Below are 267693 nucleotides of genomic sequence, written 5' to 3' on the forward strand. Positions count from 1 at the left end.
AAAGTAATATTGAAGTAAAAGCATACTGTATTTCTATAGACTTTAAAACCTTACAAACGATGTTAACACCGAAAGTAAAATAAAGCCCTTACCTTGTAAAGCTAGGAATTTGGGGAATATTCTCAGATGGAAATAGCAAATCGTTCAGGATGTTGGTTAGTTTGTTACCAGCTTGTCCTCGCTGAAGACCTGTCCCTATCACCTTTTGTAGGGCACGTAGCTGAGATGCTCCTGCCCTGGTTATGGCTGTCTGAATTAAAGTCTCGCCATCATTACTTTTAAAAATTGGGATTTTTCCCTTGCTTATTTCCTATCCTGGCCTGTGCAGGAGGTTCTCAGGCTGGCAGCTTCTCATAGGTGTAGGTGGGGATGTGATTCCACAGAGGATGGGACCCAGGCCGCAGCATGGTACAAATCTGGTGCAGGTCTGGCTCAGAAGCAGCCTGTGCTTAACTGCGATGGCCAGCAAGTAACCAGCTCCTTTAGCAACTAACATAAACTGATGCAAAATAACCATAATTTTAAAATATTTTGCTTTATTAAATGTTTAAAATAACATAAACATCATAGTAACAATTTTATGGCTGAGGTTCTCACAATTTTTGAATTTAACATTTCATCTGATTTGAGAGCTCAAAAGATTACACCTTTACATTAGAAACTTTGTAAGTAAGATTTATAACAGTAAGTTGCCTCATAGCTAACAAGAGAATAGAAATATCAGATAGAACCATATAAACTTTGGACAGTGGGAGAATATTTTACTATAAAGTGGGGTCTGCCAAGATTATATAAGAACAATAAACCTTTTATAAGCAGTTTCATGTTAATCTGAACAAAACTGAATTCACAGTTGACTTTTTAGCAATTGAGAAGAGCCAGATAGCACTTAATTATTCTCCAAATACACTTCTTTTTATTTTTAAGTTGACTCAAGTAGGTCTGTATCACCTTCATACCAATAGTTAGCACCATATAATGGGATATTCACCATTTTAACTTACGGGGAATGTACAGAATATTACTTACTCTGAACTAGAATAAAGGGTCTAATTGTAACAAAAATTCACCCTTGCTTTCTGCAGTAGACCGTCAATGCTGGAAGAGCAACAGCATGCTTTCAACCATGAAGCTGTAGCTTATTTACAAACAAAAGATTGCCCCCTCCCTCTTTACCCAGTTGCTTATTCATGATAATGATTTGGTTATTTAATAGTACTACAGGTTTGGTTTCCTTTACATTGGAAACTAGGATAGGTTTTACCGCTTCATCTTAAACTGAATTAGAACAGTGCATACCAAACAAGCACAGCCTGGCGTTTCAATATGAGCTCCACTATTTTACGCTCTCTGTATGTTGAATGAAAAGACTGGTGCAGGAACATGTAAATACACCCACAGACAACTATGTTTTCTTGGAAAATGTAAAATAAGAAATCTCTTGAGGAGGTGTGTAATGTGCCAACAACCAGTAGAATACTGGTATGTCTGTTACTCAAGAATTCTTTCTACGAAGAAAGAATTGTGTTTTCTTAACAAAGTTACTGAGGTGTCAGGAGGGGAGGGGGTGAGAAGTTTTATTTTTTATAACAGACATGCTGGAGATAAACAGGCTTGGTTGTCAGTCAAATAGCTGTTTAAACTCTGATTAATCTTAGGGATTTTTTTTGTTGTTCTTGTTACAACAATTTAATAAAAAAAAACAACACTTCTTAATTGCAAGCTTATGCTCATTGCTCTTTGACAATGAAATGCTATTCAGTGTTTCATTGCTTTCACACAGCAGTTCATAGCTATAGTCTACAGACTAGCGTGTGTGTGCATGGTATTAACAAAACATTAATACACTGGATTCAGCAGTGGTCTTTGTTATTTTTGTAGCAGCACTGCACGCTTCCAACACTGTGAGCACGTAACTACAATGCAAGTTCATGGGGTACAAAAACTATAGACGATAATCTCATTATACTGTCTTGTGGCAGATATTTTCTTTTATGGCTCTGCAGAATGACTGTCAATACTGTTCTTTATGCTGCACATTGGTTGTTGGGGGGGAAGGGCAGGGGAGCCTTTTAATTCATAGAAGAATCCAAACTGATAACAAAATGCTGATGGAGCTCTTCCCCTGCCCCTTGAGAGGCAACCGTGGGTTTGGCAACTCATGCTTCTCTGATCTCTTGAGTCTCCCTTTCCTCATTGATCTGGATGCTCTGCACTTAACAATCTTTCTGCTCTTAGCAGAGGCTGCTCCTTCTAGTTCTCACCATAGCACTGACCAAGCTACCTCTTTAGAGGAGAAAAACAAACAAAAGAAAGCCTGGGTCCTGCTTCATTCATACAGGTAGTAATATCTCTAGCCTTCAGCCATGAATAGTATCCACTCCTGAATTGTTCTTGTTAATTTGTCAGTACCTCTGATCTAACAACAAATCTGTTTTACTTGTCTATTGCAAAAAGGTTGTAAGTATACATGAGAGAGAGAGAGATGGAAAAAAAAAGTCTGCTACTTGGCATTTTCTTTTAGATATCTTCCCCAAGATTTGGATTTCTTCAGAGCACATACAAATACATTGAGAAACATAAATTAGAAATGTCAAAGGTAAGTTACAGCTTGAGGTGAGAACGAGTTCTTATGTCAGGTCCAACTTTCCATTATTACTGTCAGAACTGGCAGCCAAATGCCATTGCCATGTGTCAGTCTCTGCATTGTCTTTTTTCCTATGGTTTTTGTGTCTGTTTTGCTTCAGACAATCACCTGAAAATATGTCAAGCCACAAGAAGAAAGACTCAATCTTCACCACATGTTATGTCTGTGTTGAAACAAGCTAAAAGCTTAATCTCCCCCATAGGCAAGGCCAGAGCCCTGGAGCCTGCTGCTGGCAATGGTGTGTGGGCTACAAAAGATCTCCAGAACAGCATACACCATCTGCAATATCTGTGTTTCTGCAACATTCCAAGCAGCGCCTGCTGTTTTTCAGGGATGAGTAGTAGCTTTGCTGTGGCTGTTACCTTCAGCAAAATGCTGAACTGCTTTAGAACGTGATACCACCACTGTCTGAGTGAAGCCTGAAGTGTCTTTCTGCACACATAGAAAACAGGTCTGGATATGCTCACAATAAGCAAAGATACATTATTTCAGACTTGCTGGGACAATACAGCTCGTGCAAATAACTGTGAATGCCTGCAAGCATATTTGAGGGGTGCATGGAGTGACTAGCATTGGTGAAGGGAAGGCAGAAAAATTCACTCATAGCCCAACAATAGTAGGTCTGGTCTACATCAGTCAGGTGTTGTGGGTAGGTGTAGCAGGTCTGCAGTATTTGACTTTTCTGTGACACTGAGGGGTTTTGTCTTATCATGTAGACAGCTTAAGACATATGATCCCCTTAGCTGTTGTTTCTCTTTGTACGTAAGTCAGGCACTTAAAAGACTTCTTGGATATGAGCTAGAATTCTTACCTTATTTTTTTTTAAATGAAGCTTTTTCAAAATAGTCTGCACCTTTGTTTTGTTTTTAAGCCTGTCACATGAGTCTGGAAGCTGGCTGATGACCTGCTTATTTACTTGAGGGAATGCAGTCTTTCTAGAGGCATCCCTATGGCGACCTGCCTTGTGCTGCTAAGGTAGCCACAGTCTCTGCATAGCCCAGTTAGTCAAGGATAATGCAGCTGACCTTCACCATATACACTGCTACAGTCAGTGTACATGAAATATCTGAGCACCAGCACTGAAACCTGTACCTCCTAGTTTCCCAGGCAGTGACACCTTGCATTACTGCAATGCACAGCATGCACTGCCTACTTTCTGGCATTGGAAAGCAAGTAGCTAACAACCAGTACAGTTTAATTTTGAAAATACGTTTTCAAGTCAAGGGCTTATAAAAATTGCTTCTTTATAAAATGGGTGCTTGACTTAATTGAACACAGATCAGAAGTAATGTGTGACATAGGGGCCGTTGCTAGGGAATGCAGGAATCCTGCCATTTTGGACACCGTGCTTCTGGTCAAGGTCTGCTACAGGCATCATTTAGTAATTGCTTAAAACTAGATCTCTGGGGCATACAAGGGAAGATTAATTCCTTGAACCTTTAGAAAGACTTCTGAATCAGCTTGGATGCACAAGTAAATATATACACTGTCATCACAATTTGCTCTTGCCTTCACTGCCAAAACCAAGTATAACTTTTAAAGAATGCCAGCTTTGTAGTTTTGTAGTTTTGTAATTTTTGAGAATTCTCAGTATTCTCAGTTCTCAAGAGTCAGTCTTTTTTTTTTTTTTTTTTTTTTGTGATGTAGCATTAGTTGTTCAGACAGCTAGTATGACACAAGACTAGACAAACTGGATGCTGCAATTGTTTCAAAAACCAGCTGTTTTAAAGTCTCATAATCTTAAAGTGCTTATTCAGTGTAATCTGAATAAAATATATTCCAGTATTACATTTTACTTTGAAAATCTGACAGCATGAAAATTTTTGTTGCACTAAGTGTCATTGCACCAGCTACTTTGAAGAAAGTTCTTTCTCTTTCTCCCTCCTCCTCCAGAGGAATCCATATTTTACTAGTTAAAACAAATATCTCCAATAGCCTTGAGCTTTAGGAAGATCCCTGGATTCCTTTCTAAAATGTAAAGTAGGACAAAACATTAACTTCATATCGCATAACTGTTTTTATTCAAAAGTCAATAAAACCTCTCTTAACTTCAAAAAGAAAAAAAACCACAAGTTTTAGACTCTAATTCCTCATGACGAGTGGTAGCAGAATTGGCCTGATAGGATTCCCTCAATACATACCTGTATACTTTTTTTTGCCACTGCAAGTGCTCAACTGCAAAGTGATTTTGCTGTAATGAAATCTTGAAGGACAGTATCAGGCTGTTTTTGAACTACAAGCAGACAAATGGAAGGGGGAAAAGGACTTTCTCAAAAATAGTAACAAGTTTATGATTTTTTTCTTCAATCTTTTAGGAAGTCTTCTCTTCATCCTTTGAATAAATAGAGCATTTCACACGACAAAGAAATGTTCCAAGCAAAAATGATAAATGCAAGAACAGGGCTGTTTGGTAGAGGATGAACTGCAATCTTAACCAAAGAGAGAAAAAAATGCCTTTCCATAAGAAAACAGTTTGTGAGCGAGAACAGTTAACACAGGTATATGAATTCTATGTGTGTCTTCAGTTATGGCTTGAAAGTATCAGTCCTCAGTAGCAATATGAGTCAAGATCTGAAAGCTGTTCATTGTGTTCACTGGCCTAGTGTAACTGATTCCCCCCCCCCCGCCCCCCCACCATGTTTTGAAAAATTGAAACTGTAAAATCATGATTTTCAATAAAATACAATTTCACTGAATGAGAATGAAGAAATAAATAGCCTCTTTATGAAGACCTCTCACAGGTTAATTTCCTTGACTGGTTCTTCTCTGATGGCATCCCTTTCTTCCAAGGTTCTATGCTTTAAATTTGCTTCCTTTAAGAAGGAAGATTGAATTAAGATAGCCAAGATAGTACATGGGAAGACTGTGACTTTGGTTAATCCTTACTCTTGCACATTGGACTCTGGATGAAAGGTTCCAGCTTGATCTGTTCCTAAAGCTTTATGGCTTTAAAAATTGGTCAGCTCCTATGGAAGAAAGACCACCATGTATTAAAGCATTAGTTAAAATTAAAGAGGTGAACACATAACTGTGCACAATAAATGCAGGCTGCAATTAGAGGGAGTGGATTTTTCTGCTACTTTCAGACCCCGATGCCCATAGTCGCTGATTAGAAGTGATGGAGGTCCTTCTGGAAGAGGCTGGTTGCTGATGGATGGCTTCAGTGCCTGAGGGTGCTGGATGCCCTGAAGTAGGAAAGGAACTTGTAGCAGAGGCTCACCACAAAGTACCAGATGTTTCGAGCCATCTGTGACCTTGCAATGAAAATGCGCCAGATGATCACAAGGAGGGTGGTGTTGAATGCATATCGGATATTCCTCAGTCTGAGAAAAGAAAGAGACATATTATGAAGGAAGACAAAAGCAACAAAAACCTTACCAGCTTACTTCATTTGCTACAGATAATTTTATAAGAAATCTTGTTTGTAAGTGGCCCTTGGGCTTTTTGCCTCTCCTATTTGAGTAAAAATACTGTGCCTAAGATGTCTCTACCACCCACCAAGACTGTCTTGAAGTTACGATGTAGTGAATAGTTAATATAATAGGTGGAATAACTGTATTGTAAGTCTCTCTTGCTCCATGCACTCTACTTTCAGGCCAGAATAGATACTGAAGTCATGCTGAGAGGTTTTTGTTTTTTTATTTTTATTTTTTCATGATAGTGTAGTCCAATACCTTCTGCTTTGATTTGGTATATCAGTTATTTTTGACTATGTAGGATTGGTGACAGACTGGAGGCATTTTACAGGAGCTGATGAATGAGATTCTCCTATTTGGATAAAACCTTGCATTTAATGCTGGGATATTATTCAATAATCATAAAGGTCTTCAGTTTTGCAGTACTGCAGCACTGTTGATTAGTTGTATTTTTGTTTGTTTGTTTGTTTTCATGTGTTTTTTTTTTTACACCATATATTTAAACTGAATTACTATCTCTTTAAGATGCTAGTTATATTGTCCTCTGTGTCAAGCAAAAGTTTCTGCAGTGCTCTCAGAAATTCTGACTTTCCAGTGTCTGACTGAGGGAAGAAAGCTTTATATCTAACCTACTCAAGACTGGTTTAAGTTTTGTAAGAGTTAACTGTTTTGTTTGTAAACTCTGTCACTAATCTATACCATACTACTTGTTTGGACTATGAGGCAGTTACTAGCTTGTTACAGTGATTCTTAGAGATTCTTTAAAAATGACCAATGAACTAAGAATTTGTTTAGCATTCCATTTCAGTGACATGGACAGTGGAACTCACTGCACCCTCAGCAAGTCTGTGGACAACACCAAGCTGTGTGGTGTGGTTGACACGCTGGAGGGAGGAAGGGATGCCATCCAAAGGGACCTAGACAGACTTGTGAGAGGTAGGCCTATGTGAACATCATGAATTTCAACAAGGCCAAGTGCAAGGTCCTGCACCTGGGTCAGGGTAATTCCAAACACAAATGCAGGCTGGGTGGTGAATGGAGCCCTGAAGTGAAGGACTTGGGGATATTTGTTGATGAAAAACTCAACATGAGTTGGAAATGTATGCTTGCAGCCCAGAAAGCCAACCATATCCTGGGCTGCATCAAAACAAGTGTAGCTAGCAGGTCAAGGGAGGTGATTCTCCCCTCCTACTCTGCTGTATCTTATGAAATCAGGGTGAGAGAGTTGGGTTTGTTTAGCCTGGAGAAGAAAAGGCTCCGGGGAGACCATATAGTGGCCTTCCAGTACACGAAAGGGGCCTACAAGAAAGCTGGAGAGGGACTGTTTATCAGGGGTAGTGATAGGACAAAGGGGAAATTTTAAACCAAAGAAGAGATATTTTGATTAGATGTTAGGAGGAAATTTTTACTATGAGGCTGGTGAAGCGCTGAAAAAGGTTGCCCAGAGAAGCTGTGGATGACCCATCACTGGAAGTATTCAATGCCAGGTTGGATGGGGCTTTGAGCAACCTGGTCTAGTGGGAGGTGTCCCTGTCCATGGCAGGGGGGGATGGAAATAGGTGATCTTTAAGGTCCCTTCCAACCCAAACCATTCTATGATTCTATGATTCCTTGCTCTGGCAACAAGATGTTGCCATGAGAATGGTTTTCTTAAAGGAAACAACAGAACTCCAAGAGACCTGTGCTTTCTAATTTTGCCTGCATTCCTCAGTAAATGGACTGGAGAAGACAGGAGGAGCTTTAATTGAAAAGGAGGAGGGCAATCTCATATTGCTCATTTAGAAGCTCATAAAACTTTCACCAGGGCTTGAAATACATGAGTTCTGCATAAGTTTTGGAGTTTTTTCCATTTTGCATCTTTCTCTCCTCCTAAGCAATTAGAAACTTCAACTTTAAATTAAATTCAAAATTGCACTAGTGCTTAAAGTTTTTATGCAATCCCCCTCAGTTGAAAAAAAAATAAAAATCTAGGAGCTTCATAAAATCTAAATTTGACCGTTAGTTTTCTATTATAATTGTGAATGATCAGAAACTTCTACATTCATAAATTCCTCTTATGTATTGCAACTTCATTATTTGGTCATCTTCTGGGAAGGCATAATGTTTAGCCCCTGACTGTTAGTGTCATCAAGGGTCCTCTTTTTCTCACAGGATGAAAAAACGAAGTACCAACAATGCTCTGTCATAAAAAAAAAAAAAAAAAAAAAAGCTATGCTATATTTATCTCCATATTATTCGACAATAACATATTTCAATGCAAATAAGATAATTTTCCTCACAATACATTCAAGATAGCCAGGAGCTCTGGTCCTTGTCACTGGGTGTGACTTACTTTCGTAAGTGCTGCTTTGCTGCTGGGATGCCAGACATGTCCTCATTTAGCAAATACTTCTTAGCACCTAGGCAGTAGCTTTCAATGTATTCTGACCAGTGCAGCTGACGAACATCAAAGTTGTATAACTGGGAGATAAAGACAAAGAGCAGAAGTTATATGCCAGAGTTCAAAACAAGTTCACTTTAAGCATCATTCTTCACTGACCTGCTCCTGACAAGGCCCTCTATTAAGTTCTTACAGCCACTAAGTTTCAAAGAAGACATGGACACTTAAAAACTGTACTTCACAGCTGTCAATCAGTGACCTAAACAGCTGAGAATTTGGGCAAAGAAAGTAGAAATTTAATGCTAGCTGGCAGAAAATAAAGATAAGTTTGTCTTTCAGGTTGCCACTTGTACATAAACACATGTATTGTACATGTACACACACACAATCATGGAAGAAAAATGACATTCCACTCAAGCATAGAATTGAAAGCCTCCCTGCAGGTTTTTTGCATGTCACTAGAATTAGGTGTAAGTAAATGAACTGGACATTGAATCAACAGGTACGTCTGCAGTGGTTACTACTCTGTGATGTGCTCCATTCTCTTTCATCATCTAGATTGACAGAAATCCAAGGAATGGGTTACTCCGTTGTTTGGCATCAAGAAATCTCATTGCAGAGCTAATTACGCCAATTAATTTCAAAAGATGACATTGGAAAAATTGTTAGCAAGCCCTCAGGTTGTTGTCTGTCTACTAGAGCAAAGAAATGATTTGTAAAGAGGAAGTGTTTTTTTTTGTAGTGTTTTTTTTTTTTTTTTTTTAATGAAGCAGTGAAGTGAATGGTGCTTCTTACTTACAAGGTCCTAAAATGACAGATACTCAGAAAAATACCTTCTTTTCACTCTCATGACAAGCCACGCTGGTTGGTTTGGTACAAGAACTTTGGTATCAGGACAGCAACAACTTGAGCGAAGAGGGGTTATCTAACTATGTCAAATGCAAAAGGTTAGCTACCGTGCAGATCACCATGGGCATTAAGTATATTTAGAGAACTGTGCTGCCCATACCATACCTAGCTTGTCTACTTACTTGTAATGTACCTGTGGCAACATAGGATGCAGTGCATAACAATAGTTTTCGTAAGCAGCTTGGTAAGCCTGAATCACTGTCTAACTTGCACTGAAGTCCTTGCCGCTGTGACTTTTTGTTTATCTGCATCAGTACAAGCTACTATATTACCACTTATGTTCCCTCTACATCTGCTATAGTCACAGCAGTACCAGTGCCCTTAACCATTCGAATTTGTTGCAAACAATACCAGTACGGACTAGGAAAGAAACCTCTAGACTTTTGTGCTGGGAATCTGTGTGAGAATTTCATGATGTGAGACCAATTTGATGTGAACGTCTAAGTATCTCTTTGCAAGGAGATAGTGACCAAAAGTGCATTCAAGCTTTTCAGACCTTCTGCCTGTACTCCTTCAGTCTTTCAGTTACAACCCCATTCTTAAGGAGTTGTATTTCAACCCTATAAGGACTACAACAGAACTTGACATCGTGCAAAGAAATTGCTGCCTGGGAACTTAAATCAAACAGAAACTTTTATCATATTGTTCAAGCTAAGACACCATGTGTTAACTAAACTTGCCCATGCAGTGCCCATTAAAACTAATGTTTTAATGTTTTATGTTTTAATGTTTTAATGTTTTTAATGTTTTAATGAAAATGCCAAAATCATTCAAGTGGTTTCCTTCCAGATCACCCAGCAAATTTCATACTGCAAGAGGAGATGAAGGAAAAGGTGACATAAAGGAGCCTTCTAGCTTTCTAAAAGTGAGACACTAAGAAAACTAGGATGAGAAGCTATTGAGAATGCTACGCAGTTATCCAGTGATTAGTTAGTTGCAATGAAACTAACCTGAGCACATAACTTCATGTTACCATTGATATTGTCTTTCAGAGGTACCTGTACAGCACAATTAGTTTACATGGGCATATGTCCCCATGACAGGTGATGCCTGAAATTCTTGGGGATCAGAGCTGTAATATGAAAACTGGAACTGACCATTTCTTCTAGAAATATAACGTGTCTGTACAAAAAGGAGTGCCGTTATCCTTCCTACTCCACTGGGTATTCCAGTCTATGTAGACAACCATACGGGAAGTAATAAAGTTGCCACCATTACATATGATGCCATTAACTTCTTCAACTCAAAGGGCTGAGTACAGCTGGTTCATTGAGGATATAAATTTCCTATATTGGGTTGTTGTGGCAAGGGTTTGGTAGCAGGGGGGGTTGCAGGAGTGGCCTCTGTGAGGTGGGTCTAGAAGCTGCTTCAAGTTAGATCAGAGCCAGTTCCACACAGCTCCAAAAGGAATCCACTGCTGACCAGAGCAGAGCCAGTGAGCGATGTTGGTTGTGCCTCTGTGAGAGATTTAAGAAAGGAAAACAACAACAACAACAAAAAAACAAACAACAACAAAAAAAACTGCTGGGCAACAGCAGCTGGGAGAGAGGAGTGAGAAACAGCCCTGTGGACCCCAACGTCAGTGCAGAAGGAGGGCAGGAGGCGCTCCAGGCACACAGCAGCAGCAGTTCCCCTGCGGACTGTGGAGAGGCCCCCCTGGTGGAGCAGACTGTCCCCCTGCAGCCCATGGGTCCCACATGCAGCAGATCTCCACGCTGCAGCCCGTGGAGGAGCCCCCGGTGGAGCAGGTGGATGTGGCCTGGAGGAGGCTGTGGCCCGTGGAGAGCCCCTGCAGGAGCAGGCCCCAGGCCGGAGCTGCAGCCCGTGGAGAGGAGCCCACGCAGAAGCAGGGGGTCTGGGGGGAGCTGCCACCCGTGGGGGGGGACCCGTGCTGGGGCAGTTTGCTCCTGGGGGATGGATGGACCCCGTGGTACGGAGCCGTGTGGGAGCAGTTCTCAAAGAGCTACTGCCTGTGGGTAGCCCCCTCAGAATCAGTTCAGGAAGGACGGCATCCTGCGGGAACGACCTCACGTGGAGCAGGGGCAGAGAGTGACCGTGAAGGAGCAGCAGGGATGAAGCATTAGGGACGGACCACAGTCCCCATTCCCCATTCGTCTGCACCACCTGGGGGGAGGAGGTAGAAGAGGGTGGCTGTAGGGAAGGTGTCTTTAGTTGTTTTTTTTTGTTTGTTTGTTTGTTTGTTTTTTAGTTTCGCTTGTCTGCTAGTGATAGGAAATAAATTATATTAAACTCCCTATGCTGAGTCTGTTTTGCCTGTGACAGTGAGTGATCTCCCTGTTCTTATCTCAGCCCCTGAGTATTTTTCATTGTATTTTCTCCCCCTTTTCCTTTGAGGAGGGGGAGTGAGAAAGTGGTTGTGGTAGAGTTGTCCAGCAGGGTAAAACCACTATAGCTCCCTTTGTGCAGGCCATTTTGTCTGTGAAAGCAAATCTAGGTTATTTACGTGCCAAACAGAAACTTGAAAACAAAAGGCAGAGAGCTGCCTTGTTAACTGGAAAGACTTCACTGACTGAACTCTAAGAGAAGAAAGAGTAATACATCAGGAGAAAGCATCCTCCAAAATCTTCCAAATGGAAGGTTCCTGATAAATTCTTTAATAAAACAAGGAGGAATATATTTTTTCAGATCAAAGTCAGTATCAGTCATCTAGGCAGATGCCATTTGAAAGCTGAACAATGCACCAAAAATAATTGCTGCAGATGAACAGAGGTGGAGTTCAGCAATCCACATGCAGGGCATACTTACCTTTCTGTCCTCTGTGTTAAGCTGACCCATTAACATATTCATATTATCTGAAGACCAATCCCAGGACTGGGTGGAGAAATACTGCAGGAGCATCATAGATTTGTGCAGTCGATTGATAACCTTCATCATTCTAAAATAGAGGAGGAGAGTCAGAGATGAACTTGATTTTTGACGTGTAGATGTTTTCACAGGTGAATAGGACTTCCAAAGCCTGATGAGCCCTCCACTGAAAACTAGCTCGGCAAGAGTCTAACAACTGCTCCAGCTGAGGCCCTGAGCCTACAGCTGCTCAGCCTTTATTTTTGTTCTGAACATGAGTGCAAACAAGCATTCTCCAGGGCAGGACTGAGGCTTAACTTACTGGCCTGAACTGAAAAAGAGTAAGAGGCCATATCTGCACCACATTGCAGTGTGAGGTGAAAAGCCCATCTTAACCAGTACCAAGTATGCACAGCAGATTGCACAACCACAAAGGTATGTTGTTTGCCTCACAAGGCAGATAATTCTCTTTCTACCACAAATGTTTGTCTGTTCTCAAGCTGGAGTTGACTCCTGAATTGAGGCTGGCTCTGATTTTGGAGTTAGCTCATACTGAGCCAGCTCTAATTCAGAGGTGACTGCGTCTGCAGCATGGACAAGATCTGAAGTCTATTGCTCAACTTCACTTTTCAGATAACAGCATCTTTTTCATGTCTTGAGGTCTCTCTGATCTCTCCATTTGACTTAAAGGCCACCCTTCTCCCTGTGTAATACAGTGGCAGTTTGGAGTGATTTTTGTGTCCTTCCTTACACAGGAAGATCCTAATAGCATTGCAGTCCTGGTGGGTGACCTTGGAAATCATCGTACGCATTATTTTGGTGGGGGAGGAATGGGAGGGCACAGTGAAACTATCTGAATATCTTCCTGAAGCATCCTCATAAAGATGAAAGCTGGTTCGGGGCTGCTAAACAGGAACTTTGGAAATGTGGATTTAGGTCTTTCATGTGTCTTGGCCTTTCTTTATGACTCATGTTTACATAAAAGGGGATGACAGTAGTGCTGCCCTACCTCAGGATTATTTTACAGGTATCCCAATGGTCATGAGTATGAAAGGCCTGTGGGAGGCAGTTGTTTTAAAGTGTGACGTGCAGTGCTCAGTCCATGTTCTCTCAGACTGGATAAGGACAAGGGAAAGCATTAAAAGGCTGATTTCTGTGGAAAACAGAGCTGTTTTCACTAGGAATTTTGAGCTGCCTAGAGGTAACAAAGTCAGTGTGACAAATAAAAGGCGGCAGTCTGTGGAAGAATGGTGCCAGGCTGGCCTCTCTCTGTGCAGATGTGACTGCCACTTCAATAAGAACCAAGCACTGCAGAAAAAGACACAATGAGTACATCAATTCAGAGGAGAGCTGTGCAGCTTACTAAAAGTGATTTTAAAGCACACTGAAACCTTACATAGACACTCCTACTCAGAATTAAAGTGGCTTTCATTTTAGAAGCAATACATCAGATTAAGGGAACTTTCATTCTGAATAGCTATGTGCACATTGATTAAATGCAGTTTATCTAAACTACTCTAAAATTGCTTCAAATTAATCTTCCTGATTGTGCATGTGTAGGCAAGTACATCAGGAAGAACTTTGTGAATATTTTAATACCTTTTAGGAACTCAGAAAACAACATATAAGATTGCATTGCAAAGATCTGGAGTTGCCTCTTAAACCGGCTCTTAAAAAGCCATCAGTACCTTTAAAGTGCTTAGGGTTAATGGAATCTATCAGAAAAAAAAAAAGAAAGAAAGAAAGAAAGAAAGAAAGAAAGAAAAAAAAAAGAAAGAAAAAACATAAAAGAATTAACAGTGTGTCCCTGCTTTTGTTTTGTCTGTCACACTTGAAAACAAATATCCTATTAACACGGCCTCCTGTCAACGTGGGCGGAATGAGCTCTGCCTGTAGATCTACCCAAAGCAACTTATCTGAGTAGCTGAAAGTATTCATCAAGGAGATAAATGAAGGCATCTAAACAGAAATGCACAAGAACTGCATTTTTCACTGTAACGGGTTCAGCTCAAATGTTGTTACCACATTTAAAATATTTACTAATTTAGATTAAGGAATAGCATGTTAAAAAAGATCAACCAAGGAGATACATGCATTTCTGCAGACTTTGAACAGCTATATGAAAGACTTCTTTTAGAATATCTCTTTTCTCCACTGTGGATGAATTGAGAGGCCAGGATTACCTGTCACCAATAGCCTTATTAGTCACACTTCAGAAAGGCATCTTGTCTTCTAGAAAGCTGTTTACAGAAATGATTTCTTTATTTTCTTCCATACTGAGCCTAGCATAAGCAGATTCTCAGGTGCAACAGATTGCCTCAAGAGACTAGTAATGATATAAACCACATTATTTCTCTAAGACATGGATGGATGTATAGCAATAAAGATAATCCACTTAGGGCAGTTTTGCTAGACACCTAGCAATTTATGTGAAGTGAACTAACATTGAAAGTAAGATTCTCAGGAGTGGCAGTATATAAAAGTCTAAAGCTGACGGAGAAGGCTTTTGTGGCAGCCATGAAGATGGCTTGTTCTTTGATAGGTGAGAGTGACAAGTCGGAAGAAAGTTAAGTCCAGGAGCTTTCTCAAAGCAGAGGAAAAAATAAGATGGGAAACATTAAAGCAGGTTCTTTGACACATTATATTTTTATTTTTTTAATAATATTTGAATATGGTTTACTGCTCTTAAGGCATAAAGACCTACTATTTAGGTAGGTGAAAAAAAGAAGGAATGAGCTGTTACCATGCTCTCTCTATCTCACATTATTGCAGTACCTGGATGAGCTTAAGTAGCCCTGTAAAAAGAAAAGGTGAATTATAAAAAAAAAAAAGAAAAAAAAAGACTTGGTGAAATAAGTTCATTGCTGAGCCATGTTTGCTCAGGTCACAGATCTGAAAGTGCACAAGAAAAGATCCTTCTCAGCATGAGTTCATGCTGAACTCTACTTAAATTCAAGTATGGTTTTATGGCCGATAACCACTGGCTACCTGCAATCAACTTTATCAAAAATGTCAGTTGTAATATCAATAGCAAGATCTTACTGCTGCCTGTTTTAACAGAGTACTGAGATTCCAGCCTATTCTTCCTCATCCTCAGTTTACCTCTATTTCTATGGAAATTCTTGCCTACTAAATAAGTGGAAGTCATTTTACAGACCAGTTTCCTTCTGTAGCAGACGATCAGAGAGAAATTAGAGCAGTGCATCAGCCAGGGATTTCCCTGCAAACAGCCAAAGCCAGCTTTCTAACTAGCAGAGAAGTGTAGAGAGGCTGACATGGAGCAGAGCACGGGCACACTGCTCTGCTCTTTCACAATAAATTGTCCTCCATAATGGCAAGGAGTAAAGAAGGAAGTTGGCTGAGTTGTGTTATTTACATTAGGATTCCTTCCACACGGGACACAGATAGCTATGTTCCTCCTAGCCGTGACACTGCCAAGGTTCAAATACCGATTGCAATGGTAACCTGTACTTGTAAATACAATTTGGAATTTATTCATACTCAGAAACAATTGTTATGCATCCTAGATTTCAAGTTGTTTGGCCAGTGCTGTCAACTGCTAATTATGCATCTGATTCATGAGAAAAAAAAAATGTTACCTAGAACTGTTCTAAAGCTTGCCAGTCTAATATCCTTACACAAGATTGATTCCTTACTCATGACTGATAGCAGCAATCACACCACAAAGCTGCAACAATTAAAATCTTGCTACACAAAGGATAGAACAGTCTTTCTTCTGCTGGCTTGGGAACCTCTGAAGTGTGTAAAGCTGAGTTTAAAATCTGTGCCGTGCCCTGAGCACTGGAAATGTTGGGAATGTTAGGCTATCCTTAACTATGGCCATTCGGTTCCTTTTCTTTTTGAGTAATCTCAAGACAAGGCCTGGAGATGGGAGGAAGAGCAGGGACTCCATGCTGGGGCAGCCAGTTCTCAGGAGTTGCTAGAGATAGGCTCTCTATAACAGTAGCAGATGTGCAGATAGTTGAGGGCATGCAGTTTCTTACCTGGGCTTTCTTCCTGTCAGCCTCATGTACAAGTCATAGAGTATGGCTGGAGCCTTGTGACTGACAGTTATCCAGTACTGGTTTATCAAGTAGTTCGATGTCAAGTGAGCATTAGGTGTTCGGAAGGCCTGCTCCAGTGGGTTTCTTTTGAATGTGGACATGACATACTGTTCTGTAAGAGAGCAGGAATTTTACTTAAAATCAAGCACTCAGCTGAGTTGGGCACAGCCATACCAACACGGTATGATAAAACCCAAATTATGATGCTTGCAATGTTTAACCTATCATTCTCCAGACCATGTAACTGGGGTTTGGACAAAATGATCCCATGGTCCCTTATGGATTTAAAACTGATAGAATCATAGAACATCCCAAACTGGAAGGGACCCACAAGGATCACTGAGTCCAACTCCTGGATCTGCACAGGGCCACCCAAAAAAAGACGCTATGTCTGACACTGTTGTCCAAACGCTTCTTGAACTCTTGCAGGCTCAGTGCTGTGACCGCTGCCCTGGGGAGCCTGTCCCAGTGCCCGACCACCCTCTGGGTGCAGAACCTTTCCCTAACACCCAGCCTGACCCTCCCCTCTCCCAGATCCATGCCGTTCCCTCAGGTCCTGTCGCTGTCCCCAGAGAGCAGATCTCAGCGCCTGCCCCTCCGCTCCCCTCGTGAAGGAGCTGCAGGCCGCCATGAGGCCTCCCCTCGGCCTGTTCTGCTCAAGGCTGAACCAAGTGACTTCCGCTGCTCCTCATGCTTCCTGCCCTCTAGATCTTTCACCATCTTCATAGCTATCCTTTGGACACTAATAGTTTTACATCTCTCTTACATTGTGGTACCCAAAACCATACACATTACTTGAGGTGAGGCTGCACCAGTGCAGAATAGAGATGACTCTTCATTACTTATATGAAACATATAATACCAGCAGGCATAAACTTTCCTAACAAAACACTACTAATTTAATGGAGGAAAAGCAGACAGTTGTAGCCTGAAACACTTCAAACCAAGGAACTGCATTTCTGCTTTCACTTCCAGTAGACGTAGAAGAAACTGGTAAGTGTTCTTTAGATTATGCTCAGATCACTGAAAGCAAACTTTGACCTATTAGCATGAAACCTTTTATTGACTTTTTATTTCTAATAAAACTTTCAAAAGGGCTAGTGTCAATATTACTTGGAGTCAGGAACAGTCTGCATACTCACATACTGTGCTTCTCAAAAGGCATCATTAAGTTCTTTCAAACCACACCTGACTTACAACATCAAATACTGCAGCCTGCTTTCACACGAGCTCTGCATGCAAAGAAGAAGCAAATTCCATTGCATCCTTAACTTGAAAACTCCCAATAGGGTGGTGAGTTTCATTCACTTTGTATGTTAGGACACAGAACATTTGGGGCCTGATTCTGCGCTCCTGCAGTGGCACATTGCCACAGAAACGGCAAGTATCTGGGGTATTTGCATGTTGGAGAAGCTTAATGGAATGGCAGTAGTTGAATGTAAGACTGCCGTCTTAATGATTGACAAACAGATGGAGCTCCTATTCCTGAGCACCAGTGAGCTAAGTAAAAAAGAATGTAATTTTTTTCCATATTTTAAAAAATTGAGCCATTAGCCCTCAAATGAGTTTAAGAGTTACAACACCAATCTGTGCTCATATCATAAGCTTACGTTACAAATAGAAAATCGGATGAGAATTTGCAAGTCACAATAAACATCCAGATCATCCTTAGATAAGCAGATTCCAGTTGTAATATTCAGGCAGTCTTCACATGCATCTGCAGTCAGCTCATTAATGCACTTCAAATAGTGATTTTTACTTTACTTGTTCTAAGTAACAGCAACTAGAGGAAACTTGTTAGGCACTTAGCTGTTAAGTTCAGACAACAAAAACTTAAATTAGGGCAATCTAATCTGACTGCAAATTCATTGTTAATTTTTGTGTCCAGTATGCTGCAAGTTTAATGGTGAAGAGCAGGTCTTATGAAACTCATCTGCCATCTGCATAGCTAGAACTGAGTGACATTCCTTCTGTTTTATGTAGCCACACTGCAATGATGTGGTTATCCTGTGGTCATCTTGTGGACTGTGGTATGGAAATCTTATCCTTTGCAGCATGTTCTCTCGTTGACATAAATGAAAGGTGGAAGTGTTGAAACTGTTGCCCTATCAGAGAAAAATGAAATTTTCTAAAAAAAAATTTCTACATTGCCTTCTGTCTTTCCAAGCATACTTCTAGGTTACAGCAGTATGCTGAACACACTCTGGCAGGTAGTGCTTGTCTCTAAACCCCACGGGTTTCTGCCCTAAGCCTGGGCAACTGCAACTCTGCAGCAGCAGGTGGGGAAGCAAGGATTATTTTTTTTAAGAAATGAGTTTACTTACTGTTGTGGTAGCTGCACTCAAGACATACATAATCTAATGAAGAGAGAAATGGGTAGGCAGGGAAGATGCTGCCTCTGAAAAAAAATGCTGGCCCAGCCAGAGAAGCCTCCCAGCATGCTGTGAGCACCTGCAAAGAGCTCGGTGAAAACAAACGCACAGAGACCATGAGCCTGCACGAGGACATCTGCAGAGGTGAAATGCAAGTAGCTGCACTGCCAGCACTGGGAAAAAGAGATGGCACAGGCTGCTGATAAATGTGTCAACAGCTTTGCCAGCCAAAGAGGAGTGACTCTTCCCAGTGGCAGATTAAGTAGGTAAAGAGATCTGCTCTGAGTGTGAAGAGCTCTGTATATCTGTGCCCAGTCAAGGAGCCCATGAATCAGGAGAGTAGCCCCATGAACTCTGCTTCTTTTCCCCTTAAGGAAGTTTCTCCAAGAGACAATAAATCCCAGTTCATGTATAAACTCTCACCTGTTTATCAATATTTAAGTTCATTTTGTTTTCTTCGGTCACTTCATTTCCTAATAGAAACATAGCAGTTTTACTGGGAACTGCTGATATTTTGGAATTGTGATAGTTTTGATATTGTCTGCATGGCTCAGTCTCAATTTAAATCCTGATGTTACTATACCACAAATCTAGTTTTCAACCGTAAACTGGTTGTGGAGGTGACCTTTTATAAGACGTTAAAGATATTGCTGCCTTTCTTTTCTCTTTGCATTTTTGGCAGAAAAAGCAGAAAGTACATCCCTTGTCATGTCAGACCATCAACCGTGCACAGAATTCACTCAGATCAGCAACACCTTTCTCATTTCAGTTACTTAAGGCTTGTACTGAGAAATGCAGCTGTAGTAAAGCAGCAACAATATTATGCTCTTCTCTTGGTGTGAGAAGAAGCTATATCAAGAACAGATGAGATGCTGCTGAAAACTCAAGAAAAATTCTGGAAGTCAGGAATGAAAGCAATGTTGTTTTAGAAAGCGAATAAGAGGGAAGTGAGACCAGTCTGAAAGACTTTCTGAAAGAGTTAAGAAAATGCTACTTTTGCATAACTTGGAACAGTTAATCCTACAAATGTTTTCTGTACAAATCTCCCCTATACTGGCTTGCACCAACTCAGCACAATTGCACTATCTCCTATTTTTTGGAAAAGATTCAAACTTCACAAGACTAATAATAGCCTTTTATGCTACGACAGTTTATTTTTGAAGAGAGAGTCCAACAGACAGACCAGGCAGGTAAAGAGTCCTGATCCAGAAACACATCACCTCTAGGAGATACTGAAATGACAGTGGGTGGTCTTTCCCCTCCTACCACTGTATGAAAACGCAGCAGAAAATTCTACAACTCAAGGACATATTTAGCAGGGGGAGAATCAGACTTGGTTCTCTCCTAGACAGACCATCAAGGATAAATTGAAATTATTTTTTTCACACACTGAACACTATTTTAAAGTATACTTTAAGAATTTGTCTTGAGCAGAAATAAAAAATGTACTTTACACAGTCAGACTAGTAAGACTTCCACTGCAACAAAGCAGAATACACTTGTTCAGGTTAATACTCAGTTGTCTGACCACATTTTTTTAATAGTGGGGAGAATAACTGCTGTAACAGAAGACAGAAAAAATCCCAAGGCATAGCATTCTTTGTAAAACAAATAAACCAGTTAAAGTTCCTTTTAGCAACAGAGGTTTGGTTTTATCTGGAGATCTACTGAATAAGCTGTTTTGCAATGTATGTTTCAGCCTAAGCTCTTACTTAGACTTATATGTTTTTCAAATAATTTTCTTTTAGATCTTTCTCTCCCTTCTTTCCAAGTGCATCACCTTTGTACTCATGTTCTCATGTCAGTCTTTCCTGTTCCCTACCCAGGGCATCCTCAACCCACTTCAGTCTCAGTTTCTCTGTTTTGTCTTTCTCTCCTTTCCTCCTCATCAAAGAATCCCAACTGTGTGGTGTTTTCTGTAATTCCTGCAGTTTGTCCTGGTGTATGTCTCAGTAACCAGGCACTCCAGGTCCTCCCCTCTGCAAACTCCAATTTAGACTTGCACTAAAATGCTCGGTCCCACGCCAGATGATCCCCATTCCCCAGTCTTGTTTCTTCCAAGTTCACTCTCACAATCTTCCATCTCCATGATCAGTTGCCTACCTCCATGACCTGATCTGGAGCTAGACACCCAGCTATAACAATTTCAACCTGCAAAGTGAAGCATTAGCAGAGCTAAACACAGTTGGAAATGTGCTTTCAGAAGGGGAGAGGGCAACAACTTCAGTAGCAGATGCTGCCCTGTGTGCAAAGGACGGAACTGGCGGGTGAAGTTTGGTTGGTCTCTGCAGGGGCTGGACTACATGGTGGAAGCTCATAGTTCAGAGAGAGCATAGGTCTGAAAAGCCAGATGTGAGTTCATGCCAAAAGAGTGGGTGCCCAGAAGCCAAACAGTGAGTATATAGAGAAATATACCCCTCATACCCCTCTGCAGCCTGCTGATCTCAGGAAAACTGTGGATACAAGAAGGGTTTAGATAGAATGCCACAGTGTCACACAAGGAGAAAAGATTGCCTTCAGTCCAATCACAAAGCTGAACTGCTTATGCAAGCCTCTGCTGTGCTCAGATGATTTAATTGTTAAATTCACAGTTATAAGCAAAGTAACCAAATAAGATCAATCACAATGCATTAATACATCACCGTTTTCATCAGCAAAATTATACTGAAAATAGATTAGAAATGCAAACCTCAGGTGGCAATGTTATGGTGGCTGTTGCCTGAAGTAACAGCCTGTAAGCAGCTTTTCATTTACTCTTGTGAAAAAGCCACAGAAGATCTAAATTTACAAGTTACGAAGCTGCATTTTCAAAAAATTAATCTATGATGCTTCACCTCTCTTCTCAGACTATGTCAAACCACAACATTAGATCTCGTATTAAAAAAAGGTCAGGAACCTGGTTTGATTTTTTCACAGCTCTGGCAATTGCTGAAGCCTCTTCCCTGCTAGATCAAATTGCATGGTAGGACATTAGTAGTTTTCTTCAGACAAGTCTTGTTCTGAAAATGCAGTTATAGTCTGATTCTCTGCTGACTTACAGTTTGCCAGTTAAATAATGCAAAGCAAAGGTTGAACGGTGAAATAGCACTGTAGTGATTTGCCAGCATCCTGCATTTTAAGTGCAAAGATGTGAATGATTGTATAACAGAAAGCAGATCAGGCCACATACATCTGTCCGTGAATGTACTGAGTCTACATGGTATTTCACAGTATGCAGCTGGGCAAATTCTGCTACTTAGCCTCAGTGGCAGTTTTCCACTGAAATGGTGTCAGGATTTGTCTCCCTTTGTTTCACCCCTGCCTCAGAAGCAGAGTCACTTGAAAAAGACAGCCATGCTAATCACTTGAATACCTCCACTGACAACATTCATCATAGAATGGCTCGGGTTGGAAGGGACCTTAAAGATCACCTAGTTCCAATGCCCCTGCCATAGGCAAGGATGCCACCCACTACAGCAGGCTGCTCAGGGCCTTGTCCAACCTGGCCTTGAACACCTCCAGGGATGGGGCATCCACAACCTCTCAGGGCAACCTGTTCCAGTGCCTCACCATTCACCAAGCGAAGAATTTCCTCCTAATTTCTAATAAAAATCTCCCCTCTTTTAGTTTAAAACCATTCCCCCTTGTCCTGTCATTATCTGACTGAGCAAAGAGTCACTCTCTATAGTTTTTATAAGTCCCCTTTAAGTACTGAAGAGCTGCAATGAGGTCACCCCAGAGCCTTCTCTTCTCCAGGCTGAACATCCCCAGCTATCTCAGCCTTTCTTCGCATGAGAGGTGCTCCAGCCCTCTGATCAACTTTGTGACCTTCCTCTAGACCCATTCTAACAGGTCCACATCCTTCTCATGCTGGGGGCTTCAGGCATGGATGCAGGACTCCAAGTGGGGCCTCACAAGGCAGAGCAGAGGGGGACAATCCCCTCCCTTGACCTGCTGCTGGCCACCCCTCTGTTGATGCAGCCCAAGATGCAGTTGGCCTTCTGGGCTGCAAGCGCGCACTGCTGGCTCATGATGAGCTTTTAGTCCACCAGAACCCCCAAGTCCTTCTCCGCAGGGCTGCTCTCAATAAGGTCTTCTCCCAGTCTGTCCTCATGCCTGGGACTGCCCTGGCCCAGGTGTAGCACCTTGTACTTGGCCTTGCTGAACCTCCTTAGCTTCCTGTGGGCCCACTTCTCAAGCTTGTCCAGATCTCTTTGAATGGCATCCCTTCCTTCTCTTGTATCGACCTCACCCCTCAGCTTGGTGTCACCTGCAAACTTGCTGAGGGTGCACCCAATCCCAGTGTCTGTGTCATTGATAAAGATATTGAAAAATACCAATCCCAAGACAGATGCCTGAGAGACACCACTTGTCACCAGCCTCCACATGGACATACAGCCATTGTCCACCACTCCGTGGGTGCAACCTTCAAGCAAATTCCTTATCCACCAATTAATCATTTGATTCACAATCAAAAGTCAAACTGTTCTTGAAGCATATCTGTCATTTTAACTTTCCCTTCTCTGGTCTACACAAACTATTTCTGTTTAAAATGTTTTGCACAGAAGGAGGAAGAAAGGCTATCCTACTGCCTTAATATACTATTTTTCTGAAAGTTAGAGCTTTCTTTATAAGGATGCAAGATTCACTATTGAGGTTCTCCAAGAGATTTCAGAGCACAAAGAACAAACCAAAACAAAACAAAATAAAGAAACACAAAATCCAACAACCAGGAAAGGAAAATATCCAGTTATAGCTATGTCGAACACCTTCTTCTAGAATTTAGAGACTGGTTCTCTATTCCCTTTTCCACCACATTAATACCTTAGTTTAGCAAAGCATGTACTTTGCTGGGCTGTTACATGACCATGCTTACAACAAAAACTGAATAAATGCTTTCCTGAGCTGAATGCCCAGCACCAGGAGGTTTTGCTCACAGGACCTCACTAACTGCAATTGGGCCTCCCACACATGGTTTGAATGACAGATGCAGAATGTCACCTAACTACAGGAAACCACCTTTTCAAAGCCTGGCCAAGGAATGCTACTGATGGTTGACGTGTTCTAGTTTTAAATTATACCTTACCCATTTCTCCCCAAAAGAAAGGGTTGATTCCACCCGTTGTACAGTTGTACACCAACATATTTTTTGGCCTGGAAAAGAGAAAGAAGTATTATTTTAATGTGTGAAGAAAAGCACCCAAAGATTTATTAATGGAGCATAAAAGCTAACAGCCCAAGTAACAATAACAACAGCTCATTAAAAAAATTGCAAAGGAGGTCATTTTTCATAACTATGAAAACAGTATAAAACATGAAGTTTTAATTAGATTCACTCAGATTCTGAAGAGCATATTTAGTTAATAAAGACAGATGGGGCTTAAGATAAATTATCCATATATCACTTATCTAAAATTATAAAAAGCATGCATGCTGACAAGTTTGTGATTTTTCTTAATAGTTTCTCTTAGTGTACTGTAAATCATTTGCCCAAACCAACCTCAGGGACATACTGTGCATTTTACAATCATTTACTTAATGATTATGATCTGTAATACTTTTGAATTCCATTTGTCAAGGTGGTGATTATAAATCAATCAATTTCAACAAAATTCTCAAAAAATTCAAAAAAAATTTTTTTCTATTCTCCACCCTCCAGCTGAGTCAGTGGTCTTGGTAGAGTGTAGAGGTTCTACAGTATGTAGTGCAGACTGCAGTTCTCTAAGTTTTAGAATCTAATTCCCCCCAGTAATATCACTTGCCCTGAAGGATACTGACTTTCTAACTAGATAATTAAAAAAAAAATAAATACATGCTATCCTTTGAGACAGCACCTAAACACGAAACTCACTCAGATAAATCAAATTTACAGAAGGCTCAGGCTCTATTTTTTTTTTTTTGTACACGATTTATTAACCTTGGGGTCTTGCTCAGCTAGACAAAGCTTTAAATCAAGTTCTGCACTTGCTCCTTTAGCCTAACAATTATTTGTGTGGGATCAAAATTAAAAACATGCATCTTTTGCCAACGAACAGCCAGAAATAATGTCACTTCTACTATGGCTGAAGACAGGACTTCTAGATATGGTGCTGATATACTTTTCATTAGCACATGTTCTTTTTCTTTCCCAGCTTCTTGGACAGGCTGTAGCCCTCTTAATCTGGAAGCTCTAAAGGGTTTGTGTGTAGGAAGATATATTTTCCCCTAACTGTGATACCTTGCCTGTTGCAGATAAAAAAGGAAGAAACTATGAGAGAAATAAATCTGAAAAGCTGGTGAGCTGCCTTTTAAGATCCTTTCAGGATCTCTGTATTGAGGTTAATATATGAAAATTTTCTCCACTCTCAGCTCAGTGGAGAGCTCTGTTCTTCGAAGTAAAACACTTCTGCACTTATTTGCCTAGTATTTCACAGAGTTACATAAACGTCTAGAATAATTCATGTACTTTACTTTACTCTGTAGCACTTCCTACATAATGATTGAAGGTCAGAGATGGAGGCTCACAAGAAAAGAACTTAAAACCTTAATGTCACTTATACATACCCTTCTCAACGAAGCAAAAAATAGGGAGTTTTAGTTAATCTCTCCTATCATACGAGTCTATAATATATATATTTTGCACTATTTTCCAAGGAAAACATTCAGAGTATTTTCACCAAGAAAACTCTAGAAGCCAGTCGAAAAGCAACTCAATGTAGCTGCATGAGAATGGAAGCATTTAAAAAAAAAAAAAAAAAAAAACTTCAGAAAAGTAACTTATGAGAGAGACTTGTCAAGTGAGCTTACGTTTTACTGAGAAACAGGTATTCCCTGTAGCTTTAGAGATTTCCTAACTCTAAAGTCTACCTTCATCATTTCTGTACGCTCTTAATCCTTGACAAACCTGGGGGAGAAAATGTGAACCAGAAAATGAATCAACAAGGTTTCATGTAGCTTTTTTCTAGGTTCTCCCCAAAGTCCAGGTTCAATCAGTAAATGCTCAAGCCTAGCAGAAACAGGAGTGCCTTCCCACCTGTGCACAGCAGTGTACCACCCAGCTGCAAGGGTGAGGTTGATGACAACATCTACTGGAATCATATCAGCTACTGCTTCATTGTTGGCAATGACAGTCCGCAGAATCCCTTTACCTGCCTGTGGGACAAAGGAAAACAGTCACTGACAGTACCACCACACTAACATTTCATTAGCTTAGAGCATGGGCAGACCTTCACTTTAGCACTTTTCAAGCCTGGCACCTGATGCAGAAGATTGCTTGGTTTCTGTGAAAACAAACACGGATCTCATGTGGTCCTGCTGTTCTGCGTTTTCAGAGGAAGTCTAAAGCATGATGACATGTGCTGCATATAACAAGAAAATCAGTGACTTTTAGTTAACTCAATATAAAAGAAATACCTTAAGAAAGAAATATATTTGAATTTACTGCAATAAAATTCCCAGTGAAGTTCCATTTTCCTAAATGACCCAGGCAGATGAAGGTCTGAGTATCCCTCAAAGATAGCAGTTGCTTTGGAAAAGCCTGATAGGCTCTTTGGAAAGTTTTCTTCCTTTCCTTTGGATGTACTCACACTTTCTTCTTTTACAAAGTTGCACTTGCTACTTAAGGGAATACCACTTACAACACTGATTTAATTTTCATGAGCTAAGGCTTCTGAACTGTTACATCTTATCCTTGGAGCAGCTGGTAGAGGGATCATAGACAGAAAGACTCAGATACAAGCAACCATGTAAGCTTCTCCACCTGACTCCAAACATCCTCCTCAAACCCATGGCATGCAGTTAACTTCTGCTGTCTTAACCTGAACCAACCACAGTTACGTCTAGACATGAAAACCTTTACTTGCAACATGACTACTTGCTGTTTTTGTAGTTGTTATTGTTCTTACTGCTATCTTCAAGGGAAAAAAAGCAATTAAAAAGACCCAATGTAGACAACAAAACTCAGCTGAAAATTTTCAGCTGCTGTGAATGCATGCCCACTAGAGACCACTGTGTGATCAACTATCCCATTTTAATAGGTAGACAAAAGGTTTGACTTTTTTGGGGTCAGGTTTCTAAACCAGGAATTTTGATGGATGTGCTGCAAACATCTGTACTCAGAGCAGCATGTGATGGTTATATACACAAGAATGAATTGGACATTTAGTATATTCTATATTTAGTACAAACTGCAGGTTTAAATGTTGTAAATTACTTCTAATATTTGAAATGGCTATTGGTTGTGACTTGATTTCTATTTGTGGTTACTTTTTTTCTCTTTAGTGAAATAGAAACTACTTCAGCTGAAGCCTTTGGAACCATTTGCCAACTTGAGTCTGACGTTTCTTGACAGCCTCCCAGCTGTTGTGCTTTGGGGCCAATTGCTATTCAGAACATGATTTAAGCCATGGTTCTGCCCTACAGCTTCGTTGCCTTGCAGGGGAAGAAAGTCTTTATGCGTAATGTGGAACAGTGAGACAAAATGCCTTAATTATAGTCCAGCAGAAATGTAATTAACTTAATTTTGTTTTTCCATCAGCAAACAAAGCTTCTCTCTACAGCAGCTAAACAAACTGTACATGAAACTAATTGCACTATCACAGACAACTTGAAATCCCATATTTCATTAATATTTAAAAGAAATACTTTATTTGTGGAATGAAATGATGAATAAGTCAGACTCAGATATCATAGTGACAGAAGAAAAATTATTCCAAAGTTTGAAGTTGAGATAATACCCAAGTGAACCTAAAGATCATCTGAGCAAAATCTAAACCTGTTGTTTTTACCTCCCTATAGGATGAGCTTGGGTTAGAATTTGGAAGTGAATAATTTCATATAGGGCGGACATTAAAAAAAAAAAAAAGTCAAACACCAGAGCACATCCCCTCTGCTTTTTCTATCCTTAATTATCACCAATAAAGGTACTTGACTAATAAATACACTGTGAAATACAGTCAGCCCAGAGAGTTGTTTTTAATCAAACTTTTCTCAGATAATTAAACTAATGCATAACACAGATATTCATGGGCTATTTTTTTGAACTACCACACAGGAATTAAATACACCATATCCAAGCACATTAATTCAAACACGAATGTTCCCTCACCACAGCAGACAAAAAGTCTCCTGGATTCAGTAATAATAAATGCCTTTCACTTCCAGAAAAGTAGTGCCAGTTCAACTAAAATCAGTAGCACATGGAGATAGTGCACGACAAACACTGTCTGTCAGCACTGGCAATCCCCTCTCCCTTCTTTACATTACAGAATCTTTGCCCCAATTCTTTCCAGCTAACACTGTTGCTTGTGGGGCCAGAAAGCCACCAGACACCCCCGTCACTACACCTAGGATGTACTGCCTTTGCTTTTTGTTTATTTCTTGGCTAATCTTGATATAACTATATTTCAAATCTTCAACTTTGAAGAACAGAAAATAATCACTACTTGTATGAGTGGTAAAGGATAAACATATAAAATATATGCAAGCTTTGGCTTATGTTCAAAAAGTAGCCATTATTAAAACAAAACAAGACACAAACCTACAGTGATGTATGGTCAAAATTTCCAAATACTTAACCATTAGGCATTATTTACTTATTGATTAAAAGAATAAAAAGCAGGGAAAAAAAGTTTATTTTTATTTTATTTTTTTTACATAACAAAAGATTTGATTGTCATGTTTTTATTTGACTGAAAGCTTATGAACTTTAGCCTGTGTTTCATAATGTATTGGCATACGATACATGTATGACAACTAGCTGCTGTAATTTGTCACTTAGGTAACCCACTTGTGAGGATAAAAAGTAATGCTTTTTTTTTTTTTTGTATAACATCTTCTTTGTAAGCTGTAATTATAGACAAATTCTTGTGACAGATTTTTAATGCTCAAAATTAATCATAAAAAATCAAGGCTCACAGATATTGTTACAAAAGTTAGAACTTGTCACACAAAAAGTAGTGGATCTGCAAAACTAAGGAACTGCATAACTTTTCTTTATTGTGGTGAAGACATGGGAACACTGAAAACAGCACAAGATGCTAGGAGTAAAGCAAAGAACGGCAGTACAAGCTTTTGAGCAGTCAGCAGTAAATAGAAGACTGATAGAAAAGTATTTGAAAGAAACTATCATATGAATAGGAGCTAATAACACTTTGTGAACACAGTTTGAGGGCTTTTGGGATGTGTCTCTGAAATGTGTAACTGGGGTTTCAGATGAAAGCATTAGCTGGGATAAACCCACTATTTAATTTGTCCTGTGGATTCCAGAAGTAACTGTAATAGTTTCTATTTATATTGTACTTAGCGTACAAATGAGCTTTTAAAATAAGATATATATTTTATTCTACTCTCCTATGACTGTAGACTACTCATCCTTTTATACACTGCAGAGGGCTGATTAAAACATAGTTTTACAGAGTAATCAAGTTGGACGAAACATATTTGAACAAAAATATCTGTCCATAGCTACACAACATAATGCATTGTTGAGAGAGTTAAGGCAGTGATTTTAATTCAGAAAAAAATATATATATATCTAAGCCAGGAGAAAAGACATGCAACATTACTGTTATCATGAGATAAACTGTAATTATAGTTCTCATATTGAGGGAGTATTTTTCTCAAGTTATTCATTATTTATCTTATAGGTTTGCTCATCACCATTATGCACCAGTGACTATTTACACCAGGGTTAACCAGAATGTAGTGAATCATCTATGTGACTGGTGAAGTCTGAATTGATTGTTGTGTACATCATCTAGATGTGCTCTGCAGAATGAGAACTCCTGCACAAAGTAATGGCAAGCGAGACACAGAATCTTTGTTACTGTAGAGCGGTCACAAACTGTAGCAGTGGACTTAGCAACAATATATATGAAGATAAATCAAAGTATAAGTAATGCTGCCTCATATTTGTGACATGGTATTCCAGTCAGAAAGTTAAATGCTGTTATAAAATTCAATCTCTGACACCTGTGAATTACACCTAGTTTCGGGGATGCATTCTATGCCATTTCTTTGAAAATTTGGCCAGATTTGTCCAAATCCCTGAAAACTGAAATTCATGTTTAGTGAACAACATGCAACATGCATATTCTTTCAATGGCCTTTTTCAAGAGCAGCATAAATAGTACGCTGTGTGCCATAAGCACATAGGTGCACGGCAGGCATGTGACATCTTTCTACAAGATTCAGGAAGTTGCTATGACACTTTTTTTGCACACAGTTTCTAAGCAGGACTTTAGAGTATTCTTTAGAGTTGTTATTTTAGTAACTAATCCCACTTTAAGGGAACTTTAAATAGCACTAGACATACCGCAACAAATATTCCACTTGTCCCATTGAAGCTGTCAATCCAACCCTGCAAAAAAGAAGAATGATTACTCTTTATTGCTATGATAGGTTGCTTACACAGTCTTCAAAATGGCCAAAGGGTTATAATGCTGTGGTGTAGATAACTGTTGTCTCATTGCTTCTCTAAGACAGATACCAGCCCATCTAGGACAGTTGCCAGAAAGCTAACTGGAATGAAAGTATCTAACTGATTTTAAATACAGGATGCTTTGCATGATACCTCACACTGCCTGCAATATACCTATCAACAACACAATCAAACTTTGTTTTTTAGAAACCACTTCTTTCCTATAGCAACTTGGCTACATGAATAAACTGGCTTTAAAACACTACAGTGTCTTGGTGCTGTCAGACTTGCTGAAAACTGTCAGCATGTTATATATCCACCAACATAAAACATTCAGATGCCATTAAGACTGATTTGATTACTTCAACTAATTTCTAAGGCAAGGAAGAAAAACAAAACAAAACAAAAGCAACCAAAAAACAAAACAAAACAAAACATTTTGAATCCCATTCTATTCCAGCCCCTTGGGGGAGCTGGAGTTAGAGCAGTGATGAGCTGTATGACCTGAAGTGGTTTATGACAACTACTAGAATTCAGTCTGTCTTTATGAGATGAGGAATTTTGCCCAGGGCCTTGACTGTATCTCAGACATCTTTGGCACAGTTCAAGGTTTATGATAGGCATAGGTGACTTTATGTTGCCTTTCCAATTTGGCTGCAGTATTAGGGCACATTATTCCTACTGGTATATTTAGCCTAGTGAATTGTTTCAGTCCAGAAGTACAGCTGCATTTAATTACTGTGGCTGACACATTTGTATCTGCAACAGGCCCATACAAGAGTGAATCCACTGAATTCAACAACTACCGAAGTAAGACAAAGATATTAGTAATGGCACATGACATGTGCCATTATCAAATGTTTTCAAGGGCTAGGGTGCTCATCAGGGCCTCATTAACAGGCTGTATGGAACATGGAAAAACTTGAACCATAATGCAGCATGACTGTGACTAACTTTCAGATTTTTTAAGTGTTTCCCCAAACCAGTACAGAAACTCTCCCGTGTGTCTGCCTGGGCATAATCTTCTGCGTATGACTGTCAATTGCAAGTCCAGCATCTTACACAAATACTATTCTATTCTTCTTAGTATTGCTTAAATGCGTTCTTTCCATGCACAGACAAAAATCCGTCAAGATGTTGAAGAATTACTGTTCTACTTCAGCATGGATCCTCCACTTCCCCCATATGCTTTCCTGTGAACCTGTTTCTCAAGTGGACAATACCAGAAGTAGGAACAGTTTCCGGGCATTACTGCAGCTGCATCAAAGGACTCTCAGCAGGGAATTGCTATGCATTAATGCTTACTGGGAAAGGCTCATGCCAGCTAGCTCCCACAATGGATGGCCTGATGATAGCAATGTTCAGATTTCCTTTCTCTTGCTGAATCAGGTATTCTGACAAGGCTTTGGTGTAGGTGTAAGTGTTGGGCCAGTCCCCAAGCAGCTTGGGTGTGATGTCTTGAATGATAGATTCATCCAACCACCTATAGAAAACAAGAAGGATAACGTCATTGTCATCTGTCACACAGAGAGTATACAGAGGCAAAAAAGACCAATTAAGACAGGAATCCTCACCTGAAACAAAATCAAAGATACATAAGACAAAGTAAGGAGTGACTGGATTTGGATTTTGCTTAATAGCTCTGTGGGATAAAGGTTACTTTTGTCTTGGAAGTACAAGATAACTCTGAGCTTCAGCTTCATGTTGTGATGTCCAGCTGAACTACACACCTCTACACTATCTCATTGTAAAGCAATCTCATGTGTTTTATGTTTCAGTACAGTCTGTTTTGTACCTGTGTACCTGTGGCCCACAGTTCGTTTGATGGAGTGTTCCAACCTCGTACTCTAGCTAGGTAGCACTCTTCTTTAGCCAATACAGTCCCTATATGCCTCCAAGTACATTTCAGGGGATTCTTGGTAACCTTGAGTTACTGAGTTGAGTGTCATTGCAAAGGTTACAAAAGCTAAAACTAGGTACTACAGCAACAATATTCCACTTGCACTATTTAAAAAAGTTAGATGCTCCTTTCTCCTAGGTTTCCACTAGCTTGTTCACACAGAAAATTTCAAAATTGTCAGTGTTAGCTTCTTTAAAAAGAAAAAAAAATCAACCAGATCACCTTATTAAAATATTCAATTATTTAGTCCATCAGAAACAGTTACATATATACCTTTAAAAATGTAGTCCTTACTACCACAGTGCTGTGGTGAGAACCTAGGGCTCTTCCACAGCACACCAGCAATACTTTACCAGTTCTGCCAGCATTTAGGTCTGAAGGACAGGAACTGGCTGTACTTCCACAGCTCTCAAACACTGCTGCCAATCCAGGACAGGTTTTCTGTAGGCTGATGCTGCACCACAGAATCAAAGATTAACTCCTATAATCCAATTTGTAATTAAGTCAATGGACTTACAGCTCAGACTGACTGGTTGTACTCTTCCCAGGGGCATTGCAAGGATACTATTTCCCGCAGATCCTCAGTTTACCCCTCCTTATCTTGAATTTCAGAAACAGGTGGAGGTCATGGGGAGAGGAATAAGGTGGAGACTGTCATGCCTGGAGAATTACTTGATTGCATCAACTTAAATGTGCAAACACCTAATGGCTCTGGTGGCACAGTGCTTTTCAGATGACTCTGACTGGAGTCCTACCAGAGCCAAATATATTACAGTAAAACTTGTATTAGAAAACAATGACTTGTTGAAACTGACAGTTTGCAGAGAAGAGCGGACTTCAGTGAATCTCTCAGTTTCAGAACTAGCTAAAAAGAATCTGACATTTTTTAGTATATAGAAATTAAATCTTTTAAAGAAAAATCAAAGCCATATGTAGGCACAAATATTTTCCTTTGCAACCTTAGTCTCATGTTCCAGAAATAAGGCAGAAAAATTGTTTAAGCATAAAAAAATATTGAACTAAGCAGAGGCTATAAGTAGCACACAATATTGACTTAATTTACAAAGCCTGTTTAGACCGTCATGGAACTTGGCCTCTTCAGGGTTGCGGCTAAATTGTCATTGTCTGAATCTTTCAAGTAATTAATTAACAGTCTACCAAAAGGAGACATCTATTTCTGCTGATCCTGGAGGAAGTCTAGGTTGATTCATGAGCTCAGATTGAGCTGCATAGAAATATTTTTTCTGCCCCTCTTCCAATTTAAATTTAAGTTGATTAATTTATTTATTTAAATAAAGACTTACAGATTAGAAGATGTCACAAAGCAGACAGGTGTAGAACTACAAACAGAAGCAATTTCCCCTTTCCCTCATCCTTCCAGACAAACCTCCACATTACTTTAAGTGGTCATCAGTAGGACCACACTCCTGCTTGTCTCAAGGGTACCATCTTTCCAGGTGATTCAATCTACCAGCATTACCATCACAGAAGTGCTGTGCTGATTGTTCAGAAAGGTAAACTGTTCCTACTCCTCTCTGTCTTTGGTGACCTACTTTGAAGAGTCTGAAATGCTAAATCATAAAGCTACTGCTTTCACTCACAGCTAAAACTGCTCCATAGAAGCAAGAGATGCAAATCAAACAATAAGTAGCCCCTTCTTCCACCACATACAAGCACTAAATTACCATAGGAAAACATATCTTACTGTGTTAATCGTTTTGCAAAGACTCTCTCTTTCTTGTAAGTGATGACAGATCTACATTTTCTGCAATAACAGTAAAAACAGTTTTGCTTCAGCCCACACTTCACTGTGTGTTGTGTTTCTTACCTCAGCATACCCTTCAAAGCTGATTTCCCTCAGCTTCAGATTAAGGCAAACCTTTCTTGATGTGGCAGATTATATGCTTCCCCTATTGACCTGGCAGCACTTAGAAGAATGACTTCTGGTTTACACAGATAAAACCTAAGGTTTTCAATGCAGAAAAAGTATGAAAATACTGGAAAGCAAGGATATAGTAGGAGAAAAAGAAGAGAAAAAGAAACAGCTGGGAACTGTGTATGGTATTTCACCTGAATACAGAATCATAAGCACATACCAATTGCATGGCCAAAGCATCATTGAACAGATCTCTTATTTAGTCCAGTTGTGGGGTCACAGCTTTTGATGCTTTTGCAGTTCTTTTCTAGTTGTAGTTTCATGATGCAATTAACCCCTAAAAAATTCACACTGCACAGCACCTGTTCCATTCTGCATGTCTCCTCATTACCTTACTTCCCTAACATCCCAGAAGCCGCCTACTTCCTGCTCCTCCATACGTCTCCCTAATATATTGATTTGATTTGCAGAACACTTTCTGAACCAATGGCCCCGAAGACAGTGATTTTCAATGGGGACTACCTGATTTTAATGCCTTTGAAGGCAGTGGTTGTCTTTGCTGTGAGTAATTATACCTCTACCTCCAAACACTGTAAATGAACAGATGTCATCCTAGTTGAGGGGATGCTGTGACTTCTATCTCAGTAGAAGTACCAGAAGGTGGTGAACTTCTGAAGTAAAGACACAAGAAAAACTGTAAAACAAAGTACAAAAGCTAAGCAAAAAAAGGCAAGAAAAAAGCATCTCTAATTATGTGAGTAAGAAACAATAACCAAATGTACTGCCAAGAGAAACACGTTGAAGGACACTTTTGAAAGTGCATTCTCTGTAACTCAGCCTGTCTTCTAGACATCATTCTCTCTGCTGTATATGCAAACTAAGATAAATGAATTTTTACTGTCTTATGTCAAGCAGATGAAGTAGCAACCTCTGGAGCAGCAAGGAACTTCTGTATGTTTCTGAATAGCATAATTTTATCTGAGCCATCAATACTAATTGTTTCCAAAGTTGCAAGTGGTGATAAGCTTTTTGGGGCAATGAAAGGTAATATTGATGGTGATGAACTCCAAAAGACCTTGTAAAACTGAGTCAAAGGGCAAAAATTTGGCAGTTGAGTTTCACTGTAGATAAATGGGAGGTAGTATGTTTAGGGAAGAGCAGGCTAAACAGGTCTTAGAGGTTGCTGAACCCAGGACTGGCAGTTAAAGCTCAGCAAGAGCCATTGGGAGCACAGCTGACATCTCTGTGAAATCTCCATGTCAATGAGTAGTAGCCAACAAAAAAATTCACGGAAGTACTGGACATTATCACACAGAGAACAAGACAAAGGGTGTCATTTTGAAGCTATTTAAATAAAACCTTGGGTGCCCACACCTTCAGTACTGCATGCACTTCTCTATGGCCCTCACCTTCATGGAGGGAGAGGAGTTAAAAAAGGTAAAGAGAAAGGGGAAGGTAAAATCAAGGAGACAGATCAGCTGGCGTATGAGGAGACAGCAAAAACACTGGAACTCTTCAGTCTGTGAAAGAGAGGATACAGAGTGAATGCAATACAGTTTTACCAAACTGCAGAGGGATTGAATAGGGCAAATGCTGCAGATACTGCAACGCTACAACTACAGGACAAGCAATGAAACCATTACTATGACAGTTTGAAACACAAAACAAAGCTCATCTTCTCACAACAGTTAGTACACTTCTAGAACTTGCTGTCACAGGTAAGTTGCAGAGGCAAGGTACCAAAAATTTCAAAATGGGATTAAACAAATTCAGGGCTTCAAAAATGGATATAAAAGGAATAGGATGTAAAAACCCTCATACAATGGTTCTGGTTTCTGGGAGGCTACAGGGGGAAAGGATCACAAAGAATATCCAGGCTCGTGCAGTTACCTTGCAGAGCATCTCCCATTGCCACTGTGGAGGGCAATATACTGGGCCAGGCAGTCCATCACTCTAATGAAATAGGGCATTTCTTACGTTTTTATCATGCTTCACTTGCTGAATAAATGACAAATGATAGATGACTGTAGCTGGAAGCAAAAATATTCAAGACTATAGGCTACAGGAAAAATTTTAAAAGAAAACAGATTCATACTACATTTTCTGGAGTAGTACTTCGTTAAGTAATTTCTTTTGGCAAGAATCAAGGAGAAGAAAGAATTAGTACCAGCTCTTTGGGTTACTAGTTCACAGGTTAGTTGCTTATATCACACAAGTGGAATAGCACTAGAAGACAAAGCAAACAAAGTTATGGCTGTGGGAAAATTCTAAGGGGAAGGCTTCCTGGGATGTTTATTATTTTGTTATTGTGATTATTCTTCATTTTGGTAAAGTCAATTAAACATGCCTTTTTGTTGTTCTGATTAAATTTAGGAATGTAATCCTAAATTTTCACACTGAGCTGTGGTTTTCAACAGAGAACCACAGAATGAGAATTTCTGTGGATGAACAAGTAAGCCATGTGAAAACAGTTATCCTGTGGAAAGCAGTCATTAGGTGGTGAACTCAGCAGTCTTAGCTGCAGACCTTGGAGTGTTGGCATCTCATGGCAACATTTTCAAACTGCTTCTAAAACAGCCTGTTTCTTACTCATCAACACATAATTCCAGCTTAGCATTACAGAATTCCTGAAATAAGTAGAATTGATGTTGAGAAGCTGGAGAGAGAAAGAAGTGAATATAAGGTATAAGAAATCTCAGATCTTACTAAGGTAACAACAGAACTGACAACTTTAGAAAGAAGAAGCACAACTCCATTCCTGGTAGCAAATGCACTGTGCATAGCTTAGTGTTGGACTCTCATGAAATCACAAAGTCTTTTTTAAAATGGTATGTGAAAAAATGTGTAGGAGTAATTGAAATCACAGTTATCAAGTATGGCTTATGTTATTTTGTAATTCTTTTGTATTTGGAACTGTTAAGCTCAATTAAATGATTAGCAAGTGTAACAACTCTCTGGATAAAAGTACTTCAACCCAGAATCTCTATTACTTCTATTTTCAGAAAACTTCAGTAAACCTAGTTTCAAGAGAAAATCCAGAAAACACAGAGTTACTAGATTAAATTCTGTGGAAGGCACATCTCAAAACAACATGGAATAAAAGCTTTCTCTTCCTTTGGTCTCCCTCTTGTTATGGACAGCATTTCTTGCTGGCATGAGTGTGTGCAGACAAGGCAATACAATAACAGCAATGATGAACAGAAAATCTACAGTATTGGTTATGTGAACAATTCAGAAGTCTTCTGCGGAGTGAAATAAAACCAATACCAGAAGAGGTGATGCTGTTCCTACTTACTCCACTAAATCGAAGAGCTTCTTGGGTTCAGCTGGGGGTGGGTAGATGATTTCATCTATGCATTTCCGGACACAGTTTGCATAGGCAGTGGAGATGTGGATGAAAGCCTCCAGCTTCTGCATCTGCCGGGCCAGCTCTAGAAGTCTCTGAGTGCCCATTGCATTCAGTTGCAGGGCATGTCTAAAGAGAGCAGGGGAAAGAAATAAAACGCATTTCATTGGAAAGAATATATCAAAGCTAAGCAGTACCCAAAACCTTTTTCCTGGCAAATAAGGAAAAGGCAAGTAAAGGAAAGGAAGGGGTCACAGCAGAGCAGAAAGCTTCAGAGAAATGCAATGGTTAAGTCAACTTTCAGTGCAGTGCTATTGGATCCACTGTTCTATCCACAGAATGCAACTCAAATGCTTTTCCAGTTCAAAGGATCAGAGGTAACTGTTGTGGTTTACCCTGCCAGCAGCTAAGCACCACACAGCCATTCGCTCACCCTCCCCCCTCCCTCTCTGGGACTGGGGAGAGAAACAGGAAAATGATGCCTGTGGGTTGAGATAGAGACAGTTTATTAGGACAGAACAGAAAAGAAAAAAAAATAATAATGATAATAGTAATACTACTAATAATGTGTATAAAACAAGTGATGCACAATGCAATTGCTCACCACCCGCTGACCGATGCCCAGCCAATCCCCAAGCAGCCTGTCCCAACACCCCGGCCAGCCACCCCTATATATTGTTCAGCATGATGTCAGATGGTATGGAATATCTCTTTGGCCAGTTTGTGTCAGCTGTCCTGGATCTGTCCCCTCCCAGCTCCTGCTGCACCCCCAGCCTGCCCGCTGGCAGGACAGAGTGAGAAGCTAAAAAGTCCTTGGATTAGTGTAAGCACTGCTCTGCAACAATTAAAACACCAGTGTGTTATCAACATTACTCTCATCCTAAATCCAAAACATAATACCCTACCAGCTACTAGGAGGAAAAATAACTTTATCCTAGCTGAAACCAGGACAGTAACATTTCACTAAAATCTCTAAATCTGACATACTTTGCCATCCTCTCCTGGAACAAACAATTCCAACACACATGGCCACTTAGGCATTACGGCTCCTGTAGGCCCCATTCGACTTTTTCCTTATGGGACCACTGCTAAACCAGATAAACACAAGGTTTCAGTAAAGGGTCTTTGGGCCCAGAAAAGCAGATTAATACTGAAAGAAGCCACAACAAGAGATAATAACTTAAATTACCAAGGAACAAAAAAGAGGATTGATAAGAAGAGGAGAAAAAGACTCCTGGTTAGCAAGGTTGATCATGAAGCACCCGCATAGCTACAAGTTATCCTAGAGATTATCTGCAGTGGATCTCAGTGAACAGATGCTCAACTTTGCCACACACTTTGTACTGGAATAAAGACACTTTCCCGTGGAGAAGGGAAAAAGCTAAAGAATATGCAATCTGTTCAGCCCAGAAGAAGAAACTTTCAACAACACATACAAGACTATGAATAATGCTATCCAGTATAGTGTACACTAAAGAAATTAATTACACCAGCATTGAAGAGAAATTGTAAATAGTCCAGATGAATGAAAGCAGAAGCTAAGAGTATGACTAATGTTTGAATCACAATATCTTAAGCCAGAAATACTTTTTTTTTCTTTAACATACTGCTATTAAAAAATAGCATTTTCTATAGATTTCTACTTTAGCTTCCTTTCATATGAAAGTTACTTTTCTTTCTCTGCAGTACATCTTTATTGCATTGTATCCTGTCTGAGATGGGGTGAACAGAATTGCATTCAGTATACAGGCTCAGCATGAATTTCTGCTGAGGCATTCAGAGTTCCTTTAGCCTTCTAGGGGAATATTATCTAACTCTGATGATTTGTTGCTCTTCGCTTTTTCTATTTATATTGAAGCTGCATCTACTAATATTTCACTATAACACTGTTTCTCAGATTTCTGCCCTCAAGAATTTCATCTGAAGAATTCCCTTAATGTATTGCATGTTGATGTCAACAATTCATTTAGTTTCTTTGCTACTGCTTTTTTAGTATCCTCATAGAACTGCTTTTGTACTCACTTACCTATCAGCTCTATGTATTCTGTGGTAGACTTTGATTTCTCATGTGTTTAAAAAATATATAGATTTTTTGTGTTGTTAGAAAGTTGCTGCTCAAAACTTTTTTGAGCTGCAGTAATATGCTCTCACATTTAACTTTCTAGAAATATATTTTCTCATTCAGACAACAATCATTTGATTCTAACAAGTTCACATATTTTGTCATTTAATCATAGTGGATTTTCCTTGTTCTCATAGAGATTTTGACAGATCATATGCAATCAGCATTTAGACAGCTTCTACACTGCCTGCAAGCAGAGGACCATTTAAACTTTTTCTTTTAATTTCCTTCTAGCTATCTCCCTTATTAAAAATGTACTTACCCTTTGATGTTATATGTCACTGTCGTGTATTTTTATAGCACATTCATTACTGTGTCAATTTAAGAACATTTATGGATATTAATGCAGTGCAGTGCTTTGATAGTTATAAATTGAGCCAGGTTCTATTCATGGAGCTGCTTACTTTCTGGTGGGTTCTCTAGTAACTTATTGTAAAAAGTAATTATTTATGATGGACACAGTGGATATCTATTTAGCCTGCAAAGGAGCCAATGAAGAGCAAACATCAATAACTGTGCTTTCTATTCTCACAGCTCTAGTGTCTTTCATAAAACTGGGAAGATTCGGTAATTCAGATCATCCACCTCAGCTTGTTGACCTTTATCGTTTGCACAGAAGCACACACATCTCATCTTGATTTAGTTGCTTACTTCTGTTATTCTGTTTTAATGGAAAGCCTGCCTGGACAGGGTCTCCCAAGGGAGTTCCTTCAGAAATTGAAGCATTTATTTTAAACAGTTAATTACACTGAATATTGGATATCTTAAAGCTTGTGAAAGGCTATTTTGTTAAACAACATCTCATTTCCCTCTTCAGTTGCTCATTGACAAAGAAAGGCCATTAACACTAACTTTAGAGATAGACTTAACATAATCTCATTTCAAGCTGTCCCCAGATAGTTCTGCCAAAACATGTCCCACTTGATATAAAACACTATCCCAATTCTGAGTCATACTTTTCTCTCTTACTATTTTACGACCCAAGCATGCAGTACTTCCTTATGTTTCCATGGAAATCTGCCAAGTTCACTTTTGATATGCATACACACATGACATTTTCAAAGCATTTACGTTGCACATTCAGTGACGAACCCCGTTTCATGAAAATGTAAATGGAGAATTATTACTGCAGGTACACAAGAGATGCACTGAATACTGTAATATGGACCATTATGCATTCTGGATCATGCTTAGCAAATACAGAAAGCAGAACATACTTCAAGGGTTCATCAAAGCGTACTGTTGCTGCACAGTGGAAGACGATATTGACTCGAGTCAGAAGCTCCTCCTCATCTTCAGCACTGATGGCCAGCTTGGGCTGAGTGAGTTCAGCATTAATAGGCTTAATCTTCTCGTGGAAATTAGGGCAATCTTCTCGAACCCTGTCAAAGACCTTGAAGCACAAAGAAACAGAGATAAAGAACAGAATTAGGCTACTGAAATCACTTTGATTAGTAGCCGGTCTGATTACATCAATCTATGAAATTAGCACAAAAGAGAATCCTCGTTTCTTTCAGAGATGACATACAGGTGAGATTTCACTTGTTTCCTTCCAAGGAGAAAACTTTCAGGGGAAACAGAACAAAAATACAGGAGGTAATGTATTGCCCCAAAGAGATGAATGAATCTTCTCTAGACCGCTCATTTCCTAGGGCATCCACTTAAATTGCTGTATCTCCACATCTCCTGCAACCAGTTTTTATTTGACCTCAGGGGCTGCTTACAGGACCATAAAGGAAACTAAAGAGGAGGAAAGCAGAGTACAGATTGGGAAAGTCCATGAACCATTAGCTCTAGTAATTTTCTTGATTGTTCTATAAAGGACTTGAGGAGAGAAGACCGGAGTTAACATTCATTTTGGCTCCTCCTCTTTCTTTACTGCCACTTTCTGCCCTTCATTCTTCATTCATGTAAGATATGTCTTATGGGAAACTGCCTTCTGAATGGAAAGATGAGGAACTTCAAGAATGTATACTGCTGAAGTAACACGATTGGACAAACATGCAGCTGGTTGACCTCTTAAGCTATCTTGCAGTCTTTTTTGTCTATGACTATGCTTTGTAGCCCTTTCAAATGCATGTTTTCTTCCCAGTCTTCTGCAGAATGACAAGAGTGTGCATCTAGTGACTACAAGGATCCCTACACTTCCATATACTGTCTGTTGGATGACTTGTTCAAAAACAACATTTGACATCCTGCTTTGCCTAAGATCCAAGAGAGCAGGTACCCTGAACAGCAAGACAGCTATGTGCAACCTTTCTGAAAGGAAAAGAAAATCAAAATTGTCATAATCTGAAAAATTTCTATATAAAAACAACACTTTCCTCAGGTCCCATTCTTAATCTGTAAAGTAATTACATTTTACTCATTACCTCATAGTCAATGATAACAATATATCAGGTCTGGGTGCAGTTGTGCTTGTGACCTGAAAAAAGGCAGTTACTGCATATGTTCCAGCTGGAGACTTTTTATTTGGTAAATTAAACAAAGGTGTGGAAGCCTGAATTTCAAAACACTATCACTGAATCACAGAATCCAAGGTTGGAAGGGACCTCTGAAGATCATCTAGTTCAAACCCCCTGCCGAGCAGGATCACCCAGAGCACGTGGTGCAGGATGGCATCCAGGCGGGTTTTGAATATCTCCAGAGAAGGAGACTCCACGACTTCTCTGGGGAACCTATTCCAGTGCTCTGTCACCCTCACAGTAAAGAAGTGCCCCCTCATATTCAGGTGGAACTTCCTGTGCTTCAGTTTGCACCCATTGCCTCTCATCTTGTCACTGGGCACAACTGAAAAGAGACTGGCTCCATCCTCTTGACACCTTCCCTTCAGATATCTATATACACTGATGAGCTCTCCCATCAGTCTTCTCTTTTCTAGGCTAAACAGGCCCAGTTCTCTCAGCCTATCCTCATATGACAGGTGCTTCAGTCCTCTAAACATCTTCGTAGCCCTCCTTTGGACTTGCTCCAGTACTTCTATGTCCCTCTTGTACTGGGGAGCCCAGAACTGGACACAGTAGTCCAGGTGTGAATTTGTTGCAGTAGGATATGAGAAAATTATATTGGGTTTTGAATTGGGCAAAACTAGAAATGTCTACTCTAAGGGTTTTGTATTGCCAGCCAATATCATTGTATCTGGGCAACTTCAACTGAAATAATATTAACAGTTAGGTCCTTCATTTTGAGGGCAGAGTGACAACAGCAAGGGTAGAAAGAATAATTAGAATAGAGAGTCAGTGGGATCTGAAGAGGTATAAACTATATTTCAAAGGATAATCACATTTCAAAGTTAACTAGCCCACTGATGGGAATGACATATACTGAGACAGATCACTGGAAGAAACCATGGGGCACTGCCTTTGGATGCATTTAAGAACTGTCTAGATGAGCATTGCCAGGAAAAGCAGGGAATAGCTAAGCCTGCCTGAGGGCAGAAGGACTGACCACATGACCTCAGTAGTCTTAATTTTTTGGTTGTTTCCTCTGCTTTGTAGCCTACTCACCAGTAATGTTGTGCCTGTACATCTCTTTACTATCACGATCATGTTTTCCTGGAGATTGTTCTATCTTTGATTTGCCTAGTGTTTATGTAAAAGTGGGAAATTGAGTGTCACAGATTAAACGTATTAAAAGAAAAAATATATAAAAGATTAAATTTTTACTAATAGCAACATTTTCTTGTGTGACTACAGGAATATGACCTTTCTGCTTAGCTGAGAACCAAATTTAGATAAACCTCAATGTTCTTAGTGATAAAGAAAAACATCAGTCTTCCCCACTATGCAGCATTTACTGTGCACTTTGCCACATATTTTTCTTTAACACACAGATGAATGTCCTTCATTAACCTGAAACCTTAGCAAGTTAATGGAAGGTTGGGCAATGTCATTTCATGGATATGAAATCATCAATGATAATATCATTTCATTTCCCTGAGTTGCATCCAACTAAATACATACTCCAGAAATGTAGTCTAGGCCAGACTACAGATTTCTAGACAGAGGATGACATTCATGGACAAAGATGTTGGTATGAGCCACATAGACTGTAGAAACTCAGTTTCCAATGACTTATGTTCAGAACCAGGTCCTAGAAATATTTATGTCCTTAAAAAGTTTGTCTTCTAACAGAAGGATGCTAGAGTGGCTGTCCAAATATGAGTCATTGTTTGAGAGGTTACACATGAGCAAACTCTGACACAAAATGGAAAGGGTTCTCAGAGGACAATCTAAGACTGAAGTAATAATTTAAGAATTTTAAGAACAATTTCTCATTTGTTTGTTCTATTGAAAGAGAGTATAAAACTGCATCCAGTAAGAGTTAGATTATCCTTTTTTTTTTTTTTTTTTTTACTTTGGCATAAATAATGCAAAGGCGGAGAAAAAATGAATCCGCTCTTTCTCCATTTCAGCCACGCTATATATGAATAGAAAAGTAGTATTTCTGCAGTGCCAACCTGCCTTGAATTCAGACATATATTCTGCCTACACCCCATGTCCTCCTGAATTTCCCACTGCAGATAATATTCCCTCTAGTTTCTGTGCCTACTGCTAAGTATTGCTTACTACTACGCACCCCTCAACAGCTGTAGTTTCTCACTCCCTCCAATGATTCACTGTATTCCTCTGATGGAGTTGGACAATTTTAAAATGCAAGCTCACAAAGCAACATGCTGCTTTGGAAACCTTCTGGATCACTAGAACATTCAGTTCATCATCACTATTAAATCAGATAACAGGAGCAGCTGTTAAATCAAGTCTGCTGCCTCTTTTATGGAATCTGAAAATAAAAGTTTTGTCCGTGCTTTATGGGTAGGTGCAAGAAGATTTAAAGACAAAATAAATACAGCTTATTCTATGCTGCTTCCTGTACCTGAATGAATGCCTAACATAAAGATGATTCTGAGTCTACAATAACACAATAACGGCAACTCTAAATTCTAATTAACTCATGGACATCATCTATGATAAATCCCCAATAACTTAAATCCCCAACAACTGCATGAGTCCTTAGGATTGCTCCGTCTTTTCGTTTTAGAAGCTGTCTGCCCATACAAAATAGATTCAATGGATAGAAGTGGGCTGGTATGCTGTATTGTTGGAACTGCATGAAAACACTGACCCAGTCAGCAATACTGAAGAAGTGATACATTAATTATCACATAATTATATTGAGGAGAAAGGAAAAGATGTTTAAGTTGATCAACCATGTCCAGTGTTAAGTAAATAGAGGTAAATCAATAATAATGTATCCTGTTTTCAGTGTCTTTCTGAGTATCCTAATGCATTCCAGTGGCAACACTGCTGCATTGGCTAAATGTAAATAAATGAACCTAACAGATTCTATTCTCACTTTAATCCTTATAGAAGGACTCAGCTTCTGCACAGAACTTGTGCTGCCCTCAACAGAGATGAAAATTTCACTCTGAAATTTGCTGATTTCTTCCTACTTTATAATTAGGTAATTCCCACTTATAAAAGTAATCTGTGACTTCAATTTACATTGTCAACCCCTTATTATGGAAACAGGACTTCTAGAATTTATCCCAATATTATATTTCAACATGTTTGAGGGGCATCTCTTTTTTGTTCTTTCCCACTTAAGGTTTCACATCTGTAACTCTCTCTGTTCTCTGTTTTTGCCTTAAACCATGTAATAGTTCAGAGAGATTTCTTTCCATCAATCTTTCAATCAGATGTTTTTTTTTAATATCTCAAAGATGTAAAAAGCTCCAAGAAAGAGCAAACTGCACATCTATGGAATGGCGCGGCTGAAAGATAAAGGAATCACTGAACAATGTAAAATGCCAAAGGCTTCACTTCTTGCTCAGGAGACATTTTCAGTGAAGCAAAGACAAAATAATGAAAGACAAAATAATGAAAAGTAGAGTGCCTAAACCATGATCTACTTCAAAAAATAACTTGCATGAGTTTGGTAAAGCCAGTGTATTATTACTGCTTTTTAAAGAAGCCTGCATAGTCCTTCCTTTTTGGGGCATACCAGTCTTCAGCACTGAAAGACCAACTTACTGTAGCAGGCACTATGCAGGATGGCACTTCGCTGAGTAACATGGAGAGAAAGCAGTACTCCTATTTGCTTGGTCATGCTATCTAACTATTTCTTGACCTCTCCCCTGATGTGAAGGATGCATCTTCCAAAGTGCCGTATAAACATGCTGTGCCCCAGCAATGCAAACTGTGGTGAAGGTCAGCTACTACTCTACATCCAGCTGCTGTAATAGCAGGCACAGCTTTTCCTCTGGAAGAGACTGCTTACCCTGAACACTCCTGTTGACATTAACAGCTCTTTCAGGGAGCATATTTAAAACCAAGTTTGTGCTTGCTCCCTTTGCTGGATCAGGGCCAGTTTGGTGACTGGCCCAGAAAGCATAAAGTTTTAAGTATGGTCTAGAAAGGTAACTTTTTATTTTCTCCTGTGGTACAAAAATAATGATTAGTTGAGGCATGCAAATTACACTATTTTAACTATTTAACCAGTTGTTACCCCAGCTTTTTTATTTTTATTTTTTTTTTAAATTATTCTTTATTTTTTGGACAAGACCAATGCAAAATGGCGCACAGTGGAATCAGGTGTGTTTAATAGGTGCTGGAATATTAGGCTTCTCTAAGAGGATTAGCATAAGATGGTAACTTATGTTATAATATGCACATTTTCAGTTATTACTTTAAGAGAACACTTGAAATGAAAATCCGAGAATTCCTACAAACTGTGTCTCATATATGAGGGGTTACTGGGAGGATTAAAGTGGAGAGAGTTCAATTAAAAAAAAAAAAAAGAATAATGAAAACAGAGCAAAACAAACAAACAAACAAAAACTTCCATCTTTTCAGACAAAGAAATGGAAAGGGTTGCTTTTGCATAATTCAGGAGAATATAACCATGAATTACTTCTGTAAAAGAAATATAAATAATTTATTCCAGGAAAAACATAGGCCAAGTGGTAAAAAGCTGTGGTAACAATTCCTTTGAAGAACAAGGTGTCCATCAGTGCATGGAGCAATTTTCAAAAGGAAGCAATTGAAGTACCCTCTTCAGAAGAGCGCATCAGTTTATAAATGCTAGGGAACGTTCTCTATATACAGATACATAGATTAACGCCCTGGTGCATACATTCCTCTGTGATTTCAATGGCAGTGTCATAAGTGGACACAAATAACTAGCAAGAAAGCAAACTCCTGAAGGTACCAGAGAAATGAAAACAGCTCTGCAAAAACCTCCTGATCTCTGCAGTTTTCATCTGACAAAAGAACTTATCAAATACATTCTGGTCATGTTTGCCACTGATAAAAACCCTCCACTACAAGCTTGAAGAAAGAAAGGTACGTGACCGCTTTCAGAATTGCCATTGTAGTAAATCTGAGAAATAACCAGGCAGCTTCCTGACATAAAGTAATTAGCCAGCAATTAATTTGTATCCTGGAACATTCCAGCAGAAAGCAGAATTCAGTCAAGAAATGTGTGAATATGAACCTCAAGCAGCAGTAATCAGGATAGTCCCTTTTTTCCCTCGTGTACTCTCTGTCTCTGTTCCTCTTCAGAAAGTTGCATTTAAGTATGGTTCTTCTCAAGGCAAATAAAGCATAATTCACATAATCAGTTAGAAAGCATACAGCAGAGTGTTCCTCATTAAAGGAAAACAAATGGCTTATGCTTCAATATAGAGTTATTACTTTCCCCTGAGTAGAGCTAATGTAGTGGAAATACAGTACCCATGACCAACATCTAGTACACAAAACAGCTGATTATTTAAAGATAAAAACAACAGAAACAAAGAGATGACAGTAAATTTCAATATAGGTCAGCTAAGGCTAATGTGTATAGCCAGCTACTTAGGATGTGGTTTTAAATGGCCAATTTCCTTGAAAATTGGCTGCTGACAAAGCCTTCTGTTTTCTAGCAAGAATACTCAAGTTACATGTCAGTTAATCTGGAACGGTAAAAGGAGCTCTTTCGAAGACGGGCATTGTAGATAGGACTATTAAGGACTTGACAGACATTTATGTGGTCTATAGTACCACCCTATAGGTGGGTGGACAAGTCACAGAAAATATGGAAAATATTTTTTACATTCATCACAGGTATTTCTTTTGCCTCTGTTGTATTTAGACAGGTAACACTATCAGAATTTGACGGCATGTTTGACATTTTACATAAGGGTAGAATTTAAGCACAGGGAAGGAGAATGGTAACACTTCAAGCTTTTCCTACAGGAAATAATTAACATAGTTCTTTACGTGCATTTTCCAGAACAGTCTACCTTCTCATCCCTCCACTATAGCTATGCTCAAGTGTGGCAGGAGAAAGGTGCAAGGGGAGTCAGTTACCAAAGAATGACCAGCCAGAGACCCATCCATCTCCCCTTTCTCAATTTCTGCCATGTAGAATTCACTATCAGTTATTTAAGTGGTATGTACTTGGAAGTGTTAAAAAGTACAGAGTTACCAAGACATAGGATTTGAACCTGCTTTTTCATACCTACAGATCTTTGAAGTTTCAGTGTCAGATTTGCTTGGGTACTAGGGAACTTTAGGAGTGTTTGTTAAGTCCCCAAAGGCTAACCAGCCAGGACTAAAGGCTACGCTAAACACAGATGCCTACTTCTTGGAGCCATTTAAAGAGATGACCAAGTGTCTTCCCATTTTAAAGTACCTAAGATCAGGTCGATTTTTAGGAATTTATAGAGATTGGAGTACCTACGAGCTAGACAGAGTGATCTCTAGTACAGTCTCATTTATAATTACATTAGAACTTGTTATATATTAGAGGTGTAGAACTCTGAGGTTCCTCCCCTCTGAAAATATAAGATTCATGCATATAGTCATGCAATTGGCATAGAGTAGGGTTTTGGAGAATTGGGAGATCAGATGTAGCCAGCAACTGCAAAGTGTACTTTCAGGTATGACTCCCTTTCACGTGGAGCATTAGTGGGGAGAGGCAAGCTACCCACAAACACACATCTGGTTGAGCAGGTATGCCTGGCTCATTAGATCACAGAGAATGAAATAAGATGTAGTGCAGCCCTGCAAACGAGTGAGATGCAGTCCTGGATGCAGAGAAGTCACTCTCAGTTGTGACGCTTCAGAGAACTGAATGATGTGAAACAGAGGTGTCCATCACAGACCAAATGTATCATGATGGCATCCTCAGCCAGCTGTGGAAGAGATGAACCAGCACAATGCAATCAGCTGCCAGGGTATGCTCTGCACAGCAGACCTTGTTTATACAAATGACCCTATCAACTGAAACTGGCTGAGTCCCACTGAAGTCTTAGGGTCTGCCTTCTGGTATTTCTGTGTGTTAGACCAGACACAATAACTCATACTGTCACTTTTCAGTGAAAACAGACCTCTGCCAAAAAAGTCACCGCGGGATCCCCACATTCAGGCAACCTTATTTCAGACAGAGCCTTAGGGTACTTCTCCATCATCCAACACTGCTCCTAAAAGGACAACCACTCACATTAGTTGTCACACAGATATAGCTCGGGTAGCTAGTGCATAACCTATACTAACACACAATGTTGGCATGCAATTCAGAATCTTGTTGCAAGGACAACTCTATGGATGCATCTGGGCCCTACCAGAGATGGCTCTCAAACCTAGAGAGATGAAAATCTGGGAAATGTGTATGTTAACCATGAAGCATGCTTTCTGGGATACAAGGAATGGGCAGTCAGCAAATGGTAAGAGTCTTGTGCTGAACTACCGATATCCAAGAGAGCCAATGATTTCTGTGGAAATACCTACGCCTGTAAAAGAAACTGCCAGGTTATTCCTTGGGTTGAGGAGTTAGCACAGTTAAGGAGTTAGGCTGGGCCACAGGGTTTTCCCATGATAGTACATGTGTGACCATGATGTTTTAGATGGTAAGAAAGTTTAATGAAATGAGCACAAGCTATTTCATGTCAGCTGGTCTCAGTCCCTGAAATTCATCCCAAGAACATTTGATTTTCACCTGGGACAGAGCAACCCTAAATATATTCATAGACTGGGGGACAAGAGGCTGGAGAGCAGCCCCGCAGTAAGTAATCTGGGGGTTTTGGTTGACAGCAAGCTGAATATGAGTCAACAGTGTGTCCTGGCAGCCAAAAGGGCCAACCATATCCTGGTGTGCATCAAGCACGGCATTGCTAGCTGGTTGAGGGCAGTGATTGTCCTGCTCTGCTCTGTGCTGGTGCTGCCTCACCTTGAGTACTGCGTGCAGTTTTGGGCACTACAGTATAAAAAGAACATAAAACTATTAGAGAGTGTCTAAAGGAGGCTATGAAGATGGTGAAGAGTCTAGAGGGCAGGAAGTATGAGGAGCAGCGGAAGTCATTTGGTCTGTTCAGCCTGGAGAAGAGGAGACTGAGGGGAGACCTTATCATGGCCTACAGCTTCCTCATGAGGGGAGCGGAGGGGCAGGTGCTGAGCTCTGCTGTCTGGGGACAGCGACAGGACCCGAGGGAATGGCATGGAGCTGGGACAGGGGAGGATCAGGCTGGGTGTTAGGAAAAGGGTCTGCACCCAGAGGGTGGTCAGGCACTGGGACAGGCTCCCCAAGGAGGTGGTCACAGCACCAAGCCTGCTGGAGTTCAAGAAATGTTTGGACAGACATATGGTCAGACATATGGTTTGATTTTGGTGTGGTCCCATGCAGATCCAGGAGCTGGACTCAATGATCCTTGTGGATCCCTTCTAACTCAGGTTATTCTATGATTCTGTGTTTCTGTGATTATAATTTATGGACCTTGCCAAACAGTATGATCATTTAAACATGGAACTTTTGCATTTATCAATGCACCATTTCATCATTTTTCTTTGGTGTCTAGTGTGTGCTGGTGTCTATTCCCACCAGCCAAAAATACAAACAGTTTAGCCTTCTTATGCTATTTGACATACATTTTCATTATGTTTATCATGGCAATAATTTCAACCAATCCAATTTTTTGAAAAAGCTTAAAAGCACTAAGTCCAGGTACCTCAGGCCCATCAAATGTCTTCTTTCTTTCCTTGCTGTCACTTAACTGTAATGAAATTTCATATTCACATAGTAAGGTTATGTACAGCACATACAGTAAGTAAATAACCTGGAACATTTCTGGGAGTTGATCAGAAGGCAATACAATTTATGAGACTGAGAGGATAGCAGGAACACTACAGGAAATGAATGCACTTGTGAAAAAAAGACTGAGAAGAGACTGAGTCTAGTGAAGAAGAAAACCGTTGTTATTCTAAGAAACATCTAAGAAAAGATGACCTAACTATTACAAATTGATTTTCTGTAGTATCATTATTCCAAGTAAGCAAGGAAGTATATAGTTACAAGTAATCCTTGATTTCCATCCAAGGAGCCTTCAGCTTAGGGAATTAAAAACTTCCTTAAGAAGATAGAACCATCTGTCAAAATAGTGTCTGGCTACTTACAACACCAACTGGCTCTGCAAGTACCAATTTTAGCAAAGACCCGGTGTAATTAATGCCTCTGATTATGGCTAGTTCTTAGAAGAATCCATGGAGACACTTCAGAAATGGCTGCAGAATCACACATGCAAGTCCAACAGCTGGATTCACAGCTCAGACCTTTGTTCTGAATCCAACCTCTTTGCATGTTATACAAAATATGGACTGCTCTATTTGAGCAGAGTATTTGAGACTGCTCTACTTGAGAGAGTATTTGAGACCTCTTCTGACAGTGTTTAGATTGGTTCTGCCCATAGTAAATGCTCTTAAAATTTACCTCTTCCTGGCAGGGGTAGAAATAAAACATAATTAGTCCCACTGAATTCTATCAAATTATCCTGATGTAAAGAAAAGGCAAATCTGGGCCACGAAGTCCATGCTAGAATTCTGGTATGCGTACTCCCTTTTCCAGTAGCTTGGTCTGATAATGCAGGAGGTGTAGTCTTATTTCACAATAAAGGTACCTGTTGCTAGGAGGGCCAGTTACTGTCAGTATGTGATAGTAAGACTTTTCTGAGGAGCAGATGTCACTCACTTCCCACTACAAAGATCAGAGTGTTGCCACAGTTACGTGATGTGAAAGTTTTCTCCCTGCCCTGCCATCACAGTTGTACCTGACTAGAATGCTTTGACAGCACTGATGGCAAGAGACAAGCCAGCTGATGTTTCACATGATCTGCAAGACTTTTCATGTCTAAGCAAAAGATGAGAATTGTATTTGCAGTCAGATGGGAACAATAGGATTCTCTCTTTCTCTCTCTCTCTTCTTTGGTAGAAAAATCCAGGTATTTCAGTAAAGAAGAAAATACACATGCATTTGAAGAGGATCAGGAAAGCCTTATCAAGTGTTCTTAAGCCATGCTCGGGTTCTAGCCCACTCTGGTGTCTCTCAGAGGCTGTTGGAGGGTAATCAACCATTAAGACCCTCACTTACCATCTCTGGCACTTTTATTAGTTGTTCAAGCTAAAACCGTACTGTTAAAAATTTCTGATCTGTGACTCAAGACATCTCCATATTGACATGCAATATTCATCTCACTCACAAAATACAATACATCTATAAATAGAAAAGTTAGTTTTCTCTGCAAGTGTATTTTCAGCTCTTACTCCTTGCAATGGAGACCAAAGAGGATAATTCATGTGAGCTGAAATGTCATTGGTTTTTTCTGCATTCATTGCCCTTAACTTCTAGAGCTAGATTTCACCAACTAATTTTATGCTCACACAAGGCAGGAAAGTGAGCACTTTGGACCAATTATGCTTCTGGTGTTCACACTTGCCCATGTGTCACCAGAACAAGCAACATTTTCAACTAGTGGTTAACGAAAAGTTGTTTGTACACAAAAGTCTCCCTTTGTGTCTAAGGAGGGATTACCATTAATGAGCCTGTGTCCTTGGCCCTTTAGGCCTGAAGTTCTACATTACTTTGATGCTTTAATCTACTGGTGGAAAACTCTGACTTAACAAGTGGAGAGGAAAAAATCAGAACATACCATAACCAGCTACTTGTAATGAAATGCATCTCTCATCCCACATAATGGTTTCACAAATAAGAAAAGGACTTATAATTTGTATATATAGCTTCATGCAAAAGACTACTTGCATGAGGCTATATATCCAAACTATATATTTAACTGAGGGAAGAAGAGCTCATCCCTACATTAAGTTGCCAAGTGCTCTACCATTTTCTGTAGAGGTAACCCATCATTTTCCCAGATTCCCTTGGTGAAACAAACAAACAAACAAACAAACAAACAAACAAACAAAAATTACCCCAGTGCTTAAAGATCAGACCCAAACTGTAAGGTCTGTGCAATTAGCAACTTTGGGGCATACAGCTATCTGTAGATGCTACTACAGAGTGATAAGGTGTGAGCAGGAGATCCTGCTGGAGCACCAGGCCTCATAATGAGCTAAAGTCTCTGCTGGGAACCAGGAAAGTGATGAAGACAACACAAAGACAACAACACTGCATAAGCACAAAACTGGAGTGCCAAACCCATGTTGCTCTGGTATGCACACTGTGCAGAAGATAAAAAACTGCTTGCGCTTAACTGGTACTAGGTGGAAGAGTCAAGGATAAAATAAAGTGTTTTGTCTTAATGAGTGTATATGGTAAACAGTAGGATGCCAGTATGAACTGGATAATTGCAGAGGTGTGTTGGGGTACAAAGTCTTGCAAAGTCACCAGTACCCAGGCAACCATATAAGTAACACTGTACAAAGTCAAGGTTGTCCCAATAACACCACTGGAAACACCAAACTTGGGCACGGATGCAGCAGAAGCAGGAACAACTAGGAAAAAAAGTAATGTGGGCCCATGTTTATTTGAGGGCAGTTTGGATGGAAAAAGAGAGAAACAAGAGTGGTGAAAAGGTGGGTTTAGAAATAGAAAAATGGGAGATAAGGTACAGAATAAAGGGCAGGCTTTTTTGACAATAGGAGCGTGGACACCTACAGAAGGTGATGAAGCTGAGCTTTGCATCCAAGTCCACAAGAATGCCAGAGGGACCCCAATTACCCACTGGAGACTCCCTCAGGCCTTTGTCTGAAAGACTTGAACTTGGTGTGCAAGAGTGGAAAAAGGACACATGGACTTGCATCTTAGTACTAAATAATGGGAAGGAAAAGGAGATAGTGTGGTAATTCAGTAATAATTGGGTGTGATTCATAAGACTTAAAAGTGATGATTAGTGGCTTTACAGTTGTGTGTTCATTTAGATTAATTATCATTTAATTGCTCTATTAGTCTCTAAGTAGTGTACAGCTTAATTAAAAAACATACTCTCTTAATTCAGTTATGTCTCAAGCCTGCAACCTGAAGGAGAGAATCAGACACTTTCAGCAACATACAGCTACCAGCTCTGGCTCACCAGCCTGAAAAAACAGCTCTATCCATTAATCAACAGGGGGAGCCTTCGCCCCATCTCTAGATGGATACTCAGCCTCCCATCCAATTTCTCTGCCTCCATCCTCCCACTGAATGACACCTGTAACCCAAAAGATCCAAAGTAATTTTAAAGGAATAAGAAGACATTGATCTTTCTGTTCTCCGGCTTGCTGTGCTCAGCTCAGGACACTTAATTTTCTTGCTTTTGTACAGGAAAATGGCAGACCTATTGGTGATTGTGATCTTTAGCAAGTGATTGTGAGTTTAGCAAATGGCTTCTTGGTGTCATCCCTGTGAACCTGAGGAAACCATGACAGCATGAATAGATCTTCTCCCCTGAATGCATAACTGTGATGGAGGTAATCTCATGTTCCCTTGGTTCCCTGCTTTCCCCCATACTTTCCTTTTGCAGAATCTTTTTCTGGTGCTGCAACATCACTTCCTTTCCACCTCTTTGGGACCCACGTATCACATGCAGCTGGCTGGCAGATTTGTGATCCACTGATCAATTACACTGGATGCCAAAGCAGGAAAGTAGAATCATTGCTGTGCTAGAGCTGTGAAAAATGGTCTTTGAGGTGGCACATGCCTTAATGGTAAATTTGTGTCTTGGATTCTCCAATAGCATGTGACGTTAGGACCAAATATCTCACATGTGTATCCCTCTATCTTCAGAAGTATGTTTTTTGACACATTTTTTCAGAAAAAGTGTTTTTAAATCATGAGGTTAGTGGGGTTCTGAGGAAAGAAGTAGTGGGAGGAATATCCTAGTTAATACAATTTTCATTACATTGAACATTTTATTGTAGCTCATGCATTCCAAGTGAAAAACATTCAGTTTTGGCATCTTCTCTCCAGGCATAATAGTACAGCTATCATCTCCCCTTCATTTACTCAGTTCATCACTCAGAGCATTGCAATTTTGTCTAATTCAGAGAGAGTAAAAATGTACCAAATCGAGAATATCTTCCTTTTTACACTGGAAGAGGCAGCTCTCCAAAGCACCATGTTTCCTTCCTTCCCACATACCAAAAAGCATCTCCTGAAAAGGCTCAAATTGCATAATAGCATTTGATCATTAGTCTCTGAACTAAGAAAAATAACAGCTCATGAATAAAAACACGAACAATGTTGAATGCACCTCTGCCCTATGGGGTATGGAGAACAGCTCAGTGCCATTACAGAAAAAGAAACATATGAGATCATTTCTAAGATTAGAGTCCACTTTTAAAGGGATGTTAATCTAAGTTTGGGGTTGCAGCTTTTCATGGATATATGCATTTTCTTGCACGTTGCTCAAAAGTCCTTACCAGTTTAGGGTATGATTTTACAAAGCCAGATGCCAATTCTGAAGCATTAGTTCAGGCTGTTTTGTATGAGTAGCCTTTTGCTCTGCAGTTAAATATCTGTCATTGTAGCTAAGAATGGTTCAGGGAACATACAGTCATTTATTCAAAAAATTGACATTTGTACTGTTACTGTGACTAAGCAAATAGCCCACGGTATTGGGTACTTCTTTTGTAGAGGAAAATCTCTTTCATGGGGAAAGACTTTAATTCACCCATTCAGACACCTGGTGACAGAAATTGTTCTGTGTTGGTCATGGAAGTCATTACCAGCACTGGTAATGAAACTATATCCTTCACAGAGTAAATACATTTTTGATAACACTAGAGAACTGAAATGAACTTAAGAATTTGCTCATTTTTACTGTGAATATTGGTGGGGCTACAGGATGTATTCTGAAATCTTTCTTTATGCAAACGATGGGATGCTCCATCCTGGGGAGCTACAGAGAGGGGCAATCTTAGGCCTGGCTCCTTTAGGCTCATTTAGGCAGTAAATGTCTCTCTCTCGTTTATGGTTTCCACCACTCCATAGCAGGGTGCATCTGGGACAGACATGCAGCACAGTCTCCAGTTGTCTCAATTCCACACACATCTGGGGATCCACATAACAGGGCAGTCGTCTACTGAACAGACCAGTGCTGCTGGTGGTAGAAAGCAGTGCAGGCAAGACAATCACATCCGAATCCTTACCAGTGGCTCAAAAGTACCTACTGGTCATCCTAGATATGATTTTTTCACTTTTTTTTTTTTCTCTCGAGATGTCTGGAAATCATAAGTAGAAAGCATTTTTACATTGACCTCCATCAGAAATCCTCTCTGGTTTCCTATACCACTTCGAGACAGATAGAAGCAAATCTGTAGAGGAAATTTTTCTGTTTGGGCATGGTACTTCATTTTCATTTCATGTTTCAAGGTTTTGTTTGTTGTCCAATTTTCTGCCCTGCTGTGCTCAATGATAAATATATCAGTATTTTCAAAAGAAACATCCCCGAGAATCCTCTTCATAAGACAGCTATTAAAGAGACTTTCTTTACCAGAGAGAAATATCACTATTAAGTATTTAATAGACAGGATTACTTCATACTTCACTTTCGTGTTTATATTATGGTTATCTTTCATATTTCTATTCTTCAGTAAATCAGCTTGATACATTCATTCCTTTTTGAGAGTTGGTCTTAGTCACCAGAGTCTGTTCACCAAGAACCATCTGTTCCCCAAGATTTCCCTCCTACACACCACAGTAGAATTACGCCTACAACGAGTTTCTTCTATCAGAAAAGAAATGACTATATAAGCTAGGTGACTTGAGTCCCTAGGGAGACAACACCAGTACTCACGTCTTTGCTCATAATTATTTTAAAGCCTGCAATACCCACTTCTCAAGGACCAGCTCTGGAGGGTAAGTGAACCTGTTGGCCTTACTCTCCTGGAGTCATAATTTAATCCTAACCGTAATTTAACAATGCTTTACATCATGGTGGTATAATCACAAACAATGGATGAGGAAATCTGTCCAACTTCTGTTTGCCAGTCACCTGAGAAATATTTTAGAGAGGAAACACCACTTTTTGATTGTCTTTCCTTTCCTGTATCATGGAGACAGTATGATCACACAGTCTGTGTCAATGTTCAGTCAGTGCAAATGGGAATAGCTCTGCTGATGCCATGCATTTCATCTGAGGACATAGCTCCTTTTGTCTTTATATGATAAAGTTTATATTGAAGGATCCCTACTGTACAATAACCAGACGTCAATACAGAGAGGGCAGCAAGCCCAGAGTTTAATCCACTGACCTGGGATTTGGACATGGATTTCCCAGCTTCAGCTCCCTACTCCTACGGTCTGCTCACTCCTCACTTCCTCGCTACACTACTGAAAGCTCCAGACACGTGCAAGAACTGGGAATAGGGAAGGCATGGATGGCGTTGTGCTACTCCTCCTTCCCCAACAACCCCCACCACAATTTCATTGACTGTTACTAGGTGCTAGTTAGAGGTGATCCTCCTCAGATTCCTTCCTCTGCCTTTTTGTGATCTTGTAGAAGTCACTTAATCTTTCCAACTCAGACTCATCCCGTCTACCTTAACTAAGTAAGCGTCTGGGAGAGCTTAATCGGATTAGGCTGAAAGAGCTAATAGATCTGCTACGAACGTATCATCTTCCATCAAATCCTTTACAGCTGCCAAATAATATTGAAGTAGGGGGCCTCAACCAAAGCACAGGATGTAGATGACGGAGTGGAAGCTAGGATGCAGCCTGTGCTATGTCTTTATGCTTCACCAATTGCCAGTCCATGTGCACCACTGGTAGCTGTCACCTTTATTTATGTTACTCAACAAAGAAAACAAATTGCAGGGGAAAAGTGAGTGTAAAAGTGCATGACATGCCTTCAGCTGAAAACAACCCATGGAAGAATGAGAAAACCAATAGCAGTTTTCAGATCAAAAGGGATCCTATAGAAGAAACGTTTCTCTTGCACTGTACTATGAAGTATTTCCACTCAGTCCCTAAATGACCTGTTGAACCAGCCCCCTGGAACTGTGCTGCTGGCCTTAGAGAAAATCTAATCTCCTTTAATAAATTATTAAGGTTTTCAGAAGAGAAATGGCATTTATTGTTACTTTTTTTTGATATTACAGCTTAGGAGCCCTAGTATCTCACCAGTGTATGAGGCTCAGCTATGCTTTTGGAGCTGAAATTGATCTAGCATTGCTGCTAGAATGAAAACTAATATAAAGAAAAGGTGTTCTGGGGAAATTAAATGTAGTGCCTGCTGAAGGATAGGGACACCAAACAAGGTGTAGCTAGAGAAATTATACAGGAATGCAGGAACTACTATGTAGCAACAGATGTAAGGTGCATTTGTTTTTAGCCCCCACCTGACACAGGTGCAAGGGATGTTTCAAAGCAAGATAAAGTTGGCACTGGGCAGCTGGGGAATCATGTCTTAACAGTTAGACCTCATCCTGTTTCCTTAGGAGGAAGGGACTGCTTTAAGTGTTTAAATCTGTGATACAACCCCAACACTCTATACATATTTTACTCATACTATATTTTTTATTCATTGGAATGCTTAGTACAGCTTGAAACCTCATTTCATTGTCTCAATAACAATGTATACAATTAATTTCAAAATCCAATTGTTCTTCGGTAACGTACTCTCCTTTTTCAGTGTTATATCTACTTTTACTTTCACTGAATATCCCCTTATCTGGGCACTGACTTTATCTTATTTTGGTTTTATTTATTTTTAGCATAGATGTCTCTGGCCACTCTGGTTTCATTTTCTGATGATTCTCCTGATACCAGGGATTTGAACATCTATTAGTGCATGAGCAATCTGTCAAGTATACAAAGCTGATTGCTTTCCTAGAGAGCATCAACATTCCAAGGAACCCAATGTTTCAATAGGCCCGTGGCCCATGAAAAGACAATTTTTTTTTAATTTTTATTTTTTGAAGAGGATGCTTTCAAAGTTATAATATGAGTGGCCAGGGAATAATATTGCTTGATGTTCCTGAACCTTCCAGACTGCATTTGACACGGAAGTGACAGAAGGATAACTAAAGGTCTCCAGATATGTCTTTTGGACTGCAAATAGGTTTTGGTTAAGTATTCCATTAATACGTAAGTATTATGTAGCCTTCTTTTTCAGTAAGTTTTTTATAAAGAAGACCCATATAATTTTTCAGAGAAGAAAACAGACACCTAACTTTGACATGACTTACCCAAGGTCACATCATTAAGAAGTAGAAGAACTGGGAAGAGAACCCAGCTATTCTAAAACCCTTCTGGATGTCCCACTCCTTCCTTAACTGTTTCCTTCATAAGAACTACCATTTGAGAGCTATGTTAACATTAAAATTATGGCACAGACTCAAAATCAAACCCATGTTCACGGGAAAAAAAAAACAAAACACACTGCACACATTTTAGGATTAGGAAGATTATTTATTTGTAACTGGAGCATAAGAAACTATGTTTAATAAAGGCAGGATACATTGGAGTGAATAGTAACAAACTCAGATGACAGACCTGTGAAAGAACCTATTCTTTTCATAAATGTGACAAGCTCTCTACTTTAGATGTGCATTGTTATGCTGCAGATTGTGAGGAGACCACATGCCTCCAGGGAGAAGAAAGAGGAAAGCAAATGGGTGAAGCAGAGCAATGCAAGCCTGAGAGAGTACTAGCACTTTAGGGAACAGTTAAAGGTGGTGTTAGCTGGAGAATGCCTCCACAGGCCTCTAAACAGGCTAGGAAGGTAGCTCATCCCCAATCCAAGTTTATAAAGAAAGAAGATACAAATCACTGCCCTATTGGATTACAGGAAGAAGTGGGGGAAAGGGATGGAATGAGCTACAAAGAACCTGCTGCATGTTGTTGAGTGTACTGACAAGTATGTAAAGAGAAACAGGAAGGTACAAACAAGTTTAATGTGCAACTTTCCTATCTGCCAATTAAGCTCTAGGCAGAAAGAAAGTCAAAAGTTTGCAAATACAGTTCACGGAAGATGCATATAAACTCTACTACTTTTATACTTTGCTCTTTAGGCTTTTTTTAACCCCATAAATGAGTTTCAACCTATTCTAATAAGGAGCTAACATTTATTTGGAGGAAAATTGCCTAAAGGCAGAAATCCTAATGTGTTCTGCAGAGGTAACATAGTTAGAAAATGTGGAAATTGACACTAGGTGATCCAGCGGTTTAATTTAAAAACAGGCAAGAATGGTGAAAACTGTTGTCAAAGGATGACATGGGAGAGAGACTGAGGAGAGACCAATGTGTGGCTGAGGCAGACACTAGCAAATTAAATAAATATATGTATACCAACTTAGGCACAAAATCAGAAGAATCTTCCCTGTAATTCACATATCAACACTGAGGCTGCTATGTCAACTCTTATTTGATACAGTATGGATCCCAAATCAGCACTGAAGTAGAAGTGTGATGGTACATGAAAAACAATCTCAGATTTCGAAAGCACCCCTTCAAGAACATTTCATACAGCCGATTTTGTCTAAATGAGCTGGTAGCATGCAATTGGATTAGGCTAAATGCGTGTCACTGCTATAAACAGCAGCAGGGAACCAACGTCTTAGGACTCATAGAGCTTGTTCTTTCATGTCTCCTTCAGCGGGAGGTTAATCTTTGCATTTTATTACAGACATAAGTAAAGCTTCAGTTTAGCCACAACTTTGGGCCTCTAGCATCAAAAATGTTTGCTTGCTTTTGCAATAGTTGCTCAGCCTCCACACTCTCATGCCAAATAACAAATCAGGTATGTTCTCTCAAAGATCTTTTTGGAACCTTCCCAGGAAACTTGCCATAAATTTTATTTTGAAAAATTACTTATGAATGCATATATTTTGCAACTGATTCCATCCAGCACAAAGAGTCATTTAACTGCATGTATTTCCATGTAAAAGCTACGACTTCTACTTAAATTATTTGCTTTCTCCTATTGTCACCTGGGAAATGTTCACCTTTGAATCAAAGATAAACAATGTACAGGCTCAACAAAAAGAAACATAACCACATTTATGTGCACCTACTTCAGGTTACTTATTGCTATTTAAAATACAAAATGGCACACATGGAGAAGTAATATCATGCTGTCCTGGTTCCAGTTAGGACAGAGTTAAGTAGCTCATAGTAGCTGGTAGGGTGCTATGTTTTGGATTAGGATGAGAAGAGCGCTGATAACATGCTGATGTTTTAATTGTTGCAGAGCAGTGCTTACACTAAGCCAAGGACTTTTCGGCTTCTTGCTCTGTCCTGCCAGTGAGCAGGCTGGGGGTGCAGCAGGAGCTGGGAGGGGACAGATCCAGGACAGCTGACCCAAACTGGCCAAAGGGGTATTCCATACCATCTGACGTCATGCTAAACAATATATAGGGGTGGCTGGCCGGGGTGGGGGGGCCGGCTGCTCGGGGATAGGCTGGGCATCGGTCAGCGCGTGGTGAGCAATTGCATTGTGCATCACTTGTTTCGTACACATTATTATTGTTAATACTATTACCATTATCACTATTATTATTATTATTGTTATTATTATTTTCCTTATATTCCTTATATTATTATATTCCTGTCTTAATAAACTGTCTTTATCTCAACTCACAGGCTTCACTTTCCCGTTTCTCTCCCCCATCCCAGAGAGGGAGGGGGGAGGGTGAGCGAACGGCTGTGTGGTGTTTAGCTGCCAGCCGGGTTAAACCACAACAGTCCTTTTGGCGCCCAACGTGGGGCCCGAAGGGTTGAGATATCGACAAATCTGACCAGAGTGTGTTAAACTAAAATTGGTATAAGTATTAGACCTGCTTAATAGTTGCTAGTCACGATGTTGATTGCCTTAATCTCCAGTCTGCTGTGCCTGTTTTCCAAATTGAGTTTTATGGTGCGTTACTTTCTGTATGTGCTCCCTGTTGCACTGTTTATCCTTTCCGGGCCCTGGTTTAAGATTGTTATGGTACTGTGCGGTGTAGCAATGGCTTATGAAATGATGAAATATCTGGTCACGACTTTAACCTGGTATTTGTACTCAGCACTGACGTCGACTCTATACTTTGGAACCCATATCTCGGAAACTATTAGCAATTACACCTATTGCCTGTTTTCGTTAGGGAGCCAATCTGTGAAGGGGACAGGGGAAGACATGTTTCCCTACCTGTTCACTCTCCCTTTCTCCTTCACCACCACCCTCTTATCCCCCGAGCTAGTTACGGTGGTTCTCCGAGATGTTGAATATCCTTGGGATACTCAGACCAGCCTGCTCTTGTTGTTATGTCTCCTGAATGCGCTTCAGATTTTGTGGAGGGTTAAACAACTACTTAGGAATCTCATCCGGAGATCTGTCTTGAGGCGGGATAGTTGCGAGTGGCAGGGAGTGTGGGAGGATATGGGCAGGTTTCTAGAGCAGTGGTCACCTCCAGTGTTTTGGACATTCACCCCTGAACAACTGCAAAATCCTAAAAAGCTGGCAGAATGCTTGAAAAAAAGGTGTCATGACTCTGGCAGTTCCAAAGTGACACAAATCACTGTAGCGTGCTGGGGTCTGGCTTGTGCCTATCGAGCTGCAATTGATGCTACTAGCAACCTAGCTCCAGCTCCTGCAGCCGTTCCAGCTCCAGCTCCTGCAGCCGCTCCAGCTCCAGCTCCTGCAGCCGCTCCTGCTCCTGCAGCCGCTCCAGCTCCAGCTCCTGCAGCTGTTCCAGTTCCAGCTCCTGCAGCCGCTCCAGCTCCTGCAGCCACTCCATGTGCAGCTCCTGCAGCCGCTCCAGTTCCAGCTCCTGCAGCCGCTCCAGCTCCTGCAGCCGCTCCAGCTCCTGCAGCCGCTCCAGTTCCAGCTCCTGCAGCCGCTCCAGTTCCAGCTCCTGCAGCCGCTCCAGCTCCTGCAGCCGCTCCAGCTCCTGCAGCCGCTCCAGTTCCAGCTCCTGCAGCCGCTCCAGTTCCAGCTCCTGCAGCCGCTCCAGCTCCTGCAGCCGCTCCAGCTCCTGCAGCCGCTCCAGTTCCAGCTCCTGCAGCCGCTCCAGTTCCAGCTCCTGCAGCCGTTCCAGCTCCTGCAGCCGCTCCAGCTCCTGCAGCCGCTCCAGCTCCAGCTCCTGCAGCCGTTCCGGCTCCTGCAGCTGCTCCAGCTCCTGCAGCCGCTCCAGCTCCAGCTCCTGCAGCCGTTCCAGCTCCAGCCCCTGCAGCCACTCCAGCCCCTGCAGCTGCCCCAGCTCCTGCAGCTGCTCCCACTCCTGTGTCTGGGTCAGAGAAACGAGCTGTAGCAGTGCAAGTTGACCCCGCAGAGGGTATTCCAACCCCTGTGGCAGACCCTGTGGCTGGGTCAGAGAAACGAGCTGTAGCAGTGCAAGTTGACCCCGCAGAGGGTATTCCAACCCCTGTGGCAGACCCTGTGGCTGGGTCAGAGAAACGAGCTGTAGCAGTGCAAGTTGCCCCTGTAGACAAGGTGAAGAAATGGTATAGAGGCTCAGGTCGTTTACAACGCAAAAAGTCTTCTGCTAAGTCTGGGCATAGTGAAGACGAGGCTGGGCCATCAAAGGTGCAGGAGACTGAAGATGAGGATGAGGATGTCGAAAAATCAACAGTAACTACCCGGACTCTACACCAGCCATCAAAGGTGCAGGAGACTGAATATGAGGATGGGGATGTCGAAAAATCAACAGTAACTACCCGGACTCTATAGCAGCGTGAGCTACGAGATGTGCGAAAAGATTTTGGTCGCTGTATAGGCGAGCAGCTTGTCACCTGGCTGCTCCGGTGCTGGGACGCTGGAGCCAATTATGTGGAATTAGAGGGCAAGGAAGCCAGGCAGCTGGGATCCCTTGCTAGGGACGCATGCATTGACAAAGCAATTGGAGATGGAGCACGATCTCGCAGTCTCTGGAGGCGTCTCCTGTCAGCTGTGCAGGAAAGGTATCCCTTCAAGGAAGAACTTGTATGTCTACCAGGCAAATGGACCACCATGGAGAAGGGAATTCAGTACCTGAGGGAATTAGCCGTACGGGAAGTAATTTATAAGGACCTAGACGACGCACAAACATCCGCAGATCCAGATGCAGTCCAGTGTACACCACCTATGTGGTGGAAGTTTGTACGGAGTGCACCATCATCATATGCCAGCTCATTGGCAATAATAGCCTGGAAAGCGGAGGAGAATCCCCCAGTGAATGAAGTGGCTAAATTACTCCGGCAGTACGAAGGAAATCTCTCCTCTTCCCTACAGGCCTGTGTCTCGGCTGTGGAGAAACTCTCTGAAGAGGTCCACCAACTTAAAGAGAATTTATCTTCCCCTCCACCTGAACGAACCAGTGTCCACCAGCTAAAAGAGAATGCTTTGGAGAAACTTTCTGAAAAGATCCACCAACTTGAAGAAAGATTATCTTCCCCTCCACCTGAACGAACCCGTGTCCACCAGCTAAAAGAGAATGCTTTGGAGAAACTTTCTGAAAAGATCCACCAACTTGAAGAAAGATTATCTTCCCCTCCACCTGAACGAAACAGTGTCCACCAGCTAAAAGAGACTACTTTGGAGAAACTTTCTGAAGAGGTCCCCCAACTTAAAGAAAGTTTATTTTCCTCCCCACCTGTACAAACCAGTGTCTCAGCTATTAGGGGTAAACGTTCATCTGTGCAAGGAAGACAATATGGTGGGCACACACACCGCGCCACCCTGTGGTTTTACCTACGTGACCATGGAGAGGACATGAGAAAATGGGATGGAAAATCTACTGCGACCCTAGAGGCACGGGTACGTGAATTGCAAAAGAAAACAATTGGGAAAAAGGAGTTCTCTGAAAAGTTTGCTGCTCCAACTTCCAGCAGGCAGTCCTTTAAACACAGAAACGAAGATTCTGACCAGGACTAGAGGGGCCCTGCCTCCAGCCAGGGGGAGGAAAGGGACAATCGAGTTTATTGGACTGTGTGGATTCGATGGCCTGGCACGTCAGACGCACAGAAGTATAAGGCTTTGGTAGACACCGGTGCACAATGTACTCTAATGCCATCAAGCTATAAAGGGCCAGAGCCCATCTGTATTTATGGTGTGACGGGGGGATCCCAGCAGTTAACTGTATTGGAGGCTGAAGTGAGTCTAACTGGTAATGAGTGGCAAAAGCACCGTATTGTGACTGGCCCGGATGCTCCGTGCATCCTTGGCATAGACTATCTTAGAAGAGGATATTTCAAGGACCCAAAAGGGTTCCGCTGGGCTTTTGGCATAGCTGCCTTGGAGACAGAGGACACTAAACAGTTGTCTACCTTGCCTGGTCTCTCAGAGGACCCTTCTGTTGTGGGGTTGCTGAGGGTTGAAGAACAGCAAGTGCCGATCGCTACCACAACTGTGCACGGGCAGCAATATCGCACCAACCGAGACTCCCTGAGTCCCATCCATAAGCTAATTCGTCAACTGGAGAGCCAAGGAGTGATCAGCAAGACTCATTCACCTTTTAATAGTCCCATATGGCCAGTGCGAAAGTCTAATGGTGAGTGGAGACTAACAGTGGACTATCGTGGCCTGAACGAAGTCACGCCACCACTGAGTGCTACAGTGCCGGACATGCTAGAACTCCAGTATGAACTGGAATCAAAGGCAGCCAAGTGGTATGCCACAATTGATATCGCTAATGCATTTTTCTCCATCCCTCTAGCAGCACAGTGCAGGCCACAGTTTGCTTTCACTTGGAGGGGAGTCCAATATACTTGGAATCGGCTGCCCCAGGGGTGGAAACACAGCCCTACCATTTGCCGTGGACTGATCCAGTCTGCGCTGGAGCAGGGGGAAGCTCCTGAACACCTGCAGTACATCGATGAATATCATTGTGTGGGGTGACACTGCAGAGGAAGTTTTCGAGAAAGGGAAGAAAATAGTCCAAATCCTTCTGAAGGCCGGTTTTGCCATAAAACAGAATAAAGTTAAAGGACCTGCACGAGAGATCCAGTTTTTAGGAATAAAATGTCAAGATGGACGCCGTCAAATCCCAATGGATGTGATCAACAAGATAACAGCTATGTCTCCACCAACTAGCAAAAAAGAAACACAAACTTTCCTAGGTGTCGTGGGGTTTTGGAGAATGCATATTCCAAATTACAGTCTGATTGTAAACCCACTCTACCAAGTAACCCGTAAGAAGAATGCTTTTGAATGGGGCCCTGAGCAACGACAAGCCTTTGAACAAATTAAGCAGGAAATAGTTCATGCAGTAGCCCTTGGGCCAGTCCGAACAGGACCAGATGTAAAGAATGTGCTCTACACCGCAGCCAGGGAGAATGGTCCCACTTGGAGCCTGTGGCAGAAAGAACCTGAGGAAACTCGAGGTCAACCCCTGGGGTTTTGGAGTCGGGGATACAGAGGATCTGAAGCCCGCTATACTCCAACTGAAAAGGAGATATTGGCAGCATATGAAGGAGTTCGATCTGCTTCGGAAGTGGTCGGTACTGAAGCGCAGCTCCTCCTGGCACCCCGACTGCCGGTACTAGGCTGGATGTTCAAAGGAAGGGTCCCCTCTACACATCATGCAACTGATGCTACATGGAGCAAGTGGGTTGCACTAATTACTCAGCGAGCTCGAATAGGAAACCCCAGTCGCCCAGGAATCTTGGAGGTGATTATGGACTGGCCAGAAGGCAAATACTTTGGGATATCATCAGAGGAGGAGGTGGTTCGTGCTGAAGAAGCCCCCCTGTACAACAAGCTACCGGAAAATGAGAAGAAATATGCCTTGTTCACTGACGGGTCCTGTCGTATTGTGGGAAAGCATCGGAGATGGAAAGCTGCTGTACGGAGTCCTACACGACGAGTTGCAGAAGCTGCTGAGGGAGAAGGTGAATCGAGTCAGTTTGCAGAAGTGAAAGCCATTCAGCTGGCTTTAGATATTGCTGAACGAGAAAAGTGGCCAGTTCTCTATCTCTATACTGATTCATGGATGGTAGCAAATGCCCTGTGGGGGTGGTTACAGCAATGGAAGCAGAACAACTGGCAGCGCAGGGGCAAGCCCATCTGGGCTGCGGCATTGTGGCAAGATATTGCTGCCCGGGTAGAGAACCTGGTTGTAAAGGTACGCTATGTAGATGCTCATGTGCCCAAGAATCGAGCTACTGAAGAACATCAAAACAACCAGCAGGTGGATCAGGCTGCTAAGATTGAAGTGGCTCAGGTGGACCTGGACTGGCAACATAAAGGTGAATTATTTATAGCCCGATGGGCCCATGACACCTCAGGCCATCAAGGTAGAGATGCAACATACAGATGGGCTCGTGATCGAGGGGTGGACCTGACCATGGACACTATAGCACAGGTTATTCATGACTGTGAAACATGTGCTGCAATCAAGCAAGCCAAACGGTCAAAACCTCTTTGGTATGGAGGACGATGGCTGAAATTTAAATATGGAGAGGCCTGGCAGATTGATTACATCACACTCCCTCAAACCCGCAACGGCAAGCGCCACGTACTTACAATGGTGGAAGCAACCACCGGATGGCTGGAAACATATCCTGTGCCCCATGCTACCGCCCGGAACACTATCCTGGGCCTTGAAAAGCAAGTCTTATGGCGACATGGCACCCCAGAGAGAATTGAGTCAGACAACGGGACTCGTTTCCGAAACAACCTTATAGACACTTGGGCCAAAGAACATGGTATTGAGTGGGTGTATCACATCCCCTATCAGGCACCAGCCTCTGGAAAAGTTGAACGATACAATGGACTGTTAAAGACTACACTGAAAGCAATGGGTGCTGGGACATTCAAAAATTGGGATACACATTTGGCAAAGGCCACCTGGTTAGTCAATACCAGGGGATCTGCCAACCGAGCTGGACCTGCCCAATCAAACCTGTTACGCACTGTAGAAGGGGATAAAGTTCCTGTAGTGCACGTAAGAAACATGCTGGGTAAAACAGTCTGGGCTACTCCTGCCTCAGGAAAAGGCAAACCCATTCGTGGAATTGCTTTTGCTCAGGGACCTGGATGCACTTGGTGGGTAATGCAAAAGAATGGGGAGGTCCGGTGTGTACCTCAAGGGGATTTGATACTGGGTGAGAATAGCCCATGAGTTGAATTGTAGTATGTTAATTATTATATAATAATGTATGTCATCACTACCATGATTGCTATATATCATAGATGAAAATGGTGATTAATTAGAATGTATTGGACAGAGTGTAACCTGAGCATGACATAAATGGTATGGAATAAGGGGTGGATATCTGTCCTGGTTCCAGTTAGGACAGAGTTAAGTAGCTCATAGTAGCTGGTAGGGTGCTATGTTTTGGATTAGGATGAGAAGAGCGCTGATAACATGCTGATGTTTTAATTGTTGCAGAGCAGTGTTTACACCAGGCCAAGGACTTTTCGGCTTCTCGCTCTGTCCTGCCAGCGAGCAGGCTGGGGGTGCAGCAGGAGCTGGGAGGGGACAGACCCAGGACAGCTGACCCAAACTGGCCAAAGGGGTATTCCATACCATCTGACGTCATGCTAAACAATATATAGGGGTGGCTGGCCGGGGTGGGGGGGCCGGCTGCTCGGGAATAGGCTGGGCATCGGTCAGCGGGTGGTGAGCAATTGCATTGTGCATCACTTGTTTTCTTACACATTATTATTGTTAATACTATTATCATTATCACTATTATTATTATTATTGTTATTATTATATTCCTTATATTATTATATTCCTGTCTTAATAAACTGTCTTTATCTCAACTCACCGGCTTCACTTTCCCGTTTCTCTCCCCCATCCCAGAGAGGGAGGGGGGAGGGTGAGCGAACGGCTGTGTGGTGTTTAGCTGCCAGCCGGGTTAAACCACAACACATGCACAATTGACTTTTCTGTTAAATTTAAAATTAAATATGATAGATTTTGGATTTCAGCTTGGTTTCCAAGGCAACATTTCCAGCTACTGTTGGTGGTGGTTAAAGGATGAATGTCAAGCCCGCGATTTCCTTTGTTTCTGGTCCCCCGGTTCGATTTCTTTTATCATCCAGTCTTCCCTACTGAAATACATGCTAATACAGGGGGAAGGATTTCTTCATACATTCAAAATAATATATATTTTTTTTCTCCAAACAACCTCCCTAAATGAAGGGCACTCAAAGAGGTGTAGATTAAAGGAGAATAAATGAAATTAACATATTCAAATTATTTTCAAATATGATATCCAGATTTGTATATGTACAAGTCTGCACAATGTTGATAAATATCCACTGGAAATAATCTACAATTTTACTATTTATCCCTAACAAGCAGATGGGCTCACACATTGCCATTTTCAGGAGCAGAAACACATTTCAAAACCAAAATGAAACGAGGAAGAGATCAAGAATACATGTGCAGGTTTTTAACCGAACACACTGTCACTAAGATGACATTTTACAACCCATTCAGATAGCTGCATTTTCTACAATTACAGCATTATGGGATGACAAGGACTGCAAAAGAGCAAGAACCAGTGCCACTGCTTTCTGAAGACAAGGGGCAAAACACACTGGAGAGCATATATAGGACAGGAAGCATGTCCCAGCTCCACAGGCAGGGCCTGATCCAGGCTGGAGGCCTGGTCCCTTTGTGATTTTGTTTCTTACTAAAAAAACGTGGTTGGTAAAGAGAGAGAGAGGACAGCTATATATTTGCATGCACATAGAAAGGAAGCCTTCGTTGCGTTGTTTAATGAAACTAAGCAGACTCAAAAGCATATCGCTGCTGTTTCTACTTTTGTCTTTACTCTTTCTTGTTGCCTTTGCAAGCAAAATATGGGGAATCATGGTGGTTCCCCTCCTCTTCCCAGGGAGAAGGGGGTTGGATCTCTTCTTCTTCCCAGGACACTCACATGAGCCCAGGCCACTGTATTTTTGTTCCTCTTTTACCTTTTCCAAAACCTCTGTAGTGGCAGAAGGCTGGCTATAGCTCTTTTAAAAGACACTATTCATAATGTCCTTCGGACACTAGAGAGGATTTCTAGGAGCTATTTCCTCTTTGCCTAAGTAACACACAGCCTCCCTCTTAAATGATGTCAGTCATAAAATAAGAACATACAGGAGCTGCTTTTTATTAATTACAGTTCATCTTCCCCTGGGCTGCAATATGCTCTCTTCATAAGTGCCTTGCACTGCAATTGCCCCAGCTCATTCTTTCTACAAAATCTAAACTACTCCCATCTAAGTTGAATACCAGTAAACACTTCCATCTGCTGTGTAGAGATGCCTTTTGCATACGTTTGATTAAAAACCTCAAGATTTCTCTTCCTGGGCTATACGCAATGTGTCAGTTACTTTAATGTCACAGAGGCTGCCCTACGACTGTCTGAGCAGTTCCTGGATGGGGTGGGAGGGTGAGGTACCTATAAATGTTCCATCCTGTCCTTCCATCGCACTCTCCAGGATACCTTCAGTTCACTCATCCTGTAATGATTCAGTGACAAACTGTGCCTAATTGATTCAGTGACAAACTGTGCCTAATAGTTTCAGAATTGGAGAGAGACAACCCTTGGCTGTGTAAAAGCACAGACAGCAATGCTACTATGAATTGAACCTGAAATGAACCTGAAATTGAACTTTGTGAAATGACTGACTTAATTCCTACAGAGCACCATATACACTCTGAATTTTGCCTTTAGACATTCATAATTCAAAAAAGAAAGGCTGCTGTGGCCGTTCCCCTCAAACTTGTGCTCTCATTTTTTATTGCTGATATTCTCAGCTAATGCCCTTTTCTACCCCTTTCCTCATATGATATGTAAACAGATTTAATTTCTGAGGTCTTTACTGAAATGAAGAAAAGAATAGAAAGGCAGAAAGGGTAATATTTATTTTATTTCTCCAGAAAGCTGATTAAAAAGTCTTCCTTTGAAGCATGGTTCTAGATACCAAATGAAATACAAACAGAAATGTTCTGTGCTCTCAGAAGGATGGCTGAGAATGAATGCAGGCTGGTGGAGCTGAGGGGGTATCTGATGTTGTCACAGGATGACGACAGAATTAGCATATCACTATAGTGTAGACAGCAGAGAGACCACATCTGGAGGCAGCACTTAAGGAAGGCTGCTTGTGACCTGAATGGAGATAATTTCATGGCACTGCTGTTCTCAACTTTTCTTGTCCTGACTAGACAGCTCCATGGGCCAGGGAGACTGGGATCTTACCAGTAACCCCTGCACGCCCCCAGTGCTGCCTATCAGGTCACACTATCCCACAAATCCTAAAGCCCAGCATCCTGAGGTCTGCTCCTAGCACCCTCACTTACAGGCAACTGTTACATTTTTTCTATTCCAGGATGCTCCTCCCTTACTGTCCTTGATACTTCTTTGTTTTGGCGGTAGTAAATGCTGTTTTATTACTCATTTCCTTTACAGCAGGTGTGTAATGGTGCTGTAAAAGGCACAGATGCAGGAGGGCTGGACAAGAACAATGTGAAGTCAGGCGTTGCTCCTGTGGTTTAAAGGCAGAGGGAAATACCTTACAGACAGGTTGGCTTACTCCCCCCTTTATACCACCTAACCCTCACCTTTAACCCAGCTGAAGTCTCTTTTAGAAAATAGAAAAATCTCAAACTTTATGTAGGCCTCTGGAGTTTTCCTTTCTGAACAGAACAAGAGCTTCAGAAGAAGCTGAAATATAAAGTTTTTCCCCAGTCTGCCCATGAGAAAAGACTGAGAGCCTTCCCTTCACCACCAAGAACATGATGGAAGAGTTAACAGCGCACTGGTTGATACAGGCACAGCGACTGTACAGGTAAAAACAGATACTGCCACGTTAGTAATGTCATATTGTCAGGGTTTCTTTTTCTTTCTTTTGTTCCCACTGAGATTTTACTTAGAAACCTTTTCTCTTTTAACTGGCATCCTTGTGTTATCACTAGCAGCACCTAAAGCTTGATTTGTCCCTGGTCATACAATCCATTTTAAACAATCTACATGGGTCTGGGGACTAATCTATCAAATTTTGATACAGTGGCATGGTAACATAATTAAAAATAGAGATCCTGACAAATTTTAACGTTTAACATTGCTCTAATTTTATCACAGTATGAATCCATTTAGAATGATCCAATTTAGATCACCTGGAATAACAGTGAACTTTTCCAGTCGTGTCATACAAACATTAATGTTAGAACATCATGAGGGTTCACCTAAACTAAAAATCAACTAAACTTGATGCAGATATTTCAATGTTATGGAAAAAGTAGTGATAGGATAGGAATAATACAATCAATTAATACTAGTCAATATTGGAAATGCTATAGAAATAAGAAGCTCTCATTTTGCTTAAACCGTGCAAAATTTGCATGGTTGATAGTGAAGCGAATATTACAAAGGCTCATTTGTTTCACGCATTTTGGTTCTCAGTGTGATGTACCTTTTACTTACAAATGTGAGTGCATTTGCAGTGTACATCAGAAGATGGGAACGTGTCCATCAACAAATTCCTTTGTAGTTTACTTATGGTTAATATTTTACAGCAAATTAATATTAAATACACTCCTGTCTGATAAGATACCGACCTGAAGGCAACACCTTCTCTTTCAAGGCTCCTAAGGAAATGATAACCTTTGAAATTTGTCAGCTGTCTGATGTAAAAACTGAAAACTGTCTACATCAGGCAGTTTAACAACTGATCTATATCTTTATTACTATAACTTCTCATTGCAGATATATATAACACCTAAGCCACTCCCTGACAAACAAAAGAAAAGTTGTCCTAGGCCCTGAAGTAGAGTGAGCTCAGCATATCAAGTTATTGATGTAGTCCTACTGGAAAGTCTTCTCAATTGGATGAAACTCAAAACACATAGAATTATTCCTGTTAGTCACCATGGATTGCATAGCTGCTCTACCTGCAGTGCACCTGAGTTGTGTATTTAACCTACTGTTTTGCTACTTTCTTTTCTATGTGGCAGTAAATTTTACAAGTGCTAGTCACCCCCTCCTCCCCCCCCAACTGCAAAGGACTCTCAGACTACTACTATTGCATTCAGATTAAGTGCTAAAGTAAATTAAATGGGGTAGACAGTAGCCCCAGTGTACAGGTCCTTTGGGGGGGGGGGGGGGGGGGGAGAAAAAATTCTTTATCATTCACATATAGAAATAAAGAAAATCAGAGTAGGAGGGAGGGACCTTATAAGATCATGCTCTGTCCCTGGACATGCATTCTTTGGGTATTAATTTGATTGATATCTATGAGAGTAAGCATGAGATGAGTTAGCACTGCCCTACAGAAAGAACATACCTGACATAGTACTAAAAATACAAATTTTAGACTTTTTTCTTTAACAGGAGACTGTTGGTGAACAATTGAGGTATTCCACACCCACTCCCCCCACTGAATATATTGCTTTATTCAAACCTCAAAAGATACCAGTGAAGGTAATGGCTGCCTCTTACTTTGCAAGCTAGGCTATTTAAAACATTATTCAACACTTGCCAGGGCACAGGAGCGTAGCCGAAGGAAACAGAAGATCAGTGTCTTAGCAAGGTGGACAGTGCAATGTGTACAGACCAGGGAACAGCACACTGCTCAGCAGCACATTTAGTGCCATCGCTCTGTTGCCTCATTTCAGACATGACATATGTCCAGCCATACATGCACAGCACATCAGCTTAGACAACTGCCAAGATATAATTGAGCGCTCTACATGTGAACATCCTTGTCCAGTAGCTCCAAACACACTGAATAGTCAGGATAACTCTTTGGGAAACACTCTGGGGCAGATGCACTCAGACTGGCTATCCCTAAACTAATCAGTAAAAGCTGTGAAAGCTCCCTAGCCATAAGCACCTAATGCAAGCTGCTTTACTTGCACGGTCTAGAGAACGGGAAGTAAGTGAACAAGCAGGTGCAAACCATCACCTGCATGTGATGAACAGCATTTTCTAGTCTAAACCCAAGATACAAGATGTATACTCATTTCTTCTGAGTTTCACAGACTGTATGTAAAACCACAGGCTGCTGGTAGGAAACAGCAGCTCCCCCCTCCCTTCCCCCCCCCCCCCTCCCCGTTTAAACTGAGACCTCCAAAAGCACCTGTGTTGTTAGTGAGAAAAACAAGCTGCAAAAGCACAGGCTGGTGAGGAAAGGGAAACAAGAAGCACTGTTGGCTATCACCCAAATGTGTTGATGGCTCAATGTGAACAGAAACAGAGATAGCAGGCCCCAAACTTCAGCAAATTTGCCTTTATTTTTTTCCCCCGTCTGCAATGATGCACTGAAATGGCAAAGAATTTACTTACTGTTGACTGCAGTTGCTGGGGTATGTGGGAGGAATGGGTGACCTGGCAACACTGGTAGCTGAAGGAGACGTGAAAAAGGAACCGAGCAGATGATGGCTGTAATGCTCTACATATCATTACATGGAAAACAGAAGTAGAACTGGGCACCAACTTCGGGTCAGTGTTGACTTGGAAATGTAATGGTGCAGCCAGAATGTTAGAGTGATGTAACCAAAACTTTCCCTGCAAATTTCTGGGGCTAGGGGAAAGTTCTAGGAAAATATGTTTCTGGACCCGAAAGCAGCAAACCCTGCTTGTCAGAAAGAAATGGAAGAAGTAATACGGGAAGGATGCATACTCTTCCAAGCTTCAAAATGAAAGGCTGAAAGGAAAAATTTTGGAAGGCTGACAAAATGATTTAGCGTTTCCATGCACCTTGAAGTTCAAGGCCTCTGCACTGTTAAGAATGGTTACAGTCCTCTCACTCAATGTACGGTGCACATGGAAAAAAATGACAGAGAAGAATCTAATTACCTTGCCCTAAGGCTCAGAGAATTTCCATTGATAAAACTCCTTCAAAATCATAAAGCTGTTACGTTAAAAATTCTGAACTGCAGTAAACTTCATTTATTCTTTATTTCTTTGGTATTCAGGCTACAGTTAGAGTGTCCTGATGCCCTTTTGGACATCACTACCAAAACATTGACTTTGACCACAGTTTGTATTTCTGCTCATGCTAGAACAGAGACAAGCAGAATCAGTATTCAGAATTTCTAGCAGAAATCAAGCTTTTAAAGGATCAGATACATTGGGTTAAAATATAAGAATGAGAGAACATGCCACAGTATTTTTGGTATGTGTATTTTAAAAAAAGATTTATTTTTCCTCTGAACTTCCATACTTTGACCTCTTGCACATCCTTTCTTAGTGTAAATCTGTCAAATGTTCTTTATGATTAAATAACTATTATTTGATGCTTGAAAGAGATGCTAAATCAATATTTTGCCATACATTTATGAAGTGATTAAAACATTATATTAATGCCCCAGAAATTAAAAAAAAAAATAATTTTGATATTTCCTATGGAATGCTAAGGACTAACACTTTAAATCAGCGTAAAAATCGGAAATCAAAACCTGGCTGTACTTTCTTTAATAAATAAGAGCTTAAGCCCTGCACAGGGACAATAGGGACAATCCCTTCCCTGAAGATCTTATACGATGACAAAATGGAGCAGATGAATGAAACAAAAGGATGGACAGGAAGACAACAGTCTTGTCTCTCAGTCCTTTCAGCAAGTCTGTATTTGTTCTACACCTCTTTCTGGATATGCCTAGACATGTTCAACATCCCTGTCAAAATTCTTATCTACAGTACAGATTATCTCTGCCGGCAATTTCTCTGTTTTCCCACTTTTTGTGACACAGAACACATGTAAGGTTCTGTGCCCTTTTTGCCACCACAAAACAAAACAAACAAAAACAACACAAAAACAAAACCCCCCAAAACAAGAAAACACCCCCAGTTTTTCTACTATCTTGAAAATAATACAAAAGTAAACACAGTTTTCACAGAGGAATATTTGCATATCTCAAAGAAGATATGGTGTGGATCTAAATCTAAGAAAACTAAATCTAAACCTAATCATAAACTAAATCTAAGCCATTCTGACTAAATTGTATGTAGTTGCTTAGGTTAAAATCTCATGTGTCATTATTGTCTCTGTACAATTTCCTTAACACCATATGGCTTTGAAGGATAGATCATCCCAGCCTTCCTAGAAGTCAAAATGAAAAAGGATGAGATACTTTTTACATATTGTAAAGATGCAAGCCTGGAAATTCTTAATCCTTCTCTCTTTCCCTGGCAAAATACAAATCCCCATATTGATGTTCTGCTCTCCCAGGATCATGCATACAGCGACTGTGTAACATGGTAGGTAGTCAGGTAAAAATGGTGATAATATTTTACAAGAAGTTAGTAGTCCCACCTCCATGTTCTTAGAAATTTGGTTTATATCCTTCGAATAGAGTACCTAAAAAGCTGAGCTGCACCTTGTGTATGAAGTATTAGAGAGAAAGCAGCTAGCAAGAGAATATTTGAATAAGCAGTCACACAAATGAGCTCTAAAGCCACATTCTGGTTGTCCTGGGACTGTGCAATGTGGAAATCTGGTGGGGTAAAAACTTCTACCCCTAGCATATGAAAAGACATCACAACAGTATTCTCTTCATGGGTGTACTCTTCTCCAAGGCTCACACACTTACAACATCTTTTCTAACTTCAGGTGTCTAAAGGCTCAGCATTCAGTCTAAGATGCTTCCCAGATTGGGCTAAACACTTTGGACTAAGTGCATGTGTACTTAAGCTACTTTAATTTCCTGTGAGAGCCTGAATCACAGTCCAAATTACCACTGAAAGTCCAGCCCCTCTCCCACAGCAGTTTCCTGTCTGCTGGCACCAGGCTTTGAAAGCCACATCAGGAGCTGGACCAGTACAAGGAGGAGTTAGATTTTTAGCCAAAAAGGGTTTTCTTGCTATTGTTGTCAGGTTTGGGGGTTCTTTGCCATCCTCCCCGCTGGTGGTTAGAGATGGTTGCCTGTGGATTTTCAACCAGACCAACTACTTACCTGATTTGTTATAATATACTCACGTATAAGGGCTAACAGCAGCATATGGAAAGTACACAGATTATATGGCACATGGTGAAACCCATGCTTTTTGTTGGAGCCACCAGAAATGTTGTTTGGCTCAGGTCAACCACAAAACTGGGCCCTTTAAGTAAACGCCTCTTTTAGAAGCTAAAGCTAGGGAAGATTAACCTTGCTATTAAAGGTCGTTGGGTTAAAGCCATAGATCAGACCTCATGAGACAGGAGTTCCAGTACTTGCTTTGCCACTGATGGGCTCTGGTACTTGGCACTTGCTTCAGTAAAAGACCTAAGCAGGTATTTTATTTAAAACTAATTCATTATAATGGAAACTCGCATCAAGTTTTGTATTAGGTCTGCTTTTGACACATAGGGTCTGTAAGCTACACACCTATCTTCTCCCTCATCAAAACAAGGAGAATAATATGCATTTATCTGACAAAGAAGTGGGAGAATGAAATTATGACTCAGCCAGTTACTTCAGTAGATGTCCTAAAGTCCTAAGAGTACAAAGTTCTGCTATGTAGCTTTCACATTTATAAATTAAAGCAGGTACATAACCTTTCACTGAATTAGACCTTCAGTTACACCAGACTTCCAAGCATGTCTTTGACACCTTCGGTTGGAAGCTGTATGTTAGTATTTTTAACTGCACTGCATCTATTTTAATCCTTTTTCTGTCCACTTGCTTCAGTATCACCAATTGCAGTACTTGCTTTGACTTAGAACACACTGAAAGGATATGCCTGATGCCCTCAGGAGTGCCTGTCCAACTACAGCTTGTTTAGGGAGTAGCCTCTTGCACACAGAAACTTACACTGCATGTGAACTGCAAGAGAGAAAAAGCAAAGAGATGTATGAAAAGACATGGGGAAGCTACCAGCCCTCAGGAGGGCAGACAAGCAGAATAGTGTTATTTCTCCATTTCTCCTCTTCAGCTTCTTAAGTCAGATGTTATTTATAAAGGCACTGATGGTTGTCAGTAGTCTAGCAGAGAGAATGCAGTATAGCCTGGAGACTTTTTTTTTTTTTTTTTTTTTAAGTATTAAACAGGGCAGGTCCCAAGACAAACCCCAAGGCAATTCTACTTATAACTGGATTCCAGGATTCCATGATGATTAATCACCACTTTTGCAGTCTGACTGGCCAGCCAGAATTATTCCCCCACATCTTGACTGTAACATCCCAATCTAGATATTGGCATACTGTTGGGGACTATGTTGAAAACTTTGCTAATGTCAAGGTTACTCTCCCTTCGTCTTCAAATTCAGTCGTTTTATTACATTACACAATGAGGTTGGTCACCATTCCCAACTGTCACTTTCTCCTTCACATAGTCAGAAATGGGTTCCAAGAAAACTCACGCTGTGATTTTTTTTTTCCAGGGACAGAAATGAAACTGCCTGGTTTACAGCTTCCTGAACTGTCTTTCCTGACCCTCCTGTTGATGGGTGCAACACTGTCCCTTCTCCACCCACAAGTGTCCTCTAGAATCTAGAATGTCTAGAGGCTTCTCACATAACTGAAATACATAGATTTTCATACTCTTTGCCCCTGTAGAAAATATATTTGCTATAAAAATATACCTAAAAAAAAAAAACAACTGAAAATGCATTATTAAAAGCCAGCTTCCCAGAGGTCACAGTAAGGACACTAGCTTGCAAACAGTCCACATACAATTGGGAATCAAACATTAAGGAGACAGTGTGCCTTAAAGCACGGATACAACATACTAAAAGTTTAGATTTTTAAAAGGTTAATTCCTTTATGCAAACAGCCTCTCCAAACAGAAATCCACATGAAAATGTTTTTCCTGCTCCTCTGTTGAAAATTCTCACACCTTGTATTAAAATGTCCTTTCTGATCAGCTCTTGAATTATTTACAGATGGATAATTCAGGTGGCTTGTTACTTGGGTGTGGGTTCACATGCAATACCAGAGCAAATGCAGTAGTCATACAGTTGCATTCTCCTGGTATTGTGAAATGTGACCTTACCACTAGGTGCAGAGGTGGTCACCACAGAAATCGGTATGAGAAAACCTGTTATTACCATGCTGCACCCCTGCTGTATTTTCTTACAGCCTATTTCCTTACTATTTTTTTTCCTTCCCTACTTGGAAGACACTGATTGTTTATCATAAACACTAGATTATATATATGAAATACATATAACTCCCAGTATTATAAACAATTGTAATGCCCAGTAAAGCTCTGCTTGGAGAGCTCAGGCTCTTGTTTTGTTGAGCTCTTTTGTAGCATGAAGGCATGAAAACAGAATATAGGGTTTTGCAGATAGGAAAACAAAATAAGGGACTATGCCCTAAACTAACCTCTGAAACCACTTTTTAAAAATATGATGGCAACAAAAGAAGGCAACTAGCAGAGTAGACGAGAGATGTGACTAAGTACATGAAAATGCAGACTGAATGTACACACGCAGCTAGCTAGCATCAAAAGTGTTTTTTTTTTTAAAAAAAAACAATATGTAGATGTTATTATTTGTTATTTATATTTCAGCACTGTCCCATCTAGAAATCAGTACACCATGCTCAGTCCCTGCCTTTAAACCTTACATTGTGGTACAATCATATACAGACAAATGAAAGTTACTGGAATCAGTAATTTCTGCTCTCAAATGCACACCTCCAACAAGCTACGGTAGAAAAATGATGACCACAACTGTTTGGTAAATTTTGCTGTTCTAGCGACTGACTCTGTATCTTGCTGTTATCACAGATACAACATGCTATGCATTGCAGGCATACTGAATCACAGAATGGTTGAAGTTGGAAGGGACCTGCACAGATCATCTAGGCCAACTCCCCTGCTCAGGCAGGTTCAAACCTCTACCTTTGTCTCAGTCTGGTGTCTCAGTCTGGTGTCTTCATCCTTTATTAATTCATCTTGGTGCATCCTCTGCCCCTGTGCTCTTGTCCTGTTCTATATTTTTGTAATTCTGTGCTCCCTTAAGCATTTGAAACTGTTATCACTGTGGGAGCAGATTAGCACTGGCATCAGTAGGTTTCCCAACTCTGACTTTTTCTTACTACCTCTAATACTAAACAAGTTACTGATTCTCTAGCCTCAATCTTTTGACCCTACCAGTTTATCTTCTGACAAATCTGAACTCTTACATCACCACTGCCCACCAACTGCCAGCTGGGGGATATTTTAGGAATAAATCATTTATATTTCATAAATCCTATCGTTAAGTAACGAGCCACATATTTGGCAAAACTCACCCAATTCAGTCCATATCTACACAGAACAAGATTATGTTAATGCTTCAGCAACATCCAGTTCAACATGACCTTCCTGAATTTAGGATAAAATTAACCCAAACTACAGAACAAGAATGACATGCCAGTGAGAGACACACCAAATCCCTCCCAAGAAAACAAATACTGCAAGGCTCATAAAATACTTCTTATCACGATACCCAGACTCTTACTCAGGTACCTGAGTATCACAGCCTCCACCACCACAAAGCCCTAGATCAAATCAGACTTTCTTAGAAGCCACTACCACATTGTTTGCTGCAGATTCCCAGCAGATTTGCTGCTATTTTAGCTTTTTGCTGGTTAGGTGGAATAAACTCAGAGGACACAAGAAAAGAATGGAAATCACATAATTCCATCTCAAGAGAAATACAGACACAAGCAGTCACAGCCAAGTAGGGACAAAGAACATGAAACCCTGCCGCATTAATCAAAGCGCTACCTGATATGGCATGGTGGTGCTAGAGGCCGTGATGTAGGAAAACATTCAAACCCAAAAGTAACACTTGGAAGCAGGTGTCTTACCATTAGGATTTTAAAAGTGGAAGTCTATATTAACTAAACAAACGTGTCTGCTGTTAGGATCAAAATCAGTCTGATAATTTTTTAACAGAGTGCATGAGGCACATGTAGACTTTAAAAAACAAACAATCAAAAACTCACCACCAAGAGCAATCCTTTCCCTTTACCAACTCCAGATCAAACACAAGTCTGGTCACAAATGATAGGCTCTGGACAGCTACCTCCACAATCCAGAATGTGGGAGTAAAACATTTTCACAGAGTTAGCAAGGTTCCCTTCCACAAAATCAGACCAGCTTACTCTGAATTTTGGCTGCCACCAATCACTTGCTGTTTGTAATCATGCCATCATTCACATTTAAGTACGAACGGAAGAGCTGCTTTGCTGCAGCAGTTTTTCTTTCAAGAAGCCAAATTAATTTACAACAAGCTAACACTAATAATACCCTTCCCTCTCTCCTTCCACTTCCCTTATTAGAAATTAAAAAGTGTAATGCAAGCCCCAGAAAATTACCAAGAAATGATTTTCCCACTTGGGCTCCCTGGCACAACTCAGACATTTTGATTTGCATCTGCAATTATGTGAGTCAGAACTTCACATTTTTTAAATAAACAATTCTCCCTAATACATTTGGCAGTCCTAATGGGTCTGGTAAATGAAATGAATAGGCTAGATTTTCTAGTCTAAACTGCAGTGGAAGGTGACCTTCAGTCAACTTTTAAGGTCTCTGGTCTTGTAGGGGATCAATTCTGGGTCAGCCTTTTGGTACTTCTTTCAGCCGTCAGTACCTGCACCTTATGATCACCTTCTTAGCAGCCACAGGATTCTGCTGTACAGGGTTACCCTATGACTGCTTTCACTCTTTCAGTCATAGTGCCAGGGACCGGGAGAAGGGTGATGAACATGTAAGTATGGTGGCTCTGCATGAGCCAGCCACTTTGCAGGCAGGAAGCCTGGAAGACCAAATACTCTGGACTGCGCATTTCAAGATGTATCAGTGTCGCAAGCAGGAGCTCTTTCTAAACCTTACTTAGGGTGAATATTCTCAACTTTAAGGACTCCTATCTCCCCAGTGTTTTAACAACCTTATTTGTAGAAAGTATTATCCAGTGACCATATCAGAGAGCTTTGACTGGAAAGGCAAAATAGAACACAAGACTCTGTGCCACTATATCTAGGGTTTCTTCTTAAACTGTAAAGTTTTATTCACATTAAGCTTTATTTCTTTTTAAGGCATTCTGGAATAGAATTGATTTTAGTGTCCATAATTCAGTGGGCTGGCAGATAAAAAATAGGTATGGAAACCTAGGGTTAAATTTAAGAAAACGGAAAAGCTTTCTTTGAGAAAATCTGGAAGGAGCAGCCTGGGTCAGAATATAATAAATTGGACATGAAGGATGAAACATGACAATTCTACATTTTGTTGAATGACCGAATAGCAAATTTTGCTCCTTGGGTGCTGACTGATAGGTTCATTACTGACCCATTTAAGAAAAAACATAAGCCTTTATTGTTAACTATGATTTGCAGGACAAGATGTTCCCAACAGAGGTTGCCCCAGGTCGGGTGTCCTTATTCAGCCCCAGTTCAATGCAGAACACCCAAGCCTGAATATGAGCTTCAGTACGCGAGCAGCTCCACTGGTGTCCAGAACAGTTCTGAACTGCAACAGCCCAAAAGGGAATTGTGCCTTTTCGCACATGTTGAGAGCCAAGTCACAGGCTCCAGCAAAATGACAAACATTGTTTAAAAACATGTTAGCTGAAGGCCTAATTGGTGAACGGGTCACTTGGCAAAATTCTGAACACAAAACATGGTGTGCAGCTGCCTAACAGCTCAGCTTTCCTATGTGCCTGAGCAAAACACGAACACAGGAGAAATTTGAAGGTAACAAAGGATGCCTGACAGGACTTCTCTAACGATGTTGCTCCATGGCCTTGATGCCAGCACAAGTTACTGGGATAATAGTCCTATTTCTGTTACTGACATAATCGCTCAAGCCTATAAAGTGGAGCTTTTCTCTTCAACGCTTTTTGTGCTTTTCCTGTCCTCTTGAAAACTTCACACTGAACACTTTAAAATCACCTTCACCTGTGCCCCTTCTCTTCCATATCTCTCACGCACACTCTCCCACTTCCTCCACTTTCACTGCTTAGGACATGCAGCCAACAGTGCTGGTGATATTGAAAGCTTTCTACTGTCAAGGAAAGCGACATCCAAAAATGGATGAATTTCTGGATGAAGAAATCTCTGACTAGCAGAGGAGGGAATTTCTTGGATTACAGAATCTAAATCTTCCCTTTACTCACCTGAAATAAGTTAAACATTGGGATAGGATTTCCATTTTCACCACTTTGTTCCCTTCCAGAAAAATTACACTGAAGGGAAGCCAATTTTGTGCCTGTATGCGTTTATCGGGACACCCTGAGAAAAGAGACCCTTCATCCCAGGCCCTGGTACACACACTAAAGAAAAACAGAGTTAGAAATATTTGCAAATGCCCTGGGTCATGTTCAGACACAACTGTGAGGGCAAAAGAAGTGGATGAGATTACCAATAAAAGTGTTGCATCTTGCTTTTGGTTCCTTCCCAACTCGGACACTGCCCATGTTGCTAATGCTCCAAATGTTCCAAAGTTTTTGGGCTGGAGTCAGGCAATGTTGTTTTCCCAGGTATAGGAGAATGACTAAATGCATTTGCATTCCTGTATCAAGCACTTCTTGTTATGTTTAAATCAAACTCAACTGAAGTTGCAATACTGGCAGTAAAATCAAATACTTTTTTTTTTTTTCAGAAAGAAAAAAACTTCCAGAACAAAAAGAAAATCCATCACCACTACACGATTTAAAAGACAACTGTAAATTACTTATGTGGGCCCGTCTTCTCTCCAAGGTTTCCTCTGAAATCCACCCTCCACAAGACACTTAATCCTTGGTATTTTTTCATTTAGATTTGGACGTTCCACTAATTTCAGGAGCTAGGCCTTGGATGCAAACCAAAAAGCATGTAGGCATAAATGTAAACTCAAGCAACGTTATGAAGATCCTTTAAAGTTGTAATTCAACTGAAATCCTAGTTTGCTAAATCTTTGATGAGATTTGACGACGAAGAGAGTGCTGTGACTCTTTGGCCTGGAAAACAAAAGACTCAGACTCAGGGGGACCATACTAATGTGCATAAATACCTGATGATGAGAGTAAAGAAGAAGGTGGAGCCAAATTCTTCCCTGGGATACCAAGTGACAGGATAAGAGACAACAAACAAAGAATGAAATACATGAAATTCTGCCTGAACATCAGATTTTCTTTTTATCATTTTTTTTCTAAACTGTGCTGGTGACTGAACACTGGCACAGCTCACCCAGAGAGGGGGGTGGACAATCCAACCTTGGAAATAATCAAAATTCAACTGGACATGGTCCTCGCAAAGTGGCTCTATCTGATCTGTTCTGAGAGCAGGGGGGTTGGACTGGACAGTTTCCAGAGGTCCCTGGCAACCTTGGTGATTTTCTATGCACCTTTTCACAGAATCTGAAAGGAGTGTGAAAACAAGTTAGGAAGGAAAAAGTTTTGCATTTTCATGTTCATAAAAAACTAGCTGAAACTGCAGCGAATAGACTTATTTTTAAAATAATATTTCTGTAGTGTTCTTTGTCAGATTCCCTACTAATTAAAATAGGAAATGAGGTTTTCTGGGAATGGCTACTCTATTGTGACTGTATCAGAGACTGATCTTAATTAGAAGACAAAAAAGAGACTTGTTTTTCCTCTCAAATTGGAGAACAGTACCTCTTTCAAACTCTATATTAGTGACTGGGAGGAAAAGAGAATTACTCAGACCACATGAACGTCTTCATGATGTCATTACAGGTGGAGAGCAAAGGGAATGGAAAAGTTAACTGGCTAAAGGAAAAGGTAATAGCTTAGAGCTCATTCTGCAAAATAACATTATATCTGAATAACTTTCAAGAACTGCAGAGAAGAGAACTACTGTAGAGAAGTGAACTAGATGGGTGGTATTCATATGTAATCTCTTCTGTTCAGCAACACAATTAAGACCGAAGGGTAAAGAATAACTTCTGTTTAGTTTAGTAGATATTCATCAACAACTTAATTTGCTTCTTCAATAAATGACCACAAAAATTTAAAAGTAACATTTAAGTGGAAGACAAAAGCCTTCTTTCTGGAATACTTCTTGAAAAGAAGTTCTTCAAGCTTCTTGAAAACTCCTCTCTCATACTCCTAAAAGCTCAGTGAAGATGAATGTATATGGCATAAACTGAAATAAGCATGAAAACATTGTCTGGTGTTCTTGAGATAAGAGAACTGATGAATTCAACAGAGCTATATGACAGGCATAAGGGTTCCAGTTTTAAATCAGGTATAATCCTTTTTGTAATCCAGAAATTGTGATATTGATTCACTCCGACGGGCTCTCTGATTATCTTAAGCTACTTCTCCCATCACCCTAAACTACTGCTCTCCTTTCTACTTATGACCAGACTTTTCACCAAAGATTTTTAGTGCAAAGACCTGTGTTTGCATACCTATAGATCTTGAATGTCAAAATAAGGTAAATAAAACATATTACATTGATTTTGGAAAAGGACAATGATTCCTCTTCTCCCTCATCCCTATCAACATCTTTTCCTGTTCTTTTTTCCTTTTCTGTTACTTTTTTTCCCCCACTTCTAGCTCCTCAACCCCATTCTCTTCCCAGATCCTTATGCTTTCACTAACAGTAAAGCCCCACTCTTCACAATTTTTCTAATGCTTTTTACAATTTTTTCCCCAAGTATTATTTTCTGATAGCCTCTGCAGACCTGCTCTCTTCTCTTTTTTCCAGTTCCTGTTGTTTCTTCAGCATCTCAAAGGTTTCAATTCTATTGCAGCCTTTTAAATTTTGCATCTGTACTGCGTTCTCCTCACTCTTAATATTTCCACTGCTGTCACCATTATGTCATAAACTTCTCTTCGCTCTTTTGATCATGACCCATTTCTCTCTCTCTCTCCTGTCTTTGAACTTAGCTTGCATCTCTTCGTCTGGATGTCTTGACGTTCACTGTAACTTCTCATAACCAAAATGTAAGTCCTTTCTTTAGCAATAGCACCAATTCATTAACTGCTTCCTCTCTCTGTCCCTGAACATTTAATTTGCATCACAATCCTGTCACCTGTATTTTCTCTCCAGCTTTATTTAAAAAAAAAAAAAAGGTATAGATACCTCACCAGATTTTTTTTTCTATACCTGTTTTTGTATGTTAAAAAAAAGAGAATGGACATGACAAAACGCTTTCAAATATGTAAGCTGACCAGTGTTTTCAGAGTGATTGTTGATACTGAGGGACTCAATTTTCAAGATTTTTAAGTTAAAGTATCCTAAAGGGAATCAGTCTACAAAAGGGCATCAAGATGAGTCAGACTCACCAGAAACATTCAAAGTTTTTAGCAAAGAAATACATTATATACAGAAAATTATAGTTATTAGTTACAATACTGTCTCAAAACTCGCAGAGTTTTGTTCTAAATCTGTAACTTTGAATGCATCTGATCAACTTACATTGATGGAGAAATTGTAAATTATTGTGCAGCATCCACGTATACCAGGAAAGTATAGGAACTTTACTTGCTACTACGAAGTAGCAAACTGCACTGTGACTATGGAAGTGTAAGATAAACCTATTTTCTCTGGGAATTTCCTCAGTCTCACACACACATTCATTCTTCCTCAGCTGATCACAGCTTGAATTTACCTGACTGATGCAATGGACGACAATTTCAAACATCACATTTCTTTCCCTTTTTCTCTTTTCATGGTTTCACCTCTGATGTCTGAGCATGCATTAACAATAACAATATCTTTTCATTTCCACCTAGCTGCTCTTCCAGCACTTCCACAGAACACAAACGGTGCTGAAAGCCTTGCAAATGCAACAGAGAAAGGAGCTGTAGGAAGCCAAGATCTGCTGAAGCTAATTGGTAGTAAGATGGGCCTTTATGCTTCTCAGTTACCCTCCTGGTACACATGGCTTTGCAACACAGAACAGATGAAACAGCAGGTAGGATTGCCAGATCTCCCAACTTAGCTGAAAGCTGATGGGTGAGATTCCACATCCTGAGTCACAATGTGGGTTGAATGTGCATCAGGTGAGGAGGAACTGTCACCATACAAGGCTGCAGCTTGGCACTCACTTTATCACAGTAACCAGAAAAGTCAATGCTACTGCACCTGGCTCGTTCCAGATGCCCAGGGTCATGCAGAGCCTGGAGCCAAGAAGCAGCAGAAGCAGCAGGGCTGCAAATATCCAACAGCAGAAAGTGACACTGCGGTCATGCCAGTGAGCTGCATTTTTTGTTGTTGTTGTTGAGTGTGAAAGGTTATCTTGCTGGAAGCACCAGCTGTCTTGTTATCCTTTTCTTGTGCTGCATGAAGCAGGCTATTACCTGATTACATGCAAAGAGCTGATTATATACAATGAAAAACCTCACAAACCTTCTTCAAACACAAACTGGAAAAATGAGAAAAGAGAAAATGAGAAAAAGAAATGAAATAGAACAAGGCAGCAGATGGTGTTAGCTTAGGAAAGAGGCACAGAATGATTCAAGATCCTGGCCTGCATTCATGTCTGTTATGTTAGCATCCCTAAGATTTAGCTCCTCTCTACCATACGTTTTACAAGTCATGGAGTCAGCAACATAAACAAATAAAAACAATTTTTTGTTAAAGTCCCCTTAGTATACAAATATCAAAATTGTGTCTGATAATCTACTGACCAAAATGAAGCAAAGCTAAATAATAAAACAGAAAACATCTTCACCTCTGTTGCACACATTAGCAGTTTCCATACTTCTTACTGAGTGAGTGGAATCCTGCTCCATCAACCAAAAATCTCATTACTCTCTTCCAGGTACTGATGCATACCCCATTGCAGTGGCCACAGCAGATCTAGGGGACACTATTCCAGAGGGAGTGCCACTGCACCGGTTTGACACGGAGAACCTCAACAGCTTATGGTGATGCTCAAGATGCATGAGCCCGGGAGTGAAAGTAGGGACACTCAAGGGAAGTGGAAGAAGAGACATCTGGCATGATTTGGCTTAATTTATAGGACCAGAGTTCTACTGTGTATTTGCTGATAAATATAACATACTTGATCAGGAAGAATGAAAAGCTGTCTGATAATACTGGACTTGTGTTCAGTTTTCAGACTTGGATCTTATCATAACATGGGCTTCCAAACAAATCTTTGTAAGAAAGAGGCACAGGAGAGAAACTCTCTGTAATATCCACTGCAACTGTTGGCAGTGCGAGGGTAAACTGTAGTTAGACAGTATTAAAAAGCAGTAGCATTTTATAGTATTTCCGGATATATCCTGCAATATCTGCTTCCCATTTTCAACAGCTTCCGAGCCTCTCCTTCTTCCCTTTGAGCTATCAGGGATGTTAGCAAGAGTCTTTTCCACTCCCTGCTTTAACTGACTTTTCCAATTAGGAGCTCTGGATGAAAAGACCTGAGAAACAGCCCAGCAACTGCAAGTGACATAAGTCTGATGCATGCAGGGCATGCTCTGCCCTCCCTTGCTGAAAGCTACAAGTGACTCAGCATTAGCTCAGTAATTGCTCTCCAGGGAATTTGAGACATGCCACTTCCATGCATTCCTGCCTATTTCAGCGTGAGGAGGAATCAGAGACAAAGAACACTCAAACATTGCCCTACCTCTGATAAATATACACCTCCCAACAGCTAATGAATAAGACATCTGTCAAGCTTTGTCTTGTGATCCTCATCTATGAACACAATCAAGGAGAAGCCAGTAGCAAAATATAGTATTTTTTTTGTGTGTGTGTTTAATAGCTGCTGCCTGTGCCACGAAGACACAGCATTTCATTAAGCACAGGGTAATAGCCTGATTCCCTTGGAGACTTACTGCTGGAAAACAGAACATCTCCATTCATAAACAGGCAAGGTCACCATGCACCACACACTCCTCAACGCACACATTCATTTTGGAATTAATGCTGAGATAACTAAGGATCTGCTCATTATACATTTCATATTAATGCAATAACACAACTTCATGTAGACCTAATTTTACAAGATCTGAGAAAAATGGTATTATGTTACATTTTGATGCCATCTGTTCATCTACTCCAGAATACATTGCAAAAAAAATCTGATTTCTAATCATTTTAATATATAATTTTACTCTTCATGTTTGATTTAGAATTTGAACAATTCCAGACAAGAAACATTTTAAAAGAACACACTAAGGTATTTGGTTCCTTCACATTGCATCACACTTTCATTACTTACGATTGTTTTTTTTATTCAGCAGGAGTTATCTTCCACCATATGCACATGTACATACTATGAAAAAGACAGTTTCACAAGTGTAATGCCTCAAAGTTTAAACCCCTATAGACATAATACATTTTTTTTTTTCCACAGATTGTGCTAAGAGATATATGAAGAGAAATAAAAAATGATAGGCAATTTCTTTCAAAAATTCTGTTAAGTACTACCAGAAATCAGGAGTCCCCAGAGGACATTACCTGAAGAACCTTGGCATTAGTCAGTACAACTAATTTGTAACAATCTAATTCTCTACTTTCATCTTATTTCATCCTAAATAATATTTTTATCTGCTTGTCCAGAATATTTGGAAGCTGGCAACCTGTTTTTCTCCAGTTTTTCTTTCCTGAAAAACTTATTTTCTGGATGTAAAAATGAGAAATTCCAGAGGATAATACTGGGTCAAGGCATAACGTAGAAGGAGAGTTAATTTTTAAAGTGAATGTGTGAGTGGTCAGTAAAGAAGATTACACATAAAAGTAGAAAAAGTATTTTCTCCTAAGAACATATACAAGTAATGCATTACATTAAATCCAACATAATGTGGGGCAAAAGAATAATGATGCAGTAGAGATGTGTGTGTGTATAATTTCTAATAAGGAAGGGAGCGATCTTAATTCTAAATTTTCTGTGCATACTCAAACACATGCATTCTTTATCAGTGATTATGATCAAGAACGTCAAATGCAAATGTTGCATACAGACTTGGAATAAGCTTTCTTGCATTTTTATTTGATAAGTAGCTCAGAGGCTCGCCAAACTGGAGAATGCAAACCAAAACTGTAAATGGCAAGTGTACTCTCTAGACTGTGAATAACTCATTGTGCGGTTTAAAGACATACAGCTGACTTAACTGGAAACAAACTGCAAAAATGTTAAGATAATGCTTCTTGCACTCTTCACCTACCAAGAATGAATTTCTGGAATTAACAATATAATCTCTAGAAAAGAAAAAAACAAAGGCTGTCAACATTTTCATATGGTAATTGTCTTTGACAAGGCATGTTTCTGCCTTGGAGAAGCATTCTGCCTGTAAATCCTGGTTTCTACAAAGCCTGTAGCTGGGATCAGCACCAAAAGCAGTTCTTACAGGTGGAGTCAAGGGGACTTGCAGAACTGGGAGGCCAGCCATAGTGCTTTGCAGCCTTCTTCCTGTCACGATGGATCTTTCTGGAACCATTTCCTGATTGGTCCCTTCTGGACAAGACCACTGAGGGAAAATATACTGCACAAACGTGCAGTAAACTTCACCTCAGGCCTGACTAAATGGGGTCCTTAGAAGCACTGTGACCCTTACTGCAAGAGACTGTTGAGATGGTTTAGTTGTTCAGTTCAAAATGGACCTAAACTTTGTTGTTATTATTATTAGTTTTAAATGAACATTTTAAAGTGTCTGAGCCTATTTCTTTTCTTAGCCTGTCATTTTGGTAAATGCCATCCGTGTGTACATGTATACATTTCTGCATAATTTCCCCAAGGAGGACTGTTGTACTTTCCTTTCCCATGGGTGAAGGAAAGCTATTCTTGAGGTTATTCCATAGTGTTCTGAGCCTCACCACTGTTCCTTGGACCACAGCATAGCACACCTGACCGATTCACAACAGGAGTTTTCAAATTTTTTGTTGTGTGAGATATGCCTGATGTAGATATAGACCCTGTAAACTGAACCAGTCTGCTAAACAGAATTTGCTGTTCCTTGAACTTACAATATCATATTCACACCCTGCTGATTAGCTGAGGTCTATTTATACATTAACTATGTATAACAGTGCCCTCAGCACTGGGGAGCTCACTTCTATATCAGTAACAGAAAATGCAATTATACTAATCAAAGTAAAGATGCTCTCTTCTTTTAGAAACTATTCAGGACCTAATCCTTATCAACAATCTTTCTTGGTTTTGGACAAAGCCCTCATGTAACATGCTATATCTAGAAAAGACATAATATCTAGGTACGTAGAAGAAATGTAGAAGAAATGTGAAACCTCAACACTTTGGCCCTCTCAGTCTTTCTTGAATGGAAGACAGTTGTGTTCTCACAAGAGCCAGTTGTTATCTTATTGCTTTATTTTTAAAAGAATAGCATCAAAGATACATCCTCCTCCTCAGGGGTCCTGGATGAGTTGTGATCATACCCATTGAGTTTTGTTTTTTTTTTCTTTTGAAGGCTTAGACACTTTCCTCTTCCTTTTACTTGTTTGAAAATCACTGAAGCAGCCTGACAAAGGTTCAAGGAGAGGTTATCAAGTCCTGTTTGCTGTTGGCATGCCTAAAACTGCTGACATATGCTAGGAAAAAAAGGGTACATCTAGTACAGCTGCATCAATAAAACAGCTACTAGGGAACCTCACCTAGAGCTAACAACAACACTAAGATGTACTGACAAACTGAAGAAAAAAACAGTAATAGTTATTTAAAAGAAAGAAAACCACCACCACAACAAAACAGAAAAAAAATCAAAATGCAAAAAGCCATGCAAGCATGACATATTTGGGACTTTGATGATGAAAACCATTACCCACAGTTGTCAGTGATGAAAGCTGAAAACGTTCATTGAAAGGAAAAGTAATGAAAAACTGTGCACTTGACAGACTTGCAAAAAAGCAACCAGCATGATGGTTTCCTTTTATAGTACTCATGAAAGTTCTCTTAAACAGGAAAATAATCTATCCTCTGCCAAAAACACAAAAAAAAATCAAATTGTTGTTGGACATATTAAAGATTTTTCTAGTTCGTTGTTTGGATGCCTAAACGCAATAGAGAAAAAAAGCCTTCTCCCAGCTCTACTTTTTTTTTTTTTTTTAATCTATACCACCTGTTTTGCCTCCAACTCCAGTAGAAGTAGGAGTGTTTATCCAGTCAAGCCCTACTCAGAATTTTAAACCAATGCTCTAAAGATATGTTGACATGTCTTGGACTAATTTCAAGTGATTTCTTGCCTCTTAGGGTCAGATCTGTCCCATCCTCTCATTCCACATTGTCTGGGTACAAATTCACACTAGCAGGAAGCATTAGCTTGAACTCTGCCACTTATCACAGCTGGAGGAGTCTGAGCAAGCTCATGACCTTACCACTGGCTTAAGCTCCTGAGGACCTGGAGTCCCCTCTAGATAACTAGTCTACCAATGTCTCCTTACACATCTCTACATCCAACACAACAGAGGCTTTTGACATCCTTCTAACACTAGAGATGTGGTTCTCACTGGGGTGGAAGTCATAAAGGTCTGTTCTTCAGTTCACAAGGCAGACTTAACTTATGCTTTCTGCAGCAGAAGACGAAAAGTTTGAAAAACTCCCCCCTACTCCCCCAAATGTGACAGTATTTTGTCATTTCCAAAGTGAGCTGTACTTCAGCAAAGCACAGACATTATATGTTGCTCCTAGGTCTCATCTTCTGAAGCAAGTTTAACACCCTAAGTGCAAGGAGAAGGGTGTAATAGGCTCACTCTGTTTCAATATTTGAATATTATCATTCAAACATAAGTTTTGAAAGTGAGGAAGGAAAAGAGCTAGTTCATGAAAGCAAAATGCCACTTTTCTTGTCAAAAAGGACACTTCCTAACATGGCACGTTTTTGGAAAAAAAAATTCTCAGACAGCAATGCAGAAAAAGGAAGAAAAAGTTATATCACTACAATGTAAAATCCTGCATCACCCATCTAAATGAGACAGATTCAGGTTCATTCATGCATACTTTTCTTTTTATAGATAAAACAAAAAGTATACAAAGATTACAGTAGAAGATGGTATTTTGTTCTTATGAATTGAGTAAAACAGAAGTCCTATGCTTTACCCAGATTAAATGGATTTCAGACTAGATTCTAGAATAAAATATAGAAACTTACCTTGCATTTCAACATGTTGGCCACTCTCTCTTGCATTGATTGTCCAGCTTTTGGCCTTACAAGAATATAAACCGCTTTCACTTCAGGGCTGGAGCGCAGAAGCTTTTCCACCAGCACTTTGCCCATGAAACCTGTAGCTCCTGTGATAAGTACGGTCTTTCCAGTGTAATAAGCGGAGACCGAAGACATGGTGCTTTTTTTTTTTTTTGTCCTTCCTTTAACTGCCTGCAGGAGGTACCTGAGAAGATACAAAAAGCAGGCTTTTGAGATAAGACAGATCAGTTATTAGGGAACTGTAGTCAGAGATAAGTTTTCCCAGTCTTTCCCAGAGTTTTTTCCGAGCCGTTGTTATGAAGAGAAACACATTTATCTCATTCAATGTTAAGTGGTGGCCATGAAGATATGCAATTATCCCTATGAGACAAAGTAGGAATCTCCTCACAAACACTGCAGGCTCAAATGCTGCATTTTCCAGTGGAATTCCACTGTGCCAATGTACTGAGTTTACATGGCAAGGTTTTGGTAGCATGGGGGCTGCAGGGGTGGCCTCTGTGAGAAGAGTCTAGAAGCTGCTTCAAGTTAGATCAGAGCCAGTTCCACACAGCTCCAAAGGGACCCAACTGCTGGCCAGAGCTGAGCCAATAAGTGACACTGGTTGAGACTCTGTGATAGCAGATTTAAGAAGGGGAAAACAAACAAACAAACAAAAAAAACACTGCTAGGCAACAGTAGCTGGAAGAGTGAGGAGTGAGAACCAGCCCTGTGGACCCCAAGGTCAGTGCAGAAGGAAGGCAGGAGGCGCTCCAGGCACACAGCAGCTCCCCTGCGGCCTGTGGAGAGGCCCCTGGTGGAGCAGGCTGTCCCCCTGCAGCCCATGGGTCCCACACGGAGCAGATCTCCATGCTGCAGCCCATGGAGGAGCCCCAGGTGGATGTGGCCTGGAGGAGGCTGTGGCCCATGGAGAGCCCCGACAGGAGCAGGCCCCAGGCCGGAGCTGCAGCCCGTGGAGAGGAGCCCATGCAGGAGCAGGGGGTCCGGGGGGAGCTGCCGCCCATGGGGGACCCATGCTGGAGCCATTTGCTCCCGGGGGATGGACCCAGTGGTACAGACCCACATCTGGAGCAGTTCTTGAAGAGCTGCTGCCTGTGGGAAGCCCACACAGGACCAGTTCGGGAAGGATGACATCCCATGGGAGGGACCCCACATGGAGCAGGGGAAGAGAGTGACTGTGAAGGAGCGGCAGAGACGAAGTTTTAGGGACTGACCGCAGCCCCCACTCCCCATTCTCCTGCACCAGTTGGGGGAGAGGGGGGCGGGGAAGGACATACTTGTTATTAATAGGTAATAAATACTATTTGTTAATAATAGGTAACAAATTACATCAGTCTCCCTATGCTGTGTCTGTTTTGCCCATGATGACAATTGTTGAGTGATCTCTTTGTCCTTTTCATCGTATTTTCTCCATTTGCCTTTAGAGGAGAGGGAGTGAGAGTGGTTGTGGAGGAGTTAAGCTGCCCAGCTGAGTAAAATCACCACAGCCAAGCAGTCTCATTTCTTGTCAGTTATCACTTCGCAATGTGCTCAGTCTTTTCCTATTGACATTGCTTGGAATGAATTCATGGAGAACACTCTTTTTCCATGGAAGATACAGTACAATGACATTGCTCTGCAAGACTGCAGTATTGCAGTCTTGGACGTAGGTCATCACCTGCTTTATTGTGTGTTAAGACCAAAACTCATTCCACTAAACTCTAAGGAACATAGATATCATGTTTTCTCAACAATCCATGAACAGTTTAGGTTGTTTGAAATGCTTGCTGGAGATCCTTGACCCCTTCCACTGACTATACAAGGGGGCTGACATGACTAGGCTCCCACATGAAGTGTCCCAGTTAAGTATTTTTTAGTTAGATACAATGGTCTCAGGCCTGCATGTCCCCAGCTATCCTGATTCAGAGAAGGCTGAAATCTGAAATGAATCCTGCTAGAATAGCCACTCTCTTTAATAGGCTAACTCATGAAAGCCCCACCTATCTTTGAAGTGCTGCAGAATTCACAGCATGCTCAAAACACTTCCATTGCAAGGGAAAGGGTCACACAAAATAGAAAAATGCTTTGAAACAAACCTACTAAATTCAAAACAGAAACAAGAAGAGCAGTCACTCGAGTGCTCAAGAAGCATGACAGCCAGCAATATGCCCTTGTGGTCAAGAAGGCCAATGGTATTCTGGGTTGCATTGGGAAGAGTGTTGCCAGCAGTTTGAGGGAGGTGATCTTCTCCCTTTTCTCAGCCCTCCTCAGACCCCATCTGGAGTACTATATACAGTTCTGGGCTTGCCAGTACAAGAGAGATGTGGAATGACTAGAAAGGTCCATTTCAACCTCAACCACCCTGTGACGATTTCCAGGTCTCCCCTTCTGCAGAAGCTTCAGAGACAGCATTGTCCATTTCAAGTTTCTCAACATGAGTCAACTGTACACTAATTCCTCAGCTCCAAAAGCACAAATACATAGAATCTGCAATGCAGCATTTGTTGCACTTTTGCAGTCTGCCAAGATTCCCTTTTCTTACCCACTGTTCTGCATTTCTGAGACCTAGTAAGCCATTCAGATACAGTTAAGTAACTGAACTTAGAGCACAAACTGCAAGTCTTCACGCAGAAACACCTTACATGATGTATGGACCAACACAGTTGAACAAGAGCAAAGAGTTTAAAGCACTCTAAGAACTTTGACAATGTGACGGTAGGTTAAATTCCCTTCATCACATGGGATTGTGAGAGAAATATGTTTTGTCCACTGGCCCACACCTTCTGACATCTTTCTAAGGAAAGAGTGAGGTATCTCACCCCAGAAAATTCACCACCATTTATGTAAATCAAGAAAGACACCACAGATCATCCTTACAAGGTATACATTGTTCACTGCAACAACTCAGGAACGCCTTTAGCTGGATTGTTTTCCCAATGACATAAGCACTCTCAACAACAAAAAACAATCCACAGTCTGTGTTAGTGTGCTGTCATTATCCACATCTACACTTGGTGCGTCTACCCATATTTGACTTCTCATTCTGCCAGTTTTCACAGTAACTGTATTGCTACATGTAAACACTAAAAACATATTTCTAATAGGCTATAGTAGAGACCTAGCATCTAACGAAAACACCAAAATTTCTATTGAAAGAAATCTGTAACAAATCATCAGGCGTACCCTCCAATTTAGAAAGTGGGTCAAGAAGAAAAACTTCTGAAGGACAGTATTTTACATATTATTAGCTGTGGGTATTCTGGCTCAGTGAATTCAGATATTAGCCTACTTTCAGATATGGCCTAGATCACAGCTTAAATGAATGTAACAGGCTTGTAGAGGCCTATTAAAAACCTGTTCCTATCAAAGACCTGGCCACTTGGGAAGTTGGGAAGAAGGATAAACAGGTTAAACTGACTTGCGGAAAACGGACTCCACAATCAGTAAGATTGTAAAGTAGGTATGTTTATTCAGCGCTGGGCAGCACGGGGGGTAGTCCCACCAAAGTCGTGCGCACCTGACGCGGCAACTTGCCTTGGTTATATGCAGTAAAGAGTTACATATGCATGAAGTTTCACAATACGCCTATACATATTCATAACCTGTCCCCGCTTCGTATTAAAATTAGTTCCAAGGAGTCATTTCCATAAACTCCTCCCATCTGCACTTGCGCATTGTATTCTGGTGGTGGTCGTCAGGGGTCATGGGGATGAAGATTGATGACTCTTCCTTGTCACCGCTAGTTGACCTCTTGTCTTTGCACAGACTCAGTTGCTCCTTGGCTCTTGTCCATCTGCAGGACCAGTTTCTACCAGTTTCTTAAGATAGGCTCACTCTCTTATTAGGAGACTGACCTTGGTAAGGGGCCCAAGGCTTCTTGCTTTAGTTAATTTGCACAATGCACCATAGTTAGCAAAGACACTAAGTAGCATCCTAGTTTAATGCCGTCAGCGCTCTCTCTCTACTTGATAAGATTCTCCTAACTCCCTCTCTCAAAACTATTAGATAATTAATTTATTTATAATAAAAAGTCATCTCATTCAGGTTGGGAAAGACTGAGTGATATCGGAAGACAAATTTAAAAAACCTGAACACATGTGGAAGGGTATGCAAATCCAAAAGTACGTGCTAGTTCAGGCAGATGAAGATGGAGGTGACAAAACACTTAAGAGTATGACACGTCCTGCAAAGTAAACAAATTAAGGAGAAAAGTCCTTAGTCACTACAGGCCATAAAAATTCTACTGAGTATAAGGAAGCAAAAAGAGGAAACGTAAGACCATTGTCAGTCAGAGGATATTTGCTTTGAACTCACTTTCTGAAGATAAGATCTAACCTAACCTCAACCTAATATTCTGCTAGAAAAGAAGGCACATTTTTGAAGTAATTTCCATAACAGACTTGGAGATTACTACAATATATAACAATAATTGCTCTCTTTCCCACACTTCAGTAGCATAGAACATTTCCAAAATGCATCATTACGCGTTAATTCTTTGTATTACATTTACAGACTACTGCAAAAATAGCTGTTGAAATTTCCAACTGTGGACATAAATTTATTATGTTGTTTCATGTGGGTTCTCTATTTGAGTTATCCAGATTGGCTTTATTTGTTTTGGCCAGATGTTTGCTGCCTTCTAGAAGAATAACAAAAGAAGAAAAAAGTCATACTACTATAAAGCATTACTTAAAATTAGCTCCTGCAGCCAGAATTCTTAAAGTATTTCTGGAAAGGCACATCTGACAGGTATTCCCATACAGTATAAGACTATCTAAAATGTCTGTCTCCAAAAAATTCAAAAAAGTAGGAACACACACACGAGCGTGTGCATCTTTAAAACAATTTTGATATTATGGCAATGGAAACAGCAAACAAACCTAAAAGTGAATTTCTAGAGCAGATTGTTCTTAGTCATTGGCTTAACCTTGTAGGGTTAGAAGAAAAGGTAAGAAAAAATATACTTCGTTTTCTATAATAAAGCAGTCCAAGTCAGGCAGCATGTAGTTACCAGGGCCAGCTTCAGAGCTGGATCAGGGTGCTCAGGTCGTCATCCACAATAAAAATCCATGAGGAATGCAATCATATTTGCTTATTACAGGATCAGATTTATGTCTCCTCTACTACTTTTTCCCCTTCCTAAGTTAGCTTTAGAAAAAAAAGTACAATTATCTTGCACCCAGCTGATGCCACAGTAATCAAAGAGAATCTTGTATTTGCCTAATCTGCTTGAACAAATTGATGTTTTGAGATCACGACACAAAAACTACAATTCTGCAATCCACTGCATTCAGACGTATCCCTGAATCTCCACAGTTCTAACAAATTTAAAGAGGCTTTTTAAAAGAGGCTTTTATTAGGTTCGAAATTCAAATGCAGATTCCAGTTTATATTCCGAATATACTCTTAAAGAAATGAAGTTATTTTCCTTTCAATGTCAGGGAATATTGATTTATTTTATTTTTTCGGGGTTTTATGTGAGAAACACTCCGTAGCCAATAACTTAGGCTCAGGCGAGGATCTCAGTGAAGTAGTAATTTATTCGCGATTGCAATGGCGGGCGCCCCACAAGCAGGAGAGCGCGCCTACTAGTTCCAAAAATACAGTTTATATACTTTTTGATGACAGGACCCTCCCCTGTTTCCCCACTGGAGTGGGTAATCCAGGTTCACAATCTATCTGATGCTTCACAGACAATGCCTGGCCTTCAGTTGCCGGCCTGTTTTTGAGATGGTAATGTTTTCTCCCCTTATCTGGCTTGACTTAACATAGTGATTTTCACCTGATTGCTCTAAGGAGTCTGGTTGTCTGCATTTTAAGAGGTCACCTGCTGAGCTTTCTTATCACTGTAAGCATATCTCAATACCACATTCCTTCCTTCTATACAATGTAACACTGCAAAAACAACATTTCTTTTCCCACAATTCCCCCTTTTCTCTTTTTATAATTTGTTGATTTTTGCAAAAAATTTTTTTTCTCTAAGATGTAATTTGGTAGATGTCTTCCTCTTCTTCCCTTTCTTTGCTTTCCATTTCCTCTAATATCATCATCTTATCTGAGTAGGGTGGTGGATCCATGGTCATTTGTTTCAAAAGTGCAGTTTCAATTAACCGCTGGACAAGTCCCCTTACACAGGGGATAATGCAACAACCAATGGCTGTCAAAACTCCTGCTACTACAATCAAGGATGTAAATATGGACACTACCATCCCTTTCCATTTACCAGACCAAGATTCCAACCATCCTGTGATGGAAGTGTCTGTTCCTGAGTTTTCTGCCAATTCATTGGCAAGGGTGGTAAGCCCTTGCAATGCTCTAGTTACTGTGCCATCCGGGGCAGTATTGTTAGGGATAAAAGTACAACAATGGTTGCCCAGCATCACGCACACACCACCTTTCTCCGCAAGAATCATATCTAATGCTATTCTGTTTTCCCAAGCCATTTTGCTGGTGGCATCTAGTTGTTCAGCGATTCCTCTTATCGCATCTCTTGTATAGTTTATGAATCTCTGCTGATTATAATAGATATAATTAATCCAATCCACATTTTTATTAATTGTTACCCACCAGAACAGTGACTCAAACCCTGCAACAATTTGATTCCTGGCTTTATGTTCATCAGGAACTCCTCTAGGCACCCCTATAGAATCTATGTATACTCTATCATCAAATGATATTCCTAAGCCTCTTTTACTTCTTCTGGGTATTTGTGATGTTTCGCTTTCAAATGCCAGGGTGAAGGGTATAGCTAATTGAACAAGTGCACAAGTGCCTCCCCAGTTAGATGGTAGGGTGGACCGTAAGATCTTCCCTCCACAGTACCACCAGAGATCTGCCCTAGGGATCTCAAGTCTTGAATAGTTTCCCATCAAGTCCTCGGTAGCATTCAAGGTCCTCGTGCACAAGGCAAATTCTCCCAGATGCCAGGTAGCACTCACACCCTGCCGTGAGAGGCAAGCTGTATGGTTACCTATAGCTGTGGAGAATACAGGGGAACCCTGATATTGCTATCATGCGAGGAAGGGAATAGCAAAGAGAGAGACTTACAGGCCTCATTTCCCCAGGCAGTCTTTTCTTGGTACAATGCAATCATACATCGCATTCCCTGGGAATCCTTGGTCCACCCCAATGGGCAGGGCACTATCTGGGCAATCAGTCATCCCGAGGCACAAGCATAGCAATTGCTATGGTTGAGACTCTGGACAGTATATTTGACCCATTCTATCCAGGCATTCACAACCCCATACCCTGTTTCAATCTCAAATGTTTGAACTGCCGCATTTCAAAGAGGGCCTCCTGTTTTCTCTCCTGTTTTCTCCTTGAGTTTCTCCCTTTCTCTGATGGCAATAGAGGATCGTTTCCATACAGCTATTCTCAATCTGGCTGTTGGGTCTCTACCAGTTATTTGTTCCCTCTGCTCAATTGTCGTTGGGCATTTAAATCTCCACAAGCTAACACCTCACAAGCATCAAACATGGCAGATTGTGGTACATAACCCTCTGTCACATTCACCCATATTTTTATGGGGTATCCCATCTTACTATTATCTGGTCATGCCTTTTCCAAGTTGCCAATTGACCAAGGCTTTCTCTGAGGCCTATAATCACTAAAAACAAAATTAATAATTGATTTTTCCCTGTCATTATTTTTAAACCTTAGGTTTCCAAATAATTATCAATACAAAGAATAAGATATACACTACTACCATAACAAACCCCCCTTGGGAACACTTCAATTCACTATAGGTCAGTCCTTTCTCTCAATCACAAGTCACACTCATTAGTTACCTGTGAAAATAAAAGGTTAGTTTACAATCGCAAGCTCTTATCCCGCTCAGAGTCCACTATGAGATTTTTCTCTTCGATTTCAGCTTCCAACAAGTCTTCTGTAGGAACAGCTTCCCAGGTACTAGGGTCGACGGATGCCTTCACTCGAGTATAGTGAGTCCAACCTTTTTCCGCAGTTCCTATGGCTGTTTCAGTGGTTAGTAGTACTTGGAAGTGTCCTTCCCATTCGGGCCGGAGTTGATCCTTTCCAGGTCTGAATCAGGACCCAATTTCCCACGGGTCCTGAGAAATGACAAAGAAGAGGACAACCCCAGAACACAGTTCTTAAGAAAACTCTCTTGTTTCGAATTGTGGTATCTCATCCCTTCTGCCCAGATAGGGTAATCCAAACAGCATCTCATACGGTGAAATTCCTATATCGTTTCTTGGTGCTGTTTGAACCTGGAGGAGTGCTAAAAGTAAACATTTTACCCAAGGAAGTTGGGTTTTTAACACTAATTTAGTTAATTGCTTCTTTAATGTCTGGTTCATTCGCTTTGCCTTCCCAGAAGAGGAGGGGTGCCAGGGGGTGTGAAAAGCCCACTCAATCTCTAAGGCCTGCATTAACCCTTGCAGTACTTGTGAAGTGAAATTATTTCCTTGATCTGAATCAATGTTTTCAGCTATCCCATATCTAGGGACTATTTGCTCCGGTGATACCTTAGCCACCGTGTTTGCAGTGGCAGATACAGAGGGGAAAGCTTACACCCATCCAGTCACGTGGTCAATTAGGACAAACAAGTACTTAAATCTCCCTCCTTTACGTAACTCAGTAAAGTCTACCTGTATACTTTGTAAAGGTCGAATCCCTGGCTCCCGTCCCCCTCTAGGTTAGTTACAAATGACCTTTTTATTTGCCTTTTGACATATGGTACATCCTCTGCATATTTGCTTCACTAAAGTGTATATTCCTACACAGACATACTTTCTTAGCACAACATCACACATTGCTTGCATCTCCCAATGACTCTCTTGATGTAAAACATCATATTTGCCTCGTTGGTGCTTTATTCAGCATTTCTCTCCCATCAGGGAGTATCCATTTTCCCTCAGGATTCGTGGCTCCTGATTCCTTAAAGAAATCTCTCTTAAAAACTTTTTAGTTCTTTCTTAGTTTTCAACAATTCCCTGAATCCTCTCTGGATTTATTCTCAGTTTTCCCTCAGACATTAGATGCCTTAAATACCTGACTTCTCTTTCTACGTATTGTAATTTATTTTTCAATACTCCCAAGCCCTGCTTTCCCAGAAAGTTGAATAGCTTGTTAGTAGTTTCTTTCACAACTGTTTTCTCCTGTCCTGACAATAAACGATCATACACATTTTGTAACAGAAATTCCTCCTTGGGAGGTTGGAATTGCTCCAAAATCTGTTCTAGAACTTTGCCCAAATTAATCAGAGGCCCTGTAAACCCCTGAGGTAAAACTGTCCATATGTATTGTTGCTTCCGCCCCCACTTCAGAGTCTTTCCAGTCAGAGGTGAATATATCTTTGCTCTCAGGGCCTGAGAGCACTCCATTAATACCACTGTTATTCCAGTCTAACAATTTACTATTTGAATGCCCAATTTCATCATCAAATCCCTTCCCAACAAGTTAGTCCCTGCCTTGGGTACATACAATAATTGCCCAGAGATCATTTTATCCCCTAGTCTCAGCTTGGTACCCCCCAAAGGTGGCACTGTTACCCCAGCCCCTTCTACCCCCATCACTCGTTAGGGTTTCATTAGTTAATTTAATCCCTGATACTTTACAGGCCAGCAATGACCTAGCTGCCCCTGTGTATTGTGTTTGATGGCAAGGTTCGGGAGGGGGCTGCAGTGGCAGCCCCCATGAGGAGAATCCAGAAACCACCCCGTAGCAGATAAGGGACAATTTCATCCGGCCCCAGAGGGGCCCACCGCTGCCCAGAGCCAAGCTATGAGCAACACAGTCCGTGCCTCTGTGAGAGCACATCCACGAAAACAAACAAACAAACAAACAAAAACCTGCTGCTCAACAGCAGCTGGGAGAGCGAGGAGTGAGAAACCTCCCCGCAGACACCAAAGTCAGCACAGACGGAGGGGGTGGAGGCGCTCCAGGCGCCGGAGCCGAAGCCCCCTGCGGCCTGTGGAGAGGCCCCTGGGGGCTCGTCCGGGAGGTGACTGGATCCCGGACGAGCCCCCAAATTGTGAGAAACACTCCGTAGCCAATAACTTAGGCTCAGGCGAGGATCTCAGTGAAGTAGTAATTTATTCGCGATTGCAATGGCGGGCGCCCCACAAGCAGGAGAGCGCGCCTACTAGTTCCAAAAATACAGTTTATATACTTTTTGATGACAGGACCCTCCCCTGTTTCCCCACTGGAGTGGGTAATCCAGGTTCACAATCTATCTGATGCTTCACAGACAATGCCTGGCCTTCAGTTGCCGGCCTGTTTTTGAGATGGTAATGTTTTCTCCCCTTATCTGGCTTGACTTAACATAGTGATTTTCACCTGATTGCTCTAAGGAGTCTGGTTGTCTGCATTTTAAGAGGTCACCTGCTGAGCTTTCTTATCACTGTAAGCATATCTCAATACCACATTCCTTCCTTCTATACAATGTAACACTGCAAAAACAACATTTCTTTTCCCACATTTATTTTTAATGTATTTTTAAGAGTGATTTCATAGCAATATGTATTCTTCTCTGATTTAATGGATATTGTCTGTCCTTTAAAATGCTAAAAAAGTTTCAGAAATTTTAAGAAACCAGGGTATTTCTAGCATCAAAAGGCGTTATTCAAGCACTGCCTACTGAACCTTTGAATGTCTATTTCAAAGTACAAAGAACCGCTTACATTCCTTTTGTATTTTTCTATTTATTTGAATGTAATAATTTTATATATATATATATATGTTTCCTGCAGAAAGTTATACTTTCTTCTTAATTTTAAGGAATAAACAATCAACACTGTGCATTAACTATTTCCCAACCAATTAAACATGTGATAAGAGAAAACTAAACTATTTGAAGTCTGAACCATAGTCAGGAGTTCTAGTAAGCTGACCCCCGTGGAGCTGAAGGAGAGCCTGGGGTTCCTGTTGCTTCCAAAACTGACTGGCATTGAGAAACCACTAAATTGTGGCAAAAAGCCCACACACAGACTTTCTGAAGTCCAATTCAGGTAATTAATTGCAGGGAAGTCTTACAGTTTAGACACTACGCAGAGTAGGAAAGTAATCACTGGTGCCATCTAAATTACTGAACGCAGCATCTTTGCTGCAGTACACATCTCACAGATGCTGACTCATCTCAAATTATAATGTGAAAGAAACAGCTTTTAGACACCCAGCCAGGAACCACACAAGATCTCCTATAGACACAAGTACAAAAGCTGCTTTAAAGGTAAAGCTCTGTTACTGATGCCTGTAACAGTCTCCTGTACATCAGACATAAAGGTTGATCTGCAGCACTGCATTACAAAGCAGTCTTATGCCAAGGGTGTATGCCAAAGGACGAGACAAGCAACAGAAAAGATGGGAATCCTACTGACCTAATACTTTGCTCCTGCAAAAGAAAACCCACACAACCTCAACAGAAGCATAAAGTAAAGCTTCCTTCCCCCCCCCCCCCCCCCCAAGAGCAGATACATTTGAGCTGATACTTAAAACAGCTTATATCCCATGGCTTTGTGTACTTTAATGATGCCAAATCTTACAGTGGTGTAATGCCAGAGGTTAGACTATTATCAAAGCAACAACAATGGGAAGGGAAATGTGTATCAATCTCATTCACTGTTGCTACTGCTGCTGCCCAGAGCAGGTACATGGCTGCAGAATATTAAGAAGAAATGGCAAGATGGAGCACAAACAGCAAGAGCTAGGTACACCAGGGCAGGCTAATATATTTCACTATGGTTTTCACCACTCAGATTTCCATGCCCAACTCGACTAGGACAGGGGCTATTGCAAAAGCTAATCTGTTAAGATATTTGCCTTTTCAACTCAGCAACACAATGAAAATCAAAAAAGAAAAAGGAGAGAGCTCAGAGCAAAAGCAAAGACAGTATGTAAATCAATATATGTCTAGACCCACAAGTGGTCTCTCTGCATCTCTTTCTATTTAGTCTGATTTAGATGAGTTTTCTCATGTCTGATGCACTTTCACAACTTTACCTAGGGATGTAATTTCTATAAACAGGAGAGTCAGAATATCAATATTACTTTTTTAGACACATAAAGTGTGATGAACCATCTTTAAAAATGCAATAAGAAGCATTTTTAAAACAAAAATACAGACAGCATGAATCTTTTAAGACAAAATATTTTTGGCCACTTTCTGAATATATTTTTTTAATCTTGGATGCAAATATCCCATCATACATAAGACAGTTTTCTTTAATCAGGATTCTGAAGGTTTTATAATTAACCTGGGACATGCAGAGAAAGTAAAATTCCAGTATTGCTTCAGAGAACTTATACAGCTGAGGTCAAAAGCAGCAATACAAAGTGGTCACAGACTATTTCAATCTCATCAGTTTGCTTCCTCAGTCTATTAACTGTTTTATGAGTTTAAAATGGACCTAATACTGGGGATGCCTGAATAATGTATCTTCATACAATTGTCTCCCCCAGCCCCGCAATGTGTGACAGAGACTCCACAAACTCTACACGTAATTACAATACATAAAACCAATTCTTTCTAATGTGCATGTCTTCTAATGTGCCTGAAAACATCTGTGTATAATTTCTTGCTAGTTAATCACCAGCAAATAAACAATCCCATGATTATGACTCGAGCTGTTAGGAACAGCTTGACCTTTTCACTTTGGTGGTCAGTAGGTGCCGTACTTGAACATCAAGCAGTTTTCCTCCAACATTAATACATAAACAGAAATTGCACGGTCTGAAGCAAATCAGGATAATCCAAGGAGAACACGTATATGGATGAAGAAGCAGAAATAGCTAAAAGTTAGACACCTGCACATCAAGTCCTATGGAGCAAAAGACTGAAAGAAAGCAACTTTCTAACCGATTTATTCGTTCAGCAACAGAATGCTCTGTTCTGTGCTTAAAGAAGAAACATTAAAAAGACAAAGAAAAAATGTAATAAGCATCTACATATTTCATTTACACACTTGCTCTGGAAACCATAGGATATAACAATGGCTGTTAATTCACAGTGAAATCTTGAGCATATGCAAGAGCCTCTGTTGTGCATGCTCTGTCATTTGATATGTTTTATATGAATGTCAAGGTTTTCTGAGCACCAGGCTCTGCTTCAGAGATTTCACAGATTATTTTTAGCTCCAAGACATCTGGAAATAATAGAGCATGCTATGGTCTTAGAGTCACAGAACATGGTCCCATACCATGCACGCTAGCAACATCTGAAGTAATGACTTGCTTTTACATTACATACACAAATAACAGCATCTCAGAATATGATAGGATGTTAGTTCAATGTTGCACTCCATTTTTGTCAACATGAACAAACAGATAGTAACAACAATGATGCACTGAAGTTATGTAATATATTGTTGAAGGTTTTCAGATACATAAAAGTTTGTGACACTTGACGTCTGCTAAGAGGTAGAGGAGATTTTAGAAAATGAGGCAAAGATGATGTTAAAATGGTGTAGGAACAAGTTAAAGGATACTTATGGTTTGCTGAACCTCCATAGTTATTTAATAGCACTATTAACCAAGAAACAATAAATGAACAGGCAAAGATAAACCTTCTCTCATACAGCTACAGAATTAAAAGGAAGGGCATAATCCATCTTTTATATAGGTACTAATGATGCTAACAGAGCTCAAAGAAATAAAACCCTATGATTCAAAGATGGACACCTTCACAGCCAGACTGAACTCCTGATGATAATCATCTTTACAAAAGAGATTTTGCTTCAAGAAATTTACACAAAATATAAAGTGTTGTTGCTAGCAGCCTGAAAGTTAAATCACTTTTCTCCAGCTAATATATTTCAAATCATTTTTTGTTTGCCAGTAGTACTGACTCAATTCCATAACACTGTATCCACATAGCAACAAACAGGGAGAAGCTCCCATTGCTCCAGAAAACCCTTCCCAACTTGAAAACTGACACCAGGTTTGCAATCCATTTCAATTTATAACAGTTAAATCTAAAGAGACAGCATAGTTAAGAGCTGCATACAACAGGTAACACACACAGCTGGATCCTGCAAACTCCTGAATGCGACATGGCACACAGACACACTTTTAATCCCTTTGAAAGCACTGAGTTGGGACTTGTGGGCTAGAAATCTGTAGTAATACCCAGATATAGGACAAAAGCTTGAACTTCCAGATTTTGTCCTTGCTTAAGCACTACCTGCACAGTTTCACAGATTATCTGACTCTCCCAAGGAGTCCTAACTCTTTTTGACTGCTGTTAGGAACTAGAGCAGAACAAATGAAACACAAGGACCACTGATGTGAAAAAGCCCAGGAACCACCTCCTGACTTTTCAGAGAAACCTATTCATCTCTCTCAGCATTGTAACACCCTCTCTAAAATTGGTGAAAACTGAATACAACTTCCTAGGAGCAAAACGATCATCATCAAAAGGACAACCCCTTAGTGTCAATGTTTTTTTTTGTTTGTTTTTGTTTTGTTTTGTTTTTACAAAAATGAACACTCATCTAAGCCATACTATGTTCTTTTTTTTTTACAGCTACATCCAGTAGTAACTGTAAATAGAAAAGATGAGTAGCTTTGTACTCCTATGCAGACTTATCATAATATATTCCTGTTAATGTTAAGCTTCAAAACAATGCAAAACAGTGAAATGACTGAATGACACTAGCTGCACAACAACCAAACAAAAAAGCCTGTACGAATTCAAACACACAGGTTTACCCTCTTTAGTGTCTGATGACCTTAGAATCCCCTATTCAATCTGTTTGGATTTCCAAAGCCTTTTTAAAGGCTTTTATGCTAAATACTAAAGAAAAATCTTCTCTAGTGTCTCCTTTAGTAATGTGCTTGTAAAAGTGCATACAATGTAAACACATACTTGTGTTTACATATGCACACATGCACAGAAAACCACTTTTAGGTTGTAGACACAACAATCTGTTAACTATATTTCTCCATTAGTCACAGCCATTTGGGGGTTATCAAAACCACAACTATCTTTTACATGCTAGTAGATCTACAATACCAATTACTGTAAATTATCAAACTATAACAGAATACTCCTTTTACTCCACCCCCCACCATAATGTCCAAACTCACCAACTACTCCCTTAGAAGACATAGTAAACTACTCATCAACTGAGAAGCTCTTGATATGTTGTCAGCAGAACCTCTTGATGAGCTTAGATATTATAGTAGCATAGCATATACTGCTTAACAGAAAAACATGGTGAACATACAAGGAAGTCTAGCAGTCCTGTGACAGCAAGCTAAAATGAAATTTCACACTTTAGATCTCAGATCTATCAGAGTGTAAAAATTACCTGCTGTGTTTGGCCTCAGACTTAGGTTAATTAAATATATATATTTCTTTCTGAAAGCTAAGCATAGCATTCTGAGCATTTTTATTTTCAGCTTTTATTGAAAAGGACAGCTAGAACCCTACCTCCTGCCTCCGTGGAGACTGAATGATGAAAATGCTTGGAATATTTCCCACACAAAAGAAGTTTTCTTAAAAGGATAATCAGAGGAACATGAGAGCCTACATTATCAATTTCGTGACACAGTACATACACACATTTTCAAAACCAAATATATAAGATGCTATCTTCAAATCATCTTTTCAAAATAAAACCAAAACCGTGGTATTTATCTTTTAATCTGTATGTCTTTTACCTCATTTGTTCATCAAAATTCATATAGGCTAAACAGAAACGAGTAGTTTTTCCTCCTTTCTCCTACCTTTCTCTATTGTTCACACTTAGGGCATTTGATGGCACCTGGCCATACCACAGACAACAGTATTGGTCTCATTTGTTCCATCCAGCTACCGAAACAGGACAGAAAGTATCTAGGTTTGTGCTATTTATCACTCTTCTGTGAAGTGAAAGTTCTCAGTAGACAGAGCAGGATAAAGCCCTTCAGGAACAGGCAAGAAATGCAACCAAAGGAGCCCATGTGGATGTTTGTTTACACTCTTCAGTGCACACTGTTAAGCCATCTTACTCTGCAGCAAGACAGAAAACTGGGGTTCAGCAACAAGCTCTGCAACAGTTGGCTGTGCCCCCTGTTTTGTTGAAGACAATTCCACCATATTTCATATCCATATTTCAACTATGGTGCATTGACACATTTGCTGCCACAGTCCTGAACACTAAAATCTTGCAACATACACACCTATACTAAGGCAGCTACAACAGCTGAGTCACGGCTGTGTCGCAGCATGGCAGGACACTGCCATGTTACTCTCGTGGAACAAATGCCACAAATGAATATCTCATTCTACCAATGGAAATGCATAGAAACCAAAGCAAGGAAAAACTAGCAAGCCTCCTACCAGGACCCATGTGTGCAGTGTTGAGAAGGGCAGAGGAGACACCAGTATGGGCCTTGCCTACTTCTGGAGAGAGGGTGAGGAAAAAAGACAGCAAAAAAATATAGAATGCAAAACACATACAAATATAAAGCATCTTATTTCTTATGACAGAACACAGAGACAGAAGGCATTTCAAAGAGACTCAGTGATGTTTTTGCCTCCCATCCTACCATTCTGGTACTCTTCCCCTGCTTTATCTGACTGCCCCTGTGGGGATGCAAGCACACTCCTGACCTCATTAATCTGGGGAGCTATTGCTTCTAGCAAGACAAGGGAAGCATGAAGTGATGATGCATAGCTGATTGCCTCTACTGCCCCCAAGGCTATAGGATGGCTTAGGGCCAGGTGCTGAAATCCTTGGAGGCTGCAAGTGCACAGTGGGACTAGTAGGCTTGCCTCTGCTCCATCTGACAGCAAACATCAACCCAAGAGATGGGAAGTTTGTTTGTTTCTTGTTTTTCCTGGGATCAACAAATGCAGCTTGAAGGCAGCATGAGCTAGAAGGTCTTGTTTTCTCAATACAGGGAATGTAGAAAAGCCCAGCTAGCCTAAACTCAGAAGCTTCACTAACCATGTGAAAACAAGCAGTGTATATAAATAGATAGCTCTACTAACTTGGGTGCATATATCTTGCATGCTAGCTGCTACCAATAGAAACAGGAAGAAGACACTGCAAAACATACCTTCTTTCCAGAAAATATGAAAATGGCTTCAAATCAAGCCAGCAGCAAAGAAGTTTGTAGGTGTCTCCATGATTATTATCTCAGAGTCACTCTCTTTATGTAGAATTTCCCATTCAGCTCCTACCAGCAGGCCTTCATCTCACAACGAAGGAAGTGTGCAAATCCAGGAGACCTCCTTGGTGTGCTATATCCCAAAATACTCACAGCAGCTTACAATTACGGTAATTCTGTGATCTCTAAATGCACTGAGCCAAAATTCTCTCGGGTGATATCCTACCCATCTTCAACACTGATGGAGTAGAAACTGAACTCTTCTTAAAAAAAAGTAAGTTTCCTTATGACCAACGGACCAATAGCTGAAAGAAATGTAGAACAACTTACAAGGGTCTCCTAATGTGCCTTTGAAAATTAGTTGCTTCTTGCAGTGTTCACCAATTGGCTTGCTGGTAACAGAGTCTACTTAACATGGGACATGAGTACAGATCACAGAGATGGTAGACTTTTGTCGAGTGGGTGCTAGTTCAAGAAAGGAATTGGATTGAGACCCCCTCATTTCTCGACATCTGACAACTTAGCCACTGCCAGTCCATAGATCTTTGTACATAGCAAGCCAATGAAATAGTTTAAGATATAAATATAAAAGTACATACAGTGCAGTTCGTAAGGTGTCAACAACACACACAGTCATATTTACTCTTAGAAATATATAAAAATGTATTCCCCCCATCCACCACTCTTCCCTTACTTGAAACCCAGCTATGAGCAAGCAGAACTAATTCTACTAAAAGACAGCGTCTCAGTGAGAACATTTTCACAAAATCTTCCATAATTCAATGGGCTGCACTCCTTATGCTAAATAAAACTTACTTTCCTGAAAGTTTAGTTACTCCTTAGCTGTTGGACGCTATCCTTCAGCAATGCTGAAGAGACTGAAGTGAAAGGTGAAATATAATGCAAATAATTCTGTCCCGGGTGGGGAAGGAGGAAAGCTTGTATTGCCATTTTGAAATCTTGTTTAGTTTGATACTAATCTCAGCTAACAAATTGACAACTCCTTTGCAGGGAAATTGAGAGATACGAATATTATTCATTGCTTTATGCAGAGACGGTATTTTCAGTGCTTTATTAAGAAAAGTAAGATTAGTTAGCAGAATATTTTTCTGGCCACATTCCCTCAGCACAGAGCATCACTGTGTGGAATTATCTGGATCCTTTATGTTTTGCTACCTCTTGATCCTTAGAGGGTTTTTAGAAGATTTTAAGGATTTCTGACTCTAATTATTAGATCTCTCCCTCTTCTACCACAAAGAAAACAAACAACAGAAACAAAACTAGACAAAGAAAATGTTAAGTGAGCTTGAGTACACTTTTCAAAAATAGAGATCTGATATTCTGAAACAGAAATATACCCCCAGCAGAGACTAAAGATTTGCTGCATCCCAAGCTCTATGGCAAGGGAACTATGAAAGCATAATGGTACCAGTCAGAATAGGTCTCTGATCACAGCTGTCACCTAGAAGTTACTGGAACGGAAATCTTTTTCTAGATTTGCATATGTAAATCAGTAATACAACAGTCATAGCAAACACAGCATAGCCACATTAATCCATTGCTTATGTTCTTAAAAATTCCTTCTTTTGTTATTAATGCGTTCACTCATACACTGTTTTATACATATTAAGTAATGATCTCTGAAATACCCTAGAGAAGCTAAGTAGATGTGTATTCTATTATCGTAATGATTAGAAGCGAGGGGATTCACAGTGGCTGTTAATGAATTTGAGTTAATGATGCATTGCCAAGCATCCACTTTTTTTTCTCTTTTTGTGAGTTGTATTCAGTTCTATGAGATTGTTTAGGTCATATTTTAAAAGGGAGGAGAAAACTTCTGTTTCACAAACCAAACAACACAACAGCAAGAAGAAAAACACATGGATATTGTAAAATATATTGCTTTCATCAAAATAGTTGCTTCTGTACTACAACTTCATCAGTATCGGCCATATGTAAATAAGAAAGTCTTAAAAAAATAAAAGATTAAGTGACCAATTTCTATCCAAAGCCTACTTGCACTTTTCTTCGGGTACTTTTTTTTTTTGTCATGCAGCTACTCCTCTGGAGTGCAGTCCAGACTGTGGATTCCAGGAGGGCATTAACAGCGATATGTAGAAGAAGCCAAACTAGAAGATCAAAACAATACTTTACAAGTCAGATCTTCTCATAAACTGCAAGTCAAATGAGCTCCTTAAATCTCATCACTTGTTTTCTGTAGAAGATAGGCAGTACAGCCTGTAGATTTCTCTCCCCCCAGTTCTCGAAGAAACACAAACATTTACTCTTCAGATAAAGGGAAAAGAGCAGGAAGAGGAAACTAAAGAAAATTCCCTGGAGTTACTGAAAGCTGTGTTCAAGGAACTCTGCTCAGCACATCAGCAGCTCTGAATAATCAGGCAGCTCTGCAGCACTGGGAGTCTTTCAAACACACTTCTCTAGGAATACAACAATAAAATGTAAACAGCAAACGCCTCTTGACTGACACATACTGGCACAGAGAACAAAATTTCTCCATTTTCACATACAGAGACTGATTTCCCCCCCTTCTCCTGTATTTAGATGATTAAAGATGACAAGGCACATTTATAAAAGTTTAAAAATCCAATACTGCGTGTAACATAAGTGCAGCAACAAAAAAGGATGGTCAGACTGTACTAATGTTATCTGGTACAACCTCTGTGCCTTGAAACAGAAAGAAGGTAGGAATGGGAAAGAACTAATTCCATGAAAATACAGTTCCAGATCTTCTAAATGTTCAAGAAAATTGAGCTTAAAGCACTTGAATAATCCTGTTGAAATCAGTACCAAATTCAAATTAATGCATGTTTTTCTGTATCACAGAATACCTTCTGCTCCTTAAGCTCTCCATTCAAAACTTACATGCTCCTGCTCTGAATGTTATTTGTCTGATAATGTCCTAAAAACTAGATGCATGTGCTGACTTTCCATAGCTCATGAGATTAATATCCCTGTGGAGCAGCACCCAGCCAGCCTCCTGCCACCAGGAGGATCCTTGCCCCTCGAGCAAGAAAGTGTAACAGCATACAGCCTGCCTACTGGCAGACATTCTGGGTTGATTAACATCCATCCATCCTCAAAATGCAAAAGACTGTCCAAAGCTGTGAAGGTTATACTATCAAAACGTGCTGTGGCAAAAGAGAGCTACAGGAATACATGTACAAAGGCATATGACATGTTTCAGATGATGGATGTCAGGTATGCTCCCAGATTTTTCTACTGCAGTGTCTGATCCACACACATACTAAGCCTTACAGTTAACTGTCTGTTCAAAATGAGCAGCTTTCTCTCAGCACTCTTCTGTTAACATAAATGTATGTGGCTACTGATGTTTCAGGAAGTTAGTAACAAAACATACCAGAGATGCAATATCTCAAAATAGTTGGAATTCACAAACTCCTTATGTTATGTGCACCCGTGGTCTCAAGCTTTGGTACAAGTACAGAGTGATTGTGACTCTAAACTATAACCTTTTTAATATCTTATTTTTAGAAGCCTTTTTGCCTCTTGTAGCAATTAGAAATTGTTATGCTCCAAGGTAAATTAGCTCTATTGTGACTACATAAGCATTAGCATTAGCATTTGATCAAATATCTCAATAGAAATAAAGGGCCACTGAGGACCTTCCTAAATGGACGAATTTATCCACACCATTTAAGAAAAAATAACTTATGACTCACTTCCTATTTATAATTTCTTATCATATTTTCCAGGAAATTATGCGCTTTTTGACTTTTATATGACCTCACGATCTTGGAGACAAAGCTAGCAGATTATAAATATCAAGTAAATGTTACTACTTCTGAAACTATCAATGTATTGCTTAGCTTTTAGTTTAGTTGCACTGGAACATCCAGAACAGGCTCGCCCTACCTTACATGTCTCTAGTTTGTGTACTTTAATTTTGACATTCAGAATAAGCTCAACAGCCCTCTGTTAATTAATTTGTGCCAATCAGAACACAAAAGATTTACATCTCAAGTCAAATCTATTAGGTCCCAGATCTTCACAATGCACTGAAAGTCAGTCCCATGTGGTTTCTGTCCTCAGCCCAAACCCCGTAGATGCTGTGAAAACATTAAGTGACTGTGTAACAACATGTGCAAAGCAGGCTACCTCTCAATAAATAAACTATTATAAGTCTCTTCTACTCTAAATTAGAACTTAAATGTATCACAAATTACATAATTGTCCCAATTCTTCAGACGCAAGCTGGACTGTACAACCTCCAGAGGTCCCTTCCAACCTCAACCATTCTGCAATTCAAATTTCCTAGTTATTCATACAAAGAATGGCTTGGAGATGTATAGAAAATCAAATTATTACTTAATCTAAAAGTATTGCCATATTTGCTGGAAACGCCCCAGTCTTGAATTTTTACTGCCTAACTTTGGTCTAGATAAGAGTCCTATTAAAAAAGGCTGAAGTGAGCAGATTTGTAGATTGCCAGGCTGAAAATTTTAAGCCAAAATATACACCTTAATCGAGCAGGGAATAATATGTTGCATGTATTCACACTGGTCTTGCTACAAGAAAGAAAGTTGTCTTAATTAACAGCCAAGACACACACACTGACCTGCCAAAAAGTAAGTAGGACACTTCCTGCAATACAGAGATAGTTACCAAAACAATCACACAGAGTAAGGCTCCAGCTCAATTACACATCTTAGGAATAAGATTAAAAGATTCCTTCATTTTTTTTCCTTTCCAGTTTAATAGCTTAAATGCGGTACCACTCTTGGCTGTGAAAGTGAGGCAAAACAGAACAGGAGAGGTGTTTCACTCTGATAGTTTATTTCTTAAAATCTCTGTAGCATAGAATCTTATTATAGGAACAACTTTTTTCCCTGGTCAAAACAGCCCAAAACTCAGCGTATTTGGCTTCCTGTGATTTTTTTTTCTGGCTGAGTACTCACAGTCTAAGAGGGTCTCCATTATAATTTTTGCCAATTCCTGTTCCTGACCCCTTTACAATAGGATGACTAGGGTGAAAAAAAGTGGCAGTAAGAGATTTGTGACCTGTGAATCCTCAGTTCATCAGAAGGGTACTTGAAGTCACAGAAAAAAAATGAACTGAGGCTGCCTTAGTTTGTACTGGAAACCAATACATAATTTTTGCAGGTTTTAGGAGATGTAATTATTTTGCCACCACATCCACCCCCCTTTGATCTTATATCGAACACACACTGAAGAAACATGCATCTTAAGAACCAAACGGTAGAGATTTCCTGGAGAAGGTATAGCCCTAAGCAAGCAGAAGAGAAAAAAAAATCATGCCTGTGTATGTAGCTCAATTCTTCCAATAGAAGGAAAATTAACACTCTTACAAAAATTTATCTACATGCAGTTAGCGTAGTCAGGATAGTCAAATTCTAGCAACACAGGAAACTTCAGCAAATAAGGCTGAGACCAGACAATCTTTCCTTTCTATTTGCCATAAGGATAGCAGGAAGCAGAAAAGCGATTACTTACTATGAAATAAAAATGCTCCAAGGTACATCGGACACACGCAATCATGACAGCATATAAAATGGGAGAGCTGGAACAGTTACAGACAAGTTGACACAATAGCTAAGATGAGGCAACAGCTGTTTTTTTTTTTTATTTGACAGTCCTTTCTGGAAGGTATAGCCTGTTCTTTGCACAACAGATGCAACGTTTTGGTTAATTTGCAGTTGAATGGAAAGATGAGTCACTTATCAGAAAACAGCAGCATATTTTAAATTTCAGTCCATAGGAGCAGAACTGCTATGCACATGACAATCTATAAAGACAATTTAGTTCTCCTTTCCTAACACCCAGGAAAAAAAGTGCCCCTTTATTCCAGAGTTCATTATACATTCATTTTCACTGAAATAACTTAATGTGATGCTTTCATATTCTTCTTCATGAAGAATTTCCATATCAAAGGGAAGGGATTACAGGCTGTAGTACCTTCTCATGTCATATCCTAATGACAAACTGATGGGTCTAGCAAAAAAAAAAAACACACCTCAGAATATGGGGAAAGTGCATGAACAACCTCAAAAAAGGAAAACGGTCAGTGTTCTCTGCTGTGGATCTCCTGCTTGTGCTGCTCAGTGGTGTGAAGCAGAGCTTCCTTGCACAGAGGCCCCAGAAAGGGGCCTTGTTTCCTATGGGACTCCCTATACCTGGCTGAACACTAGCCTACTGTATGTTGAGGGACCAATTTTAACCAGTTCGTTGTTCTGCATCCATTATAACATCAAATTCTCATGTTTCTCATGTTAGGAATCAGTTTAGCCCAGAGGCTAAAAAATAATCAAATGCTAATTTGATATCTTTACAATATGACACCTGGGGTAAGCTAATTGTTTTCTGTTATTGTGACTCACAGAGCAGGTGTTTTAGAGACAGCAAATGAAGAGAAAAAATCACACAAGCTACTTTGGAAGCCTTTTTTCCAATCAAAATCATATAAATATCATCCTGATTAAATACCATCCCACATAAATAAATATCCCTTCCACAGACGCATTCATTGCAGGGTAACAGCCGTGCTGATTTGGAGATCTTCATGACTGAGCTGAATTAAACCTGGACTTTATAAAGTGTTGCATACAGGCCCTGCTTCTCTCTTTATACTTTTCATCTCATTAAGCTTCAGTAAGCCATATTAGTTTTGTTTTTCTACCTAGACAACCTCTTGTGATAAGGTTTTCCTTTGAGAACAGAGCTTCCTAGACTTTTTACACCCCAAAAGCAAATATTCTGCCATGTCATAATACCGTTGAAACAGTGACTTTTCTGAAGCTACATGTACATCGGAAATCGTGTTCGGCAATTTATGGGTAATTTTCTCTCATTTTTCCTTTATTTTACCAGCATGTTTCTGTCACTTTTATTGATGTATTTAATTCCCCCCCCCCATCAAAAATATTGAAACAAAATGTTTTTCTTGGAGTCAAGGTCATTCAGAATCAACTGAAAATAAGTCACTTGTCACATTTTGACATTGTTCTGCATCCATCTTTATTACTATTATACCAAAGGATAAGTATAGCTTAAGTAGTTCACACTTTCATTACCACTGTCAGCAGGTTCTCTTGATACACCATATCTCCCAAGAGACCCACATATGCTAATCCTGGCATATGCTGGGACCTCCACTCTGCTAGATTTCCCTGGATGCAGAGCAAGAGACATTAACGTGATTCACTAGGTCAGTGATAAGCCAGTGACCCCAGCTCACAGTGACGACACCTCTGAATTGTCCTCTCTAGGACTCACCAAAAACAGTGGAGGAAGTTATAACAATGTGAAAGTTGTCTTTAAAAAAAACCCAAACCCTTGCCACCATTTTGAAAGTCAACATTTTTCATAACCCTCCGTTCTGCAACAAAATTGAGATTTTTAAAATTCTTATCCTCTATAAAGATAAATGTTGAAGCTAACAGAATTCCCCAAGGGAAGGGAACACTGAGTTTTAAATCAGCTCTAGTTACTCCTCCTCCTTTCATCTCATATCAGCACTTGAGGTGTTCCACTATTAAATTTTCCCTTTATGTCTTTCCCAGCCAAATCTTTTACTTAAGCTGTTCTTTAAAAACTCCCTGTTACCAGAGAGAGATGAGATAGAGCATCATTACTCTCCCTCATGGGAAAGCATAACATCTTTGCCAAAATATATAAAATTGCCTTGTGTTCATTTTGCTTCTTGTTGTCAGTTGCTTAGTCACTTCTGCTCAGTGGTTATTGAGTACCTTTATCATAGATCTGAACTTCCTTTATTATCCACCCTCAACCGTTAACTTGGAGTGCCTACATAGGAAATAAAACTGTTTTAGGTTGCTCATAAAACATATTGTTCTTTCTCCTGAAGAACTGCCTCCACTCTTGTGGCAGGTAATGTTGCAGGGACTGGAGAATCCTAGAACAGGAGGTATGCTGAGCACCACATTCTCCTGATACAGTGCAATCACAAAGGTAAAATCCAGAACTGCAAAGGGAGATTAAGAAAATAATCGCTTTAGAAATAATAAAATCTTCAGAAGGATTTTAAAAATCAAGGCAGGTTTCCTGCAACTTAAAGGTCAAATAAAACTCACCGTTTTGCAAGCTTCTTTAGAAGAACTTCATACCTACAGAAGTGTCTATATTTAAAATACATTGTATAAAAATGCACTATATACAATTTATCAAATTCTTCTTTTCTAATTACCTCTTTCTTGTTTCTCTGTTTCCCATTGTTGTCCTGCTTTTTGCTTATGCACTGTGACAACTTACACATTGCATTCTAGTATAATGGCAACCTTTAAAAAAACTGATGAGGTAACAAAATCTTGTTCAGTTTCAGGAGAATAACTGAAGTTATTTGCAAGAAATGTCAAACCCTAATGAATGGGAGCTGAGAAATGGAAGTTCCATCAATTTATTATTTTGTTTCTTGATTAATTACTGAAGTCCTGATGAGGGTACATAGATATTTGGATAGCAGACAGTAACTTCAGTAGAGGAAATATTCAAAGTTAGACCATGTAGAAAATAAATTTACAGTCTTTACTTGCAAATTCTGCCCTCAGACCTCACAGGTGTCTGTGTTTCATGATAGAATCTGAGGGAGAAGAGTAACATCCTTGCTAGAGGAAGATGACGCAATGGATCCAGGCATAGCAGATCTACACAACTCCGTGGGACTGGATGGGTTACCTCCAAGGGGGCTGAACAAGCTCAGTGATGCTATCAGGGAAAAAATATATTTTGGCAAGGTCATGGACATTGACAACCCATTATTTTTGGAATGTCATAGGTATTGACAGCGTAGTTGTAGTCATAGGCAGTAAAAAGGCAAATGTCAAGAGCATCTTCAGGAAGGGCAATAAGAAGAATCCCAGAGAAGCTCAGTCCAGTCAGTTTTACCTCAATGGCCCAGAACACTTTCGGAAGCTGTTTGCTGGCACGTGAAATGCAGGAACATGACTTGGAAAAGCCAGCTATGAACAAATCATGGCTGATCAACCTGACCACTTTCCATACTTAGATAGCTAGCTCCATGAACGAAGGCAGAGCAACAGGTGTCTTCTGCTTTGACTGTAGCAAGGCTTTCAGTTTCCCTTATCGCTGTAGATAAATGAAGAGATATATAGTAGGGATAGGCAGACTACAGGCCAAAAGAGGCCTAGTCTCTGTTACCTAAGTTATTCAATGTTTCTATAATTGATTACTATGGTTATAACTACATTTCATATCAATTTTCCTTCAAAGAAGACAAGGAAGAAGAGATCAAACATATCAAAAGGGGGAGGGGACCTGAAGATTACCCTGTCTTTGCTGTACTGGTATTGTTTTACCTGCTATAAATGGTATGCTAGCCTTCACCAATAAGTATTCCCACAACTGCTGGCCTTGGAAAGAGTCTTCATTACTTGTGGAAAGAAATAACATAACTCAGTATAAATTATCTTGCAGTTCAGGCAAAAATATCAGATATTATAGACAGATGTAAATGTAGTAATTTTTCCAAGCTATATAAAGAATTCTTTACAGAAAGAAGTAAAAATTCATTTAAAATAATGGAGTTTTATGGAGTTATGCAACTTCTCTCTATATTTTTTTCTTAGCACAGTAACCAAACTAAGTTTCTTAGTACAACAAATCCTGATTTTGGACAAAAGAATTGTATAGAGCCTAATAACTATTTTGGCCAGAGAGGCTTTCCTGAGATGTCTCAGTCTCCTGCCTCAGCCTGCTCCCCAGTAACAACTCTCTCATCAAGGGAGCACTGACTGCTTAATGACAGGCTTATGAAAACCCAGACGAAATATTCTTATCTTTCCAGCATCGGGAAAGCTTCCCAATAACTACTGAATGACTAAGATCAGGAAGCATTCGAGCATGAAGACTGATTCAGAAAGAAAAAGCCTTTGCTTTCACTCTCCAAAAGACATAACCTGTGACTTGTCTTGTTCTGTCTCTTTCACCCTGGGTAACTATTTACACCCTTCTGAAATGCCATTTTATCAGAATGATAACCCAAAATGTACTGACTACTCCAGCCACATTTTTATAAAAGTTTGCATGGGAAGCTGGGGAAGAGCACTGGCTCCTTTGCATATACAACCAATGCTCTTCCTTATCTTGGCCACCTGTCTATGGCTCTGCTTGCTCCCTCAAAGTCAGTGACAGGACAGTCCCCAGAACAAAGGCAACAATAACTGATGGATAAACAACTTTGCATCTCCTTGTTGGATATTCCTCTCTCCCCTAATTGAATATATAGGGAACTAGAACTATTGGCCCTTAACTTTTAAGATGCATGGGTAGAATGACTATATTTTACTACTTTACTGACACTTGTCCCAGAAGAGCCAAGAAGTGAGAATGGAAGAATACAAAACAAAGGACCTCTGGGCAAAAAATCCCAGGGTTCAGCTGTGAAAGACAGTTTCAGCCTCAGGACATTTGCAATAGTCTCCCCTGTTCTGCCTGAGCTTCTCACTGAGAGATGGGAAAGAAGGACTACAGTTGTTCCTCATTCAACACACATTCAAAAGGAAATATTTTTACTGAAACGGGGAAAAAGAACAAATAGGATTTAGCAATAAGGAGGTCTTTTCTATAATGGTAATACTATCAACAAAATTGCTGAGAAAGTCTGGCCCCTAAATGTAACAGACGGAACAAATTAATTTTCACCTCACCCAAAGAAGAGAGATGATGAGAAATTAATTTTCCTGTGGAAAGTTTCAGATAGATGATAAGAGGTTTAACTGAAGATATTCTTTCATCAAAAAAAAGAAAATACAACAGCAAAGAAGGAATTGTTCAGCAGGTATTTTCCTGAGTAGTCCTGAGATTTTATTTATTTTTTTTTTGAATGGGAAAATATTTTCCTGAATAGTAAAACATAAGTAAAAGTGTATTTTCTGTTTGGCTTGTAAAACTTACTGGTTTTCCTGGTCATTTTCCACCAGCTGTTATACTTCCGGTGCTCTGGGCTTCTCTGCTTTTCCACAGATCTCTCCCCCCAGTGTGCTCTCCCCCTTAGCTCTGTAAGATTCCACATCTAAAATAAACAGAGAAACTACTGCTTTCTTTGAGCATTATCAGTGGCAGCTGTATAACAGTTTCAATGAAATGCTGCTTCCTGGATCATCAGCCTGACTAGTGGACTTTTTTTTTTCATTTCCTTAAAAAGAAGAAAAAGAAAAGAAAGCCAGAAAAGATGCAACGTTTAAAAGACCTGCAAAGTGGGAAACCTGTATGGTTGAAAGTGAGAACTCTTCAATTCTCAGTGAAAGATGACTGTCAAGAAATGGTACCACATTAAGTTATAAAAGGTGAATTTCTTGATAGGCTGAATAGTTTTGATAGACCTTAATTGAATTAAACTACAGAAAATGCAACTTTGTTTTTAAGTGCAATAATACATGCTAGAATGAGACTTACATAAAAATTATTTCCAGGTATTTCATAGCTTCAAGTTTTCAGCATCTGACTTTCCCACATATTCTTGGGAATTTCATAGTTAAGGAAGATATGTCTATCTACTTTCAGAACTGCCAAAGGTGCAAGAAAGTTGACTGTATTTATCACAGCACATACTGTAACAATAAATTCAACCTCATGATACAGGCTTTTACTTCAAGTATTACTTCAAGTACATCAAGTACAAGAAAGGTTTCCAGTAGACTAGACCCTACAATGACTGGACTTTAACACTATTCATTGCATGCTTTCTAGACAACTTTACGCAAAACCTAATACACAAACCCTTGTGATTTTTACCAAGTTTTCCTCTACTTTATTCTTTCCTAACCCAAGAAAATACAAACCAGTTTGCAGCATGCGACATTACTGTAAACTAGAGAAGTATTTGTGTATTTAATTTTGATTTAGGCACTGGGAAATTAAGAGATCTGGTCAAAGATGCAGAGATGTATTTCAGGAGATGGCTGGAAATCAAGTGGGAGAATATGGAGTGGGGAAAATCTGCTGCTGTTAGTTTTATTCTTCCGTAGGATCCATTCAGTGCCCAGTAATTCAGGTTGGAATGAGGATGTACCTGTTTTGGGATGTATTCCCTTTGATATGTTAGGAACACTGTAAAGCAAGAAAAATCTGCAAAATGCATGCAAAAAATTCTTGGTTGTTGTCCCAGCTACAAGTAAATCCTCTTTCTTAGCTGCTCAGAGAAAACAGAGAAACTGAAAACAGCTGCTGGAGTGGTCAAAGACGGAGGGATTGTTGGGTGACATCCTGACAGCATTTAAGATCAGGCTGTATTCTGCACGCAACAGAAAAAAGCTGGGGAATGAAGTGCACGAAGAACTCAAAATATGGTTCTGTGTCTCTATTCCCAAATTTCAGCTAAAAATGGGTCCACAGAAGATATCTGAAATCAAAAAAGATAAAAATTTCTCTAAACTGGCTGTAGAATCAGCTCCATGCTAATTCAGAAATAGCAACCCATCACATCTCAGAATTTAAGAAGTGTTTTTAGTTTTTATTAGTGATATTAATAAAGGAAGGAGCTCATTGTTTCTTCCCGTAGCTCTCCCAAATGCCCAGTGTTTGTTTCCCTCCCCCCCGCCCCCCCACAGAATTACAGAATCATCTAGCTTGGAAGAGACCTCCAAGATCACCTATTCCAGCCTCTGTCCTAACACTAACAAGTCCTCCACTAAACCATATCACTAAGCTCTACATCTAAACATTGTTTAAAGACCTCCAGGGGTGGTGACTCAACCACTTCCCTGGGCAGCCCATTCCAATGCCTAAAATTTAATTAGAATTATGTTTTTTAATTTTCCATTTTATATGATTGAAGGAGGCCATCTTGAGCCATATGGGTTTTGATTTCCTTACAGCTTCTATAAGAGGAAGGAACTTGCCCTATTAAGAATAATTTTAACTTATGTTTTCCAGTTACTGTGAATCCAGGCTTCCTGTTATCCATTCACAGTCCAGTCAGTAGACAGAGAGAGGATCTGCGAATGTACAGCAGTAGTGAATGATACTGCAGAAAACAAAGATTTCTGGAGAGACACTGACGTTGACAACCTATGGGGAGGATGTGGTACAAAAGAGGGATCCTTTGAACAAAAAAGGGGCTGGAGTTCAAGAAATACATTTTTAAAGAGGAATTCCAGCGTAACCTGGAGAAGGAACAAATCTGAGTGAGAAACAGAAGGCAAGGAAGAGTTAAAACGGCACAGTTTAACATACCAGCTGTGTACTTTGGGAAGCTGTGAATAGAGAGAATAGAAAGCTGCAAGGTGAGAGAAGAGAAAAAGAGGGTGAATGTGAGTGCAGCAAGAGGTTTCTGGGGGCTAAATAAAGCTCTGCAACTAAGGGAGAGTAAAGCCAAGTCACTGGCCTCTGAGGAGTCTTTAGAAAAGTAGCATTTTTCTATGCACTTGAAATGCTGATTTTTTTCTAATTAGACCAGTTTTTCAACGACTAGTTAAAGAGCCTACCCTACAAAGTTAATATGCATCATTAAGCTTGTAGGCTCTTATCATTTTGGATCTCTTTGGAGGGTAGAAAATAGAAGCAGGATGATACTGTGGCTCATGATATTCCAATATTAGTTACAACAACTCTGTAGCTGTAGAGGCTGAAACTTGTGTGCCCTACTTCTAACTCTGAAGCTGAAATAGCCCAAATTACCAGTACAGCTGGACAGGCTATGTACTTGTTTCTTTGTTCTTTTCCTAAAGCCACACTTAGTTTAGAAAGATAACAGAGATTGGCATTCAGTTTCAACGTACACTGAGTAATTACAACCCAAGACAATTTCCTCATCTGTCCTTCTGACTAAGATGCCACAGTTGGCGAGCATTACACACACTTAAACACAGGCATCTAAAATAACATTGCATCTGCAGCTCTTTCTCCTCCAGCAGGCTGTTGGTACTCCCAGATATTTGGTATACAGATTTCAATCTTAGCTATGGCAGAAGAAAAAGATGTAGATATTTAAAAAAACAACACTAAGGAGCAGTAACAGAGATATTTCTTTCAGACCACTTGTGGCATCAGACATGTTTGGCTGCAGGCAGACCCACTTCTTCAGTGGGGAACAAAAACTTAGCTGAGCATCCAGAAGAGGAGCCCACTCCACCACACAACATTAAACATTGATACTACATTAAGGCTAGGAAGGGGAAGAGAGCAGAGGATAACGAATGCATTCTGCACGGTGGAGAAATGCATGACAGAAAATACAAGTGGTTCAGCTGCATTTTCCTGGAAACACGGGAAGGCTCAAAAGCCTGGTGTCACTGCATGGAGGAGCTGATCCCAAACTCTCCCACATGGTATATCCTCCATCCAGAACTGAGACCTGGGCAGGCCTAGGAATGCCCCCAACCATTCAGAAGTTCTTATATTTAAGATTAAGAATGTGTTGGACAACCACCTGATAGATCCTGGGAATAGCTTCAAACTACCTTCACATGTGCACTGAAGGTAGGACTGGAGACATAAGGCTTTTTTTGTTACCTCATATATTATTAAAAATGTTGGTTTTAAATTTTTGGTAGTATTAAGAGAACAGTTCTTAATGACCAGATTCATTTAAGGCTTTATATAGGAAGGATTAGTTAGGGAGCTCCTTGAAAAATCTGATACAATGTAAATACTAAATTTTTAAGCAAAATTATTTGGACCTTGTTCCACTATTCTCAAGCTTAGCAACTACCCTATAAGCTTGCAGAAACAGAAGAGCTATAATGTTTTATTCCATTTCTTAAGATATCTAAGAAACTCCTACACAGGACAGGTATTTAGCAAACACTTTTGACACACAGCAATACATGCAACAGATTTTGTGTTCTGGACTTTCCATGCACACCAGAAAAGGTTACTCTCACTCATGGATGTCAGTAGGACGCAGGAGGTGAGATATGATAGCTGGAATTCATGACAAATGTTCGTTCTATGTCAACACATTTAAGCCAGCCAGGTATCATTTTACTACAGTGAAGGAAAGGACCAGTACTCTCAGAGATAGATAGCATATGACTGCTTTTGAAGAAACACTTTAAATATTGAAAAGCTTAAGAAAGTGATCTCTTAAGAAAATGATTTACTTCTTAATGGTATAATATTTACCACTTCATCTGAATATGTATTCTCAACCTCTCCTTAAATTCCTCTGATCCAGCTATCTGAATGAAGTATATTTATGACACTTTTGCTGCAAAATCAAATACTCATTACCTCACCAATACAATGCTCTTGGTGGTCTAGAAAGGGACAAAAATAGGATAAGATCATGAGAGGCCTGCCATTCTTACTTATTTCATAATTAGGCGCTTACTATATTTCCATGTTGATTAAATTAGAACAACAGTAATGGAACTTTAGTTCCTATCCTCAAAACCATTGATTCCTCTGACATGAAAGTTAAAGTCATTAAGTAGGGTGATCCAGTCATTATCTATTCAAAGAGGCCTTCTGAATTTGTGCAAAGGAACATCTCTTCATGCAAGGCAGCTTTCCAGATGTGTTTGTCTGGCTACCCTAACATTTACGTTTTCATCCCCCACCTGCCAAAGCTGCATATGACCACGAAGTTAATGAGAAAAAAATAGTCTTGCCTTGAGGGTGCACATGGACAATAGTCAACTGTAACTGCAAATATTAGTAATACTTTCTCCCAGCCCCTTTCTGAGGCTAACAGAGTGGCAGTGATACAAACATTGCAGCTCCAGAGTCAATAGTGAATGGACTACTACTTTCAACAGAAGACCAGAATCCAACAGAATTTGCACCGTACCTCACAGCAATGTGACGTTTTTCACCACCGTGAACTCCTCTCCAGTCTTTTGGAAGTGCCTAGAAAAACAAAAGGTGTGGATTTCTGTGCTTTCAGTTGCAACAGTCACCTAACTGGGAGGCAATTCAAAATCTTTGTTGCCCAAGACATTTCACAGGGCATTTGAAGGTATTACTTCCTTCTCTTTGCTAAGGCCCTCCTTAATCCACTGTGAAGGGGAATTAACTGCACTTTCAGCAGAAGCCCTTTCTAGCTGAAGTCATTTTCTGTCACACTGTTTCTTTGCCTCATCTCACACAGAACACATTCATTTTGCTAAGCATCAGCTGCACTCTTCAGAAATTTGCTGTCACCCAAACAGGCCGAATTGCTACAGTTCTCCACAGTGAACCAGCTACTGTCCCTCACATTGTGAGAGAGAGAAAGAGTCCTGTGGAACTGTCTGTGAGCATCCTGATTTAAACAACACTGGCAAGTTTTTAAATTATTCATATAAATAGAAATGTGACCATTTCATCTTTTCATCTGTCCCCTTTCTGCTGGCAACTCTGCTTCCTCCTATATCATACTTAAAATCTTCCTCCTACTTTCCCAGCTATTACACTTTGTCTGCCACAGCTCAAAATGCAGCGGGGTGTGAAGCAGAAGTAGCAGGAAGCACTCAGGAACCCTGAGTGATTGCAGAGCCCAGCCCACCAGGCAGCAAGGAGGGCATGAAATCCAGCACCAAACAAGGAATATTCTAAAGTATTTCTAGAATATAGACAGAGGAATGGAGAAGACTGATGAAAGCTGACCTTGCCTTTTCAACTGAATCAGCAGATAGACAGGGAAGAGGGACATGTTTGTTTTCTAAACAGTAGAATACAACCAGCACGTATCATTCCATATCCGCCATCCTTGACAGCATTCCTGCACACAATGCTCTTCTGTTATGCACAAAAACAAACAAATCATTTGCTGTTCTTTTTAATCAAAAACAAAATACCAGTGCAAGAAAACAAACCACCCCACCAAAACAATCTCCCCCCCCGCCCCAAAAGATAGTCTCCAAAGGCTATCCATTTTCTTGTCCTATAACATCAGTACTCACTGAAGCTAAACAGCTGGCTTTTTTTTTAGAGCTGTGTTTACCAAACCATATTATAACACCAGAACCAGCAGCCAAGATAAGGAAAAAGGCTATATCCTGCTGTAATAGGCACAGAGCACACCTGCACCTTGCAGCTGAGGACTGTGGTGATGCCCAATCTAGCTGTGACTCAGCTGCCTCCAGAACTGGGAGTGATAAAACCAGCTCCAGGCAGCTCTGCATGTCACCTCATTAATTTTCTCCTGTAACCCATGTGCAGTGCTGCCAGCTGACAATCTGAATGTAATTTTGACAATGTAAGCTCATAACATCCCACAGCACTACCGACCAATCCAGACACAAGTACCAGCCCAATGACTGCTCCTTGCACTGCCTTCCATCATGCAGCAGAAATGTACTTCTAGCTGCTTTGTTTTTTCCTCTTGATCTTGCAGTCATCTCCACATGAGGGACAGAATACATCTCAGGCAGCAAGTGCCACCACAATAACAAGACTTAAAAAAAAAATCAATCTTCTGCTTTGCCTGAAGTCAAGCACAGCAGGGAAGATTCCGGTGGATTTGGAAGCATGCACCATCATTTTGGATGTGCGAAAAATACCATGGAAGGAAGACAAGCAGATGCTATTTGAGAGAACAAGTGTGAATACGTGCATCTTTAGGGGCTGCAAAAGACTGAGCTGATGTCAGCACCTGACTATTCTGACTATTTTACATTCAGGGAAATGGTTCTTTGCAACAGAGAATTTCTCATACTGACAAGGAAAGCTCTGCAGACCCTTTATTTTTCATTTTTATTTTATTAAAGCCATACACAAAACTATACTACCCTGTGAAGGTATTAATACTGACTCCATGGCTCTGCCATCTGCAGGGACTACTTGTCGAATATCAGCATGCCCTGTTCAGCAGCCATATCAAAGTTTCATAAAGATAGTTTAAAAAAGTGCATACACAAAGATTCAGATTCTACTAAAAGTCTGCTATGTAAATTAGTAAGTAGGGTGTTTCTTCCTCCCTCTTCTCATTGTTGGGAGATATTTTGCCATCAATTCAAAGAGTTCAAATAATGAAGCTTCATTTAGTTTAGCTTTAGTTTTATTTAAATCTGGGAAGTGTTCTGATGAGTTAAAGTATGTAATTACACGGGTAAATTCTGCCCACTAAGAAAGAAGTCTTTCCATATGGTTACTGGTGTTTGCAGTAGCAATGGCACAGGAACTAAAGACACTCAAAAGGAAAACAAATGTAGATCAGCCAAGAAGAGAGTAGTTGGGAGAACGGATTCAAATAAGAGAACATTAATATTAGAAGGGATTTCAAACAACCTAGCCAATGCTCCTACATTGTTTTTGTTTAGAGGATGCTGGAAAACCTACCCACTGCCATTTTCACATTTATTTTTAAAATAAAATTACTGGAATTTTGGTGATTTTCTCATAACCAAATGAAAGGTAGAAATTGTTTCATTTATGGAATATATATCTAAGGAGAGCTTTCCCATCTGAAAGGCTGCACTCTTCTTAGCAGCAGTGGGAATGGTGTCATTGTATTAAGACTAAGATAACGTATATTTGCAATGATATTGAGGTCAGTGACAGCTCATCACTACAGGTCAGCTGTCTTAGTGAGGGCTCTCCCTAACTTTATTCATTTGCAGACAAGTATACCTGCTGGTGAGAAACCTAAATGGATATGAAGTTGATTCTGATTATAGAAATCAGTTTTTCAACCACTGCACATTAATACTTAACAAAACTGAACTATAAGTTTTCCCTAAACCCTAAATTTGCTCTCAGGAACCAGTGCCCTTCTGAAAAATACAGCAGTAGCAATTCCAAAGCAAAAGGGTGTGAAAGATGAAGATATAATGAAGTTTGGCAAGAAAAAGGGTCTAGGAGCAGGAAGATGACTATGAAGCACACCATAATAAATCGTTCAGGGAGCGAGCCATATGGTCCAATACTCTATTTGCAGACAAACAGGTTTCCAGCCCTGAGGTTAAGGCTGTGTTTCAAAAGCAGCTAGCTAGCTATACAGGAAGTTTTCCCAAGCTGAGGAGAATTTCCCCTGGGCTGACCCAAGGGCCCCAAGAAATAGATTGAAGGATAAAATTGGGGCTGCTTATTATCTGCTGGGCTGAATCCAGTCTCCAAGCCTGATGTAATGCAAGACCTTCATGATGCATTTACTAGAGCAGCTATGGCACTGACATAGTGTGGAAGGAACACAGACCAACTTGTGATGCTCCCACAGATCCGCCTGTCAAGCAGGAGTTAAGAAGCAAATCAGAATATAGAACAGATTTCAGAGAGTTATAGTTTTGCTTGCAAAGCCAATTAAAACAAGGATCTAAGGTGTTAGATTCATAGAATCATTTAGGTTGGAGAAGACCTCCAAGTTCATCAACATAGCGCTTCCAAAAGTCCACCACTAAACTATGTCTTTTACATATCTTCATCAATGGTGACTCAACCACTTCCCCAGACAGCCTGTCCCAATGCTTCACAACACTTTCAGCAAATAAATTTTTCCTAATATTCAAAATCAACCTCCACTGGCACAACTTGAGGCTATTTCCTCTTATCCTATCACTTGTTGCTTGGAAAAAGAGACCAACCCCCACCCTGCTACAACCTCCTTTGATGTAGTTGGAGAGAGCGACAAAGTCTCCCCTGAGCCTCCTTTTATCCAAGATAAATAACCCCAGCTCTGTCAGTCACTCCTCATAAGACTTGTTCTCTAGACCCTTCACCAGCTTCATTGCCATTCTCTGGACATACTCCAGCACCTCAATGTCCTTCTTGTAGTGAGGGGCCCCAAACTGAGCAAAGTATTTGAGTTGCAGCCTCATCAGAGCCAAGTATGGAGGGACAATCACTTCCGTAGTCCTCCTGACCATGCTTTTTCTGATACAAGCCAGGATGCTGTTGGCCTTCTTGGCCACCCGAGCACACTGCTGGCTCTTATTCAGCCAGCTATTGACCAATACCCCCAGGCCACTTTCTGATGGGCAGCTTTCCAACCACTCATCTCCCAGCCTGTAGCACTGCTTGGGGTTGTTGTGCCCCAGGTGCAGGACCCAGCACTTAGCCTTGTTGAACTTCATACAGTTGCCCTCAGCCCATCAGTCCAGTCTATCCAGATCCCTTTGTACAGACTTCTTACCCTCAAGCAGATCAACACTCCCACCTAAATTGGTGTCATCTGCAAACTTTGAGGGTTCACTCGATCCCTTCATCCAGATCATTGATAAAGATATTAAAGAACCAGACCCAGTACTGAGTCCTGGGGGACACCATATTCAACGCAACTGTTTGGGCCCAGCCACCAAGCTAGTTTTTCCCCCCAAAGTATACACCTGTCCATGCCATGAGCAGCCTTTTTTTCTCCAAGGGAATGCTGTAGGAAACAGTGTCAAAAGCCTCACTAAAGTCTAGGTAGATATCCACAGCCGTTCCCTCATCCACTAAATGAGTCAGAGAGAGATCAGGTTACTCAAGCAGGACCTGCCTTTCACAAACCCATGCAGCAGTCACTGTAAAAGAAAGAGTCCACAAAGTCTTAATTACATACCATAGATTAAATACTCTGGAGTGATGAAAAGACTCAAAGGCTAGGAAGAAGGAAGATTTTACTAAGCACACGATCCCAGAATACTGCATTGGAAGAGGTCCCTGTTGGACTACTATAGACAAATTGATATGGTGGATGACGGTCTGCAACATGGAGCTACATTCACAGCCTTCAGACTCTTTACCCCAATTTAGCCTCCTGATGTGCTCAAAATACACTTAATTGTGGGAAACAGGCTGCTCATGCAGTTAACATACCATAAACACACAACACTAAGTGTCAGATGTGTTGCAGAGAACAAAATATATACACACTTTGAAATAGCATCATTTGACCTGAGCTCAGGCATCTTAAATGTAGGTGTAGACAGATACACCCAATTATTTCTATCCATCTTTTCTTATTAAAGTTACAGGGAAGTGTTATTAGAGGCAACCAAAAACATTTGGCTGAAAGTTTCTCAGTGAAAAATGAAGTTTTGGCAATGTCAACATTTTTGGAGTGGCAATTTCAGTGTTAGTTTCATTAAGTTACTAGGAGGATGACAACATACACAACCTAAACTGTTTATTTTATCCAGAAAAGTTTTATTCCTTATATTCACATTCTAGTGTTTTTTCCCCAGATTTTTCAGAGCTAGCACTGATCCAGAGACTAGCCTGATTTCTTATCCAGAGACTAGTCTGATTTCTTCAGATAGTAAACACCAAACAATCCTTATTCAATGACTGCACCTTCACCTGTGTAAATTACCAGCCCAGAGATCAGCCATTTTCTTTCACATTAAAACAAAAGGTAGTAAACACCCTGCTTAACAGTTGCTTAGGAAAAAAAAAGAACAAGAGGGCTTGAAGGAGCAGCTCCTTTTCACTTTGTCCCGCTCCCACAAACACTGGCAGGAGCAGAAGTGGGGGTGCTAGAGTGGAAACATATCCAACCTGTGCCACAGCCATCAACATGAGAAGCATGGACACAACATGGTGCTCAGCCCTACTGGTTTCAGATCCACACTGCTTATTTTTCTTCCTTGCCTGCAGAAACTTGTGCTCTGTCACATAGGTTATATCATGCTAAACATGAAATCAAGTTACATATTACAATATGTTCTCTCCTCCTTTCCACATAGGTATGAAAATCAAAACATGGGAGAACTGCTTGGGCTATAGCTTCTCCCAGTTCATCTGCATAGGAACACAGACTCTTCATTTATCTCCAGGCTTATGTTATCTGTTAGTGAAAGTATCTTAGTGGAGCAAGGTCAAGGACATCTAACAGACAAGCTATAATAAACTGCAATCTTTAAAAAATGCTGTTATGAGAAGAGACTTTTCCCTTGCTGTATCTCCTGTACTAACAGGACTTTCATTTGGCTAATATGAAATTTACAAACTGTATGCTATTTCTTATGTTATTTTACCTTCTTGGAATAATAGGCATATATGTACCTTCTACTCTAGTGTAAGGCTGTAGACACTCCAAAGACCCACCAATTTTATTTTAATAACAATAAAAATTTAAAAGAGTAAAGCTCTGTTAATCATGACTTCTAGAATGTTATTCTTAAATATTATTAACATTGCATCAGTGCTCTCTCTTGTTGCACAGGTGGCTGTGGCTACTTTTCAGCTCCTGTACATCTGGCTGCATGCTTTTGTCAGTCTGATGTGAAAGCCATGATGGCACAACTCACCTGAACCCTCCTTGCCTATTATGTCTGTACTCACCATCCAGAAGACAAAATCTTTCCTTCTTAACATTTCTTACTGTACTGATAATCTACGAAATGACTGACATATAAAGGGAGCACTGACCACACACACATACCATTTTAGGGTTCTCCAATCGCTTTCTAGTATTTACATAGTGACTGAATTGCCATCATAGCACCTCACTTTGCTAGCATCGTTGTTACACCCCCACCCAACAACCTCTCTCTCCAAAAACATGCCATGAGAGATTAGACGTTGTATGAGAACTGTCGCTCAGACTACATGGTCTCCATTAGTCAAGAGAGCCTCATGAGGATGCTCCCAGTATGCAGACTCCCAGCCAAGTGAACCTCTGCAGACCTTGTGCAAACCTGTTTTCAGGAGTGCACTGCAGCGATGCAGGGAAACCCAGTACATAACCATGTGAGAGGCTCCAGCTGGTCTTGGCCATTTTTGTCAGGCTTTACTAAACAAGGCAGTAGTCTCAAAGCCTTCAACAAAGAAATAGCAGTGATGGCAATCACACCAGGTAGATGGTAAAAGGATACAGGGAAGAGGAGACAAAAAACAACACAGAGGGACAGAAACCTAAGTAATTAAATGCAAAAACAATCAGTTTTCCCAAGTAATAAAGTAATAATCTGATAATAGAAGAATAGGAGTCATCTCTCCACTGGAGCAAGATAAAGCGTCATAGATACCCACACACAGGCACTTGTTTTGGCTTATATGTTGATTCTGATGGCTTAACACACCACAAGAGAAACTCTTTTTCAGCATAGATTCCACTGACAAGATTATTGCAAGATAAAAGTACCTGCTCACAACTATTATATCCAATACCTGGGAAACATCTGCTGAGCAAAGTGTCCAGCTGGCTACAGACCATCAGAATATAGGTCTCCTAGCAATTTTTCCTCACTTGGCACAGGTGTCCACAAGCTGGACACTGTAACAAGAGGGACATTGCCACAGGTGGCTGCTGGAAAAAGAAAATGCTGGAAGCAGATTCCTTAGATTTATTGCTGCACTATGTCATGATGCTGAAACATGGCTCGTGAACAAATACCAGACCAGGTTGAATCGTTCGCAGGGCATGTGGAAATATGGAGCAAGAAAGTGATTGTGGAACTGCCCTGAAAGGTACCAGTAAGGCACAGACACTGCTCCAGAGTTCATATGCAGTATACGTTACTTGTTTGGTCTGCATGTATCTTACAGTATTTGTTACATCCTCAAGCATTTCACAAGTGCCCCAAATTACATTAGGAACTGGGCCTTATGGGTGTGTATTGCTGCACCCACAGGAAGTGGATGGACAGAAATATATTTTTTTTTTCCAGAGATCCCAAGATCAGTGGACTGAATCCATATATCAATGTCACTAATGTTTACAGCACACATTGCAGTGACAATAGCCTTGTCTTGCCAGGCTGCAATGATAAGCAGCTGCTTCCTCACAGATCTAACTAGATCATTTTCTCCCCTCATAGAGGAAGAGGATAACAAACCACTGCATCCCATGCAGGTGGTAGTTGCTGTTACAAGAGCTACCTTGAGGCTGTTACCTCAAGGCACAGCGATTACCTTCATCCGAGTTTGCATGTCTCAGTACTGTAGCATGACCCCATGTCATACACTTGACAAGGAAAGCACTATGCCATGTGTAGCATGATTAGCCTGAAAGATGTAAGCAACCAGAATGATAACTAAGCTGCAAATTAACATTTTGAGGCTTATAAAGGGATGTGATGATAAAGGCTGAAAAGGATAAAAGTAGTAAGTCTGTGTGTAACAAATGGTGGTGCATATGGATGGGCGGAGGATGACAAGATGAAGCGTTTATCGCTTTGTTGTTACTGTTATCTGACATCAGGAGGAAGAAGGTGGAAGAATATATTATATATACCTGACATGCATAGCCTCTCCCACTTTACACACCCTGCAACTTTCATTCTTATTTACTAGTAGATTTGTCAGGTGGGAAAGAAAAATCGTCCACACACAAAGTTTGTATAGAAACATATCTACCAATATCTTAAGAAAAAAGACAAAGAAAACAGCAGAAAGATATGACAACTCAGCACAGTGTTCAGTAAGCATAAATATGCTCTCCCCTCCCATCCTCCCTCCAAGGAAGACCTTTAGTGTGTAGTCTTTACTTGAAGGAAGGAGAAACACATTTAACTCCAACTTCTGTGCTTCCCCCCCCCCCCCAGTGATTTAAGGATCTTCCCTTTTAATAGTTTGGTATTTTGTGCACATCAGTACCTAATGTAGGGAGATAACTATGAACCCAGAAGTGTCGTGTGTGTGATTTAGGACTGATTTCTTATAGGTACACTTACAGGATTGAAAGTATCCCTTCCAGTGGGGAAAGGCACTGACTCCATCTAAGTATACACACAAACAAAAAAAAAAAACCAAGAAGATGGCATTATGGCAGACAGAAAATTAAGAGCTGTGCTTCTTCAGAGAAACTTTTTTTTGCAAATTTTATGCACTTGGTGCAGAAAACTAATGAAGAACTCCTGTTTCCCAACTCACATTGCAAAGTTGCAACCATGCACCCAGAACCCCACCACTTAAGTTCGTATCAACCAAAAACATGACAACAGTTCTTGACAAGAACCACCTGACTGTTTAAAACAGTAGCCAGAATGATGCTTTGACTACTTTGACTACAAAAGTATACATATCTGGTAGGAAATCTGTCCTAATTAGCTTTAACACCTTACAGCAAGAACAATTCTGGCCTATTAGTTTTTGGATGTTTTTTGACACACACTGTGACACAGCATCAAATGCACTTTTACAATAGTTACATGGAAAAAAATCATATTTGTAAGTACTATGTATTTGTAATCTTCTCTTGCTAACAGGAAAATGCATAGAAATAAAAGATGTATTTAATACATGCTACGCAATATAAAGAGCCACAAGCTAGTAATCTACAAGACATAGGCTTCCACTTAGGATGTTGAGGGGGGGAAGCAAGGGAAAAGCTTTCTGAAAATCACTTTTATACAAAATATGGCATTACCTAAAGAAAAAAGTCACAACAGGATTCTTTCAATTTCTCAGATAGTATGAAATGCCTCTACCCCTTAGACCTGGACAGACATAGTTAGGAGTCACATTAACAGTAATTTTAAAGACAGATTTATGCCTTGTTAACAACTTCTAATTAAGCACCCCACACTTCTACTCTATTGTTATCAAAAAAATCTTAAAAGAACATCCAACAAATACCTCCAGCTGTCCCTGTCTGGCTGCTATTTTGGTTTCATCTTTCACAGATTTAGTCTATCTACCATGGATAGGAACTTCTGTAAGTTTAGCTCTCAAGGCTAAGAAAGTAATCTCTTATTTTCACTGTCAGCTGCTGGGCAGATGTGATAGGTTCCAAACTGTTTCCTTCTTACCATCTACAGCACACAGATTTGTTGCATGAACATCCTGAACATTAATGACAAAACTCAATGAACCTAGCGGCCTTTACCCTTTAGAAATAATATACAGAAGTGCATATATTTTAATTTTCACATATTAAAATAAGATTGAGAAACACTGCTTACGCTAATTTGATCAGCTATCTGCCTGACAAAAGAGTGAGCTCATACTCCATGCCATACAAAGTGTCAAGACTGCAAGGCAGGAAGCATAGGATCAAGGACCAATATGAAGACATTACACGTACAGGTGCCTTCTGCTCTTTTCCATATCATTCTAGCTTGGGGGTGACAGGAAACACAAAATAGCCAACAAGTTCTTTAAAGAAAAAAATCCTTGTTCTTATTTGGACTTCCCATGTCTTAAAGGTAAAGAAAAGTTTGATGTTACAATTCAAGGTTACTTTCATATTTGTTTATTTCATATTTGTTTACAGTTTTCTGAGTGTCCTGAACCAGTCAGGATACAGAAGTGAAGTACAGAATGAAAGCACAGTGGGAACAGTTACTATTACCTACTGCTTTCTCTCTGAACTCCCAGTCTCTGATCACCAGCACAAACATAAGCCCTCATGTCTAAGAGGGAAACCAAACCAAGAATTATGGAGACCATAGAAGGTTAAACCCACCAAAACTCCAAAGAGTGTGGGGATGCCCTCCCAGTTTCTCCATTGCTTCAGACAGGACAGAAGTGACAGACACAGCCTTCTTTCTTTCTAGAAAGTAACTCAGATGTTACACTCCACAGCCTGAAAAGGTGGAAGGGTCATTTTGTCTTTCTCCAGTCTGTCCAATATTTGTGTGTTGATGAAAGACACTGGCAAGAACAGCCATGGTTGTAAGACTGGAAGCTCAGTACATGGAACAGGGTGTATTCAAAGACAGAAAAATTACTTTGAATCTGTGGTGGTGCAGCTCCCCAATATCCTTAAGCACATGCCTATGTGCTGTATCCATTCTTTGCTTTTCAACAGGAAAAGCAGCAAGAACTTTCCAGACTCCAGGAATAGCTTCAGAAAATGAAAGTGGCAGTAACTCAGCCTCAGTCACTACAACAACCCGTCTCTTTCACAGTCCAAGGGCACCTTTTCCACTTTAAATCACTCCCAAGGCTCAGAATGGACAGGAAAGCAGCACCTCTCAGTAAAAGTGTTCTAACCAAGACATCATTCCACCAATTAACTGTATTATGATATACTGAATAGCTGCAAAGTTGTTCTAATTCTCAGGAGTAAAAAAGCAATGAGGATAGAACTAGACATGCATCATTAAGGTCGTGCCAGTATTTATTTTCTCACAGTATCTGGGTACCTTCTATATAATACTTTCTATATAATTTATTCAGTAGTACAGAAAACCATATTGAAAACATGAAATTCTTACTGAGTATAGAGAACTGGAGTGTTTCTGATGGTTTAATACTTGCTAACAGGAACTTTCTCCTTCTGTTACCATAAAAAAGCAGTCTTACAAGCCCTATAATATGGAACCTTTCATTCTGTGCACATCTGAACAAGTGCTGAGCGCTGTGGAGCTATAGAGCTATATCTAGGCTCACAGCATAAAGTGTAATAATACTTTGAGATGTGAAGGGAAGCCCTTTAGTGATCATAGAAATTCTTGATCATGACTCTGCAGAAAATAACCAGGTATTTTACAGCCTTCTGTGAAGATCAGATTATGTAACTGTATCATGAAGAAAAAAATCTGAACAAGAAGAGTCCAACTAAAATCCTCACATAAAATTCTGAAAAACTGAAGATGAAATTTAAGGAAAGCAATACATTTGTTTTTCAGTGCTGAGGATCTGAATTTGAAACCTTTAAGTTTCTTTAACCAGAAGGTTTTATTCCTATTGAGATTAGACATACTAATAAACAAAAGTAACCCAGATAAGTGTACTGGAATTTGTACATGAATGTGTTAAGAAGCTGTGACCATCTCATCTTTTCTTCATCTTAACTGTGAATAACTATACCTATTGATTTCCTTTTTTTTCTTAAAGTATTTAATGCTAGCCATAATATTTCTTGTGTATTTGTCACTCCTACATACTCCATTTAAACATGACCCTCCTGAAATTTTCATACCAGGATTTATTAACAAACACCAATGAAAATATTTTTCTTCCTATTTTGGTACATACATACCATACATGAGAAACATAAGATTAAATTGGAATCCAACATGCAAAAAACATCAGAAACCAACAAACCAACCCTGCTACCATTAAATATAAACAGTCATCTTTTCAGACTCTCTAGCAGGGATCTCACAACAACTTTAGTATATTATCACCACTAATGAAATTCCGAAGGTGTTTCTGTTGTCACATGCAGTTTGCTTCGGTTGAGTCTTTAATGCTTAGATACTGCATACATATTAAGAACTGCTGCTTTTCACCAGAAAGGTAAATTACCATTTTTGTACATTACTGTTTTTGGCAGCGATTAAAATGCTTACTGCATAATGCTTAGAACAACAACAAAAAAGTAAAATATTCCTTCTTTCTTTCTTCTTTCTATGGTGAAAATTCTAAAACACTAGTTAAATAGGGCAAAAATTATTGTTGATCATCTCTTATGCTTATCAGTACAAAAACAGTCTTTAATAAGACAAAATGTCATATGACAGCATTCTCAAATGAAAAATAAATTACATACACCTTGCCTAGTCTATTCATCACTTTTGACTTCCATAGCAAGTACATTTCCACCCCTGAGACCTGCTAGAGTGAACCACGTGGGAGGATAATGGGGCAATTAAAGTTTTATGAGGATTAAGAAAAAGAGCATACCCCTTATTGCACAATCATTACTAAAGAATAGACAGAAGTAGTACAAAAGCCTGAATATAGTCATGCTTGTGCTAAGAAGTACATTTCTTATTTCCAATGACCATTAACACTAACAACTATTCAGCTGACCCCAAAACCCTTATACTTAAAAAAACAGGGGTTACAACAGTAAGCAAAGCTGTACTAAAAAAATTAAAACAAAAAACATTTAAGCCTTTATTCTCTGGCATGTGTATACATTGCCTGCTCTGCTCAGAGCTGGATTACGGTATTACTGTGCTCCTGTAGCTGGATAGATAGTTGTAATTCATAGGCAAAGACTTCTTTTAAAATTATTTGTAATTACAAATTGTTGTAGTATTCTTTTTTAAAGAAGTGCTAAGCTCTGTTCCTTAATACTACTGTATATTCACAGTAAGATCTGTTCACAGTAGGATCTAGTGAACACAGCAGCTCTAAGACAGTGTCCTTCCAGGGAAACTAACACACGATGCAGGTAATAGCAGAGAGCAAACAGTGGTATATCTGGAGACTGGAGTGTGGGATCATGACTTCACTAGCACTGTTGCATTTGTCTTGCAAACTTATCAGTAGTCTTATCAGTAGTTGTGACTAAAAATTTAAAAAAAGTCAGAATTCCTGTCCCAGATAATCACTTTAGGGCAAATAGCACTCTGTACATTTACTACAACTTTTCCACAAAGCAATGCAACCACCACAACACATTAAGAAAAAAAAGTCACCAATAAAAGCCATTTAAAATTACGCCAAACATTGGGATTACCTGCAAATTCAGTTTCTGACTCAGTGTACTCCTACCAAGAAAAACCTACAAACACCACCATACATAAGTCAAAGGTCTTCAACAAGGACCCTCAAAGCTCTCTGCTCCATCACTGAAGGTTGGAGGATGTTTGCAGACTTGAAGACTGAGGCCAGAGCCCCATCACGAGCTGTGGCTCCCAGATTTCATCCCTTTCTATGACAAGAAGCCTAGCATCTCTGGGTGCAAGTTCCATCAATGCTGACATAGCAACAATGTTCAGTAGCTGCAGCTGCTGCAGAAGCCAACAGAAACAATTTGTAATACTTTTTTTAATTATATTTTTTCCAACCAGATCTGATCATCAGATCTCCCTTTGTCATATAATTAAATGCATTAGGTTAGGCCTAAACAAAGTGCCTAGGTATATGGCTAAATGTCAAAACCATTTAAAGGGCTTAGATCTGGAAGGCACCATTTTGAATAATAGTGACTTTGAATCTCAACTAGTTGCTTTAGTTCTCACTGGTACTCACCAGGTGTGTTGGGTCTGTCTGAGATGGAGTCACCTTTCCCTGCAGCAGCCCACACAGTGCTGTGCTCTGCACTCGTAGCTGGAACAGCACTGGTACCACTCCAGTGTTGTGTCTATTGCTGCATAGTGCTGGCACAGCATCAGGACTCCCTTCAAGCCCCCAAGAGCCAGCAGGCTGGGGGTGGGCAAGTAATGGGGATGGGACATCGCCAGGGCAGCTGACCTAAACCAACCAAAGGGATATTCCATAACACCTGATGTCACACTCAGCAATAAAAAGGGGGGCTCTCGTGGGGGAGGGGGCTGTCCTCCTGAACAACTGCTACGCGTTTTGAGGCCCTGCTTCCCAGGACATGGCTGAATATCACTCGTTGATGGAAGTAGAGAATAACTTTTTCCTTTCTCTCTGTGCTTCCGCACAGCCTTTTTTTGTTTGTTTTTCTCCCCCTTCCCTCTCCCTTTAATTAAATCATTCTCATCTCAAACCTCGAGCTCTGTGTTGTATTTTATCCCCCTTCCTCTTTGAGGAGGGGGGGATGAGAGCGCAGTTGTGGTGGAGCTCAGCTGGCCACTTGAGTAAAACCACACCACAGTCCTTTTTGGCACCCAACCTGGGGCAGAGATATTTTCTTCATATTTATGAGGTAACAGTAGATAACAGCTCTTGGTTGAATGAAGTGTATGACAAGCAGTCTGTTTATGAATGCAGAAATAGTTTAGGCTTAAAAATTAGAAAGCTTGACAAACCAGGTTACTCCCCTATCCCCCCCGAACAAAACCTTGCCTAAGAAATTGACAGTTTCCCTCTCATCTCTACTTACAATTAGTAAAATATAAAGTCCTAAGTTTCCCATTTTGAAAGAAAAAAAGCATTTGGAGCCTATGTAAAATATTTTTTAAAAGTAGATGTAAAAAAGTGTTCAGTTGTCTGAAAGGAGATCTCAGAGATATGACAATGTTCCCTAAAATTAATAGGTTTTATCTGTTCTCATTAAACACAAATACAATAGTGCTTGGCTCCAAACACAATTGGGAATTACGTAGAGGGTACTGCCCTTACAGATTTGAAAGTGAGCATTTGCCAAGTCTTGTGGGTCCTTTTACAGTCTAGTGAAGTTTTAATTCTAAAAATTCTAAAAGATAGAGACTGATAAGTTTGTTGAAGTGGTATCCACAGTCCCTCTGTTTTCAGATCTTTTTGCATTCCACAGCAATGCCTGTGACACATGTAGTTTACTAATGTAACAAGCACAGTGCAAAAACTTTGTTACCAAGCATTTGTTTCTCTCTGATCACACTAAAGTAGGTTTTACATGTAAGTGTAAGAGATTGGAATAAGTCATCTTTCCCCTTGCCAAGTATTAAAGCAAAACAAAAGAAAAAGCAAACTACATAAAGAACCAGGCTTATCTGCAGAAGGACAGTTCAGTGGCAATTAGTGCTGCCACAATTCAACGTAGGTGAGTCAATAGCATATTCACCCAAGATACATAACATTTCTTTATTTACATAATGAATTTTAAGATAGTGTGCAGCAGTTTTCCTGCAGTGAAATGCAGACTATTTTGCGCTTTAATTTAGGTACATTGTTGACCATGTTCAAAGGACAAGAAATTACACACATTATGTACGTTTCTCCTAAAATATTTGAGACATTTCCCAAGCTTTGCAACTGCCAGATTAACAAATCAAGTAAAGTAATCAATCCAAGCATGCAATAGATTATATTCCACAGCCTGCCAGTTAGAGGAAAAACCAAAACAACAACCACACAAAGCAAAAACTTCACCATCAAGGTAACTGGTTCCACCACAGAAGTGAGCAAAAAGTTGAACAGCAACAGGTTTACCTCAGGAAGTTTGGAGAAAACCTTGTGGCATAAAGCAGAAGGCTGTTTCCAAGTGCATCTTGAACATTTAAGCTTAGCATTAATAAGTCTAAAGCTCACACAAGCAAAGCATGAAAAAAACTAGGCCACAATTCATATGGGAATAAAACCGCTGGTCTGTCAAAATGGGTACCAGTGGATATCATTGGTAGTAGTACTGCCAAAGTACTCAGAGGTTCAGTTACTGCACCAAAATCATAGGTTTTACCAACCTGGCTAAAGGTAGATTTCTCCTAGAAACAGATATCCTTTAATTATATCCAGGGAGACTGTTCATCATGTTTAAGACAGATGGCACTATACACAGCTGCTGTAAATGCTCCATAACTAACTAACTGTTAGAATGCTAACTGTTAGAATGGCTTTCCACTTTATTTTCTTCACTGATTTCTTTTAAAGGAAATAATGCACCTGGATTTATTACTATTTACATCTGCAGTCCACATTAAAGGAGATTTTTTTTGAGCTTTTTATGAGCAAAGAGTTTAAAGGAGTTAAGGAGTTTAAGAATTCCTTACAGAAAGGACTCTTATTAGGAAACCTCTTCAAAGCAATGATTGAGAGATTTCATAACATCTTTTTGACACATACTTTCTCTTTACTTGACCATCCCTCAAACTACACATTAGCTTAACTTTATTAGCTTTGTATCTGAAAAGTCATTTCTAGACTTTCAGAATGAATGAGTTGGTAAGGTGATTACAAGGACATAACAGAAGCCATAACATAGCAAGTAATAAGTCAGGATGACCTCATTATATCCATGATTTTGTAAAATGTTTCTATTCAGGACAGTATCTGAAGCACATGCTTCTAACAAAAGCAAATTATAAAGTTTTAACAAAGTTACCATTTCAAAGAGATTTAGAATTAGATGTACCTGTTTAGACATTAGGACTTTAATAGGAGTATAGATCACAGGTGTAGACAGAAGACATTCAAGAGCCCAAAATGCTTACATAAATATTTATAAATAAAATGTCATGCTGTCATCAGCTCTCGTGAAAATTCACATTTTAAGAATTATTTGTAAATATGAATGAACATCAGCATCTTTGTACTTAGCAGTTAGAATACCACAAGTACTTGCACAAGTCTGCATAAAGAGAACAGTGACATTCTAAAGTGGAGAGCGCACAACAGTGACCAGTTAAACCTTTCTTTTTCTGCTGCGGAATGCATGCCTGCTCTTAGGTTACCAAGGTTCAAAGAGAGAGCAGGCATGCTCATCATGTTCCAAAACATTTCATTTCACTGGGGCTGTGGCAAATAGTCAAAACAGAAGATTACATCTCTACTTGAGAATACAAATTCACAGCTAAAAAAATTACACACCTAATGATTTTTTTTTAAAATGAAACAAAATGTAAATGAATTATTTTGTAAATCAAAACACTATGGTAGATGTGTTAGTACTTGTAACAGAGAAGAATCGTTCCTTTCTCAGAGAAAAAAATCCCCTCAGGAGGTACTTGTACATAAGACTGCCAGATTTTAAACTTTAAAATTCACCATGCCTAGGTTGACACTTATGATTCAAGGCACTATAAGATTAAGATGTAATCAGCAGCAGTTAACTGGTGTTTATTAGGAAATAAATTTACACAATTACTACACCTTCATACCTGAGGCCAAATCAAGTTAATCTGCTTTGAACTGTTAACTACCCAGACCAAATTTGCTAAAAGGTGCTCAGACCTACACTTTAACTCCGAAGTTTAGAAATGATTGTCACATGAAGCTGAGTTTAGTTTGTTAAATTTCCCTTTCCATCCTAGTCAAGGTTCAGAAGACAAGCTCAAAATGAAAGCTGAGGAAAACAAAGAATTGCAAGAAGATTGATAAAATAAGGTTCTTGGTGGTCCTATATAAACTAGTTGGCAACAACTGCGTTATCTCCTTTCTTCTACTGCTGACATAAAATGAATCAAAGTCTATGGTGCAGAAGAGCAGTTGACTGCATAACACCAAATACATAAAATTTGAAGGGCAAAAGAAAGTCTTATTTATAGTATTACCTTTAAGCTTTCATTGATGATGCGAAGAAATGCTTATACTGTGCTCAGAAGAAACACAATGTTTACATTTCCCTAAACCAAAAAGAAACTGGAAAGAACAAAATGAAAATTATGCAGATAAATAGTTCAACTGTCCCATGTCATGATTTCCTTGGGTCAGTATTTTTGCACCAAGCAGTTACCCAGGAAATAAAGTAAGCTATGTTTTCAGGCATGTTTTGTATCCACATCACCACAATTTTTGCAATACATGTATTTGAGATTTCAGGGACTGCTTTCTAAAAAATATTTTTCCTATTAGCAAAATGAATTGAGAGCTCATGCATGAAGAAAGGTGCACAATAACAACCCAAAAGACATTTTCCAAGACAACATTCATTGTAACAGACACTTAGCTGTAGCCACAAAACAGTCTATGCCCATATTGTAACATTCCTGTCCATTGCAATACTACAACAATCCTTGCAGTAGTGTTTTTGTTGAGTAGCCAGTTACTGGACTCGCTGATTACACGTGAGTTTCTACTTCTGCAGCCTTGATTACTGCAGAGAGATGACTAAGTATAACAAATACAAATATGTGAATGTTTGTCCTACTGTTTGTTTATTCAATAGTTTTATATATTTTTATATATATACATATATATATTGTGTGGACATGATTAATGTTTCCTGAATAGCTGAGCTTGACGAAACTGGTACCACTTGGGGATAACAGGATCCAAGGACAATCACCCTTGAAGCTAAATCAAAGTATCTGTGAGTCAAGGCAGAGAGGAAAGGTTCCAAGGATACGTGCTCTCAACTCATCTACTCAGTTTATATGCTTCATGAAACAAAACAAAACTTACAGTACACAACTTTAAGAAGAAATGGACTGTTTATTGCCCAGTTCTACTTACGTGGCATTTGAAACATTTCTTTGATCTAGGAAATGAAGCATTTTCAACAATGTTAAGAAACCCTTATCAGCTACAAGTGACATGTTTAATACCTTAATGAAAACCATTGCTTGAGTCACTTAATCTCATCCAGCAACAAAGTATATCTTCCTTCTAGTTTGCAAAATACTGGAGCTATTACCTACTAGTATTTGAAGGAAGTACAAGGTGGTTTTGACACATTGAATCTATTTAACTAACAGGCAGGACAGTACACACACTTTTCTGAACTGTTTAAATTATTCAGATGTACAAAACAAGCCAGATTCCTCCTCAATTATCAGATTTAAGATGACTGCAGACTAAGAAATACAAGGAAAGTTTTGCCTTCAAACTGCCCAACTGCACTTTTGCAGACTGTTACACAAGCAGCATGAAGAGTGATTCCATTTCTTCATAGGATGTTAAGGAAATACAGATTGCTGGTCTAGATGGTTGGAGACCACTTTTAGGTGTTTTGCACATAAGTTTTTGCCTGCAAATACTGGGTTATACCTTGTAATCCCATGTTAGTGTTTTTATAACACTATTATGATCCGTGTTCTACATATGGAGTTGACTATTATGCATACGTGCAAAGTCCATGCTGAATCCTGTGATAAACTTGCAACTAGCTTAACTACAGGATTTAGAGTCACTTGTGTTTCTGATGTCCTCAGATACCCTCACAGAGCTGCCACTACTCACACAGCAGTCAGCTTTGTTTTAAACAAGTTCAGGTTTCAAGAACATCTGTGCAATGTGATGCTCTTTGATAAAGCATCTGTCATATGTTGCACACATTCCCCTTCTCTCCAGAGATGCAAGCAGTTTTACTTCTCTACATGTTTTTGACATAACAATGTAGTCTCATGTCTTATGGTCCAGGATGCCAGACAGAGAGAGAGGTATCACTGGAGCTATTCTGCACAGGCAATTTCAGAAGGGGAGCAAGGGAGGCTGGGAGGCTTGCATGACTCTGTTGTCAACAGCGCTTCAAAAAAAGAAAGGAGGAGTGGGATCATATCAGAGTCACTTTGATACAAGGGACCCAGAAGCACTACTACTTCACTATGCTACATAGTGAAAGGTCCTTCAGGAAACTGTATCCATGTTACGTCTTGGAAACCTTTTATCTTTCCAATAAAAAAATCAGTCCAAAGTCTAAATCCAAAGTAGAATTTAAAACAATCCAAATCAACAGGCCATGTATTACAAGACAAACAGGAGCAATAAATCCAGACAACATTACAGTTCACATTGAAGCTACACGCCCATCATTTGTTACCACAAACCCTGCTGGGGTTTGCAGGCCAGACCACTTCAAGGTGTGACGAGACCGATCACATCCAAGGAATTCACAAGAGAACTACCAAGCCCATAACAGGTTTCTGCATCTGTTTTCACAATAAAAACCCATCTTCTGGGCCAAATCATGATTTCATGTTGTTATACTCCTACCTTAGATTTCATCCCTCCATAATTTAAAATTGTTTCATAAATGCTCTCGCATAATGTACTGGGTTGTAATCAGAATCAGGTTTATATATTCTTTCTAGGAGCTCGGGTGTTTATGGGTAAACTAACCACCAGATTCTGATGCTCTGGCTCTAGTGAAATATAGGTAAATTTAAAGCAGCATATCCAAGCTAATACATAACAGGCATGCTGTAGGCAACAGTCCAGTCACCCAAACAGCACTTGATGAGCTAGCCAACCCAGCCAAACATAGGCTGGTGCTTGCTGAGGTGACAGCTGCTCAAAACTCTGGCCTGCTAAAAGACACTTACCAGATACAGCCCCCCAAGCCACATCATGGCCAAGATAACATTGTCCCCAGAAGCCGCAGCACACTGTAGAAGAGCCTGAATTTTGCAGATCGAATTTGCTAGTCCCACTGAAGGCTGACTGCATTGGTTTGCCTGGATCTATACAAAACTAGAGATCTGTACTTCACCTTCCCACGCCTCATAGTGTGGAGACTCTCCAGCTGGTAGAAAGCTCCTGGCTCAGACTTCAGGGGAAACCTGCAAAACTGCTTTTGGGCTAGAGCTAGCCATGAAGGTTGAACAGATACATCAGCATGGCACTGCACAGAGCTAGTGTGCACAGAGACCAGCAAGCTTCTGTGGCACAGTTAATCTGAAACTGAAAGTCAGGTAAGACATTCTTTGTTGTGCTATTTATATTAACACAACAATATTGAAGCACACAAGAAAAGAGGCATTTCTCAGCAAAGAGATCACTGTCTGGGCCTCAAAAATGTATCTCAGAACCCCGGTGAAGACCACAAGAAAAAAAGTCCAATCTCTCAGTGCTGATTTGCTTCCCACGCTCCCTATTTACACAAGTCTAGTACATACACTTACTCTGCACTCTGCAGTTGCTTCTTCTATTTCTGGATTGAAAACAAATATGAACATACACACAACCCCTGTTATCTGAATAATGAGATGCAAGTTTACATAAATATTTTTCAGGAACATGTTTAATGGAGAATACATTTTCATGATATCCAATATGTAAATTATTTCCTTTTTTTCAAATTTGTCTCCTCAGAGATCCAGACTAAGTATCCTCTTTTGAAAAATTATCCAGCAGAGGCATGGACACTGCTACCAAGAATCTTACCAAGAATTAGCAAAACAGCTGCAAGCAAGTCATGATGCTTAAGCTAAAATACTATAAGCATATTAAATCCTGACAGTGAAAAAATTCTGGTCACACCTAGCAACAACTTCACCAAATTGATAAAAGAAATTTCCTAAAAGTAAAATGGTTTTGCTGAAACAAACGATTTTGAGGTTTGTCTGGGGAATTAATATACAATTCACTATTTATTTCATTTGACATTAGGGCATTCTATTTCTTGAGAAATACAGATAAAATTTACCACATAAAACATCAGTGGCAACTTTTGTAATTACAGTTATGGTTTGGAGGGAAGTGTTGCTATAGCAATACCAACCATAGGAAGGAAATCCACATCTACTCTGTGTGTTATTTCTACATATCATCTCTCTTCATGGCATAGCACTCTAGCAGAAAAGAGTGTACTAAATCAATAGCAATACCTATTTTAATCAAACAGGCACAGCTTGGAAAAAAGTATTTCACAGAAACACACTGAACAAGGAAATGAAAGACCATGACCACATATTTAGTAAGGTTTTGTTTGCATTAGTTACTTCAGCATTGTTCCCTGGATCCACTTATATCAGCTGAAGTCAAGAGGTCAAATCCACGCTTTCCTAAACTGTCTCCTCCTGGATTCAGTGTATTTATTTCCTTTAATCTTTCTCTATACAATCAGAAAAACTTAAACCAGTGTGAGATCTTGCTTAACTCCTAGCAATTTCAGGGCTGCGGGATTTCTTGGTTCAGGCATTAAGTGAAAGAAATAAAACTGGTCTGGGACTAGAATCAGGCCTGAAGTAATATAGCCACATTTGCATAACGCTGATGCATCTGGCATTGATAATGCAACTGGGTTAATCTAGAACCCAGAAAAGGATCCACAAAGGACAACCAACATATGAGTGCAAAATCTTACCCAAACAGTCCCATGGGAGGGCTGGTACCCAGGGTGCACTCTGTGACATTGCCACCTACAGCGTTCTTGAACTGGGACTTCAGCTGTGGGTTTGGGGAACTGAAACTTTGGGTGTTCCTTTCTTTCATGTGCAAGGATTGACCCCATTCTGTCTCCACTCCTTCCTCAGATTACTGGTATCATACTCCCATTTATCCTAGCTTTTAGTTGTTTATTTTTTCCTTTTTCCCTTTCCACAAGTTGGGTCCTTCAGTTAAATGTTACAGCTCTCACAATCAGATTTGAAATGAATCAATTCAATTGAAAACAAACCAGATATCATGAACACTTTTTTGAGAACAGGTCTTCTACATTCCCAAGAGCTGATCTTATCTTGTGTCTCTATCTGCATCTTATTTTTGACAAGTTCAGACAAATTTCTATACATTTCTACAGCTCCTAGCACACTTAGGAATAGAGAAGAAATAGTAAAAGTAGATATAATTCTCAATAAGTAACCTCAACTGAAATAAAAGTTTCTTAGATTCCTATGGTCATTCTGTTTTTTCCCAAAGCCAAGTCAAAAGAGCAGAAAATTCAAAAAAGGCTAAAAGGAAAATAACACATTATATGGAGTTAAGAAAGTCTTGAGCACAGATGAAATTCAAGCTAATAATAGGGAGGAAGTCTTTCTAAAAGAGGAGCTTCCATTGCTCATCATTCCATGCCTACCACTGCAGACAGGTAAATGTCACAAACTTACATAATTCCTCTTCCACATTGCACAGCCCTGCTGCTCTGGACAGACTAACTTGAACAGATCTCTTTGTAGTTAGAAACACGTAAAAGCTATCTGGAAGGGACCTCTGGAGATCACCTAGCCCAACTTTCTTCTTGAAGAGAGACTGTCCCCAATGCTAGATCAGGTCATCCACAGCTTGGCCCAGCCAAGTCTTGAAAACCCCCAAGAAGAGATTCCACAACCTTCCTAGGAGATATGTTAAAACTCCTACACTACTCCCTGGTGAGAAACTTTTACCCAGCTGCCAGCCTGAACTTCTCAGCTGTAACTTGTGGCTGTTTCCCCCTTATTATTACCATTTGCCACTACTGAGTTTGGCTCCAAAGACATTGCAGCTTGTTCATATGGGTCCAATGTCTCCAATCACCTCAGTAGTCCTTTGTTGTACCCTCTCCCCACTTTTTAGCCATCCCCCTTCTCATTTGAGAAGCCTGAAAACTGACTGCAGAATCATAGTAAGCAGCAATGCTGAGGGGGATGGTAACTTCCCTTGATCTGTTGATCATACTTCCAATGTAGACTACTATGCCGTTTGCCTTATTTGCAATGAAAGCACATCAGCTCATTTTCATCTTGGTAGCTGCCATAATATCCTGTTACTTTCCCAACAGATGTTCTATTTAGACAGTTATTCCCCAGTCAGTACTGTTTCACGGGTTAATCTGCAAAAGCACAGAATCATATTTACTTTTCACAGAATCACAGAATGTTCAGGATTAGAAGGGACCTTGAAAGATCATCTAGTCCAATCCCACTGCCAGAGCAAGAACACCTAAATCACATCACACAGGAACATGTTCAGGAGGGTTTTGAAAGTCTCCTGAGGAGACTCCACAGCCCCCCTGTGCAGCCTGTTCCAGTGTTCTGTCACCCTTACTGTAAAAAGGGTTTTCCTTCATATTTATGCAGAACCTCCTATGTTCCAGCTTGCACCCATTGCCCCTTGTCCTATCATTGGATGTCACCAAGAAGAGCCTGGCTCCATCCTCCCGACACTTGCCCTTCACAGGATTTTAGTTAGCTCAGGTCTTTCACAGTCTAGCTGAATTGAATTTCTACCACTTGGTGTATAAAACTCTCTCTCCTGCCAGTGTAACTGGATCTAAAAATTTTCTCAGGGTATATTCTATCTCACCATCTAGGTAATTGCTAGAGATAACACTACTGGTCCAATCCCTCGCAGGCCACTTGTTATTGATCTCTAATGAGACACTGAGCTAGTGATGGCTACCCTTGAAATGCAGATATCCAGTCATTTTTCAATACATTTAACAATCTACACCCTCCAACCCATACTTCCAAGAATTCCTCAGTGAGAGATCATAGAATCATTAAGGTTGGAAAAGACCTCCAAGATCATCTGGTCCAACCATCACCCTACCACCAATATCGCCCACTAAACCACATCTCTAAGCACCCTGTCCAACCTTTCCTTAAACACCCCCAAGGACAGTGACTCCACCATCTCCCTGGGTAACTCATTCAGATGCCTAACTCCTCTTTCTGAGGAGAAATTTCTCATATTTTCCAACCTGAACCTCCCCTGGAGCAACTTGAGGACGTTCCTTCTTGTCCTATCAAGAGGGAATGATAATAAACACCTTGCTTAAGTCAGTCAGGAAATGCTATATCCACTGACATACCCTCATTTCATTGCAAAAGGCACTCAGGTTGGTCAAACATGACTTGCCCTTGGTGACCGGGAACAGCTAACCCAGGTGTATGTTGTCATCCTTCAAATGTTTGAAAGGAAATTCCCTACAAATACAATTCATTATATTTCCAAGGATTGTGGTAAGGCTGACTGTCCTATAGCTACCTGGATTCTTCTTCTTACTCTTCTTAAATATGAGTGAAATGATAGCCTATTTCTAATCTTCAGAGACCTCTCTGCCATTCCATTTTTTTTCATGAAATACTGCATTGCAATTACATCACCCATGTCTTTCAGCACACTAGCTTAAATCCGATCCATCCTGATGGATTTGAATACAGTCAGTTTTTCTAAGTAGTTCTGAAGAAAAATGTATTTTCACTTCTTGAGTGGCAGTGCTAGATTATGTTCTTTTAGGCAAATACGGTTTTTCTACAAAACCATATTTGGAATAGAAATTTATCACGCGTTTCACTCGGTGGGCCACATTACCTTTCTAGCAATCTCTTGCCTATACACCCAATTCCACATCACTTGGGTGCTGAGAACATGGTATTTATCCTCATCTCATCCTTTCAAAATATGAAAGTGCTCGTCCCTAGTCCTAATGAGCAACCATCTAGCAGTAAGTACTTCTCACAAGCAGACAGTGATATTGGAAAGGAGAGAACCCAAATCTCCCGACCACTAGAGCTCCAAATACTGATTAAGGGAGAACAAAGCTATGAAACACCACTGTACAAAGAAAACTTCCGATCATACCCTTAACAGTATCTCTAAAGTAACTGGAGGAATGAAGAAGAATAGCTCACAGTTCTGACACGAGCTCATACTTGCTTAACAGGACTAAAATTACCAGGTTTCATTGGGATTCTCCTAGGATGTTCTCTTCAAGGAAGAAGGGAAACTGATTAAGTTCCTGACTAAGTTGCTTTCACTGACATTAGAGATTGCACTGTTGTCTTGATAAACTTGTAAGATAAACTTCTTGAATGTTCAGTACAAGGCTTCTACGTATCCTTACAAACCTAATTCACCAGGGACCTATGACCTGCTGCTGCAGCCTCTTCCGTGCTTGCTTCTGATTCAAGAGGATCCAAATATTCACTATGACACTGCCTTCCAGACAGACATCTTCCAACAAATCCCAGCTGTGCTGTCCTAACAATCAGTGCTAAGTGAGAACAAGAGAAGACAAGCCCTTTCTACCACATGTTAAGACAATGCATTTATACTTTGTTAAAGGTCACACTTATTGCTCACAGTAAAGTGGGATACACAGGTGCAAAGCACTACCTTTCTCTTCTTCATTCAGCATGTGGTGCACTGGCAGACCTCTATATCTGTGACTTGAAGCCTATCATATTGCCTGATTTCCACTTTCTCTTTGCACTGGAGATTATTACTTGGGTTCTTTACTACGTTCCCTTTGCTTTCAAGTACTAATACCACCCCACTAGATTGGAAAAGCACATTTCCAATAAGCATATGAGCAAACACAAAGCACAGATGAAGTAAACTTAGAAGTCAATAAAACCTATGTGTTCTTGCAGGAAACAGTCTCAAGATGATACAGACAGTTCAGCTGTGGCCCAGTATATTTTGTTCTCATATCACAAAATTCTGGTGGAGACATTAGGCTAAACATTAAAATTACACCAGGACACCAGCACTTGTACCCCTGTTAACACTATATCAAGGTATTTTTTTGCAATATATTGAAGAGCTGATTTAAACAAGGAAGAAATGCTCAACACAGAAGTGGGTTTTATAGTTGTCGGTTTACAACTCATGCATCAGAGGACAAAGGAAGCAGAAAGCATATATATTTTAGCTTTTTTTTTTTTTTTTAAGTCAGATTCTTTCAGAAGTCGCTTTTTAAAGAAAGGATGGAAGTTTTTTGAACTGGACATAGTAATGAGCTTGACTGGAGACATAACTTAGTGAAAGGGCTGCAAAAATGAAGTATGGAAAATATGGCACTTCAAAAAATAAGGCAATGAAGAATGACCTTTACATCACACTTATAGTTATTCTTAATGTACTTTCCTCTTCCTAATCTTCCTGAACCTTCTCACTTCAAAACAAGTGGGAAATACATGCAACTGATATAAATACATGTGGTTGATATAAATAGGAAGTTCTGATTTGATAAGATTTTGGCACCACACTGTACACAATACAGAACAGCTACCTATGGGATGTGTCAGTGAACATTTAAGCCTTTTACATAATAAATTTAAAGAAAAGTACTTCCAGCAATTAGGAGCACTTTAGATTGAAATTCTCAAACCAAAAATTTCTAGGCACTATATTTTACATGGACAGTACACAAGGTTGCACATAGCAGATAAGAAATTCAAAGACAAAAAGAAAAGGAATGCAAGGAGGTGCCATTTAGACTTATAAATGAACCAGAAGTATGGAGTAATATTTGTACAAATTTCTAAAGAGAAAAGCATCTTATGGTGCTGATGTAACTCTAGGGGGTGACAATGTAGAGGATACACTGAATGTATGTTTAGAGCAGACACAAGGACTCACATGCATACTGTGAAAAAAATCCTATTATCTTCATCATATCCGTCCAGACATAATAAATTTAGCTTACTCTTCTCACCCACAAGTTTGCTGCTATAAATCTAGGAGTTACATGAGACCAGCTTCTATAATTCTACTTTTGTGACTGAGCCCTTATACTGCTATATGGACAATCACATTAGTCACATTAGGTGTAGATGGAAAATGAGAACTACTCTCTTTGAAGGCACCCTGTCATTTAACAAAAGATAGCTTTACTTTTACAGTATTGTGACTGTATTGTCACATTTTGAACACATGAACCTTGGATCAGAGACAAGTTCCTACAAAAGGGCTCCTGATCACCTCACTTCATCTTCCAGAGGAAGAGCTACATTGGTTGCCATGGAAATTAAACAGTGAGAATTAGAGTACATGGTTTGATAAATGCAGATTATGTTGTTTCAGAAAGCAAGAACTTGCCCGTCTTCAAGGACTCAATCTAGTGATGGAAACTCCGGCACTGCATATTACTTTTCAACATGACTATCCAATTTTCAACATAAACAGAGTTATACATGCCAGCCTATTACCATAAAAACTGAGAAGTTAAAGTTGTATTTAACTTCAGAAGCAAGGCAGAGGCAGTCACAAAACAATCTATCCTCCTACACCTCAGGTCTGAAGAAAACCTAGCCTTTTAGAACAGATGACAGAAATGTATTCAGAATTAAGTATCAGCCTGTGTATGATTGACCAGCAAAGAGATGATTGTTGAAATATACAGTCATGTATTACTTGAAAACTAAAGCTACAGTAAATATAACAATAACAGTCATAGGTTTTCTGAGAGGAACCTGAGAAGTAAGACCTTCCCCCCATGCCTGAGTGTGGTAGTATGAGCAGCTAATGCAGCTATATAACATTACTGCCTTGCTACCAGATCAGAGTCTAGTTTTGCGTGTGTCATTGGTTTACCAGTATCACTGTGTTGGTAGAGCTCAGAAACCTCATATTTAAATATCATTTTATCTCATCTTGAAAGCATATAGTTTCATCTGATCCCTGAAGTTGCCTGCTGAAAATTGTGTGGAGAGTTCATCAGCTGTAAACAATGTCTAATCAGTTCTTGAAAACCCTTGAGCTAGCAAAAGCAGTGGTAGAGGATTCAGTGTTACCCTTCACAAATAAAGAAATGTTTGCATGTCAGTTGTATTTGACCCACTACAAGTAATTCACCAGAAAATGCTGGACCAAAACACTGTGCTATATATTGGGCACTGAGAAAGCAGGAACTGAACATTTCTTCTCCTCATATCAACTAACTTGGACCCTGTAGCAAAGAGCAATGCACAGGATTTGAGCCAGGTGCCTGTAAAGCATTGGTTTTAGCATTGGTTTAGCACAAGATACTTCAGAACATGGTGGAGATGGGTTAAATTCTTTTCTGAGTGACGGGGATTAATATATAGCTAGCGGTTTGCCAGATATCACATAGCAATGATGGGTCAGCAATAGGCCAAAATGAAGGCAAAGCCATACATCTGACAAAAATCAGTCTTTAAGAACAATTAGCCTTCTGATCTCCTCTGTCAGCTTATTGATGGCAGAACTAGGTAAAGGAACGAAAAGTGACTGGGAGATAACACAGTTATTAGGAAATACGGGAAATGAGGGAAAAAAGACATCAAGATCCAATGTCTCCCATCAAATCAATATATTTAGAAGATTCAGCATGTCCTGAATTCAAGCATGTAGCAGTACATCGGCTGCTTTGATAAGATGTGGGGCAAGGCAACAACCACTAAACAGAAATGTAAGAACAAAGAAAAATCAAAACTACATGGTTTATGGCCAAAGTCACTGGTTATCAGAAGAACCCGAAACTTGTGAACTCAGTGGAAAACTTAACTACTTTATCTATGTACAAGATTTAATGATTGTTTTGAAATGTACAACAGAGCATGACACAAACACCCCAGTACTCTGCTTTTCTGAAATTGTCTCAAGATTATTTCAAATGAAAACAAAGGCAGAGAGGATTACTGATATTTTATGCTATACTAGGAGTGTATAAACTTAGTCAGTTTGCTCTGGAGTATTTAGATATAGAAGAAATAGTCTCTTTAAAAAGGTTACTGGTATAAGACAGGGTCATTCAATGTCTGTAACATCTTGATCTGAGATTTCACTTCTTCCTGCAAATGACAAACTGAAGGACTCCATAGGAAAATACAAACAGAACCACAAAGCAATAACATACATTACTGGAGAAAGAATCATAGTGCACGTAAAGAACTAAATTAATACCTAGATATAGTCACAGAAGTGGAATTTACTACATGCAATGTTAGACTACATGGTTATCAGAGCTCTGGGTTTACAGAAACAGATCTTTTATCAGAAAAGCAAAAAATCTTTCTTTGCTTTCTGCAGGATCAGAAGTAAAGCAGAGGATGCAGTTGTATGAAGCAAGGAATGTCTAAGGATATAATTCTGTCACATTCAATTTAGAAATGTAAATACATTAGAGTTTGGGTGGCTTATTTATGGTCTGGGGACCAATGGACTCAGTCTTTTCATAATTTTGTCCAACAAAGGACTTGGATGCTTTACAGCAATGACATTCAATTCAGTAGCCAGAGACAAATTAGAAGCACTCCCTGAACTATCATGCTCCCCCACCGTAAAGCTAGAAGCAGCAAAGCAGCAGATGTCAGTGCATTCAATGGAGATCTTGCCAAGGACTGTTTCTGTAACACAATTTCTTTCACCCTGGAAACTATCCTTTAAATTATCTTTAAATAAAATCATACATCCATTTCAGAACAGCTGATAACACAAATAAGTCCCATTCATGGTACTGTGAGCATGAACATCAGAAGGAGTGTTAAGTTGAGCACACAAGTTCTCTCTCTCTCTCTCTCTCTCCTTTCCCTTTCCTCCCTCCCACTACCTCAAGAGAGCACACTTCTAAAGCCCCCTACTAGAGCTATGGACATATCATGAAGGAATTTCAGAAGAAATGTACTTAGTTTTATACTTAAAGATTTTTAATACTAATTCCAAATAATATCACGTGTTTGTGAATAAGCAATGACAGGTGGTAAAAGCAGATGGTTTTGAAAAGATTTGCAGCAGCCCCTGGCTCTGCTGTTCTACTATCTCAGCAGGATGCTGGCAGAGAAAGCAATTCCCCACCTCTTCTCTCCCTGCCTCACTCAAGAAAATCAGCAGCAGCTGACCTCACCAGCTGCCACAGAGCCAGGATAGGACCAGCAAAGTGTACTTGTTCACATTCTTCATCCCACCTCCAAACCTCTGCCTCACTACAGAAGCCCTCCCTATTGCAAACCACTAATGCAAGCAGACCAGCTGAGTGATGATCTGACAGGAGCCACAAAACCCCAGTGTTTGCTGGACCAGGCACAGAGTGGGCATATCTGCTGGTTTAGCCAGTACAGCACTGTGGATATTCACTGCAGATCATGACCACTTTGTTTCTGGAATATGTGTCACTTCTGACCATGCTGAAGGAAGACATCTAAGAATGATCATCCATTAACACTCCAGCGCTGAACCCAGACACAAACACCTGAATTCCTTTAGACATCTGCTGAAAACCATCTGCTCTTGCTTCTGAATGCCTTGGCAACAGGTGAGACCACCTTACCTCAGTGTTTCTGAGGAATGAAGAACAAAATCCTGCACAATCTAACAAATTTTCCACAAGAGGTGAATAACTTTGTGTCATTACTTAGAGTGATACTGCAGTTGAGAAGAAAACTCAGATGCATAATTACATCAAATCTCAAAACAGAGATATGGTAAAAATTCATTCACATGGCAATAGGAACAGTAAAAGAAAAGGAAGTTTCCAAATCAGTGTTGGGTAATTGACCAAAACTGCCAACAAGTGCAGCTACAACTTCTCCATTACTTGAGATTTGGGAGACTTGCTACCAGTGAGTAAACAGCGCTGGCTTGAGGCTGTCATTTTCTGCACATCATATCAGTTGTAGCACACCAACAGTTAAGTCAGTTGTAATGAGATGCCTCTCATTTGAGGCATCACAGTTACCTATAAAGATGACTCAGGCAAATTCATATACAACTGATGAACCATTAAATTGTACCAGGTTTGGCTACTATCAAACCAATTTGTATAGCCTATTGTTAACTCCCCAGTACACTCATCTCAAAGAACCTTTTAGAAAACTTCTGTGCTTTGTTAATATCCACACATTTTATGAATAAATTAAGAATCTCTTTCAGGATTTACTAAGGTGTATTGTAGGAATTATGGTCTTTTAAAGGGATGGCACATTTTCTACATAGTGTCTCTGCTCTTCAGATTTTCAACAGAACCAGATCTGTTGGTATAATTTCAGCACAGCTCTTATTTTTGTTTTCTATTTCTTTAAACAGTATAATTGTATACCTTGATGAGAATCTTTCCCTTATTTTCTATCTATAGCATTGTTTACAAAGTTTCAATCAATTTACACTTCCATAATTTCATTCACAGTATCAAGATAGTTTCTGAGGGAATATTCTAGAGACAGTAGTGACACTAAAGAGTATTTATGTTCAGTGTCCCCTATATAAGAAAAAGCCCTCCTGAACCATCTACTGCAAAATAACCCTACATTCTTTACGGGATAAACAATGAAACTGGAGAACCTTTCTTTCCTGCAGTCAACATGTTTTTTAGTTACTTTAAGGTCAACCCCAACCTCCCCCCCATTTTTTTTTTTTTACCTTCCTATTTCTTCCCAACTTTATACTGCATAATAGAAACAGTTGTGAAAAAAGAGTTTCCTATAAAGGTAGACACAAACATTTCAAACCTGAAGTCATAAACATATGTATTTTGAAGTACACACCAGTAAAATTGCCACTCACCTTTGTGCACAATAAACTGTGTTTCTGGGCTTGGATAAGGCAAGGCTTGAAGGCAGCATTAGAAATTAAGCGTTAGATGGTAAGCATTCAGGTTTGTGACCAGTCCTGTCCCTCTTACATGCATTAACAACCAGACATTAGGCTTTGTGTTTGTTCTGCTAACCCCTATAGAACAACTCACTGCTTCTGAAAGAAGCATATATAGGTGGCAGATACTGGCATAATGGATTAAAAACAAAATTAAGTATTAGGAAAACCTATAATATCCATCTCTTATGGGTACAGCTGCTCCACAGTTACTGTCAGTAAGCAGAAGATGGAGTTATACACAATAGCTAATTTCTGTGGCACAAGGTATCTTTTCCTGTTAGCATTGATATAAAAGCAGAACCCTATGTAATTTCCAGTCTCTAGTAACTGTCTAAGCATAGGTACACGCAAAGAAAAACACATGTACAAGCAACTCCTGCAAAAGGCAGCTAATATAAGCTTAGAACTGAATGCAATTACAGTAAAGTTACAGGTATTTTTGCCAAACCTTTAATATGCATCACACTTTAACAAAAACCAATGTATCCAAAGATTTGAGGGAGAGGGGATTTCCAGCCTCCAATAATTAGCAATAGAGCATTAATTATATGCCTACACACAAGATCCTACTATTGACTATTTCACTGTGCAAAGACCTAATTAGCTGTAATTTTGACACTGATCTGTGTAAGTACATCACCCAAAAACAATTATATTTTCTAAAGGAAGCCTGAAAGCACTCTTTGGATAAGAGTTTAAAAATAAATAGGCTACATCAGAAGGTGTTAAAAACATGAGTTATTGGCTTCACTGTAATATAAACTTCACTGTGAAAGCAGATGAAAATGAACTTTTGCCAGCTATAGCTGTGTATCAAGGAGGGCTGTGATGCTGATGGGTGCAAGGTGACCTATGGTGGCAGTACACAACTGTCCATGGGAACTGATTTGCAGAAGTCCAGGATACCTCACAGGAGAGAGCAAATGAGGGTCATGCTTCCCTGTGACTGCTTCTATGGCTGTGATCATCATTGATAAATGACCATCGTAGACCTCAAACATGAACCTTGTTAGTACAGGCCGTATACAAACGCAGAACATGAAAACCAGACTGTCACTAAAGTAGTTTGCGATTTAAATTTAACATAGGCAGATTTGGAAGCAACAGTGGCAGAACACTGACCCAAAACTGAAATCCAGAGACTTTGCACAGGGAGGCAATGTTTATTTAGCAAGCCAGAGTAAGGCCTCACCTTCTTCAAAAGGTGCAGGTATTTAAAATAACCTTTTGTCTTTCAAATTTCCTCTTCTAGTTTCAACAGTCTCTCCCAGAGTACGTCTGTGCAGGTGACCAGAGGCAGACAGGTACTTCTCACTCTCCTAATTGGCCAGATAAAAACCAAATCTAATCTGGAAGGCATGCAGCAGTGTTAACATGGCACTGGGTAAGCTCATTATACTGCAGTGCCATCATCTTTTTAGCCTGGCACTAATGGGATTCCTACTGAGTACCATGAGGATCAGCCTGCTCTTCCCCCAACTGCATGTCTCTGCTGACTCCTTGGTGCATTTCAGTTACACATTGAGTCAGACCCAGGAACTCATCCAACTGAAAACCAAGCCAACAGCAACAAGAACGGATTTGCATTTGGCCACAAATTATAGTATCAGCACAAGTGAGAGATCAGGAATGTGTAGCCAGAGGTGAGGCAGGCCAGATGACCCTCTGGCAGTAGTCCATGTTTGTGGTAATTTAAAATGACCACTGAACCTCACCCTTCGCCTTGTTGAGAGACAAGTATTGGTGACCTCCAGCAACAGTCTCACATTAATGCAGGTGAACTGCTCCCAGGCAAGAACTGCCTTTGCATAATAACATTGTGTGGCAGGGAAGTTAACATGCTTCTATCAACAGTTACTTCTAGGTACGACTGTAGGTGCCTGACTCTTTCCATGATCTACTGCTAATAACTTAGTGTTGATTTTATTGGACAGCTTTGTTACATTCAAATTTGTTTCTTAAGCCTCCTTTGTGGACCCAGGAGCCTTAGGAAATAAGAACACTATAGTTTTTAATAGTAATAATGGGATAATAGCGCAGTTATAGAGCAACACTATGATTATCCCAAACATCTCCCTACAAACACAACAAAACCAAACAATACAATAAGCAATAATCCCCAGGTTAGATAATCACTCATCAGCAGGGTTTCACCCCGACCAGTGTTACTTTCCACCACCCTTCAGCTTCTATAAACTACTCAGCTTCTTTAAACCATTCACATCTGTGGTAACACCAAGAAACCTGGGTCTTTCCTCCCTTTCCCGTTTCAAAACGGGTATTTTTTCCTTCTTCAGTATACCGTCATTTACATGATCCATCCCCTGGAAATAGCAAAATTATCTGCCATTGGGGAAAATGAAACAAACTACTAAGCGATAAGGATTTGCAACTTCCTATGTGGAATGTAAAAGAAAAATGAAAAGTTTATTACAATGACAGTCTAACATTGCAGACTGCCCAACTGGAGAATGGATCTACACTCTGCTACAGGAACTGAAATCAGCAGCAGCAGAGAGATTTGCAGCAGAGAGATTACTGAAGAAATCAGCTGCTCATTATCTTTCCCCCACTGTACCATACAGACCAAATGCCAGTCTCTCTGCTTTTGGTGATATTATCTATATTCCCTACCACATTCCTTCCACCCTGCCATCACTTACATTCATACCAGCAAGCCCACAGCTCACTAGCCACCCACTCCGCCCTGCCAATGATCCAGATCTGAACTGACTCTGAGTAAAACATGGGAAGTTTATCTAAGCCGCCTCAGAGCTGCTAATTTTGTGCCTCTGTTACAAGCCATTCCCTACCACCTTTATGACAGTCTTTTTTTTGCCAAGATGACATGTTACAAGTTTTATTTACTCAGGCTTTTCTTACACGATCTTCAAGACATTAAGCACTCTTAGAACTCTATTTCCTCACCACTAATCTAAACAAACATTAATAGGGATTAGAACTGAAATCCAAATTGGCAGAAATGAAAAATCTGCAGCTTTGTTACAGTATCAGATGCATCCATCAACATCCTCTAAACATAGTGAAAGGTTAGCCTAAATCTGCTATTGCTTCATGTTTAATTCAGATACCTCTGAATGAGCGCAGTTCTCCCCATCCTTCCCTCACCCAAATCTTCTATTCTCACCACCTACATAATTCTGAAGAATTTAATCTAGAAAAACACCCCAAAATGCAAAGGAAGTTTTTAAAATGTTGTTTCTACAGAACTGTAGTTTATCAAGTGAAAGATTAAAGAAATGGAGATTAAAGTACTAAATCATAACAGGGATTCTACAATTCCTATAAAGCAACTATCTGTAACTTTTCAAGTACGTAATAGCTTTAAAGAGAAGATGAGTACATTATACAGTCAAGAACAAAACTTGCACTTATCTATTTAAGAACACTACAGGTAAGCAGAAAATTATGAATGTTTTGATACAGTAGATGCAAGAGAAAAACTCCAGTAGCATCTCTCTGAACTGCCATCAGCTTCTTATCAAACAGAGGTGAAGGTTTCCAGAATACCAGCTCACACAAAGTTGTTCTGTAAAGAGATGTGGGATTTTGGATCAAAAACTTCTGAAAGGCTATGCATTTTGTTTGTTATGCCTTTGGGATCAGATCCTATTTGAATTTTATTCTTACTTCAATACAAATTCAAACAAATCAGACTTATAGAAGATATGGATTTTGGACTAGATTTCACCAACCTAATAATAACCTTTACTGGCATCAAAAATAAGGCCAAAAAAAAAAACCACTAATCATTTGACTGAACCTATGGCATAGTATTTCTGGGTGAATCAACTCCCATTTAGTTTCCTTGCTTCCCACTGCAAGATAATGGTCTGTCATTAGTTATTTGTGTCTCTAGTAATGCCCTTAAAAGGCTCCGAGGCAAACATATACAGCAAAATTGTTCTGAGTAACAACATTATTGTGACCTTGTCTCATACAGTCCTTTACATGTCTAGTTTCTAGAAAACTGAGGATATCCTCACAGGATCCTGCAACAAAAATTGGGTTAAATCTTTGTGGTGCCATGATCTATCCAGTAATTTCCCAATCAAGAGATAGGAAACAGCACCAAGGCTTGGAATAACCAGACCTCTTCATACAACTGCTGTCTAATACTACGCCCATTTGTATTTTTTTTTTTTTTTTCAATCTAGGGCCTAATAACAGGGAAAACAAGACAACCCTCCCCTCAAATCGCATTAGATTTTCCCCTTTCTTGGGGCGGTGTGCATGGGGGGAGGGGAGGCTGTAACATCGCACTTCGGGTTACCCCCTACCCAGGGCAAAGCAGCGCAGGGATCTCTCGCCACGCTCCTCATTCATAGGGCTGCACTCCGCCTTTAACTTTCCCAGGGAGAAGCGGGGGCATCGGCTGGGCAGGGACGGGCCAGCGCCGCCGCTTCCCCCCGGGCATCGCCCCACGCTCCCAGCCCGGCCTGGCCCCACTGCCCTCCCTGCTTCCTGAGCGACACCATCCCTCCCGCAGCGTGGCCTCCTCGTCCTCTCCCCCACCTCATTTCTTTTTCTTGTTTTTTCATTATTATTTTTGCTTCCTCACCATGCCCCGCGGCGGGTCGTTACCTTCAATTACCGCCCTTCCGACCAATTCGCGTCTCCAGTCCGCTGCCCCCACCTCCCTTAGCACACAAGCAACTCCCGGCGAAGGAAGGGGGGGGACGGAAAAAAAAAAAAAATTACAAACCTCAACCTCTCCTCCCCCTTTGGGTTTGATACTGTATATCCGGCCGGGGGAGGGAGGAGCAGCGCCTCTGCTCTGCCTTCCCCTCCGGAGCCCGCCGGGGATGCGGAGCGGGTCAGCCCACCGGGGCCCCACTGCAGCGGGAGCCGCTAGGAGGAAGCAGCAGCCGGAGCCACGTTTCGCAGTGCCGCAGGGCACCCGAGCAAACCGCAGCAGCCGTCAAAGGGCAGGCGAGAAAAGGCTCCCACCCGCAGCCCCCCCCTCCTTACCGGGATCCCAGGGCTCCGCTGCCAGCACCGCCGCCTCCGCGCAACCCCAGGACGCTGCGGGGCGAGCGACCTGCGGCGGCTCCTCAGCGCCTCCCCAAGTCCCTGCCGTGCCCTCGTCGTCCTCCCTCCCCGTCTGGCACCAGCACGGAGCGGGGCGTGAGCGGACGGCCGGAATTTGCGGGAGGCAGGGCTGGGCTGGGCTGCGGCCCCCACACGGGAGGGGAGGGGGAGGAAACTGAAGGCTTCACAAATCCATGGTGAAGGGGTAGGGCAAGTGGTCCCCAGGCTGCCCTCCGAGGGTATTGCACCTCCTTCCCTCGTCGATTTAAAACCAGTACGTTCGGCTCTGTTTTTAAAATGATGAGGAAGAATGTTGCGTAGAGGGATAGCTATAAAATCAGCATATTTACTACACAATTCGTGTTTTAAGTTTAAAAAAAAAAAAAAAAAACAACATACCTACTCAACCATGAATCCTGTTCTCACTTCAGCTACTGAAGATACATCTCCAGAAAGATCTTTTCGACACAAGGATTGAACTAGCGAGATGTGATGCTTTTATATCACTTATCACACAGTATGTAAAAGCATTAATTAATTTCACAAGATTGGGTTCATCTAATTACTATCTTCATTTTATTAGCAGTGAAAAAAGCCACAGAGATCACAGCAGACTTCCAAACACAAAGGGATTAGGTGCTACGCCCTCAGCTGCAGTTCGTTGGTACCAAGCTACATCCTTTAGATGTTTAAAGGCTGCAGGTACCTGACATTTCCATGAGAGCTTCCCAAGCATGTGTTTGTGTACCTTGGCACTAGTAATTAAGCCCTAAGACTAGCGCCAAAGTAGGTAGGCCTTCATGTTTTCACCTTATTCTCCTCACTGTTCTTACAATGCACATCCCTCTACTCCAAATGCAATATTGTGCTGTAACCTGTGCACAGGGCTAAAAGTCCTGGTTACCCAGGACAAAAGATCTGCATCAACAGCTCTCCACACTGCACTTGCAGAGCTGCTGCAGGGTCATCTGTGTGGGGTCAGATAGAGCTGTTCAGGGAATTCATTTTATGAAAAAGCACATGATGCAGGGTACATTGACAGCATCCCTTATATAGATGGAAGATAGACTGCTGCTTTCATAAATAACTAGATGCTATCTCAGTAGCTTCCACAGGAGAATGGAAGCTCTGGTTTTCATTTCATTTTTATTTTTTTTTCTCCTTAAGAGGAAAAAGAACCTACAACTTATATGAAAGAATTCTGGGATTCATTCATCAGAAATGTAGTGGGAGGGAACTTCCAAGGAAATAAACTAGAGGAAGTGGTTCTTATCCAAGGAAGTCGCAGCTGTTTGCAGAAAGTGACTGATGGTATCTCAGATAATTCTGGGTAAATAGAGTTTCCGTTGCCTACATATATCTCTGGAATATTCTTTAACATAAACATCTGCCTCAACAGACTGGACAGACCTCTGTCTAATTGAAAAATGGGGTACCAAAATGGGGAACAGGTAGGCAAATGTGAATTAATAAGTAGGCAATCAGGAGTGGCTTTGTTGAAAGAGTTATCTTGGAGTCTGGAAAAATAACCATAAGGAAAGTTGCTGAGAAGCACAGAATTAGAGACAACTATCACTTGTGTTGTCTTTCAGACTATTGAACAGAGAGCTTAATAAGCATCAATTTTTGCAGAAACTGTATCAAGAGGCATTACATGGGAGACAAAGTACTTTCGAATCTACAAACTTTTAAAAATTCCTTTGTGAATTGGGAAAAAAATGAGCAGGCCTGATGAACAGTTCCCAACTAAAAGCCAGTGACAATATTGAACAGGTACCATGTTAGGGACAGTTCATGACAGATTCCAAGAATTCTCTAGGAAAAATAAAATAAAAATGAGGGGGTAATGTAACTGAGGAGATGAAGAAACAATAAAGAATCATTAATGCAGTGCCAACCTGAAACAGCCACCCTTTGAACCAGTGAACTGAAGGTTGCAATGCAGCTCTCAAGTTTGTAAAGGGGTTGGGGAACACTAGAGGCTTGGCTGAAAAAAAATGCCCTAAAAGGCTAGTTGAAGTAGTACATCACAAATGCTTAAAAGCAGTAAAAAATGTAAACTCTACGGGGTACATTGCCCTCAGGGACAAATGGGAGAGTTTAGCCTGCATTGTTCTTTCTTGAGTAACCTTCTTAATTCCATCATTAATTAAAGTGACTGAGCTGGAGAAAGCTTTTGCAAGCCTGGGTCTTCAGTGCATACCGCAAGGAGGAGACATGAACAGAAGAGTAAATATTTTCCAGAACTCCTGAGTCCATAACTGCTCTCACACTCTGCTCTCCTCCTCTCCCACTTTGTTTTCCCTAGTTGTTCTTGAATTGCTGATTATATGGTCTTGTTTGCATGTGACAAATATTCTCCTAAGCCTGAATTTGAAACTGAGCTTGCAAAAGGTTGCACAAACCTGAACTTCTATCTTAAGCTGTATAAGGGAGACATAAAAGTAGGAAAGATGAATTTTTACATCAAAATATCATGAACATATGTAATACAAAACTGCTTAAGGAGAGTTGCCTGACAAGGGTCCACAAAGCTAGCACCAGAAGAATCAGAACAGCACTTCCCTCACTTCCTTTAGCAGTGTGCCTTAACTGTAATGGATGACTTAGAGGCAGGAAAGCGGTGTGAAAGAGTTGACCATCTGTGGTGGTTTTACTCGGGTGGGTGGCCGAGCTCCACCACAACCGCCCTCTCACTCCACCTCCTCAAAGAGGAATGGGGAGAAAATACGATGAAAAGGGCTAAAGGGTTGAGATAAGGACAGGGAGATCGCGCAGTAATTATCGTAATGGGCAAAACAGACTCAGCATAGGGAGACAGTAAGATTTATTGCCTATTAATAACAAGCTAGAGAAGCGAGAAACAAAGGAAAGAAACCAAAAGCACCTTCCCCCCGATCCACCATCTTCCATCTTCTCCCCCCAGGCCGCATGGGGGAATGGGGGTTATGGTCAGTCTATAGCGCTTCTTCTCCGCTGCTCCTTCTCAGTCACTCTCGTCCCCTGTGCTGTGGGGTCCCTCCCACGAGATGCAGTCCTTCCCGAACTGATCCGGCGTGGGCTGCCCACAGGCAGCAGCTCTTCAAGAACTGCTCCAGATATGGGTCCGTACCATGGGGTCCATCTCTCAGGAGCAAACTGCTCCAACCTGGGTCCCCCATGGACAGCAGCTGCTGCCAGGTCACCTGTTACTGCGTGGTCTCCTCTCCACGGGCTACAGGTCTGGCCTGGAATCTGCTCCGGCAGGGGTCCTCCACAGGCCGCAGCCTCCGTCGGTGCAGCTGCTGCTGAGACGGTCCACCTGCTCCACCGTGGTCTCCATGGGCTGCAGTGTGGAACCCTGCTCCACCATGGTCCTCACCACAGGCCGCAGGGGACTTCTGCTCTGGCACCTGGAGCACCTCTTCCCCTCCTTCTTCACTGACCTTGGCGCCTGCAAGGCTGTTTCTCACTCCTCTCTCTCTCACAGTTGCTGTGTGGCACAGCATTTTTTTTTTCCCTGTCTTAAATATGCCCTCACGGAAGTGCAAACAACATCGCTTATTGGCTCGGCTCTGGTCAGCAGCGGGGCCCTTACCTAACATGGGGTAACTTCTAGATTCTTCTCACAGAAGCCATCCCTATGGCCCCCTGCTACCAAAACCTTGCCACGTAAATCCACTACACCATCTGAAATTGAGGATTGTCGGGACTGCTGGGCCTCAGTATAAACCCTCCCATCTTTTAATGGATGATGAATTAAGGAATTTTACAAATGCTCACAGAAATTAGAGAAGTTTGAGCAGCTTAATTCCTACAAGGTCTGTTAGTACTCTTTTCATTACAATTGCAGACAGACCTTTGCCAGACTCAATGATGGCTTACTGTAACCTATGGGTGTAGTCTTACCCAGTGTCTTCTTTTAACACAGCATAAACATCACATGTTGAGGACTTTTGATTTTATTTTTTTTACACCCCTTCCTATGCTGAATTCAGGTGTATGATTTAGTCATGAAAAATTTTGTTTAGAATAGCCTAAAATTCAAAATAAAGTGTATCCCTTTTTCAGACTTAACAGTACAAACTATCTCCTTGAAAAAAAAAAAAAAAAGACTATTTTTTCCTTAAGCTTCATTTATACACCTTTACATCGTTAAAAATTTGGAGACTCAAAAAAGCCTTAGGAGCATGAAAACAAGGAAGCTCTTAAATACAGTAACAACTCAAATACCTGACAACAAACCTCATGTCATTACGACCCCCAAGTGAAAGAATCCTCACTTAGCTAGGATGTAGTTTTGTCTCAATGTAAGTGAAGTGGTTAATATGCTCATTTAAACAAATAAGAGTTGAACACAATTTCTTAAAAATTACATTAGTTTATAGTCAAGTATCTGGCATAATTGCATTTTATCTGTGGTATACCTTAGTCTTCCTATACAAAGTCCCACAAAAACTAATCAGTATAAAAGCCATGCTATGACACATCATATACTCTGATACCTCTTAATAGGTGAAGCACTAAAGAACCTCACTACTGTTAAAATAAACATCAATGACAGTAACTCTATGGTGTCCACACTTGGCTGAACATCTAAAACCAATTTAGTATTCATCCCGAGTCTTAAAAGATGAGGTAGAACACTAGTGATCAGCTCTTGAAAAATATTATTGCTTATTTTGATGTTAGCTATTACACTGAACGTGGAATTACTATTCACAAAAATCTTTTCAACAATGTTGAAAATAATGAGCACAGATAGGTCATTTTTTTAGTTGATATTTTTGTTTGTTTGTTTTAAATTCAATCAAAGTAGCTTAATCTGAAGAAAAAGCACAAGATCACAAAAGATCTATAAACAGGAAAAAAAGTCCAGATTCTTCATATCAGAAATTATTGCAATGAAATATCAAAATACATCAAGCAAATCCAAAGGAAAAAGTTAGACAGACATTTTAATATTAATGTTTATTTTTCTAATAGAACTGCTGCTGAAGTTTTCTGGCTGCTGAAAATTATTCTATCCCCGATTTTTAGTTGCATTCAACCCTTCTTAAAAAAATTCTGTCTTAAGCTTGTCATTTTCATGTCTTACTTCAACAGAGAGTAATACTTTTATTTTACTGATGGCTTGAGAAAATCTAACTGGGTTATTCTGAAAAGCTCTTTTACTTCACAGGCTTAATAAAATGTTCCACACAGCAACATGGATCTCAAAAACAAAACAAAACAACAACAACAACAACAACAAAACAAACAACAATAACAAAACAGCAGAATTTGAGATCTTCACCTCTTAGTTTGTCAGGACGATCTGATGCCCTTCACACCATCAAAATGTATTAACATTTGCATTTCCACTCATTAATATCTATGTGAATACTATTTGTTACATCTGAATTCTTCCTGTTTACCCTAACTGAGACAAGACCAAAACAGAAGGGATCTCAACTGTAACAGGAACATAATCAATGAAAGAAATGTAAACTACTTCCCTTTCTTTCAAGTTCAGCTACATGAGAGTATGAAGGCAGGTCAGTTCAGACAAAGCCTTCTCCAATTTGTGGCTTAAGCTGCAGTGCTGACCATGATGACCTGCATTACCATAGGCACAAGGGTAACCACTCGGGCTTTTGACCTAAAAACAAAACAATGATTTGCTTTATCTGGGCAAACCCCCACTCAAGAGCAAGTTTACAGGTAGATGCTGTCTTGCATTAGATTCTGTTGTTACCTCTCTAAGCATATACTACTCACACCAAGAAAAAGCATTCAGCTTAACAAGTTGCACACTTGCAGATTAAGGAACTATCCCAGAGAGAGGTTCACTGACTACTAATTAGTATATGGGGAAATCTTGGGTTCACATCATCTCCAGCAGCCCAAAAAACTTTCCATTCTCATGGGACACACTATCAGAAAAGGCTCTCCCATCCAGGACCAGGAGATAGCTAAAGAACATCTCAAGCAGCATGTGAGACAGTGTGAGACAGGCAGGATTAGGCCATACCGTAAAACTCCTCCTGTTTATTGAATATGCACAGCTCATACCATTCCAGCTCCTCATGGTTTTCATGGCACAACCCTCTAGGCAAGAGAGAGACCCACACAACTCTCAGATTTCAGAGTCCGTGCAAAACAGCCTTCCCCCTTACTCTAAGCCAATGAGGGGAAAAAAAAAAAAGTGATTTATTTATTTATTTATTTATTTTAATATTTGCTTGAGAAAGCAAGGTTTATCAGAGTAATGAATCCACTGAAATTCAGTAGGAATGACTGATAAAACTGATAAGAGATTTTCTTCCTAAGGACATCTGATGCTTAATTTTGTGGTCCCTCTTTTAGTTAAAAAGACTCATTTAATACTATCAAATATATATTGTAGGTACCATTTTGAAAACACCCTTTAAGAGAATTCTGTGGGTCAGTTTTCACCTCGTGCTTCCATCAAGAAAAGTTTTAATGCCACCTTCCTCTCATCAAAATGATTCTCCTCAAAGTTTCGAGTAAAACACAACATGGAGGAAGACTCAGAGCTTGCAACAGAAGTTTCTCCACCTGTGGCAGGGGGTCTGGAAAGACATCTTTTTCCTTTTAAGGAAAAAATTACTTTTAAGGGCAAAACCTTACCTGAGACTAATCAATATAGTTCTGTCTGTTAACTTTTACTACTGTCATATAAAAAGAAGGAAGACAGGCAGCCAGCAAGATGACTGCAGCATAAAAACGCAAGTTACGGGGACTGGTGTTGCCATCGCAGTGACAGTTAGTGAAGCAAGACCATCTTATTTAGAAACATACAGGAGATACTGAGCACAATGCACACATGCAGTGCCTGTGCTGTGGAGACCCTCGTGCACAGCATTCATTATGGGCTTGTTAGGATTACCACTGAGCTTTCCCAGCTGGTGCAGAAAGTCTTTTTTAACCAAATGCTTAAACAGCTCTGCCTGAACATATTATTTCTTAGTGTTCACATTATTTAGTTTTGTCTAGTTTTCATTAAAATATAATCTCACTGTTCAATTGCCTCATCTTGTGTCATGTGGTTTGGCAATAACTATGATGGACTATCAATTTTCTGCTCTTTCTTTCCTGATATGTCTCATTAATAATGCCAACTTAGTGCATTTTTTTCCCCTAAGAATAACCTAACAACAGCAACGATGAAAGAACCACACACAAATGTGCTTGAAAAATTAGCATTTAGCTGACCTGAAGACAGAAGATTTTGATGAGCAACAGCTGTCTGGGAATCTTAAGAAATTGTTAGATGACAATAGAAAAGATAGGTGAGGAAGCTGAAAATTAGACATTTTCATGAAGCTTTTGTTGCTAGAATCATAGAATCATAGAATATCCCCAGTTGGAAGGGACCCATAAGGATCATCAAGTCCAACTCCTGGCATCGCACAGGTCTGCCCAAAAGTTTAGACCATGTGACTAAGTGCACAGTCCAATGTCTTCTTAAATTCAGACAGGCTTGGTGCAGTTACTACTTCACTGGGGAGCCTGTTCCAGTGTGCAACCACCCTTTCGGTGAAGAACCTCTTCCTGATGTCCAGCCTAAACCTCCCCTGCCTCAGCTTCACACCGTTCCCATGGGTCCTGTCACTGGTGATAACGGAGAATAGGTCACCTGCCTCTCCACTCCCCCTCGCGAGGAAGTTGTAGACTGCAATGAGGTCCCCCCTCAGCCTCCTCTTTTCCAGGCTGAACAGGCCCAGTGACCTCAGCCGCTCCTCATACGTCTTCCCCTCTAGGCCCTTCACCATCTTCATAGCCCTCCTCTGGACACTGTCCAACAGTTTAATGTCCTTTTTGTACTGTGGTGCCCAGAACTGCACACAGTACTCAAGGTGAGGCCGCACCAGCACAGAGTAGCTGGTGCTAGCTGGAAAAGAGTTAGATTCACTTGTAAATTCTCAAAATAAACAAACAAACCAAAACTCTCTCAAAGGTGTCAGATAAATGTTTCTCTCTTTTGTCAGTGTGACCTTCTCAGATCACATAGTTATTTGGCAACAGATTCAGCTGTTTTAGAGTTTTGCACATGCTGAGTAGCCAGCTGGCTGATACCTCTCCAAATAGATAAGGGACTAAGTAGAGGTCCAAATTTGGGATTCTCACCTTTACTTTGCTGTTGTTTGTTGTTGTTGTATTTATTTATTTATTTTTTTAACTTGTAGGAACTTCAGAACTTTGCAATCTCTATTACACTTAAGAAAACTTGGTCAGTGGTTTGCAAGAAAAAGAAATGACCAAGTGATTGCATAAACTTTTTTTTTTTTTTTTTTTTCTGTAGGAACTGGAAAAATAAACTGAATTCCTGCTTAAATATGAAACAACTCAAGAGTATGAAGGTCAGTGTCAATCAGAAAGATGTTCATAATTTATATATTCAGGAAATATTTGAATTGGTCCAACCATAAATTTGATACAACTTTAAAAATATATATATTTGCAAAATATGGGTTGTTCAACCTCAACCACCAAATCCTTTGGTAATTTCAAGATCGTCTCTTGAATATTTTAAAAATCCATCAAACCCACAATATTGTACTATACTAATCTACATTCATAAACATTTCATTTACATTCATAAATACATTTCTAGATGAATCAATTTGATTTCTTAAAGCCTGCATATGCAATCCCTATCTTTATTTATAAAACAAAATTACAAACAGTTATATCCATTAATGCTTTGCTTGAACTCACAGAAACTGCTTGTCATAGATCACTTTTTTAATTTTAATGGGGCAACACCACTTTTTAGTATTTAAACCATAAAGTTACATTTACCATATTATACTACTAAATTAGCATTACATTACCAACTTAACCATATTTAAACCATATTACACAAGAGGTAGCCAAGCTATGCATGAGCTGAAGAGCAGTGAGAATAGGGCTATTGTAACATGGTTAAAACCACAATACTCTCCAATAAGATGATTTTCAAAAAGCCTGAGGAAAAAATCACTGGCACGGCATTAATAGTTCATAATGAATCTGCTCATTTTATTCCAGAAGTTCTTTTAAGTAGTTCTGTAATCCATTGCTTGCAAGAGAAAATGGATTTTGGAAGCCAGGGAAAGAAGACAAACCTAAAATGGAAGAGATTTCAGAAAAGGAGGTACACATTTACTCTAAAGAAACAGCATTTAGTACATCTTACTGCAAGTGTCAAATAAAATATTCATTCAATTTCACAGAAAAATCATCAAGGATTTATTTCAACTGAATTTTCATAGTCCTGGTTTATATCAATTGTAAAATATATTGCTTGCTTAGAAAACTACAACATCTATAATAGCAGTGCTTTACTTTGAGATTATAGTTCTGGCTCAAGTAAAAGTCCCCAGGAGAGTATACCAAGGTCTCAGATATGGCTATTCCATGTGTACTTTCCAGATGCTAATTGGCTTGAGAAATAATCCATATGAAGTCTTGTGGAAGTGTATAGAAAATAAGTATTATATGCTTTTTTAGGTTAAGATGGACAAGGATGAAAAGACTGAGAACAATATGGACTCCAACATCTGCAGTTTCCTCTAAAGAGGTCTGCAAATACTTTAAAACACTGTGAAACTCCTCCTACGGGTTCTCAAAACCCACTCAGATATCAGTGTGGTTTTTGCTGTTGTTGTTGTTTTGTTTTGTTTGGTTTGGTTCTGGGGTTTGGTTTTTGGTTTCATTTTATTAAAAGACAAGCTTTCTTTGGCTTCTTTCCAGACATCAGTATTTCTCTGAATTTTTGCCAATGAGAGCAATTAAAACTTTGTGAGGTACTCTGAGAAAAGCAATTGTTTTCCATTAACCATACAGAGGGGAAAAGAAATATGTTATGAAAGAAAGCATACAGAATTAATTAACTTTGTTTCTTCCTCAGAAATTTCTACCTGTGGTTTTAAAAAGTTGCAGCTTGACCTATGATATTCATATCGCTGTGAGATTAGAGTTGCCCTGTTACCACTGCAATACAGAAAGGGAACTTCTAAGAACAGCAGTTTTTAGGTAATATATAACACTAAACTTATCTTTCACTTGCATTTAATATCATACTGCTTATTTAGATGGAGATTGTGAAACATAGCTAGCAGGATCACCAACTCCAAGAGCACAAGTATAAAACAGTCTGCAGAGTAACATAGAGATACTTTAGCTTTCATGAAAAGCCCAGCTGTGGGTGGAGGTTTACGGGAATAAACAAACATGTAAAAAAATTAATCAAATCCTATAACTATTAAGTTTATTGTAAACCCTCACTGATGATGGCAGAAAATCATGTCTTTAGTAATTTTAACCAGCCACTGACTCCTACTTACAGCTTCCCAGCTTTGGAACTGGATTGAAATTTCTTTTACATAATGGTTATTTAGCAGCCAAATGTTAAATGAGAGCCTGTTTTCTTTATGGTTTACAACATGCAATTCTGATATTAGTGAAAGGTTGATTACAGAATATGATCCAGATTAGTCCACATACCCTTGTTATTTCATATCAACTGACAGCCATGGAGCTTCATAAACAGCTAACTAACCAATTTAGCAAGTCAGCTTACTCTCTGATCTTTTCTTGCATACAGCTGGATTTTGAAAAGGCACATTTTCTGCTGCTTTTATAAGGCTCAGGTTACAACATTGTCAGTGTGCACACATTACAGAAAATACCATTCGATCAGTTTTTACAATGCTCTTAATACCTTTTTGTTGGTTGTTGTTGTAGTTTCTAAAGGCTAGAGTCATGATCAGCATTGTCGAATGATAGCACAAATGAAGCAAAATTAAGAAAATAAAATTGGTCTTAGGATCTTCTGTGTTCACCTGAATTTCTGTTCAAAGTGCTCTAGACCGAAAGCACATTACAGAGTTTCCTGCGCCAGGCCAAATCAGTTCTAGCATGGATTTATTTCAAGACTATGGGGACTTCAGTCAGCCTTCCCTCATACAAAAACTCTCTAGGTTGTGACTATGCTCCAGCTCTGCTGATTTTATAGAGTCACACAGATGCAGAGCCCCTTTTTCCTATCAATGTTAAGCCAGGGTATATCAGCTAATCCTCAAAGTTCATATACCCACTTCTATCACTTCTATATTCCATCTAATATATACCAGGTGAATGAAACAAACTGAAAGGACATAGAAGATCTGGTATTTTTCAATCATCTTTTAGAGAAACACTAAAATTCCAATTAATGGAGTAAGGGACACTTGAAAAGTAAATAGTCAAACTTTGAACAGAAGATTTATTGGTATGTATTAAAAAATAAGATTTAAAACATCATTCTGCTACCAATATGCATTGAGATTTTTTATTTGTTTATTTTGTGTGTGGCAGAAGGGAGGGAATTAAGGAATTTAGGTAATGTTGCCTTTTTTTTCTTTTTAATGCAAAAATCCACATTTTGTAGTTTCTCAGTCTTTTTCCCCTACTAATTTATTATTCTTCTCTCAAGATATAGTTGAATATTAGAGACTCTGAGAAGAAATTTAAAAAACTAAGTTTACAATTAAATGTTTAAAAGTAAGAGGAAGATAATAAGAGATCTTATCATCCGTCAGTCTGACTGAATTTATTTTGAACCTCCTGATGAGAGAATCATAGCAGTATAATGTTACCAAGAAACTCTGGACAGGTTTATTTCTTAACAGTAATCTATCCCACTTTCAGCTTCCTCATGTGGTTATAATACATGGAGAGATAGAGAAGATGGAAAGCTGTGAGTGCTAATAATAATAATTAAAAAAAAAATTTTTTTTGAAAAGAACCCTGCTAGCACAAGAACTGCAGTGCACAGAAGTATAATGGTCAAATGATTTCAAGAAAAGCAGACATCTGAGAAGGTCAGATTAACATACTGTGGTGCACTTGAAATTAGCTGCTATTTTTCACCAGCTCAGTGTCAGCACTGAGTAACTATACTGAATAACCTGCAGTGAAACATCACAGCGCTGCAAGGACTTAATGAAATACCTCATATTTTCAGGTCAAATTACGACTAAGCAAATTATGACTAAGCAAATAATGCTACTACGAATGCCTGAAGTGACTTACATCACAAAATGTCAACCTACTTCGTATAATGTGATTGATTCCAGCCAGAAATAGGCTCCTTGTCACATGAGCCTTAATTCTGCTTTTTAAACCATAGACCTTACAATGTTTGTAATCTTTTGACTAATATCTTTCTCTTAGGGGTCCAAAGGTGGAGGGGTTATTTTGTGATTGGTTGATCTGTAAATACAACTTCCATGTGACAGATGCATGTGGACAATTTTCTGCTTTAATATATTTTTGATTATATACACATATTACTTTTGTCTTTACAAAACAAACAAACAAACAAAACCAATATGATCTGGAAATCATATTAATATTATTAATATTTCACGGAAATATGAGCTGAAAACATCCCAATATTTCCTGTGTTTCAGAAAAGAAACCAAGCTTCAGAGGCCCTACAGAAGTCAATCCAAAAATCAGTTCTGGGGTATGCATCTACAAGGCTATTTTTTTTTTTTTTTTTAATTTTCGCGTCCCTGAATACAGTTCTAGACATGTTACAGAAGTAAAGTTACTACAAGAGGACACCTAGTGGTATTTTATAGAAGGTCACAGACATGCACAACCTTTTCTGAACATGTTAGGCACTCTTCTTTATATGTGAGCTCACACTATTTCCTATTCCTATGTAGGCTACAGTAGGGGATGCCAGATATTCCTTGGTAATACTACAGAAAGTGTCAGATACCCTGGATAATAATCCAAAGAAAGCACAAACACAACTAATTTATACAATTAGTAGAAAATATTGTACCATACTTTCCTCTGGGCTGGATGAAACACCTCTAGAGATAAAGCATTATTCCATCACAAAAGGGCTCAGTATGCAAAGCCACTATGCACTGGTGAGCAAGAATGAGCCCAGCTGTGAAAAAGCCACAGCTGCAAAGCCACAGGAGCAAAGGCAAGACCATATAACCTGTGGTGAGCTACTGTGTACACTTCATAGTTGCAGATTTGGAAGAGAAACAGTGATGAAACTAAAGACAACTGTGCATAGTTAGGCAAGGAGGTCTTTGGCAGAGATGGAGCCATCAACTGTTTCAGCACAGCAGAATCTAGAGAAGGTAGATATATGATCAAGTCAGAGAATCAAACAAAGGAAGCCAATGGCAAGATAGAACAACACAAGTGTATCATAGTACAATAAGCATGCTGGTATCAAATCCATGAAGTCTGGGAGGCCATGCAAAATAGTTTGTATGCACCTTCTCAGTTATTTGTAGTATTTGTAACACAATTGTAAAAGGCAGGATGAACAGGAGTAAATATTAGCACAAAAGACAGTTGAATTCAACTTCAAAAATAGAACATATAACAGACATCTTGCTTGGAGCTTGGCAGAAGAACAAGCCTGGAAAAACTACCAGAAACTTACATTCAGTAAGAACATGATTCAAGGACTAATTGCTTTTGCACGTTTGAGGTACTTCCACTAGCATAGGTTCGAATTAGTATTAAAAAATCCAGATCCATATCAGAAATGTGGAGCTATACTACAATTTAAATATACAAAAGAAAAAGTATTAAACGTGTTCATTAATTTGATTTCTTTGTTTTTGTTTTTGTATTTCTTTTGGTAGCATTTATTTCTTACATGTGCATATGTTGTGTCTTTGTGCAGTTTGATGGAACAGATTATTCCTTCAAACATTATTTTGTACCTTATTGACATTTCTTCCTGATAGAACCTTGCTGACTTGGCATGAGTAGGGAGTTTCAGCATTTCAGCAAAACACTTCAAAATGTGACAAACTTATTAAGCCATTAGAAGTAGGGTTAAAACCCAGTTATGATTTACTTGCTGATCTCCAAAACATCTATAAATTTCCAGATCAGAAAACTGTTGAGTGATCTACAGCATAGGGGCTCACCTAACCCTGATCATTAGCTCTCTTCTGAGAAGCACAGGCTGTACCACCTTGGTTAGCTTCACTGAAACAAAAATAAAAAATAGTAATAATAATAATTAATTTGTTGACCTGTAGAATAACATGCTATGCAAGATTAGAAAAGTGAAAATAAAAATGTAAGTGAAAGTGAGACAACAATAGTGACTTAAAAGAAAATAACATCATGGAAAAATGTCAAACCTCAAGCTAAAACATCATAAAGACAGAAGGAAACTGAACAAGACTTAGGATAATCCTCTTTCAATAGCCCAGGCCAGCATTTTCCCACCTGCATATCAACCGCCCAGCCGGCAGAGTCAAGAAATGCCTTCGTGGGAGTGATAGGCATACTAGTGCTCAGGCTTTTATCACGTTTGTTCTAGCTATCTACTATAAGAATTAACTCATAAATGATTGCTCTTCACTTGAAAGTATAAGACTACTTGTGGGGACTCTGAATGTACTAAAAGATGTCCAAGTAAAAGTGACCTGGCAGTAAAGGTTACAGCAGGGAGATCCTGATCCTGGAACAGACAAAACTATTAATAATAAAGAGTAACTGTTACTGAGGTATGACAATCAGTGGCTTCAAAACTTACTTTGAGATATAAACAAGCAAAACAAGGTGATGTTATTCATTTCCATCTCAGGCCACCATGTGCACATGAAGTAATGGAGCACTGAGCCCAAAACAACACAGAACTGGATGTGTGCATGTGTGCTGAGGACTTTCAGCATTTCATTTGCCTACTAAATTCTACCATCTCTTCAACTTCCTGTTTAATGCTGGTCAGATTTGTGATAAGCTTTGTTACTCAAGCTCCCATTTTAACTACATTGTTGTTACAGCGTTCTGCTCTAACACTGAAGTAGATTGGATGGCACATCAAGTCACAATGAGTCAAAACTTGGCTAAGATAACACAAGTCAGTTGTTAGTGAGCAGCCTAGCAAGGTATTAAGTAGCCATTCTCATGTAGTAAGGGGAGAGAAACATATTAGATATCTCTATACATGAATACTTTCTCACTGAGTACTTCTTGGGCTACTAAGATCCAGGGCTCTTGCAAAATGCATGTAGATGTGGAAACTCATTTACTGATAAGTAGTGGTGCTCTTCAGGCTCTATTGTTTAAACTGTATGGGCATGGCCATAGGATTTTTCTGAGTACGTAAATCTATATTGATTCATAATACATAGAAATGTAAAAAAGGCAAAGCAAAACAAAATGAAAGAACCCCAAGCTGCACATGTAATTTCATAATTGGTTACTGAGAATGCCCACCATTATTTTTCTCACGTAAAAATAACTTGCTTGCACATTTTAAGAGAAGGAAAGCTTGAGAGAGAGGATAGTAAATTCACTTAACATCTTATAAAAGGCAAAGAGAAATGACTTTCAGGGATGGCCTCTGGGAGAAGAGACCAGGGTCTGCCCCATGCTGGACACAGTTGGTTCCAGCCAACTCCAGCAGACCCTGACACATAAGTGGGCAAAAGATGAAGGAGTCTTCATTACAGCTGTGCTTATTTCTCAGCCTGTCTACTCTTACAAATCCACTCTGAGCTTAGACCTTGCTCTTCTCCACAAGGGGGTACATTCTTTCTTTTACCAGGCTCTAGCTAAACCCACATGGCCCATGCTTTAGTCTGCACATCCTCCACTGGGGGTGGTAGTAAGAAAGTCTAAGTTTCTGTTGAATCAACTTCATTTCCATCTGTGATCACACTTCGCTTCATGTGAGAGTATGGTCTGCATTCTACCCTCATCTGTAGCAAGTCTCATCTGTAGCAAGTCTATAAGAATGCACCTCTTTGGGATGTTTTCCAGAAGGCATGTTAAATGATACTCTTCACAGTGCTCCCCCATTTGAGACCATGTCAGATACATGTCCCTTCTTGGTGTGTTTTAGACCCAAGCAGAAGACTTCTATAAATCTTACCACGTCTAAACCAACAGATCCTGTTGAACAACCCCACCTGCTGCTGTTCAGAGAGAGGAGAAGACACTAGTTTACCCTGTTTTGCTGGAGAGCCCTTCCCACAAAAGATGGCCAAATTAGGACAACCCTCTCTCTTTGTGTTGTTCTGAAGAGAGACATAGAAAGTGGTCCAGCAGAACAGCACAGAGGCACAGCAGAACATGCACATCCTGGCATGAGGCAGGGGTGTTAGCACTGGGACAAAGGTTTCTGTTTTGATAGTCAAGTTTAATTTGCAACTTGCGCTACTGCTTCATTTAAAGTACATGAACATCCATTATTTAAGGTAATATGGTACCCCAAAACTAAACCAAACCAAACCAAACCAAAACAAGGAAAATATCTAGATTTTATAGAAAAGATTCTAGCTTTATCTAGTTAAAAATAGCATACTGAAACATTAATCTAGCATTTTAAATTTGAAATATTAATATGGAGTAGAGAGTATGGTTATGTTGACAGTGCAAGAAAGATGAGTAACGGTGAGAAGGTTTGTTGAAATGTTTAACATTAAACTCTCTTCACTCATACTATTTTAAAGAGTCCACGTGCATGAAATGATACCACCGCTTAACACGTATCACTACTACTTCAATAAAAATGTGAGGGTTCAGAGCACATCTGTGATGTTGCAGTCCAAGGAAGAAAAAAAAAAGAAAATATAACGTAATGATCCTGATACTTTTGAGGGAAGAAAAAAGAGCATTCCTACCATGACTTTAAAGTACAGTGAAAATACATGCCCTGTCTATTCACCACGAAAGGATTTCAAACCTACATTAAAAAGAAACCTAAAACCTTTTGCATGTCATCTTCAAAGAAAAAAAATAAGTATTTTACATCATAATGCAGAATAATAAAAATACATATACAAAATGATTGTCTGTAAGTACACATCAGGTGATGCAATATTAAATATGTGTAGCAAGGATTCTGCTGGTGTCAGTTCACTAGGGGAGATGAACTTGGCAACCCTTCTACTGTTTCCAAATCAGCATTTCTTTCATTTCTCTGGGGGAGTGTTGTCAGTATTTAAGGTTCAAAAGTAATATTATCTTGGTGCTGTGGTGAAAATATGCCCTTGGGGTTCACATGCTTACATAAGAATTGCTTCTAATGTGCGTTGTCTGCCAATTAGGCAGACCTTTGATCCCTCTTGAGCAAAGAGAAAGAACCTTTAATATGATGAGTGTGCATGCAAAGTATCTTGTTCTTTTTGACTGTTACACATTTAGAGTCATAGAACAGAATCATAGAATATCCTGAGTTGGAAGGGAACCACAAGGATTATTGAGTCCAGCTCCTGGCTCCACACAAGTCTACCCAAAAATTCAGACCATATGACTGAGAGCACAGTCCAAACACTTCTTAAACTCCAACAGGCTTGGTGCCTTGACTATATCCCTGGGGAGCCTGTTCCAGTGCATGACCACCCTCTCGGTGAAGAAACCTTTCCTGATATCCAACCTGAATGTCCCCTGCTTAACTCCTTTCCTTCGGGTTCTGCCACTGGTTACCAGAGAGAAGAGATTGGCACTTGCCCCTCTACTCCCCCTCGTGAGGAAGTTGTAGACCTCAGTGAGGTCTTCCCTCAGCCTCCTCTTTTCCAGGCTGAACAGGCCAAGTGACCTCAGCCGTTCCTCGTACGTCTTCCCCTCTAGGCCCTTCACCATCTTTGTAGCCCTAAAACCATTTATTATGGTCTCATACCTTTGTTTCATTTAAACATCAGTTTATCCCTCTGGAAAAATGATATTTTAAAATGTATCAGTCTCATAAATGTGACAGGAAGATTAATCAATCTGCCTTTGCAAATATCCTCAACTGGAACATGACAGAGTAAGAATTCTTGAATTTTTTTGCTTCCATAAATATTTTTCTTCTTCAGCCATTCATCTGTCAACCGTTTTCAACTGCATTGCTCCTGCTTTTAAGAAACATTTTATTTTATTTTATTTTAAGCTGCAGATAATTTAAGCAGACGAAAACACTAAAAATATTCTCAATGCATAAACACAGCCCCTCCAAGTTTATTTTCTTAGCTGTATTTACTAAAACCAGAACACTTTGGGAATGACATAAAAATATACATGAAGACTTTCAGATGTTTTCTAACATATATTCTTCCTGGCAAACAGAAACCGTGAACCTTTACAAGAATATTAGCTGTACAGTTAGCTCTAACTTCATGTAGATTCAGAGGTCTGTTGGATGAAGATCTGAGTTGTTTTTTAAAATAAATTTGCTATAAATAGAAAAGATTATCTCTGTTTTCCAAGAATAAGATCTATGTTTAGACACAAACACATAGATTTTCAACGTTTTGCAAAAAAGTATGAAAAAATCTTATTTCCCTTATTCTTTCTAAAACTCAGAGGAATTTCCACATAAAATATAGTTTACGTATAAAATACAGTATACATATGGACATGCATGTCACAGCTGGGCTCTAAAGAAAGCTAGGTAAAATTGATCTTATGACTTCAGTAGAAATATTAACAGAAGGTAAAACTTGAACGCTTTTTCTAGAATTGGTACTTTAAAATCTTGGTAGCTTTGGCAGCTTGAAAATGGAAGATTTTCAACACAAAACTGAAAAAAGAAAAATATTGCCCCGCACACCTTATTTAGTGGATTAAGACAAAATAAATAAACAAATGAATAAAATATTTACATCAAGGAAAAATGTGGTTTGCTAAAGACACTTTTTGCACAATATCTAATAAAATATTTAAGTGACTTGCAGAAATTAGACAGAACTCTTATGCAGAAATTGGAATTATCCTGTCTTTGTGCTTTGTGCTTTGTATATGTATGCAGAAGCAATATGGAGAACCAGGACATGGTATTAGGAAGCAAACCAGAAAGCTGTGTTATTTGACAGTAAAAACACACCAGTTAGAACATTAAAGCACAGCTTTTTGCGTGTTTGTTTCTAGGCTTTGCATTCATCTATTTATTTATTTTTTTATTTACTCCCCAGAGAAAATGGCCATAGCCTCCCAAAATTTTATCCGTTGAAGAAAAGATCAGTAGCTTCAATGAAATTGTGTTGTTCCTTCTCCAAGGCAGCCTTTCTAGACCGGTAATATTCTAGAGTTCATGTAGTCCTCACCCTGTCTCCACTAAGCAGGTTTTGGATTCTACAGCTAGCCTATAGAGAAGACCTTGTTTCAAGCAGGTGTTGGAGTAAATTAGAAAACCCAGCATGGAAATCTAATGACCAGCCAATCTAACTACTGCTACTATCTAGCTACTACTGCTGTGTACAGAGTTAGGTGACATGATGGTTATGTTAAAATGCTGTTCACTGAGCTGTACTAGTATCTTGGTAGACCTGCATGGGTGAAGACGTACACAACTGACATTAACGTAGGTATTTCCAGCAAAGCTGGAGTTATGTGGCATTCAGCATCTGGTGTTGCATGAGATGAGGAGCATTTAAAGATCTTGGCATGCTGCAACTTCTCAGGCACTGCCAAACACTGACCTGTGCCTCCGCAGTAAGAGTTGTTCCCTCTTCCTTTGCACCTTCTGACAGCATTGAGGTGTTGCTGGGCTACCCTTTCTGTCAACTCAAGAGCTGAACTGTGCTGCTGCAGAGAGCCACCTCCTGGTTACCAAGACTTCACCCATCAGAAATCAGCTAGCAAGAGCAGAGCATGGGGAGACTATTGCCTGGCTAGAAGAACACAAAAGGAGAGTGGATATAGACAGACAAAAAGGCATGGTATAAGCAAGAGATCTTCACTGGTGCAAGATGCCCAAATGACATGCCAGGAGGCCCTAAAAGGAAATACGAAATAAAGATGTTGTTTCAAGTCTTGCTGCAAGTTTAAGGGAACAGAAACAAAGTGAGTTAAATATTCCACTGTCAACAAAGTTGTTTAATCATATGTTTTGGTGACCTCCATTACCACAAGCTGCATCACATTCTCAGAGTCAAATTTAGTATCTTGGTCTGGAGCCATTTCTTCTGCCTTCTGAGCCCAATTTTTCTGGAATCTGTAGGGAAGATACTTTGGTTCTCTAGATCAGTTTGGTTGGTCTTTAAATTGTTCTGTCTCAAAGTTAGACTACCTCAAAGCAAAGCTTTTGTGACTCACTCATTTGTATATTTTAAGTAGAGGTGGGGGGGAGGTAGTATCATGAATAAAAGGCATAAATAAAATATATTGCTTTATTTGAACTTCTTGAAATACCAGATTAATATGTGCTTGATCTAGTTCTTTTTATTTGTCTATCTATTAAATAATTTCATAGCATTATGTTGAACACAGTTTGTTGGCTTATTTGTTTCTTTTTTTTTTTTTTTTACCACTGAAGGCATGCATCCCAGTGTAGGTTATTAGTACTGTGATGAGAGTTTTAAAAGATCAATACCATGAATACAAACTTTTTGAAAGAGAAAAGATTTCTTGTGCATCACTCCTGAATATATTTAACTTTAAAGCACCTGTCCTAATTTGGAATACATTTCCTATTAATTTCTTGAGCTGTTGTGTTTGAATAAAAACTCTCTCTTAGTACATATAGTCTCACTACTTAGCTGTACTGTAACCACTAGACCAATAAACACAAAGACCTAGAAATCATGATGCTGCTTTCTGTTCCCAGCTCTGCCATCATCCCAGCAATTTCTGCTGTTTCATTTTCCTCAGCAGAGAAGGGAAGGGGTGATAATACTTTCAAATATTTAAAGCAATTTTTACCAAGCCTGTGGTTGTTATTAAACTCCCAAAGGTCAGCTTCTGTTTTATATCTTATCATATCATATTCCAATTTATCTCAGAACATCACAGAACATTTTACAAGTTGTAAGTTTACTTCAACTCTTCTGTGAGATAAGTCAAAAGGGATCCCATAAGCTAGCTCTACAATGGAGAGCTCTGCAGAGATTCATAGAATCATAGAATGGCTTGGGTTGGAAGGGACATTAAAGATCATGTAGAGCTCATTGAATTTTGTATTTCTAGTTTATGATTAAATTTTAAATTTCTCTTTTTTCAAATTGGGAATGAGAAACAATTTGTGGAACTGGTTTTCCTTTGTTTTATTTCTGCAGAGATAATATCATTAAAGAAAATTGCTGTATGCGATCTGCTATTTTTAAAAATGCAATTTGAAATATGACTTGTCAACCAGACTATAATCTTCTTTTAATTATTATTTCATATTTTTCATTAGTGACAATTGCGACAATAGTTCACAAGAGAAGACTGACCAATGTCATCTACCTGGACTTCTGTAAGGCCTTTGACATGGTCCCACAGGACATCCTGGTTTCCAAATTGGAGAGATATGGAATCGAAGGGTGGACCATTCAGTGGACAAGGAGTTGGCTTGAAGATCACACCCAGAGAGTGGTGGTCAGTGGCTCTATATCCAAGTGGAGGCCAGTGATGGGTGATGTACCACAAGGATCTGTCCTTGAACTGGTTCTGCTGAATATCTTTATCGGTGACACAGACACTGGGTTCGGGTGCACCCTCAGCAAGTTTGCGGGTGACACCAGGCTGAGGGGTGCAGTCGATACAAGAGAAGGAAGGGATGCCATCCAAAGGGACCTGGACAAGCTTAAGAATTGGGCCCACATGAACCTAACGAGGTTCAACAAGGCCAAGTGAAAGGTGCTGCACCTGGTCTGGGGCAATCCCAAGCATGACAGACTGGGTGAAGAATTCACTGACAGCAGCCCTGCAGAGAAGACTTGGGGGTTCTGGTGGATGAAAAGCTTGACATGAGCCTGCAGTACGCGCTTGTAGCCCAGAAGGCCAAGTGCACCCTGGGCTGCATCAACAGAAGGGTGCCTGTGGGAGTATCGCCATGGGGGTCGACAAGCCCCATGGTTGGTGATAACATTGGACTCTTAATGATGAGGCCATGAGGAATGTAAAGAGTTTAGAAGGAACAAAGAAGGGTGATTCAGGAGGTACCTTGCTGTCTCAAACTACTTGTACTCCAGCTGTTAAGACATGGAAGTTGCTCGGTGTTTGCTGTTTCCAGGCAAAGTTGTTGACCAATGAATAGCTAGTGGAAAAGTACTGCTGTAGAGTTAATGGTATAAGAAGGGAGGCTGTCCTCAGTAAAGTTACTTGAAGTCATGTTATCAATAATGAGTTGAAGTTATGTCCTCAATAAAGAAGATGAAGTTACGATCCTTAAAAGAACCTTGGCGTCCGTGTGGTCATAACGACACAGGTGGCCAGCAGCAGGTTGAGGGAGATGATTGTCCCCCTCTACTCTGCCCTTGTGAGGTCCCACTTGGAGTCCTGTGTCCAGGTCTGGAGCCCCCAAAACCAGAAGGATGTGGACCTGTTAGAATGGGTCCAGAGGAGGGCCACAAAGTTGATCAGAGGGCTGGAGCACCTCTCCTATGAAGAAAGGCTGAGAGAGCTGGGGATGTTTATCCTGGAGAAGAGAAGGCTCCAGGGTGACCTCATTGTGGCTTTTCAGTACTTAAAGGGAACTTATAAAAATGACGGAGAGTGACTCTTTGCTCAATCAGAAAATGATGAGAGAAGGGGGGATGGTTTTAAACTAAAAGAGGGGAGATTTAGACTAGACATTAGGAGGAAATTCTTCACTTAGAGGGTGGTGAGACACTGGAACAGGTTGCCCTGAGAGGTTGTGGATGCCTCATCCCTGGCGGTGTTCAAGACCAGGTTAGATGAGGCCCTAGGCAACCTGATCTAGTGGGTGGCATCCCTGACATAGGCTGGGTTGTTGGAACTAGATGATCTTTAAGGTTCCTTCCAACCCAAGCCATTCTATGATTCTATGATTCTATGACTAGACTAATAACATTATTGATGACCTAACAATAAGACTTAAAATAGAATTTTTTTTTTTTGTTGTTGTTACTGTTCTTTGTTTTTAAGATTTGGGTATTGTTGTCCCTTAAAAGTGGTGGAGAAATCTTCTTCCCTGAATCAAAAAACGTTTTGTTAGCCTTGTTGTTACTAGTATTAATACAATGGGAAGGTGCAAGTGCTTGAGTGGAAAAAAAAAAAAAAGAACTAAAACCCAAACAAACAGACACACACACACACACACACCAATCTTAAGTTAGTATCAATTAGCTACAGTGTTTAAGTATTTTGCGAAAAGGAATTTTTGTGAAAAGTATTACAAAAGATATTCAAATGACTCGATACATTATTAAGATAGAAATCATGTAAAAATAAAGCCACATCCATGAACAACAAAGCTATTTCTGAAGTGAATAAGATATGCATTAGACAATTCTGTTGAAATTTCCTCTTTTTCTTTTTTCCTCAGTACTCTTGAATAACTCCATTTGTTCTTCCATTCCATTCCTTGCTCAAAAAGTCTTTCGTCAGCTGGGGAGCATGGCATTCTCACCCAGATTCTCACAGGTAATTGTCAAATACAGTTTTTCAGGTAGGAAAACAGTAACTCACAATGATATCCAAGCCTGTCTGCAGCCACCTAATCTCACCTCTGACTCTCCATTCAGCCTCTCTTTATATCTCTTACCACAGTAACTTTGTATGTAAGTAAAACTACTACATTACAGAGCACTAAGAAAATAACAAAGTCAACTTTAACTATATGTAGTTCAGAAAGAGTTCATATATGCTTAATGTTTGTAATCACTTGGATAAGATGTTCTCTTGACTGAACATATCTTACAACAATGTCTTTTGTGTGATTTGCATAAGACCAAAACAAACAGAAAACAAACAAATGAGGAAAACAAAGTGCAACAGTAACAGGGTTTCCCTTCAATGGTTATTCATTAAGTAAATAAAAGTTTGCATTTAGATAATCCGTGAAGTTGTTCCTCTTCAGGAAAGGGTATGTGTGTGTGTGTGTGAAATTTCTTTGAAGTGCAGTGAATTATTTGGATAGCAAATGATTCATTTATTCATTTTTTATTTTTTTCCAAAAAGGGAAGCTTCAGAGAAAACAGACCTGTGTTCACAGTCTTTCTACAGCTAATGAAAGGAGTTACTCCAGGGGCTGATACTCAGTGCATCAGTTCAGTCCCGATTTACATACTAAATAAACTTCCCTCTGTTTCCTCAACCATAAAGCAATAATCTCATCCTGTGATCCACGGATAATTCCAAGGGTGATGCAAAGTGTAACTAAAAGCAGCAAACATTTACGTAATATGCTTGAATTCAGTTTACCTGCAGTAAAAATTTGTTAAGGTCTGCAACTAAAAGAAATTTAAAGTCACTGCACTAGATGGAACCTAACAGGATTGTCCTTGCAGATCTAAAGTTAGCTACTGTGAGAAAGCCCTAAGTACTATTTTCCATTTTCAGGCTGTGCAAATGTATCAAGTTTAATCTACTGGATTAACTCTGTTAGGTGAAAATTTAGATCATTCTGCATCATTGCACGACATGGTCTGGTGCACTTATATAAGCAGTTCTAGGATGCTCCCAGTTACCAATGTTGTATTCCTTTTTTATTATTTTTATTTTTTACCATTTTCAGCTTATTCCCCTGACATGCTTTGTTAGACTCTTTTATTTTCTCCTCTTAAAAAGATTCTTTGCTGTCATCTACTTGGCAGAGACAATTACAGCAACGCAAAATCCTGCCAAAACAGAATGGTAGCATCTAACCTCCAACTGGAGAAGGTGCAAAGTGATGGTACATAATGTTTTCATCTTTTCTTTTGCCTTTATTGAATCCCTTTTAGTTATAATTAAATTCACTCAGCACAAAACTGAGGTAACAATACTGCTCTCTGTAGCTCATAAAAAGCAGTATTTGAGTTTCAAAGCTAGGCACACCTCCTTTGCAACCTATGATAATTTAAATTGCTTCATGCATTTTTATTTATATTTAAATATTTATTTATTTCTGATACACAGTCCATGTTTCTTTGCACGTGCAAGAAGCAACCCAGCAGTTTTGCAAATGCAGGAGAACATCTGTGTATGTATGGAGAGCCATTTCTTTTTGAAGAAATCCAAGGCCACAGGAGGCTGAAGAATCTGTACCAGTATGCTGCTGTCCAAAGAGATTTTCTTCCAGTGAGGCATTAACAGAAGAAAAAGCACCATGGAACCTCTCCCTGTTCAGGATGCCACATATCAAGAACAGCCCAAAGTCAGAAAGAAGCCTTTGCAGAGGTACAAATATGGGGTGGGGGAAGCAGAAAGGCATGGGCTCCTGCCGAGGGGATCTTAGTGCTCAGGGCCTTCAAAGCTAGGTGGACCAAGAGAAACAACCAAGTCTTGAAGAAAGCCAGCTTGCATTGCAGATGAATATACAATTCCTCTGCACAGCCTCAGTGCAATGGGTGAAACAGAACTATACTTTCAGCAATGTTCTCACCTGCAAGGCTGATGGATACCACGTCTGCTCAGTTGGCACTAGCATTAAGGTTTCTAGCACATGACTTCTATATCTGTGTGGGTACATATGGAACCTTGCTCTTAGAGAAACTGCTAAGATCTCCTTTGGAGCCATGATAAAGCCAAGATATGCTTTTTTTAAAGAAATTCATAGCTTCATTTACTATACTAGCTTCTCTTGCTAAGCTCATAGATATATGGAAAAAAAAAAAAGTCTTATGCAACTGAATAATATTGTAAAATAAAAAGTAATAATTAATATATAAATAATATATATTATATTATATATGATAAATAATATTTCATTGTATATCATATTTTAGGATAAAGTTGAGTTTTGAACAAATTAATTACATAATTTTAAGGTATTATACTTTATCTGGGTATTTTGGTATATTAAAAATACAACATCAATTCATACAGCAGAGATAAACACTTGACTCTGGGGTTTGTGCACAGCAAAAACATGTATATTAAGCAAAGACATTGGTTATACCATTTGTTATAAGAGAAAAGCCAAGTCTTAGTAAGCATCTGTCAAAAGAAACTGGATAAATAATGAAGCTTCAGAGACATACATCTTTTTTTTTTTTTTTTTTTTTTTAACAAACAAACAGAAACAACCCACAGATAACAAGGGATGAGCAAGATTAATAGCAGGCACTGTACCTTTCACTAACCATTTGTAAAGCACCCTGAAAGTGAAACCAACATAATTACACCAAGCACAAAGGAGTCCCAGTCAGACAAGCAGGGAAGGAAATGAATGAGGAGGTGAGGGGAACAAAATTCCTCCAAGTAAACATAACATGATGTAAAGCCACTTTTCTATTTGAGTTGTACTTGTCTCTAAAATCATCTCAGTGTTTCTCAGCCACTGGCAATCAGAGTCAGCTTATTCAAATATTAATCCTATAAATGGAAATGGAACATTGCATCCCTTAAGATTATAAATACCTGGAGTGCTTCATCCTGAAACATATGAAGTATTAAACAACACACTGCCATTTCCGGAAAAAAAAAAAAATCATGGAAATTTTAATTTAAGTATGAAGTTTTTCTTTTTAGAATTGCTTAAAACATAATCACTGAGTGAGATACCAGTCTTTAAATGTATTTATAAGTGGAAGAAGAGTCCTGTGTCTTATAGAGGCCTCGGGGAACTGCAGAAATAGTAAATGTTAAATAATAATTGGAATCTGCATAAAGGAATATATCCATGATTAATTAATGGCCCAGCAATACTGTCTGGAAAATAAATGAAAAAAAAATAATATTGAAACAAGAATAAAGAGAGCAAGATGTCACAAAAAACAAATCAAACCAATCAACCAACCAACCAACCAAACAAAAAATGCAAACATTAAAAGCCATATATTCAGCTAAAGATTTTTATAGTTTTTTTCACATCACAAACACTGTATAGTGTAATCCAACACAATAGCAGTACTCTCAGCAACACACACAAGAAGAAATTCATTAAAGAGAATAGGTTCCTGTGTCTGTATTTATTTTGCATGTGTCTGCTCCTCAGATGTCATTTTATTCTGCAGCTCTCTTTTCACTTTGAGAGGCAGCAGGGTAGAGGCTTACATACAACTCAGTGAAGACATGCTCCTTGGACAGCATGAACAGAAACTCAACTCTGACTTCTAGCACTTACAAGAAGCATCCAATTTGCCAATAACACCTGACCCTAGATTTTTTTTGGTCATAAATGCACACCAGTCAGCTGATCTTTCCCACAGCCTTTACAAGAAGTGATCTCAACAAATATGGGCCTGGCAAAGAGCAAAGTCAGGACCCTGAACTTTAGAAGAGTAAAATTCCAGCTGTTTAAAGAATTAGTGGATGAGATCCATTGGGAAACTGTCCTTAAGGACAGAGTAACTGATCAGAGCTGGCAACTCTTTAAGACACTTATCTTAGAGTGCAACAGCTCTCCATCCCCATGTATAAGAAACCAAACAGTGAAGGCAGGTAACTGGCAAGGCTGAGCAAGGACCTGCTGTTTAAACAAGTGTAAGAGGGAAATGCACAGGCAGTGGAAGCCGGGACACATGGCCTAGGAAGGATACAGGTATGCTGTCCAGATATATAGTCATGGGATCAGGAAAGCAAAGGCACAGATGGAACTGAGCTTTCCAAAGGATGCAAAGAATAGCAAGAAGGGATTCTGTAGGTACATTTGTCAAAAAATAAGGGGCAAGGAGAATGTACCCTTCTGATAAATGAGAAGGGAGAGCTGGTAATGACAGATGTGGAGAAGGCTCAGATACTCAACAAGTACTTTGCCTCAGTCTTCACTGGCAGTCAGGTTTCCCACCTCTCTCAAGACCCTGAGCCTCTAGGCAGGGGCTGGGGGAGCAAAGTCCCTCCCACTGTAAGTGAAGAGCAGATTCAAGACCATCTATGAAACCAAACAGATACAAGTGTATGGGGCCCGATGATACGCATCCCAGGGTCCAGAGGGAACTCGCTGATAGAGTTGCCAAGCCTCTCTCCATCATATTTGAAAAGTCCTGGCAGTCAGTTGAAGTCCCTTGTGAATGGAAAAAGGGAAACAAACATCACTCCTAATTTTAAAAAGGGTAGGAAGGAAGACTTGGGAAACTTCAGACTGGTAAACCTCACCTCTGTGCCTGGGAAATCTTGGAACAGATCCTCCTGGAAGCAATGTCAAGTCACATGCAAGACAAGGAGGTGATATGAGCCAGACATCACTGCTTCACCAAAGCCAAATTGTGCTTGACCAATACAGTGACCTTACATGATGGAGTGACTACATCAGTTGACAAGGGAAGACCAACTGATGTCATCTACTTGGACTTCTGTAAGGCCTTTGGCATGGTCCCACATGACAACCTTATCTCTAAATTGGAGAGAGTTGGATTTGAAGGGGGGATTATTCAGTGGATAAGGAATTGGCTGGATGGCCACAGCCAGAGAGTTGCAGTCAATGTCTCTATGTCCAGCTGGAGGCCAGTGATGAGTGGTGTCTGTCAGGGATCCATCTTTGGACCAGTGCTCTTTAATATCTTTATAAATGATATGGACATTGTGATTGAGTGCACCCTCAGCAAGTTTGCAGATGACACCAAGCTGAGTGATGCAATCAATACAACAGATTTACAAAAATAAATAAATAAATAGAGAATCATGCCTGGCCAAATTGGTAGCCTTCCATGATGAAATGACTAGTTTGGTGGACCAAGGGAGCTCAGCCGTTGCTATTTATCTTGACTTTAGCAAGGCTTTCACCACTATCTCCCATAATATCCTCATAAAACAACTGATGAAGTACACACTAGAAGTGAAGTGAATTAAAAACTAGATGAGATATTGGGTTCAGAGGGTTGCGGTAAGTGGCACAATGTCCAGACGGAGGCCGGTGACTGCTGGCATACCCCGGGAGTTGATAGTGGGTCTGATATTGTTCAACATCGCCATTAATGGCCTAGACAATGGAGCAGTTCAGCAAGCCTGCAAATGATGCAAAACTGGTAGGAGTGACTGATACACCGGACATTGTGCCTCCATCCAGAGGGGCCTTGACAGGCTAGGGAAATGGGCTGAAAATAGTCTGATGAAGCTCAACAAAAGGATATGCAAAGACCTGCCTATGAGGAAGAATGACACCATACACCAGTAAACACCTGGGGGACACCCAGCTGGAAAGCAGCTTTGCAGAACAGGATCTGAGGTCCTGGTGGACAACAAATTGAATGTGAGCCAGCATTGTGCCCTAGCTGCAAAGAAGGTCAATGGTATCTCGCATTAGGCAAAGTATTGTTCAGTGCTGGTGAGGCCACACCTGGAGTAGTGTCCAGTTCTGTGCTCCTCAGTGTAAGAGAGACATGGGTGTAATGGAGCAAGTCTTGTGGAGGGCCACAAAATGATCTAGAGACAAGAGCATCTGCCATACAAGTGGAGACTGAGATAGCTAGGACTGTTTAGCCTATGCAAGAGAAGACTCAGGGAAGATCTTACCACTGTGTAAAAATACCTGATGGAGAGAGCAAAGAAGATGAAGCCACGCTTTTCTCGGGGGTATCCAGTGATGGGACAAGTGGCAATGGGCACAAACTGAAATAAAAAGGAGACATGATTAAAAGTAAGGCAAAACATTTTTATTGTGAGTGTTGTTGAACACCAGCTCAGGTTTCCCAGAGGGGTTGTGGAGTCTCCTTCCTTGGGGGCATTCAAAACATGACTGGATGTGTTCCTGGTCAACCTGCTCCAGCTGCTCCCCGTGCCACCACTCCACACACCCTTCCCCCCCCCCCCCCCCCATTTAAAAAATATAATTTTAAAGTCTCTTTCTCTCTGATTTCTTGGTGGAGAAATTATGTTGGCATCTGTCCACCATCTTCTGTGATAATAATTATCTTCTTCAAAATTATTGGTGTCAATTTCTGAAGTTCTATTATCTACCAAAAGGTGTCTGCTCAGGGAAGAACTTTGCAAACTACTGCTCCTCCTGGATTGCAAAACTCCGAACTTCAGCTTCCTCCTGAAAGGAGAATTATCTGCTCTTCCTCCTTACAGACTTTTGTGGCTTTCTGCTTTTCATTAGGAGAACCATCACATACTAGATCACTCACAGTCCTTATTGCTCCCAAGAAGGTTAAACAAATTTACATCTTTTCTCGTGTCAATGTTCTTGCTGCTGTCATTACAACAGATGAGTGTAACCATTCACCAAAGGTACCTTTAGGCCTGGCTGCCTTAAGACTGTAACTATATAGCTATCTGAGCTTTATGACCTCATTAATACCTCTGATGTATCATAAAATAAAGAAAGTCAGACAGATATTTTAGGCCTGCCTGTTGATCTTGCTTGCTCTGTTCTATGAGATGCCAGCAGCATTCTTCCTCTCCTGGAGTTTTCTGAGCTCCCTCATGTCCTTCTGGGCCACATTTTGCATCATAAATTCCATCAGCTAGGAGGTATGCTCCAGAGTGAAAATACTGAGAGAAAATACTGGCCCAAGTCATCTCATCATAATTAACACTTACTAAATACTAGTTTACGATAAACTCAGTGAGCTTCGGGAGGATTTTATCTATCTATCTATCTATCTGTCTATCTGAGGTGAAGGAAATAGTATTGTCCCTATTGCAAACATTAGAAGTCAAGTGCCGTTTTGCCAATGTCATGTAGAAAATCCAAAGCATAACATGAATTAAACTGCTGAACATATTTTCTCTGCAAGAATCACAGAAACATCTGTTGTAACACAAGATATTAGGCTCCTAGGGGAAAAGCATAATAGAGATGCAGAGGGACTGCTATTATATAAATTGTCTTGTAGCTTCTTCCTGCATAGCAGGCAGCAAATGGAGTTATTCAGCTCTTTCAGGTGAAAGTTATTGGTTTAAGTGCATGTGCACGTTTAAATTGCATAAATCTTGTCTTTGTTTTGCACATCAGAACAAAAAATAGATGAGTGAAAATATTGATCAGAAACATCATTATATCTTATTTTCACTTTTGCTTATCAAAGTCCTCCGTTGTGGAATTCCTGCTGCATTAAATGAATGAGAAATGTGTGAATAAGGGAAAAAAATCTGGCTACAGTTAAGTGTGGAAGAACATCTGCCTGAGGCATCTTTATGTTTGGATCCTTCTTTTAAAAAATGGAGAAAATGTCTGCTTGGTTATAAATGGAAAACTAAAAAAAAAAAAGAAAAAAAAAAAGAGAGAGAATCCTTTTATTTTTCTTTCCCTTACTATACAACTGTATAAAAATATTAAAGATGGCTAAAAAAATTCAAATAAACATCAGAACCCAAATATGGTTCTATACTATTTAGTCAATTAATTATTTCATTTTAAAGTCACTGTAAATTAGGTGTATCTTTTATACTTGGGGAGCTGGATCCAAGCTCTGGTTTTCCTGCCACGCCACTGCCAGCCTTTCACTCTAGCAGACTCCACAGCACCAGACCAGCAGTGATGCTAGAAATGCTTCACAGAGAGTGTTCTGACCTGAAAATGTAGACCCAGGGTTCTCTCTAATGAATCACCATATGGCCAATCCTATATAAATACCTCTAGCTCTCGTCTCCAGCCACAACTTACTGTGCCTTCAAGGACACTAAAACCAAAGGTCCAGCCAGTCCACTCTTCTGTTTCTAACAGTGCTCCAAAGCATAGACCAAAGCAAGGATGGAGATAACACTCTACCACATTTTTGCAGCCTACAACAGGAGGTATTTTAAGGGCTTCCTCAGTAGAAGGTTAAAACTGGAGCATACTAATTTAATTACTCTTTTGGGGTCTATTCTTCATGAACTTATCTAGTTTCCTTTTTAACTGAAGTATAATTTTGGTCTTCACAATGTCCTGTGTCAATAAGTTCCACATTTTATGCTCTTTGTAAAGGAGCATTTCCTTCTGTTTACTTTGGCCCATGCACCTGCTAATTTCCTGGGGTGTTCCCTTCTTGTATTCTGAGAAGTAGCAAACAATTATTTCTGAATTATCCCCTTCTCTGTCACCATTAGACAGGTATTTGTCCTGTAGTACCTTTACTTCCTTTCCTCTCATTGCCATTCCAGAATGAAAAATCCTAGCATGTATAGTTTTTATACATCTGGCCTGTGTTCTAGGTCGATCTCTCATGGCAACTGGAAGTATATGATGGCGAGGTATCAAAAGTGTTCCTTGTGCAGCTTTTCCATTAAAACTCAGCCACTGTAAGCATTCATAAATAGGTGTGCAGAATGGCTAAAAGAGAAAAGATACACGAGAGTCCAAATGGAATCAGATCCAGGTTTTGGGGTATCTTTTCTGTCACGGGCCAAACTCTCCTAGCAGCTTACTCTGTCTTCCCTCCATACAACCATGAGCTTATGCCCATCTCTTTCCACTACATTGCCACATCCTGCTCCTCTGCCACAAGCCACATATCCTGTGCCTCCCAGATGGTGGTATCATGTGTGTGGACTGAGAGATGTGGACAGAATAGTCCCGATGACTTAACTGAGATGAAGAAGAAATAAGGCCGTGCTGGAAAGCATGAGAGTGTGTACTGAACAGGAATGTAGCCATTATTATTACTAAGATTCCTAGTGATAACCTTTGCCCTACACTTTTGTGTTTCTTTGCTGCAAAAAGACAAGATTTAGCTATGAATAAATTCGTCAGTTTGAGAACCAACTGGTGCTTGGACAGGACAGCTCTTAGGCCATGATGGGCAACATAACTCTCTATTGTACACCATTAAAAGGTATGCATTTGCCCTGAAGACCTGTAACAGGGATAACTGCCTAGCAATGAAACACAGCAGAAAGCAAGCAAGAGTGCCTGGAATGGCTGCACTGCAAGACAGTAGGGATAAAAATTGTGTATATTGTGAAGATGCAGCTGTTAAGGGCATACAAATGCTTCTTTAAGGAGGAAGTTCTTTTTCTTCTCTGACAGCTGAAGAAAAATATATGCTATATATTATTATTTTTATTTTAATCCCTCTAGTTTACTGTGTCCCTATATACAGAAATTGCTCCTTCATGGCTGTGAGAGCAGTGTTTCAGGAGCTTTGGTCCAGCCACAGTTCTGTTTGTGATTCAAAGTTACTTAAATCTTAGCGCAGTCTAATGGTTAATCTTATGAAGATCAATAGTTGCTGTTGAAGTTTTTCTCAGCAAGAAACAGAGCAACCTCCTGTTCTGCTGGGATCTGAACACATCTCGTCAGCAGTGGACTCTACCTGTGTACCATATTTTCTCCTTAATTAAAAAAGGAATATCATCAGAAGTACAAGATCTCCCACAAGTATTAGGGATATACCTGATTTATAAATCCTTCATAGGGTCTTTACTTTACCACATTTACTTGTGGTCTGGACCTAGACAACTGCCATTTGAATAATGCTACCCTACAGCCTGACTCGGTTTTTCAGATGAACTATCTGTCAGTTCTGTATAAATAAAGCACCATGGATTCTTGTATTCAAGTTGCCTACACAATTCTTTGAGTGATGTCCACCCAGTATTATTATATGTATTTTTCTCTCTATGGACACAGATGCTAATGTTTATGTTAGCTGGTCTAAATTTTCTACTACCATTTATCAGGAAGTGAGCACCAAGTTGAATGTGGGAGCAGTTCCAACTTCAGCCAAGGCAGTTTATTTTCCAAAGAAAATACTGTTGACAATAGAACTGGAGTTTAGACACTGGATCTTCTAAATGCATATCCAGATTCAGAAGTTGTTCCCTGAAATATGGAGCAAGTACACTATCTGGCTTCTGCATACTATCCTAACACAGTCTCTGTGTATTTGTGTACATTAGACTGTATTTTTTTTTTTCTGGCGCTTTTATAAAGACTTGAGGTGTGTGATTTCAGCAGTTCACAAGGTTTAATGTTGCATGGCACAGTCTGATGTTCACAGGTTTATATTGGCCAATATTTATTGATTTTTATTGAAGAACTGTATTTTGTTTACATTCTGGCTGGGATTTTGAGATCTCTTAGCCAGACACCCACAAATACCTTACTACTTCTAAAAGTACAGGTTGTACAAAGAGAAGCAATATGCAGGCTGTCAAAACCACGTTAAAGGAACAGGCTGTTTCTGAAACTCAAAAAGATCCAAGGAACTCCCTGATCTTGTGGTTCTGGCAGCACTGAGGGGCTTTGCAGCATCTACTCAACCTTGGTCATTTAGCACAGTCTGTAGGAGAAAAAGCATTCAGCTTTCAGAAGTCTCTAGGAACACACAATGGCAAAGGACAAAACAGAGCAAGACTATAGCCGAGACAAGACATCTACATGATATTTACATGCTTTATATTTAACCCATAAAGAATGGCAAAAAGCCACTTGTACTTGGGAATTTCTCAAGGAGAAAAAGTATGGTAAAACAACAATAGGAAAAGAGCCTGAAAACATTTTTCTTATTTCTTAAAATAGCTCTTTCCCATGTGCCTGCTCCCTTGCCCTCCTCCTCATTTTTGGCAGAGAGATGGCTGTAGCAAGTAATTAAAGAGGGACTTTCATGCTGGGACAAACAAGCAGAAATGAAAACATTTTACATTTTTCTTTGCCAGTATGTACATTTCTCAGTAAATATCATTAAAGATACTTGCAGTAGCAACAGAACTTCTCTTGGAAGCCAAATACCTTTTTCTGTTTTTCTTCTGCAGCTAACAAGGACATGAACAACCTCTGTCTGATCACAGTTTTACCAATGGAGTAATTATTCTCTGATAAAATTCAAAGGCAAGTTTTCATTTACAGTCATCCATGAAAGGTGGGAAGGGGTTGATGCAGTATAAATCAGCAAGAGCTTTTGTTAAATGTCAGTCATTACAACATATCACATGGAAGGGAAAATTGTCTTATGCTTTTTTTTTTTTTTTTTCTATTAAGACTTGGCCTTGTCATATTCATTTTTGATTCTTATTTCACTCTTGTTTTGAAATAATAAAAACTTGGCACAAAAAATAAGGTTTCAGAAGACCTTTAAAAGCAGCATACAAGCTAAAAATCCTTTTCAGAAAGAATTTTGCCTGGATAGGGGAATCAGGACCAGTCCTGGTGAGACTTATGCCAGAACTCTTCAGAATGATTAGTCTTCTCAAAGGATTTCCTTTATTTCCTTTATTTTCATAATGTTACAGCACATCCCAACCTTCCAGTTTAGTTTACTGTTTTTTTTGTGTGTGTTTTTTTTTTTTTTTAGTGATGGGAAATTGTCCTTGCAAACAGCATCACCAGCTCTAATTTTGTAAATATCTATCTGCATAATCAAGATTAATATTTATAAAAATATTTATACTTCTTCTCTGTTAGGAGAGGAAAATTATATTTTATAATTAGGCAGTGGCAACAAACAAGGTGTGTAATTGCGTTATTAGCATGTGTGAATTCAGAATAGAAAGCCCTGAGAAACTTTGCTTGGGAAAAAATGTCCTGGCTTTGCACAGTAGGTGACTGTTAACTTGCCAGCCGTTTGCCAGCCTAAATACCAAGATTTACCATATTAGTTCACTATGGGTCATGTTCAATCCTCAACAGTGGGCGTTTAAACATTAGTTAAATTTCACAGAGGCCTTTGACAATGAAGCATCAGTGATCCCTAAACTCTTTCCATGTGATCTTCTTAAAGACATGAGAAAAGGAAAATCAAAATATAATTATAGAAAAATGCATATAGGAAAAACCTTATTTCTTCCCATTTCTAAAACCTTCCAAAATGAATTAAAGAGATTTCTACTTACATATAGTATATAAATATATATGTATATGTTCATCTGCAATGGCAGACAAAATATTCACTGATTTTCACAATTAGCTTTACTGAAGATACAAATTAATTCACCCAGAGGGAATAAAACACCTACCAAATTTTCCTGTCACAAATACTGAGAGAGCCAACTATGAAGGGTGCCCTCCCTGTTCTGTTGTTTGAGAATAGGGAAGATCTTGTGGGAGAGGTGATGGTAAGTGGCTGCCTTGGCCACGGTGATAATGAAATAGTGGAGTTCAAAACTTTTGGTACAACAAGAAAAAATCTCTGCAGCGTTACCACACTGGACTTTAAGGGAGCAAACCTTAAGATACTAAGGGAGCTAGTCAGCAATATCCCCTGTGAATCTGCTTTAACGAGTTTAGGGGTCCATGAGAGGCAGTTTCTTCTCAAGAACAACCTTTTAAAAGCCTGGAAGCAGGCAATGCCATTGTGCTGCAAGTCAAACTAATGGGGCAGAGGACTTGCCTGACTGAACAAGCAATGATGACCTGTGGCTTCATAGGGAGAATACAGAGCTGCAGTTTACATCTGCAAGGAGAAAACAAAAACAAAAAACAAGGCTCAACTAGAGATGACACTGTCCAGTGTGGTGTCAGACAACAAAAAAGGCTTTTTCAAGTACGTCGAAAGCAAGTGGAAGTCAAAGGAAAACATTGGAGTGATCCTGCACCAGGTAAGGATGAGAAAAGTTGGAGGCATTTAACACTTCCCCCCCCCCCCCCCCCCCCCCCCCCCGGTTTTTAATAGTAATGACAGGTCTTGGGCTGCTTCATCCTCAGAGTTGGAGGACCATGACAAGGAGAGCAGTGACTTTCCATCTGTGGTCACTGAAACTGTAAGGGAACATTTGTATCAGCTGGATATTCACAAGTCCATGGGCCTGATTAGATTCACCCTACAGTGGGAGTTAGTGGATGTTATATCTGGGCCCCTCTCAACAATATACCAAGGGTCATGGAAGGTCCCTCCTGACTGGAGGCTAGGCAATGTTATACCCATCTACAGAAAGGGCACTAGAGTAAACCCAGGAAACTACAGACCCTTTAGTCTAACCTTAGACACACAAAATGTTATGGATAAGATTATACTGGGTGATATTGAAAAGTAGTTAAAGAACAAAGATGTTATCCGGCATAGTCAACAGAACAGGAGGTTGGACCTGGTGATCTCTGTAGGTGCCTTTCAAGTGAACTGTTGTATGTTCTATTTCTTTATGGCTGAATTAAAATTTATATCCTTTAACACAGCAACTAGGATTAGAGAAAATGTTCTAATAAATTGTCATTATTTTATGCTGCACACCAAAAATATGGTTTCTATCGATTTCTCAGAGGGGGTCAGTTGTCCAAGGCATGAGAAAGGGAAGAAGACAAACTATGCTAGACTACGTCGAATTTCTACCACTGCAACTTGCAAATCATTTTGTCTCACAAAACCACAAAGGTATGGACAAAATCTCAATTTATCATGGTAGGGGTCTATGGTTTAGCAATGTAAGAAGAACTTACATTATCATATTAAATAAAGTGTTACAATTTGGGATCATTTGACCCTCTGTCAGTCAAAACTTTTAAGTCCTCACTTTAAGTTTTATTTATTTTTTTTTTATTTTTATTCCCATCAGGCAATACACTTTGCACATGGACAGAATTAGACAGATTTTTAAATAGTTTGCCACAGCCTCCTTAGACAATTAGTCCCAACGTAGATCTGATCACCAGATGCTAGCATATTGCTGTATAATAGGGACTTGACTGGGAATATACTGATTTAACTAAAACCAGCTGGTCTGCTTGCTTTCTTTAGGCACCCTGACTTGCTAACCAAGTTGGCCCAAGTCAGTCAAGCAGTCAGAAAGCCTGTTAGCCCCAGCAGGGATGCTTAGGCATGCCAAAGAAAATGTTCAAGAATTTTCATCATTTCAAAAAGAATTAGAATTTTGACTTATTATCCAAGCATAAAAAATATTTTATATGACCTGGAAACTTCTTTATATCTGTGTCTTCAGAGATGGCCTTGATTTAAGGAGGGGAAACAGCATGAATTCCCGTTGTTTCAGCACTTTAGGGAGAGAGAGTTTTCTACAAATTCTTTTCTTGGCGTTAGTACAAGTGTCCAGAGGTTTTCTTTCCAGTCTTCCTAAGTACTCATAAAATACTGGCTTTTATCTGTAAAATATTTCTTTTAACAAATGTAGCAAATAGTAGAATATAGCAACTTATATTAATAAAAGCTACTAGACATAAATAGGTCATATTGAACCTCATTATCACGAAGACACAAGAGAAACCAGAGGGTGCCAGCCTATGCTGTGAAACGTATTGAAAAGTGTATTGAAATATTGTGAATGTAGTGGGAAAAAAAAAAAGCCAAATTAGACAAACAACAACAACACCAAAGGCATTAGTTTCTCAACAACGACGACAACAACAAAAACAGTGAACAATACTTTTAGTTCCAGTTATGATACTATACAGCTTCATCACTGGGCATTGGAAGCTCATTTCAAGCATATAAAACATAAGATAAAAGCAGGTCCTTCACATTAAAATTCCTGGACACAGCCTTTTATGCAATAATTACACTGAGGTTCAGTCCTTTGGATGCTGCTAGCTTCAATAAGCAAACTCAAGTTTATTTAAGCTCTTGCTTCACCAAGTGAGTTTCAGGACATGGTCTGGAACCTGCATAAAAGTGGGTGCTGGTTAACTGAGGTGTACGGTTGCTCTATGTGGTATGTGTTATTTCTGTTCAAAAGGCTTTTGGTTTGTTTATTAAAATTTGAGAATTTTATATCTTTAGACACCAATATTCCAAAATTCATGTATTTTCTGACTTTACAGAAATGCTTTTGAAGTTCTCCTGTGAAATATTAATAACTAACAAATGACTGCTTCAGCTGAAACACACCACCGCTAATAGGATGCAGCCATTACAGCAGTTTGTGGATACCATTGTAGGCATGACGCTACCACCCTTGGACCAGCTTACGTAGATCTTCATTTGTTCAGCTCGCAAAAGGGCAAGTCCTGCCCTCCCTCCACTCATAAACATCAATAAAACAGCCTCTCTTGTGGGATTTTTATTTTATTTTTATTTTTTTCCAGAGCTGTAAATCTGCAGTGCAAACCCCAGAGGCACAGGGGACAGCTGTGACAAACCCACAGCCACTGTCAATTTGGCACAGAAGGAAGCATAGAATAGTCTCCCATCTGATCCCCCTGCTCAGTTTGGTGGATAATTATCTCGGTAGAAAATCTGGTGTGGGCCGAGTGAACTGTGTGTGTGCATGGGTGGCAATCCCTGAATCCCAAAGAGAATTTTGCTTTGGCTGCATCTGCAGCCCTTTGCAGTGCCCACATTGACACTGAGTGAGAAGGACACGCCAGATTGAATGACCACTGCTGGTGACATTTGCCCAGTGTGCTCCCTTGTGAACCTCTCAGCCTGACCTGCAAATTCACCACCAGCAGTGTGAGATAGCTTCAGCCACATTCAGACCACCTGGCTGTTTCAGAGGCCTCAAACAAATCCTTTAAGTCACGCATCAGCTTTGGGCCAGAATTCTGCATAGGGGTAACTTGCAGCATGCAGCTTTCCTCTGCTGCCTTGTTCACCTTGATATACCAAGTATACCAAGAATATAACTTACCCTCAAACCTTCAGATTTACAGAAGCATCAGCCCTGTGCTTGCTGTCAGTATGTCTGACCACCACAGTTGCAAACAGCTTCAGCAGTGGACATGAAGTTTCTCAGCTTAATTTGCTAAGTTGTTTTGTTTTTTTTTTTTTAAGTTTTTTCCAGCACAGGCAACACGTTGTTGGCTTGACCTCTAACATTTAGTAACTGCGTACACATACACACTCGTACACATACCACGCAGATACTGGTTCCTTTTATGACTACATTGCATTCTACCCGGATTTCAACACGATTCTGGTTACTTTAATCCTGGTGAAAAATACACTTCTAAAGAACTACCACAGGAGGGCTCCCGCGCTTAAACTTTCCACATACGAATGCGTGTGTGGATTAGAAATACGTGCAATGGGCTTTATTTCCCTCCCTCTTCCTTTTAGCTTTAGTGACATCTTGCTCAGACAAATCCAGGGGTAAACAGCTGTATTTCGAGCTACTCATAGTGGCTACTATGAGCAGTTATTTTGCTAGATCCCTCTGAAGCTTGTTCTCCCTGTCTTTCCTGTCATATCATCCTTCTCCTGACCTATAGCATTCCCCATTTTTTCCTGGCTTGAACTCCTTGGAAGGTAAGTTGAATGATGTTCTTAAAGAAGTATTTGATGGAGTCCTACAAAATGAATTTACCTAATTCATTTTCACTGGCCCAAGCAATTTTTCTGCCCTGGGCAAAATAAATGTTATTTGCCTTATTCCCCCAATCTCCCCATCGTATATTTCTAAGCATGTTGATCACTTGGAAGCAGCTGAATGAAGCAGGAAGGAGATCCAGAATTGCCACAGCTCACGCTTCTGTTCAGTTTGTCCATAGGATAGGAGAGCTGAGCCATGTTGAAGGCTCTGGGCCAGGACCCCCATGGTAAAGCTTAGCTCCATGGAGTGATTTCTCAAAACAGTGTCTGGTCCAAAGACATAAACACTAAATACCTTCTTTGGAAAAGAACCATTTGTTTCAAGACTAGAAGACAAAAAAATCAGAAAATAGATGTGGAAATGTGAACTTTTTTCTTTCTTTATAAAAACTTCTAGCACATCTTAAAACTTTTAACACAGGAGCTTTTTCATTTCTTTCTCACTAAGTCAGCTTTTCTCTAGACTCAGCAAAACAAGCTCTGTTTATTAATATGAGCTTGTCCCAAGATCTGGTTTTGCCAAGTGTTGAGCATTAAAAATCCCCTAAAAATCCTTCCTTTCTCATCCATCCTCCTAGCCTTCCTCTCCCACAACGTACACACAAGGCACTTCCTTCAGGTTTGCTGTGAGATCAGAGTTTCCTCAGGATGTTCAGCCTCAAAGCTTGAGAAACGCTGTAACACATTAGTCACCTCTGTCACCACAGTTCCCAAATACAACAGCGAGCCAGACTTCCAGCTGATGCAATTCATCAGCATTACCCTGTCAAGTTTCACCAAAGACCCAATCCACGGCGTCCACCACAGCAAATGGGTACTCCATGGCCACTTGCTGGCCTAGTTCTGTTGGTAACTTGAGAGACACCATGACCAAAACAAAAGTGTGGGAAACCCACAGGGTATTCAGGATACTCTGAATATTACGTTTTTGCTTCCAGTTAGGTATGGATAAAAGGAAGTGAAGGTGTATGCCTGTTACTGAGAGCTGTAGAAACAAAACAGTATTATTCTGTAGCAGTATCTATTTGCCTCATGTCCCTTGTTACTTAGTAATAGCATAAGCATATGCACAAAAAGTCAACACAATGAGTACGTACAGAATAATAGTTACTTTTTATAATCATGTGATAGAGCTCTGTGTTAGATATAACTCATCCAAAAAGTATATATATATATATATATATATAATAACCTGCCTTCTCTGGAGCCTTCTCTGGAGTTCCAGGCTTTGAGTAACACTTGAAACAGGACCTCTCACGTGGCAGATGTGGTGGGGCAGATCACGAAGAAAGGCAGCTCCTAAGCCTCACAGCACAGACCAAAAGGAAATTACATAGTGACAATATTCACATTGCTCTAAGTGACAACACATCCACTTTCACAGTGCACACGAAAAGATAACCCTAATGTCATGGCAAAATTCTATCTAGCTCTGGTGTCACTTAAATCAGTGCCAGGGAAGAGTGAAATCAAGAGAGCTACATCAGTATTAATCAGTGAGATTGAAACAGGAATCATGTCCTTAAAAAACACTAGTCAGCTTCCTAATCAAATCACAGTGGTGTTTTCTACTCTTATTTTCAACACTGGATGTGAGGAAAAATGTATTTCTAAATAATTTTCCAGAGAAGTTTTGTTTTGTTTTGTTTTCCACATTCACAGAATGGTTGAATGGATTTTCCTCAAACTTTCTCTTCAGAAGACACTGGCTGACCTCAGTTATGGAAAATTTCAGCCTAGAAAGTAGAACCTTTCAGAAACACAGGAGCAAGAGAAAACACTAAACCTGGAGCAGAAGCTGTTTTGCAACTTTAACTACAATACTACGTCAGCTTCCATGGCAATGTTACAATACAGACATAACATTGATTTACAAATGCAATCTTTGAAGATGAGGCAATCAGTTATTTTATTGACCAGTAATGCAAGAAAAACAGAAGATGCACACAGCTGGGACATGCTACTGGCCTGATTTGACTTAGTTACTCATCAGACATTCTCAGGAAATGCTTGAGCGTGTTTCATTCAGTAGGCGCAGCCGGCATGCCTGGACATAACACACCTCTTCTGTTTGATGTGGCTTCATGGGGCTTGCACATCCTTTGTATCACATAGTCCTGTGTGTGCTCAGGGCAAAATGGAATTGGCTGATGACTAGATGGTAAGCATATGCTGTGGCACAATTCAAATGTTCTGATACTGTAGTAACACACAAATCAGGGCACCAGTGACTAATTTCTCACAGTTCTTAGCCCCCTGTAGCCACATGATGACACATAGAATGAGAAAGGGCAAGCCCAAGGCAAGAAACTTCATAAACACATGTGGAATTTATTTCTCTGCAGGAACACTATTGTTCATTCTCTGTACGAGAATTAGGAAAGATCTAACTTGTAGAAGCAGCCAGCAACATTACTGGAAGACGTCCTAGTTATGTGACATTATGCAAATCATCCTTTCTGTTTTGCTTTTCACCATCTGCGAAACACCTATGCTGACATGTAAGACTGGGCTCGTCAACACAGCCTTAGAAAATTCTATCACAGTGCACACTGAGCAATGCCATTGTTTCACAGGAAATAACTCTTTAGTCTAATTGTGCAAGAATAAGTGCCCACAGTGAAGCAATTACTGTGTCCTCCTATCCTGTGTGACAATTTTTGCTCTCTTAGAGCACCAGCAGCTATTCAGGAGAAACCGACTTGTTGCTGGTACAGTTTGCATCAGGAAAAGCAAATTACCTAGACAGAATCAGCCTAAAGATAGGCTTGTGCATCTGTCTGTGCCTCTTCAGTGGCTACAGGTCCTAGGTTACAGCTGGGACCAGAGGATGCCAAGATGCTATTTAGCCTTTCAGGTTGGTGAAGTGTTGATTGGATTCTGAGTAGAAGGTGAATGTTTTCTGTAAGCTTTGATCAGCAGTGAAAAAGATTTCTTCTTTGTTTTACACTTAAAGGGGCCGAATGTCTTGCCCTTCCTGGGAGAATAGGAGGAGAATTGATTCTTGCATAGTGATTAAAAAAAATAGGGAAGAGAATATGTATGTTCCCAGCTGCAGCCGCCTGTGGTCGTTCTTAGTTTGTCACTTCCATTAGAGGGTGCTCTTGTTTCAGAAATCCCCCAACCAAGAGTTTCTGCCATCAAAGAGTTCCCTTTAATGCAGGTCTTCAAGTTAGGTGGTCCAGTCCAGTTGCTAAATTCTTAGCAAGGTAGGAGATGGCATGATTAAACAAGATAGCATTTCTTATTTTCCTTGCTGTACAAGTCAGGAGCACTGAAGACATTAAAGATCAAGAGGCAGCAGCTGTGTAGAAACTGTTCTCCTTGGAGGCTCTCATTACATAGATCCTGCACAGAGCCTCACTAATAGATTAAAACCATTTTTCACAGTTTTGGTTTTTCTCCCTCTTAGAAGGATAGAGGTAAAATGACTGTTTACATTTGCATTTTAAAGTCCATTTATACAAATGCATTCCACTTTGGACAGAAGATTGGAAAGATAAACTGGATCTGATATTTATAAAACTTTACAAGTAGGTGCATTTTAAACAACCCAAAATAAAGCACAAACAAGCACAGGGTTTTTCTACTGTTATATTGGCAACAATGACTCAATGCAAGCTATTATCTGCAGGAAGAGGAGATGCTTGACCTCTGCAGCTGTCTCTCCCAGTAGCTTCCTTTCCACAGAACCTTCCAGCTAGAAGAAAACAGGACATTACTTGGGAAGATGCTGGTGCTTGCCTAACAGGCACAACACCACTGCTGGGTACTCTTTTCCTGTGGCAACTCATTTCCATGCCTGTCTTCACTTTCATTCTTCTCTTCATTATTTCTGAAGGTCATGAAAGTTGCCCTCCATAGCTGGCCTTCCTCCTCACCCTGGTGCATAGTGTCACTAAGTCTGTGGCCCAGCACCATCCTGACAGTCCACATGGATGCATTTTTTAAGTGCTCAGACTTGAAAGATTTTAAAAGAAGATAACAACAATAACAAAGGTTCCTGGAATTACAGTGTTGTCTGAATACTGTCAATATTTGAGAATCTTACAGCTAAACATGCCTGCATCTGCCTCTGAGGAGAGATAGTTGACCCTTCAGGCAGCAGGGAAGGCTCTCCCCCCAATCCAGCTGCAGACAAAGAAGAAACAAAACTCTCCCACTACTTCAGTTGCAGACTGCTGCATTTACAACTGACACTCCTGGCTATGATTTCTACTAGCATTTAGCAGCAGCTGTGCCCCCAGCTGGGAGCTTTCACTTTCTATTTTTAAAATCAGTGAAATCAGGAGCATATGGGGTCTATATCTTACCATGTATTTTTAATAATAAAATCCACTCAGTGGCATATCAGGCTGTAACTCTACCCTGAAGATGCTTTGCTCCCTATGAGATACTTTATGAAGACTTAATATATCTGATTATATCAGGTGTGTGACATTCTCTGTAATTTCCTAGCATCAAACAGTGCGCAGCATATCACACAAAAGCCCATGCCATACAGTATGTGTCTTCCAGCACTAGGCTCAGAAGCCAGTAAGTGACAATAGTGCCTCATTTCAGTGCATGAATAGTAATTACACATGATAGACAGTTACCTCCAAGGTACCTTCTTATTCTTGTTATAAAGATAGTTGATGATGACAATATACTTGAGTTCATAACATGTTTGTGCATTCAAATAGGCTGCACCTTTAAATGTATCTATATTTTAAGCAGAGCTACATTTTCAGGAGGTAACTATTTTGAGCTAAAAGACAAAACTAAATGAGAGAATGAGGAAAAGAAAGAATTTAAGCAGTATATGGCTAGTTGTGAGAAGAAAACTCGGATAGCAAATGTAGGTGATAAAAGTTTTGCTTGCTGCAAACAAGAAAACGAATCTTTGGGAATAAAAGAGTTGATTCATGTTGTTTTGTTTCTCCCTTTCCCCTTAAAACCAAGACCAGTTTTCTTTATTTCAGGATAGGTCTAAGCATAATCTATATGTCCATCAAAACTAAGCTTAATCCTAACATAGGCTTCTCTAATCTTTGAATTGGAAGGTCTTGGGATATTATTTTTTTTGAAGTTAGGAGAGTTATACTGATGTATAATTGGCATGAAAAGCTAGGACGGTAAATCACTTAGTGTAAGGTCTTGAAAGAAACACAGAAGTTTCACAAATGAGCTTTTCAAGCACCTTTACATAGGCAGGTAAGCAACTAATTATACACCAGACATTCTGGAGTTCTGGTGCTCTGATGTGTGTAATTTTTTTTATTGTTTATTTTTTTTTCTTTATTTATTACTAAAGGACCTTTTTTATGCCTACTGCCTTCTATGCATGAGCTTAAAAGACCATCCAGAACTTTCTACAGATGGATTTCTACTTCCATGGGTGATTAGAAGGCCTAAGCAGGTTTATGAATTTGTTTATAAATTATTTCTGTTTATGAATTATTTCTGACTCTCAAGGGTTCCCATATTTCACCCATTTTACCCTATTATGACTCGACGGAATCATATAACCCTTCAAGGTTTCCTTCAGAGGCTGTCCATCCTCCTTTGAAGTGTCAACAGAGATGAGTTCCTGAGATGCCTCTGAGCTGTGAAGACACCAGCTCCTGAACAGGCTTCTCTGACATTCTCTATGTTTTTGCTACTGAAATAAATCATTAGGCTCACACGCTTTCTTCCTTTTGGAAGTATTATGTAAATTAAAATCTAGCCAGGTCTCCAGGATCTGTGTATCCAAGCATCTCACGATCACCTGAAGTATAGCTCATAAACTACAAATCACTGAAATTAGATTGGATTGACCTACTTTAATGGCTAACACAAGCAGCAGTTCCTTCTGTAGATGTTTATATTATGTTTCCCAGGAGCGTTTATATTTGTTACATTATATTATAAATATTATTATTTCTGCCTGGGTTGGGGAGTAGAGAAAGGTGTTGTAAAAATCTTGCCTACTTACCTGTGTAGAAGTTGTTGCTTGTCATATCTGATTTATACTTTCACACATTACAGACTAGAATAAATGTTCAGAGTGACCATTTTAGGGCATTAAAACCTAAGGATCTGTGAAATGATTGCTTTGATTCAACAGCGTAAGAACAATTGAGATGGGGAATGAGTTCTGTCCTTTGGACTAGGACATCCTGACAGGATGTCTAGAGAAGCTTGCTTAGCTACAGCTAGCTCGTAGGTATACAGAGAATCCATGATATAAGACAGAAAATCCAGCTCCTTTCAACAGCTTTAAATTCATGTGAAATAAAAAGACATTGAACAGAAAAGCCTGGATCTTGTTGGCAAATGCCAGGAATGGGACAAAAACAATGAGAACAATGTGGACAAAACTACTGAGCTGAACACCCCAATGCCTTGGAGCCAGAATGGTTTTCCTTGTGTAATGTGCATTACAGTAAAGCTTCCAAAAATGCAATTGCTAATTGGTTTAACCCAAAGGTTAATTGGTGTGAAATAAACAAATCCTCATAGCATCATATTTGGCTTCTGCTCTGCCATTAAATTCTGTTTGTCTTATCAGCTTCTCCTCTTAAACCATTTCTGACTTCATTATTTTGTTTTTGTTTATGCTTTTACCTTTCACATTCAGCCAGTTATCTGTACAACTCACCATTAATAACTATCTCTGATTAGGGCAACACCTATTTACAAGGGCAGTGCTCCTCATCCACAGCCATCTCATCAGCTGAACTAAGCAAACAAAGCCCTGGAGAACCAAGCAAATGCTTTAGTTTTTAGATCATAACACTATTCCTCTCTAGCACTATCCAGCATAGATACAATCTGCTCACTTAAAAGACAGAGCTGGAAGCTGCAAAGCAGCTTGGCTAATAACATCCAGTACTTAAACCTGCTTTGGCGGGGGGATAGACAAAATTGCTTTTTTGGAAAAAAAGCAATGGAGATGGAAACCATCTCTAGATTCTAAATTCCCCATTGCTTTCAAGAAATGGTGAGTCAATAAGCTAGTAAATACTTCTGTTTGTCTGTTAGTTCCTTTATTTGCTCTGTATCTCGTTTACTCTGGGAAGAAAAGAAAACTTCAAATCATATGATGTAAATAGGGAAATACAGAGAGATCAAAGCCAAATTAGGTTAAATAAAAATTTCTTATAAAACATTTCAGAAGATAATGTCTTCTGAGCTGCTCTTCAGGTTGCCTGGGGGTTATGGTTGAAAAATTATTACTTCTTCCTGAACAAGTCATAAGGGTCAGAAACAGAGGTTTTCAAACATATAAAATGCCTACCATATCAAGACAGCAAATTGGCTTTCAGACCTTAAAGACAGCATCCTGCCTCTAGCTGGACATGCAAGAGGATTGCATGATTTTTATTAGGTAGGGCAGGAAAGTGAAGGATTAACAGTTGGAGTTAGAGTTAGTCAAAGCCCTGGGACAGTCTGTGTACAGAGATACACACGACCTTGCCAACACATGAGAAGCTTTCTTGTGGTGTTTGAAGCCTGATGCTTTCCTACACAGAGATTACCAATTGGTTTCATTTCTCTGATGAACACAAACCCACTAGGATCTAAGGAGAAAGTAACTGAGTTATTTTCACCTTTTGACCTGAGGTAGAAATTCAGCTTAAGTTTCTAGCATTGAATCAGTCTCCATGCAGCCATCTTCTGTGTCATGTTTATAGTGATGTTCAAAGAAAAAAAAAAAAAAGCACAAAAGCCCACCCATCTCATAAAACACAACTTTCAGGTAATTAAACCCTTTGGTGAAACAGAGAAGGATAAACCAAGATTGAATATTGGGACAGAGGTTTCCACATGTCAGTACTGCAGGTATAAAAGAAAGAAACCAGATGAATGCATCCCTTTCTTATCTCCTCATTTATGGGGAGAGGCTAGCACTGATGAAGCAGTGAAAGAACAGAGTTTTTGAAAAGGCTGGCCAAAACTGTGAATGTGGACATCTGCAACAGACAAGGGAGCACACAGCAGAAAGCGCCAAGCTGCTCCTGTCAAGCTGGCACATCCGCATGGCACAAAGCCTTTCTGTGATACTAGACCAGGTCCAGAAGTACAGCTCAGCAGCCCTACCTCTCCTGCTTGTTCCATGGCGCAGTGAAAATAAACCCATTGTACCTCTGAGGCTGAAATGCTGAGCCATTATTTTTCTTTCATAGTGTCTTTTTCCAAGCTGGCTATGCTTCTGTGCCAGGGATAATGTGGGTAACACTCACTGCAAAAAACTGGCAGTGGATGGTTTTCTAGGAGGCTTCTCTGCTCACTGGCAAAAAGAAAATATCTCCTTCACACCGCCACACATGCCTACCAGAGGAACAAAGAACAGAGCAGTGCCTTCTCCAAACATACGTTTGCCAGGTCAGCCCTTTAAAGGGCCTGCAAGTCCCAGGAAGCACCAAAAGCTCTTCCTTAAACACCACATACATCCTAGCTTGCAAGATTGCAAGATACATCTGTGCTCGGAAGTGCAGTCCTCCCACCGAGATAGTGTACCTGCAGCCACTTTTGAGAACCCGTCCCAGGAGGAAACTGTTTCTGGGCTACACATCCATTGAAAGTAGTGAACAACATGGTTTGACCTTGCCAGGGAGCACCAACAATATCACTAACTGGCTGCAAACTATAAAACTTGAATAGAATATAATATCCCTATCTCTCCACCTTATCACTTTTACACCTGGCTCTGATCCTGGTATCATCTGCTCAAAGCCAGTCAGGAGAGCTCTGGTTTTGTTCTGCCTCTCGGAAGAGAGACTGAGGAGGGAGGGAAGTGCTCTGCACCTCTGCCTGTTTTGAAAGATTAAATAGTAGGCAATAATAGGCAGTTTGGTTTCCCACCTCCCTTTGTGCAAGTAAATGACGTCTAAATGGCTCCTGAGAGGAGACACAGAAGCTCAAGTTAATGACTTAACAGAAAATAAGCAAGCAAGCTCCCCTATCCCTTTCCCATCCCCACGTCTGCCTCTAAATTTTCAGGAATTATCCTTTTAAGAGATAAAGGGGAGAGAAGGAACAGAGAATATGATTGTGCCTTGCAGTCAATTTGAGGGGGGAGCTGAGCTGGTCTCGGCATAATGCCAATTTGCTAGCTCAAATTTTACCTGTGAAAGCCCTGTAGACATTAAAAAAGCATTCATTATCCACCCAGACACAAAAAACTCATTATGCTCTATTTTTCCAATCCTGCTAACTATGCGTGAACTGTTCTTGCTGAAGGACAGTATTACCTGCTTCCTTCAGATTACTTGCCTATCACAGCAGCTCAAAGGGTTTTGTTTTTAGTGAAATGCAAGGTTCTTTGACTGCACTTCTACCAAATAACCTAACTGTGTAGGTTCGTGGTTCCTCTTTGAAGAGCTCAGCTACAAGCATGAGTCCAAGGCCTGATCATCTCTTCCACTTCTTGGGACATTCACACCCAACAGTCAAATGACTTGTTTCTCGGTAAGACACTTTCTGCCATTTCTGTGTATAACAAGCTTGGTGTTGACCCTTTAAGAGTACTGAATTTCTTCTGCACTGTGCTTTGACATTCTTTTTGCAAATTTGCATTCTATATGTTATAGGTCTATCTGGGATTTAATGATGAGTGTAGACATTAGTATTACAAATCTTAGCTGAACCCTGTAAGTAGACGTATTTAATTTCTGCATATACTTGTATTAGCACTTTGGCTCAAAGAAGACAAGTGTTGTAGCTGCCCTTAGCCATGACTTCACAGCTGCTAGCACAGCAATAACCTTTAATCACCACACTTAGTCCTTTTTCCTAAGCAAAGACAAGTATTGTATCCAGAGGTCAGATACTAAGATAAGCTTTGGTAGTGAATTAGCAGGATGCATTGCACAGACACTGTGCTGGCTCCCTGACAGTTATGTAAAGTCTGAAACCAGGATCCTTGTGTTCTGAAGACAGCAAACCCATCAGATTACCCAACAGAGTGTGTATGCAATGTCTCTATGTACACAGAGTGTGGCTGCCACCTGGCTTTTTTTTTGGTTAGATGACTAGTATGACAATCCCATCCAAATTACACTATTGCAAAATGCCACCATTGTTCTGTGGCTGCTATGCAGCTGCTATGCATTGTTCTGTGGCTGCTATGTGGTTTACTGCACTAATAGGAGAGGAGGAAGTGTGTGGTGTATGGCAATGAATGTTTTCTGAGGCTGGTTTCCTGAAGTCAATGTATCTCCTTATCCTGTGAGCAGCCAAATGTCTCCTCCTGCTCAGGCATATAAGTAAAAAACACTGCCTGTTATGGTACCAGAACCAAGTATTTTCAGGAACGCTCAGTCTAAAGAGAATTGCAGGTTCTCCCTGAAGACTGAAAGGTAATTTGGGGCCCCCATGTTTTCTAAGGAAGGTGACTTCAGCTTGCATACACTGTTCTGTAACCCCCCAGTTTCACAATACCAGGCACTGGCAGTGATGTTTAACAAAACACCTACATGAAGCACAGGTTCCCACAGATTGAAAGCACATTTTAGTATAAAAATAGAGGGCTAAGGCAGGCTTTTCTTACTGTGACTAAAGGCATCCTGAACTGAAGGTGGCCTCCTGTACGCAGAGAGGTAGGGATGTTCAGCCTAAAGAGAAGGCTCGGGGGAGACCTCACCGCAACCTTTCAATACTTAAAGGGGTCTTATAATAGAGATGGAGAAGGACTCTTTACTCAGGTAGATAATGATGTGACAAAGGGCAATGGTCTTAAACTAGAGGAAGATAGATTTAGACTAGACATTAGGAGGAAATTCTTCACTTAGAGGGTGGTGAGACACTGGAACAGGTTGCCCTGAGAGGTTGTGGATGCCTCATCCCTGGCGGTGTTCAAGACCAGGTTAGATGAGGCCCTAGGCAACCTGATCTAGTGGGTGGTGTCCCTGACATAGGCTGGGTTGTTGGAACTAGATGATCTTTAAGGTTCCTTCCAACCCAAGCCATTCTATGATTCTATGATTATTTGGAAGAGACAAGGGTGGTAAAGGGACATAGTCAGAGGGATAAGGTCAGAGGGACACAGTCTTGGTAGATGAATTATCTCTTATTTGAAATCCTAGGTGCCAAACTGGACCTCGTTAATGGTCTTGGTGGTGTTATTCCAACAGATATCATTCCACAAAACACTTGCACTTCCAGAAACTATGCAACAGTAGCCTCTCAAATAACTTTAGTCTCAGTATGTGAGTCTCCATGTATTGCAAGGCCTAGGGCCTATGTATTAAGCAATTATTTTTGTCAGACAATAGTAATGTCCCCTTTCTTCCAGACTGGTCATGTACAGGTATTGCATAAAATTGCAGCCAGAGGCATCATCCATTCCATGGACGATCCTTTGAACAGAGTCTGCTCCTGCTAGTAGGCTTTACATGAGCTTCCTGGAACCTGACGGTTGGAAGACCAGCTGGCTCCATCTGGTGTAGATGGTCCCAGAGACAGAGAGAAGCTGTGGTGCACTGCTAACTGCATTGCCAGCCCTGAGATGATGGACAGTGAGACAGGAGCCAGGTAAGTGAATCTTCAACCAGAAACTGTGAGGCTTGGCAGGTCAGGGATAAGCACTACAAAACTGTTGCAAAACTGGCCTTAGGGGACAGTGGGGTGTATGAAGGATCTTGTATTCTTTGTGCTTGCTAAGAAAACTGAGAAACCACTGGCCCCAATCTGTGTTGGGTTTATGTTTACTTGAAAACTATAGATAAGCTGTATTTAGAGGTAAAGACAATAATGTAATAAAGTGAATAGGAAGATCTGATTGCTCTCCCTTAGCTTTTGGTCAGTGCCTCTCCTATTTGGTGGCTGGATTCTTGTTAAAGCAATAACATGGTAAATCTTTGCATGTACATGGACCATGTGTGACGATTAAACCAAATGCTCTTTAATCCCATATTTATTTCTCAAAAAGGTATGAAGGAAAACAGCAAGAAAAATCTTGAATTGTGAGAGGCATTTGGAACTGGATCCCCTGCAGATATTTTCAGAAGTTCTTTCCCTCCTATAGCAATCTTCTTCTCCCACAGTTAGCCTTTATCTGTTTTTCCTCTTGATCCTTAGCATATTTTTTTGCGCAAGTTCCCATGCTGTATGCTTACAATACTTTAAGTGCAGGAGAAGATAATTCCTATTTTTAGTTCCAACATATAAAATGTTATCTAGGGACAGGCCATTTTGTCCTAAGTGATGAAACAGAAAAAGGATATGGCAACAAATACTACCTTAGAAAGGATACTCATGTGGTTAAGGCATTAGCTTATTAATTCTGGAGATTTGTGTTCCTTTTCTGGCTCTCATACAGCCTCCATAGGCCCCTCATGGGTTAATCTCTGTTCCTCACTTCTCTTCCTATAATACGGGGATAACGTTAACCTATCTAACAGCTTGGTGCAACGAGGATAAATTAATTACTGTGTGACAGATTTTCAAAAACATTAGTGATTACTGCCATAACAAAGTCTTCTGTGTAAACAAATACCCCTGGGAAAACAAGAGATGGGATTTAAGTTTGCTTTTGAGGTAAGTTCTTATACCAGCACTTCCACCATGGGCACACACCCACACCAAAGGAAAGAATACGACAAATGTACAGTGTCATGCTTTAAAGATCTTGAAAATCAGCCAAATCTGTAAAATGTTAAGGAGACTTAATGTAATACTTATACATCCTGGGGCTAATTCTCAGGAATGCTGAGTATCCTCTGCTCCCCACTGACTTTGATTTGTGGGCACTCAGCAAATTCAGCTGTAAAATAATCATTTGATGAACAAAAGGCATTTGAATGAAGCCTGATCCCTCAGTCTGCATATTTTTATGAAAGCAAACATGTCTATGATAAGAAGTTCCACCAAGCCTGACATCTGTACCCTCTACATGAGAGGTTTGTAACTTGTAGGTTTGTAGCTGAAAATGACAACTGACAGGCACTACTTATTTTCTTTCTATCTGATTGTTCCTCCCAAACCATGAAAATGTTCTTGTGTACCTCCCAAGAAGACAGCCAAAAAGGAAAAACAGGTGAGGATTTTTCCGCTAACTTTCTGAGTCTCTGGAATGGTTTAGGGCCTCCACATCCCTCTCATATGCATCCCTGAGTCCCAAGAACTGCAGCAGCACCTGAGCACACTCCAAAAGCCACTGGCAGACAGGCATCCTGTTTTCCTGCACCAGCTTTCCTCCAAAAGGTGCTGGGTGCTAGGCAGAACCCAGTGCCATTATTTTCCAGCTGGTCAAAAGCACTCTGACAGCTTTGAATGGTGGAGGTGTTTGGCCCTTTCTTGGAAAAGCAGCTGGTTTGTTTCTACTTGAAAATGGAGCTTAATTCCTCTCTGGGCTGAGACAGCTTTCTAAGCTCAATTAACAATAACGCCTGGGTTTTGGGGATGTGATTGAACCAACGTTTCCCTGTCTGAAAACACTTAGACTTTGAGGAAGTTAGCATCCAGACCTGCCCTCAGTGCATAACCATAGTTAAATGCTTCCTTTGAGGGCCTGTGGAAGTAGGTTTTTATAGGTGCAGAAGAGGTACCAAGGTGCAATGGTGTGAACTGCTAACCAGAGAAGCAGTGTATGACTGGACTTGGCCACACAGAGGCTAGCGGGCGCGCAAGCCAGAGCGACAACACAGCGGGGTGCGATGTGTCACCACTCCCCTCACCAGCAAAGTGTCCAGCCAAGCCCAGGAAGATCAAAACCTGAAAAACAAATAAAAGTAAATTCCAGCCTGAAATGCACACAAAGCTCATGCCCAGTATGTGAGCCCCCATCCTTCATCCACGCATCATGGAACATTTGCTCGTAGTGGCATGCTCCGAGAAAGAAGCGAACTTGAAGGGAAATACCTGAGGGGCAGTCAACACTGCACTCCCTGTTTGCCAACCGGGGCGCGCTCCTTCAGACTTGGCCCCTTCGCCGCTCCTCGCTGGTGACCAGCTCGCCTCAGACCCACCTCAGAGCTCCCTGTTTTCTTTGGCGGGGCCTGCGACCCCGGGCAACCCAGCCCGGTGTTTGAGCCTTGCCCAACGCGTTGCAGAACAGAGAACACATGTTTTTTTGTTTCAAAGATATTGCTTAAAATAACTCAATTTCTAGAAAGTTGAAGTTGGACCCCTCCCCCCCCCTCCCCTTTTCCCCTTGCCCTCCCCTCTTTGTATGGCTGTGGCTCCCATGAGGATCCAAAGACAGATGTGCCATGAGGATCTAGTTATCATTCCTCCTTCCCATTCCCCCAACAAAAAAAAAAAAAAGAAGAAAAAAAGAAAAAGTATATATATATATAAAATACATATATCTTTCTCTGGGCTGCTGGACGACAGCAAGCGCCTGTGAGAAGAAGGGGGGGAAGGAGAGCATTGGCTGAAAAACATCCCCTGCCTCCTTTTCCTCCTCCCTGTCATCCTGTGCTCTTCTCAAACACGTTTTTAAACACACCATTTTTGGTCTGGTTTCCTGGATGGCACATCTTCATGTCTAGCTGGGCTCCATCCATTACCTCATGAGACAGGGTAGGACTGAGGTGACAAGATTGATGGAACATTTTGAGTAGGGCAATGGGTAAGGAAACCCTCCCAGGACAACAGTGGAAATGGGGCAAGGGGGCACTTTTATATTTTAAATCACTGAGCAAATCTGTAGCAAGAGGGAAAAGGTAATTTATATTCTAGAGAGACAATTTGGCATTCCATCTTGTTTGTCCCACTAAAATGATGAACTGACTCATTTCATTTCATTTGTCCATGTTTCTCCTTTTTTTTTTTTTTTTTTTTTTTTTTTTTTTTTTTTTTTTGCGGTTTGGAGGGGTGAGTTAAAATGCCTGCCTTACCTAGAGTTCAGAAGTAACCAAGTTACTTCCACTTCTGGAGGGTCCTTTACTTTATTCCAAATTGGCATAAGATCTGTTCAGTTATTCTTAGCCTTGCTGACACCTTTTTGCTTTTGTTACATTAATGCATGGATGTGAAGAGGGAAGGGACTCAGTTCTGGATCCTGTTCCACTGAGCTGCTAATTCACATTAAGAAAGGTCAAGTCTAATAGAGCACTGCCTTATGTTGAGGCCAAGAGGAAAAGGAATTCATCTGAAAACTCACTTTCCAGGTGTATTAACCCCTTCAAGTGCCATTAGGCTGCATATGTGTCACAGCAGCAGCTCTTTTATGGAGGAGCCCAGATAAACTCGCTCATTACTCAGCTTTCAACTCCAATGCTCCAAAGCTCAGATCACAGCCCTGCTACAGTTCCTACTGCTGCAAAATCTGCCCTTGTATCAGGCTGTTGCCAGCAAGGGGAAAAGACACAGACACTTCTGTCTACTTGGGTGTACGGTTTGTGCACTTGTGTAAGTTTCTCTACACAAAGTGAAGAAAGGCAGCAAAAACAACTATACAAGACTAAGTCATCAAAGCTTTTTTTTTTTTTTTTTTTTTTTAAGGTAACTGCAAAGGTGAGGGGGAGGAAATTTGTTCCTTTGGAAAAGATGGAAGGGTGAGGAGCTACGATGCAGAGGGAAGTCATCTTTTCTAATTGTATTGCAGTGCAATATACACTAAAGAACCTGAGTAGACTAGAGGTACTGGTTTCTGAGGAGTGTCTGCCTGCAGCCCAAAATATGTGGTTGCCAAATACAAAGAAGAAAGGGAGAGGAAGGCTAACTGGCTGCTTAGAAAGAGCTTAGGAAGTTGGAAGCAAAGTTTAGCATTTGTTAACTGATAGACAGAATCACATCTGTTTATCTTGAGCAGGGGTGAGAGGTATAGGGCGTGGAATAAAATTTGCTTTTATTAAAACAGAGAAATACAGATCATGGTATTTGGCCACATCATAAAAGTCAAAGCTCATTCAAACACTTCAGGAAAACAAAACTCTGGGCTCAGCCTCAAGGGATAGAGCAAGTAATTTACTTTTCAATCTGTCTCCATTCAGACCAAGTTAAGAAACCCTTTCCTATGAGAAGTTCAAGATGTGATGAACAAAAGAAAGTGAAAAGCCCACTATCAGAGTCCAAGTGGTTCTACTCAGAGTTTGTTATTGATCTGTCCTCTGCAAGGAAAGAGTCTCAGGCAGTGTAGTGAGTGTGAATATGCAGCTAACATTGGCTTGCCATGCCCAAATTAATTGTTAAATTACAAAAAGTCTGCAAAAGGAAATGAAAACAAAACAAGAGAGATATCCTGTCTCTATCTGTCCTATTCTTCCAGAATGTCTACTTCCGAATGTCTACTTTATCTACAGAGAAACCATTTCATTAGGTTAAAAATAGTGGATTTTCAAATCTTCCATTTTGAAGAGGAGCTACCTTAGTAATGGATTTTTTCCTCTAAACATGAAGAGTTTAATTTATGTTACCATTGAGACTACATGTGTGATATAGGCCAAAGTTTTAGTACATATTTCTACAGATATGCAAACATAACAGTTTTTGTAACTTTTACTGAAAGTTGCATATGATCACTTCTAAAGCTTCTCTGGGCAGTGGGTATCTCAAAGCACAGAACTCGCACTAACTTGGATGCAGTACAGTGGAAAAGATTTGCCTTTCTTCATGAGCAAGGCAAGGACAAGAGAGAAACTACTCCGAACAGATGATGTGACAGAAGTCATGGGTGACACTGTGGAGGTGTCACAGGGGAGAGAACAGACAAATTCTCAGCCCACGGAGCCCTTGGTTGGTGCTGCCCTTTTCTGATGCCCTGTGAGGCTGGCAAGCATGGTCCCTCCAGGAGGGGAACTCCCCCAGTGTTGGCTGGGAGAAGAAATTAAGGTCTTTGCCCTGTGTCCTTTGAAAAAACAAGAATCTCTCAGTTTGCATTTATGAGATTTCACATTTCATTCCAGCTGGAGGGAAAAGAGAGAGAAAAAACATACCCTCTTCTTAGCCAGGCGGGAGGTTGTCTGTGTACACAGGCTAGGCCCCACACCTGACACTGTGGGTTATTTCACGATGGTTTGTGTGCACCCCGCTTCCCACCCTGCTCAGAAATCCTCAGCCCCTGGGGAAAGCAGTATTTTCTGTGGTGAAAACACCCTGGAGGAAGGCAGAGGGTGGTGTTGGGCTGAGGCAGGCTTAGTGTTGCCCTGTTAAGCATGGCTAATGATAAGGTTCCCCTTTGACTTGCCAAGAGGGCCAGTTGCCTGCAGAGCATCTTCAGTGTGTAGTTCAGCTGTGATAATATGCGTCTTCAGAAAGTCAGGTCCCCCATCACTGGTATTGGTTACATGAAGCTCTGCACAGAATCAGAAATACTAGAAAGAGTCCTGAAGCACAAAGTAGTTCAAGATCTGGTCTGTCTCGGGAGGAAGAGGCTGAATTCAGGCCATTACTGAGTGAGGATGCCAAGTCTGGATCCAGACCCAACTTTCTGGGAAGGTCTGGGATTGCAGTCTATTCCATGAAGGAAACAAGAGTGAGATAGGCAGTTCAAGTTTTATTACACCTGATGCATTCATAAATGTGGAGCTCCAGGTCAGGCCTCTCTATTAAAACAACCAGGGACTCCCCAGGTGCTGGGACAGGACATGAGACAGTGGTCCAGCTGCTTACACAGCCCCTCTAGCTTTGAATGGCATGACGTGCTTTGGAGATGGATATTCCCCTCCTAGAGCAAAAACTCAATGAGAACCAAAGTGAACACCAACAGTGCAGGAGAAGAGAAAGCAGGAGGGTCCAACAAATAATATTCTAAAATCCCATTTCTCCCTGGTTAACCCTCATGTGTGGCTGTGAGTAAAATTCCTGGAAAATGGCATCTGGTGTCATCCCTCTTCCTCTGCGCTCCTGTGTAAGAAGGGAGCACCCGTTGTGGCAATTTCAGCTGTACCGGTGGGTGGTTTCACGCAGCACCCACTGTGGGCTCCACTAGGATTACATTTAAACTTCTGCACTCTGCTTTCTTTGCCTTCTGCTGTTATCCAGCATTGTGCTGAGGCCTGAGGCAGGGACAGGGAGGCAGGTAGGACAGACAATTAGATTCAGAGTAGTAATGATCACGATAAGAAGAAGAACCAATGTTGAATGCAATTGCCATTCCTCATTACTATGCTACTGTAGCTATGGTTTGGCTCATGTCCTGGCCTTGGCAAACACAATCCACTTCATCTCCTGCTTCTCCTGTTGGCCGTGCTCCCATCCTCTTCTTGGCTCCTGCAGACAAACTCCTGGCTGGCTGCAGTAATCCCACATAATATTTCACGCAAATTTATATAAAGCCCATTACAAAGCTCAGCAAGGAGACACTGTTTCTTTTTCTTGATACAATTAATCATTTGTAGCTCTGCTCCAAGGACCGGCCTGTCTTCTATGTAAAGGCTCCTTTCTGTCAAAAAGACTGAGAAAATGTAATGCCAAGCACTAGGGACAGGGTGAAACCCGTCTTTCTCCATCTCTGTCTCTCCCCTGTAACCCCAGGTAAAACCACGCTGACTTGCAAAGCCTCCCGACTTGCCTTCCCCTGTGTTGCTTTGGGCAGCACCAGAACAAGTTGCTAACCCTGTGGGCAGCCCTGCCAGCACTGCACACCACCCTCCTTTCGTCTGCCTCAGCCTGGGCATGGTCTCCTGGGTTGCCCTCCTATCTGCACAAAGGCTTCATGTGCACTCTCCGGCCACCCCTATTGCTCAGCTGGCTAGTGGGAAAGTGTTATGGGGTTGCCATTGCCCCCCTTCACCTCCTGCTGTTTTGCACCCTCTAGTTAATCTTTTTGGTACAACTTTCTCCTCTCTTCTCTCCATCCTTGTTGAAGTACAACATCATTTCCAGTGTTGTGGCTGTTTTATTGGAAAAACAGACAGCTAAGCCACAGTATAATGTTTCTGTGGCTAAACAGGAGACCCAAGTCTCTGAGCTTGTCAATCCAGGACCTCACACCCGTACTAACATTCAGAGAAACAGAAAAAGGTGATCTCTTTTCTGCTTGTAAATGTGGGTGTCCACCTCTTCAATCAGTATTTTTCTGCTTAAGTCCATCTGGCACATCAGTCAATTTCTCATCTTCCTCCTAGTCTCGAGTATAACATCAGGAAGGCAATTAAGAAACATTTTTAAGAAAAACCTATACCTCCATTTTTAGCATCAGACGCAGAAAGGGTTTGAAAGCTACAATATATTTCAGTATCCTTTTTTATTATATTCCTATATAATCGATGATAGTCTGGTTCAATAGCAAAGGAATTGTCAGTTTAATTATGTGTTTAATAATTCTTAAATCAAACACAAGAAGAGATGACTTTATTTATTTTTTTAAGTTAAGTATCCAGAAGGTCCCATTTTCCCCCTCAGAGCAAACTCAGGCCATGTGTAGTAATGGGAGGAAACTAAATAAGAAATTGGCCTTTTTCTCTTCTTTCCCACCCCACAGAAAGGATTTGCTCAGTTTCATTACAGGAGAATGCCATATTTTCTGAAGCACAACCACTTATCGCTGTTAAATGAATGATTCTTGCCCAATAGCTGCATTTCCTCTGTTCAAAGCATATTTCCCACTTCCAAAGGAATTTGGTGAACAAAATTTCAATCTATTATACTCCAGAAATCTTTTCCAGTTGTCACAGGCTTACCTGCCAGATAAGTATTTCTCTGCAGTAGACAATTACCTTTAATTGGTTCTCCAAGCAATTTGAGATTAAAACTATAACCAAAACATTAGGAACTGAGGTTACAGTAATACCTCTAAGGTAAGGGCATTTCTGAAGGTGCAACTTGCACGACACCTTTCTCACACCATGTTTCTGGTACTGTCATTTCCAGCTAAATGTGTTCAATATCTGAATGGCTGAACAGGCAACAGTGGCTGGTAGTATTTTTTAAAATATTATGGGATCATGGTCTATGTAAGGTAGACAGGGAAGAAAGGCTATGGCAGAAAGCCCTGGTATGAATCTGGTGTTTAGTATGAGTTCATCCTCCTCTTATGAAATTGCCAGAGCAAGGGATAGCATACCAAGGGAAAGATTGATTATACTTGGAAGAAATATGCACCTGCTTCTTATACCCTTTTTGTAAGCAGATATTATTGTCCACAAGATACTGGGTCTGAGGGACTCCTTTAGTCAGTCTGATTTTCTTATTGTTAAAGCTAAAAAGCTGTGTGGAGTTTCACGATTTTTTTTTTTTCCTCAGCCAGCAGCAACATACTTTTGTCAGTAGTCTTTTTTTTTTTTTTTTTGAGTTATTAAGCATATATTTCATTTACACCATTTTCAAATTTTGCAAATTTGAAAAAAAAATAGCTTTAAAAATAGCTATTTTGGGGAAAAAAAAAAAAAAAAAGCTTCTCAGCTTCTATTATGTCTTTACAGAGAACTTTTTACCACCACCAAGAAAGGCACTGGACACTGTTTTTTGAACAATTTAAACAGAGAAGTAAATTTTTAGGTCAGATTGGCACAACCTTGATAAAAGCAGGAGGAAAGAAAACTGAGATAGAGTCATATACAAATCTGTGTATTTACCCCAGCAACACTTTTTTTGGAAGACAGTGATTTCTTACCAATCTTTTAGTAAAAAATACCATTCTTTTACTTTAGACTTATAGCAGCCAAAGCTGGGATTAAACTGCTTATGACAGGACCCTGAATCAGCCGGAAAATTGAGGGAGACTTGCCTGTATGTTTTCTTCAAAGCAAGAATCCCCCCAAAACATTGGAAAGAATTTCAAAACTCTGGAGATGAGATTTCTGAGAACTTCAGTTAAACTGGGGATCTTTTTACAATGTAGAGGAATAAGATCTTCAGGTTAAAATGGACAGAAATAGAGGAATTTGAAAGGAATTCTCGCTCTTGGTTGTGCAAGGTGACCATTTCCCATATTCACAGCACAGTATCATTTTGATGTGCCAGCATTTGCTTCCTGGAATGCAACAACTCTACACAGATTTCTCTGAGTCCCTGTGAACAGTCCATCTCTATCCATTGCCTAGGAGGCTTGACTCTGTTTCTGCTCCACACTCTTCTCAGCAGTCTACTATTTTCTTCCCCACTGTAGGGTTGTTGTTTGCAGTCTTCTCTGCCTCCCACTACCTCCAACCACTACCACCCTCCCCTCACCTTCCCTCATTGTTGTATCTTTTCAGATACTCTCAGGGGAGGAGCAGTCTTCTCCTTTTCTCTATAGTCTAGCAGCCAGGACAAGAGAAAGAGGCAATTCTGCTTTATATTTCCCTATCACTCCATCTCATAGGTGTACACCAAGGAAGACTGTCCTGTACTCAGAAATAATGTTGTCAATAAATAAATAAATAAATAAAACAAAAACCATCTATCACAGGATAGAGAAAAAAATGTCCTTTTTTATTCTTTTTTAATAGCATTCTTTATATAAAGCCCACTTTGGTGGGCTTTTCTAACCAATGTATCATATTCCAGTTATTCAGATCTTTGCAAGATAACTGCCTGGTAAGTGTTTTATATATACTGGGAAATTCTTCAAGTGAGAAAACTGTACCAGTGTCCATGCCCAATCTTCCAACGTCAGATGCAAACCTGCAATGACATGTCATGGCATGCTGTCTTCCTGCAAGTAAGCCCTGAAGCTGGCCTCATACTCTTTCAAATGTGAAACACAAGAGGTCTGATCTTCAGGAAAGATTTTAAAATATATTGTTATTTGACCTTTTTTTTTTTTCTTTTTTCTTTTTTCTTTTTTTTCCTTCTTGTGTGGTAAAGAGAAAGATATTATTGCACAAGAAGCTGTTGATCTCTCAGCTGGGAAAGAACAGTAATTGTCTTTGATCACCATGGTTTGGGGTCCTTACTCCTGGAGAGTGAATATTGCCAGATGTGCTTGACCTGGACAATATAGAGAGAAACTGAGGAGGGGCTCCTGAATGTAAACCACCCAGTACAGCATGAGAGGAAGTAGTTAGCCCAGTCTCTATTTCTGAGCCAACTGTGTGTGATTTCAGGGCTACCTAGAGATTTACTGTAAGTGCTGTCTTCCGTACATCAAAGATGTGAATGCTTACTGGATGATATAGAGAGCAATTGCCTGCAATATGATATACGCATCCACTTCAGACATGCCAGGAAGCCCATCTGTTTACTTAACTTTTTATGAAAGCAGTTGAGAGGAAGAGCTTCTATTTAACCAGGGAATTCTCTTATTTATTTATTTGCTCATATTTATAAAAAATAAGTACAAATGATGTGAAAAATATCACTGGTAATAGAATTATCAAAATAGAAGTTTTTCAAAGAGCAGTGTGTAACAAAATTAATGACAGTGACACCACTAAGAACTCACAGCCATTCATGACTCACCACTGTTCATTTCTAGGGATTTACCTTTACAAATTGCACTTTCTCTTTCTTTTATTCCCTTCCTCCCCTGAGCTCCCCCAACCCCCCCGAGACACAACCTAAGCTTTGCTAGGTTTCCAGGATGCTCAACAACAGGATACTGGAGAAGACTGGTAGCAGGAACACACATCACATATCCAAGCAATGAAGAGCAGTGGAAAGCACAACAAAAAGCTGTATGTCACAGATTGTATCTGATCTCAAGTCATTTTGTGGGGATGGACTCTGGTGGTTGAGAAGATAGAGGGGAGGTCCAGGGACAGTGGTCGCAAAGAACATTTCTGGCACCTCTACTCTCAGTACAAAGCTCTTGCTAGGGCAGCACATCACCAGCTGCAGTGTAGTGCTGCACCAAGTCATCTTTCTCAATATTCTGTGTGTCACAGACTCTGATTTTGGGCAGTTCACTGAATGCTGCAATGTTTTAACATCCCATCTGTCTTTGGACACTGACAGGAAAGCCCTCTGAGAGTAAACCCTAGCAATTTGAGATGTTACTTCTCCCATGGATGACCCATCCCAACATGGGGCATTACCACCCTATGGTAGAGGTAAAAGAATGGGCTACAAGATATTATCTCACGTCATCTTCGTTAGCAATTTATTATACTACAGAAGAAGGAAAGTTTGCACCAGTTTTTTGGACTTTAAAATGAATAGTCTGAGCCATGGACAAAATGTCCTATCCCACCACTCTCTCTACTTGGCAGTAAACTCTGCTAGATAGCTGTGGCATGCAGAAGGCATCAGTGCATGTAAGTCTGTCCCTTGAAAAACCAAGTGGTGGCAGCTGGCTACTGCACTGAATAGAATATGACAGTAATAAAAACTTTAATGAAACAACCTACTTTTCTGCAATCACAACTGTCTCTAAAAACTGTTTTTTGGAAAAAAAAAAAAGCTGCTGCCATCTCTCCAGTAAGAAAAAAAAAAATAAATAAAAAATATAAAAAATAAAAAATAAAAAATAAAAAAAAGGACTTCATTTGTTGATATGTAGCAGAATTTTGGCCAGAAAAGAGGTAATTATTTGCACAATTTTACTTGTACAGACACCCAGGTACAGATGCTTTCATGGAAACTTTGGCTACATAACATTATTAATTTTGGCTGAGTCCTGAGACTATTTTGAGAAGCTTTCAGAAATTTACAGGAAGTACCTTTCCTTTTTTATTTATGTAGAGTGTTATTGTTATTATTATGTATTAAACAAATAAACAGAGATACTTTTACTTTGCTTCTACTAGATTTCATGTTGAGAAAGGCGGTGTAGTGGAGGAGAGAGAAATCTTGGCTTAACTATTTCAAAAACAAGGCTCATGGCAACCCAGAAGTTGAATGCTCTTTCTAGAAAACCTGGTTGTAAGAGCAGTGGTCTCCTCTGAGACTGGCTGGCCTAATTCTTGTGTTGTGGCAAAATAAACAAACAAACAGTAAAATAAAGATGAGAGGATCCTCTGAGATTTGGGTCTCTCACTGTCTCTTTCATGAGTAATGAATGGGGTGACCACACAGACTTGGAAAACCCTGCAGTGCTTGAATCCACTGCTGACTTTCAAGTAGGCAGAGTGCAGGATTATATGGGATTCACTGGCAGTATTAGGGAGTTAATTAGAGGGGCTTCAAGGTAAACCAGGAGTTTTTATTACTCATACACAAGGGAAAAGAGTTCAACAGCTGCTCTTTACTCTCACCGGTGATATGTAAGCAGAAACTTGAATTATAAAACAAAGTCCTAAAAATCTCCTGGAAAAGGTGTCTCTCCCGCTTGGGTGTCCAGATCTGCTGTTTTGAGACCCTTTTATAACTATGAATCTAATTGTCAGCAGCAGTGGGGAAAATCCTGTTCAGCAAGCCGACCTGAAGTGACCGTATATCCCAAGGTACTTTCCCATTGACTTGGGTGGTCTCAGACCCCTGAAAGGTAGAGTCTTTCTACTGAGAAGTGACACACGAGGTAAATGTAATGGATGTTAGCCAATATAATAATATAAGGTCTCCAAACACAAGTACACTGTGTTACATTGATCATGGCTCTCTGTTCCGTTTTCTCCTTGAGTTCTTTCAGCCTATTCTCAGAGCTATATAATTAAGGCTTTAAGGACTTAATGGAACAAAAAAAATATAGGCTTTCTTCCATGATACACAAAGAGTAATGGAACAAGCTATTTACTAGGTAAAGGACATTAAATGCTGCCCTCTGTCTGAATTAGTGAAGTTTTATGCCTCTTCTGCAGAAGGAGCAAACTTGGGTATTCCCAAAGACAAAGTTTGTCTATTTCTCCTATTGAAGTATGCTGTCTAAAATACAATACAATACAAATTTAGAGATTTAGAAAGGAGAGGAGAGGAGAGGAGAGGAGAGGAGAGGAGAGGAGAGGAGAGGAGAGGAGAGGAGAGGAGAGGAGAGGAGAGGAGAGGAGAGGAGAGGAGAGGAGAGGAGAGGAGAGGAGAGGAGAGGAGAGGAGAGGAGAGGAGAGGAGTGTAAAGACTACTGCAGAGTCAGAAGGGAAGAAGCAGCCTTAATTCTGTGAAAGAAATGTGATGTTAAGGTGGAACAGTAACATTGTTTTGTGTTTCCTCTTGTTATTTCTTAGGCTGTTCTCCTTACATGCTGACACTGCCACCAGAGGAGAGGCAGTTTTCCCATTTTACTTGATATGTCAGCTGCATTTCTGTTGAGAACAGGTAAAAAGTTCTGTATAGTCAACCAGGAGGAATTAAACCCTATATTCCTACTTAGTATGTCTACAACCCAATGTAGTGGGTTTAGGTGGCAAGGTTTTGGTAGCAGGGGGCCATAGGTGTGGCTCCTGTGAGAAGAACCTAGAAGTTGCCCCACGTTAGACAAGGGCCCTGCTGCTGGCCAGAGCTGTGCCAATAAGAGGTGTTGTTTGCGCCTCTGCGAGAACATATTTAAGAAAGGGAAAAAAAGCCTGCTGTGGAACAGCAACTGGGAGAGAGAGAGGAGTGAGAAACAGCCTTGCAAGTGCCAAGGTCAGTGCAGAAGGAGGGCAGGAGGTGCTCCAGGCACCACAGCAGAAGTTCCCCTGTGGTCTGTTGTGAGGACCATGGTGGAGCAGGCTGTCCCCCTGCAGCCCGTGGGTCCCACAGTGGAGCAGATCTCCATGCTGCAGCCCATGGAGGAGCCCCCAGTGGAGCAGGTGGACCTACACTGATGGAAGCTGCGGCCTGTGGAGGACCCCCGCCAGAACAGATTCTGGGCTGGAGCTGCAGCCTATGGAGAGGAGACCACGAAGGAGCAGGTGACCTGGCAGGAGCTGCTGCCCCGGGGCACCCAGGTTGGAGCAGTTTGCTCCTGAGGGATGGACCCCATGGTACGAACCCGTATTTGGAGCAGTTCTTGAAGAGCTGCTGCCTGTGGGAAGCCCATGCTGGATCAGTTCAGCAAGGACAGCATCCCGTGGGAGGGACCCGACAACACAGGGGACGAGAGTGACTGAGAAAGAGCGGAGGAGAAGTGTTATAAACTGACCACAGCCCCCATTCCCTGTTCCCCTGCACCGCTCAGGGGGAGGAGGTGGAAGAGGGCGGATGGGGGGAAGGAGTTTTTGGTTTCTTTCCTTTGTTCCTCGCTTCTCTACCTTGTTATTAATAGGCAATAAATCTTACCAGCTCCCTACTTTGAGTCTGTTTTGCCTGTCACAATAGTTGTTGAGCGATCTCCCTGTACTCTCAAACCTTGAGCCCTTTGCATCGTATTCTCTCCCCTTTCACTTTGAGGAGGGGGAGTGAGAAAGTGGCCGTGGTGGAACTTGTCTGCCCACCCGAGTAAAACCACTACACCCTACACGAAAGTCAAGACAGATCCTTTTGGATTGCATTTTGTGTCTATGGCACTCTTTTCCCCTTTGCTGCCTTGGAAAAATTACTTGGATGTTGCCTCTGTTTCCCTATTTAAATTCCTTCTTCTCTGCTTCATTGACTCCCCTGAGAGGGTATCATCAAAACTCTAAAGATCATGCATGGATTTTGGATGACTCCTTGTAATCAGTTAAGCCCTTCACATACTCCTTCTATGAATGTAGAAGACATTATCCTTTTCTTAGCACAGAGAGGATTACAAAGTATTTGAAATAGTTGTGAAGATGAAAAACGTTACAGAAGTGCCTTATCCTGTACAATTAGAATAGGTACTCTGAGAGTAGACAAAAGGGAAGATTTCTGTCTCCAGCACTGTCGCGGTCTGGTACCTTTCATTAGCAGCAAATACATTTTTCAAACCACTATAAAGAGTAAAAGTTAAAGCTGATAAACATTTTAAAATATACTGTGAAAGAAAGCCAGATTTAGAAGCATACCATGAAAGAAATCCAATTCCCTTTGAAGGAGGGAATAAAGAGGAAAAAGCATAAAGAAAATTTGAGAAAACTAAATCAAGTAATTAATGACTAAAAGAAAATCCAACCCTAGAGCTGAAACAAAAGGAGGTTGCATGCTGAAAACTGTACATGTCAAAAGAGGAATTAAAACAAAACCAAACAATAACTTTGCAGACTTCTCTACAAGCACAGAGCTTGTCCTAACCATAGTGCTCTGTTCCTGGTGAGAATGCTGAGTGTGTTAGAACGATGGAGGGCTCTGAAGATTAATAGTTGTTAAAGTCAGAAGGGACTTGGACTTTCCACAGAAGATAAGTTATGGATCCTCAGCCAATAACAGGCCAAAAAATGTCACTCAATATCAAGCGTAAAGTATAAAGACTGAGGTCTTAGTTTTGTTCTGTTTTCAACTAACTGTAAGTTTCTCAAAGGAAACTGGATAGCTAGATATAGGAAATTTACAATAACCAGGACTGTTATTTATGAAGTGAATCATAATGACTAATCCTGTATCCACTAGGCTGGCCTTAATCTTGTTTTCCTGACTGCGAATGGAAAGGATTTTTTTTTTTTTTTGGTGTGTGTGTGGTCAGAAATATTTGGCGCTCAGAAGAAAATCAAACTTGCAGACCATCATGACATTTTGAGACCAGATTTACTTTGTTGAAGATGACATTATATTGCAAGATAGTTCTTTGAAGGGCTTCTTTTCCCCCAGACAGATTCACCTCACTAACCGATGAGCTTAGCTGAATGCTATTCATGTCTGCTGTGAAAGTGGAACTAAGGAATAGAGGATCTTTGCATTCCTCTTTCATGTAACAATGGGGGATCTCTTATTATTGTAGAACAAATTGATGGATTGATTTACTTGTTCTCAGCTTCCAAGGTCCTGAGAGAGATTATTCAACGTAAGTCTATGCAAAAACAGAAAAATAACCAGCCTCCTCAGCATAATCAAAAACTGTTTTCCTGAGAAAGGTCAGCAGAAGTCCTTTATGAAATGGTGAGAAAAGTCTTAGCAGTATAGATATCATGATGTATCTTTGAGCCACAACTCCTCCCATTCTCACCCTTTCCTTGTCCTGACAGAGGCATGGGCTTTAGGGTGCTGGCAATACTTAGTACTGGATGGAGATGGCCATGGTTAAGCTGTGCAAGGATTTGCAGAGCAGCAGGCTGTATACTAGGTGGTAATGAGCAACAGTTAAATCTTGAGTGCTCTGGAGGATGAGGAGCAGGCATAATTGTGGCAGACTCCCTTCCTTGAATGATGTGCTGGCATTCACTATTAGTAAGAATTCCGAATGCTCTCATCTCTGTCACTAATAAAAGGTACACCATGGATTCACTTTTTTTTTTTTTTCTGCAGTATTTCTATGACTTTCCACTCTCTGAACCAGCCGAATTCAGAAACAGAATGTTTTATGTTTTCTGACATCCATCCATTTTCCAGTTCCAAAAGACTATCTCAGGTATAGATGATTTGCTCTGAAAAGTGGGATGTAAGCTTTGTACTGAATCAAATGGACAAGGCTGGTGTCCATATTACACAATTGTGCAATTGGAAAGGAAATGAGCTTTTACTTCTCAGAGCTTTCTGACTGTTGTAAAATCTTGACTTGTTCCACACATTCTCTACACTGAGAACCCTGAGTAACCTGACACAGTGTCACAAATTATAACAAGAAATGTTGTTTTAATTAAAACACTAGAGTGAATTTATTCAATAATTAGCAGTTATATTTGTCAAGGAGGTGATAGGCTCTACTATGTATATTCAGAAAGGGACCACAGGCTAACACATACCCTATCTCCCTTGAGAACATGAAATAAATTGATTAAGCAGTGCCACAGACCACGCTAAGGTTTATGGCCAAAGTCTCTAATGTATTTTTTGAATGAAAGAGTAATATCCCTATGGTTTTTGCTTCAAAAATTTTTGGCAAGCTCCCTATTAACTTCACTCATATGCCAGCATGGTGGGCAGTACTGGGAGGGTACTTTATTTTAAGGTACAAAAATCTGTGATTAGGCGATGATTTATGGCTTTCCTTAAACTCTGAAGTGAGTTTTTTTCTTTTCTTTTTTTTTTTTTTTTAATAGGAGTATTTTTGGCTAGGCTAATTGAAGTAAAAGTTGACTGATTTATGATTTAATTTACAAAACCTTTTGCCACACCTTTGATGATGAAACCTACTTCTTTTTTTTTTTTTTCTTCTGATTCCTTTTTTTTTTTTTTTCCACCAAGACATATTTTCCATTACTGTTATGCCAGTATGGCATTGCAAAGACAGTTGCCACCTCAAACATCACTGAAAGGCTCCATTTCTTCTTGGAAGCTATTTAAATTATATATTTAAGTTGTTCTTTCTTCACCTTCTTAACCCCCCAAACTGTCCAAAAGTTATTCCTAAAGTATTTTAAAAGCTTCCAAGAAAGAAGTCTTACATTCTCTCTTACACAGAGAAAGCCAGTGAGATTAGGGCTTGTTTTATTCTTTTCTCTTTCTTTTTCTTTATGGCATACATGAACTTCTCATATCCTAGTATAAACACTTGAGATGGTTAAATCTTATTACCAAACTTTTTAATAAACTACTTCAAGCTTCTGTAAATGCATAACAAAACTCTCCTCCAAATCCAGCACGGTAGAGATGACACCATTGTCATTTAGTGATTCAACAATGATATTTCTGAAGTGAGAGGAGCGTACAGGCCTGACATTAGGTGGAAATCTGCCAACTACTTTGGTCTGCAAATGAATCTCTTGATTGCCAGTCTTGATACAGTAAATGCTCTACTAGAGAATGACAGTGCACTTATCTCTTGTCATCCCATTTCGTGGAAGCTGAAGTGGGGGAGTGTTGTAGTTTAACCCGGCCGGCAGCTAAACACCATACAGCCGTTCGCTCACCCTCCCCCCTCCCTCTCTGGGATGGGGGAGAGAAACGGGAAAGTGAAGCCTGTGAGTTGAGATAAAGACAGTTTATTAAGACAGGATAATAATAATAATAATAATAATAATAATAATAATAATAATAATAATAATAATAACAACAACAACAACAACAAAACAACAACAATATAGTATTACTAATAATAATAGTATTACTAATAATAATAGTATTACTAATAATAATGTGTACGAAACAAGTGATGCACAATGCAATTGCTCACCACCCGCTGACTGATGCCCAGCATATCCCCGAGCAGCCGGCCCCCATCCCGGCTAGCCACCCCTATATATTGTTTAGCATGACGTCAGATGGTATGGAATACCCCTTTGGCCAGTTTGGGTCAGCTGTCCTGGGTCTGTCCCCTCCCAGCTCCTGCTGCACCCCTAGCCTGCTTGCTGGCAGGACAGAGCAAGAAGCTGAAAAGTCCTTGGCTTGGTGTAAGCACTGCTCTGCAACAATTAAAACATCAGCATGTTATCAGCGCTCTTCTCATCCTAATCCAAAACATACCACCCTACCAGCTGCTAGAAAGAAAATTAACTCTGTCCTAACTGAAACCAGGACAGGGAAGATGATGTAGAATAGAGGGTGCAATGATTAAAATCTCCTGCTCATCTACTTGAGTTGTGTCAAGTCTGTGTCTTTTGAAAAACTACCCAGTTTTGACTATGCTACAGGCATTTCAGACACCGTTGCTCCTGCAATTCAGTTTTACAAAACTGAATTTACAAAATACAGTTTTACAAAGTTTTCACAATTCAGATCTTACTGCTCATAGACATTCCTGCTATAGCCTTTAACATTAAGCCTTTAACCAACCAGCCACAAGGACTTTAAGTTTCAGGGACTCTGATCTAAATTTGATGGTTATATTACGCATAAGTTATGATTTGCAGTGCCAGTCAGATAGCATTTGAAGGCTGAATGAAGCAGTTTCAAATACTGAATAATATATAGTATCAGTAAAATTAGTGAGCAATAGAAGAATGGAGCAATTTTGCTCAAGTCAAATTCTCTAAGATATCTGCAGAATAACTGATAATATATCAAACAGCACATTTGTCTATTACTGTAAACAAAAGATACCAACAGTAGAGAGACCCTCAGATGATAACCTGATTCTGGGAATAATTACTCTTAACATACTTAATGTTTTCAGTAGTTTTTGGCTAATTCCCAAGAAAACAGTATTGACTTGAGAAAAGGAAACACAAACAGTATGATTTAAAAACTAAGCTATAAACATGTTGCTTGACTCCTCTAAGAAAAGCTCCAAGGCTGTAAAAAAAGGGGCTTGGGGGAGTGTTCAAGCTAGAGACTGATGGCAGAATGCCTTGCAGAAATTGTTAGAACTCACAAGAGAACAACAACAACAAAAAGCACCAAAACCAAACAAAAATGCCACAAATAAACAAACAAACAACAACAACAAACAGTAAATAGAGCTGTGACAAAGATCATAGTCCAAGACAACTGGTATTTTGGAAAAGACAAATGGACTGTATGAGATTTGACTCTAAAAGATTCACATTGATCAGACAAATTTTTCGTAGCAGGAATGAACCAGGAGCCTGATAATGGAATTAATTTCTTAATGGTCCAGACAGAAAGACATTCTATCTTTGCAGTGAAGATACAAGGTAATGGATGTTAAATAGGTGAAATTACAGGCTAAACCACACTGATTAATAGTATCCACTAAAAGTAAATAGCTTAGAGGATAAAAAAGCAAACACTATTTCTAATACAGTTTGGGAGAAAAAAATGAATTATGGAAAAAGAAGTGACAAGGCTTTTCATATAAGGGGGGTGAACTTATGGAAACAGGACAGGGTAGATTTTCATCTTCTGGGAATAGAAAAGCTCTTTGAAGAGTATAGACAAGAAGACAGGTGTCCCACATACCCTTTGTGACTATAAGGGAGATATAATAAAGGTACTGTTTTAGATAAGATCATTTTTCTGCAAGTCAGAGAACTAGTGGAAGAATTTACAGAATTGAAACCTAACCTGATAGAAAAAGACAGAAGCTTTTATTTGCATACAGATATAAAAATAATCCAAGAATACAGATTTCTATATGGAGATATGTCTTTGGAGACAAGTCTGATGTCTAATATTTTTCTGTTTTCTGTGCATTTCTATGCTGACTACTGATATATGGAAAACAGAGCATCCACCTAGGTGTGCATTAAGTTCCACTTTGGACAGCTCTACTGAGCTATTGTGGTAGTAAAATACAAAAGTAGAACTGCTTGTGAATGTTTCCAGATTTGAACAGCACAAATAGAATTAGTAGATTTATTAATTGTTTCTGTTGGACTAAGATGATACAGATGTTTTCAGGTGGACCTGCAGGCATACAGAACAATGCAAGGTACTGCAGCAAAACTACTAGACAATGCTGAATGGCTACTTACTTGACTGGATATAAATATCCGGAAAGTCATAATGATATTTTTTATTGTTCACTTCTGTTTTTGTCACATTTGGCTCAAAAATAAATATGGGAGTACATTGCAGCTTTACAAGGCATTTGGTGTTAAAGTCATGAAATCAGATAAGTGAGGCTTCTAGCACACAAGAACAATTACAGGTCAGATATTGAGTGAGACTCTGAGCCTGTGCTTATTCTGCATGTTATGGTGGTTTTCTCAGCTGTAGTTGTCATTATCTTATTTAGACAAGTAAGCTCAAAAACAACTGAACTGAACAACCTATCTGGTCTGAAAAATTTATATACCTAGCGAGATTCTGAAATCTGATTGTCTGGAAAGAGTAATCTCAATTGCTACACAATTATTTAGGAAAAAATGTCAAAAAATCTTTAACACTTATATCCCTTAATTAATATATTTAGAAAGTGCATCAAGGATAAAGATTAGAAATGCCTTAATGTGTGCCTTCAAATAAATATCTTTAACTCAATACGATAATAATGAAACTATTTTCCTCAAATCAGGCATTATTTCAAAAATTGGACTTTAGGAAGCAACAGGCCTTTGAAATACTTTTTTCAAAAAATTTTAAACTTCTTCACAGAGATAGTATGGTCCCTTCCCTATGTTTTGTTGTTTCTGTTGTTGTTGTTGTTTTGTTTGTTTGTTTGTTTTGTTTTCTGTTGTTGTTTTACATTAGAATTTAAGAACAAGATCATGGAAACAGATTTATTTCTGGCATGAGTATGAGTTTAGAAAATTTCAGTATCAGAGGAAATTTATGAGCATCTGAAAAATAATATTAGAATGCAGTTTGGTGAACTTAACTAATTAAGTTATACTTATAATACCTGTTATACTTAAGGTGATAAGATTTACTTTATTCTATTTAGAGATTATTCTTTGTCATTACAGATGTAGGATGTAAGAGAAAAAGGGAAGTACAGAACAGCAATGTTGCAGGTTTGAATCAAAAACCGTGTAGTACAGGATACTTCAGAAACAAATAAATATAATGCTGCTGGGTAGAAAACTTTAAGCTTGCTACCTGAGAAATCAGTGGCAAAATTCTCATTAACTGTCATGTTACTATGACTTCACTCTTTCTAGTCTACAGTTCTGCTCAGGTCTCAGATTCTCAGCATGGCTTTTTCCCTAGTTTGGTCTAGTTATTTTGAAAGTCTGTTGCACGTGATGTGCAAGCCAATTTCTTACCCATACAGCAGTCATAGTTTTCTAATGTTTTAACACATTTAGTTGTTGTAGAGATGAATGCAGACAGAGGTAGATATTTGGTAAAACAAATTAAGATTGCAAGAAACAAGGATACATCTTTGTCATCATTATTATTTATCTTACAAAAGGTCTACTTGCTATAAAACCTAACTAAAACTTATATTTTTATTAACCGTTTTCCAAATTTTATGGAGGGAACAGGCAAGAGGACATAGAGGGAGAAAAAAAAATCCAATCATAGAATTTTTTTCTGGGAGAGCTGATGATCAGTCAATATTTTCACAAAGTTTTATCTTCAGTGACTGGAACAAGTCATATACTTCCAACACAAGAAATTCAGTTTGGGCTTTTAGCAAAAACTTTATGTCAAGGAAAATGTTTATCAGAAAAACTCTTTTTTTTTTTTTAATATTGAGTTTTTGAAGTAATACTTCAATAAGTGAAAGCTTCTGGGATAATAACTGAAAAAGTCTTAAATTCTTCAGAGAAAACAAAAAGAATGCCTCTTTTATCTGCACTTTTCACACGAAACAAGTCATCTCTAGTAAGAAGCTTTCTGGGTATTCATGCATCTACAGTGATGTACATCCCCAACACGTAAATTTGGGCAGGCACAGGCAGATATAGCTTTGGGCAATACACACATTCATATCAGAGGACCACAAGAATGCACAGAGCATTGGTAGTGCTGCAGAGCAAGAATTAATGTTCCTACAGTCTCTGACAATAAATTCACATCAGCGCTATTTTGCACACTGCAGTGTTTGGTGACACTTTTTCTGATAAAACACAATACAGCGTTCACCTTAGAAACTTTCTCCAGTGTACCTATTAAGCCTGTGATTACAGCAGGTAGGCATTTCTTTCTAAAGTAGATTTCCACTGGTCCTTGGAGTGTATTGACTCTGATTTCTTCTTTCTTTTTTGGGAATGTCCTACTTGCATTGTTGAGAAAAATGTGTACAAATGTTGTGAAACAGTTGTGCAATGAAAGGAAAATCAGACAGACAGTCAGCAATGGCAAAGGCATCTCTATGCATTTGCAAGTAAGTGAAACCTGTCTGAAGGCTTCTTTGCAGACAGCTCTTCCATAAAGGTTTTTTTTTAGTCTTTCTGGTGAGGATTAATTCAATGGTAACTTTTATTTTGGTTGCTTCCATGTTTTATATGTGTTTGATATATGAATTTGCTTGAAGTCTAGAATCTGCTTTGGACATTTTAGCTGAATACTATTTATTAAACAGATTTCCTGCTGAGAAAGCTCAAAGACCTTCTCCCCATTGGTTTGTTAATACTATTAGCAGTTCCAAGGACTGTAGTCAGAAAGGCAGGCCCAAACAAAGCAATTTAGCAATCCTGTAATTTTAACATGCTATAATTCATTCAAGGACTATTTGTCAGTGGGCATGGATGGTCTGCGTTGAACCTGGTTTTGTATTTAAACAGGGATAGATAACTTCCCATCTCTAAGCACATGGGATTCAGAAAAGAGAAAGGATGATCTCAGAAATAGACAAGAGATCGAGCAAGGAATGGATAAAGATTTCCAAATCAAAAAAGAAAGAGGGCCAGGTGAGAACTGCTACCTGGTACCACAAGAACATCTCCAGAAGCAATTGTCCATGTAATTCTTACTCTTAATTAGCAAAGCATTAGTTCAAATTCAACACTGTTAACTTCCATTGTTGGCTTCACCATACTAAGAATTATTTCCACAGCTGAAGAAGTGAGAAACTTTATGTTAAAGAACTGAACACAATGACATTATTGTATGGAGATGAACTAAGATAGAATAAAAGTGCTTTATGATGATCTTAACATATCAGAGAACACTCTTGCTAAAATATCTCTCCATCCTAACCCATTATTAGAGCTGCTCTCTTTTGATTCAAGCCTTAGTGAACTTTCTCTACTCTTAGGCATTTGTATGACTCCCATTTGTGCAGTGTCTTAAGGCTTTGCCACTTTTTTTCTGCATCATCTTCCCCACATTCTTTCTGAAGACAAAATTTATGATACATATTTTCTAGCTGGAAGAAAGGAGAAACCCCCCAGAAGAGATCTGGACCAAATTTTGGATAGGATCTTTCAGAAATTCCCAGCTTTGAAAGATAAATAGATGAGCACTTTAGAAAATGTTTCTAGGGTTTTATGTGACTGGATATTATTAAAAACTTGGCTTGAAATGAAATGACTACAATTGGACAGAAAAGCTTTAGCAGGACAAGGCAAAGAACACAGAGTCTTTCATGCCTGTAACCAACTGGGCAATTCTTCTCTCCTGACACTATATCCAACAGAAAAGCAGAGAATTTTAAAACTTTTGCATATATCTATCTACCTATATCTGCCTATGTCTGCAAGCTGGATTTATAAAATCTTGTTCAGAAATTAATGACACAAATACATTACTGCTCTACTTTATGGATCTGACAGATGCTGCACAAGGAATTATTCAGGCCCAATGAACTTCAAAAAAAAAAAAAAAGTTTTCTTATGGTTTTGAAGCTTTTTTTTCTTTCTTTTTTTTTTTTTTTCACCAGATTTTAATACAGTTTGGAGATGTGTCAGCTTCTTGCATTTGTGTCATTTAAAGACAAAAATTTCTAGGATTAGCAAGACACTCCCAGCTAGGTCAGAGGGTGTTATTATGTGTCAAAGTCTGAAACAGCAAGGAGCAATAATTGCTGAGCTTTGACTGCATCCTGTCTATGCTCTGGGCGGTTAAGGGTGTGTATACACTTATTTGTTTTATGCATGTCTGTCATAACTTGCTTCGGGGATTCAACCAACCATTTGTCTACAACCCGGCTTAGTAATAACTAAGACAGAAGAAGGAGGAGGCTGGGGGCAGGGGGGAGGGGTGGGGGGGGTGGAGGAGGGCAGTGAAGAGGGGGAAAGGTAAGATTCTACAGAAGCTTGAAAAATATAAACACTAGAAGGGAAAGAAATTATTTAGAGAGCTTACACTATGGAGCAATGGGATTCAATTCAGATGGGAAAAATTAATGAAAAATTAGGAAAGTATTCCTGTCACTAAAATGACATTTATAAACTGCTCTGGACAAAAGTGTTGGGAAATGTACAGTATGAAGCCAGTTTAAATAGATAGCCTGATTCCTTATGCAGCCTTTATTATAATTGCAGAGAGCTATGTTGAAACTGAAGGCCTCTTTCTTTCTCACAGTCAAACTACTGTCCTGCAGTTGTGTAATTGCATCCAAGTTTGCTTCATCATCCAGTCTTTACCCATCACATATTTGCCTGTCAATCCATGTTATGGAAAAACACTGGTTAACATTCATCTCTTACCTTGCACAAAAAAGGCTCTGTGGTCTAGTTGTTTTCAAACATGCATGAGACATGGAGTAAGTACCCTGCATTTTTGCCCTTCTACTTGCACAAGGCTCTTGTAATCCCTCTATCTCTGTCACAGCTTCTTTTCAGCTCGGCACCTGTGCTCTTAGGCTGCTCTTGTCCCTTTTTTAGCTATTCCAGCAGAACCCAGTCAGGGTCTCAGGGGACAAGCAGAAAACATGTGCTTTCTAATTTATGAACATATCCTGAAGGATATCTTTATGGTCTGGAGTTTCTACCCCTTTGTTCATTACTGTATGCAATATCAAAATGAACTGAAAGTATCTGGGAAAGTTGAAAAATCTCTGAAAGAACAAAAGACTCAGCCTGTCTAGCCCAATACCTTGTCTCCTCCAGTAGTCAAACTGGATATCTAAGAAGGGGTATAGTCCAATGCCAAAGGAAGAGTGGAGCAAAAGTACAGTGACAAGTTCCCAGAACACTCTCCTAGTTTCCATGATTTGTGGCACAGAGTTTTATTGGGTCAAAGGCAGTGGGGAATGAAGGATCTCAAAGCATGTCTTGGAGAGACAGCCAATACAAGTGACAGTGTTCCATCACAATTCCTCAGGCACTCTAATGGAAGGGAGGAAGAGAAAAAACATGTCTTTCCTTATAACAAACAAAATAATACAAAATTTGGGAGGTAAATGAAGGGAAAAGACGTGTGAAATGGTTCAGACTGTTTGCATTCTTTATTTTCACCACTAGATTAAAAAAAAAAAAAAAGCATATCCATGCATGCAATAAATTGATTCTTTCTGTAACTTTTTTGGATTTTGTTAGATTTTTTTTCTGTACCTTTACACATAATAGCAAGTGTCCTCATATATTTTAATCATACAAGAATTATGCTTCATTCTTCCTGCCTAAACAGTTCTTTATATGCATCATGTTTTCCCCTCAATTTTGCAATGTTACAGAACAGTAAGAAATTTTTACCAAATCTTTTGCAACCTATACAATGTGCCTTGTCCAAATGCAAAAGTAAGGTCACCCTGTGGAATTAAAAAGTGGAATATTGCATAGATTCAAGTCTTCTCTAACTACAAATACTTGCCTTCTTATAAAAAAAAAAAAACAAAACACAACAGTATACAAAATTTCAAATCTAGGTGTTTTCAGATCTAGTCTTCTTGAATGATCCAGGGCAAAACTTTAGCTCTGACTCACCATTTATGTGACAAAAGCCTTTTGTTTCCCAAGTTGCATTTGTTACATGTCTATATTCTAACAGAAAAAAAATCAATGTCTGGAGCAAAGCTCTAGAAAATTCATGGAAATAACCACAAGTACTTGATAAATGTTGCTAGTATACTTCTAACATAGATCTATGTGAACCATCTGTCTGTTATGTTAGTTGACTGTGTCCTAAGCTCAGAAGTTCAGCTAGCTGTGGCTACAAAAATCAGAAGAGAAACTAGCAAATGTTTTAACTACTGTGTAAGAGTTTCAGTAAAATGTGAAGTCTCCTTGCCTATTCTGTAGCCTTGGATAGGAAGGTTATTGCTAGTTGTCAGATATTTGTAACCACTTAAATTAAAATTGCATGGAGACTTTATTTTTTACAAATGCTTTTTAAATTTTTTTTTTTTTTTATTACAATTGGTTTTGTAAGCATTTGACAGCTTGTGAAGTGGCAGGTGAGTATCAGCGAGGAAGAGAACTAGATATTCTCCTGCAGATGCTTGATCAGGAGGTAATTCCCTTTAAAAGCAGACTGTGGCAACCTGAAGCTGAGAATACTTGAGATGAAACCAAGACTGAGATAGATGGTGCTCTGTGCTGATTGAGGGTGAATAGTTTTCAGGTACTGGCTGAGGTGGCTGTCAAGCCTGGTGCAAATGTTTTGGCAGGGTGGGCAGCAGAAAAGGTAGCACTTAAATCTAGGATGCTGAGTCAGATTTCACACAGAATTTAACTCAACCCCCTACTTTACTCGAAACACCTTAATATATCAATTGTTGAAATAAGAAAAAAGAACAAACAAACTTTTTATCACTTGTTTCTGTCTACATTAGCTTCTCTGGGAGGGCATATTCAACCTCCAGCCATACTGAATCATTTCCTAGGAACTTTACACTGAGCATAAATATATCCAGATGGTAGGTTTAAAGAGGGCAAGGGGAATGTCTTTCTATTCCTACTGTGCCAAGAACACTTTGACTCCTACTGTTCAATAAGTAAAATAATACCCAGCAGGATCTTAGCTTTCCCAAGAAGCAGTTGTAGGAACCTGAATATACACAAACCATTCTGCTGTTCTATATGTCATAGCTTACCTTGTTAAAACACCTTAGGATTAGATTGGCTGAATGGCCAAACTCTCTGTGAGCAGCTGGTTGGTTGGCAGCCCCCACAGCTCTTAGGCAAGTAAAGCGTAGTACCAGTCAATCATCACCATAAATATCTTTTCACTGTCTTGCAATGCATGAACATATATGTCATGACACAATGGCTGTATCAGTCCCACTAAGCAGTACCCACTGAAAAGGAGTTGTTTACTTTAAATCTTTCTCAGAAATAAAAGTTAAGAAATTAGGAAATATCACAATGAATCAGTGAGATTTTCTCATCTGTTTTCTTGACCAGAAGTTATTTTTGACTTAAATCTGTGTTTACTATCTATTCAGCCCTTTCGTTTTAGGAGTTGGGCATATCACTGCTATGCAGTGTTGTTTTGTGTCATAAAAAGGTTTGGCCAGATATGGAAAAGAAAGAGGCAACGTTATTGAAGTCTTCCATGTAATAGGAAAATTATTGTTGGTTATTGTTTCTTGTCTAGTATATATACCAGCTAACCTACTGAAGTGCAGGTAATTTATTGGTGCCTCCCCCATACCCCATGTGAATGAATAAACTCTTTTGCTATTAAAAAGCAAAGAAAAGTCCCCCAAATCTCCTGCATTACCAAAAGCTCTCATTCAGTGGTATTGGAAATACCACAGTTCCTTCTGTATTTAAACATCCTAGAGCTCTTTAAATCAAAACTCAGATATTCAATAGTGGGTATTTCATTATAATCACTAAATGATCCTATCTGCACTGCATCATTTATTACACTACACTGATTAAACTCTCAGAGTCCTGCCCAGACATGCTTTGAACTTAATTAGCAGAAAATGGGAGGAATTCTCTTGAGGGGTAATCGTTTGTCTTTTTCAAAGTCACATTCAGGAATTAGAAAGAGATATATTGTGAACTTTATGCTTAGAATAGGAAATCACCATGTAATACCTGTTGGAAACATATTTCTGAGGCACGGCCATGTTGCAGGAATGGGGAGACAGAAGATAAACAAGCAAATACTCTAATATGGATTACCTTCTACCAGCTGTGGTGTCATGTAACATTGATGGCTCTCTGGAGCCTCAGTACACTTAATCAATTTGCAAAGAGCTTTGTAGAGCTAGTCATTGATTTTTCTTTTTTTAATTTCTTTGGTAAGGAAAGAAGGAAGGAGAATAGGAGCAGGAAATAGCCAGAAAAAATGCAGTTTAACATAGAATCATAGAATTATAGAGTATCCTGAGTTGGAAGGGACCTACAAGAATCATCGAGTACAACTCCTGTTTATGCAGAATAAAATTCTTTAGCAAAATGCCTTATTTATTACAAATTCTATCTTTAAGCTAATGCCACTTTTTACAGTTCAAGGGCCATGATATACTGATACAGCACAATGAAGTCTTTTAAGACTGTTTCCACAGTTAACCATGTAATGAAGGCCAAGTACCATGCATCCCTCTGGTAAACTCTTTGCTTCTGTGCATGTTAAAATGCCCGATATGCCACTGGCACAGATGAAGCAGGTTTGATAGCATCCGCAGGAAGGAGGCCACTTATTTTTTCATGCGTAATTTATCACCACAGGTATTTTTGCCTACCTATGTGTCCTCTGCTTAAACTCATGGTAGCACGTACATTTGCAGCTGGACGTGCTGTTGCTGTAGCAATCATGCTCCACCCCTAGCTCACTGGCAGATTCAGAAACAGTATGTCAGTATGAGGTGCCTCTCTGCAGAGCTAATGTCTATCAGAAAAAGACAGTCTTGAGACACCCTGTGGGGCACTTTTTTAGAGGAACATGGGTAATTACTTAGGATATTTAAGTATAACATTAAATATTTACTTCTCCTGAGGAAACATTTAAAGTGGCAGTACTTTACACGATTCCTGCAAATGCAAACTCACAAGTTTGGCTGGGACATTTTTCTCCATTTTTCTTTCATAAAAGCCAAGTTTCACCTCTCATTTCACATACACACACATATTAAGTTTATTGCTTTTCACTAGCTACCTTACCAAATTTATTATTATTATTATTAATTATTATTATTATTATTATTGTTGTTGTTGTTGTTGTTATTATTGTTATCATCATCATCATCATCATCATAGCAGAACAGTTCTGAAGCCCTCTTTTCATCCCAGGCTTGAACTTGTTTGTCAAACCTCTGTGAGCTTTGGAGACTTTTGCTCCTGATCTACATGACATGTTTTTCTTTCTCTACGTTTTAGATGTAGATGTGTACACCTTATAGCTATTTCTGTTCAACTGATTTTGTTTCACACCACCAATTTTACCTTGCCTTATCGTGAAGGATCATGGGATGAAGTCATAAAGACCACTTAAAACAAGATGTGATGCATCTGAAGAAAAATTTGTAGCCCTGAGTACATTTGCACACACCCCTTTGCTCCAGACATAACTCACTGTTCTTTACAAGTCTAACCAGTACTCAATGCGCTCTCTTCCCACACATTCCAAGAACTTCCAGTCTGATGTGTTATCTATTACAACTTCAGTTGCAAATGACAAAAACAAAACAAAACAAACAAACAAACAAACAAACAAAAAACAACAGCTGATGAGGAAGAATGTCATAACATATCTATTATGCACCTTCCTCCACCTAGGAAGATTTTCCTCCATCTATTTTTTTGGTGACTTGGCTTGTGTGGGAAGATTTAGGGAGCGTTGAGACATGGAAAGTTAAATCTCCAATTATCCAGAGGTCATGAGAGTCAGCCAAATTGTGTGCTTCCCTTTCCACCTCTACACCCACTATGCTGTCCTGCTGCTGACCCTGAAATGGAAAGACCACCCTCCTTTGAAATGAAATCAAATCCTCAGAACTTGCTCATCCTTGGACCTCTCCCAAGTGCTCATGCTGCCAAACATGGCTAATTCAGCAGTAGTTTCATAACCTGGTGGGCTTCTACTCTCTTGTGACCTGAGCTGAGGTCATTGCATTCATTTCCATTTACGAAGTTGTCTTACATTTAAATCCATGTTGTCCCAGAGGCAAATGTGCGTCTGAGTTTTTCCCACTGCGTATGTGTTGCCCTCCTCACACAGATGAGGTTTTTCTGGCAGCTTTCTGTCATGTTTTTATGCTTTGAATAATTATTTTTTTTAAACTTCTCCAGTCCAAAGTTCACTTTTTTCCCTTCTCTCATGCTCTTCCCCCCCTTCCCCCCCCCGCTTTTCGACTCCATCGCCATCCTCTACCCCTCCAATTTATCTCTGTGTTATTCTTGGCCTGTCTAAGTGCCGCTTAGGAGCTACGTTAATGTAGGTGCTTGTCTGCTTGCCTGTCAAATTCTATCAAGAGTACAAAGAATGGCAAGTTAATAAACTCAAAATTATGTCTGGCACAAAGCAAACTCTTATCCCATGCTGTTTATCTGGCAGCAGGTGAAAAAAAAAAAAAAAAAAAACAATAAAAGGGAAGAAGTCTTTCACATGCACACACACATGTACACACACACTTTTAAAGGAAACCGATTGGTTGAGCGGTACTGTCAGGTGGCCAGAACAGAATTAGCTGGTGGTCTCAGGCCAGACCTTATGGGGCAGGTGTCCGCATTACAGAAACCACAAGCACCATTTGCAGGCTTCTTGGCAGCCACAGCACAAAGGCTGATGTGTAGTCTCACCAATTCAGGAGAGTCACTTGGTGAGAATTAGGGGACAGGAATGGGGAGAAGGGGGCAAGTTTCTCTTGCTGCTGGTCAGGTGATATTTATACTATTCATAAGAGACGCATCCTCCACTGATGACAGCCTGGCATCTGCCAGGAGAATAGGCCATGCTGAGTTGGCAGAAGAGTATGTCAACGATACATGAAATTCGGAATAAGAGCTATTGTACTAGAAAGAAAAGCCTCCAACAAAGCTATAGAAATAGGGCGCCCAGCATCTTAGGAATTTTGGTGAGCTTCCTTCCAAAAGTTAAGCTTCTTCAATACATGTTAGATTGTTCAAAAGAACAGCGTCTATTAGTATTAACTGTAGAAATTTTGTTCTCGGATAGCTTTGTTTGAAAGATAGAATTTGTTAGGAATAACATGCCTTTGGAAATGTCTAGAAATATAACTTTCTTTTTATTTTTTTTTTGAGACAAAACAAACAGAAAAAAACACAGCACAATCATCTGAATGAGAGGACTTTTTATTTGCTTTACTGTGCTTCACATATGTAATTTCTTTTTCTCTTCACCGTGAGAAAGCCTAATGTCAAACCTCCCAAGCTTCAGGGCATGGTATTTCTCAGGCTTAAGGAAGAACCTCTTTCCCTTGGCAGGTGTGGTATCAGTCTTTCTTCACTCACGCCCTCTTTCCTCACTTTTGCTCCTGGAAGTGAATGGAAAGCTATGTCTTTCCTTACAGCTTTCAAGAAAGTGCCCAACATGACCTTAGATGAGTTTAACCTTTCCATTCAAAGAAAAATGTATGACTTCAGATGACCAAAGAAGTAGTATATTTTTATTGCTTCATTTTGTTCCCCTTCCTGTGTCTTGCCTTTTACCTGCAGTTATCCCAGGCAATTGACTTATTTGACATGGCCTGTCAAATAAGTGAAAACACCTTAGTGATATCACCATTGATGCATACAGCTTTTAAGGACTAAAGTGCTGAACAGGATCAACAATCCAAGTTTCTGGTGGACTTAACCAAATGCAAGATCAGCACTTAACAGCTGGGTAGTTACTGAAAAATTAAAACCTTAGTGTTTGAGAAGGCTTCAAAGGGTTGATATCAGTAGTGAGTGGCAAAACACACATAATTAATTCATAGATCACAGCATGCCTTTTAGCAGAATTGAATGCATTTTATTATGTATTTTATCTGTGCTTATATATGTGTTTATAACTATATAAATTAGGAATATATAATTTTATATAATTGCATACTTCTGTTTACAAATGTGACTGGGAGTTTCCTATAGGCACTACTATATTCTTGAAGTCACCCAGTTTGATAAACATGCTCAAATACCATCTGGAAGATTACACACAATATCATTGATTTAGACACCAGAAATACTCACTGAAAACATAACTATTGTATTTAGTTGCAATGGACTGTTGAATACAAACTAGGAATAAAACATACATTTGGGTTTTTTATATATATTAAGATCCTATATCTTAATAATATTATCATTAATATCTAAAACCTGTTACAGAATCCCAGAATGGCCAGGGTTGGAAGGGACCTCTGAAGATCATCTAGTCCAACCCTCTGAGCAGGATCATCTAGAGCGCATTGCGCAGGATGGCATCCAGGAGGATTTTGAATATCTCCAGAGAAGGAGACTCCACCTCTCTGGGCAACCTGTTCCAGTGACCTGTCACCCGCACAGTAAAGAAGTGTCCCCTTATATTCATCTGGAATTTCCTGTGCTTCAGTTGGTTCCCAGTTGCCTCTCATCTTGTCACTGGGCACAACTGAAAAGAGACTGGCTCCATCTTCTTGACACCCACCCCTCAAAGCACCAGGTGACCAATAGTAGTCCTAAGGGTAAACAATAATCTGAAGAGTCCTTTTATTTTAACAAGGTTGTATTTCTGTTTATGATTTGTGGCTGTGTTTTTTTTTTAATTATTTTTGTTGTTGTTTGTTTAACTTATTTTTATTTAAATTCCTTATCTTTATTGATTTTCCTTTACTGAGTTCCCCAGTAATGTCCATTCTGTCATGCTGATATTTGTGTTTACCCACACCATCACTTGAAAATGAAGAAATGGTGTCCCCCAAATCCTCTTGATTTCAGGTACTGCTGTTCACTGTGACTACATATTTCAAGCAGTTCCATTAATAATACTTGTCTTGTGGAATATGTATTTGATAAGATGGCAAAATTTTCTCTGAAAGCTTAAGTGATGGAACAACTACAGTGAATGTTACTTCAGATGAAAATACAAACTCTCTTGGTTTTCTAAAGAAATGTGACTTTGTTCATGTTGCCTGTTCGTCCATCTACATCTTTCTAATAACTTTTGAACCTACAGTCTGAATCCATCAACAAAACCTGACAGAGGAATAGTGGTATTAAAGACAACAAGTCACTATTTGTGAAAATTCATATACTGAAGGGTGGGAGGAGGCTGATAGAGCCTCCTGATAGAGCTGATAGAGCTTCCTCTGACACCCTGATGGAGCCTTACTGAAAAAAGGGATCATCCTTTACTTGCTGACTTTGCTGTATGTAACAAGTTAGAATGAGCAGTCAGTCAAGCAGTCAGGAAAGCAGTACTTTGAAACTGACAGTATCACCTGTCTTCTGCTGAGCTAGCAAAGCTACCAAAGATAAATAGAGGTTGAAAAGGGCTGAGGATTTCCAGGGTGGGGGAGAAAAGGTGGAAGGAATTACTGTCAAATTTGGGCCAATAATTCAGGATAGTGGAAGAGGCTGAGGTTGTTGTAATGTGAGGGTGTAAAGCATGCAGAATATGCGTTTATAAGTTATTAGGCATCATCAGTATTACTGCTTATGGATCAACATGTTCAAGCTGCTGCACCCCAGGTCATCACTGCACTATGGTGGGTGCTTGGCTTTATGCAACTTAGTGGCAATGGTGGAATCAGTGGGACTGCTTTACTGCTTAACCACTTCCTGCAGAATATCGTTGGATTATGGCCATAAATGACCGCAACAAAGAGCTGCAATGTATCCTACAGATAAAAGACACTAGTTCAACATGTGTAAACAAGCACAGTGTATCTTGCTTTGAATTCCACTCTTATTCAACATATCATTTGCGGCAACAGACCTCATCCCTGTGGAGCAATTTCTTTTCCACTTGGTCTGCTTCTGATTAGTGTAAAAGAATGACGTATAGGAATGACACTATAATAAAGATGATGGATATTCAATGAAGCAGCTGCATATTAGGAGAAAAGGAAGCTGACTACTGAAGTCTGGCTTAGAAAAAGAAAAGACAAAAAACAAAATAAGTTTCTCATTCTGCATGTAAAGCTTAAAATCCCCATCTAGTACTCTTACTGGTATGTCATTCATAACACAGAATAGCAACTACTGTTCTTCCCTGTGGAAGAAAAGTATTTAAATGCATGTTAAGGGACTAAATGTCTTTTAGATTTGGTCTTTAGATCAAAGATTTACCCTGAAATGTCTTCTTCTCCTCTGAAATTCATACTTCATAGGGAATAGGAAAAAAGATGAAACCATTTTGAAATAACAAAACAACCTTCACTATAGATAAGGCTCTTAGACCAGGGTGTTAGTAAGTCTGCGGCTTCCTTAAGCTCATACATGGATTTGGTACACCAGGCTGAGTCAGCCTAGCGTGGGATGACTAGATGACTTTATATCCTTAATCAGATTTTGTGTGAATAGTTATTTTCCTTCTGTTTGCACCTGAGGAAAAGCTTACAAGTGTTTGCACCACCTTCTAAGCAAACAAATGGAACTGGGAAATAGCTGCCTGGAATACTTTACAGGACTTCTGATTCTGCAGGGATCTTGCCCTTGTTTGCTTCATTTCAGTTAGAGGTAGGCTTTTGTTTTAGAAGGTGGTTTAGCATGCCATTTTGAAAATGGGGGAGTGAAGTAGAAGAGAGGAGGAGGCCGAGGGGGATAAGGAGAAATTTTTATTTAATGAGTCAAATAACTAGCTGTCCAAAAGTTTCCCTGAAGACATTCATTTCTCCTGTCTGTGTGAGCTCCTACAGAAAGGAATGGAATGTACCATAGTTTTCCGTAAAATGCTCCAAACACAGAATTGATCCATTGCCCTGTTCTGTGTTTCTCCTCTGGCTACAATAGTTTATGCTACTTTAAGGACATAGCCTACATATTTAGTTTCTTGGGTCTGATGTATGCTCATAGATGGACTTGATATTATGTTGTTCTACATTTGAACTGAAGATGGCAACTCTCTCAATTTTTGCTGCTCTTTTTAATCCTTGTCACTGTACTGAAGGAACACAAAATCAATGACACTACGAGCTCGGAATGTACTGAAGAAGCAAGTGTGTCTGGTCATGCAAAGCACTGACCACTACACATTCAAAAGAAAAACACATGATAAGCATGAAAGGTGTAAAATTATCTTAAATAAATCTCTTTCAAGAAAATGTTTTAGTGCTAGATAAAGAAAATGGGTTGGTGTCCTGAAGGTGGACTTCTGATTGAGAGTAAGGTATCTCAGGAATTATATTTTCAACTGTATCATGGGGGATGCTACTGGCCAATATACCCCTTCTGTGAGTAGAGAGACTTCCTCTGAGACTGTAGCTAAGGTGTTGTCTATTTGCTCTTTTGCTTCCTCTTCAGATTTCTTACACCAGTGCAAACTGTTATACTGATGATATTAATACCAAGGAAGAAGCCTGTCTTTAAAACAATTGTGCCAACATATATTTAAGGTAGCTTACTGTACAACCATCATAAATTGCAGATTTTTGTTCATTAGTTTATCTGAACTTAATTAAAATGTTGTATTTTAAGTTCCTTCAGTTCGACTAGTTAACTCCTAGTCCCACAGCTGTAATAAATTTTTACATTCTAGTGGTGTTTTGTGTAGTTTACAAATCTTCTGTAATTTCTTATTATGTACTCTAATTGTTGAGAAATTGCTTAAAGGTTATTAGTGGTTTCTCTGTTATGATTTTTAAATCAAAACCAGTGCCAGCCAATGTGTCATGTATCTCAACATGTGCTACCAGTCCCTAAAGCAAATTGATCTTCACACTCTTGCATCCATGAACAATGTTACAACAGCCCTTGTCAGCTGGGAAGGACTCACTATTTCCAGACGAACACTTCAAGGACTGACTAGCATGTGTGCCCCATTGAAATAAAAGCAATTTAACACATACACTTAGTTCAGGATTCCCATAGGCTGTTATAGAACTGCTGAGAGCAAAAATAATCATTAACTATATCATCAAGAATAAATCAAAAATCTTTTGAATGATTCCATACATCATTAATGAGTAAAAGTTTTGTAGCCAAAATATCACTAACATTTCTTCATATTTAGTGATGGCTCTGGAATACAGAAATGGAAAAGCAGCTGCTTGTTTAGTCTTTCAGTACAGAGTTACTTGGTGCTTTTTCTGTCTTCTAATAAGGGTCAGAAATAAGGATATTTTTTTCAACCAGTAGGTCTGTCAGGAGCTGGTTTTGCTATTAAATAACTTCACATGAAAATCATTGTAGATACATATTTTCACCAGCCCACTTTATGTGTTTGTGTGTTACGTTGGTAAATACAGATAAACTTGAAGAAGGTTGTGCAGTATCAAAGTAAGCAGATTCCATAGTATTTACTTTTATCAGGTTTCCTGTACAGAGATGGAAAAAATGTTTATTGACAATTCAAAAATTTTTCACAGAACATGTACCTTTTCCTCAAAAGTGTCTTTTGTGGGTGTGTGCATCCATCTAATAAGAAGTAAATTTAAACTGAATTTCTGGAATTTTGTAGACAGACACTCACAACTAACTCCATCTCTTCCAACATGGAGAATGAAGAACAGTGAAGAAACTCAATATGCCTTCATTTTCAGGAAGATTTAAGTTATATCTTCTACCACTGCCTTGTTCTTCAGTCCAACCTATTTTGAATAGGACAGTTGGAAGATTTTGCAGAGTAGCTATATCAGAATTTGACCCTGCTTTTTTGAGAAAATTTATTGCAATAAATCCTCCCACCTAGTTCTGCAAAACCAGAAAGCATGAAAGCCTTGAATAAACTCTAAAGCTGTTGAAACAAGTATTTCAGTGATTCTTTAAGCTATATCTTTAAATCTTTGTCAGGTTGGTCATAGTCTCTACTTGCCCATGTATGAGAAGAATGGAACAGATCCCAGTGGCTCAGTCAAAAGTATCTGATCCTAAGTGACATGTTCTGTCTCATTTTCCTTCAGGACATATTGGATGTGTCATTGGCTAAGCTATGGGTACACCATGACTTTGGAAAGTAAACAAGAGAGCTTCACATTTTCTCATTATCATAAGAACATTAAAGTTTGACTCTGCACCTCCTGTACTACAGACTTACTACTACTGAGAACATTGAGTAATTGCTTAAAAAAAAAAGAAAAGAAAAGAAAAGGAAAAGGCACTACATTTTTATTTAAAAAAGGTAAGGCCACCAGTTTGATGTTTTTGAAGAAAAGAAACCTGGCAATGAGGTGTTCAGCATGTACCAAATGCCTGACTGCATGCCGTATGTTCTTTAATACGCCAAGGTCACCAGCAGCTGCTTAATAATCAAACAAATACAGTGGAAAGTTTTTTAATATTTAAGAAAAAATTGTGTACTTCACATTTTTGAAAACCTTGACTGATAGCCATTAGCAAAAATGTTATACTCTCCAGAAGGGAGGTGGAAAGGGTCATAACTTGGTCATCAACATTTGATGCATCCCAAAAGAGGACATAGAAAGGTCTCATAACAGGAGTGATGTGTTGTTGTTGGCTATCCTTGTCCCCAGCTGTGATTGAAACTGGTTCAGCCTTTTAGAAGTGAGAATAAAAATGTAAATTGTAAGTCCCTTAGCTGTTTTGTATTTGGTTTTAAAAATTATGAACTACTGTAACTTTCAGTCTGAGATGAGACTATTTTGTCTTTGATCACTTTGAGTAATTGCCATTGAATGTTCTTTCAGTGGGAAAAAGACCATGGCAAACGTCTTATTTTACATATTTAGATTTAAATACAAAGTAAAGTAAGACACCTCTCTGCCATTCCAGACTCCTTGACATTCTCCATCTAGAAGTAATTCATGGGTAGTAGAGCAGCCAAGAATCTAAAGCAGCAAGATATAATCCATCCTTCCCACATCTTCTAAAACCTGACCTTTCCCAAAATTCTTCACCTTGCCTGTCTCTACAGAGGATAACAGAAAGCCTTGCTTTTCATTAGTGTACAGTTTCCTTTGATGTCTTTTTAAATTTAATATTAATATGTTATTGTTGAAAAACGTCAAGTCAGGAGTGATGGATGCCTCCATCAGTCTACAGAGCAGACATGCGAAGCAGGCCAGTTCTCTAGCAAGCCCAAGTCTATTCTTTGTATTTCAAGGAGATCATCTGAAATGATATCCTGAGTATATCCCCTTCCTCTCATCCTCCTCTACATAAATCCTTTTATCCTTTGTGTCCCTAATGTGTGGACAGGAAACTCCATTCTGCAAATGTGCCTTGTAAAGGCACAGACAACTTTGTCACAGCTAAGCCTAATCCTCAGATCATGACCTTGCCACATGCATCCCAGAAGGTGATTGTATACATACAACCACCTCTTCTTTGAAAAAGAATTGTGATCATTCCCCTGATTTCTCCAATCAAAGCCATCCATGAGAGTGGCTAAAAGGAAACTGTGTCTGTTCAGATGGAACTAGTTTGAGGTTCACACAAATTTCACACAGACAGACGAGTCTTCAGACTGTCAGTAGCTTTTGACCTGTCTAAGCAAGAGTTCAGTTAAGGTTTAAAGCTGAAATGTCTTCTACTCAATATGAAAGTCTTGTTTCCCTGACTAGTCCAGTTGTTGTATAAGATATCTGGGATTATGTGGACTGGTGAAGTCACAGTGATAGGAGTTCAGCTGGGGGAAGAAACTGATTTATCTCAATTATTTGGAGCTAATACTGGTTCACAAATTCTCAGGAACCAGAAAGATACAAGAGACAAGATTCTGCTTAGAGATGTCTACAGGTCTAACAGATGATGGGTGTATTTTTTTCAAAAGGTATTAGTACACTTACTCCCTGAAATACTCAGTTGACTCAGTTAGCTCTATGGGCTAACTTATCTTTGGATGGGGAATTTGAAGGAGTAAGCAAAATAAATAAATAAATGAATAAATAGACACAACTATTCTACATTGCATTGTCTTTCATACGTCACCTTGCCTTTTGAGGGATCCCCTAGTGCTCTATGCTGTGTATTTTCTAATGAAGTCACTTGGTCCAGTCTAGGTGACGGACTACAGCAGCAAACTGTTTCTGTATAGGTCAAATTTTGCTATCATACATGATGACATAAATGCAGAGAAAACCATCAAGTTTTCAAAGGCTTCTTTCTATTTATTTGTTTATTTAGTTGATTGTTTTTGCAGCAGAGAACTGAGCTCAGTGGAACTACCTGTACTACAAAACACTAGTTCAGAAAATTCTGGAAAAACAAAACAAAACAAAAACAACAACAACAACAACAAAAAAAACAACACTCAAAATCAAACACACTTAATTTAAAAATCTGAGTGAAATCTAGGGAGAGAAATTACAGCTACAATGACAACACCCTGATCTCTTTGATTTAGAGATACTATAAGTTATGCTCAGTACTTGAAATATAAATTTTAATCAAAAGAATGAACACCCAAGCAGATTTACTCTTTCTCTTAATAACACCCCTGGACATTAATGTTAACACCCACCCAAAATTCTTTACAGCATGCTGGAGTTTGTCTAGAAGGCCAAATGATGACCTGTATTTAGTTGATTTGTAAGATCTGAAGAGATCCCGTAGTAAAGAGGGATGTATAACAAACTACTTTGAAAACTTTGACTTGAATCACGGAAGAAAAACAACTTGAAGGTTGAGTATTATACATGCAGGAAGCACATAGAAACATCTTTCATTGACCACTCCATCTGACCACCAACAATCGCCTCCTTCCAGTGGGGGTAGGGGAGCAAATATTTTTTATATGCTAGGTCATGACAGTAGATGTGATGGGAGTACAGTAGCTTTGAGAGACAGAAACAGACTATCCATGACAATGCATGTTCCCAATAAACACTGACATTCTCTGAGCTTTCAAGTGTCTAATTTTTTATTTTTTTTCCCCACTGGTGTGCATTGTGTTATTTGGAATGATGGAAAGGGAACATAGAGACTTCATGTGGGAGCAGGATATACTGATAGGCTGCATTTGGACATTGTGCATTTTAGTCATGCTTCTTTCAATTGACATGCCCAACTGGCAGCTCCCTTTGTGGCCTCTTTCTTACTTTGCAGCCTTGTGTGCAAGATGTAGGAAAATCACAGATAAAGCAAACAGCTACACCACAGAGTGAGAGAGATGGCAGAGGTAATCAGGGGAGTACAGGCCCAGTTGCATGAGGGTGAAAGGATGGAAGCTCTTGTTCAAGTCTCATTCCCCATCATTGAAACCTGGCCATTCTGAATTCTACCAATGAAAGACCTCTGCACTGCTCACCTCTTTTGCTGTACTAATTTCCCCTGCTAGCCTCCACTGCCACACACACAATTTACCTTCGGAAGCAGACACCCTCAAAACAGAACATAACAGTAGGAATCAACAGCTACACTAGATACCCCTCTGTCTCTCTGTGTCTACAAGCATTCACTTTGCCTCCTGGACAAAGCCACATGAAGGATGGCCCAACAGCCCAAAGAATATTCTATGAAAGAAGAGCCACATTAAGAGACAGCAGGACGCAGACTGACAGTGTGTCTGTGCATTGGCACAACAGCGCTTCTGAGCAGAAGGCAGTGGTACAGCTCAAATGTCCACAAAGCAAGAGAGCATTCTCTATCAAAGAAACAGCATGGCAAGAAGAAATGCAGGAAATTCCATTTCTTGGTAAGACTGCCATTAACTTCTGCAGGATTTGGATAACCCTTCTTCTAAACTGAAAGGAAAAGGTTGTAGTCAATGTCATCTAAAATTACAGTCCTTACAGTTCTTTTTGACTTTCCCATCTCTTTGCAGTAGTTTTCCTGTTTAAAGGATACAAAGACCTTCAAAAATCAGCTGCAAGTAATTTCTTCATATTAAAAACAAACAGAAATTCTGAAATTAATCCCAAGGCAGCAGCAGGCTATGAACTAAGATCTAGTTCAAAGACGGATCTCTATCTGTTAATATGGTCAGTTCAGCCAAAATAAATCTTTATTTTCACCAGATGTCGCATGTGGCTTAAGTATTCCCACACAACTGCATTAGAATAATTTTCATAGAGAAGATAAGTCCTTCCCTGTACAATATAAATATAACTTCTATGAACTGATCTTAAGATGATCCTTGATTTTCCTTTATTTTATGTGATCATCAGGCTTTTCAGGGATTAACGTATTAAGCAAAGGTGGGTGCATCTACTAGACAGACTTGTGCCCAAGTGGTTGCTAATCACGGTTCACACAGGTTATACAGTGCCAGCTAACATCTGTAGGTACAGCTGAGTGAAGCAATGTGAAGCAAAACAGAACTAGACTAACATTTTCAGTGCATTGACACTTTATTTTTTATTTTTATTTTATTTTAATTTTTGTTATGAAAAGAAGAAAGTTCTGATTTCAAAAACACCTTTCAAGAATGCACAATGGGGGATATGTTTGATAGAGATGGTAGAGGATACAGTTACCTGAAAAATGTAATGCCCTAGTGAATAGCCAGGTTAATAAAAGTGAAGGAGAAACCATGGGCAAGCTCTGTAGCTCTTCTGCAATGCCAAGATCATAGAAGATTTATTTAAAGGCTCAATCTTCAGCTTTCTGTGTTCTCAAGATAATCTTAAATTAAACTGAGAGCAATTCTCTTCAGACCATCATGGCTACATAAAAAACAAAACCAAACTCAAACCAAAACAACCAACCAAACAAGAGAACTAGAGAAAGCCTAAAGGCCTCCTTAATTGGATGGAAACCTTAAAAAAATAATTCCTAAATATATTTTTCTATAAATCAGCAGTTTCATAAGAAAGAAATGTTGCTTGCAGGACAGGAGGAGTGAGGATAGAACCTAGGAAAAAATGTATTACTCTACATTAAAAATGTATATATTTGACGTTATTAGTTGGAACTACGTTCAGTTGTATTAAATAAAGTATCGAAGACTTCCTGTTTGTTCTGATCTGCCTTACTAGTCCTGGACCTTCCCTTCTGAGGTGTCAACTGGCAGTTTTTGCTTGCTGTTTCACCACAGACACAAAAGTATGTTAGCACTTCTATGTCATAGAAGTATGAAAAAGGAGACAAGGATCTCGATTAGGCATGGAAGACAAAAAACATGAAGAAAGCTGAAGGAGAGATAAAAAAGACTTGACTACTGTTAGGGGAGGGGTGAGATGTTAATATCAGAGAGACTGTGCAGAAGGACACTCTTTGAAGGACATGACCTTTGTCACCGATTTTAATTATGTATATGGAGATGAAAGGATGGACTTCAGAATCAATCTAAGGAAACAAACAAAAAAATTTTTTTTGATTGATAGTTTTAGTAGTGAATGAAAATCCCCAACCCTTCTGTGAGATGTGGTGACTGGAAAAAGTAAATATTAATGGAAAAGTTTGAATGAAGGACTTTAGGGAAAAGAGGTCATTATCATGTATCCAAAATGTCTGTTGAGTACTCTGAAACTGCAAGTTTCACAGTCCCCAAGCAAGACATCCAAACTTCTAGACCGGCCCAAGCCACATGAATGTTAGGGAAGTGTACAAAACCACTGCTTTTCTTTGGCCCATTCACCTAGTGTTGTTAAAGTTTCCTGCCTAGAGAAAAAGAATCTGCTACAGGGATTTCAGGAAAAATAGCTCTCTGGAACCATCACTTTTTTTCTAAAGCTGTAATGATGACCAATTCACCAAAAAAAAAATAACCAAAGTATTTTAATCAATAGCATTGGATTTCATTGATGTACACCAGCCAACACAAAAAAACACTGCACTTATTAGGAATGTTTCATAATTAAAAGTAAGATACACCCACACAACAATGACATGAAAATGAACATTTAAGTCTAACTTTCTCATTCATGAAATGTCATCTTTCTACCAATCACTCTTCCTGATGCTGTTTAGTACTTTACCATGCATAGGTATGAGTCCTTGCCTTCACAAATATGGATGAAGGGAAAGCTGGAAGTAACAAGGGGTAAGGAAGAGGAGAGATCTACATTTTTACTGAACTTGATTATTTGCAGAAAATTTTTCACACCAATATTTAAAGAGATATTGCAGGTGTCTTGGTCATTAAACCTGTTCATAAATCACCATGGACAAAGCAGTCCAGCTTGCTAAACCTGTTTTTTTCAGTACAGCTCTTACATCATTCTTTCTTCCCCTTATCCAGACAAAGTTCAATGAAAACAGGGGATGAAGGTGACTATCTATGCTTTGAGATTGCTTTTTCGTTTAGTCTTCATTTTCTGATTCTCATTCTGTCTGGACAGTTTGCCTAGATCCTCTATCCTCTATTCCCTGCCCTCTCCTATCTCCCCCATGTCCAAAGCTTTCACTTTTTTTTCTTCTTTTTTTTCCCATTTCTATTACAACTTCATTTTCTCTCTCCCATGCCTGTTCCCCCTCCCTGACTTCCTGAGGGTACACATTTCTTCCAGCTTCTGCTTTGGGCAGGCCAGAGTGTACTTTGGGAACACCCTTCCAGACCTCCTCCCACAAGGAGTTAAACCTAATATTCAGGGAGCACTTCAATTTTAAATGTAAAATTTTGTGGCATTCTGCCTGGTTTAACCAAAGAGCCTGAAAGAGAAAGTTTGTTCAGAGGATGAGAGGCAGCATGTGATAGTTTTTGATTTCTTGCTGGGGAATGCATAAACTAGGTCTGAAACAGGAAGCTGCAAAAATGTGGCATCCTCTCCTCTATCAAAATTTTGTGCTCACTGAAGGGGAAGTGAAAGAATTGCCAGGAGCTCCCAACTACCTATTGATACGCAGTCAGACTTTTCACCCTCACAGTTCCACCACACCCTACTTTAAATCCCAGCTCAGATTATTTTTATTTTTATTTTTAAATAGCTCATGATTTCGTTGGGCCTACAGCTCACAGAGGTTGTGTTGCCACTAAAAACACATAGCTAAACACAAGTGGGTAGAATTCAAAGGATTGAAGCAGATATATTTATTTGTAATTTATTAAAAAGCTCTGAATGCAGATTCATGTTCCTTACTCAATACTTTTTTTATTGTTTCACCTGCTATAAAGTGGGAATTGCAAGGACTGTCTGGTTATCTAATCTGATTGTAGCTGCTTGAAGTGTCTGAGGATCTTCTGAGGAAACATAAACTAAGAAACCACCCACAATAACACCTCCCAGCTGCCCTCTGAAGGTCAAGGCTCTCTGAGAAAGCTCTAGGCTCTAGGACCCAATCAAGTCACAAGCAAGCAACTTCACTTGCACACATGCACCTTACTGATGTCATTCACCCCTTCCACTAACATTTGCCTTATTTGATCAGAGAAGGAGGCATGGAGTTGTTTTGTCCTTCATGCAAGAAGTCTTTATACCGTAATTCCCATAACTGCCCTTTGAAGTCCTTGTTACACACATATTTATTTTTGGATACTCTGATGAATTTACTCTCCATTCTCTGTGCTGTGAACCGGATCATGGATCTGATCATTTTGGGGCCCGAAGAAGCAAGCTCAAATATGGTAGAGGAACCCTCTATGATGTTCTCATTTATCCCAGAAGGCACATGCAACACACAGTGCAATATATACTGATTCCATCCCAACAGTGGGCCTTGTTTGGAGTTCTTTGTCAATTTTCCTGTGTTATGTTCTCGTCTCTTTCTTCCAAGCTCTCTTTCTTCTTGTTACGTCAGTCCCATGTGGTTAGAAGATGGCTCTTTTATGATTTCTTTCTTTTTCTAAGACTTTAGTGAACCTTCCCCCCCACCCGCCCTTCCTTTTCTACCTTCTCTCAATTATCAGAGCTTTTGTTGTATTTCTAAAGCTGAAGTAACCAGAATAAGATATATTATGTATGGTATAGTAATCCTATTTTTAGATACTAAAAAGTGCCGCACACAGCAATTGTTTTATTTTGTGAACTCAGGCTGTGTAGGAAAAAGATTAATATTTAACTCCACAGTGACCTCTGTGTCTCCCCCACCAAAACATCCAGATTAATAGCCCACTGGGTATCCATGAAGACTGTATACTATTTTTGTCTCCTAGTTTCAAGTGCCAACTGTCACCTAGTAGCTGACCTTGTGGCTTGCTGAACATTCCTGGCTTTGTCTGAAGAAGAATCATGATCAGACTCCCAGTGGTGAAGAGTATGTCTTCATTAGAGTAAGGAAATATTAGCAATCAAAATCGTTAGACCTCATTTCACTAAGGAAAAATAATTATTTGTAGAATTACATGTTGCATAGCTCATGACAGCAGACCCAGGTTTTCTGTTAACAGCTAGCAGCAATCGTTTTCTTTTACACTGGACCTATATACTCCAATATTAGGCAAATGAATATTACAGAAAATGATTTTAAAACTATAGCACCACAGCTAATGAATTGTCATTTTCAGGACCAAGTTCTGTCACATCAAGTTAATCTATGTAGTGTCCTGTCCAGCTGTGGATTCTTTTTTTTTTTTTTTTTAATACAACAAAATAAGGTGTCCTATGAACTTTTGAACCTTCAAACTTTTTTTTTTTTTCAACAAAATATCTAAGTTAACAGGGGAAAAATACAGTTTCTAAATAAAGTCTTGCCCTAGGACGGCATTTTTGTCTTGCCAAATTAAACTAACCAACCAAGACTTTTGTTTCTCTAGCAATTTAACTTCCCAAGAAAAATACACCTGCAGCTATCAGGAGCCTCGCTTGGGCATGCAGGCCTTCTATTTCATGAACAACATTAGAGGGCACTTCTGCATTGTGGTCGGCTTAAGCCAAAGAAAGGCAGAAGCCTGACCTTACCAGCTGAATTTTTCTTGAATTCAGAAGCAACCTGAAATCTGTTTCAGCCTCACCCAGATTAAGAATTTATTCTGCAGACAACCTCTTTGATCTCATTAAAGCTGCTGCTGGACCTGCTGTGAGGGAAGCTGGGGACTTGTTCTTTATGAAGAGGTGAGTGGCCAGGGCGGTGAGGCTGAGATGTGGGCTTCCCTCCTGCCCCACATTCCCATGTTCCTGCATCCAAGAGACCCTGCCCCTGTGAGCCCCCACCGGGGGCTAGGGTTGCTGAATCAGAGGCAGCTGTGAGAGCTATATTGGAGGATACAACAGGCATTACAGTTTTGACAGCTTTACTGTTTTTTTTTTTGTTTGTTTGTTTGTTTGTGAGTCTTTCTGCATGTGATGCTCTTGCAGCTTTGGTTGAAAAAGGCACATAATTAGTTTATAATCTCTGCTTTCATTGAAAGAAAAACAAACAGCTTTCCAACCTGTGTGATTATAGACAAAAGCTCTGAAAAGGAGATTCTAAAAACTTAAATATCAGAAGGTCATTGGTAGGTAAAGTAAAATCTCAAGTTTTATTTGTTTATTTATTTATTTTATAAATGTCATAATTTTTGAACTAGTTTCCTTATTTTAAGGGTGCTGACTCACATTTTAGGAAAGTTTCACGTTAGCAGTGCTGACATAAGCAAACAAAAATCATCAATGTCATTAAATAGCTCTACTTTATCCAAAATCCTCTAAGCAGCCGTTTCAATATGTGTTTTTCTTCAATGACGTGATCTCTTCAAAAGCCACACAACATTATCAGCACATGCAGAGAGAGCTCATTGGGCTTATTTTCCTGTTTATTGTTCTTCAAGGCCTAGCCTATGAACTGATCTGTGAATTGATCTTCTGAACCCAGACTATCGCTGAAATGTGATTGCGATTTATCCTAAGCCTCTCTCCCCATTATGAGGTAGGATTTCACAATATGCCTCAAGAGCAATCTTCAATGTTTGCTATTATAGAGACCATCCAGACAAAGCCTGCTTGGTTTAGGCATCAAGTTCCACTGTTTGCTTTGAAACTCCCCCTTCTCACTCATAACACTAAGAAAAGGTTGTAGAACCTATTAGAAAGTTTTCTTTCAATCTCACTTTAGGGGCAAGGAAGTGAAAAAAGACAGAAAATCAGCAGGGCATCATAAAAATTTCAGTCTTTCTGGAGTGAGTGACGATGGCCTTTCCTTAGAGAACTCAAAATTTAGACCTTAAATTATTTTGTGCAGTCCTATCCCAGGATACATAGCTTTTTATTGGAAATTATGTGTTCATCATTCAAGACAAAATTAATGCTTAGCCTCCTGTCCAGCTCTGCAGGTACAGCTAGAAATCAAGATCCTGCAAAGACTCCCAGGTAGGTTATTTTCTTGAGTGCTGCCTTATTTGCTGTTGGAGGCTACATCTCACCTTGCATCACTTGTGCTGCAACCATTGCATAAGTAGAGTGCAACTTGCTGTATCAGTTAACTTGATCTGTGACTTTTCCTGGACAAAGATCTTGGTGTTGTCCCCATTCATACATATGTGTAAGTAGCAGTCCCACAGAAGAATGGGGGCTAGTTGTTGCTAGGTCTGCCTGGTATAATGCACATGCTTCTGTGGGAGCAGTCACACTTGTGCATGTGTTCACCCACCCCTCCACCCCATTCAGGAGCATGTTTGCCCCTCATCTTGGCAGCTACTGTATTCAAGTTTCAACCATCTGATTCATGCAGCAAAAATTCTCCCCACAGAAAACATACTAGCTGAACTGCTTTGTTTTTCCTAGAGCAGTACAAACAGTTATTGCAAGGGGAATTTTAGGAAGATTGTGCCTGGCAAGGAAAACTCACTAAATAAATATGTGATGTTAATTATCCTTTGCCTATTTCAAGTGAACATTTCAAAGTGCTTTGCAAACCATTAATTAAGCTGCAATTCAGTACCATGAGGTAGTTAAATATTATTAACTCTGTTTTCTGCAGGTGGGAGACTATGACGCAGAGGGTGAAATGACCTGGATGAAGTCTGTCAGCAGCAGACCTGAGAGCCAAACCTCCAAATTTCAGCTCAGCAGCTCCCTGTTCATTAGACCTTTGTATTGTGAAAAGATATGGTTACCTTGGGGAGTATGATGACTGCAGGTCAGAATTTGAACTGCAGGTCCAGAAAGCGTGTAGTGGGTCACCCTCATGACAAAAGGGTGACTGGTAGGAGGAGTGATTTCTGGGGCTGTGCCATAAACATGGCCTTGTGTCCCCCAGTCCTTGGAGCACCTATTGACTGATAGAAGGCTTAATTAGACAGGCTTAACTAATTACAGCTGTGGTTCTGATCTATTGCTAATAACTCTGGTGACAGATTTCATGAACAAGTCTGGCATTTAAGTTTGCTCTGCACTTTTGGCAATTTTTTGGTGTACTGTTTCTCTGAAATGGCTCTACCTGATTCACTTACCCCACACCACCTTGCCCTCCTGCATACACTTAACCTTTCCTTCCCAGTAAGCAGTAGTGTAAAAGTGTCTTGGCTGAAATGTTCACAGAGCACTAGGAGCTGAGCCTCCTAGACCATGTATGTTGGCCAGAGAGTCACAGCTGGTGGAGGACACATCTGAGGCTGAAGACTGACTCTTTGGAAAGAGGCACAGAGTGTTGTTTCCCAAAAGCAGGGCATGGATAGTGGGGATGTTTTGCCAGCCCCTCGTAAGACTCCTGTATCGATATCCACTCTTGAGTCCTGCCTGAGACATACTGTCCATCAGGTATCCTGCCAGTTCCTACATTCTCCCACCCTCTTGTCTGATCTTCTTCCTTTGTTTAATCACCTTAAGCTTATTGTCAATGAAAATTCTAAATTAATGAAACATTGCATTGGTGCAGACAGCCTGAGGCAGGCCGAGTTAGTGACAGGATCTGTGCCCAAATACCCAGGGGATGGCCTTTTCCCTGTGTCTCAGAGGCTGGGCTACCTCAGCTCACTGCCACCATAGGGTAAGTTTGTCCTACCTGAGCATGGCCGTTCTCAGGCACCTAAACAATGCCCAAATGATGTCAACTGTCTTTTGAAATATGATCCATAATGTATACATGTGTGTGAAGCTATGCATTTCCTTATATGTATTTCTACATCTATGTATACATCTACTTACTCATTTTTCATTCACATACTTATGTAGGTAGGAGATATGGCCGATGAACAGAAGCAGTGAACCGCTAGATGGGGCTGCAGGAGGAAAAAGATAAATGTGGGATGGATTATAAGCAATTCATCATGATCAAGCTGAGTTGTGTGTTTAGTATCCTGGCCTGTGTGGAATCTTTATTGAAAAAGATCAACCATAATAGTAGCATGCAGCACCTGTAATCTCACCACTGGAAGGGAAGCAAGCATGATTTCAAGCCAAAATGCACAATATTTTACCAGGAAAAAAAAACACATGGTATCTCTTCAATTGTAAACTCTGGGTGAATGTGCTTATACATTCAGAGCATAAGGCAGATGGTAACAAACCACATGCTTGTGGATTATACCACTTTTTCCACATTTGCATTCTCAAAACCACTTTTGGTGCCCGTGGTTTAACCTCTGTTTCCCTAACTCCTGTTTATGAGTTGAGTGGTCACATGTCATCATGTTGAGTGGGAAAGTGTGTACAGGGGATAAGGAGGTGGAAGTGATTCCATACGGTGAAAGAACTGACTATGCCAAAGTATTAAAAAAAATAATAAAAATAAATTAAAAAAAAAAGGAAAAAGCAAAAGTAAAATCTTTTGAAGAGACTGGGAGTTTGAAATGCTTTTGACCTCATATGAAGCAACAGTCATCTGCATGTGAAACGGAAACTTATGACTTGTAATGCTGATGATATAAGTTTTGGTGTTTGCAGCAAGGGTGAAGGTTAGACAGATTTACCTTCCTCTGCTCTACACAAGATTCATGCTGAAGGCTGAGATTTCAGTCAGGAGACTGCAGGCTCCTGGAAGACTGTGAAACGGCCAATTGTATTTTTTCTTCTAATTTTGAACTGCTAACTAGAATGAAAAAACAACAACAAAAAAAAACAACAAAAATTCCTTTAAAACATTTTCTACAGTTCTGTTCACAATAGTATTACAAAGTAATTTTAAAATAAATTAAAATACTAAGGGGCAATACTAAGTATGTACTTGCACTTTTTTGAGAGAATTCATTTAGCAAAGCCAGTTCTTATGCTTCAGGGAAAGGCGAACAAAACACAGCAGAAGTCCTTTATTCAAAGTGTGTAATGGGTCAGATTTGTTATACTACTAGATAAGACATAAATTATCACAAAAATATGGAACAAACAATGAGAAATGGTCTTTTTTATCCCAGGTTTGAATGAAAATCAGACAATATCAATAAAAATCCATTGTTGCGGGATGAGGATATACAATCTCTGTGCTAGCAAAACCAGATTACAATGCCACTTTTGTCACCATAATCAGTTAATAGTCCTAGTAATTTTATTTAGAAAGATCAATCAAAGATGAATGGGAATACAACCCCAAAGCATACTTCTACAGTATAAGCTTTCATAGGTGTTGTATGCTGTAAAAAATTTCATAAATGAATGGATGTTTTACCTAATGGGACTGCGGTATCCAATTTTTTGATTATACAACATTAAGCAGTTTTAGAAGGCAAGAACATTAGCTGCTGGGAACCTTTTGAAAATCAGGTGTCTCTGAGAGATTTCTAACTGGGCTCACAAAATCAAATATATTTCTGAATATTTAGGTCAAAGGTCTTTGATTTTGAGAGTAAATTATGTAATCATAAACCAGTTCCAGAAAGGGGTTCAAAGACCAGCTCAAATGGCATTCCTACTGTTCGTTATCAGTGGTTCTAGGGATCGCAGACTTGAGTTGGAGCAGGTTTCAAAAGTCAGACTAAGAAAACAGCATGCGGTTCAAAAGCACTTAGCTTTGCCTTCAGGGGAAGCAGATAATCTTTGCCAATATACCAGGTGATGCATAGACACCAGGGTGAATTTCAAACTTCTCTTTGCGATCAGCTTCAGTGTGGCTAGGATTTAAACCCAGTTGTTTTAGGGACACATTCAATACTCATTTTATCAACTCAAAGACTTCCATTGACTTAAATGTATGTGTTGTGACAAATTGGTTTACTCATAATCACAACTCAGGAAAAAATGTTGCAATTCATTATTTCAGAAATGGATGTAGAACAGATTGGACCTGGGGGCAGGGGGAGCAGAGGTTGGGTTGCAGTGGTCTGGAAACAAATGACAGTCCCAGGTCAGAACTACTCCAGCTAGCTCCAGGGTGGCAACATCAAGCCTGCTTCACCCCTTTGAAAGTGGATTGGATTTCTCACAGAAGGTCTGAAACTTTCCCTGAGGCAGGTTTAAACCTACAAAATGTCCAAAAACACTTTCCATCCCAACAGACATCCTATCACAAACCTGTTCTATATTCTGTAAAGCTGGTGGTGGGTGGTTTTCAGCTGATTTCCTCCCCACACACACTCACAGCCCTTTGCTGCCAAGTCAGAGAGACAAAAAATCATATATGCTCACATTCACCAAGTGATCTCCAAAGCAACTTAATACTGGTTCAAGTCTCCCTTGTCTTATAAATTGGATTCGTTCTGTAGATTGTTTACCTACCACTTCTAGTGTGTCTCCAATAAATTAAAATCTGCTGAAGTGGTAAAATGTATGAAAGATATAGCGAATGGTCTGCAGGCTGTACAGTGGAACCATTATTCTAAGAGGAAGTAGGAAAGGCAATCATAAAATTTTGAAAAATTATGCAATAACTTTGTAGTTATTGCCCATCTGTATACATTACAATGATCTACTTCACAGATATATAAATAGAACTGGCAAGTAAAAGATGTGCTGTTTGCCTCCAGACGTAGCACTAGGCTTCAGCAAATGAAATTCAATTAAAGACTTAAGAAAAAGCCTTATAAACATTCATCAACACATGAAATCTAATCACCTCTCTCTCCCACCCCCCACTCTACGTTCTCCCTCACTTTCACTCATCCCCACTCAGGTCACCTTTGGAAGAAAAATGACTAAATTTAATTGCTTCGTTTTCAGGGCAACCCGGATACACTACATGACTTCATTCTCAGAAGGCAACAAGTCCCATAAATCACACCTACTGAGTGCACCCATTAGAGCTTCAGTATGACAACTTTATGCCTAATATTTTCCAAACAAGGACCACACAAAACTAAGATTTTAAAATTGCCATTGAATCACAGCAGCTTTTATAATATGCACTCAGCTCAAAAAGACTTAACTTATATGGTATTTAATCATGTTTGGGCATAGGAGACCTCTCTCTATTTCAAGAGAACATATGTTAAAACAGAAGTAAAAGCAGGATATATTTGGCAGAGTTCTTTCCCTTGCAGTTCCCACAGAGAAAAATGTCACTATAATGGAAAAGCAATTGTTTCATTTTGTAAAGAAAGGGAATCCTGATAAGTGTGTCTTCATAAAAATTGAAAAAAATGTGTGTCTCCACAGCAATGGAAGAAAGGGGTGGGAAAGGTATTGTTTCTGGGTTAGATCCTCAACTCCCACATATCTGTGCAAACCCAAGGGAGCAGCTAGAGCTGTACTCACCCACTTGGGAGGCTAAATGCTTCATGGGTAGATCCTGCTTCCAAGAATATTTGCACCACCAGGCCTATGAGTGGTGTACTAACTGCACTGTAATGATCTCATTTGTGTCAAATGTGAGCGTATGCTCAATTGCATTGTCAAGCCACAGCAGAGTGCTAACGCCAGAGAGGAGTGAGCCCCAGAGAGGAGCTGATTGATGTTTGTCCTGGTTCCAGTTAGGACAGAGTTAATTTTCCTCCTAGTAGCTGGTAGGGTGTTATGTTTTGGATTAGGATGAGAAGAGCGCTGATAACATGCTGATGTTTTAATTGTTAAAGAGCAGTGTTTACACCAGGCCAAGGACTTTTCAGTTTCTCGCTCTGTCCTGCCAGCGAGCAGGCTAGGGGTGCAGCAGGAGCTGGGAGGGGACAGACCCAGGACAGCTGACCCAAACTGGCCAAAGGGGTATTCCATACCATCTGACGTCATGCTAAACAATATATAGGGGTGGCTGGCCGGGGTGGGGGGCCGGCTGCTCGGGGATAGGCTGGGCATCAGTCAGCGCGTGGTGAGCAATTGCATTGTGCATCACTTGTTTCGTACACATTATTATTATTAATACTATTATTATTATTATTATTATTATTGTTGTTATTATTATTTTCCTGTCTTAATAAACTGTCTTTATCTTGACTCGCAGGCTTCACTTTCCCGTTTCTCTCCCCCACCCCAGAGAGGGAGGGGGGAAGGTGAGCGAACGGCTGTGTGGTGTTTAGCTGCCAGCCGGGTTAAACCACAACATAAGTCAAGTCTCTTTGAAGCATTGGGATTTTCTTCAAGTTTTCGTCATTCAGTCTTGTAGAGGCCTTGGTGAGAGAATCATCTGTATTTCCCTTCAGAAGTCAAGCTGCTATAACTTATATACATTATTAAGTCTTTATTTGATCTAGGTCTTGCATACTTGCTTGATTGTAAGAATATGCCTGATTTATATACAATAGAAGTTTTACAGGTATTGTAATAAATCAATGCATGGAGGTACATCACCTTTTCCTTGACTGTTAGGCAGAAGTTTGCCCTGGAACAGTAAATGAACATAGGCATGCAAATCAGTGTTTGCACTGGTATGCTGTAACGTAAAAACATTCACAATTAGGAGAGCTTGTTTTTGAGTCCTCACTAAGCCACTTTTGCACCAGTACAGTAGCAGAAAAGAC

The 267693-nt window shown here is 39.8% G+C and overlaps 2 protein-coding genes and 3 long non-coding RNA genes across 17 annotated transcripts; 3 read left to right on the forward strand and 2 right to left on the reverse strand.

Moving 5' to 3' along the window:
* Positions 1-516: 516 nt before the first annotated feature.
* On the reverse strand, positions 517-162502 carry FAR2 (fatty acyl-CoA reductase 2; the record flags this gene model as incomplete). Of its 13 annotated transcripts, none has more annotated exons than XM_083838608.1 (14): positions 517-5970; positions 8396-8523; positions 12119-12248; positions 16162-16333; positions 23659-23726; positions 25585-25703; positions 29866-29910; positions 31276-31453; positions 37042-37221; positions 40432-40607; positions 92270-92507; positions 120284-120401; positions 125121-125179; positions 162365-162444. In XM_083838608.1, the coding sequence occupies 11 exons, from the start codon at positions 92456-92458 to the stop codon at positions 5808-5810; spliced, it is 1548 nt and encodes a 515-aa protein (XP_083694734.1). In that variant the 3' UTR covers positions 517-5807. The 13 variants fall into 13 exon arrangements, with proteins under 13 accessions (XP_083694734.1, XP_083694725.1, XP_083694735.1 ...); XM_083838599.1 differs by lacking the exon at positions 162365-162444 and adding an exon at positions 125923-126051; XM_083838609.1 differs by lacking the exon at positions 162365-162444 and adding an exon at positions 125918-126049.
* Positions 63555-72464, forward strand: LOC310900508 (uncharacterized protein). The gene is made up of 2 exons (XM_083838593.1): positions 63555-71147; positions 72065-72464. The coding sequence occupies exon 1, from the start codon at positions 65230-65232 to the stop codon at positions 67474-67476; it is 2247 nt and encodes a 748-aa protein (XP_083694719.1). The 5' UTR covers positions 63555-65229; the 3' UTR covers positions 67477-71147; positions 72065-72464.
* LOC310900553 lies at positions 97820-120277 on the reverse strand. Its single transcript, XR_014585215.1, has 2 exons — positions 117445-120277; positions 97820-117335 (listed from the first exon to the last, which is right to left on the reverse strand). It is a non-coding gene; the product is annotated as an uncharacterized lncRNA (long non-coding RNA).
* An 84262-nt stretch (positions 162503-246764) lies between the features above and the next one.
* Positions 246765-251275, forward strand: LOC310892355. Its single transcript, XR_014578060.1, has 2 exons — positions 246765-248702; positions 251084-251275. It is a non-coding gene; the product is annotated as an uncharacterized lncRNA (long non-coding RNA).
* Positions 251276-256252: 4977 nt separating this feature from the next.
* LOC310892356 lies at positions 256253-263632 on the forward strand. Its single transcript, XR_014578061.1, has 3 exons — positions 256253-260011; positions 261200-261244; positions 261855-263632. It is a non-coding gene; the product is annotated as an uncharacterized lncRNA (long non-coding RNA).
* Positions 263633-267693: the final 4061 nt, after the last annotated feature.

This window comes from Anser anser, assembly GCF_964211835.1.
Source record: "Anser anser genome assembly, chromosome: 1".
NCBI lineage: Eukaryota > Metazoa > Chordata > Aves > Anseriformes > Anatidae > Anser > Anser anser.

What these genes read in the sequence shown, in the direction of transcription:
- LOC310900508 (XM_083838593.1), top strand. Translation starts at nt 65,230, where the DNA reads ATGAATATCATTGTGTGGGGTGACACTGCAGAGGAAGTTTTCGAGAAA.